At 37.2% G+C, this 288358-nt stretch overlaps 8 protein-coding genes and 2 long non-coding RNA genes across 20 annotated transcripts; 6 read left to right on the top strand and 4 right to left on the bottom strand.

Moving 5' to 3' along the window:
• The first annotated feature begins 30194 nt into the window (after window positions 1-30194).
• On the top strand, window positions 30195-47709 carry LOC127502398 (uncharacterized). The gene is made up of 2 exons (XR_007926853.1): window positions 30195-30343; window positions 47492-47709. It is a non-coding gene; the product is annotated as an uncharacterized LOC127502398 (long non-coding RNA).
• Window positions 47710-53917: 6208 nt separating this feature from the next.
• LOC127502586 (uncharacterized) lies at window positions 53918-56009 on the top strand. Its single transcript, XR_007926886.1, has 5 exons — window positions 53918-54136; window positions 54510-54546; window positions 54680-54753; window positions 55427-55466; window positions 55813-56009. It is a non-coding gene; the product is annotated as an uncharacterized LOC127502586 (long non-coding RNA).
• Window positions 56010-59808: 3799 nt separating this feature from the next.
• On the top strand, window positions 59809-76865 carry aqp4 (aquaporin 4). 3 transcript variants are annotated; one of them, XM_051876308.1, is made up of 6 exons: window positions 59832-59994; window positions 61270-61393; window positions 64794-65214; window positions 66794-66958; window positions 69864-69944; window positions 73877-76865. In XM_051876308.1, exons 2-6 carry the CDS (start codon window positions 61338-61340, stop codon window positions 74147-74149), a joined length of 996 nt encoding a protein of 331 aa, XP_051732268.1. In that variant the 5' UTR covers window positions 59832-59994; window positions 61270-61337; the 3' UTR covers window positions 74150-76865. The 3 variants fall into 3 exon arrangements, with proteins under 3 accessions (XP_051732269.1, XP_051732268.1, XP_051732266.1); XM_051876309.1 differs by lacking the exon at window positions 61270-61393 and having other exon boundaries at window positions 59809-59994; XM_051876306.1 differs by lacking the exon at window positions 59832-59994 and having other exon boundaries at window positions 61123-61393.
• Window positions 76866-82202: 5337 nt separating this feature from the next.
• On the top strand, window positions 82203-109488 carry kctd1 (potassium channel tetramerization domain containing 1). Of its 2 annotated transcripts, none has more exons than XM_051876204.1 (5): window positions 82203-82681; window positions 100607-100797; window positions 104844-104988; window positions 105222-105527; window positions 108470-109488. In XM_051876204.1, the coding sequence occupies exons 1-5, from the start codon at window positions 82673-82675 to the stop codon at window positions 108632-108634; spliced, it is 816 nt and encodes a 271-aa protein (XP_051732164.1). In that variant the 5' UTR covers window positions 82203-82672; the 3' UTR covers window positions 108635-109488. The 2 variants fall into 2 exon arrangements, with proteins under 2 accessions (XP_051732164.1, XP_051732163.1); XM_051876203.1 differs by lacking the exon at window positions 82203-82681 and adding an exon at window positions 93265-94743.
• A 582-nt stretch (window positions 109489-110070) lies between these two features.
• taf4b (TAF4B RNA polymerase II, TATA box binding protein (TBP)-associated factor) lies at window positions 110071-136205 on the top strand. Its single transcript, XM_051875310.1, has 15 exons — window positions 110071-110854; window positions 110985-111124; window positions 113449-113778; window positions 113977-114090; window positions 117124-117246; window positions 117340-117429; window positions 117652-117822; window positions 118698-118821; window positions 123723-123831; window positions 124032-124201; window positions 128962-129092; window positions 130227-130352; window positions 130448-130504; window positions 131068-131184; window positions 134969-136205. Exons 1-15 carry the CDS (start codon window positions 110260-110262, stop codon window positions 135098-135100), a joined length of 2529 nt encoding a protein of 842 aa, XP_051731270.1. The 5' UTR covers window positions 110071-110259; the 3' UTR covers window positions 135101-136205.
• A 4019-nt stretch (window positions 136206-140224) lies between these two features.
• On the bottom strand, window positions 140225-145437 carry psma8 (proteasome 20S subunit alpha 8). Its single transcript, XM_051875311.1, has 7 exons — window positions 145180-145437; window positions 144383-144509; window positions 143967-144091; window positions 141196-141318; window positions 140990-141109; window positions 140814-140876; window positions 140225-140660 (listed from the first exon to the last, which is right to left on the bottom strand). Exons 1-7 carry the CDS (start codon window positions 145279-145281, stop codon window positions 140565-140567), a joined length of 756 nt encoding a protein of 251 aa, XP_051731271.1. The 5' UTR covers window positions 145282-145437; the 3' UTR covers window positions 140225-140564.
• A 7607-nt stretch (window positions 145438-153044) lies between these two features.
• znf521 (zinc finger protein 521) lies at window positions 153045-167924 on the top strand. The gene is made up of 3 exons (XM_051874837.1): window positions 153045-154924; window positions 156401-156592; window positions 157546-167924. Exons 1-3 carry the CDS (start codon window positions 154885-154887, stop codon window positions 160098-160100), a joined length of 2787 nt encoding a protein of 928 aa, XP_051730797.1. The 5' UTR covers window positions 153045-154884; the 3' UTR covers window positions 160101-167924.
• Window positions 167925-168069: 145 nt separating this feature from the next.
• Window positions 168070-178468, bottom strand: gpr132b (G protein-coupled receptor 132b). The gene is made up of 2 exons (XM_051874839.1): window positions 175927-178468; window positions 168070-171709 (listed from the first exon to the last, which is right to left on the bottom strand). The coding sequence occupies exon 2, from the start codon at window positions 171705-171707 to the stop codon at window positions 170625-170627; it is 1083 nt and encodes a 360-aa protein (XP_051730799.1). The 5' UTR covers window positions 171708-171709; window positions 175927-178468; the 3' UTR covers window positions 168070-170624.
• A 235-nt stretch (window positions 178469-178703) lies between these two features.
• Window positions 178704-190883, bottom strand: vipas39 (VPS33B interacting protein, apical-basolateral polarity regulator, spe-39 homolog). The gene is made up of 19 exons (XM_051874838.1): window positions 190744-190883; window positions 190370-190462; window positions 189301-189406; window positions 189086-189217; window positions 188968-189006; window positions 188814-188878; window positions 186612-186668; window positions 186192-186284; window positions 186031-186064; window positions 185831-185933; window positions 185650-185677; window positions 184940-185013; window positions 184775-184850; window positions 181834-181956; window positions 180891-180932; window positions 179633-179809; window positions 179460-179549; window positions 179274-179378; window positions 178704-179092 (listed from the first exon to the last, which is right to left on the bottom strand). The coding sequence occupies exons 2-19, from the start codon at window positions 190460-190462 to the stop codon at window positions 179072-179074; spliced, it is 1458 nt and encodes a 485-aa protein (XP_051730798.1). The 5' UTR covers window positions 190744-190883; the 3' UTR covers window positions 178704-179071.
• Window positions 190884-194717: 3834 nt separating this feature from the next.
• On the bottom strand, window positions 194718-284175 carry cdc42bpb (CDC42 binding protein kinase beta (DMPK-like)). Of its 8 annotated transcripts, none has more exons than XM_051874186.1 (38): window positions 283379-284175; window positions 259007-259098; window positions 248075-248158; window positions 246639-246734; window positions 245192-245340; window positions 239906-239999; window positions 237757-237957; window positions 235906-236154; window positions 235543-235777; window positions 234167-234286; window positions 233770-233903; window positions 231186-231428; window positions 230303-230413; window positions 227926-228173; window positions 225953-226058; window positions 225736-225860; window positions 224427-224532; window positions 220346-220494; window positions 219798-219895; window positions 219511-219590; window positions 217830-217880; window positions 215110-215193; window positions 214814-214888; window positions 213306-213414; window positions 213004-213140; window positions 212739-212878; window positions 211654-211735; window positions 211333-211549; window positions 209505-209567; window positions 208830-209426; window positions 206545-206642; window positions 206347-206431; window positions 204820-204940; window positions 204625-204742; window positions 202244-202438; window positions 198774-198882; window positions 198603-198673; window positions 194718-196362 (listed from the first exon to the last, which is right to left on the bottom strand). In XM_051874186.1, exons 1-38 carry the CDS (start codon window positions 283551-283553, stop codon window positions 196234-196236), a joined length of 5376 nt encoding a protein of 1791 aa, XP_051730146.1. In that variant the 5' UTR covers window positions 283554-284175; the 3' UTR covers window positions 194718-196233. The 8 variants fall into 8 exon arrangements, with proteins under 8 accessions (XP_051730146.1, XP_051730148.1, XP_051730147.1 ...); XM_051874188.1 differs by having other exon boundaries at window positions 202244-202435; XM_051874187.1 differs by having other exon boundaries at window positions 213306-213411; window positions 283379-284174.
• Between the last annotated feature and the right edge of the window lie 4183 nt (window positions 284176-288358).

The raw sequence follows: 288358 nt of genomic DNA, 5'->3' as shown, positions 1-288358 counted from the left end.
AGTATGTTCTATATAGTATGAATGTGTGTAGTATGAATGTTTTTCATATGTACTACATTTGCCATGTTGTTACTGTCAAGTGACCTACCAGCATCAGTTGTGTCGCTTCATTGCCATTTACAAACCCACTCCCGTGGCCTCATGGATAGTAAAGTGTCCATTGTATGCACACTTTAGAATCTCGCCGGAAGAAGTATCTGGATACTTTTTGCCTTTCATGAGTACTGTGATTTCGGATGCAGCCAAAGTGTCATCTTTCAAATTCTGTCATTTTATGACAAAATTCAAACAATAAATGACGCTTTGATGCTCTTATGTTGCATGCCTCAGTTCGGCACAAAGAACATGCATGAACATCAAAAGGTATTTTGAAAAATACAGCACAGTTTAGCAAAATGTATCATGTCTCAAGTAATCGATCAATCAGTGTTTCAACCGCGGAAAGACTCGCAATTCTGACTTTATAACTTGCAATTCTGACTTTATAACTCACAGTTCTGACTTTATAACTCACAATTCTGACTTTATAACTCGCAATTCTGACTTTATATCACCCAATTCTGACTCTATAATACAATTCTGACTTTATAACTCAATTCTGACTTTATATCTCACAATTTTGACTTTATATCACTCAATTCTGACTTTATAACTTACAATTTTGACTTTATATCACTCAATTCTGACTTTATAACTCGCAATTCTGACTTTATACTCACAATTCTGACTTTATATCACTCAATTCTGACTTTATATCTCACAATTTTGACTTTATATCACTCAATTGTGACTTTATATCTCACAATTCTGACTTTATATCACTCAATTCTGACTTTATAACTTACAATTTTGACTTTATATCACTCAATTCTGACTTTATAACTCGCAATTCTGACTTTATACTCACAATTCTGACTTTATATCACTCAATTCTGACTTTATATCTCACAATTCTGACTTTATATCACTCAATTCTGACTTTATATCTCACAATTTTGACTTTATATCACTCAATTCTGACTTTATAACTCGCAATTCTGACTTTATACTCACAATTCTGACTTTATACTCAATTCTGACTTTATACTCAATTCTGACTTTATAACTCACAGTTCTGACTTTATAACTCACAGTTCTGACTTTATAACTCACAATTCTGACTTTATAACTCACAATTCTGACTTTATAACTCGCAATTCTGACTTTATATCACCCAATTCTGACTCTATAATACAATTCTGACTTTATAACTCAATTCTGACTTTATATCTCACAATTTTGACTTTATATCACTCAATTCTGACTTTATAACTTACAATTTTGACTTTATATCACTCAATTCTGACTTTATAACTCGCAATTCTGACTTCATACTCACAATTCTGACTTTATATCACTCAATTCTGACTTTATATCTCACAATTTTGACTTTATATCACTCAATTGTGACTTTATATCTCACAATTCTGACTTTATATCACTCAATTCTGACTTTATAACTTACAATTTTGACTTTATATCACTCAATTCTGACTTTATAACTCGCAATTCTGACTTTATACTCACAATTCTGACTTTATATCACTCAATTCTGACTTTATATCTCACAATTCTGACTTTATATCACTCAATTCTGACTTTATATCTCACAATTTTGACTTTATATCACTCAATTCTGACTTTATAACTCGCAATTCTGACTTTATACTCACAATTCTGACTTTATACTCAATTCTGACTTTATAACTCACAGTTCTGACTTTATAACTCACAATTCTGACTTTATAACTCACAGTTCTGACTTTATAACTCACAGTTCTGACTTTATACTCAATTCTGACTTTATAACTCACAGTTCTGACTTTATAACTCACAATTCTGACTTTATAACTCGCAATTCTGACTTTATACTCACAATTCTGACTTTATACTCAATTCTGACTTTATAACTCACAGTTCTGACTTTATAACTCACAATTCTGACTTTATAACTCAATTCTGACTTTATATCACGCAATTCTGACTATAACTCAAAATTCTGACTTTATAACAATTGTGAGTTTATATCTCGTAATTCTGAGAAAAAAAATCATCATTATGAGAAATAAACTCACAATAGCAAGGGAAAAAAGGTCACAATTACCTTTTTTTATTTTTTATTTCATGGTGGAAACAAGCTTCCATAAATGTACCAAATGAGAAGGTTCCCTGTATGGTTTAAAGCATTAGTTACTATTAGGCTACTATCAGTATCACAGGTAGTCAAATGAGTCACTAAAATAATTCACTTAACTGAACAGAACTTCTCAATGCAAGAGAGATATTTTAGTTTCTTACCATTTGCTCAGCTGTAAAGCTGTGTGTGTGCAATACAATGTTACAGAAATACCTGTGGAAAAGGTACAAGAAAAGTTTTAAAAACAGCTGAGCTACTGTCACAGTACTGAAAAAAATGTAGTTAAATTAGAAGCATTGCTACTTTTAGCAGTTCTCTCCAACACTGTTATGCTCACACACACACAGACAGAGACATACACAAGCAGCAAGCAGGAACTCAGAGTGACTTCAGATGACCTGGTACACTGAACACAGACTGTTTAAGGACATGTCAGTGTCCATCACTCACATACGGTAGCCAGAAGCCATATAACAGCAGCTGAGACACACACATACAGAGACAGACAGGAAGATACAGAGCCAAACTGAGGATTGGAGGGGTGAAACCAACTAAGATAAGTTGCCTTACTACAATGACAGGTTACAATTTTGTCCAATGAAATCCAAAGGTGGGGTTACAAGGTCGGCGTAGGCAATGCATGACTCCTTAATTAAAAGTTGCCACTGTGTGTGTGTGTGTGTGTGTGTGTGTGTGTGTGTGTGTATGTGTATGTGTGTGTGTGTAGTTTGAAAGGGCTTGCAAGGCTTTCTAATTAGCCTAGGCCAGATAAAAGCCAAAATACCTGCTCCCAGTGACATTCACTCTCTCTCTCTGTTTCGGTCTCTCTCTTGCTATCTCGCTCTCTCTATTCCTCTTTGAATGTGTCAGTGTAATTACGGTTCCTGTGATCTGCCTGACAGCTGTTTAATGTCAGGGAATCAAGAGGGGAAAGGTCATCCTCTTTGTAAGTGTGTGTTTGTGTGTGCACATGCAAGTGTATTTCTCTCTCATTAAGCACTGAATCTCCTTCTATTGCCTGATACCTTTTTGTGCTTGTCATTGTGCATAAATTTGGATCAAATTTGAGGAAGGTATTGTCGAGGAAACAAGATAACAAGGAAAGATTGATTCTTTTGCCCCCTAATTATCCTTGAGACACTTGACACAGAGAAGTGGTGAGCGTCACTTACCAGCTGATCACCATCATGTTTCCAACCCCAGTTACAGGTATTCTGCTATTAGGACAGGGTTTCTCAATTTATTTTTAATCAGGGACCCCTTCCATAACCCCAGACACTTTGCGAACACCCACTCATATAAAACATTGAAAATAACAATCAAATGGGTCTTTCAACATGTTCTATTTTCTATCACACACACACACACACACACACACACACACACACATATATATATATATATATATATATATATATATAGGTTATTATTGTTAACAAACTATTTCTTTTAATTTAAATACAGTTGAAATTAAATATAAATATTATTTGAAAAATTTTAACTACAAGTAAATTAGAAATGTTGCATTGGAACACACACTGAAATAAGTTTAAATTGAAGCACTAAAAATGTTAACTAATACATAAAAAATAAAACTAAATAAACCTGAAATAAAAATATATCAAACATAAATGATAATATTAAAAAAACTTTGAATAAATTAATGATAGCTTAATTTTTTATAGAATTATTTATTTATTTGTATATTAATTTCCGCACACACATATAAAGTCACATATATATATATATATATATATATATATATATATATATATATATATATATATATTATTAAAGTAAAAGTAAAAATTTTAACTGTAGTAAATAAAAACTAAAACTAAATAAAACTGAAAAAATATATTAAACAAATGGTAATGTTTAAAAAGATAATAAATGAATGAATGATATCTTAATTTTATAGAATTACTTATTTTGTATATTAATTTTCACACACACACACACACACACACATATATATTATAAACCTAAATAGTAATATTAAAAAAAAAACTAATAAAATGACAAAAGCTAAAAATTAAACTAAAATTAACATGAAAACTACAATATTTAAAATAAAAGCTAAAATAAAAAGTAAAATAACACCGTTAAACCCGTCAACATACGGCTCCAAACAACATTCCCAGTTGTCCCATAGAGATACAATTTGTGAGATTCATTACAACCACCAGCTTTTATTGATACCCAAATGGTGCTTAACTGACATTTTGGTCTCATTTTGGCCCAATTAATTTCCATTGCCAAATTTTTGAAACCCTACAACATAAATCTCTCTGTTCAGTTATGTATTTATGGCATTTGTTCTTCACCCAAAAAGATATTTGGCACTATTTGGAGAAAATGGCTTCCTTTTTAGGGTTGTTTTTGATTAACTGGCTAGTTCCTAAACCACCTCCTTGGAGCAGAGACTCAAGAATCAAGATCAATATCATCTTGAAGATATATAGTCCAAATATAGCATGAAGAGCATAAATATATGGATAACAACCATCTAAATGTGGGCTTAAATCTATTGATGCTATCTTTTAATTGTTGATTCTTTAGTGTCAGGTGGCAGGCGGTGTGTGTGTGTGTGTGCGTGCGTGCGTGTGTGTGAGAATGTTGGATGCAGCACATGCATTTCCTCTTTCACTCCCCAGAGGGCAGTGTGACACTTGTGAGGACATGAGATTTTTCTGGGCACTTTGTCAGTGTGTTTGTGATTGTGTTTCGGAGAGAGAGAGATAAAGAAAGAGGCTTTTTCACTGCCTCATTTTACCATCTGTCTAATTAAATGACTGATTTCTCTGGAGTATAGTTTACGCTGGGAAACCATCATACACCCATAACACTGAGTTACACCCTTTTCATATTTATGACCCTGTTTATGCTGTTTACAGACTCAAACCGATGTATGCATACATACGTGTGTGTGTGTGGTTATGTGTGTGTGTGTGTGTGTGTGTGTGTGTGTGTGTGGTTATGTGCCAGACAGATCCCGCTGTACCAGGAGGCTAATTAAAGCTGTTGTCCTGCCCTGCTCAAGAAAGGAGAAGGTGAAGGAAAGGTCATTCACAGCGGTGAATTTTTACTGAATCGATAGAAAGACCTTTCAGCACTGGGACCCTCAAACTGGATTCAAGCTTATCTACGGCCTAATATAATACAAGACATCTGCAGTCCCATAAAATCTACTTAAAGGGTTAGCTCACCCCAAAATTTAACTTCTGTCATCATTTACTTACCCTAATGTCATTACAAACCTGTATGACCTTCTGTGGAACACAAAAGGAGATATTTTAAACAATGTTCATGCTGCCCTTTTCCATTAAATATACACAGTATACAGCAGAATTTGCTGTTCTTGGTCTACAGTATCTCACAATGCAACGCGCACAACTTGACCTACTATTTCTTAGTTAGACAACTAGTCAGTTTTCTTTGTGATTTATGAAGCTGCAAATAAGAAACGGCTAAAAGCAGCAACTCAACAGGATTTTACTTCTTTGCATTTTATGGTTATATTGAGATTCCCAAAGCAACTTGAGATCAGGGATATTCTCTGAGAGTGCACTTGATACACTTGTTCAGCTGTGCCTCTGCTCGCTTCATGTACTCACTCGGTTGTTGTCTGCGCTTAACAACACCCCTACACGCTGAACTGATGCCATGTTGTAAAATGTGCATGCCATAAAAACAGAGATGTAGTGTTTTATTATGCCACCACCGCTTGTTGGAAAAAACACTGCTACACCCTCGTATAACTAACCACAACCACATTTTGAATTCCGTCTAAACCAGAAGTGCCAAAACTTTAACTACTAAGGGCTAAAAATCCAACTTGATTGAGGGATGTGGGCTGAAAGTAAATGGTGCATTATATCCAACAATATTATATTAAAATGTAACATTTTTTAGGGGTTCAAGCACATGAAACCCTATTGTAATTGTTAGAATTTCCAAGGATCTGCATTCCCCCCTAAAAGTGATCCACAAGTCGTAGAGACTTGAAACTTTGAAGGGTTGTTGTACCCACCCCGTCTACAACGTTACCAAGTCTCTCCTCAATTGGCCTGGTGGTGGCGGTATAGTAATCAAAAGTACGTAATTGCTCATAACTCCTAAACCGTTCGTTGCAGGCTCAAGTGTCTTGGCTCAGATTCGATCGTCATCCTGGTGAAATTTTCGGGCATTTTGGATTTTTTGAAAAAACTACTCTTGCAAACTAGTCCTAGGTTTTTCGCCTGATCGGAACCAAACCAGTACAGCAAGATTCTCCGGAGTCTTACGCTGCATTCACACGGAGCGTCGGCATTAACGCTTTTCATTTAGTTTGAATGGGTGACGTCATGCATTGACGAACTGAATTGTGGGTTCCGTCGCGTCACTTCACTTGCATTGTTGGCGGCAGAAGTTGAAGATTTCTCAACTTATCAGACACCAACGCAGGCGTCAGCCAATCAGATCGCCTTATGCAAATTCCCTAGTGCAGATGCTAGCCAATTGTGTTCATGCAACACCGGAAAGTAATGTGATTGGCTGTTATCACTATAACGGTCGCGTCAACACAAGCTTCAGACACGCCCTCCGTCAAGCGTTGACACCGACACCCCCTGTGAATGCAGCGTAATTGTCTATGATTATAATAAAAACATCAATTTCGATTCACATCAGCGCCGGGACGCCAAAACTTTCGAAGTGGGCGTGGCCTCTTTTAATAAAACAGCTATCCCTCTTGAATGGAATGAGATTGGTGAAATTAACTCGGTAGACCTATGTACGGGCTTGGTCTGTGGTTGCGCGAAAAAGCACGCAGCAACTGGCCACTTGGTAGCGCCATAAAATGAAAAAACGCGAAAACAGCTATAGCTACGCAACAGTCAGTCCGACTGACTTGAAAACTGGCATGCGGTGTCTTTGTCCAAGGACATTCGCTTATCTCAAAAATTGGCCATCAGCCAATGAATTTTGAGCAGCTATCAGACAAGGTTAAAGGAGGCCGATGAGAACGAAACTCGCTGGGCCTGTGAGAAATTCATAAGAAATCGACCACCAGGGGGGCGCCTTCACATTTTTCACGTGCGTAAAGGATTGTATATCACATGATTTTTCGCACATACCCACGATATTCATACCACATGGTAGAACTCCTCATTCTGAGTATCTTTGCCTCTAGGATCACCGCTGTCAATCGAATCGTTCGTTAAGCATCGTAGATTATTTCAAAAGCCTACTTTCGCGAACTAGTCCTAAGTTTTTGGGTCAAACTCGATAACTGTTAAAAAAGCTTTAAAACATATATTTCTTTAGTAAATTGCCTATTTTGGCTGTAAATGATCTTTTCCATCTATGATCTAGATCAGTGGTTCCCAAACCTGTCCTGGAGGACCCCCACATTTTGGATGTCTCTCTCATCAAACACACCTGATTCAGCTTATCAGCTCATTAGTAGAGACTGCAAGACCTGAAGTAGGTGTGTCAGATAAGGGCGACATACAAAATGTGCAGTGCTGGGGCTCCTTCAGGACAGGTTTGGGAACCACTGATCTAGATGGTTTCAGGCTTGCTAAATATAACATAATATCTTAGCTTAAAGGCCTTACAGTGCTTGAACCCCATTAACTGCTGCTCGCAGCTATTTTTTAAATAAAATTCACTTATATAATCTAAATGCAATGTAAAAATTAAACAAAAAATGTAAATAAAAGATGATGCCCAAGCTAGATGCTCTTAACTTGGGCATCTCTGGTCTTAATTTAAAATGACAAAATCAGAATATTTTCACAAATGAACCATATAATAAAACCACACTTATATTGTATATAGTGATGATAGATTTTAAGGTTAGGGCAGGTTATCACGTATAAAGTTAAAATAGCTTAAGAAATAGCTTTTTGTAGCTAAAATATGTGTCTATACAGAAACAGGCTTAAACCTTCTTTAAGAAATAAGAAAAAATGCACCTACAACACTCAACAAATTCTAAACACCTCAGTTTATTTTTTGCCAGCTTATCTACATGAAGAACATGAATATAAAATTCAAGATTATCTTTACTGGGAGCCAAAATTTATGTGTTTTTCATTGTATCGATAGTTAAATATGCATAAATCAGAAAGACGTCTAACCGTATTGCTCTCTTTTACACGTCAATCTGGCGGCTCAGCAGCGGAAATCGCAGCGGGGTTGTGCCTATCCCAAAGGCTTATCGATAAACCTGCATTCTCATTAAAGCGGGAGTGAGAGTCGTCTTCACCAGCAGCGCTGCACAAGCCGCTGTCGCCTAGCAAGTGGGGCCACCGAGGGAATTAGGTTGCTAAATTAAAGAAGAGCACGTCTGCCTTTGCCATCTTCCCAGTCCCTGTGATAGTAGGCTGATAACTTCATATCTCAAAGGATACTACACCAACAGAACAGCCACCTAAAACCCCTCAGACAAACTCAGATGTGAATGCATATATACTCTGTTTGGTTAACATCCACACATGATGTTTGATCCAGAGTATTTTGATCTGTATTATATAGTATGTCTTCCTACAAGTTGTAATAGTGCAGAATCTAAATGTCTATCCCGCATCCCTTTCCACACAGCGTTCTTGTAAAATTCAGACAAATGAGAAGCAACAATGTGCATTCTTTAAATAAAACTTTCTCTAATCTACAATACATTGTTCCTGAGCAACATGCGCAAGATGGCAGAAAGGAAGGTTAAACTGGTTTTATTTTTACTCCTTATAACTCAGGGTGAATTTGGAATAGCATACTAGTCTTAATATTTCATGTAATGGATGATAAGCACACTGGTTTAAAAACCTCATGAAGTAGCTTGTCAAGTGCAGTTTTCTTACCAGTGCTGACATACAGTATTTCCTATTGAAATAGGAAGTTTGGGAAAGACATATAAACCTCATATCCCTTTTTAACAGCCAATAGCCTTCAAGTTACATCACAACCGCAAATCATAATTTGGTAGTTGGTAGTTGTTCAAAAAATATATATATTTTTGTTCCATTTTCCCAGAAGTGAATGCAGTATTTAAGCATAAAGTATATATGCTTAAATTTAATTTAGTCAACATAAGATGAGTTCAAAGCTAGCAGAATAAATAAATAAAGGGTATTTTAAAAAGTTTAGATATAATTTAGCAAGTTATTTAAAAAAAAAAAAAAAAAAGTTGTAGTCTTTTCTATTGCACTCTTTCACAGTTGTCCCACTGTGTCACACCTTCCTATTTCTGTTCTAGCTCACTTTTGGAGCTTTGTATTGCAGCACTTCTCACGCAACTGTCTGCTAAGGAATTGCTTATGTAGTGTTCCTCCTTTGTAATTTGCATCTGCTAAGTGAATAAATGTAAATGCACATGATAAAGAGCCCTTATGCTGCATAGTGTGAAGGCCTGTTAAATTTTACTGTGGTGTCTAACTCTCAACCTGTGAATTTTGCCTCGATAGGTAGTGTTAAAATTAGATCTTATGTTCCCTATTTGTTTTTATAATTAAATCCAGTCATGTTTTTAAGGTGCAAAACATTGCAAATTGCACCACAGATGCTTCTTTTGCTCTGTGACACCTGGTAATTAAAATCAGTACAGAACCATAGATGCAAATCTTAATAGATTAATAGCACATATATTTGTGGGGGGAAAAGGTGTGGCATTAAAATATCATCCAGTGATCAATCACTGTAGAGAAAGCACATGGTTACATTATATCAGTTTCAGTATAGGAAATCTAAAAAGTGCATATTTTTAGGTGTTGTGCACTTTTAAAGTTGTTGATGAACAGTCCAACAGAACTGGGTCTTTTCACTGTTTGTATCCCTCCGCTTGCTGGTGTTTGCACATTTCAGACAGTGGTGAGGAATTTAGTAACTTTCTACAGATTACAAGTGACTATCTTTGGCCTAGTCCACACGTAAACAGGTATTATTATAAATGGGTAATTTTTCTATGTCCTCATGAAAACGCAAAAACATGCTATGAAGCACTGTTAAGAGCATGCCAAACCAACAGGTGGTGATATAACCCTAAATGTGAAGCCATGTTGACCAATCAGAAGCCTGGAAAAAAGGTTATTACCGGTTCCAGTTACAACATCACAAGCCAAAATCTCTGGATTCACTGTCTGCACAACAACATTATAACTGGAGTTTCTAAAAATCTTCACCCTGGCAGGAGTTTTCAAAAATGTTTGATTTTTAGTGACCAGATACTGCGATTGCGTGTGGACAAATGCGGTTTTGAAAATAATTCAGTCAACTGATTTGTTTATTCAGGAACGACACAAGTGAGTCATTGAATAATTCACTCAACTCGTTAAAAAACACTAACTCATTCAGGGATGAAACTGTGAAACATTTCAGGAACTTGTGTTGATTCTAATGTTGCTTGTTTGGATCTTCCATTGGTGTAGCACAAATATTGTGTTTAAACTACTTGTTTGTGCATTCCAGACAGGGGCAGGGATTTTAGTGACTCTTTCTATAGGTTAACCGACTGTCTTTATATGAGTCATTAAATCATTCACTCAACTGATTCATTAAAACACAATAATTCATTCATTCATATTTTATATATGTATATAGTATGTATATGTACATGTATTCATCCCGAACTGTCAGACGACGAATACAGTCACAGGCAATCCACACTCCAATCCAGAAGGGGGCGCACAAGGTAAAACACTGTAGCCCAACCACTTTTAACCAGCAATAAAGGGTTAGTTCACCCAAAAATGAAAATAATGTCATTTATTACTCATCCTCATGTTGTTCCACACCCATAAGACCTTCGTTCATCTTTGGAACACAAATTAAGATATTGTTGATTAAATCCGATGGCTCAGTGAGGCCTGCATTGACAGCAATATTACTGCACCCCTCTAGATCCATAAAGGTACTAAAAACATATTTGAAACAGTTCATGTGAGTTCAGTCGTTCTATCTTAATATTATAAAGCAACAAAAATACTTTTTGTGCGCCAAAAAAACAAAATAAAGACTTTTCAACAGTATCTATATGGACCGATTTCAAAACACTGCTTCAGAGCTTTACGAATCGAATCAGTGAATTGGAGCACCAAAGTCACGTGATTTCAGCAGTTTAGCCGTTTGATAGGAGATCCGAGTCACTGATTCGAAACAAAAGATTCATAAAGCTCAGTAGCTTCATGAAGCAGTGTTTTGAAATCGGCCCATATAGATATTGTTGAAAATTCGTTATTTAGTTTTTTTTTGGTGCATAAAAAGTATTCTTATCACTTTATAATATTAAGATAGAACCACTGAACTCACATGAATTGTTTCAAATATGTTTTTAGTACCTTTATGGATCTTGAGAGGTGCAGTAATATTGCTGGCAATGGAGGCCTCACTGAGCCATCGGATTTCATAAACAATATCTTAATTTGTGTTCTGAAGATGAACGAAGGTCTTACAGGTGTGGAACGACATGAGGGTGAGTAATAAATACGTTATTTTCATTTTTGGATGAACTAACCCTTTAACCACCAATAATCGCAATAAGCAGACTGTGTTTTGTTAATTCTGTTTATTTTATCACGAAATGAAAACAATAAATGCCGTTTTGACACTCTTTAATGTGATGTAACAGACTCTGTATAGGCACCTCAGTTGAAATGGCAGTGAGTGAACGCGATCATCTCTTCCTCTTCACTACTAGTTATAGAATGAACATCTGAAGGTATGTTGAAAGATACAGTACAACTCACTGAAACGTAATATATCTCATGTAATCGCTCAATCAGTGTTTTAACGACAGAAAGGCATTAATAAAACAGCTGGTAAACAATGCCACATAGCATTTACCTCAGAAAAGTCATTCAGTGTCCAAAAAGCTTATTATTTCATTAGAGAAATGAAATCTTTCGCTAAATATATGCACTATATTAGCCTATATATTAATTATATTTTACTTAACCTGTTAGTGATGTCTTAATTATTTAATGTATGTTTAAATAAATCCATCATGAAAACAAGTTATGACCAGTAACTGTGTAAAATATTTTATAATCAGTAATAATTAGATATAGAAGTTAATGCAAAAACTGCCTTGTGCACAATTTACATGTTTACGTTGTTTTTTTTTTTATTATTATTATTATCATTTGAGTGTGGATGATTGTATCTTATAAATAAATAGCAATTGAATTTAATAGTTTGGGCTCTGTTGTTAACCTTTAATATTATAGTAATGTCCAAGTAAGGGCTCCCTATATAGTTTACAGCATTAACAGAAATTAAAGCATTAAAGACAGAGACACTGTTTGTTCAGTAAACCACTGTTTAATAAAAAAAATAAATAAATAAAAAAAATTGTTTAGTTTTCTCCCCCTGCAGTACCAAATCTGTACCGAACCATGACATCAAAGCCGAGGTACGTACCGAACCATCATTTTTGTGTACCGTACACCCCTAATACATACACACACATATATATATATATATATATCATAACCTCTTTTTCTTTGGCGCTCACACACACCCAAACCCAAACACAAACTTCCTGGCTGCTCTATTGCTTCCCTGGAGCAGTGGAAGTCTGTTGCTATGGTAACTTATCAGGAGTAGAACTAAATTGCTAAATGAGTATTGAGTGGATCAAGTGTATGTCCTGGCTATCTGATTTATATTTTCTCCTACGCCGTAATCTCTCTTGCTCTTTCTCTGTCTGTCTGTCCATCTGACGGTCAGCGTCTCTCTGTTGACACTAACCCATCTGGGGCTTGTTTGGTGAAGATGTAAAGTCGCTCATGCAGTACGGTCCTCTCTGCCTCTGCTCTCTAGTGTTCGGGTAAAAGGATATCTGCATTCCTGCCAGGACTAGAGGAGTGCTATTGATCCGCATTTTTTCCGTCCTCACTTTCTCTCTCGCTCTCTGAGATGAGTGTTCGGGGATTGCCCCTCCAACACCAAATGTCAGGTGTTAACTAGCCAAGCATGAAGAGGAGAGTGAGCCAAGCTTTCTGGGATTTAACTCTGTTTCCCCTGTTATAGTCGCCTCATACTGACAGGAGCGAAACACACACATACTCACACATGCACACTCACATAATCACAAAGAACAAAAGCTTTTGCTCACATTCAAAATGTCACCAAAGCATTTCTCTTCCAGGAGACAGAGCAGTAGTTTCGTGAGGACTGATTGGGACTTTAAAGGTTAGTTCTTTGTTCACATTGCTTTCACCAGACAGGAGGACCGGGATATTGATTTGTGCTTTGTGAATGTGTTTTGCTGAGACATCTTTCTTATTTGTCTCTGTCTCTGCATTTTTCAAAAGGATTGTGCCTCGGCCTGTGAAACACAGCTTGCATTTTGAATCCTGTTTAAACACGCTTTTATTCTTTTATACAGGAGAGTCACACTCCAGTGAATGCTTCTCATTGTAAGTTTATCTTTGTGTAGATACATGTTAAGTCGTGGCTACCTAAAATGCTACTGAACATGAATAGGCAAAAGTGTTCATTAAACAATTCATTAAACATATATTGGCCTTTTGTGAGAACATGTTCAAGGTTGTCACAGTGAGAATAGGCTATTCAGTTTTTAAATAGTAAAAAAAAAAAAAAGAAAGAAAAAGCTACGAAAACAACATACAAAAATATCAAACTAGATATGACACGCTGCCTCTGACATTTATGAAAATACCCTTGTACTGAGAACAGTTAAACCTTTTAGTTCAAATTTGTCATCATGTTAACTTTTGTCTGAATGAATGTCAGTGAGCTTTGACAAACATCTAAAATATGATGCCATTTTAATTTGGAGGACAGAATTTTATTTATTAATAAAACTGTATAGCAGTATTATTTCTTTTAAATGTGGTTTCATCTACAGCATGAAATAGGTTCTTAACAATCAGATTCGTATGCATGGTGTGTGTGTGTGTGTGTGTGTGTGTGTGTGTGTGTGTGTGTGTGTGTGCTTGTGTGTGTGTGAATGTGTGTGTGCATGCCTGTGAGTGTGTGTATGAGTCTGTGTGTGCGTGTATGTGTGTGTTGCCTGTGCGTGAGAGTGTGTGTGTGTGTGTGTGTGTGTGTGTGTGTGTGTGTGTGTGTGTGAGACCTGGTATTCCCTACGTTATGGGGACCAAATGTCCCCACAAGGATAATAATACCAGTAAATTTTGACCGTATGGGTCAAATTTTTTGGTCCCCATGAGAAAAACAGCTTATAAATCATACTAAATTAAGTGTAGGAGAAAGAATATACAGTTTATACAGTATAAAAATCATTACGTCTATGGAAAGTCCCCATACAATATGGAAACGTGTGTGTGTGCGTGCATGTGTGTGTGTGTGTGTGTGTGTGTGTGTGCATTACATGTGAGGAAGACGTGCTACTCTCCTACTGAGCGCTGAAGAAGCCGTAATTAGCGTAATTCTATTCTCTGAACCCTTGGGCTTAATTAGTCACACTGACTCACTGATGACTAGAGCTTTTAATCAATTCTACTACCAAAATAAAATGACATCTCATCCCGATATCTGTCTCCACCTCTAACATCCCTGTTGATTGCACAGATGATGTCATACTATCTCCATTCGTGACTCTGACAGCTCAATCCTTATTGGAGGTTTAAGTCAGGCTTTAAATCAGGCAGCGCAAGAAGATACATATTTAAAGGATCAGAAGATACGAGATGGCTACCTGCTCCTATTCCAGCACACTACATTACCCATGACTCACCAGTAATTGCCTCTATCATGGATACAACAGCAGACATCAAAAGAAGACTGATGACAGCATTCATCAGATAGCAAAATAGAGCAGGGGTGTCCAAAATGGACCGCAGACCACCTGCGGCCCAGCAGCGTTATTAAATTCCTCCCGCAGGTTAATTTAGAAATCTAATTAGATTTGGCCCACTAGGAGAAAGGAAGAGTTCCAGTTTTGACCACTAGGTTCCAGCACTGCAGTAAATCTCATCTAAAAACTGATTAGCTAGCTATTGTCCCACATCAAAAATGCAGTTCTTAACATGGCAAGGGTTTGATAATGTTATGTTGGCAAAATGGATACCTTTTCACAGGGAAGTCTTCAGAGATCAGTGTGTGAGTGTGAATTCACTTCCATGAATTTGTTGCTGTAATGTACGAATATGATAAGATATATATATATATATATATCCAGAGTCTTTCAGGAATTCCTGTTGGAAATTGATGCTATTGTGGCTTAAGTAGTGGCTCAGCTGTTTTATTACGTGAATTCTCAAGTGGTTTCTAAGAAAAAGCTGTCTTAAAGCTCCCTGGCTACATCAACATGAAGAATTTGTGTTCAAAATAACTGCACAAATGTGCATTACAAGGCTCCAATGTTTTTGACTTTCTGGGAGGAGATTGAGAGTTTTTCAAATGCTTAAATGCTAATGAAGAAACATGTAGCAGTGCTTTTATCTAATCATATAATTCAAGCAGCTCTTTGCAGTCCTTCAAGGGGACATTAATTTGTACTCAAGCTCTCTGTCCATTGTTCATTTCAATGGATTCATTGAAAGATGGAATTTGTTGGAGTGATAGCTGGAACTCAATGAAATGGAGTTTGAAGACACTCTTGACAGCCCCAATACCAGAGCATGGAAATACTCCAGTATTGACTTGTGAGGGATCGTTCTCAAGAATGTTGAGAATGTTTGGTTCACATATATATGTGTGAACAAACATTGTCTTCTAATGACGCTCAACACTAACGTCATTAGGACCGTCGCTTGTTGGCACATTCCATCTCCATGAGTTTCAGCAGTCCTCCGCTTCATTGACATCAGAAAGGCCTTTTGTGTGTTGAATAAATCAGCTTTTACTTTAAATACACCTTTTTCTGTATTGAGCCCTTGAAATTTTGTCTCTTTGCTTTTAGTTTTTGAGAAATACACATCCATTAGACAGAAATGACAGAAACAAATTTTACAAATTTTTCAAATGTTCAAACCATAGATAGATAGATAGATAGATAGATAGATAGACAGACAGACAGATAGACAGACTGATAGATAGATAGATAGATAGATAGATAGATAGATAGATAGATAGACGGACTGATGGAAGGACAGACTGATGGAAGGACAGACAGACAGACAGACAGATAGATAATAAGATAGATGCATGGATGAATGGACGGACGGACGGACGGATAGACAGACAGACAGACCAATAGATAGATAGATAGATAGATAGATAGATAGATGGACAGAGACAGACAGACTGATTGATTGATTGATTGATTGATTGATGCTGATATATTTATCACTACTGTATATAAAGTGGGTGCCACTGATGTAAATGATGCACCACAGCTGATGCACTTCGACAAATATGTCCAATTTATCATCTGCTCTCTTTGTATCTCTTGATGATTTGTTGTTGAATAAAGTCACTTGGCAGACTGCTACATCTTCACTAGCAACAACTTGGATATACCCAAAAATGACTACACTGCCTGGCACACAAATCTGATTAGATTTGAAAACCAAATTGTCTGTAGTGTGAACATAGACTATGAACTGCATGAGCTTGTGCTTTCATCTGCAGTAGATGTAATACTAAAGCACCCGAGAAACAGAGTTCAGACCTCTGTGATCTTTCTCTCTTTCACTTTCCACGCTTCTCTTGTCCCTCACTCCCTGACTTTAATTACTGTGAGACTGACTTCATACACCTTCACAGACGGGCCAATTAGGCTCAAGTGTGTTTTTATCTGCCTTGTAGAAAGAAGTGTTTGCGAGAATGAGCAATTCTCACTGACTTTACCAGTGTACCAATTTCTCTGTTACTCTGCCTCGCATTCTTCTTCATTTTCCATATATGCACACAGTAAGATTTTATTCGGGTTTTTGAGGAGAATTACGATTATTCTGGGGAAACCAGCCACCTTCCGTAGCGATAGTATTCATCATTTTAATAGGGACAATACTTTACTACGCTACAGCCAATGTTTACTTTTCTTATTTTTTTATTTGAGGTTTATATATTGTGTTTAAACTGTATGCTTGTTTGCAAATCACACTTTTTTCCAATTCATACCACACACCTGACATCTCTTGCTAGGAATGTGGCACTTGGATGTGTTTTATCACAGTCTAAATGTGTCTCACTTTGCCATCTGTTCTCTAAGTAGCTTGAGTACTTAGAAGTCACAAACCAAAAGTTAAGATATGCACAAACCATGTCTGGGGTTTTCAAAAATGTGAAAGCAAATCCCAGCCGGGCGTGTGGACAACAAGCAATTTAAAATTTGCATTTGTTTTGCTGCATGAGGCTGCCTGAAGTATTTCACAAGCAAGATAATTCAGCGTACAATGCAAAAGAAATATGTAATCTGAAAAGAATAAATAGCTTGCACCTATAATATCAAATAGCATTTTAACTTCCATCGATCTATACATTCGTTTAGTACATTTTACCATTTCGGGACATTTTAGCATCAAGTATTTTATATCTCATATTATTATTATCATTAGAAAATGAATATTTCATTTATGAACGTGTATGTGTGCATGAAGCAGTGAGCTGTTAAATTGTTTGTTAAAAAAACTGCATTATGTACAAACCACTGCCCAACATCTATCAAGTAAAACTATCTGTTAATGGGGGACCTCTATAGGAATACTTTTCTGTTTCACTCCGGTTTGTTTTGTTTACTGTGAATCTCTATGTTTCATCATATTTCTCTGTGTCCATTAGGGAGCTGCTGTGCCAACAACCCAGAAAAGTTTTGGGTGAATAGCTGCGACATAAATAGTTGATGATCTGTGATCTGTTTATTTTTCCCATGACCTTATTATTACGACAGCTGAATCTTAAGAACCTTCTAAGCGTGAGGTCACATGGCCATGAGAGCCCCAGTGACTGTGAGGGCCTGATTACTGTGAATACCTGAGGACCTGATCACTGCTGAGATGATTGAGTCTGCTCAATGGAGCAATTATAAATCCACGTATGGGATCAGAATCTAAAAAACAATATAACCAACCTGGTACCAGTGTCAGAGATTTATGTTTTATTTTTGCCCCTTTCACTCTAAAAAAATGGTGGGTTAAAAACAACCCAAGTTGGGTTGAAAATGGACAAATCCAGTGATTGGGTTGTTTTGACCCAGCGGTAATTTTATTTAACCCAACTATTGTTTAGAAATTACTATATGGCTGGCTTAAAATGAATCCAAAATAGGTTGGAAATTAAAAATCAGACACATAATTACTAGAAGCAACAATAATAATCAAAAGATGAACATTTATTAATAAGCAATTTAAAGGGTCAGTTCACCCAAAAATGAAAATTCTGTCATTAATTACTCACCCTCATGTCATTCTACATCCGTAAGATCTTCATTCATCTTCGGAGCACAAATTAAGATATTTTTGATAAAATCCGATGGCTCAGTGAGGTCTGCATTGACAGCAAGATAATTCACACTTTCAGATGCCCAGAAAGCTACTAAAGATGTATTTAAAACAGTTCATGTGACTACAGTGGTTCAACCTTAATGTTATGAAGCGACGAGAATACTTTTTGTGCACCAAAAAAACTAAATAACTTTTCAACAATATCTAGCGATGGGTGATTTCAAAACACTGCTTCATGAAGCTTCGAAGCTTTACGAATCTTTTGTTTCGAATCAGTGGTTTGGAGCGCCAAAGTCACGTGATTTCAGTAAACAAGGCTTCGTTACGTCATAAGTGTTTCGAAATTTCAGTGGTTCACCACTGGGGGGCGTGACTTTGGCAGTTTTTTTTTTTTTTTTTTTTTTTTTTTATTATGCAAACAGACAATTACAATATTTACAGAAAATAAATTAAATGCAAAATACAAATACAAAGACCAACAAAACATACATAACAGCCAGTATGATTTGGGTATGTGTGTGTGTGTGTGTGTGTGTGTGTGTGTGTGTGTGTGTGTGTGTGTATAACTAAGTGTAACTGAGTGTGGAAGTGGAAATATATGAATAAAGGAGCATGTAGGAAAGTACAACAGACATAACCAGAGTTAAGAAAAAATATATATCAAAGAGGAGGGAAAAAAAAAAAAAAACTGACAATAATAATGATGAAGATAATAATAGTATCACACGCAAAAAATGAGGAAGGTGACAATAGCAACAGTATTAATAATAAATAATAATAATAATAACAATAATAATAACAATAATAGTAATAATAATAATAATGATAAATCCAATTAATAAGAAATGACAAATAGTAATAATAGTATTAGCAGTAGTAGTAATGATAAATATTAAGAAAAATACTCATTTCATCCGGAATGAGGGGGAGGTTAAACGATCAGGAAGAGGAAAAATAAAGATAACAGTAATAGCAATAATGATAATAATATTAATAATGGTAATATTGATACAGCCATTAATAGTAATGATAATAGTAGTAGTTGCAATGGCAGTGATAATAATAATAATAATAGTATTAATAATGGTAATATTGATACAGCTATTAATAATAAGATATTATAAAGCTGCCTCTATTCCCCTCATGGCCATGGCATAGGATAGACCCCCGTCAGTGTCATGTTGCAACGAGCTATCAAGGTGCGGTGCTGCGGGGCCGAGGGTCCCAAAATCCATCCCCATCCCCAGCCGTCCCACACATGCCACGCTTACCCTGTCTGTGTTTTTTTTTTTTTTTCTTTTTAATAAATATGGCTGCTTTCATTGTTATACTCATAATATGTTTGTCAACTAGTGTATAATGCATTAAAAAAGCATGGCGTGCAGCATGGAACCAGCCCAGTGCAAAGCCCAGGCCGCCACGCCCACGCCACACTTACCCTATGTGTGTGCATTTTTTTTTTTTTTTCCCTTTTTTTCCCCTTCTCTCTTTTTTTTTTTCCTTTTCCCTTTCCTGCTTTAAACTTATTTTATGCTCCAAATGAATGTGTGTGTGCACCTCATCTAATATGTGAAGCATTAAAACAGCGAGACAAGTGCTGAGCCAGCCAGAGACAAGAAATCCCAGGTGAAAGTACAAGCTGGAGGGCGAAAGCCCAAGGCCCCCGGCCCCACATCACACCCACCCACACCTAATCAAAACCGCACATGTCAGGGACTTTGGCAGTTTGATACACGCTCCAATCTTACGAGTGTGGAACGACATGAGGGTGAGTAATTAATGACTGATTTTTCATTTTTGGGTGAACTAACCCTTTAACTAGATGCTTATCATCATGCATATTACTAGGAAATTGGCTGTTTATTAGTACTTATAAAGCAAATATTAATGTCTTATTCTGCATGACCATATTCTACATTCCTTAATAATACCCAATACCTAAACTTAACAACTACCTAACTAACTATTAATAAGCAGTATTAGGAGTTTATTGAGGCAAAAGTCCTAGTTAATAGTGAGAATTGGACCCTAATCTAAAGTGTGACCCAGAATTTTGTTTGAGGCACTTAATAGCAAGTTAACTAGATGTCCACGGGCAGAATTGTATATTCCTCTCATAAAAACCTACTGCTAAATGTAGAGCCAAAATAAACTGTGAAGAACCACTGTGATTGGCTCTTCCTGTCTAAGTAGGCGGTTCTTGGCCAGAACAAACAGTTATGTGGACTTGACCATATGCGAATCAGTTGAAATTCTGGCTACATGAGACTAAGTAGGTTATAACTTCTCCTGTGTCCTGAAATATATTTACACTGAGACCAGATGTTCATAAGAATATTGTGCCAGTAGCTCAGTTAATATCAAAACTCTAGTTTTCCCTCTCAGAGAGAAAAACACATAAATTTATAACAAAAAAGAGAGAGAGATTCTAGCCAGAGTTTCGATCCCCATGTTATTATATATAAATTTTCCATTGAATTTTGATCGTTTTGTCTGTCAATATTTCAGTGTCTATTGATAGCAGACAAGCGTAGGAGAGCGAAGCCTGGGTTGCTAATAATTTCATAACAGTTACAGAGCCATTTTTGTCTTATTATTGTGGCATGAATACTGTATATGCTGAGCAGATGTGCTGAAAATTATGAATATTTCCACTTGGGAGAATTTTAGAAACAGAGCATTTAGAAGCATGTTTAGAAATAGTGATGTTAATGGAATCTCGCATAACCGATGGTGATTCAATATTTCAGTGCATTTCTTTTCTTTTCTTTTTTTTTCAGGAGTCTGAGAATCCCTGGTTTGTTAATTATCTATTTTTTCAATGTCTGTGTGCCTGGAAACTGGTGTTTGCATTTACAGTGAGCAGAATATATATGGATATGCAAATAAGGCCATCATCATCAGGACTTCAGCACGCTGTTATCATGTTTCTGTTTTTATTATGAATCCGCTAGAGTATGGGAATGATGATCAAATGATAGAGGCATGAGAGTGTCTGGATAACCTCTGTATTTAATCTGTCCACAGCTGATCCACTGTGAGTCTGATAACTGAGTAGATTACCACTGACCAGGGGCTAAATGTGTAGAGACGCTGAGCATATTGTCTTTGTAAATGGTATGTAATCCCTCTTTTTCACTATCGCTCTCTCTCTCTTCATGAGCAAACATGCACAAACACAGAAGATATATTTAACGCTGATGTACTGTTTGGTGTCTGAGAGGCCCTGAGGCTGCTTTAATAGCTCAAAAAACATAATTTAACACTGAACTTTAGTGTTTAATTTTTCATCATCTTCCTGAAGACGACTTATTAGAAACAACTTTTCTTAATTACATGGATGAAATGTCCTACATCAGAAATAATTATTCATTTATTTTAAAATAAATTACTTTTTAATACATTTATTTTCACATGCTATATTTTCTGATAAGTACACACTTAAAGGGTTAGTTCACCCAAAAATGAAAATTCTGTCATTAATTACTAACCCTGATGTCGTTCCACACCCGTAAGACCTTCGTTCATCTTCAGAACACAAATTAAGATATTTTTGATGAAATCCGAGAGGTATACGACTCGTCCATAGACAGCATTATAATCAACACTTTCAAGGTCCAGAAAGGTACTAAAGACATCGTTAAAACAGTCGTCGTGACTGCAGTGGTTCAACCTTAATGTTATGAAGCGACGAGAATACTTTTTGTGTGCAAAAACAATTAAGTATTAAAGATGCAATATGTAAAATGTTCTGTCCGCTAGAGGTCACTAGAGGCCTATTCAAAGGCGTAGCTTGATGACGCCAAGTTTGAGCGCGGAATCTTGGGACATGTAGTCTTCACCTCACAGCCAGTGGAAAATAATCAGGATAGGACTAAAGAAATCATGTTCATGGATGAGATTATTAACGTTACTGTAGTATGAAGCAGAGCAGGACCGAGGTGAACGAGGCTGCTGGAGCGATTGCGCAACACATGCCGCGAGCAGCGGAACTTTTATTATGCCACAGTCGCCGGCGCTGCTTCTGCTTTTCCGGTCATGAGTATGAGGAAACGCAGCTCTGTTTATCAGATACATTTGAGTGTGTTGAAAATGATGTTATAACGTTACTCTGTGCTGTTCGCTCGGCGGCTGCTGTGAGACACTGCAGTAAGCTAGATCGATTTTAGAATATCATAATAATAAATGCTTGGTGGCTTGTGTCGATAAATGGCATGGAATTAATTTTAAAACGAATTGTATGATGGAGAAAATTCTGTATTACTGTTACTAAAAATAAAGCTGCATCTCATTATGCTATGTTAGTTACTTCACAAAATAGTGTTTTTCTCTGAGGCATGGTAAAGCATGGTACTCACAAAAAATCAAGAAAATTAGATTTAAACAATAAGACCAAACATGTTGAGATATAACAACAATTAGTTTTCTGTCTATAAATGTAACCAAACAGTTGTTCCCTTGTCTATTAAAACATGCAAATATTAAAGCGTCTTTAGTGTTTCCATGGTTTCTACAAAATAAAACCGGAAACCGAGGGTAACGCGGGTATGACGCAACTGACAGGCGACTCCTCACACGTCCCGGAGCCTTGGTTAAAATTGCAATTTTCTCACAATTTACAAATAGTTGGAAACATTTGGGATATTGTAAGTACTCAAGTGTACAAAATATATAACACTGGCCTAGTGGTTTTTGGATATTGTACTGCAAAATTCTTACATATTGCACCTTTAAGTATTCTAGTCACTTCATAACATTAAGGTTGAACCACTGCAGTCACGTCGACTGTTTTAAAAACGTTTTTACTACTTTTCTCGACTTTGAATGACGGTAATTATGTTCCTTTCTATGGGGGATAAAAAACCTCCCAGATTTAATCAAAAATATCTTAATTTGTGTTCTGAAGATGAACAAGTCTCATGGGTGTGGAACGACATCAGGGTTAGTAATTAATGACAGAAATTTCATTTTTGGGTGAACTAACCCTTTAAAAATAAAGGTTCTTCATTGGCATCTGTGGTTCCATGAAGAACTATGGAATTTTTCCATCGCACTAAAGATTCTTTAGATTATTAAAATGTTCTTCACACTAAGAAAAAAAATGGTTCTTTTATGAACTGCTAACTAAAAGTTTCTTTGGGAAATCAGAAATGGTTCTTCTATAACATCACTACGAAAACTTCCTTTTGGAACCTTTATTTTTAAGAGTGGATTTTGAAGGTTCTTTATGGAACCATCAATGCCAATAAAGAACTTTTGTTTTTAAGAGTGTATTGTAGACTGACAGTCTCTTTTTGGATCTGTTTTATTGTATTTTTCACATACTGTACATAAACAACTATATTAAATTGCTATTTTCGATGCCAGTCAAATATCTGAAAAGTACATGTCTGCTTATCTACACCACAGAGGGATAAAACTTATGAACTATATAATATCTGCCTACTGTTAAGGTTGGGGAATTTAAAGCAACTAACAGAGGTTTGTTTCAAAACTATTTTTGACATTATTGGGATCTCTGGATCCTCAAACGTACAGACAGTAAAATCATTTTCAACAACATGATAGTTAATCATTTCTGTTCAAATGACAACGACGAGAGCTTATAGCAAACATATGGTTCTCTCTTTACCGTAGCTAATAGCTTTATTGTCCAGTATAGCATGTGTTTCCTGGATGCCTGTGACCTCTTGTTCTCTATATCACGAGAGAGCACAGTCGTTTCTCATCCCAAGTGACCAACTGCAAAAACATTCCCAGTGGAGTAACCTGAGGTTAAGAGACTCACAGCGGATGGACATGATGGAAAACAGGAGCAGATAGTGACAGGACTGTGATATAATTAGCTCTCCTAGGGTCACCAGTACTTGTTATTGAACCTTTAACCTTAGCAGCACAGATCATTAATCATCAGGCTACACTGTATTCAACAGAATTTAATAAAAGCAGATAGATTATTAGCATATACGATTAATTTATGGATTGTGTTACAGCTTCTCTGATGATAAATATCCACCATTCAAAAGGTTTAACTTGTTTATTTGTTTCAGAAGTGCTGAAAGCAAAAAAAATGATTGCTTATCCCTTTACAATCATTGGTAATTTCATTGGCGGAAGAGGAAAGAGGCAAAAGAATGAGAGAAATGTTGACTGTCTTTATTGTTTTCTTTTCTAACATTGATATACTGTATATACCGTACATAACTGATAACAAAATACTAAGAAGAAACATAATTATTAAAATTAAAAACCATCAGATATGAAGTGTCACACAGGGTATTCTAGGTATGTCAGTTTTACGACTTTTCACTCTAAAGTATAAGATATGTTTGTTTTTTCTTCTAAAAATGGTACATTTAACAGTATTTTACTGTAGAAATTACATAAAATGTAAGGATAGATATATAACAGTTAAACTTACACTCTAAAAAATGCTACAGTAAAAACTGTTATATATCTAACCTTACATTTCATGTAATTTCTACAGTAAAATACTGTTAAATGTACCATTTGTGGAAGAAAAACAAACCATCTTACACTGGGTTGAAAACAACCCAAGTTGGGTTGAAAATGGACAAACTCAGCAATTGGGTTGTTTTAACCCAGCGGTTGGGTTAAATGTTTGCCCAACCTGCTGGGTAGTTTTATTTAACTCAAGTATTGTTTAAAAATCACTGTATTGCTTGCTTAAAACGAACCCAAAGTATGAAAAATTGTCATTATTATGTGTCTGATTTTTAATTTCCAACCTATTTTGGGTTCATTTTAAGCCAGCCATATAGTAATTTTTAAACAATAGTTGAGTTAAATAAAACATTTAACCCAACTGCTGGGTTAAAACAACCCAATTGCTGGGTTTGTCCATTTTCAACCCAACTTGTGTTGTTTTTAACTCAGCGTAAGATGGTTTGTTTGTTTTGTCTTCCACAAATGGTACATTTAACAGTATTTTACTGTAGAAATTACATGAAATGTAAGGTTAGATATATTACAGTTTTTAACTTAGTGTTAACCAATTTTTGGCATTTTTTACCGTTTTTACAGTTAAAATTACAATAATTTTTTACAGTGTGTGTTGTCTTTATGTTTGTGTGTGTATGTATATATACAGTCTTTCATGAAAGAAAAGTAAAATCAACATTTTTAACATTGCTTCATAATGCATGCAGTTAAGCTGTGGTAAGAGAACAGGGTCAAAACAGTGGTAAGAGAACATGATTTAATAATATAAATGATTGAATTTGATTTGAGAGAAGCAGGTTCAGAACCATATGTAATATTAATAAACGGGTGGATTGTATAGAGCCAACTCTTGCCCTACAGATAGGAAGAGAATAGGAGAACAAACATGAGAAAAGGCCAGCTTTAAGACAGTGTGATTTCTACACCTCAGAATAGCCTTTTCATGCTCCGTTTGTGCCGGGTAATAGCACTACTGTGATAGACTGGAGCTGTGATTGACACTTGATACTTTCATAAAAGTAGTTAAAAAACCATAAGCAAATAAGTTAAGTGAGCTGTGTAGGTGTGATGTACTTGTTTCATCAAAGCACACACACATGCGTTCTTCACACAAAACCCCTCAGGTGACGAGAAGTCACGGTAATTAAGTTGTTCAAGCAGTGAGCTGTGAAAGAAGGAAAAGTTCTTGTTTCTTCTTTCATCTCAATTTTAACGCCAGGTCCTTTTGACACAATTCCACAATCCTGCTGCCCTCTAGTGCCAAATCTCTGGGATTATTTTCCTCTGCTGCTCTATTCCACTGACGGATGTGTCACAAAATGTTTGTTTGCTGCTTTTTTTTTTTTTTTTTTTTTTTTTTTTTTTTGGATGATGATGTCAGATTCTCAGTATGGGCTCCACTATTAGTCTTGCTGAATAAAGTAAAGTGCGTACTGTGATCATAATCATGCACTCTGAATGCTCTGTTACTGTAAGTTCATGTTCTGTTTAAATGAGACCCCATTTCAAGTACATTTGGTTCATGAAAGTCATAGATTTTCCCCAGTTACAGAATCCCAAATAAATGTTAAAATAATTCTTACACTGCTTTCTGGATTTTTATTTGTCAATCACAGAATTCTGCAGCAGCCTAAACGGTAAAATATTTGGTAACACTTTATTTTAAGGTGACATAGTTACACGTTACTACATGTATTTACTATAGTAATAACAATAAATTATGCATTACTACAAGTAACTAACCCTAAACCAAACCCTAACTCTATAGTAAGTGCATGTAGTTAATTAATATTACTCAGTACTTATTTGAGTAAGTACAATGTAATTACGTCCCCTTAAAAGTGTAACCAAATATTTGCACACAAACTAGTGTGTTTATGATTATGATAGCCTAATCAATTTCAATAATATGATAACAAATACTAGTTTGCAATATCAAGCAGCATAACTAACTGTTTTTATAGACCTTATGTAGCCCCGCCCCTTTTCAGCGCTGCGCTCGTTGTCTTTTGACTTCCGGTTTGTATTTCCACAGCGATCTTACGTATTTATGAATGAACTGCTCGTTTTAAAATCTTCCCGGTCTGACATTTGTTAAGACATCTGCTTTAAACATTTAATGCTCATGATAACTTTCATTAACTCTACAACAAGTAAATCCACTTCACCAGCTAGTTATTCTTTGACAGCGATGCCATAGAAATATACAGAGCTACCGCAAAAACGGAAGTTCAAAGACAATATTATAAAGATGGCGGCACACTTGTTTCTCTGGCACATAAGGTCTATAGGCTACAGCTAAAATAACTAGAAGTGGATGGCACCGGAAGCATCGCACCTTCAGCGTGAAATGAAAGCTGCCTTTTCTTCCTTCTGATGTATGTGAGTGAAACAGATTCTCAAACAAGAACAAATGTAGGGCGGGACTTGATTTTGTCCATCGCTAATTGATTGGAGGTTTGTGGTTTGCTCCTGTGATGTCATGTGAGTGACAGGTTGCCCCGCCCATGTGATCAGAGAGAAGAGGAGACATGTCGTTTTAAGAGGGAGGGTAAGTGTTTTTGTTTGAAGATTATGGTGGCACATTTTTAAAATGATGGATAAATCATTTATAATTATCATTTAAACAGAGTTTTTGTCCTAACGAACTGTGACGGTGACACGTGATGATGCTATTTTAGAAACGGTTTCTATTTCTCCGCGACGTCGCGGCTTCAACAACAACACAAAGTATGGCAATGATTATCTCAGGTACTGTGTATGTGCTTAATTTATTGTTAAAAGCGTCTAATGTCCGTTTGAATATAATTTTGTGTTCCCAACTTTGTAACTGTTAGCCGTACTGAAAGGATAATTTACCTCAGATTGTGAAAATAAATAAATGGGCACAAGAACGTTCAAACTGTCAATTCATTGTGAACAAACAAGTGTATCCTATGACAAAGATTGATTCAGTCACTCAGGATGTACTTTAAATTATGTTTAAATTGTGTAATACGTATGAATTTAAATTATGTACTCGTCTATTTCATTGTGACTGCTCCCAATAGAGCCCGCCCTAACGCTCTTCTGATTGGCTGTGATTTTTGATTGATTTTGTCGCGTCTCGCAGTCGCATCGCGTCCGGTGTGGACAGACAAAATACTTGTTGCTGGAATCTTATCGCATGTTCGTTTCTAGGCTGATTGTTTTGTACATTGTCATGGACATTTCTTTTCTTAGTGTAAGCTTTAAAGGGATAATTCACCCAAAAATGAAAATTCTGTCATTAATTACTCACCCTCATGTCATTCCAAACCCCCAAGAACTTTGTTAATCTTCAGAACACAAATTAAGATATTTTTGATGAAATCTGAGAGGTAGATATGACTCGTCCATAGACAGAAATATAATCAACACTTTCAAGGTCCAGAAAGGTACTAAAGACATTGTTAAAACAGTCGACGTGACTGCAGTGGTTCAAACTTAATGTTATAAAGCAATGAGAATACTTTTTGTGCGCAAAAACAAAACAAAAATAACGACTTTATTCAACAATATCTTCTCTTCCCTGTCATTATCCTTGCGCAGGTGACGCAGTAAGCACAGTGAAGGCTTCCGTGTTTACGTCCGAATGCCGGCTCAGTGTTGGCCAAAGCTGATCACATGATCAGCACGATGCATGTGTGTGGTGCCGACGCAGGAGCCAACCAATAATGAGTCAGAGTTCTGACGTAGAACCTGGAAGCGCTGGATGTAAACAACGTATGAGAATGACACAGAAGAGAAGAGATTGTTGAAAAAAAGTCGTTATTTTTGTTTTGTTTTTGCGCACAAAAAAGTATGAAGCGACAAAAACTCGTCGCTTCATAACATTAAGGTTGAACCACTGCAGTCACGTCGACGATGTCTTTAGTACATTTCTGGACCTTGTTGATTATATTGCTGTCTATGGATGAGTCATACACCTCTCAGATTTCATCAAAAATATCTTAATTTGTGTTCTGAAGATGAACGAAGGTCTTATGGGTGTGGAAAAACATCTAAAAGAATGACAGAGTTTTCATTTTTAGGTGAAATAACCCTTTAAGATATACAGGTAAGATAACTTCTAATCAATCTTTCATGTCCATCTATTTATTTATCTCTTTAGCGAGTAGCCCTGTTGTGAAAAGCAGAAATATATAGGCTACAGTACAGTCAGATGTTCATTATCGTGAAACAAACTCCTTTATGATATTGTACAATAATGACTGACTGTATCTAAAGCTGTTCCAGGAGCAATCCATATGTTTTGATTTATTTTTACTCCAGAATAAAGGTTTTAATTAGCCGCGCTGGATTTTCAGAGGTTGTGTCAAGGGTGTTTCCAGTGTGGCATTAAAAAAAATTTTTTCCGTATTTTTTTCTCCAACACAAAAGCGCTCCCTGAAGGGACTGACATTTCAAATGCCCATGTGTTTGTGTGGCTCTTGTGTGTGCGTCTTAGATGCATAATAGAGATTACAGGAGCGGTGTTTACGGGGTACTGTATACACATATGTGTTGCGCTCGCAGGTGTTTGCATGCCGCCCTGTGGGTGGAATATTTACCTCCTTCCCTGCGGGTGAGAAGTTCAGTACAAATCACTCTGCTTTCTGATTGGTTTGAGTGACTTCTGCAAAATACAATCTGACCTCAATAATGGTGCAGACCGTTGCTTATAAACAAAACTAATGGAGTATTGAACTTTGATACAGCACCGGCCAGGTCTAATCAAACATACAGTCACACAGTATTAATCGAGCAGCCCGGTTTGGCCCAGTCAGCCCTACCGAAGAGAATGTATTCATGCCTCCTCCTCTGTCTCATCAAAAGCTATCAGCATAAAATCAGTTCCCTTTCCACAGCTCTGCAAACACACTGTAAATCTAAGATGAATAAAACATCAGACACGCCAACAAACACCCTGATCAATGAGGGTGGGGGGCGGCTGAGCCCAGGATAGCTGGACAGGGTCCTGTATGTGTGTGTGTGACAGATAATGAGTCCTAGATAAAAGTGTGTGAGGACGGGTCATTTGGTCCAGTGTGTTTACGGGACTAATTTTGTCACAAACACACACACACACACTGAGAGATATCACAGGACGCCAGAGATAAGCAGCTCCCTGTGCTGAAACACACACAAGCACACACACACACACGACTGCCTGGAGAGGGGGATAAAAGGAAAGGAGTGCAATATCACATAAGAGAATGTGGCTTTGATAAACGAATGAATCTCTTTTTTTTCTCTCAACAGTGTTCAGACAGAGGGACAGTTCGGGGAAAATCATGCAGAGAGTCTGAGGATATGGGTGTGTGAGCGGAAGATGGTTAAAAGAAAGTTTGTGAGTGGTACTTTGTTCTTTAAAGCAAACTGCCAAGTAAATAGCTGACTGATTGATCAAACACTAAAAAAAATGGCTTGTAAATCAATTGCATATACAGTAGGTGATGAAAATTTAATTATTCAGTTAATTTGCCATTCATAAAGAATAGAGGGTATGCATGTGACGTCACGGTTGGTCGTTGTGACCGCGGTTACGCCCACTGAGTGGCAAAAAGACCGCCAGCATTGGTTTTCAGCATGAATACCACAAAAAACACAGAAAACACATTTCAAAATGGCAAAGAGCTTTGTGATTAACTGTACAAATAGATTTGAAAAAAATCTGAGGTATATTTTTGCCAAAAGCTAAAGAAAAGAGGAGCAAAATTCACTGGATCACTGCAATTCACAGAAACAACTGGACTCCAGGCAAAGAAATGTGGATCTGGAGTTGTCAATATGTTGAATTTTGGGGTAAAATCATACCCTATATATTGTATTGACAACTCATCAGTTCAATATTTACCATCTTATATTCAGTGTTTTTAAATAAACACTGACAAAAACTATACAAGTTTTAGGACTCGATGATAGATATATATATATATATATATATATATATATATATATAACATTGATATAAGTATATGATTTCAATCTACATATATTGTATTTATATAAAGTGTTCACAGGCAAATTTGCTTTATGTATTTCCCCGGCGTCGAAATCAGGCACATATAAATGTCTGGAAACACGTTCCTGGCTGCATGTCAATATCCATGGATTACTGGATCTTTGGTAAGTTGTACTAGGAACACTATCGAGTCCATCATTTAGTTTAATCTTTGTTTACTCACGTTTTCGCAGTTTTCCCTATTAAATCCAGTCACGCAGCAGACTCTTTTGCCACCCAGTCTGGCTGAGGGGGCGTGTTCCGGCGGGAAAGTGACGTCAAAATTAATTACAAAGATTTCCAAAACACTAAATTAAATTAAATTAAATTAAATTAAATTAAGTTAAATTAAAAATTAATTAATTTACATTAAATATTTTAATTAAATTAAAACTAACCCTTTGGTGTTCTTCACGTAGTGGTCAAAAATGATCTCTTTTTTTTTCCCAATGAAATTAATGTACTATATTTTAGTTCAGTAATGTGTTTTATTTAATATTTTGCTTTTTAACAGGATTTTATGGTACATTTTCAGCTGGTTAAACTTAGAAATGAAAGTTCACCTGCTGCCTTAAAAATGTGAGTTAACTGAACTTGAAGATAACCTTTGTTTCAATTGACAAATAGTCAAGACACTGGAATATTTTAAGTTAAAGTTAATTAAAAAGTTATGCATTGTCTTGACTATTTGTGAGTTGAAACAAAGGTTATCTTCAAGTTGAGTTAACTTATGTTTAGTTGAGTTAACTCACATTTTTAAGGCAGCAGGTGAACTTTCATTTCTATGTTTAACCAGCTGAAAATGTTTTACAGTTAGAATCCATTTATTCACTTTTTGAGCAAATTTCCAACTTAAACTGTCATCAATCTTGAGTGCTTTGGAGCACAGACATGTTTGGTCTCTTTTTGAAGATGACACTTAAACGTATAACTTAAAAAATTATAGAATCTTAAGATTATTGTTACGAAAAATGTACTATTTTCAATTTTTATATGAAAAATGTATTTTTTAAAAACACATTTTACTCTAGAACTATAAGAAAATCAAAGCCATAAATCTAAACAAGTTGTGTTCCAAATTTGAGGATGATATATCAAAAAATGAGCTTTTAGTAATACTTTGTTTTGGCACAATACCAAAAGTTTCCACTGGATGAAATTTGTTTCCCGTTCATTTCCGATGCAGCCATTTTTAACTGTGAACAGTACAAGTGTGACTATTTTTTCAGGATCATTTAAATTTTTTTAATCATGTCCAGGATTTTTTGTCTGTGTGTTCACATAGCAAGTGTCAAAACCTTTACCAAGTTTCATACCATTCAGATGAAGTAAAAAATTCAAAAAGGCAGTCTAGGCAGTTAATGCATAGACAGACAGACGGACGGATGGAAAATCCTGTAGAAAGTACAGTGATGTAAGTGTGTTGGGTTAGAATAGGTAAAAGAACGTTTCAGTGCAGACTTTCTGCCAAATATATGTCTGACTGATTACTCAAACACTTTTGTAGTGTCTGTACATACAAAATGTCTAATCACACAAAATTGCATAGGTGATGAAAATTTAATTATTCCCATTAATCTGCCATTCATCAAGAATAATCACTTAATCCTGATGATTTGAATTCTAATTTTCTAATTGGATTATCTAATTGTGCCCAAACATTCTAAATTATTTAATTCATGAATAGTGAGCCAATGAGGAGTCATCCAGGCTGAATTAATGAGCTGTAAATATCACACATTCCAGCAGACAGACCGTATAGCCAAGAGCTCCCCATGCTGTTCTAGATTCATACGCCATGTTCTTTTACTTTTTATCTGTCATCTCATTCCAAAGTTTTTATCCAAAGAGTAATGGAAAAAGCAAATGTTGCATAAAATAGGCTAATATTGACAAAACATTTATAGCCCACATTCGATAAGGCTGGATTCTCTATATGCCGATTAATAACTGATGCAGTAAATTGTGATAAAAACTATTCACTGTGTGAATCCTTAAGGAGTGAAGTTCTAATCACAAGCCTACACACTTTGGGTGAATGCACAGGGAAGTTATTTGTATTCATTATGAGTTAATTGTTCCTTTTGTCATTATTTTTATCTGGTTTATATGTGCATCAGCACGTTCCGTCACTCTGGGGCAGACGGCTTGCGTAACAATTGTGAGTTGAATAAGATTTAAGCAAAAGCCCGACAGGCAGATGTGTGCTCTCTCCGAAATTCTCATCAGTAAAACCAACAAAACATCTCTCAGTAGACCAAGCCCAAAATCCTCGGTCGTAGAGCAGATTAGTGCTTATAATCATGTCAGTTTTGAAATGTGTCCAAGTCTGAGTAAATGAAGTTGTGAAATTCACTGAAGACTTAGTAGCGAGAAGCTTGTTTGACAGTTTTGATTCGGTCTTGGGTTGATTGATCAAAGCTGTGGCAGTTGTTGTTCTGCCTCTTAGTGATGTAACGGCTTAGGCTCTGTATTTTTCTGAAAGAGTATCTTCAATAAAGTTCCAGCAGGCATTGGTTCAATACTTTAACTAAGACTCAAGAAAGCACAATAGTGAACTTCTAATCAATAATAATTATGTGCTGAGTACTAAAGTACCTCAAATAATGCTGCACAGTACAGTACAGATGATGGACACACATAGCAAAATGTTTTGAATCTTGCGTTTACACAACAACAATAACGGAAAACTTTTTCCTTTGCCTTTTTCACGTACAGACATCATTTGCCAGGTTTCCATCCAAGGATTTTTTTGCGAAAAAAGGTTTAGCGCTTTAAAATGTTTAGCGATATAGCTGATGGAAATGCCATTTGTCGATAAAATTTCTCAAATGTCGATCTTTTTCCGTTTATTTTTAGTGCATAAAATCTATATTGATAGTTCAAATGTCGGAAGAATGAGTTTGGAAACACTTTTTGTCAAGAAAAGGGGCTTTAACGCAAATAAATGTGGTGTCACATGACAGAATTGGCCTATACCTGCAGTGTCTGTGTTCGTGGTGTTGCTCCCGTAAGCACCGTTTCTCCATAGTAGTGCATCAAAGATGAGGAAAATACAGTCCTGAAAATCGCTGCAGCATGACAAAAAAGGGTGTCTGTTAAATTAAGGAAGACTGTTGTTTTCAACGCTGACAAAAGAAAGGTAAAATAAAATACAGAACTTCTGTATCTGAATAAATAAAAGTAATATCATAAAATGGGGATTTAATGTATTTGGATTTAATGATTTTTGATTTAATGTTTAGAAACGGTTCTAGGCTACATGACAAATGAAAACCTCAAACATGACACTTGTAAAAGCTCTAATATAATTTTAGAAATGTTATTTGAGAATAAGCCTCAGTTAAGCTAATGCAGACCACTTAAAAAAAAAGTTAAATACACAAATAAAATGTTTTGGTACACAGCTGCGCATATTTGCTTTGTCAATAACAAAACAGCGCAAAAACTGGATGGAAACTTGGCTATTGTCAAAATGATCCCCGTTCACACAGAAAACGACAAAAAATGCTATATTCTGCTGCCAGGCCAGTAGATGGCGATGTCACTTTGTAAAGAAACACTATGCGCCTATAGACTGAACGCGTAATACGTATGCGCGTGACGTCACCGTTTTCACACGTTTTCATGTTTTTGTAGTTTACACCAAGACAAAAGCGGGACCGTTTTCAAATGTTTGCATTTTCAGGCCACCAAAACGCATTTCTCATGTAAATTAACGGCCAAAACACATAAAAAGTTTTCTGTTTTTAGTTGAAAAAGGTGTCAAGTAAATAGCCCCTTAAATGTCAGGTTCTTGTCACAATGTTGTATTGCAGCCAGGGCCGGTTCTAGACATTTGGCAGATAACTCTTCTAATAAAAAGCACTTGAAACAAATATGATTCCTAACCTTTTGTACTTACTACCTACTTATATGTCCATATTAATCAATTGCCAGTGATTTGTTTCATAATTTATTTACAGTTCCTGGACCCCACTTCAGTAATGAGCTAGTGCTTTATGAGGGTCAATTCAACGCTGGATTTGCACAAAAGATTAACATGACGGCACATGCTAGTAGATGAGTTGAATCAACTCCAAAGCAACTACATAAATTTATCCACTAACCATTCAGAAATGTCCAGTTTCATTCTAAAAGTTGTAACTTCTTCCTGAGTCTCTCCATCAGTGTCCGACTCCGGTTTGAACAATGTAAGGCTGAACACCGTTACTGACAATCCTCATTTTGGCTGCGTGAGATTCTCCAGCTTTGTTGTTGTTGAGCAACCGAAGCGTGAGCTGTTAAAGCTCCGCCCTCTTCTGGAAAGGGGGCCGGGAGCAGCAGCTCATTTGCATTTAAAGGGACACACACGAAAACGGCGTGTTTTTGCTCACACCCAAATAGGGGCAAATTTGACAAGCTATAATAAATGATCTGTGGGGTATTTTGAGCTGAAACTTCACAGACACATTCTGGGGACACCAGAGACTTATATTACATTTTGTGAAAAGGGGCATTAAAGGTCCCCTTTAATTACAAATAAAAAATATTAATCACAAAAAACGACACTTACGACATCACAATGGGGCAACAACAACAACAAAAAACGTACCAATTGTACATTCGAAGTATTATCATCATATCATATGAGGCGATCAAACTGTTATATTAAATCTCAATAGATATTTATAAACCCACATGTCACTCACCTATCTGAAACATCTCTCCTGATTGATATATCATGATTCATCTATCTTAGCCATATGTCGTATGTGGGTGTAAATTGACAGCTGTTGTCCGAGCATGTTTTTGTGTGTCAGTCAGAAAAGATTTTTCACAGAATGCTGGCAGATTGGCTAGTGTTTACAACAACACAGGACCTGTCTACCTATCATTTTATAGTTGGAAAGATTGAGGGGAAAGGGGTGAAAAGGAGGAGAAATGAGGGTGGAGGACAGAGACGCAGAGCCAGAATAGAGGCAAGCGAGAGAATTTGAGGTGAGGGTGCAATGAAGTTAGTGACGGGTGTGCCTGTTACCTGTCAACAGCTTGTCTTGGCTGCCAGAGCCGGAAAGGCGTGCATGCGAAGTGTGTGTATGTATACATGTGTGTGGGGGTGTGTGAGTGATGGGTCCAGTCTGTGTGTGTGGCAGTATGGCCATCTCCATCTGAAAGTCTCTTTCTTATACCATACTGGACCGGAAGGACGGAGAGTTGTGCTCAATTTCGACTTGTCCCTCATTAAACAAAAAAGCAAAAATGGAGGTTATGGTGAAAGCATGTGGGAAACAGGCTATTTAGATCCTATACAATTTTGATAGCATAACACCAAAAACACTGTTTGAAGATGGTTTTAAGATTAGTCGTTTAAGATATGTATGTATAGTTTGGGGTCTGTAAGATTTTTTTGAAATAAGTCTTCTATATGTCCACCAAGGCTGCATTTATTTGATCAAATGTTTTCTATTTGAATTTATTAATGTGATTTATTCCTGTGATGCAAAGCTGAATTTTCAGCATCATTACTCCAATCTTCAGTGTCACATGATCCTGATTTGGTGCTCAAGAAACATTTCCTTCCTCCACTTAAGACCAGAAACAGCAGGGAAGGAGAGTTGTGCTCAATTATGACTCAAAAAATAGAGGTTATGGTGAGGCATTTACAATGAAAGTAAACAGAGGCGATTTTGGAGCATTTAAAAGCAGAAATGTGAAGCTTATAATTTGATAAAATCATTAATTATGATAAAATTCTGTGTATTATTTGAGCTGTAAAGTCGTAATTTTATGGTCGTTTTAGCTGTTGTGTTGCCATGGCAACAAAGTTGTGAAATTAAATGTATCTGCACAAAAAGGGAGATGTTTTTCACACTAAAATCATGTTAACAAGCATATTGTTTGTCTTGTGGCTTTACTGATGAAACAGTATTTTAAAATGCCTATGTGCCTCACTGTAACCCAGATTTTTTTTTGTTTTAAAGAATTACATTTTTGTTGTAATCAACATTATACCACAAATGCTGTCGATTGAGCTTAGCTTGTACTGAACCAAGAATATTTTTTCAAATGGAAGTTCTTGTTGCATTTACACAGCATAACCAGCAGATGTCCTCAGCATGTTATATTTCGAGTGAATAGCTAGCGTAATCGATCTAACAGTGAATTTAGCTGACGAAGTCACTATAGTGGAATAAAAACAACGCCGTTTTTTTCTCTGCAACTTCAAAGGAAGCAAGACAATGTTGTCCAAACTAGCGCTGGAAACCTGAGGTAATTTTATGTTAAACTGTTTGCTAGCCTAGCATAATGCATAATACTTCTCACAATGTATTATTGTCAAACAGTGGTGGATATTTCTGGACCTCGGCGATTAACTTCTCCGCAATGTCGTCCACCATTTTAATTGCGCGAGCCCTTGAATTAGAATGGATTCTGATTGGCTGTCAGTATTTTATCGTTCAGCAGCTGGATAAAATCGTTCTGAAAGCGATTTATATTGTTATCGCTATGGCTGTGGTGTGAAGTCTGCTATTCTTTTATATTTAGAACAATTTTTAGAACTAGATATCGTTATCTTTATAGTTATCGTTCTTGGTGTGAACGGGCTTTAAAGTTGGCATTAAGAAGTTGCAATAGACTTTTCTTTTCTGTTATGACATAACAGAAAAGAATGGATCAGTGAAACGGCTTCTCGAGCAAGAAAAAATGTAGGGCGGGACTTGATTTTGACAATCAGGAATTGGTTTGATTAGATGGTTGTGGTTTGCTATTGCTGTGATGTCATGTGGGTGACAGGTTGCCCCGCCCTCGCGCCAGGAAACACGTAATCAGAGAAGAGATGATGCTGCAAGATGAAGGGGAAGATATTTTGATTAAAAATCACTAATTGAATTAAATTGAATTAAAAAGTAATGATGTGAACGGATAAATCATTTATAATAAGTACTGCAATATTCCATAAAAAATAAGAATTGTCAATTTTGATTTCATGGTGGCTTTAAGTGTAGATGAATGTTGCTGGAGAGTGTGCAGATGTTTGCAGGTCTGTTAAGGGATAGAGAGTGGCATAAATCAGAAGAGATGTGTATTGTTATGCTCGGAGTTGTCTCTGCTTTAGGACTGAGCTCGCTCTCAGAGCTGCTGGCAGATTTATACACGCACACACACAATTTATTTTACATTGACAGATTGAGCTGAAATATGAAATCATTCTAGACATGGGCTGCACTGTTGGCAGGAGCCGTGTGTGTGTGTGTGTGTGTGTTGATTTTGGCGGGAAAGTGAGTGGATTGAAGAGGAAAGGATCAAAACAGGGAGACGGAGAGGTTTATAGGATGCGGACGAAAGAAGGAACAAAACAATACAACAGAAAAGAGACCAAAACAGCAGACAATGAAGATATCGAGAATAAACAAAAAGAGGTTGTTCATTTCTGATTCATAGCTGTTAGCACCAGGGTTATTATTGTATACTAAAACCCATATCTGATGGAAAGACATGGTCTAAAAGCATGACTGTAAACATAAATCAATTTAAAAATATCATTTTAGCAGTCATCAAGCACTCATCAAATGGCAGAATAATATAACCTGAGTGGGAGAAGACGTCTCATCTGCGGGTGGTGGTATGATGATGGATAAACAAGAAAACAAAGCAAGTAAAAGTTTGAATGCGTGAGCAAATGCATTTAATGTTTTAGATTACAACTTTTTTCTTCTTGTTAAATGAAGGTCATATTAAAAGTAAAAACTTTTTTTTTACCATGCCTTCATTATTTATTTTTGCTACTTTCCAAGTGCCTTTTAACTTTATTGTTTTAGACTTGCATCAAATCGAGACTTTCTTAGTATTAAACCATCAAAATCCATTATATAAAATATTAATTACATTTTTAAAAATTTGATGATCTAAATAAGAGAGATAAACATAAACAACTTAAGTATTTATTATATGAAAATTGCAGTTGTCCTTGTGACATCATTTCAACAACTTTGCCAAAGTAAAGTTCTATAAATAAAGTTTTATTAATAAAATTAAAGTACTGTTATCAAGGAGTCACTGAAGATCTTGAAATATGTTGAAGTGTGATGCGTGAAGAAAACAAAGAAATATAACGTTTAATTCATTTTTTTATAGACCATTTGTCAAATTAAATTAACTGTGTGTAGTCCTATTTATACTACATTAAATGTTATTTATGAAATTAGACAAATTAGTTTTATTTTAAAAAAATAAATAAATAAAATGTTTAAAATGTCATTTCCATCACAGAATGTTACTAAACACAATACTTGATATTTTATATGGTGGAAGTGTTCATGACTTTCAGAAAAATGACAGAATTATAATGTGACGCATGTTTGTCCATTGCTGGACATTGTTTGTTGATAAATTCAATTAAATGTTGAAGAAACTATGGATAAAAAATAAAAAAAGGTAATTGGAACTTTTTATCTCACAGTTTCGACATTTTTTCTCGCAATTGCGAATTTAAATTTCACAATTCTGACTTTTTTTTCTCAGAATTGCGTGATTTATGAGTTATAGTCAAAATTGCATGATATAAAGTCACAATTGTGAGTTATAGTCAAAATTATGTGATATAAAGTCAGAATTGTGAGTTATAAAGTCAAAATTGTGTGATGTAAAGTCAGAATTGTGAGTTATAAAGTCAATATTGCGTGATATAAAGTCGCAATTATGTTATAGTCAAAATTGCGTAATATAAAGTCTATTGTGTTATAAAGTCAAAATTGTGTGATATAAAGTCACAATTATGTTATATTCAAAATTGCGTAATATAAAGTCGCAATTGTGTTATAAAGTCAAAATTGCGTAATATAAAGTCGCAATTATGTTATAGTCAAAATTGCGTAATATAAAGTCGCAATTGTGTTATAAAGTCAAAATTGTGTGATATAAAGTCACAATTATGTTATAGTCAAAATTGCGTAATATAAACTCGCAATTGTGTTATAAAGTCAAAATTGTGTGATATAAAGTCGCAATTGCGAGCTTTAGTCAAAATTGCAAAATATAAACTTGCAATTCTGAGAAAAAAGTGTCTTTTTTTCCCTCAGAATTGAACTTTACAAGTCGCAAAATTTTGACTTAATAACTCACAATTGCAAGTTTATATCTCACAATTGCAAGAGAAAAAGTCAGATTTTTTTTATTCCCCATAAAACCCCATAAATGTCAATGTAATGAAAACAAGTGAAAGCCGTAACAATGTTAAAGCACAATCCAATCTAAACCGTTCATCACTTGTGGTCATGTTGTACTTTTGTAAATGATCATGTGTAATTATGCCACCCATGAGGCATGCTGGGTAATAGTGACTCTCATTAAGCTCGCTCACCAATCACATGCACCGGTGAGAGCTGTGGTCTCTCATTAGATCTCTTAATGTCTCCCCATATTTCATTTAGCTGCCGTTTACATTAGACGTCTTTCATTTACATGTCGAACACAAGCAGGGAAGGGAGCCTTCAATTCAGCTCCAGCTTCCTGTTCATCCTCTCCTTCCCTGTGTTTTATCTCCATCCTCCCACTCTCCCGATCCTTTCTCTTTAGACGCCTGTCTCTTTTACTTAAAGTCATTATAGTTCAGTCAAAATCTCTCTTTCTCCCTCTGTCTCTCTCTCTCGCTCTCGTTATCTCTGGCCCTCCTACAGACTTCCTCTTCCTTTCCTATTAGTGTCGCTCTGTAACCTAGCAACGGACAGACTGTTTAATCAACAGACAGATTCAATGATGATGAAACTCTAAAATAGGACAGGCTCCGTCAAAATGTCTCTCTGTCTCTATACAGATATGAGCGCACTTTTTTTGCCCTGGTTAAACATTTATATGTGTTGTGAGAGCAGAAAGAGGACCGCGTAATAAGCAAACAAACGAAAACAACATAAACGTTGCACTTTTTGTGTGATTTTTGTCATATCCAGTAGCAAAAATCAGCGGCATGAGCCCTTTGTGATTGTGCAACAATCACACATAGACTAGCCTGTGTTTTTCTGAGAGGATGTGCCGTTCTTTCTGGGCAGCAATTTATGTTGTTCCCGAAAATAAACCTCTGCACATATTTTCCTTGAATAAGATTTAACCTTAACTGCCTGTTCTCCGTCTCACCTCCATGAACAATCTCGCTCACTCCCGCTCGCTCTGTGAAGGAAAGCTCAAGAGTAAATGGTTATCATTTAATTGAGGCTGTTTCTCTTTATTTTCCCTCCTCTCTCCACCTCTCTATCGCTCTTTCTGTCCTCTGTGAGCTTGACTGCAACAAATCAGGCTAGACGAGAGGAACATCAGTCCTGCCTGACACTCACATAAACACACACAGGCACGGCTGGGTAAAATACAGAGTTTAAAGACCTCTTTTTTAGCTACACATTTAATTATTGCTGTTATGTCTAAACATTGACTCATCCTGCACTGCACTCTCATTTAAAGCCAGTTGGCCCTTTAATATGTCCATTTATTTATAAAACAGATACTTTTATTTTAAATAATATTTAGTTATGAAACAGAGTAGTCTTAATACTGTCAAATCAATTAACACAAGACGTCAACAGATTTTAATTTCACAATATACCATAAAGTCGTCAAAAACACCGGGTTAAAAAATACCCAATCTGGGTTGTTTTTAACCCAAGGGCTGGGTAAATATAGAACAGAACACATGTTGGGTTAATTTTACCCAGAAAATTGTGTTATTTAACCCAGCATAATGGATTGATTAATTTTTACTATAATACTAGCACTAGCTTATTTTTTTTACTTCATACATGAATTAATGTTTACAGATTAACTTGTTTTTAAATACTCCACACAACCACTGTTTGATAATATAATTACTTTATTTTCAATCATATTTTACAGTATAGAATATTTTATATCATTTTTAATACATATTCCCTGCATTTAAGCTTGTTTAACACATATTAGAAGTAAAAATTAAACATTTAGAAGTAATTCAAGTGTAATCAGCCAGTCTCTGTAACGGCGCTGGATCTCGTGCCGGAGATGACTCTCGTTCGGTGGGGGAACTGCTAACTTCACACCGCCGCCCTGCGTTTCACTCGTAGCCGAAAAATGCTGTGACTGACTCCATAACCTGTCCATAAAAAATCAGCGTATAATTCTGAGAACATGTTTTAGCATCCTAAATATTTATATTCTGTATCTTATTGAATAAAATCCTAACATTTTATGCAAACCATCAGGCTTTTCCATCACGCGAAAAGACAGACGCGACACTCCTTTGAGTGATTCACATCGCCCCTGTATGTTGCTTTGCATAAAATTAAACAATATACAGAACAATAACACATTTTTAGATAAAATAAAACACACACAAACTTGACGGAGCCGCACTGCTCTCTCCTGAAGAGGGCTCAAAAAAATAACTCAACCCCTGGGTTGTTATGTCTGACCCAGGATCTGGGGAAAACAAAATCTACCCAAACACTGGGTTGTTCCGTCTGACCCAGGATCTGGGTAGCACAAAACCTACCCAAACACTGGGTTGTTCCATCTGACCCAGGATCTGGGTAGCACAAAACCTACCCAAACACTGGGCTGTTGCGTCTGACCCAGGATCTGGGGGAAACAAAACCTACCCAAACACTGGGTTGTTGCGTCTGACCCAGGATCTGGGGAACACAAAAACTACCCAAACACTGGGTTGTTACGTCTGACCCAGGATCTGGGTAACACAAAAACTACACAAACACTGGGTTATTATGTCTGACCCAGGAGCTGCAAACACTGGAAAAAAATAACCCCCCAAAAAAATGACCCAAAAGGCTCAACTCAGGATTTGGCCACTTCAAAATTGACACTATTTACTTTGCCCGCACACATTACAAGTCTTGTGATGAACAATTAATCCGTGCAAATTGTTTGTTGTGGTAATCTTTAATCAAAATCTGAAAATTTGCTTTTGCTCTGGAATGGCGTTTCTTCTCTGATGACGTCAGTTTGACGGCTTGGGTTGAATATATTTAACTCCCCTCCAACCATCAGTCTGCTAGTGAGGGATAGAGTGGAGGTTTTTATTTTATTTTTTTTTATTTTTTTTTGTGCGTTTTGCTATGTTTAATAATTGTGAATGGATCTGTATATATTAGGGGTGTAATGGTACATGTATTCGTCCCGAACTGAACGGTACGGACATCACGGTTCGGTGCATATAGTCACACGACGAATACAGTCAGTCACAGGCGATCCACACTCCAATCCAGAAGGGGGCGCACACGGTAATACAATGCTGTTTTCTACCAGAAAAAAGCGCAGAAGATCGATATGTTTACGTGTAATCTCTCAACCAGTGTTTTAACCACAGAAAGACATCAATGAAACAGCTTGAGAATAATATCTCACATAGCATTACATTTACCTCAGGCAAGTCATTCAGTGCCCACAGCATGTTAGTTCACTAGAGAAATGAACTCTAGAGGGAGCATCTCACTAAATATATGCACTATATTAGCTTATATATTCATTATACTTACTTCACCTGTTAGTAATGTCTTAATATGTTTAAATAAATTTGCCATGAAAACCAGTTATGACAGTAACTGTGTAAATGATTATATTTCAACAACGAATTGGAGTAGAAAATTAACTTTATAATTAGATTAGAAGTTAATGCAAAACCTGTTTTATGTGCAATTTACATGTTTTTTTTTGTTTTGCCTTTTTTTTTTTTATTATAGCAACTGAATTTAATAGGTTGGGCTCTGTTGTTAATTGTAACCTTTAATATTATAGTAATGTGCAAGTAAGGGCTCCCTATATAGTTTACAGCATTAGCTGAGAGAGATTTTTTTTATCCTTAAGAAATTTTTAATTATAACTGAATTTATTTAAACAGAGGCATTTGTTCAAAAAACACACAAAAAAAGCAATTTTATGTTTAGTTTTCTCCCCCTGCTGTACCGAACCCGTACCGAACTGTGACTTCAATACTGAGGTACGTACCAAACTGTCATGTTTGTGTACTGTTACACCTCTAGTATATATCTATATGGTAAATATAAAGTGGTCTGTTGGCATCTCCATGTGTGTTGGTCCTGTTTGGACTTGTAGTAGCCTATATATAAAGCTCTAAACAAATGTAACATTTATGCATAAATTGTTAATTATGAAAATGAAAAAGTGTTTTTAATTTACTTTGAAAAAGCTTGCAGAAAATACAGTTTTGTGAGAATCATCCTCAAACCTAATCCTGAACTTGGTAAAACAATTATCTTTATTTAAAATATGTTTCGAGTCTTCAAAATATGTTTTAAGCCTTAATATGTTTTTCTTCTGTTAACTTTTTCTTAAACACAGCCCTACCTAGGAAATTTTCAACCAACCGCCACTGGTTCAGACTGAGCTGTTTATTTACTCAATTTTAACATGATAGATTTTTATTTTTATTTTTATTAAGGTTATTAAAAGTGTATGCATCACAGTGGAGCTGCTTTGTGTCTACATTTAACACACACAAAACATTTCTCTGCAACCCAGAGGACGTAGATTTTATTTATGTAGCTTTCACCCACTGACTCTAGAATACACACACAGAAATGCAGACGCACACACAGGCCTCTTCTATAATGTATTGTGCCATTTGTTTATTATTCAGAGATTGGTCTTGACTCCGAAATGTTTTAGCCCTTATCTCGAAAGGTCCCTGGATCGTTTGAGGAATGTGTACACTGTGAGCTCCATGTGTATCTGTGCCTGTCAGTGTGTTTGTGTAGGATTGTGCGCTGTATGTGTGTGTGTGTCAGCTCTCTGTGTCAGTGTTAAAGTGTGCTGCTGCTCTCTGGAGGTTGCTGTGAGCAGTTCTGACTGAAGTCTTTATACAAAGAGTGCTTTATACTCTGTTGTCACTAGGGGCCGCTGTGGAGCATCATTAAGGCATTTCTTGCTTTGTTTGTGGGCTTTTTTGCAGGAAAGAAAGTGTGTCACTTTATGTCATTGTGAAAAATCATTAGTACTGCCTTTTCAAAGCACAGAAAGAATCTCACATTTATTAGTGTTCTTTCTCTTCCTTTGAAACAGACTCTTTCAGTCCTCTGTCCTACTTCACATTTAAACCCCGAGGAGAGACGCTACTGCTTATTGTCCCAATAGAGACGCTACTGCTTATTGTCTCTGCGTCCCCTGCTGTGGCTCATTGTGTGGCATTCTCAACAAATCAGAGCGTTGTCATCCTTCACTTCCTGTGCATGCATGAACGCACAAATGCATGGCAAACACATTTCATGTCAGGAGCCCTGCTGAGAAACACATCTTAAAAAAAAGCTGGTTTGTTGGTCTGTTGGCTGGTTTTAGGGGCGTGTTTATTTAATGTGCACTTGTAGTGTACTGCAAACCTTAAAAGCTATTAATAAAAAAACTGTACTGTACTGCAGACATGATAATTATGAAATAAAAAGCCACTTCAGTGTACAGAGTACACTTTCATGACTACTTTGTAGCTCACTTAAGTAGGCTACACTGTAAAAGAAAAGCTCACTTTGTAATAATGTCAAATTAAATGTTTTACTTTAAATCATTATGTTTTAATAATCTTTTGTCATGTTTTAAAGAAGTACACTTATTTTGATGTATTGACTAACATACTTAAATCTATGGAAGCTTGTTTCCGCCATGAAATAAAAAAGGTAATTGCGATTTTTATTTTTTTTTATCTCACAATTCTAACTTTTTTTTTCTCACAATTGCGTGATGTAAAGTCAGAATTGCGAGTTTATATCTTCAATTCCGACTTTATATCACGCAACTGTGAATTTAAATCTGGCAATTCTGACTTTTTTTTCTCAGAATTATGAGATATACACCGATCAGGCATAACATTATGACCACCTTCCTAATATTGTGATGGTTCCCCTTTTGCTGCCAAAACAGCCCTGACCCGTCGAGTCATGGACTCCACTAGACCCCTGAAGTTGCTGTGGTATCTGCACCAAGATGTTAGCAGCAGATCCTTTAAGTCCTTTAAGTTGCGAGGTGGAGCCTCCATGGATCGGACTTGTTTGTTCAGCACATCCCACAGATGCTCCATTGGATTGAGATCTGGGGAATTTGGAGGCCAAGTCAACACCTCAAACTCGTTGTTGTGCTCCTCAAACCATTCCTGAACCATTTTTCGGTTTGTGGCAGGAGCATTATCCTGCTGAAAGAGGCACCAGCCACCAGAGAATACCGTTTCCATGAAAGGGTGTACATGGTCTGCAACAATGCTTAGGTAGGTGGTACGTGTCAAAGTAACATCCACATGGATGGCAGGACCCAAGGTTTTCCAGCAGAACATTGCCCAAAGCATCACACTGCCTCCGCCGGCTTGCCTTCTTCCCATAGTGCATCCTGGTGCCATGTGTTCCCCAGGTAAGCGACGCACACGCACTCCACGTTATGTAAAAGAAAACGTGATTCATCAGACCAGGCCACCTTGTTCCATTGCTCCGTGGTCCAGTTCTGATGCTCACGTGTCCACTGTTGGCTCTTTCAGCGGTGGACAGGGGTCAGCATGGGCACCCTGTCTGGTCTGTGTCTGTGCAGCCCCATACGCAACAAACTGTGATGCACTGTGTATTCTGACACCTTTCTATCAGAACCAGCATTAACTTCTTGAGTAATTTGATCTACAGTAGCTCGTCTGTTGGATCGGACCACACGGGCCAGCCTTTGCTCCCCACGTGCATCAATGAGCCATGGCCGCCCATGACCCTGTCGCCAGTTCACCACTGTTCCTTCCTTGGACCACTTTTAAAATTTTGCTAAAGTGCACTTCTTTGTCACAAGAGTAAGCTGTTTTAAGATGCCTTTTTTGGCCGTGTTCCTGACTCAAAATGTGTTCGCTTTGTGTGTTTCATCGCTTTGTTATATCCGTGACACAGTGGTGCTGAAATATAAAAGTGATTTAATTAGTGAGTTTGGTTTCAGTGCATCAACTGAATTGATATGGAATGGATCCCAACTCCGCAATCTGCTCAGACATCTTGTTTTGAAATCTGTGAGATGAACACAAAGAGTGAGACAGAGAGAGTGTTGATTGAGTGGATCAGATGAGCTGTGTTGTGGCAGTTATAGCTGGCTACTTCCAGCCAGGTGGTCTTCTGGTGGATACGACACCCCCTACAGAGTGCCAACCTACCTCTGTGTCTAAAAATAATGTTGCTGCAGATGAAATTCAGATCTGGACATCATGTTAAAAATAATCTGCGGCAGAGGTGAAGAGTTCAGAGTGCTCTTCAGACACTTTTAAAGGCTTAGTTCCTTCAAATATCTTTGGTTATTAGCAGAGGATGCATTAACGTGTTCTTAACCAAATTTTTTACTCATTAGAATTAAATATGTTAAATTACAAAAATATACTTTATGTATTTAATCTCACTTTATTAACCAGTGTCTTTGCTGCTGACATTTGATGATCCAATTCAACTGTACCAACAAGCAAAAATTACTTTAGATAAACATTACATTTGTTTTTTTGTTTTTTGTTTTTTGAAGTAAGGTGCTGCATCCCAATTCAGAGGCCACATCCATCAAAGGACATGGACTTCAAAGGCCACGAAGGTCGGAACGAGGCATGCAATGAATTCTGGAGTTGGCAAGGCAGCAAAAGATCATCTGTTTTATCTTTCATTGCACAGGAAACAAAGGATGCATTTGGAAGAGCTAATGTTGGGCGATATAGGAAAAAAATAAAATCTCGATTTTTTTCAGAATGATTAATCAATTCACGATTTGGATTTTGATTTAACTTAAAAACATAACAAAAAATATGATTCAAGTAACATTCTCTTTATTAACAATCTGGTTAAAAAAAAAGGTCTATTCCAACTGCACCACACCTGATCAACATGGTATAAATGTACAACAAATGACTTATTTGTTAAATGTCTTTGCAGAAAATATGCATGAAATATGAAGGCAAATATAGTACAAAAATATCTTAAACATATCCTATTTTCTCAGAAATAATATAAAATAAAAAAAAATGCTAAATATTTCTTAGCCAAAAAGAAATAGCAATAAATAACACCAGTAATAGGCTATTATTAACAGCAAATGCTTTGTAAAAACAGAAAATAACAGCAAATTTCATGCAAACATGAAATATCAAACATACATTAGTAGTTCTTTACAGGTTTTTGCATTCCATTGTGCGATTTTTGCTATTGTTTTTATGTTTGGCGGACGTGTTTGACTGATGCACTCGTGTCTTTTGCAGCGTCTCGCCCATGAAACGGCATTCTAAAAACTCGGAGCTCAAGTTAAAAACAAAGTTCAACTCACGTCTAATAACTTTGCTTTATTACCATTACACTTTTCAGCGCAATAACGCATTTCTGAGTGAACAGCCGCTTAAGACTAGCGATGTGTTCTGCGTTCATAGAGCGGTCAATCGGCCGTGCCATCATGTGGTTGGATCATTTTCTTGTCTTAACTGTTATCATTGCTGAAGTGTCAACATGTCTATTTGTTACGTTAGCTAACATTTTTATTCAAAAACATAATTTCTCGATTTAAAAATAATAAAATCTAGCAAAACATTAAATTCGAATTAAACGGGAAAATCGCCCAGCTTTAGGAGGAGCCTTCGAATTGGGACAGCCTTTGTCGCACCACTGTGACACAATTGGCCTTCGAATGTAACCTTCGAAGAATGGAGCCTCTGAATTGGGACACAGCTAGAGTGTTGAACTTTTCTCCTGTGTCCTATTCTTCTGTATTCCAGAATTCCAGAATATTCCAGCACAGCTGAAAGGTTTGTTTGAGCTGCGCCCTCTACTGTACAGGTGTGAATCTGCATTTCCTTCAGCCTGTTATTAAAAACAAACAAGGAAACGTAATGCAAGAAAAAGAGTAACACAAACATATCACATTACTTTAAAAAGTAACGAAAGGCCCGTTCACATCAAGAACAGTAACTATAAAAATAACGATAAAGATATACTTCTAAAAATCGTTCTAAATATTAAAGAATAGCAGAGTTCACACCACAGCTATAACGATAACGATATAGAGGAACGATATCGTTGGAATCGCTTTCAGAATGATTTTTTATTTCCAGCTGATGAACTATAAAACACTGACAGCCAATCAGAATCCATTCTAATTTAAGGGTTCGCGCATTTAAAATGGTGGATGACATTGCGGAGAAGTTAATCGAAGAGGTCCAGAAATATCCACCACTGTTTGACAAGTCAAACCCCCTTTTCAAGGATACTTTAAAGAAAATGGATATATGGAAAACATTCGGTCATACCCTCAGAATAATTGGTGAGAAGTATTAACGATGAGGTCATTATGCCAGGCTAGCAAACAACTAGGCGTTGTTTTTATTGCACTATATTGACTACGTCAGGTAAATTCACTGTTAGATTAGATCGATTACACTAGCTATTCACTCAAAATATAGCATGCTGAGGACATCTGCTGGTTATGCTGTGTAAATGCAACAAGAACAGTAAAGAACAGTGTTCAATGCATGTTGTACACACTTTGAAACTGCAGCACACAAGCTTAGAATAAACAGACCATTAACTTTCCTCGACACTGGTTACTATATTGATTGTTTGTTTATTACTAATTATTTATTTTCTCTCTTTCAGGAGGGCGGTATCTTCTTGCCAGGCTGTTGTTGTTATATATAGAAAGGAGGAAGAGGGGGGAAAAAACTAATTGTAGTGTGGGAGAATGCAATTTGGTGAAATAACACCATCTCAGGCATTTAAATACCTAAACAGGCATTTAATTCTCTCAGACAGAACATTTTTATGTTTTGGAGGCCCATGTTATTTCCTTCTAATTAGTTTGCAATTCATCATCAGCCCACTGCCACTGGATCAAAGGCATTTTCTTCCATTTCCCTTAAGGCGAGAGTATTTCCTGCCAGCCTGAGCTGGTGTCTCTGGGATTCAAGTCTAATATCTCAACAATGGTTCATAATGCATTGCACCATAATGCTCCAGCCAATGGCCATTACTATGTGGGTAAAGTTGTGTGGCAGATTAGATGTTTGATGTTTCAGGCGTGTTCGCAGTGTTCGCGCCCCCCGCGTGGCTGATTGTTCTATCGCTGCTCTGGGACACTGGGAGTGAGTGAGTAAACATACACGCTTGCACACATGCTGTTCTCACAATGCTACATGTCCGTGAATAGAGCGTGATGTTCCACAAACACACAGTCTGATCCACTGTGAAGTGATACTAATGCAGACCAGAGTGGAAATGCAACCAAATATACAGGATGTAACAAAATGCTTTCTACTGCCGCATATGCAATGCGCAATTCTATTAAAATTCAAAACCCTGTCAATCTGTAGATGTTATTAGCAGACGGGCGGCGACCCCAGAACATTTGTTGAATATTTGAATATTTTTGAAAGATACGATATGATGAACAGATTTTTCCTCAGCAAGCCAATAATGCTGTGTATACTGTACTAAATAAAACTAAATAATTTCATGTGTTTTTAAGTTAATGCTATTAAAAATGTATTAATGTACATTTTTGTGTACTGAATTTCTCTCTAAATATAGGGTTTTACCTTAATGCTTTCATTTTTAATACATACAGTTCCTCTGTTAAGAAAATACACATTTGGGATGTGCTGAATTACAGAGTGCTTGACTCTTGCATTGTCAATAAAAGATCTTGACCAAAAATGATGCACCTCTTGATGGAAATAAATGTTGTGATGTTATTTCCATCAAGAGGTGCATCAATTTTTGGTCAAGATCTTGTATTGACAATGCAAAAGGTGAGCACTCTGTAAAGTCTCCTCCAGCACATCCCAAAAACTTTTAATTAATTTAAAGGGGACATATCATGAAAATCTGACTTTTTTCCGTGTTTAAGTGCTATAATCGGGTCCCCGGTGCATCTGCCAACCCAGAAAACGTGGAAAAAGGACAACCCAGTAACTTTGTTTTGGTAAGCCTTTCTCTGCAAACATGAAAAAACGAGACGTTCAGATTTTGCTCCTAGTGACGTAGGAAGGGGATCTTATTATAATATTACTGCCCCTTAATCTGCATGTTTCCACCCACGGCGCAACCATTTTGTTTTTGCAAGTGAAAATGGTGTGCCAGTTCTAACGCCATGGCAAAAATTCGAGCAAAGAATGCTAACTGTTCTGTCATTGGCTGCACAGACAAGCACAGAATACTATTTAGAGTCTCGTTAGCTTGGATAGCCTGCAAGTTGAGCCTGGCAAGCTCGATTGCTAAAAAAGGAGTGTTTCTGTTCGAGCGATATTTTGGAAAAAAATATTAGACCATTCACAGCATTTGATAGCAATCATTAATGTTAGCCTGGTGTGTATGGCTCTGTTTGGCAAACAGGTACGCTATAGTGGGCGTCCATACAGGTTTTGCACAAAAGATTAACATGACGGCACATGCTAGTCGATGAGTTGAATCAACTCCACAGCAACTACATAAATTTATCCACTAACCATTCAGAAACGTCCAGTTTCATTCTAAAAGTTGTAACTTCTTCCTGAGTCTCTCCATCAGTGTCAAACAATGTAAAGCTGAACATCGTTACTGACAATCCTCATTTTGGCTCATCTTTTCTCCAGCTTTGTTGTTGTTGAGCAACCGAAGCGCGAGCTGTTAAAGCTCCATCCTCTTCTGGAAAGGGGGCCGGGAGCAGCAGCTCATTTGCATTTAAAGGGACACACACAAAAACAGCGTGTTTTTGCTCACACTCAAATAGGGGCAATTTTAGGCAAGCTATAATAAATGATTTGTGGGGTCTTTTGAGCTGAAACTTCACAGACACATTCTGGGGACACCAGAGACTTATATTACATCTTGTAAAAAGGGGCATTATAGGTCCTCTTTAAGGTCTGGACTCAGAGGTGCCAATTCATGTGTGAAAATGATTCTTCATGCTCCCTCCCTACCATTCCTTCACAATTTGAGCCTGACGAGTCTTGACATTGTCATCCTGGAATATGGCCATGATGTGTCTTCCTACATGGTTGTTTATTCCATAAAGCAGGGTTAAAAGAACTGTTGCCAAACATATAACATGCTAGAAACATAAAAATCACTGCAATAATAATCCAATTATAGACTCTTAAGTATTTGCTTATTTAAATCCAAACAGTGACTTTTTTTTTTTTTTTGGCCGGCAGTGTATAATATGTATATATAATATACAATATTCTAAATTTATAAAGGGGAGTATGGCACCAATTTTGTTTTTCCGACATACTTTTCCAAAGCAAAAATGTTTCCACCAGGCCATTAATTCCTGATTAATTGTTCCTTTCTGATTTATTTATCTGCTATGCATAAATCCCTGAATCTACAGTGGCAGATGAAGGCAAATCTGACCATCAGAAAATAAATATTTCCACACCAAGGCTCTGTTGTGTCTTTTCCTCCACTTTCTGGAGCTCTGAATTACATCATTATTTAAGAATTGAAAGCCGTTCATTTATGTGTATGATAATAGGAGGATTTTCACATGCATAGAAAAAACAAACATACACATGTCTTCTTTACCCCTCCAGAGTCATTGTAAATTCCATCAAAACAAAGAGAGAAATCTTTATGCATTAAATACTTTATACAGTGCTTTAGCTTTTGGCTTTAGTTTAGATCAGTGGCGCTGCAATTAGATTACCAGTGTGTATTAATGTGCATTTGTTTTCTCATGACTTGGATTGAGTCTGAATATTATCAGGGATGACTTTTAATGATGTTATAATCCGTCTGCCATAATGTAAGAGAACATATGCTTGAACAGTTCAGACAGGGAATGAGAGAATGAAATGTGGAACACTGACAGCACAGTTAGTTAATTGTTCATCATTACTGCAGGACAAACATGGATCCTGGCAGAACCTGTATGGAAATTCTGTTTACACTTGTGTGACACACACAAATATACAACAAGGAATTGTTTCCGAGTCTCCTACTAATGAGCACATCAAGTTCTGAGATTATATAACACGTTCACACACTGTCCTAATATTCCATCATTTATTTAACAGATGTCCCACTGAATGTTCACGCATGTTTGTATCAAAAAACGATGGGTTATTTTTGTAACCCAAATACTGGGTTCAGAGCCTGTTGGGTCATTTTATTGGGTTATTTTAATATTTTTAGTAGTTTTTCTGTAACTCAGCTGCTTGGTCATTTTTACTGTCAATACAAATGATGAACCCCCTAAAATATCTACCCAGCGCTAGGTCAATGTAGCTCAATGTTGAGTAGTTTGTGCCAAACCGGTTAAAACTGGATTTGTCAACGGTCATTGTGTGTTCTGAGAGAAAACTTCCTGAATTAAGGTTTGTATTACATTGTATTCGTGTAAAATTATTACTGTACAAATAGGTAAACGTCTGTAGTCTCACATTACCTTTTTGTTTACATGTATGTCACAGCTAACTAACGCTAGCCTTCTACAATACACCGGATCTACAACTCAAAGCGAACGACGCCATACGGTAAAAATATATATATTTATCTGGCCAAAATATATTTTAAATATATGTTGTAAACAGTGAAGTTCAATGAAATATATTTTTGAAACTGAAAATATGTTTTGTTTTAACCTTCGTATACTTAAAATATATTTAAAAATGTATTTCAGGGGCAAGAAAATACATTTATATTTAAAAAATATATATATATTTCAGGGCGCAAGAAAATACATTTCCAATCTTACAGACGACAATGCAAATGTGGGTGGAAGAAAGCCTTGCGATCAAAACTACATTCCATTAAATGTTAGAAGAGTTTTAAACACTTGCAGAAAAAAACATGAATTTTCCACATTGACCAATTTTGTTCACATGATCTTCCCAAAAAATACAGAGTGATCATGGCACTTGATCTCGAGCCTTTATTGGAAACACCCTAACAAATGTGTATTTTAATCTATTATTTTATTTATTTATTCATTTGTTTATTTATTTGTAATTTAATGTCAGTGTAATATAGCGTTTAAATGCACATCAAATAAAAATAAATAGATGAATAAAATCGCTAGATGTACGATGTCAATAACTGATGTAATTTGAATTGGAAACCACTAGCAGCGCTGACGGACTTTTGGAGTACTGCGCATGCGCGTCACTTTGATCTGTAACGGTCGTCGGTCAACCCGGAGTTCTCGGAGGAAAAGGTGAGTTTTAACTTTATTTTTAGTCATCATTTTTCACATATGTAATGTTAATTGCTACTTTGGATGTATAATGTTTTGTATTGTCAAGGTTTTTTTTAACTTTATTTGTCAATTTAGTACCCTGTTTCATTTGTTCACATGAGGAGACGCATCTGAGATTTTTAGATTTCCGTTTTAACGTTAACGTAGTTGTTTTTAATTTGGACACTAGCGACAAACTAACGTTACACACCAAAAAAAAATGTTTAATATATTTTTTTAAATTTCAGCTGTAGAGTGTTTGGAGACTGTGCTCACGTGATCCTGTCACTGATAGTGGAGCCTGTAAGTTTTTTGCTAAAATTAAATTACTGTATGTACTTTTTATTTTCAGAAGTTGAAGCGGAGATAGTTTGTGCAACAGCAACAAGGTGAGAATGATCATGAGACACTTTAAGAAGTAAAATAATTTTTTTAATTATTTAATTATTTTATTTGTGTAATTTATGAATTTATTTGTTCTCTGCACTTGTGTCTTTGTTAATATCTATCTGTCTGGAACAGGTGCGGGTCCAAACCCATCTGTCAAGACGCTTCTTTGTCCACAGTGCTGGAGAGCCTCTGACCACAAGTCATAGGTACAGGAAAATGTTCATAGTCAAGTCATCTTCATTTCTGTAACACTTTATACAAAACAGCTGCACGGTAATAAACATGGAAGTAACAGAATTCAAAATTCAAAAGTTGAATTTAAATATAAAGGCCAAATTACAGATTTTTTATTTATTTATTTATTTTTTGGCTAAGAAAAATAAAGTTTTTGTTTCTGATAAGACTAGAAAAAGGGATACTTCACCCAAAAATGAAAATACTCTCAGAATATGACTTTCTTTCAAATTATGATTTTTAGAAAATAATCCATCTCTGTGAGTGCAAATGTAAGGTCGACGCTTTAAAAACCACACAGAGTAAAAAAAAGAACAGTAGTCAGTATGACCCTTGTTGAAGTGAAACAATAGGTGTGTTAGAAAAATACTAATATTTTAAAGTCTGTGCTTCCAAATGAATCCTCAAGCTTTAAAACACATCACAAATTACAACATGCTGACTTTGAGCCCATATTTGACAGTTGGCAAATTTGTAGTGTAACAAATCTACCATAATAGTATTTTCCTCAAACACACCTATTGTTTCACTTCAGAAGACACTGATTCGTCAACTGAGGTCATATGGATTATCATCATGTTTTTGACCTTCTTGCGTGAACTCACAGAGATGGATCATTTTTCTTAAAATCTCTGTGTTCCACAGAAAAGGGGAATGTCATAATCATCTGGAACATCATATGAGGGTAAGTAAATGATGAGATCATTTCTGTACACACACGGTGGATTATCCCTTTAAGTTAAGTTAGCTTAAATGAATGTGCCTTTGTGATATTCCACTATCCCTTCTTTTGTAAAAGTGAAAATTCAATGCAGAAGTGTAAAGAAAGGCTAATTCGACCTCTCCTCAATCATCAGTTACTTTACTGTACTGTCCAAAAATATGCCCATTAAATATCTTTAAAATCCAGTATACCTGTAATTGTTCCAGTGTAAAAAAAAATATCAGGAAATCCAAAACTAGTCAGAAGACAAAGTGCATGCCCTCTGTACCTGTACAGATGTTCAGTTATTGTGTTTTGTCTTTTGTAGCAGCAAAGATCAAAACTGACAGTGGTGGAGAAAGAAGAAGTGCCCTTGACAAGGAAACCGTGGCGGACATATATGTATGGATTGGTGAAAGGAAAATTTACTAGAAACATTTAGTTAACTAAAAAAATAACTGATTTTTGTCTCGCAGTCAAGAAGAGATTTCCAAATGTGTCCAAAGAGGCTTTGAGGATTTGAACTGGGAAAATGAGACTTCTTGAAAGCAAAAAAAGTTATATTTGTTTGAATATTTTGTAATATTGTATATTTTTTGAACATTGTATGTTCCTTGCTGATTTTTTTTCTCAAATGTTCAAGTGTTATAAACAACAAATAAAAGTTTTTCAAATGTCACATGTGAATGTATTTTCTTGGGTTGAAATATATGTAGGGCAAAATATATTTATAAATACTTTTGAAAAATATATTCTGAAAATATATTTTTTTAAAATATACAAAAAATGGCCAAAAAATATATTTTTAGAAAATATATTTATGTAAATCTATTTTGGCAAATATATTTTTTGGCCATCTTTTATATATTTGAAAATATATATTTTTTACTGTATGGACACCGGCGCCACCATTAACACATCACCTCCGTCAAACGAATGCACAACCAGGGCTGAAACACGACGCAACATCGCTGTCATATTAAACAAAGCTGCCTTTCTGTAGCCTAGTGACTACAATATGAGTGCTATTGATCTAGTGCGCTAGCGTCGCAACTGCGTTCTCGCTATGCGTTTGATGGGTTGAAACTTAAATATCTGACAGACGAGATGGGACAAGGTAAAGCTGTTTTTGATTTAACTTTTCAAACATGAATACGCATACATTGTCATTTAATGAACTGGAACTTCCCACAGATGCCCATTGGCTGCTGCTCCTGTCATGTCCTAAATGTTTACTAGATGTTTTTGAGTATTTTTAATGATTGTAAAAGACTGTCTTGCAAGGGCTAGAAATCACTTGGGGTTATCCTAGGCTGAAACTTCCCCGTCGTCGTGGAGAGTGCAGTTCATGGTTGAAACGTGGTGTAAACACAAGCATTGACTAGAGTGGCCGCGTCAGAGCCGCGCCTCATACACTTGCAGTGTATATATGGGGTAAACAAGGGGTTTTGTGGAGAGTTCAGTTCATGGTTGACGCATTTTTCCACATTTTTAGATGCAACGTGAACATGAATGAATTTGCGTTAATGTGTTATTACAGCCCTAATTTTTATATTATTTAATGCTAGAGTTGTACAAGTGAGGGTACTTTCTAACTTCTTTGCACAATCTGTCATCTGTATAGGCCTCCATTGTCACTGTAGCTTGCATGCTTTCCGGGGTTGTGCCGAATTCTGACCCCCGCCAAATTATTACCCCCCTAGTATTGATAGGTTTAGGATTAGGGGTGGGGTTAGGATTAGGCAATCAGGTAGCGACTTCAATGAGGAGGGTAATAATTTGGCAGGGAGTCAAAATTCGGCACAACAAATGTCCTGTTCTGTTTATGCAGGTTTTTTATGACTACCTTGTGACTACCGCGTACAGTACTCTTCTGATGACGAAATTCGCATCATGGGCACTGTGCGCTGACCCTTGCATATGCATAAAAAGTGAAGTATACTTTGGGCTTTACTCCGCTGAGTTGCCAAACAACCCAGAAATGGTTGTTTTTAACCCAGCATTTTTTAGAGTGTATAATCCTGCCAATCACAAAAAAAATTAAAAAAAAGGATTCAACAGCTGCTTTCCACACTACAATGACAATTGTTCTGGCAGCCCTCCAACACCCCGAATCCTTCAGCATTTTCTCCTTTGGCTTTGATTCTCTTCAAAGGATTTTCACAAACTATTTAAACAAATTCAGTCGACCTCAACCAGGAAATCTGTTGCATCCTGTCAGACAGGCAGACATCAATTTTTTTTCTGCAAATGAACAAACAACTATTCACACAAACAGTCACGTTCAGTCAGTTCAAACCCTGATGAATATGCGATGAAACTATGCTCATTTGATAAGATTTTAGCAGAAACACTCAGGTGGGAGGTATTCGTCACTTTACGCCCTGTCCAGACTGTGAGGTTACAGCACTGAGGCGTTGCGGTTTGAAATGGACTGTTGCTTTGTGTCTGAAGTGGTTACAACTGACTCTAGGCACAAGAAACAAATCTAAGAGCTTTTTTCATCCTCAGAGGACACATCTAGTATACAGTCTGCATGCGTACCGCACAATGCATTATAGGAAATCCTTGCATCATTAACGAGACTGGGTGTTATGGATGACTCAGAGGCAAAATTGCACTGGACTGAGATGTTGCAGAATCAGTTGTTTTGGGTGGGCCTCCAAAAACTCAGAAAACAGAAGTATATTGTAATAATTGACTCCTTCATTCTTTTTAGATGTGGCATGTTGTAATGTGACCTGCAGCTAACCTCATCTGTGATTGTTGAAAAGGTGCTGAATAAGTTAGAATTGTCACATACACTTCCTAACCAGGGTCAGTAAAGTTTTTTTTTTAAAGGGTTAGTTCACCCAAAAATGAAAATTATCCCATAATTTACTCACCCTCAAGCCATCCTAGGTGTATATGACTTTCTTCTTTCAGACAAACACAATCGAAGTTATATTAAAAAATATCCTGACTTTTCCAAGCTTTATAAAGGGAGTGAATGGGGGGCCCGATTTTGAAGCCAAAAAAAGTGCATCCATCCATCGTAAAAGTAATCCATACAACTCAAGGGGGTTAATAAAGGCCTTCTGAAGCAAAGCGATGGGTTTTTTAAGAAAAATAACCGTATTTAAAACTTTATTAACTATAATAACTAGCTTCCGCCAGATGACCATACACATACTCCGCAAGTCGACTTGGGCCAATTGAGTAACCTGTGACGTGATATATGATGTATGTTGGAGTATTGTAAGCTTAGATGCCTCTCGTGGTTCAAACAAATATGGCTGGGCAACAAACTCAAGCTCTTCTTCTCTTATATTAAAATCCTCTGACATATCTCTTTAAAAAATCTCCTTTTAGACTTCTAATTCTTGACCGCTGTTTTGTTTTGCACTATCATCTGCACTTCTGTGTTCATCATTACGTCATGCATCGGGTTAGAGGCCACTCTTCCACCACAAATCGATGCGTACGGCTGTCTGTCAGAAACTAGAAACTTATAATTAATAAAGTTTTAAATATGGATATTTTTCTTACAAAAACCCATTGCTTCCCTTCAGAAGGCCTTTATTAACCCCCTGGAGCCGTCTGATTGTGTTCGTCTGAAAGAAGATAGTCATATACACCCAGGATGGCTTGAGGGTGAGTAAATCATGGGATCATTTTCGTTTTTGGGTGAACTATCCCTTTAAGAATTAATACTTTATACAGCAACGATGCATTCAATTGATCAAACGTGTCAGTAAAGACATTTAGGATTTCTAATTTATATAAATGCTGTTTTTTATTAATCAAAGAATCCTGAAAAAAGAATCATGGTTTCCATGAAAATATGAAGCAGCATGACTGTTTTCAACATTGATAAAAATGTTTCTTGAGCATCAAATCATCATATCTGATTTCTGAAGGATCATGTGACACTGAAGACTGGAGTAATGATGCTGAAAATTGATTTTAAAATATATTAAAATAAAAAAAACGGTTATTTAAAATTGTAATAATATTCATAATATTACTATTTTTTCACTGTATTTAGATCAAATGTATGGTGAGCATAAGACACTTCTTTCAAAAACATTTTAAATGGTCACTTTACAGTAATTCAACCAGCTCATTAGGCTTTAGATATATAGTGCATGTGACATTTTACATGCAAAGTGTAAATTAACATATTAAATTAATTATCTCATCTCTTTAGCTGTTTGACCTTTGACAATATTTCAGATTGTAACTTTAAATATGATTAATAGGTCTACCAGTATACTTAACTATGTGATAATAACTCCCACGCTAGATAGATAGATATAAAATGCTGTGTGTGATATGAGGAGGCGTGTGTTGTGGGAGTCGTGTCACTGGTCTAGTTGATGCTGTCAGATCAGTTGTTCGACAGCCTCATATCTCTGTGCTGTGCTGTGACCATGAAGAGCCGGTAACACGACACTGAGAGAAGAGCACCCTGAGCTGACAGTCAGTCTGAGGAAGGCATGACAAGCTGTGGAGCCCTGGACAGATTCAGGTGAGTTCAGAGCAAAAGTGTTGATACTCCCATGATCTACAGATGCTACAGTTGTACATATTTTTGTTTGTCTTGTCGGTTGATTTGTATTTGTATTATGAACAGATAAAACTTTAGATGACTAAATGCTTTAAAATATATATATATATATGTTCAAATGTACAGTAAATGAATAAAATGTGCAGAATAGGCTGTACTTGGACTTGAGGAAAAAAATGTTTTATTTTTAGTTTATTAACAATAAAAAATGTTTTTATTATGAGCTCACTGATGTATGAGGTTCAAACACACTCCATAAATCAAAGATAAATAAGGATATATTAGATATAAATATACCTAGGGAGTGTGAATGTCATCTTATGAAATGTCATGTATGAATTGGGCAGACAAACACTTATAATCTGGCATTCTTGAGGCCCATCAATTCATTTTCAGCCACTATTTAAAATTATTTATTTAGAATACTTACACTCTAAAAACTGCTGGGTTAAAAACAACCCAAGTTGGGTTGAAAATGGACAAACACAACAGTTTGGGTTGTTTTAACCCATCAGTTGGGTTAAATGTTTAACCAACCTGCTGGGTAGTTTTATTTAACTCAACTATTGTTTAGAAATTACTGTATTGCTTTCATAAAATAAACCCGAAATATGTTGGAAATTAATTTATTAATATGTTTAATAAATGACCATTTATCAATGTTTCATGAATAATAATTAAACAATAAACATTTATTTAATTGCTTATTTATAACAAATGTTCACCTTTTGATTATTATTGTTGCCTTTATAGTAATTAGGCCTATGTGTCTGATATTTAATTTCCAACCTATTTTGGGTTCATTTTAAGCCAGCCATATAGTAATTTTTAAACAACAGTTGGGTCAAACATTTAACCCAATCGCTGAGTTTGTCCATTTTCAACCCAACTTGGGTTGTTTTTAACCCGGCATTTTTAGAGTGTACTTACTTTATATTGCTGTATTGTTGTAGTATTTATACTATAGTTTATATTTATAAATTATTACAAATATTTAAGATTTATTGCGTTAGTTTCCCCTCAGGTGGATGGAGGTAAAGCGTATTGTCGTTATATAAACACGACTAGCATACCAGCTGGGCTAGTAGTTAATATGCGCTCGTGTTTAATTGAACTTAATAGTTTTAATCGGTGCACCGCGCGCGTGTGTGTATCAGAGGGAGGAGATGCTGAACAACACACACACACACACACTCACACACATATTGATCACTAAAACAGACAGCGCTGTTACAGCGCGATCCTGTGCTTCAGATGTCTTGTTTGAGGTAGACTTCTCCCACTGAGAGGATGCTTGTTCAGGGATGAGAAGAGCGTTTTCGCAGGTCTCGGTTCCGAACAGAAGTTCTGGCTTTCTTCGGTGAGTTTGTCGATTTTCCATAGTAAGAAGTTTTGGCTCGTAAAGTGATGTTTCTGTTCTTTGAGCACACGCCTTAAATGTTCACATGACGTTCAGTTGGGTTCACCTGCCAGACAACATCCCTGATTCACGAAATGATCGATTAAAATCATCCAATCATCGTCGTCTTATTTCAAAGAGAGTAGTTTAAAGTAGGCCTAAACTTAAAAACTTAGAACCATAGAATTGTTTATCATAATTTCCGCCAGAATGCCATAGTTATTAGCCTATTTGCAGTCCTACTGTATTTATTGCATATAGCCCACTATATTTTAAACCAGTCTAAGCTGGTTTGTTGGTCTTAGCTGGTCTTTCCCAGAGGGTTTTGGGTACTTTTTAGTTGATCAGGCTGGTTTAAGCAGGTTTTTTCCCCCCACAGGGATGAAAAAGCATAATTAATATGCGATAGTCTAAATTTTCTGCAGTATGCCTATGGTTAAATTAATGTTGATGACAGTAAACATAATACAAAGATATCAAAGTTTACAGTAAGAAGTGTAGATCTTGTTAGATACTCTGATTACCATGGTAATTTTTTGTACCACATAATTTAAATGTATCTCCCACAGCACTTTTCACCGCACTTTAGGCCTAGTTTTTCTGTCCTCATGATGTTTTCAGTGTAATTATTAGTGTTGCTAATGATGTGTACATATGCATTTTGCTGATGTATACTGAATAGTTGCTGTTTGGTTAATAATAGATCCATTTTGTTATTGGGATTTTTCCGTTCCTGTGCTCTATGGAATTTTTGAAAGGAAGCTGAGGCCACTCTAATTGGATGAATTTCCACTTGGACAGAGCGCACAGATTAACTGCATGAGGAGACACTTTAAAACCATACAGAAAGAGATAAAGACACTATAACAGTCTTTTATACTATAGGACACTTGAAAATAGTTTATATATAGTATATATATACTTCTCTCTCACTATATTCTCACTCATTGTTTTGTTGTCAGTAAATGCAATATTCTTCTGTCCTCCACAGTGTAACAATTTCAGTATAGGGTCCAAATGTTCACAAATCTGGAAAAAAAAAAAAAAAAAGTTTTAGGATTTTTAATTAACATTATGACATTAAAAGTAGAAAAATTATGTAAGATACTGCACTGTTCTTAGGTCAAATAAGCAAATCTGTGACCTTGACCAAGCGACTGTACAGATGGTCAAAAATCTCAAATCATGCTGGATCACATGATCATCAGGTTTATACAAACTTGTGGAGTTTATGTGGCTCAAATGCTTTCGTTAAAGCGGTCATGACATGAGAAATTAAATATGCCTTGATCTTTTGACATATAAGAGGTCTTTGTACCATTAAAAAGATTCATGACTTAAAACGTCCTCCTTATTATTAACAAAGCATTTATTTAATCACGCTCCAAAAAAACGCTAATTTTGATATTGAGGGATCTGTAACGTCACATGGGCAAATACATTTGCATATGACTGCCTTCATAGCAAGACATCGACGAACAGTTATACATCATCGCACCATAGGCTCCGCCCACTGGCGTTCAGCCGCTTGACGACCAACATTTGCCTACACTGGATGTGAGCGTTGTGTCAAAAGCAAATAGAAGCCAGTATAATCACTGACGCTGTCTACACTGGATACACTATATCCAGTATACACTATATGAGTCTGTCAACAAAAGAACAAATGGAAGAGTGAAAGAACTTCAGAAGGGATCCTAGCGTGGATAGTTTAATGGCATCCCAGATCACGTGATAGGATAATATATTTGTTCGGAGCATTTTGTTTTGTCAGCAAGGCACAGTGTAATGGAGAGTTTGCAAAGAAACATTTGTTGACAGATGAAACAGCCAACTGTATTGGATCTGACAGCAGCTGCATCACAAACTGTGAGTAAATGATTTCATAATGCTTTGTCTGTAAATGACAGTTTCATATAGATAATGTTTTCAAAACACTTTCTTGCGTGCAATAGCGAGTGGGTATTGATACTGTTTCGTATGCAGTGACGTTAGCCAATCATATCAGTGGTCGTTCACTGACAAGTTAAAGGAGCCGGCCCTTAAAAATGGATCATTCCAGACAGAACGAAAGATGAGATAAAGTTTATCTGCATATATACTGTATATACTTTTTTTTGCAAAAAGACTTTATTAACATTATAATAAAAAAATATAGCTGCGAGCAGCAATTATCGGGGTTCAAGCTCTTTAAGGCCTTTAAGCACAAATATTAAAAGGTATAATGTAAAGTTGCTCAGAATGAGGAGTTCTACCATGTGGTACGAATGTTGTGGGCGTGTGTGAAAAATCACGTGATATACAATCCGTTACGCACATGAAAAACGCGAAGGCAGAACCCAGTGGCCGATTTCTTTTGAATATCTCACAGACCGTGAGTCAAACAAGCCCAGCGAGTTTCGTTCCAATCGGCCTCCGTTAACCCTGTCTGATAGCTGCTCGAAATTCATTGGCCACCTTTGGCCGCGTTTTTCAAGATACGCTAATGTCCTCAAAGGCAGTCTTGGCACCTTGGACAAAGACGCCACATGCCAATTTTCAAGTCAATCAGACTTGGGGTTGTGCAGTTATAGCCATTTTCAAGTTATTTCCTTGTTATAGCGCCACCAAGTGGCCAGTCGCTGCATCCTTTTTCACGCAACCACAGAATGGTTGGTGTATAGTTTGGTGAAAATATCTCATTCCATTCATGAGTAGTTCCATTTTAGTAGCTCCGCCCACTTCAAACGTTTTGGCGACCGTCAGGGACCGTAAATCGAAATTACAACATTTTTTGATAATTATTGACAATTAGACTGCATTTGTTCAGGCCAAAAACCTAGGACTAGTTCGCAAAAAAGTAGGTTTTTCAAAAAAAATCCATAATACCTGAAAAAGGCATTTTGTCCGTCTTGAGCCAAGGATTTCAAAGATATAAGACAGTGCTTTAGTCTGTGCCTAACGGTTTAGGAGTTATGAGACATTTCATACTTTTGTAGCGCCCCCGTCAGGCCGATCAGGGTGAGCCTTGGTGACGTTGTACTACCAGCCCTCAAAGTTTGAAGTCTCTACGACTTCCGGTTTGGTCTGCCTGATCACTTTTAGGGGAGAATGCTGATCCTTGGAAATTTAAACAATTACAATAGGGTTTCACTTGAACCCCTAAAAATCCATGTCATGACCCCTTTAAAGCAAAAGAGGGACAAACCAAATCCTAATTCTGAAATTCAGTGTTTAATTGAAATTGTTATGCAGATAATATAATTTGTTATAAAAATTTGCATTAAAAATACAAAACAGAAGCATTTTCACTCGTGATCTTATGGTATGAATGGGTATGAATCACAAATAAATTTTTTATCTCTCATTTTATTTCTTTAAGGAGGTGTGTGTCGTCTTGTTCATGCAATAACCGTGTCATGGCAGCCTTCAAAGGTGTGTGGACTCAGGAGTTCTGGCGAGCGGTTTCGGGGGAGTTCTTAGCCATGATAATATTCGTGCTGCTTAGTCTGGGATCCACCATCAACTGGACAGCAAAACAGGAGAACCCTCCACCTGCCGACCTCGTCCTCATCTCTCTCTGCTTCGGCTTATCCATAGCAACCCTCGCCCAATGTTTCGGGCACATCAGCGGTGCCCACATCAACCCGGCCGTGACTGCGGCGATGGTTGCCACACGGAAGCTGAGCCTGGCAAAGGGTGTTTTTTATTTGGTGGCACAGTGTCTGGGGGCAGTGGTGGGGGCGGCCATCTTGTACGGAGTGACACCAGCATCAGTGAGAGGAGGACTGGGAGTGACTTCTGTGAGTATTTTTAATTAAAGGGATGGTTCACCCATAAACCTTGAACACAAAATAAGATATTTTGATTTTTTTTTTTTTTTTTTGCGATGTAAGTCGATGGAGTCGTGTTTTGTTTTGGACCCCATTGACTTTCATTGTATGAGCAAAAAGCACGAGTCATTCTTCAAAATATCTTCAGCTAGAATTTTTGGTTTTTGGGTGATAATTTTAAGGTTAACGATTAATTCATTTTAACGATTCCAATTCTGCTTATCGATTCTGATTCTCATCGACTCTAATTTCGATTCCAATACGGTAAAGAGGTAAGACTTTACAATAAGGTTCATTAGTTAACTACATTAGTTAACATGAACTAATAATGAACTGCACTTCTACAGCATTTATTAATCTTTGTTAATGTTAATTTCAACATTTACTAATACATTATTAAAATCTTGTTAACATTAGTTAATGCACTGTGAGCTGACATGAACAAACAATGAACAACTGTATTTTCATTAACTAATGTTAACGAAGATTAGTAAATACAGTAACAAATGTATTGCTCATGGTTAGTTCATGTTAGTTAATACATTAACTAATGTTTAATTAATGAACCTTATTGTAAAGTGTTACCGGTAAAGAAAACGTAGATATCATTTACATTTATTCTAAGTCTTACTGCAAAACATTGTAGCTTAATACCATGAACAAAAATCAACAGGCTACTTTTGCCTATATGGTTTAAAAATACCATAGCAAAAACAACTAGCCTAACTGATATAAATTTCAACACTCAGTAATTAAAAAAGAACAAACAAACAAATTAGAAATTGCACAAATAAATACAACTGGACAAAGATACAATTGAAATAAACAGTGTTTTATGTATGATGAACGTTATTATAGAGACGGCAGCAGGTTTATTAGGCTGCTGTCACTTTAAGAGCTGCACTGGTCCATTATACTGTTACACGTGCGTTTTCTTTCTCAACTGTTTACATTCACTTAAAACATAACCAACTGTGTTTACAAGGGTATTTTGACGTATTTTGTGTGTATTTGTCCGTTTGAGTGCAAAAAGACGTGGTAGTGAACTTTGTTCAGTATCACACGCTATTTAGTATGAGAGGCGGCTTTCTGTGCGCTCGTTTTGGGTGCGTGGGCTGCACAGAAAACAGTGCGCGAGTCTTCTTCATGCTTGAATGGTTTAAAATCACTTTTTCTGTGCGCACGCTTTGAATGTGTGCAGAGCACAGAAAACACCACGCGAGTATTCTCGCATTATGGTTTAAAATGGTTTCAAATCACATTAAAATGCGCACACAAGAACCGATAAGCAGAATCAAAAGGCGTGTTTCTTATCGAATCACCTGTTTTTAGAAATTTGAAACCGGTTCTAAAATGGAACCATTTCTCGGTACTTATCAGTCATTAGTAAAGCACTCAATAACTAATTAAGCTTGTCTCATTAGTGTGAGCCCTAAAATGTGTAAGTGGTAAGGGCCTCCAGGAGAATGATTGAAAAAAAAAAAACGATGTGGAGCAAGTAGTCGATGAAGTTCACATTATACAAATAACTCACTATCGCCCCCTGCAGGTCAATACTGAAATCTCCACTGGTCATGCCATTGTGATAGAGCTCATAATCACTTTTGAGCTCGTCTTCACCGTCTTTGCCACCTGTGACCCCAAGCGCAGTGATCTTAAAGGTTCGGCAGCGCTGGCCATTGGTCTGTCGGTGTGCATCGGCCATCTGTTTGCTGTAAGTATTTCCTGATTTGCACCACTAGAAAACAATAAATTAGTTGTGTTAAATTGCATTACGCTTTCCAAAGCATGTTTCTTGTGAGCGCTTTAACTATAACTATCATTTCCAATCCTGCACTGTCAGGCACATTTTTAAGCAGTGCTTGAAGATCTTTATCCTATAAAGATTAGTCTCTTGAGGTGTATCTGCTTAGTTCTCCTTTGGAGAATTTGTAGCCTAGCTACAATCCCAAGAGATAGTGGTATTTCCATGCCAATAATCCCAGCAGAATCTGCAGATGAGGTGTTTATATGAAAGCTCATTTGTGTTGCTAAGAAAGTTGGCATGAGAGCGGGATGCCCTCTACATGCCCTCATGTATTTAGGTCTGGCACTGAGACAAACACTCCTTAAGACCCTTTAGAGCAGATTTATGATTTAAAGTGCCAAACCACTGTCACTTAGCTTGCTCATTCCTCCCATCTTTTCCTTTGTTTAATTTTCTCTCACATTGTTTCTTTGCATTATGCAAACTTGTTTCTTCTTGTCTCAAAATTTCAGGCCTGTGGCGGCATTTCTGCAAAATGATATATTGTAGCTTCTTGCATGTTTCACGACACTCTCAAAGTGAAGTGTCCAGTGAGTGGTGCTAAAAGTGTGTTGACTTTTATCCAAAACATACACTCTAAAAAATGCTGGGTTAAAAACAACCCAAGTTGGGTTAAATATGGAGTGTTTGGGTTGTTTTGACTCAGCAATTGGGTTAAATGTTTGACCAACATGTTGGATAGTTTTATTAAACTCAACTATTGTTTAAAAATTACTGTATGTCTGGCTTAAAATGAACCCAAAATAGGTTGGAAATAAAAAATCAGACACATAATTAATAGAGGCAACAGTAATAATCAAAAGGTGAACATTTATTAATAAGCAATTTAATACATGTTTATTATTTAATTATTATTTATTAAGCATATTAATAAATGTTAATTTCCAACCTATGTTGGGTTCATTTTAAGCAAGCAATATAGTCATTTTTAAGCAATAGTTAAACTACCCAGCATGTTGGTCAAACATTTAACCCAACCGCTGGGTCAAAACAACCCAATCGTTGGGTTTGTCCATTTTCAACCCAATTTGGGTTATTTTTAACCCAGCATTTTTTAGAGTGTATGAACATGATTCTGGCAAAGTTTTGTTATTTTAGTTTATTACATTGGCAGTTCGGAAATGACATGTCCGGTGAGTGGAGCTAAAAGGTTAATCATGTTTGAAAATAACGTACCACCTACACTAAACCTAAACGATAGTGTTAACAAAAGCAAGCATGAGAGAAAAATTTCTGAAGTAAAGATGCATTTTAGCCTACTTTTTATTGAGTTTTACTGAGTGTCGTTCTGTATTACGTGAGCTGCAGAGCAAGTTTACTACATCAGAAAATCCATACATATGGAGCTGGTTATGTGATGCAAATGTCAAAATGTAGTAGTCTACAAACCATGCACTATGGTAAAAGAGTTTTGAGGTCATAACAGTCAAGAAATTGCACACAAATAAGGGCCCTATCATACACCCGGCGCAATGCGGCACCAGGCTAGTTTCAGCCCGACGCAGTTATCATTTCCACGTTGTTTAAATAGCAAATGCACTCGCAGCCATTTGTGCGCCTATGGGCGTGCTGGTCTAAAAACGGCTTGTCCTGTAGATGGTCTGCTCGCGTGCTTTAACCTCCGTTTCCTAGCTAGAGAAGCGTTCAGTTTTTCCGCTTGCAAATTCCACCATGTAGATAGTGAATCCACCATGGCGCGAACGCAACTGGCTTTTAAAGGGAATGGGAGATGAGACTCTGGTTTATTGCACGTTACGCCCAAAACACACCCATTACTCATTAAGAGAATAGGGACAACCCTTTTAGACCATGCGGCGACCATTTTTCCCGTCTTTAAACTAGCAAAAGTGGATTCGGACACGCCCTAAGTGCACTTTCACCGTGCGCTTTAAACCAAGTGCTTAGATCGTTAAAATAGGCCCCATAAGTGTTTATTAATCGATAATCTTATAATCATAATTCGTTGGTGTTTTACTGCCACAAGTGTTCATTTCAGCTGGAAACAGCAGTGAATTGTATGTAAAATTTAAGGCGAGATACCCCAGGTGAATAGAGTAAAAAAAAAAAAAAAAACTAATAGATATCACTATACTTCCCCAGTTGATTGATTACATTAAGAATTGCAAAAAAAATTGTATTACAAGTTTTCTGAAAAGTTATGTTTAAATATGCATTTGAGGCACTATTTAATTAAATTGCACTCATTTCTAGAACAAAAATCTGAACACTGGATGAAGTCCAGTGAACCAAAGATTGTTTTATTTCTCTTTTTATCACTCCATAAATAAGAAAATACTGTCAACAGCTAGAAAAAAAAACTAATTTTCACAATTTTTAGTAATACAATGTTGTATAAAATCAGGCAAATTATATATGAACAAACCCCTCTGTAAAAACCTTCAGAATGTAGATATGAATAAAACTGTAAAGTTTGGTGTATGTAAGTGCTGCTGAAGTGGAGATTTCAGGCTCAGTGTAGAGAAAAAACTCATTTTGAGAAAACATCTTTTATAAATATATACTGTAATTGAAATCTGCAGACACAAATAGATAAAGTGCTATAAAAGATACACTTAAAAGTATATTTTGGATGTTTTCTTTCCACTAGTCTGAAAAAAAAAAAAAAAAACACTTATAAAAAGCCAAAAAGCCCAAAATCTCAAAATTGCATGAAAAAGCAGTGTATTTGCCTGTAGTGTTTCACCTTAAATACATGTTAAATGTAGGTAGAGGCACATTTTCCCAATAAGCCTATTTTGCAAAATACATGCAATTCATAACAAGTGTAACACGTTTTGTCTGTGTGTTTCAGATCCCGTACACTGGAGCCAGCATGAATCCAGCTCGCTCTTTTGGTCCTGCGGTCATCATGGGAAAATGGCAGGACCATTGGGTAAGATTTACACAATATCTTTCCGTGGGTGTGTGGACAAACAATACGAAGACTCATAAAGTTATTTCTAAACCCTACATTGATATTTATGTGCATGAAGATTGAAGGTCAGCAAGGCCTTTGGAACTGTGACTGATAAAAGTGAATCTGTCGAATTTGATTCAACGCCAAAACTTTTTTAAGAAGAGAATTTTGGCTTTGTTTCTTTCACTCCTACAAAAGAGACTGAACTATATTTAGCGCAAGAAGACATTTACTCTGACCTACCACAGATCTTTGGCATAAGCTTGATATATGAGCAATATCACACACGAGTAGACGTGCGATATGGCTGCATATCAGCACGGCTGTGATTTGAATGGCGTAGGTAATTACACATGTTAATATACAGCCATATCGCACGGCTACGAGTGTAATATTGCGTTTATACAACAGTTCGACGGCACAAGTGTGTAAATAAATAAGAAACAACAACAGAGTGTCTTTAAAACCCTCTTTTGTGCAGAACTACTTCCTTGCGCCACGGATTCAAATCTCAAGTTGACAGTTTAACAGTTGAGCCCAAGCCATCGTTACTAATTATAAAACGTCACTTTAGAACTAGTAACGTTGAGTCGCTTCATTGAAGCTTATTGTATTATGTAGAGTATTATGGTATTATGAGAAAGAGATCGATTAAACGAGTGTAGGCGATATCTTTGTCTTTGTCCTTTTAAAAGTTAAGGGGATTTCCCACAGCACTAAAACAACTTCCTTGTTTTGACTCACTCATAAAGAGAGTCTTTGCCGCCATCTAATGGCGTAATATTGTAACTTTCACTGACATACCCTTTCCAAATATGCCATATTTATATAAAATAATATTTATTGAACAAAAATATTTAAATTAACAACAATAGCCATTATAAAACAAGCAAACAACAAACACAAGCAAATAAATAAAAAACACAAGCAAACTATTCAGTCAAATGTACAAAAGTAGCGCTCTAGTACAGGATTTAAGTTAAATATAGCTTAAATATAAAGTTATGAAAATTTTCCCCTTAACCCAAATCGTTTTGCTCTGGAACAAGTAATAGATTAATAAGACCAAAGATTGCTGTTTGATATACCCCAAATGAAATATATTTTTAACCAGTATCTACATAAGAGCCAGCAGCAAATTCCCAAAGGATCGGCTGAGATGAAGCTGTTCTCTGCGGGTACACGAGCACTGAACGACCGCTGACGGCCTAAGCGTCTAAACAAATAGTAAAATAAGCGCTATGTTTATATATGAGCCACATATTTGAGGTCTAAATAACTACATTCTTGCCTAAAAAACTCTTAAAACTCGATTCCATGACACAATAACAGTAGTATTTATAAAAAATATGGTGAATTTGCTCGACCGCCATGACAGTCGCCAGAAGCGGAGTGATACAAACGGTGAAACGGTTCCAGTGCTGATACTGGGGGAATATCGCACTGCTCTCAGCCAATCAGATTCGAGAACCAGAAAGAGCTGTTGTATAAACTGGATTAATTCATTTTAAATTTCTCAGTGTATCATAATATTTATTGAGCTGTTGTATAAAAGCTCCATACTCTCAATCCTGCTGTTGTACTGAATATCAGAAGGGCTGTGATCACCAACGGCCAGTGCATAGACTGCAGCTCTCTTGGTTATGTGATTTTTAAATGTCATTCCACTTGAAACATTGCACAGCAGTCAAAAGCCAGACAGATGTGGCATTCAAAATAACACGGGTACATGACACTGGTTGGTGTGCTCCCTACATGCACATACGAGTGTTATGTATCTTCATGAGTGGTGCGTCTGAGTGACTGCTGCTGTCATCACGCTTGATTCAGGGTCTCCCCACTGGTGCCGTAACATTAGAAAGGTCAAAACATTTCTTTCATGGAGTGTTTACTGCACTTGCAGCGTGGCACACACAGTGCCCTTTTCAAGACGTTGGTGTGAGTTTCATCAATGAAAGATTTTAGGGATTATGAATAAAAGAAAAACATCAGGCGTGAAGCCACATGAAGGCCAAACTGGTAGTGTTACACTAATGAGAGCTGCTGGTGATTATTATACTGTGTGTATAATCGTTTAGAAATAATGAGATAAACAAAATGAACTGCATTTTTGTGCGGTGCTGTCCAGGGTCGTGCGGGGTGAACGTATCTGGCCTGCGCTATGCAGTCGGTCGTGCCCGCTTCTATTTCTATCGTCACAGCAGTTAGGAATCCACACTTTTGGAGTCAATATCCTTGTCGCACTGAAAAAAAATGCATATATCAGACACAGATATGAGAGCAGGACAGATTATTTACTGAGCTGAAAATATAACAAAGGAAAGGAATCATTTTCACAATGTATACATATTCACACAAAAATACGGAGCCCCGCACATGACATGCAAGAAAAAAAATTAAATCATGCGAACGATTTACTAATTCGTTCCCTCGATTTACTAAATCATGCACATGATTTATAAATCGAGGGAACGAAATAATAAATTGTGCGCACGTTTTAGTAAATCGAGGGAACAAATTAATAAATCATGCGCACGATGTAGCCTACTATTTATTTCCTGCATGTCATGTCCGGGGCTCCGTACAAAAAGATGCAGACCATGATTAATACAGTGGGGTCCAAACATTAAATACCAGCGAATATGCATCTATTTCACATATTAAATGTAATACATTTTTCTTTTCTTTGCCAATTATAATATTAGCATAACAATTTGAGTGAAAATTTTAATATTCATTAAATTAATTGAGCTTATTTATTTTAAATTAATTAAAAGAAATATTAAATATTATAATATTATATATTAATGCAGATATATAATATTACATATTAAATGATTTTTAAATAATAACATTTCTTAATTATTTAATTAAAATTAATCTAACATTCTATATATTGGTGTAGAATCTTAAATATTTCTTATTAATTTTATGTCATAACATTTCTTCATATTTTTCAAAATCGTAAAATTCACAATTAATTTAATTTAATTAAAAACAAATGTATTAGAAGAAATCTTAAATATTATTTATTGGTACATAATCTTAAATATTTTTAATTTTATAATATTTATAAAATCTTATTAATTTTACAGCATTAAATTTTCTTTATTTTTTTCTAAATCATTAAACTCACAATTTGAGTGAAAATTTTAGTATTCGTTAAATTAAGCTTATTTATTTTAAATTAATTAAAAGAAATATTATAATATATATTAATGCAGATATATAATAATACATATTATTAAAAATATATTTTATTAAATATTTCTTTATATATATATATATATATAAAGACAAACTAACATTTCCATAATACATTTAATTTAAATTAATCTAAAATTTTATATATTGGTGCAGAATCTTAAATATTTCTTATTAGTTTTACATCATAACAATGATGTAATTTTTTTCAAAATCTTAAAACTCACAATTAAATTAATTAATTTAGAAGAAGTCTTAAATATTATACATTGGTGCAGAATCTTAAATATTTTTAATATTTATAAAATCTTTAAATCTTATTAATTTTACAGCATTAAATTTTCTTTATTTTTTCTAAATCATAAAACTCACAATTTGAGTTAAAAGTTTAATTATTTAAAATTAAAATAATTAAAAGATGATTAAAAGAAATCTTAAATATTTAAGAATCTGCATTAATATATAATATTTTTATTTTATAATATTAATATCTTATAAATTAAAATTAATTAATTAAAAGAAATCTTAAATATTATATATTGCTGCAGAATCCTAAATATTTTGTGTAAATTTTACATCATAACAAGTCCATTTATTTCCAGGTTTAAATCTGATAAATCGGTGATTTTCAATGTGGTCTCAGACTGTTGGATCCCCTGGTTCAATCTTTTGAACATGATTTATTATTTCTCTCTCTCTCTCAGGTGTACTGGGTGGGCCCTTTAATAGGGGGCATCATGGCTGCCGCTGTGTACGAATATCTATTCTGTCCCGACCCTGACCTGAAGCGGCGCTATGCCGAAGTCCTCTCCAAGAGCCCCTTCCAAATCGACCCGTATCGGGTAGTGGACACAGAAACGTACCCCAGCAATCAAGGCCAGCACATGCCCAAGCAGGAAGTGATCCGCGTGCTGGAGCTGGAGCGGGCCGAGAAGAAGGAGAGGGAGTCGGCTGGAGAAGTGCTGTCGTCTGTATGACTAGTGAGAGGCACTGAGGAGGAGCTCAAAGAGACGGATCTGATCTAGAGTCGCAGTGTGAATCTTCTACAGAATGACTCCCAACACTTGACTTTAATCATTAAGAATGGTCTGACGCTCTTCCCTGTACGCCAGTCACAGCCCATAGACCTCATATCCAATAGACTCCACTTTGAAGATTTCAGCCAGTCACTGAACATCCTTTAGCAGATGCACCTCATCAACCGCTGAATCAATAACTAAATGGGATTCTCACATCTAAGCAAATGTAACGGTTTTGTTTGGTCTACGGGTTATTACCTGGCAATCAGGGTTGAGATGAGATCATCACCATAGTAATGCAGATCATTTTCCTCCTCAGTGCACTCTGTGTGAGTTAACCCCTTCTGTCCTCACCCGCTGTCCTGTATAGAGTATTTATATACTTTATTTTTTCCTTAAGGTTATGAATGTCTTTTGTCTGGAATCTGTATAATTGCAACCCTGCATGATTTTTATTTCATTTTAACTCTAAAATGCATGATTTTTCCGACACATGCACACAAAACCCAAACATAGTGTGTCCTTCCAACTTATTCTCATGCTCTTGAGAGCACATGTAATCAATGAGAATTTGTTTACTAGTGTAGGCCTAATGTTTTATATGGATTTTTCTTTAAAGGGGTGGTTGATTATGATTTGACTTTTTTAACTTTAGTTAGTGTGTAATGTTGCTGTTTGAGCATAAACAACATCTGCAAAGTTACGACACTCAAAGTTCAATGCAAAAGGGAGATATTTTCTTTTACAGAAATCACTTTTTAAATGGCTGTCAGGGACTACAACGAGCTTCTTCCCGGGCTAGTGACATCACTAACCCTAAAATTTACATAAACCCCGCCCCCGAGAACATGCAACAAAGGGGGCGAGGCCATGTTGGGCTGCTTTAGAGAAGAGGAAGAGTTTTTGTAGTAGAGTGTTGTTGACATGTTGTCATTTTACGCTGGACTGCTTCACAAACGAGGATCAATTCAACGCTGGATTTGCACAAAAGATTAACATGACGGCACATGCTAGTCGATGAGTTGAATCAACTCCACAGCAACTACATAAATTTATCCACTAACCATTCAGAAACATCTAAAAGTTGTAACTTCTTCCTGAGTCTCTCCATCAGTGTCGACTCCGGTTTGAACAATGTAAGGCTGAACACCGTTACTGACAATCCTCATTTTGGCTGCGTGAGAATCTCCAGCTTTGTTGTTGTTGAGCAACCGAAGCGTGAGCTGTTAAAGCTCCGCCCTCTTCTGGAAAGGGGGCGGGGAGCAGCAGCTCATTTGCATTTAAAGGGACACACACAAAAACGGCGTGTTTTTGCTCACACCCAAATAGGGGCAAATTTGACAATCTATAATAAATGATCTGTGGGGTATTTTGAGCTGAAACTTCACAGACACATTCTGGGGACACCAGAGACTTATATTACATCTTGTAAAAGGGGCATTATAGGTCTCCTTTAAAGTATTAGTTCACTTTCAAATGAAAATTACCCCAAGCTTTACTCACCCTCAAGCCATCCTAGCCCTCCTTCTGCCAGATTGCCTTCATTATTCAACTTAGGAAAAAAATGGAACTGGCGTCGTGTCAGTTACACTTTTTTCGTAAGTTGAATAGGGAAGGCGTAGGACGGAGCGTAAGATTTTTGAACTGCAAGAGTTTTACACTTTCTTCCTAAGTTGAATACAGAAGGCGGTCTGGCGGAAGCTAGATATTTTACTTCATAACTTGTTAAATATGGATATTTTTCTTACACAAACACATCGCTTCGCTTCAGAAGGCATTTATTAACCCCCCGGAGCCGTGTGGAGTACGTTTATGATGGATTGAGGCACTTTCTTCAGCTCATTCTCGTTGGTCCCGTTTACTGCCATTATAAAGCTCAGATGCGTCAGTATATTTATTAATATATCTCTGATTGTGTTCATATATAAAGAATAAAGTCATATACACCTAGGATGGCTTGAGGGTGAGTAAAGCCTGGGCTAATTTTCATTTGAAAGTGAACTAATCCTTTAAGTATCCAAACATATTTTGTTTGATACATGTCACAATCATGCATAATCACAGTCTCGGTTCTTTCATGTTCATATCCAACTTGTAATTACGTTATTTAGGCTGATTAATTATTTAACCACGTGTTGGATCCATTAAATTATTTATGTAATCAAGTGATGTATATTAACTGTTCCATAATCATTTCAAAACTGGAATATTATTATATTATATTATATTTTTAATGAAAAATAACTGGAATATCTTAAAGAAGCCCGTTCCACCCTCAGAGTTACAAAATAGTAGGCTTCCATATTTCCTGTTACAGCAGGCATTAACATCTCTGTACCAGCAGAGGGCGCCACATACTTAAACTGCGTCTTTAACCTGAAACTCCAGTAATGCTGATCAGATTTGTTTATCTGTTGGCGATAAGTACCAGATTTTTTCCGATATTGCTCCTCTCTCCTCTTTCATAAGTCATTCTCCTTCTGCGGCCTGTTTAACTTTTATAACACTCCCTTTCTTTCACTTCGTGCTGTCAGAATGAGTTTGTGTGTTTATTGTGATGGAAAACCTGGAAAGGTTGTTTTAATCATTTTAATATTGTTTGATTTCATGGTCTAAAAAAATCATAACATTTAAAAAAAGAAATAAAAGTTGTGTGAATTTCTGTTGAATATAATTATGTTCTAATTGCTGTAAAAAATGTTTGAAATAATTTGTTCTTTATATTTGCAATCAGTTTTGTGATTTTTTTTTATTATTATTTTTTTATCCTCATCCCATACAACTGGGAAAATAATGGAAAAGTCCTGTAAATTCATTGAAGCTGTGGGAATGCTGTTCTATATGTGTATGAATCAGAATGGGAGGGAGTGAGGAAGAGGGTGCAGTGTTTATATTTTTATTTATAATTAAGAAGGTGGTTAATCCCAAGGCTTTTGACTGTAACAGAGGCGGCCCTCCACTCTTCAATCCCTCCCTCAGCTATTTATGGAAATTTAAATCTTAATTGCTCCATTTAAATTAATTGGAGAAAGAAAAAACTCAGCAGTTAGTCTGTTAAAATATTTATTTTCCCATGTGACTACAAAGGAGATCCTCCATCACAACACACATAGAAAGCTGCTCAAACTACTGACTATACCAGCATCAAAGCCGTGTGTGTGTGTGTGTGTGTGTGTGTGTGCGCGCATTAATCCAACTTCACAGACTCAAGTCATTACAGACATTAAACCCCAAAACAAATGATGAAAATTGTAAAAGTGCAGTCAGTCATTTAGACTGATGTACACATGAGAAACACAAAAACATACATGTGTATGCACACACACGAAGGCACAAAAGTTTTATGTAGTGACAGTTGAAGCCAGGGCCGGAGGCTAAACACAATAAACAATCTGACTATGAATATTCATGCAAGCTCACTCACACTGTGGTTTTGTGTAATATTAAGCAGCCCAATGAATATTCCTGGAGACAAATGAAAGTGAAGGTTGTCTACATCTTCTAGAACGCACTTCCTGTAACACACAGTTTAAGTGTTAAATAGTCTGTATGAGTGACTGAAAGCACAAATTAATGAAATTGCCTACTTCAAATCCTGATTGTTTTATTTTATTATTTATATTTCTGTCTCTGTAGGTCGCCTCAACTAAACTTTATTCTGTCATTTAGGCCTAACAAAATAATTTTTTATTTGAACTTGTGGGCTGAAAATAAAGCACTACGCAGCAAGACGCAGGGAAGGGGTGTTATAGGCACGGTGAAAAGTTTTTTCCCCTATAAAATGGCTGCAAATAGCATTGTTTCTTCATAAAAACAAAGTTATATAGTCAATTAACCTAACTTGTAGATATAGCAAAGCATTAAAAGTGCTGTTTAGCCGTTTTGCTAATGTCCGCCAGACTAGTCACCAAAGACAACAGATTATTATGAATGGGAGAAATTGCAACCGAAAAAAATGGCAGAATACGTCCCGCCTTCTAAGTAAAAGAGCCAATCGTTGATTGATAAATTCATTGCGTCACTGCAGCTGCCGTTAGAAGCTCCGGTTCCCATAGAAACCTGAGACTTGCGCTTGGGACTACACATGCTCATCTAGCTTGAAAAATAATATTTTTTTAAATCTATTTTAGCATAAGAAACAACATTTATGGGACGGTTCATGTCAGATTTGGTTGCTGATTTGAAATACAAATTTAATTGGGAGTTCGCCAAGCAGTTTTTGAGATTTTAGGATTCCGCCATTCAAATAGATAGGACTTGGTCTTGGATGCCTGAAATAGCTGCCTGGAGGCGTTGCAATTATGGCCGCCGCGTGAGCAGACCAAGCGGCAACCTCCCGCAGTTTCTCTTGAAGCCAATACGGAAGTGACTTAAACTGCAATTTATCGACTGGCTGCTAGGGACAGGCTCCAAAAGAGAGCAGAATCTCACTGAGTCCCATGTTAAAATGACCAACTTTACAGCAGAAAAAAACATGTTTACAGCTGGTACAAATTGTGGTTTAGGTCTATACTGCTAATTTTGCCCTTCATGACAACTCTGAGGGGGGTGAATTTTTTTTATAACTCACCCTTTTAAATTATATTAAGCCTTAAAGTTCAGCATAATTAAGGGCGTGGCCACGTGAGTGACAGGTGGATTGCCGCTGCTGTCTGTGAGCCGTCACTTTACCTCAACTAATTCCAGCTGCTGAACTTGGCATCTCTGCCATATTATTTCATATAATTATCAAAAAATATGGCTTGGTGTGCGGTTATATGGTCGAGACAGATGTACGTCTGTGTACATGTGGAAGATAAACAGAACACACGTTGTTGGATCGACTTGGCATTGGCTAAAAGTTTTGTTCGTGAGATTTACTACAATGACAATGGCTGGAGAATATGGCTCAAGACACCACAAAATCCGACAAAACTACTCGGATATTATAATTAAAACTGCTGCACTATTTTGGACGCGGGCTAATACAATCATATACAGTTTTACAACATAAACGCTGCTCAGATTGCATAATTTCTTGAAGAACGATGATGGAGAGCAGATCGTTCAGAAGAAATATGATGCAAACAATGGATAATTTATCAATATTTCATGGATTTAACGCTTTTGTGCACAAAAAGTGTTGTTTCTTTTTCAATGGACGCTCATGGACATTTTCCCCAAGTGTCGACGGATTGGATTCATCTCGCGATCGCCATTTCATTATAAAGGCATGAAGTCCCATCTTGATTTTGTGTGTTGTCATGTGCGCACCCGACACAAATTACAATATTACTGTTGCTGGAGCATCTGTATCGTAAAAAAGACACTATAGATTGACAGTAAACCTTTAGAACTTTCTAATGATATAACTTGTTAGTATCTAAGATAGATAGCTACTTAGCCTAATAACATGATCACGTCGCGCGGGCGTGGTTTCAGCACCTCAGTTTCAACCACGTCCCGCCTCTTTGCCCATTTTCAGTTATCCGGGAGTGACTCGCTGCTAAGATGGCAGCGGCCGCTTTTTCGCTTCAAAAATGCTCTTCAGAAATCTACGGGTGACGTCACGGACACTACGTCCATATTTTTTTACAGTCTATGGAACAGACTCAATCAGACCATCAAGCCCTCACGCCAAAACACATCGCGTTTCTGATTGGTTAAAAAAGCACAGGCCACTCCCCTCATTCTTTTTTCTTTGTTTTTTAGCCTTGAACTGTCAGAAACAGATGTAATAATATAGCCTGTTTAAGCCTATCTGTCAGACAGTGACATTTTGTTTGTTATTTCTAATTAAAATAGCCATTAAAATCCCAGATGTGCTTTTATAAGCATTTAAAATGGCTTGGAATACGGCTCATCCAAATAAAATTAAAATGCGGAAGTAGCTATCTGTTTTATAATTAAGATTTTAAAACGATTTTACTGACATTTTCATTCTCGCCTTACCAGGTCAACCCCAGGGATTTATATACCTTACACACACATGCACGCGAACACTCGCAGGATACGCGCGTGCATACATGCATCACACAAGCACACCATGCGGAAACTCCGAGAAACAGCCGTAACTTAGGGAATTTTGAATTTTAAATGGCAAATCAAGCATTTAACACTTTCACCCTCCTAATAATTTATACAATAAACAGGAGCCTAAGTCACTTCCTTAATAATTTAGACATAAGCTAATGTTGATTTATTCAGCAGGGCTAGTGCCAGCAGGAGACCCGGAGGAGCTGAAATGTGTATTAAAGTAGGACAGAGGCAGCCGGCGCCATAATAACATTTGGATAATTTTATTATGGCTCACGGCTCAGTTCATTTCCCCTTCTGCTCGCTGCATGAAATTGTTTGATTCTCACAATGCCTGGAGTGAACTGAGAAGGTGCCACACACGCACATAAACATATGCAAACACACTTTTTCGCGCAGTTCGCAGCACACCTACTCTCCCTCATACCTTCTCTCTCTACCATGCGTTCCCGACACACGCTAAAATCTCTCTCAAACACACAAAAACTGTGCCTGACAACACAGACACACACAGGAACAGGCAGATAAATGATGTGTCTCATTACCGGAGATGCGGAAGAGTGGCAGCACTTTCGATGAGAATGGACTGAGATTAATACCCTCTATCATCCCTTCTTCTGTCACAGAGACAGGCAACAAACACTGGAGAGCAAGGGATGGATAAGAAAGAAAGAAAGAAAGAAAGAAATAAAGAAAGAAAGAAAGAAATAGGTAAAGAAAGAAAGAAAGAAGGTTGTATTTGTTTAACTAAAGATAGGATGCTGATGGTAAAGTCTGTCTCCATAGAGAAAGACAGGAACAGTGGAGTCAGCCATAATGCTTTGGCCTCAGGGCTCTGTGTGTGTGTGTGTGTGTGTGTGTGTGTGTGTGTGTGTGTGTGTGTGTGTGTGTGTGTGTGTGTGTGTGTAACGATTTGAAATGTCCTGTTGCCATTCACTATCCTACCATCTTTTCCAGTCTCTTTTCCCTTTTTAAGTAGCATGCATAGGTAATATCGACATCAGTTTATATACTTGTTTTGAATGGCACAGCCTGTTTAATGTGTGAGTAAACAGGCCTATATATGAAATTAATAAGCCATTTTATTTATAGTGATATTTCCAATGACAGCAAACACATTCAGCAAGTCACTGGTGAGAAAAACACTTTGGTTCACAGTTCATATTTCGCACAAAATGACAGCAAAGTTCCCACACCTTTTAAACAACGAATCTCCATGACATTTCCACACTGTAAGAAATTATTTTCATGATTTGTTATCACAACATTTTTCTTTTGTCAAATCAACTTCAATAATTAATGTGGTTCAGACAGTGTTGCCAACTGCTTTCAATTGAACGTAGCTAAATCTGATCGCTAAATGTCACTAGATGACGTCACAACGACTGATTTAGCCTATATAAATATAATCAGAATCAGAATCAGCTTTATTCGCCAGGTGTGCACAAACACACAAGGAATTTGTTGTGGTTTTCTACAGGAGCTCTTGGTGCACATACATATGACATGAGAACAGATAAATATAGATCAGTGAGTGAGATAAGAATCTGGATAAGGTTTGTCCAAGAAGTTGCTAGGCTTTTGAAAAAAAGTCTCAAAAAGGTCGAGGGAGTCATTAAATCTAGATAAATTGGCAACACTGGGTTCAGATAACTTAATTTTTTGATTTTCTGTTGATTAAACCAATCACCTTCATTGTATTAACTCAAATTTCTAATTTCAATGAACTCAAAATTTTAAGGCAACTTAATTTAAGTTAGACCAACATTTTTTTACTGGATAAGGACTTTTAGAAATCATTTTATAGAAACTGCACTCAAAATGGGCCATTTAGCTAATGCTAATGTTTTAGATCTAAGCAAAAATTAGAGAAATACTATATTAAGAATTTTTTCTGTTAATTTCCATTACGTTTCACAATCACAATTTTAAAATCCCCTAATATTTACAGGTTTTCCATAGCCGTGACATAGGTTTCAATCTGTGTAATGGCCCTCTCCCCCTCTGTGAGCGCGCCCGTGCGCGCACTCACCATCCATTTGCAGGAAGCGCCTGCGGCAGCGTTCCATCAAAACTAATCATAACCATTCAAATCTGCCTCCCCGCTGCAAGATGTAAGAAGCAGGGCGACTGTTTTACGCAGAAAAATCACCAGACCTGCTTTTTACATCCTAGAATAAGAGAAACTTCACATTTTTTTTGTGTATTACAAATAGCTCATTCTTGTGATCGGTTAATTCACTAGTTGTTCTGAAGTGAGCAGAGATCTGCAGGGGCGTTTGTTTGAGAGCGCGCTCTCTCTCTCTCTCTCTTTCTCTCTATCCGGGTCTGGCCCAGAGGGGTTGTGAAACCCCTGGAGCGACTCTCTGTGAATTCAGCTTCAGCTGGGCTCCATTCCTCAGCGCTTGAGCGAGGGGCGCGGACAGGAGCCCAAACACGGAGAGGTGACACGTCGCTGGATGTCCCATGTTCCAGGTGAGGAGCGCCAGATTGGGCTTTGTGGGTTTTTTTCTACAGAGAGAGGCAGTGGGTCTTCAGAGCGCAGCTGCATGTACGCATGTGCCAGAGGACGAGCGCGTTTGGGACAAAAATATTTATCTTCTCCCAGTTTACATCCTGTCGCTTCCCGATATGTGTAATGGCAGCGCAAAACGACACCTGAAGCAGTTTACGTTGTCACATGTAAAACTGTTCCGTAGCGTAGCCTCGAATAATTGACTGATATTGTAATGGCGTCCTCGATTAGGTTTCGCGATGTTATAAGTCGCAAGCTCTTTAAATGAGAGGCGAGCGATTGTGGAAAATCTTTCTTTAACACAGCGGCTGCTTTTATATTCGTTCTATAAGGGTTTCTGGTTGTCAAACGGCAGGTTTGATCGCAACTGCCACACTTTTGAATGTTGCTGAGGGCGTTTTTCTTGTTTATTTGTGTTTAGCAGCGGTTGTTATTTTTAACCGCGATGTTTAAAGTCGAGCATTCCTTCATTCTCATCTTGTAATACGCTACAGCTGCTGCACGCTCAGAGCGCGAGCGAGAGGAACAAGACGCACGTGCGCATGTTACAATGGAATCGCATTTTAACTGCGTTGATTGTCGCATGATTCACTTTAAATGTGTTCTCTGACCGGTGTACCCTATATCCTATAAGTTGTGTTTGCTCACAGCTGTGGCGCCACATGCTACCAGCTCGTGGAATTGCCATTTGTTGTCCAAGTGGATGTGTGTGGTACTGTCACCTGACATTGAGTCTGTAGATGTACGGTCTAATTAGGTTACCTGGCCAAGGGGGGTATACTTTCATCAAAAAGGGCGTACTAGTGTGCACTAGATGGGGCATCCTTCCATCCTTCCATCCATCCATCCATCTATCTACCTAAATCTCAGGGCCCTTCAGCTTATGTTGCTTTATGGGATAGCAGAACATTTCAGAATCTCAGAGAATCTAGTATATCATCCTGGTGTTGTTTACCTATGTCATGAAAACTTTTTTGGCATCATACCTGCATCATACCATTTCATGCTAGTGAATACTGTTGTGTGCTCTTAAAGGGACATTTCACCCAAAAATGAAAAATTTTGTCATCATTTACTCACCCTTGTGTCGTTCCAAACCTGTATGAGTTTCTTTCTTCTGTTGAACACAGAGAAGATATTTTAAATAATGTTGGTAACCAGACAGTTGACGGCACCCATTGACTTCCATAGTAGGAAAAAAAAATACTATGGAAGTCAATGGGTGCCGTCAACTGTCTGGTTGCTCATACATGTTGTTGTTATAATAATAATAATAATAATAATAATATAATAATAATAATAATAATAATAACGTTTAGACACCAACGTGTATAGAAGGCTGTGGGACTGTGAGAAAACGTACTGGGGGTGCAGAGTTGACCTCTTAAAGGCACAATATGTAAGATTTTTGGATTAAATTATCCAAAACCACTAGAACAGTGTTATATATTTTGTTGACTTGTGTATTTACATTAATGTTTCCAAGAATGTTTAAATCCAGAGAAATAAGCAATTTTAATCAGGACACGGATCGTGTCCATGCGGTTTTAGTTTCCGGTTTTATTTTGTATAAACCATGGAAACACTAAAGACGCTTTAATATATTATGTGTTTTATTAGACAAGTAAGCAACTGTTTGGATACATTTATAGACAGAAAACTAACCATTGTTATATAGCTCAACACAGAGAATCTCTTTTTCTTGATTTACCATGAGTACCATGTTTTACCATGCCTAGTATCGATCTAGCAAAGTTTCAACAAGTGCGTTGCCCCACATACGCATGACCGGAAGAAGCGGAAGCGATCGTCTGCGGCATAATAAAAGCTGGTACGTGTGTAAAAGCAGACAAAATAAAAGCCGTACGTGTTGCGCTCGTCTCTCATTAGCAATCGCTCCAGTGGCCTCGTTCAACTCCCACACCCTGCTTCATACTACAGTAATGTAAATAAATCTTACTACATTAGCTCATCCATGAATATGATTTCTGCCCGAGTCCCATCGGATTCTTTTCCATCGGCTGTAGATGTGAAGACAACACCTCCCGTAATTCCGCGAAATCAAGGCGTCATCAAGCTACGTCTTTGTTTTGAATAAGTGTCCTCTAGTGGTGAAAACTACATATTGTGCCTTTAAGACAAGTAAGGACCATTTTTATATTTTGCTCAAAGTAATAAATTACTAAAAACAAAAAAAAAGTACATAATCTAATAATCAAAACTCTCATTATGAGCACACAACAAAAAGTCAATAACATTGTTTATTATGAAATGCTCCTAATATGCTAATTAATAATGCTAAATATATGGAAAAAAACAAAACGTCTAAAAGCGTTACACATTAACTTGTCACAATCCTGGTTTAGAGAAACGGTCGTAGTCATCTGTATGACAGATAAAAATAACTGTTTTCTCATTTTCTGCAGCGTTTTAGCAAAAGTATCTATTTTGCTGCTCACCGTGTTTCTGCTACTGTCGTTAAAATAACCGCGTCATCTGCAGCTCTTAAAATGGCGCTTTACGTCTTTAGCAGGAAAGAGAAGGAACGTGCACGGAGCGGAAAGGGTGTAGCACCAAAAGACCATTACTGTAAACGACCCTGAACGCTTGAGGTGTGAACCGCTCTGTTGTTTTGACGCGCTGCTCACTTTAAACTGTAGAAACGGTAAAATGGCACAATGTCCTGTGGTCCGGATGGAACCAGAACCGGAACCCCATTTGAATACCACTGCTCTTAAAAAATGCATTTAAGAACCTCGTGTGTTGAAATTGTGCATAGCCAAATTTGACCCCTGTAGTTGGCCTGTAGAAGTAAAGGTTGCTGCTTTCCTGAGAAAACTTTGCACAGACAGAAGGACGACAGAGTCGGCACAGCCTCATCTGTTAAATCTGGTAAGGAGTCTTGTATAACTGTAGGGGATCATAAAGTACAAATGTAATTGGTCTCGTAGAGAACACAAGCATTCCTGTACAGAACACCATCACCCACTGAAACACACACAATGGATCGCATGCAGCGAGCTGAATTGCTGCCCACGGACAGGGCAGAGTTTTCTGACTCATTCTTGTAGAATATTCAACATGTTAATGTGAGCTTGGAATCACCTCAAACACAGGTTGCTAATCCTCCGTCTGTCTTCAGCGCTTCTCCGACACATCCACACTTTGCATATGCACCCATGAATATGGATAAGATTAAGAGCAGGATGTCATGCAAGTCTTTCCATCTTTCTGTCTCTCTCTGAGTTCCCTGTGAAACAAACATGTGAAATGAACTGTAGCCTAATGGTCAAATTTAAATGAGAACTGTCCAGAGCCACGGTTATTATCGTTAACTACAACTACTGAAAGCATGAAAAAATATGATTTGAAATAAACGTTAACTGAAAAATAAAATAAATATATAAAATATAAAATGATGAAAAGTGTAAACTTATTTTAGTTTAGCTAGTTGCCAACGCAACATTTCTCATATACATTTAACTTGAAGTAAAATAACTAAAACTGGAATAAAAATAAAAAATAAAAAAAACCTATATAGACACATTTAAAAGGAAAAAAAAAATACTAAAATTAATAAAAACTATAGTGGTATATAAATGATAATAAAATAACATTGTCCAGCACGCAGACTGTTGGGAAAAAAAAAAAAAAATAAATATATATATATATATATATATATATATATATACATTTTAATATATTTTAAAATATAATTTATTTGTGATCTGTGATCAAAGCTGATTTTTCAGCATCATTACTCCAGTCTTCAGTGTCACATGATCCTTCAGAAATCGTTCTAATATGATGATTTATTATCAATGTTGGAAACAGTTGTGCTGTTTAATATTTTTTATTACCTGTGATACCTTTTCAGGATTCTTTTATGCATAAAAAGTTAAAAAGAAAAAAAAAAAGAACATCATTTATTTAAAATAAAAATATTTTGTAACAATATACACTACTGTTCAAAAGTTTGGGGTCAGTAATTTTTTTCTTTCTTTCATTTTTTTGAAAGAAATGAATACTTTTATTCAGCAATTGATAAAAAGTGATAGTAAAGACTATATTGTTAGAAAAGATTTCTATTTTTAATAAATGCTGTTATTTTTAGCTTTTTATTTATCAATGAATCTTGATAAAAGCATCACAGGTTATAAAAACATTAAGTTATTTCCAACATTGATAATAAATCATCATCATAGAATGATTTCTGAAGGATCATGCGACACTGAAGACTGGAGTAATGATGCTGAAAATTCAGCTTTGCATCACAGAAATAAATTATATTTTAAAGTATATTAAAATAGAAAGCCATTATTTTAAATTGTAATAATATTTCACAATATTACTGTTTTTTTCTGTATTTTTGATCAAATAAATGCAGGCTTAATGAGCATAAGAGACTTCTTTCAAAAACATAAACAATATTAAAGCGTCCAAACGTTTGACCGCTCAGAGAGGACCGTCATGTACTACAGGTGCTCGATTTACATCTCTCCCACACCGGATGGCGTGCTCAAAGATGGTTCTCATCTCTCTCCGAGCCGTACATACCCAGACACGCACTCGCACATTCAGTAGTTACTCTTTTTTTGGCCGCCTCGGGCTCTGGCAGTAAGTTCAGCTATATCGCACCTTGGTGTTCCTCTCTCTCGCTCGCTTTCATTCTCTCCCAAGCCTCGGAGGTAGAGGCGATTTGTGATGCTGCGCTCACACTGTTTTTTAAAAAAGTGCTTCCTCTGAACTTCTCTATCTCTTCAGATTAGTCAGGGAACAAATTACCTGCCTGCACATAAAAAGCCCCTCTCCAATCCTCCGCACAGCCATGTAACGAGCCTGATCTCCCTTTTGAAGAGTGGGCATGTTATTTTCCCTCTCGCCTGCAGGCTAGCCTGCCATGCAAATGATTATGAAATTAAATTTAAAACTATACATGTATTCAGCCTCTCTCTTATCGCTATCTGCACAAAGCGCATACAAATCAGGCCGGGATCAGGGCCCCGGCTCAGGACTGCACTTTAAAGCTTTGCTAATTGCTAATTGGGTATCTAGGTGTGAAATGGGCTCTGCTAACGAGAATTTAAAATGTGGAAAGGAGGGTTTCTTTTTTTCCTTTTCTGTTCTCTCTCTCGCTCTGTCTTTCTCTCTCCTTCTCTTTCCTTTGAGAGATGTCAGAGCTGTTTCTGGTGACATGCCTGTGGGCAGGAATGACAGAATGAGACAAAAGAAGAGAGGTCTCTCATTTCAAAATGGAGGCTCATCCTCACACAGGGATATATGTGTGCTGTGCGGAGGAGAGAAATGAGATACAGGTCCAACGTTACCTCTGCCTTGTGAAAAGGGTGCCGGTAGTTTAATGATTAAGGATTCGGGCTTCTAACAAAGGCTGTTGGTTGAGTTCTAGTGAAGGGTAAACCTGAGGACTCGAGTTACAGAGATCACCATCCTGTTATATTGGCATTGTGGCCTCGAGCGAGGGACTTCCTGACAGGTTTATCCCAAGGAACTGTGAACCTCGGGAACCTCAGTGCTGCACGTTTGAGGTCTTTCTCGTTCGACACACCTCTTTCAGGTCATGGAGCTCTCTACTAATGAGCAAAGATTTGAATCGGGTGTGTTAGATGAGGTAGACGTCCAAAATGTTTCATGCTGGAGGGTCCCAGGAGCAGAACACTATGGAAGCTTGTTTCGCCACGTAATAAAAACAGAAAAGGGTTTTGCGACTTTTTATCTCACAAAAACACGATTCTAACCTTTTCTGAATTGCGTGATATAAAGTCAGAATTACAAGATATAAAGTCAGAACTGCGTGATATAAATTCCGAATTGTGAGTTATAAAGTCCGAATTGCGAGTTATAAAGTCCGAATTGCGAGTTATAAAGTCCGAATTGAGTGATATAAAGTCCGAATTGTGAGTTATAAAGTCCGAATTGATTGATATAAAGTCCGAATTGTGAGTTATAAAGTCAGAATTGAGTGATATAAAGTCAGAATTGCGTGATATAAAGTCAGAATTGTGAGTTATAAAGTCCGAATTGAGTGATATAAAGTCCGAATTGAGTGATATAAAGTCAGAATTGCGAGTTATAAAGTCCGAATTGCGAGTCATAAAGTCCGAATTGCGAGTCATAAAGTCAGAATTGAGTGATATAAAGTCCGAATTGCGAGTTATAAAGTCAGAATTGAGTGATATAAAGTCCGAATTGCGAGTTATAAAGTCAGAATTGAGTGATATAAAGTCCGAATTGCGAGTTATAAAGTCAGAATTGAGTGATATAAAGTCCGAATTGCGAGTTATAAAGTCAGAATTGAGTGATATAAAGTCCGAATTGCGTGATATAAAGTCAGAATTGCGAGTTATAAAGTCAGAATTGCGAGTCATAAAGTCCGAATTGCGAGTCATAAAGTCAGAATCGCATGATATAAAGTCCGAATTGCGTGATATAAAGTCAGAATCACATGATATAAAGTCAGAATTGCGTGATATAAAGTCAGAGTTGCGAGATAAAAAGTCTGAATTGCATGACAAAAACTCGCAATTGAAAGAAAAAAAGGCAGAATTGTGACTTTATATATATTCTGACTTTATAACTCGCAATTCTGAGAAAAAACATTACCTTTTTCATTTTTTTTTTTATTTAGTGGCAGAAACAAGCTTGTATAGAACACTGCTAAAAGTGAATGGCCCAAAAATTACAGCAAGTAATTAAAACTAACTGCAAAACTGAATTCTGATTCTGCATGACTGTTCATTGTCATTGTTTTTTCTCAAAGTTCTGTTTGTTTTTATAGGGCAATGACATGATTTTTCCCTCTGAAATCTATTAATTAATTAATTTTTATAAAAAAAGAAAATGCAATTCGTATATACAATGACTTGACTTGAATACGTACCGTATTTTCCATGTATTTAAATTATGAAATTAATAATAAGTAATTGTTTTTTGGGGAGAGGGAAGGTATAAAGTCAAAAAACAACAACAAAAAAAACTCATAAAACTAATTTTTGAGTAAAATCATATGATGCAAACTAGCAGAAAAAAAAACAGGAAATGATATCATCGAAAGGACCCTCATTGTCTGTCAATGTCAGTAAAACTAAGAATATCAGATTCTGAATTTGAACTTTTTATGACAAGGCAAGGTCATGTTGTAAATGTCATGGTGTGACTTCACCAAACTAAATGATATTTATGGATTAATTAATTTTTTTTATATATATATATATATATACTTTTTACTTTATAAAATATTTTAAGATTTATTTTATAATTTTATATATTTAAATATATATTATATTTTATTATATAATTATATTGTATTTTTACTATTACTATTGTTTTTTGTTACGCCACATGACACATTAGAGTCATTATTTAAGCGTAAACATTTTTAAAATCATCATAGACACTTTTTTTTGCTATTGACCCATATCTTTTCCTTAAGAAAGGTTCACAAGACTATGGGAAGACTCTGACCATATAAAGTTAATGAGTCAGATGATCGCTGTTGATTTGCTGATGGATGAATAGAGCTTTTTTTCATCCCTCCTCTAGCTTTGAGCCCTACTGAGCTCTAAAATCCGCTTCCTCATGCGTTGCCTGTCTCTGAGGCACAGCGCCGGAGACAAACATCTGCCTTATTCTCCAGAGCCAAACCTCAGCTCTGTGCTGTTCATACTGAGACAGCATTGCCTCGGGGTTCTCACGACACACACAAACAGGGGAGAGAGGAGAGAGGCGTGAATGTAGAAGCACTTAGGAATGTGTTCTTCATCAAGGTCACTCATATAGGATAATCTTAGTGTAAAGACTCCAATGAAAACTAGCATAATTTGCCATAGAAATTATTGTATTTAGAGATTCACAGGGCTAAAAGCAATTTCATCCCGAGTACTCTAGAATCATTCATACACAAAAATATCAATGCATAATCGAGTAAGCCCTGAAATAAGCTATGATGCATTTCAGAGGGGCTCTGTTTACATTAAAATAGCATCTACTGTTATAAAGAATATAAGAGAAAATGAAAATCTGCTCTAACCTGAGAAAGTCTGCAGTGAGTTCCAGCTGAGCTGCATCTGCAAGTCACACATTCATGTATATCAGAAGAGCAGAAGTTAAATACAGTCCAGTCACACTGTCACATCAATATCAAGTAATATGAAAACTGAAGAAAAAAAAAAAAAAATTCTGTCATCATTCACTCACCTTAATGCCTTTCTTGATTCTGTGGTACACAAAAGGCAATATTTTGAATAATATTCACTCTTCATGCAGTGACAATGAATGGTGACTGGAGATTTGAAGCTTCAAAAAGGATGCAAAAGCACCATAAAAGTATCATAAAATGGTTCTTATGACTCAAGTGCTATATTGCAAGGTGAGCTCAGCTCAGTGGCGTCAATTCATCAAAAGCCAAGGCATGACTTCATCCAATCTTACTCCCTAGACGTGACAGTCCCACTTTTAAGTACTTCACACAACTTTTCCAGCACTTCAAAGCTCAAAAGTCTGAAAGTTATCCAATTTAAATGTTATTTTTAATGTGATGACCAAAAATATTTTTTGTTCATTCTTCAAAAATTGTCCTCATTTGTAAAACTAAGTTTCATGATGTAGAAAACTATCATCTGATGAAAAACAAAAACTTTTTTTAAAAAAAGTAAAATTTAAAAGGTTAAATTACTACTATAGCCAGCATTTAAAAAAAATTGTACTGATGTAGGAAAAGTCACAAAGGATCATGAAAAGCACTGAAGCTGTCAGTTCAGCGCAAACTCGCTGAGTGCGAAAACTACCATTTTAATCAATTAATCTGTCAAAACTGCACAATGAATCTTTTATTTACATTGTGTTTCTGCTTTGTTTGTTAATGAGAGGATTTGTGCATGTGCAGAACTTGGTAAACTCATTTAACGTGGGTAACTTAAACACCTCTGATTGGTCATTATCTTCAACAGAAATCCCTGTGATTGGCTACAAAACTCTGCAAAATCTTGTTGAGTTGCCACATCCTGCCATACCCAATTGACGCCGCTGGCTCAGCTGGTAGCCACATTGACCGGATCATTGATTCACTGAGTTGATCTGAATCAGAATTGAATCTGTTCGTTTTGTAATCAGCATCAAGTGATTCATTGAAATGAGTCACTTCAAAAGATTGATTTGTTCATAAACCAGACATGATTCATTCTCTCAGGATGGATCTCAATATTTTCAGTAAACTAAGATTGTCTTTTTCTGGTACTTTATTATTTCTAAAGACTTTAAACATGTGTATGGCCACTTTTATGATACATTTATGGTGCTTTATGTGTATCTTGACAGCCTCAGCCCTCATTCACTTTCATTAAATTGCAAAAAAGTGTGCAGGATATTCTTTGAGGTAATATGAGTAAGAAAGTAATGACACAATTTTAATTTTTAGTTGAACTGTGAGTTTTCACCTGTTTGGAGTGTTTTCTGCCTACTGGTCATCATTGCATACACTCCAAAAGAAAATGCTGGGTTAAAAATGGACAAACCCAGCAATTCGGTTGTTTTAACCCAGTGATTGGACCCAACCTGCTCGGTACTTTTATTTAATCCAACTATTGTTTAAAAATTACTGTATTACTCACTTAAAATGAACCCGAAATAGGTTGGAAATGAACGTTTATTAATATGTTTAATAAATGAACATTTATTAATAGGTTTAATAAATAATAATTAAATAATAAACATTTATTAAATTGCTTATTAATAAATGTTCACCTTTTGATTATTGCTGTTACCTCTAGTAATTAGTCTAATTTTAATTTCCAACCTATTTTGGGTCCATTTTAAGCCAGCCATAAAGTATTTTTAAACAATAGTTGAGTTAAATAAAACTGCCCAGCAGGTTGGTCAAACATTTAACCCAACCGCTGGGTTTGTCCATATTTAACCCAACTTGGGTTGTTTTTAACGCAGGATTTTTTTTTTAGAGTGAACACAAACCCGTGGCTTGCACTTTATATGCTGTGTCGAAATCATTCTTACCATGCACAGAAATATCAATTAGCTCTCCACACCTTCATCTCTCTCTCCCTCCCATCTGTCACATTCTCTCTTCCTCTCACACATACACAAAAGGCAGTATACAGACACACACTCTCAAAGTATATGGATAGCCTCGGGGTTAGACATGATCACAGCTGCTGCTGGAAACTCCCAAATCAAGTCAGCCTGCCTGAGCTACATAGCCCTTTAATAATTAGCAGGTGTGTGTCTGTGTGGGTGTATTAAAGGCATAATGTACTGCTTAATTCAGCTGCAGTCCAATACAGGGTATAGCTGACCGTTTGCCTCTTTCTCTCACTTTATCCCTCCATCCAAGTTGGAATGAGAGTGTGTGTGTTTTAATTTTGGCCAATCTAGCTCCCCTTTTCCTGCACCTTTAAGAGCGCGTGCCTGTTCTCGTAGCTGAAGGTCACTAAAACGCACAAAAAAGCTCTCAGCTCTGCGGTCCAATATAGCGCATGCGCAGTGCCTCGGGACTCATACACTGTCAGACTGCAATATGGCGAGAATGCCTGGCAGCGGGGACCACTGCTGTAGAGATGATGAACCGGACCCGATGGCGGGGGATCGGGAGAGAGACGGAGGCTCGGGCGAGGAAGACGAGGAAGAGATTCAGGAGATCCAGATCACAGGAGAAGAGGGAGAAGTGTCAGAAGAAGAAGCCGAGTTAGAGTGGGAGGAGTGCGGGGAGCCCGACAGCTGCGCTGCTGCCGTGGAAACGGGGGAAGCGGTCCTTATGCGGAATACGGACCAGCTCGAGTCGGCGGCTGGGGACCCGCTTTTCGCCGAGGGAGACATGCACCGCTCCAGGCTCAGCGAGAACACGCGCCTGGCCACTCGGTACGCGGTGCGAATCTTCCGGGAATACCTGACGGAGAAGGCGCAAAGTACGGACTTTGAGAGCATGGACAAGCACGCGCTCTGCAAAGTGCTGCGCTCGTTCTACTCGGAGGCGCGCTCCAAGAGCGGACAGCTGTACAGCAAGTCTTCCCTCATCAGCATCCGGAGCTCGCTCAACCGGTACCTGAACGAGCCCCCGTTCTGCCGCACGCTGGACCTCACCAAGGACCCCGAGCTGCGCAGCGCCAACCTCGCGCTCGCCGCGGTCATACGCAAGCTGGAGGAGCAGGGCGCCGGTCCCGTGGTGCAGAAGCAGGCTATCACGCGCTCCGACCTGAGGAAACTCTACACGTCGGCCGTGTTCAGCGCCAGCTCGCCGTTCGGGCTGCTCAACAAAGTGTGGTTCGAGACTTGCATGTACTTCTGCACGAGGGGGCGGGAGAACCAGCGCGAGCTCGAGGAGGACTCTTTCGGGCTGGCCGTGGACGAGGACGGACGGAAGTTTGTGTACTTCAAAGCGCTCGGGCCGTACCACAAGTCTCGTTCCGCCTCCTGGACGAAAAAAAGATCCGACACGGACGACGACAACCTTCCCCGCATGTACGAGACCGCCACGGAGTTTTGCCCCTACGCGAGCTTCGTCAAGTACCTCTCGAAGCGCAATCCTCTCTGCAAAGCTTTTTTCCAGCGCCCGCGGGATCACTGCAGCGACACCGACACGACCTGGTACGAGAATAAAGCCATCGGCAAGAACCTTCTGGGCACGAGAATGCAGATGCTGTCGCGGGCCGCCAAACTGTCAAAGACCTACACCAACCACTGCATCGGCGCCGTCTCCATAGCAACGCTCAACGGCATTGCGGGCATCGGGTCAAAGTTAGCGCCTCTCCACGTCGTCTCCCCGGAAACGGTCAACGGAGCGCACGTGCTGCCCTGCGAGGACGAACTCGAGCTCAAACCGCAGAAGGTGATCAAACGCCCGCGAACGCTCGTCTATCCGGTAAGCGTTTCGGGACCGGGGGCATCGCCGAAAAGACACTGCGCGCGCGCCGCCGTGGAGCGCGCGGACACTCCAACGGTCACCGCGCTCGTCTCCTCTCATTGCGAACTCAACGGAGATATGCTCCCCTCACAGGTAATAGCGATTTCATGTCTTTAGCACATCGGTGTGACCGCGTGACACGGTCCTAGAATAGCGCCAAACAATTTCAAATCAGTTTTACTAACGGCTCTGTTGCCTGTCAATCACGCCAGTCAGAGGACAATTGTGTTTTCACACCACGTGTATTTATGCAAATGAACGAATTCAAGCAACAACCGTGGGATGTCAAATTTGACTCATCTGTGTGTCATTTTGTATGGAACATTTGTCAGCAAATCCCTTATTTTCTTTTTCATTATAATGTCAATTTTCTTACGATGGTGTACTGTATAACCAGGGCGTTTTCAGTCAGAAACTTAACTTTGAATTCTGCCACTGGCATTTTAAAAAAAAAAAAATCTGTGTTTTGAGGTCTAGTGTTTTAATACATCTTTTAGATATGCATTTGCTGTTTTTTCCCATCGTTATAAACCAGTCCATCTCCATTTTGTTGCTGAGGGACAGCAGCACAACTGCCTGTGGCGGTTCATTTGGTCACGTGACTAAGATTGATTCCTTCATATGTTGGTGAATATTATTATGCTTTGTAAGTAGGCTGCGCTAAAACAGGCACTGATTTCTTCACCCTTCAGCATGAAGGTGAGTGTGAAAAATAAAAGTGTTCGTTGCCTAAAGAGGAATGAGCTAATAACACACCTGTACTCCAGCAAAAATCAATGACTCCTAAATATAATACCTGTTTGGTGTGTTCTTCAGCTGCATTAAATTATATTAATGATCAGAATTAAACAAGATTCATCCTCAGGAGTTTCACAACCTCAGCTATATTGTCATTATGAATGTTCAAGTATGTGCTGCTGTTCTTTTCTGTTTGAAGTTGCACTAAAATCACAGCATGTATTGCAAAAGTTTGGGGTAAATATCTATTAGCGACCCCTAGAGGAAGAAGAGTGCTGGAAAAACATCCTGGGGAAAAAAAACTGAAAGGCCTTGTCAATTATGACACTGCGTAATTTCACATTCACATCCAATTATATCCTGTTCCCTCCTTGCTAATTAACTGATGTAAAGTGAGTCTATGCTGTTTTCTTTCAGTACATGCTGAGATGAGGGTGAGAAAGTGTTTGGGTCAGAGACTTTTTTCTTCATGCATCCATAGAGTCATATGCATTATTGCGTCTTGCATTTACAGCCATTCAAAAATATCTTATGCTCAACAAAGCTGCATTTATTTGTTCAAAAAGACTGTTAAAAAAGAATTGTGAAATATTATCATTTAAAATAACTGTTGTCTATTTGAATATATTATAAAATGTAATTTATTCCTGTGATCAAAGCTGAATTTTTAGCATCATTGCTCCAGTCTTCAGTGTCACATGATCCTTCAGAAATCATTCTAATATGATGATTTGCTGCTCAAGAAACATTTCTTATAGTTTTGCAGCTTAATATTTTTGCGGAAACTCTGATACAGTATTTTTTTTAAAGGATTCTTTAAACAAATTTATTTGAAATAGAAATCTTTTGTAACATTATAGATGTCTTTACTGTCACTTTTGATCAATTTAATGCTAAAAAAAAAAAAAAAAACTTTTTGAACCCAAACTTTTGAATGGTTGTGCATATTTTATTTAACTGTCATGAGAAATTTACAAAGCTAGTATGTTGACTAATTATACCAATATTGTAGTACATGAGGCTTTTAGGGTACTGCATTATTATAACACTGACTACTGTTCAAGAAATCACTGATTACATTATGGATTGATACACTGATCAGGCATAACATTATGACCACTTTCCTAATATTGTGTTGGTTCCCCTTTTGCTGCCAAAACAGCCCTGACCCGTCGAGGCATGGACTCCACTAGACCCCTGAAGGTGTGCTGTGGTATCTGCACCAAGATGTTAGCAGCAGATCCTTTAAGTCCTGTAAGTTGCGAGGTGGAGCCTCCATGGATCGGACTTGTTTGTTCAGCACATCCCACAGATGCTCGATTGGATTGAGATCTGGGGAATTTGGAGGCCAAGTCAACACCTCAAACTCGTTGTTGTGCTCCTCAAACCATTCCTGAACCATTTTTGCTTTGTGGCAGGAGCATTATCCTGCTGAAAGAGGCCACAGCCACCAGGGAATACCGTTTCCATGAAAGGGTCTGCAACAATGCTTAGGTAGGTGGTACGTGTCAAAGTAACATCCACATGGATGGCAGGACCCACGGTTTCCCAGCAGAACATTGCCCAAAGGATCACACTGCCTCCGCCGGCTTGCCTTCTTCCCATAGTGCATCCTGGTGCCATGTGTTCCCCAGGTAAGAGACGCACACTCACCCGGCCATCCATGGGATTCATCAGACCAGGCCACCTTCTTCCATTGCTCCGTGGTCCAGTTCTGATGCTCACGTGTCCACTGTTGGCTCTTTCAACGGTGGACAGGGGTCAGCACGGGCACCCTGACTGGTCAGCAGCTATGCAGCTCCATACGCAACAAACTGTGATGCACTGTGTATTCTGACACTTTCTATCAGAACCAGCATTAACTTCTTGAGCAATTTGAGCTACAGTAGCTCGTCTGTTGGATCGGACCACACGGGCCAGCCTTCGCTCCCCAAGTGTATCAATGAGCCTTGGTCGCCCATGACCCTGTCGCCGGTTCACCACTGTTCCTTCCTTGGACCACTTTTGATAGATACTGACCACTGCAGACCGGGAACACCCCACAAGAGCTGCAGTTTTGGAGATATTCTGACCCAGTCATCTAGCCATCACAATTTGGCCCTTGTCAAACTCACTCAAATCCTTACGCTTGCCCATTTTTCCTGCTTCTAACACATCAACTTTGAGGACAAAATGTTCACTTGCTGCCTAATATATCCACCCACCTGTCACCTGTCAGTGGTCATAATGATATGCCTGATCGGTGTACATTTATATTCATAATCAAAATCAAGCAATGAAGTATGTCCTATCTTTAATTTTTCCTAAATTAAACAACTTTTTATTTTAAAATAAATTGTATTATATTTTTAACTGCTATTTTACACTAGTAAGCTTTGCGTAAACAATTGGCAGTGATATGTAGACATGCATCGCAACATTGTTTTCATTCTCCTTTATCCTGATGTTTCTGGCTAGGTCTTTAGACCTCTGTATATCTTAACAACTCTCTTTCACACTCTCAAATCACAAATAACACAGAAATATTTCAATATGGGCATTTACTGCTCACCATAAACACTGCAGAGAGCTCAGCTCTTTTTAAACTCACATCAGTGCAATAATTCATCTTCCCTGATTGTTTGTTTTACATCCACAATTTCACAGTAAGTTGGCGTCAATGTATTTCCAATTAGCCAATATCTCACCCTTCTTTGGCTTCCAGCACCATCCATGACAGTGGAATAAGTTGTTTTTATTCATGTAACACTTATTTTTACTTTATTGGTTTGCACTTATTATTTGCACTTTGTTCTTTAAGGCACATATTACTTTTTGTATGTGTGTATATAAGTTTAATGTATTTATTTTTGTCAGAAGTCTCTTCCAAATGAATAAAGGCAAACATTTTCCACCCCATGCTCTCATTTCCTCATTGTCTACATTGTGAATGTAAAATTAGCCAGAAAATAAAATGCATCTTTGACCCAAGTTATTCTCCCCGTAGGCACAACGCCCCATCAGAAACTGCACCCGCCAAAAGCCCAGTTGTGCCAGAGATGTTTATCATTAGCCTGGATACATGTTTACTTGCACATGTTCTGTGTATTAGCAAGGGTTAATGCTTGATTTCCAGGTCGCTGTATAAGCCAGTCTGTTGAACTCGTTCTCTCAGTGTGTTTCATTCTGTAAGACAGTCGACTCAGATAGCATTACTCCACTCTGGGCGAAAAATGCAATGATATTGCACTAAGTACACTTATGTTACAGTTTTTCATCTTTAAAGGAAATTTTGCCTATGGCTGTTTCATTGTGCCTCGGCAGAGAGTGACCATTGAGATTTAACAAACACTTATTTCCAAGCACAAGCAGATATTATGTGAGACGAAGTCCCTACTGAGGCTAATGAGAGTGTGGCTACTGTACTGCTGTTTATTGCTGACAGCGAAATCACCATTAATGCCATAACGGGTCAATTTAATTTGTTGTAATGCAGTTGATAAGGTAGAAGTGATTATCTGTTTTTATGTTGTGAACCATTTAGCACTGCGCTCCCATTCCACGCTCATGATGACACACATTAACCAAAATGAAGAGGCTGCTTCAGTTTTTTTCTGTTAAAATACTTTCCTATTCCAGTTTAGTGTGCAGAGACTGCTATAAGCAAGCCTTTGAAAGGTCGATTCCCAGAAGTGTGTAAACACTGTTGCCCTGTGGCATTTTTAAAATGGCACTGTGAGTGGCCAAACTACCTGCTTTCCAAACAATCGACAACGAGAGTTTGCGGCAGAAGGGGCTGTAGGTGTGTGTGACACTGAAATCAAAATTGACACCTGTTTACTTCTACACACTGCTTTTGTGTACAATACATTGATGCATAGTATTCAAATATATATATTACATTACTATTTTTTATGTTTTTGAAAGAAGTCTCTTATGCTCATCAAGCCTTCATTTACTTGATCAAAATACAGAAAAAACAGTAATATTGTGAAATATTATTGCAATTTGAAATAATGGTTTTCTATTTCAATATACTTTAAAATATAATTTATTCCTGTGATCAAAGCTGAGTTTTCAGCATCATTACTCCAGGCTTCAGTGTCACATGATCCTTCAGAAATCATTCATTTTAAAATATTTTTTAAATTTTAAATTTTTTTTTCTTTTTTTTTTGGAAACTGATAATTTTTTTCAGGATTCACTGATGAATAAAAAGTTAAAAGAAACAACATTTATTAAAAATAGAATTAAATAAAAGTATTAATTTCTTAAAAAAAAAAAAAAAAAAGACTGACCCCAAACTTTTGAACAGTAGTGTATATTGTTAAAAAAGATTTCTATTCTAACTTTTTATTCATCAATTAATCCTGAAAAAAGCATCACGGGTTATAAAAAATATTGAGCAGCACAACTGTTTCCAACATTGATGATAAATCAGCCTATTAGAATGATTTCTGAAGGATCATGTGACACTGAAGACTGGAGTAATGATGCTGAAAAATTCAGCTTTGATCACAGAAATAAATTATATTTTAAAGTATATTGAAATAGAAAACCATTATTTTAAGTTGTAATAATATTTCACAAATGTTTTTTTTCTGTATTTTTGATCAAATAATGCAACTATATTATATTAATGTAATATTTTTTATTTAATTATATATTCTTGCATTGAAATTCTCTACATTTCAATGCAAGAATAAAAATGTTAAAAAGATTATTTAAATTAAAAGTGAAAATAAGCTTAAGTGGCATGTTTTATTTTCCTGTTTTTTTTCTTCCCTCTTGTGATATGACACAGCGGGTCAAATCAAAGGTCTTTGGCCCGTGAGCCCTAAACAGGCAGTAACAACTTGCCTTGCCTCTAAAACGCTTTTCCTTTTCAACTGACATCACAAATCCCTGTTACTTTTTTTCAACCCCTCCCTCACAACCACCTCCAACCTGGTCCATTCAATGACCACTTTTCATGATTCAATCAAATCTTGGTGGATAAATTCAGTCTCTATAAAAGTATCATAGAAAGTTCATACAACTTGTGCACAGTTTCCTAAGAAAATTTAGCTCCAATTTAGCTCCAAAGCTATATTCTCCTCCTTCTGGTATGTTAATGTCTGCTTTTCATGATCCCGAATGCATAAACCCAAATCCCAAGGTTTTTTTTTTTTTAAGGAAAACTATGAATATTAATCTTGAAATTGCTGCAATCTTACCCATCATCTTTTTTCTCTCTCAGGAGAATCGCAGCAACAGTGTGGGCATGTCGACCCGGCCTATCTTGGCACATTCGCCGGTCTCCCCGCTGGGCACAGCTGGCATCCCCACACCTGCACAGCTCACGAAGGCCAACGCACCGGTGCACATTGACGTTGGGGGTCACATGTATACCAGCAGCCTGGCCACATTAACCAAATACCCAGAGTCCAGGTAAATTACACACACACAGAGATGCAAAACAAACAGAAATGGACAGCTTAGGGGTTCAAAGGAAAAGGTGTTCTTTTTACCCATTTAAAGGGGACCTGTTATGCAAAATTCACTTTTAATAGGTGTTTGAACACAGATGTGTGTGTAAACAGCCAGCCTATAATGGTAAAAATCCACAGACTCCTTTTTTATAATCCCCATAAATCATAAACAGTCTCTCCAAACAAGCAGTGTCAGAAGCTCCGCCCACAACTGCTGACAATCTGCCCTATTAGCATAGCTCCTCCCCTCAGTGAGCTGTACACAGTCCGCCATGTTTATCTCCTCACCAGAGCATTTAACAGCAGCATTCAAGTAAGAAATGTATTCTTATTAAAGCTACTAAAGTTATTCAGTCAAGAGCAGTGAGTGATTTTCTGTTCTTCTTTTGTTGTTTGGTTCATATTAACAGCAGTAGGTACTGTATATTACGCTGCTGTCACTTTAATACACAGATCTAATATACACATGCGATTTCTTTCCCTGCTGTTTACGTTCACAGACATAACCGACTGTGTTTGTGAACTTTGTGTTTTTTCGAAATAACCTTTTGTGTATTTGACAGTTTAAGCACAATAAGACATAAAAGAGAACTTAGTTTAATACTCATGTGACGCGCCGTCTGACAGCCAGCTTTCTGTGCGCTCAGAAAACCATATATCAGAAGTTTAAACTCTTTAAACGCATGCAAATAATTAACTGCAGTGTCACATGAGCGTGACTGCGATAGAGATGATAATCAAAACAAAACAGATGTTTTAGTTTTTGGCAGAGTATCCGAGGCATGAGCTGTATAGGCTCCGCCCTCTTCTGGAAAGGGAGGCGGGGAGCAGCAGCTCATTTTTCAAAGAGACATGCACGAAAACAGCATGTTTTTCCTTCCACTCAAAAATGGGTATTTACAACATGGTATAATAAATGATCTGTGGGGTATTTTGAGCGGAAACTTCACAGACACATTCTGGGGACGCCAGAGACTATATTACATCTTGTAAAAAGGGGCAAAATAGGTTCCCTTTAAATAACATTTATTCCACTGTCACCTAATTCATTTGGCAGTCAGCCTAAAATTTCCAAAACACACGTCATCCTCTGAACGCGTCTGTTCACACACAAGTCCTTCATGATGTGTGTTTGCTCCATATGTGTGTGTTTTGTGTGTATGTGTGTGTGTCTTGTCTGAGCTCATTAGCTCACTGACCGGTATATTTCTGCAATGCCAAAGAGCATTATTGTCTTGTAGCTGCTGACTGAGTCAAACATCAGAGCACAGGCCAAAAGGAGCCTGAAGCGTTTTGAGCCAGACTAGCATCCAGTCTCACAACTGCTCACATGTCTCACACAGATCCCGCCTCCCACTGTCCTTTACAGTGCCATAGAAATACTCACACATATTGTCTCAAAGGGTCTAGTATCTAGTATAGGCCTCGAAAAGCCTTTATAATCGTCAAATAGATGTTTCAGAGAAGGCATTGGCACAAGTGACAGTTGTGATCCATTCGCCTCTTGGCTACTTTATCACAAACAACATCAATATGACATCGCACTCATCAGAGAGAAAGGAAGCAGGGTGCTGGATGATGACATTTGCGTCGTCAGGAGCAATGATGGCCGCCGCCTCCAGCCATGCCCTCCGTGATGCTGATGCAGATGTAGGCTAGGGTTTAGCCAGACTGTGCTGACCGAAAGAACTGTCAGCCGGACAGTTGTGTGCTTATATGAGCACACGCTGATGATGTTAAATGTTTTTAATGAACATTTTGGCACAGTTGTTCTCAAACTTCTCAATCGTCCAAGTATCAGCTAGTCGCAACAATGTTCTCTCAGATTGTTACAGTCATTATTATATCTCTTTAGACGCATGCAATGTGCACTTCATTGGTGTTTATTCTACAGAATTGGTTCAAAGTCAGAGTTGGAAACATCTTGAAAAAAATGTCTTGTTTGTATGTATGCAAATTGTATAATATTCAAGGAACACATTTTTAGTAATTGTGCAGTTAATTCTCATATTGTATTTTCAGAAAGTTTTGTAATTTTTCCTCTCCTCAAATTTGTCACTACCGAAACACGAAATGATAAATAATTTAATAAGAAAGGTTACACTGACCTATTAAGATTTTGTTTACATCTACCTTGTAAATATATTTTTTTGCTATTTTATTAAAGTTTTCACAGGTAAATCAATAACAATTACCATTTTAACAATATTTCAAGTGTAATTTATGAGATTTGTTGTATTTTTAATCCAATCTTCTTTGTAAAAGGCATAAAGTTTATCATACTGATTTCAAAGTTAAGGATTCATTAGTTTGAATATACAGTGAACCAAACACTATCATAACATCTTCACTATACTTTATTTTTGACAAAACATCCCATGTTTCAGTCGTGACTGCACATTTTCGGTAGTGACAGTAACGTGTTGGTAGTGACCACAAAACATTACATAATTTTAACTCGCATACTAAAACATACTAAAATACTAATGATTTGCATAACTGTACTAAAATTATGTTTATTTCCCCCAAATAAAGGATTGTGTTCCCTTTTGTCACTACCAGAATAATCGTGTCACAACCAAAACTTCACCACATGTTTCGATTGTGACTGTTTCGGTAGTGACAATTTTAGATACTTATGAGTCTAGCTCAAAGATGCTAATGAGCAAATGGTTACCTAGCACCATTCTGAACAGTTATACACACATAAAAACTAAATTTTATCGAATAACACTCAAAAAACAATGATGTCATAACCGAAACTTTATCACGTTTCGGTCGTGAGTGTTTCAGTAGTGACAGTTTTAGATACTTTTGAGCCTAGCTCAAATAGGCTAATCGGCACATGGTTAGCTAGCACAGTTCTGAACAGTTGTACACACATAAAAACTAAATTTTATGAAATAACACCCCAAAAAAAGTTTGCTTAATTGCAGAAAAAAAGGTGTTTGGTAGTGACGTTCCACAGATTTTCAGACTTTTGAACACATTTAACTCAAAACGATGGGCCCTATCTACTATGAAAGAGAGGCTATGAGAGGGAGGGACACAGGAATATTTCCTGATCAAAAATGTAGGTTGGTTAAAATCAGTCTCAAGCCAATGGACTAAAACATACACTGTCTCGGTAATGACATGAAAATGCGGGACACTTTTTTTTTTTTTTTTTTTTTTTTTTTTAAACATAAAACTTAATGATTTACAAAGAAAATATAAAATAGATTAAAAACAAGATTTTTAAAAAATTTCAATATCATTTTCACAAGTTGAAATGTAGGGGTTAGGGTTCGGGACAGCCAACCTCCCAACTGAAAGTACCCAATAAATGATGATTTTATATATATTAAGCTTACTGATATTTTAAATATTATTGTGGGATTCAATAGATAATAGAAGGATCTTAGATCTTAGTAAACATCTAAAATTTGGTTACTTAAATGCTTTTTAAATGTGTTTTTTTTTTTATGTGGGACATGGGGTCAGTAAGACTTTTTGAATGCTTTTATTCAGTTTTATTTAGTTCATTAAGTTGATCAAAAGTGACAGTCAAGACATTTATAATGTTACAAAACATTTCTATTTTAAAAAAATGCTTTTGAACTTTCTATTAATCAAAGAATCCTGAAAAAAAAAAAAAAAAAAAAACTGTATCACAGTTCCCACAAAAATATGAAGCAGCACAACTGTTTTCAACATTGATAATAATAATAATGATGCTGAAAAGTCAGCTTTGCCATCACATTTTAAAAGATATTAAAGTAGAAAGAAGTTATTTCAAGTTGTAATAATATTTCACAATACAACAGTTTCTAATGTATTTTTGATAAGCCTTGGTGAGCATAAGAGACTTTTGGTGGTGTAAATGTATATTTGTATTTATTTGTGTATATATATGTTTGCATGTGTTTGTGTTTTAACAAGAGAAAAACCTTGTATAGGAAAGCAAGTTGTTGTTGTTGTTTGGTTACATCTAAATCTTTTAATATCTGACTGCTCCTCTCTCAGGATTGGCCGTTTGTTTGATGGCACAGAGCCGATCGTATTGGACAGCCTGAAGCAGCATTATTTTATAGATCGAGATGGACACATGTTCCGCTACATATTAAACTTCCTCAGGACATCAAAATTGCTCATCCCAGATGACTTTAAGGTAGGATTTTAAATCTCACGCTGCATCAGTATTATATTATTAACAGGATTATTTAAAGAATAAAGGAATAGTGTCAGTTTTGAATCACCATCATGTTGTTCTGTTGTTTTGTTCATGAAACAGTAGTAAAAAGATACTTTAAAAGAGTTTGTAACAGCCCTAAACACCGACTGAATTAGGTGAACCGTTCCTTAAACATCAGTTGTGTCATTTGTCTCTGCGTCTGTGTGTAGGACTACTCTCTGCTGTACGAGGAGGCCCGCTATTTCCAGCTGCAGCCTCTGCAGGCTGAGCTGGAGCGCTGGCGTTCTGAGCAGGACTCTAGGTACACATCACGCATGTGTGAGTGTGTGGTAGTGCGTGTGGCCCCCGAGCTGGGAGAGAGGATAACGCTCAGCGGTGATAAAGCCCTCATCGAGGACATCTTCCCAGAGATAGGAGACGTCATGTGCAACTCTGTCAACGCAGGCTGGAACCACGATTCCACTCATGTCATACGCTTCCCTCTAAACGGATACTGCCACCTCAACTCTGTACAGGTGCGTAACACCTTTCACTCGTTTCATTTGCTCCGGATGAATATTGTTGGTGTTAAAGGGCTTGAATTGCGTGTATTGCGCATAATTTTACTCATTCCCGCAGATTTTATTCTCACACCCAAAGTGTGCCACATAAAGCTGGCTCTCAGTACTAAATTGAGTTCTCTTTCGCTGCTTATTGCGCTTAAACAGTCAAACACACACAAAATAATGTCAAATGCCGTTCTTGGTGAGTATTCATGTAAACACAGTCAGTTATGTTTTAAGTGAACGTAAAAAGTTGAGAAAGAAAACGCATGTGTAACAGTATAATGGATCCGTGCGTCAGGTCTTAAAGTGACAGCAGCCTAATAATATTAAAAATATCTATATGGCAGTTTTTCCCCATGGTATCAATGTCAAACTTGTGGCCAGTGAAAATACTGTAGCTAGTAACTTTGGAAAAACCACTAGCCTGGTGAACAAAAAAGTTAATGTCAAACCCTGGAGATAGATATACATACTATATATGATATATCTAAATGTAATATATATATATATATAATATATTATGTAAACACAAACTTTTATGTTAGATGTGATTAATCGATTTGACAGCACTAAACCACTTCAAATGAAATCTGCAATCTGGCTCCATCCAGGAGCTTCAGCTGATTTAGCATTAGAAACTACAAACACTGGCCAATAATTCATGTCAGGAATGAATGTACAATATGAGCACATTTTTTCCTATACTGTTCTCTTTAACCATTTCATAATATATATATATATATATATATATATATATATATATATATATATATATATATATATATATATTGTGTGTGTCTGTGTCTGTGTGTGTGTGTGTGTGTGTGTGTCTAGAGGCTGTCTAATCCTGTTTGCTTATTAAATCTTTTGGCCCCTGGCATTTGCCGTCACACTAATGGAAGCAGGAGATTGAGAAAAGTAGAGGCAGAAGACAGGAAACAAGAAAAATGAGAGAAAAAGAGAGTTGAAGGACAAAAGCATGATGGAAAGTCACAGAGAGCACACAGACAGAAAGTTTGACCTGTAAATGAGAGGTTGTGGGGGGAAAAAGACTAAGAAAGAGAAAGATGGAGGGAAATTTAGTGACGCAGCGCTGGAGAGCAAAAGAGGAAGGGACGTCCTGAAGGCACACTAATGGAATGTGATCTCACAGTTCTGTGGAGCGAAGATCTGCGGGACTGGAAGAAACAGCACGAGAGAGAGAGTGAGGGAGAAACCTACAGAAAGAAAGACGAAATAAGCAAGTGGTTTAAGTATCTCATTTTATTCAGCTGAGAGAGCTGCTGGACAGATGGTTTATAACACTTTTGCTGTGCCGTTTTCCCAACAGAAGACGGCAGTGATTCTGTGCCAGGGGTGTTCAATTAAAGGGATAGTTCACACACACATGAAAACGCTGTCACTGTTTACTCATGTTGTTCCAAACCCATATGCTGTTTTTTCTCTCTCTCCGTGGAACACAAAAGCAGAATACAGGGGTTTGTTTATTTTCATATTATTTACTGATTAATTCAGAATATATTCTCTGAAAACAAGGCTTAAAGGGATAGTTCACCCAAAAATGCTCATCATTTACTCCCCCTCATGTTGTTCCAAACCTGTATGTGTTTCTTTCTTCTGTTGAACACAAATGAAGATATTTGAAACAATGTTGGTAACTAGACAGTTGATAGACCCCATTGACTTCCATAGTATTTTTTTTTCCTACTATGGAAGTCAATGGGTGCCGTCAGCTCTCTGGTTACCAACATTCTTCAAAATATCTTCTTTACAAATTAATTGCTGTTACAAAATATTTCTATTTCAAACAAATGCTGTTCTTTTGAACTTCATATTCATCAGTTAATCATGAAAAACAGTTTTCACTAAAATATTTAAGGGTTAGTTCACCCAAAAATAAATATAATGTCATTTATTATTCACCCTCATGTCGTTCCACACCCGTAAGACCTTCGTTCATCTTCGGAACACAAATTAAGATATTTTTGTTGAAATCCAATGGCTCAGTGAGGCCTCCATAGCCAGCAATGACATTTCCTCTCTCAAGATCCATTAATGTACTAAAAACATATTTAAATCAGTTCATGTGAGTACAGTGGTTCAATATTAATATTATAAAGAGACGAGAATATTTTTGGTGCGCCAAAAAAAAAAAAAAGACTTATATAGTGATGGCCGATTTCAAAACACTGCTTCATGAAGCTTCGGAGTGTTATGAATCTTTTGTGTCGAATCAGCGGTCCGGAGCGCCAAAGTCATGTGATTTCAGCAGTTTGGCGGTTTGACACACGATCCGAATCATGATTCGATACGCTGATTCATAACGCTCCGCATGCAGTCGAGCGCACAGCGTTGCTAAGTATACTTAATTTGACTCGTACACGTAAACAGGTGTTCGACGCATGCACAGTTTTGAGCAATCTCTCGCCACGAGTTACAACCCATGTAAACATTTTTGTATTCTTTCATGCTAGAGTTGTACAAATGAGGGTACTTTCTAACCTCTTCACACAATCTCTCGTCTATGTAGGCCTCCATTGTCGCTGTAGCTTGCATGTTTGCATGTTCTGTTTATGTAGTTTTTCTTCGACTATACCTTGTGAATCGACGGCTCATGGTTGCCACCTTGTGGATAAACTAATCCTGCGCATGCAAAGTACGCGCGGTTACAAAAATCCGGCGGTGCGAGTACAATACGCGCTTACTCTACCGATGACGTAATTCCCGTCACGCGCACTGTACGCTGACCCTCACGCACACGTAAAAGTGAAGTATAAATTGTACCGAAACCAGACGGTAGTGTATATTCATTCTTTGGACTGTTGGTACTGTAGAATATGATTGACTTATTATATATTGAATATGAAAGGATAATGATTTGGTGTGTGTTTGGGAATTTTTGTGTTCATCAGGTTCTGGAGCGACTGCAGCAGCGAGGCTTTGAGATCGCTGCTTCTTGTGGAGGTGGTGTGGACTCAACCCAGTTCAGTGAGTACGTTCTGAGGAGAGAGGTCAAACGAAGTCACCGCGGGGTCACGACCTCCGTCATTCGAATCAAACAGGAACCGCTGGATTAGCTGCCTGCTCTGACAAACAATAAACTGTATATGGTATTTTTAACTGAATATAAGGGATGTTTTGATTTGTTTATGTTGTAAGCCTACGAGACATATTTTCATTGGTACTGTCCCTAAATAAACACGTTCAAATAAGAAAAAAATATTGTTTAAAATTCAAATGGGAATTTTTCCGAACTTCTCTGGCCACGCTGAGTGATTTCCATTTGATTCTCTATATGAGGGTTTGTTTTAAAACTTCACAACTGCCAGACTGCACTTTTGCTGGATTTGTCTTCACCATGACAGCTATAGGAGTGGAAGAAGCTAAATTAATGTTAGACTCCATATATGACATCCTGTAAAGAATTTCATCTGCTATACTTATTTAATAAGCTGTTTGATGAATGATTTATGTTGCTAATCTTCAAGTGTTTCTCTCATAAATAGCATATCGCACCAGAGAGGAATAGCAGCTCTAATTAGACAAATACACGCACACACATAAAGATTAAACCACAGCTGTGGGTTTCTGGAGGATCAAATGACTAGATGAACCCTCATTTTGTCAAACACAGTCATGAAATTGAAGGATTTCATTAAAAAGTGTATTTCTTTCTCCCACTGTTCTTCATTCTTATTTTAGCAGACAAGTTCAAATAGGAAAAACTGTAAGCCAATCAGAAGAATTTCTCTTGTGCTGTTACCGGCAGTATTTTTTTTTTTTTTAATCTAACTCAAAAAAACATTTTCTTTTTTTAGTTTGACCATAAATTTACAGTGTCTGGCTACACTTAAAACTGGTTTATAATCCATGAGATTAAAGTTTGAGAAGAATGTAATGTGATATTGTTAATAAAAGTTTTAAAAAATCACCAAGACTTGTTTATTGACATCTGCGAAATATAAAAAACACAAAGCACAAGATTCAAAGGTATGCCTTTTCACTTAAAGACTTTATTTAAAATGTTTATTTATAAAATTAAGGCCTACGTGATTTCATTCCAAGAGTGAGCATTTCATTGGTTGGATCCAACTGAATGAATACGGCTTTGACTGACCGAGTCAATAAATGCTTTTGAATCTAAAAGTGATTCGGAACGGCCACTGAACAAATCATCTCATTCATACGTGAATCTGATGATGTTCGTTTAGTTCGCGAGTCGTTCACAAAAAGAAAATGGCGGCGGAAGAATCGTAAATGTAAATGTACACAATTAAACAAATAAACCTTTTTTTTTTTTTGCAGTTGACAAAATTCGGAAAAATCGGTATTAATTTCTGATGGAATAAGAGCGCAGTTGATTCGAACGACTCGCTGTGTTTAATGAATCATTTGAGTGAATCAACTCAACTCACACGCAAAACCACATTCACTTGTTGCCACCTACTGGCGTAACGTGCAGAAAGAATCACTGAACCATGAATAGTTTTGATGAATTCAAAAGATTCGAATCCTTGTGATGAATCACAATTCCGTCACAAACCTTTGAGATGGTCAAAGCTGAAAATCCGTCGAGTCTTCGACGCGTTTGTACATGTAAATTTGATTATCCGAGCACATAGATGGAAAAATCGTTTCAGGGTGATCTTTTGTACCAAATTATTCAAATTGAGTTTAATTTATCGTATACGTAGGCTAAATAATGTCGGAAACATCGGCCTCAGGTAAATTAGACGATGATCAGTCTCGCGCGCCAACAGAGAAAAGAGAAAGCAGCAACGACGCGCAAACAAGCAACAATGAAGAGTCGTTGGAAACCACATTAGACAAGAAAAGACTCAAAGACTCAAACGCTGATGAAAACAACAACCCAGATTCAGCTTCCTTTAACGGAGAAGGAGAGCAGCTAAAACCAAAGACAGAGACTAATGCATCTCACCGTCCTGTAACAGTTGCTGTGAATTCCAGTACCTCAACTTCATCTGAACCGGCTCCAAAGATCATAGCAGGCCCTGCACAGATCCGATCCACCGCGCCAGTGGTCGTAGGGGCCAGGGTAGTGACATCCAGCGTTCAGGGACCAGGGGGGGCCACCAGTTTGGCTCTGGTTCCTCAGCCTGGAAGGGTGTCTGTGAGCTCCGTGGCCATAAGCCAGCCCAGGGTCACCACACTGACCGCGGCCAAAGGGGCGGTCGTGACATTGCCAAGGATTTCCACCCCATCACATAGTGTACCAATGACACGCACCCCTCAGACTGTGCCACTGCAGCTACCTGCCAACTTCCAGGTCCCACAAGGTGTGTTGTTTCAGGATCTAATGTTGTTTCATTGTCTTGGTGCACTCTAGCTGTAACACTATACTTAACCATCAGACCTACTTATCAGTCTTCTTGGCAATGTCTTGCTGTCTCTCCCCTGCCTCTGAAGGAATGGTGTTAATCCGCAGTGACAGCGGGCAGTTGATGTTGGTGTCTCAGCAGGCTCTGGCCCAGGCTCAGGCTCAGGGAATGCTGCCAAAACCAGCCAGTGCCAATGCTGCTGCTATAGTTAGACCTCCATCCTCACAGGTGTGTTATTTTGGACACTTTTTTTGACTGCAGGGTATAGAACAAAAGTGATATGATGTGGTTTTCCAACTGGGGTCTACAGATCATCAGGGAAGTGGGTCCATGGACAATATGTACAAAAAAAAAAAAATGAATAAATGCTGTAACACTTTACAATAAGGTCTCATTTGTTAACATTAGATAATATATTAACTAACATGAACTAACAATGAGCAATGCATTTGTTACAGTACTTATTAACCTTTGTTAATGTTAGTTAATAAAAATACAGTTGTTCATTGTTAGTTCACATTGCATTAACTAATGTTAACAAAATACAATGTACAAGTAAATGTTGAAAAATTAACATTAATTAAGATTATAAGTATTATAACTAAATTAGTTATGTAACATTAACTAATGAAACCTTATTGTAAGGTGTTACCAAAATTGCAAAATATGTTTTAACAGTAATTAAAAAAAAAGTTCTTGTATATATATGCAGTTATGTAAAAATAATAATAATAATAATAATAATAATAAAAAATTAAAAAAAAAAACTAGAGATGCACCAATACTAAATTTCTCCACTGATACTGATAGCCGATTATTCAGAGTGATATCTGCCGATACCGATAATGATACCAATAGTTTGGGGGTTCCGCCTTTTATACCTTCTTTTAAATTAATGATAATTTCATTATAATTAATAATTATATTTTTAATTATTATATTTTGAAAGAAATGCAAATAAAAACTTTATTCTCTCCATTTCATCAACTTGTTTCAGAGTAACTGGTATTGGTTAGCCGATAGTGTGAAAATTTGCTATTATTGGCCGATATATTGTATAATAAAATTATATTATATATATTATATAAATTTAAAAAAAAACTGCGTATTTTTTCTGATTTTATGTATGCTTATTTTAAGTATGAAAAGTGTTATACAAATACATTTGAATTCATTCAAAGTAGAGATGCACCGATATATCGCCCAATAATCGGTATCGGCCGATACAGATTTTCACACTATCGGTTATAGGCCGATAGTTTATAAACAGCCGATAGTCAGGGCCGATATATCCTGTCAATCAAAAGAGGGCAGAAAAACATTTGGGCTTTGTGTAAAGAAAATGCTAGAAACCAGTTTGATGTTCAATATTAATAGTAATTATATGAATTAAAAACATTAAGAAATATTAATTTAATCTTCAGAATTTAGTTAATGTGTGTTAATATTAATTTGAGTAATGTGTTTGATTATAACTGATACCAGTTACTCTGAAACAAGTTGATGAAATGGAGAGAATAAAGTTTTTATTTGCATTTCTTTTAAAATATAATAATTAAAAATATAATTATTAATTATAATGAAATTATCATTAATTTAAAAGAAAGTATAAAAGGCAGAACCCCCAAACTAATGGTATCACTCTGAATAATCAGCTATCAGTATCGGTAGAGAAATTTAGTATCGGTGCATCTCTAATTAAAAGGTTGTATATTACATTATAATGTATTAATATTTATTCATTTTATAATTTCTCTTAAAATATTAATATTTTAATATTAACACGATTCTATTATAATTGTGTATAAAATATAAACATTTGATACAAAACAAATATTTTACAGATATCATTTAAATCATTTATTTTAGCTCTAATTAAATGATAAATAAAAGCTAATCAAGTAATGTTGGGAAAAAAACATGTAATTCATCAAACATGTCATGTCAATATCATGCTCGAAAACATTTAAGCCTTTGCACACCTTTTTTTAAGATTTACACAATCTAATTCATAGTAAAATTCCATCTAATTACATATTTTATTTGAATAATTGATTAAGGATTGTTCAGTTATTCAGTTAAAATATGTAAGGATTATTCAATTCAATTTGATGTAATTTTACTATTAATTAAATTGCATAAATCTTAAAAAAACGGCTTAATTTTTTTTGTTTTGAGTGCATGCTCACTATTTTTCACAGTATAAACGGATCTGTAACCTGAAGAGGCCTCTAAATCCACCTTATTTTTCAGGTAAATTTAATGTGTCATTCACTTCTCACTTCCCAATAACTTCCAGTTATTTTTAACTCTACAAAACAGCTAATAAATTGGTAGTCTCACACATTTACAGAAAACACCTTACTTCTGCATTAAAAAATAAGGTGGATATTAGGAAGAGGGTCCCTAGCAAGGAGGATAATCATATTTGGCCGTCCCTGGCATTAAAATAGTTTGAAAAGCCATCATATTGCATATGTTACAAGCATTTAATTTCAACTCTTCTTTTTTTTTTAAGTGAACTTACAGAAATGCACCATCTCTTTTCACAGGCGACTGTAACTGCCACACCAATCATCAGAGTTTCTCTCCCAGCTTCAAGTGCATCAGCTACTACCAACATTAAACTTAACCCCACTCCAGGGACTGGCATTCAGAAACCACCCACTGCTACAGGGACTACTATTTTCACGCCATCATGTACAACAGGAACTACCATCATTAAACCAGTCGGTGTTATAGGGACGGCCATCAGAAAGCCCAGCTCCACCACTGTTATCAAAGCCAGTCAAATGACTCCCAACAGCAGCACATCAGGAACCTTTAACCAGAGGACTAATTCTGTCACCGCAACTACCGTAATTAATACCTCAGCTGTAAAGGTATTACTCACGTCGGCTGCATCAATTATTGATCCAAACAACAACAACAAAACAAAAAAATGATTCATACTCTAACTCCAGGGCAAGATGTTGACTGAAATGCATTGTTAGCTTTCTCTCAGTGATTTAAATAGAAATGTAGGTCATTCAGTGTCGCATTCATCTACCTAATCATGTCTCTGCTTCATTTGTCTGCAGACTGTGGGTAAAGGTGCTCTCTCCACCCAGGGTAATGCCCCACAAATGGTGTCTCCTAATGTAGCAGCCAGATCCAGCACTAACACTTCATCAGCCCCAGTCACTGTTACAGCTGTGAGTTCATGTCGTGTGTAGGAATGCATTGATATTAAAGTTTGATGGCTGATATTAAAATTTTGGTAACACTTTACAATAAGGTTTTATTTGTGAACATTAGGGTTAGTTCAAACAAAAATGAAAAATTTTGTCATTTATTATTCACCCTCATGTCGTTCCACACCTGTAAGACCTTCGTTCATCTTCAGAACACAAATTAAGATATTTTTGATGAAATCTGAGAGCTTTCTGTCCCTCCATAGAGATCCAACACAACTACAACGTTCAAGATCCAGAAAGGTAGGAGAGACATCATTAAAATAATCCATGTGACTCCAGTGGTTTAATGAAGCGACACGAGTGCTTTGTTTGCACACGAAAACATAATTTACCACTTTGTTTACAAAATAATATTATCCAAAGTGTGTTCACGCAATGTCAGCTCTCGCGTGAACACAACACGCATGCGTCATGATGCTCTTGTGAATGCACATTGCAGATCAATATTTTCGTAAATAAAGTGGTAAATTATGTTTTTTTGTGCAAACAAAGCACTCGCGTCGCTTCATTAAGCCACTGGAGTCACATGGATTATTTTAATGATGTCTTTACTACCTTTCTGGGGCTTGAAAGTTGTAGTTGCGTTGGATCTCTATGGAGGGACAGAAACCTCTCAGATTTCATCAAAAATATCTTAATTCTGAAGATGAACGAAGGTCTTACGGGTGTGGAACAACACGAGGGTGAGCAATTAATGACTGAATTTTCATTTTGGGTGAACTAACCCTTTAACTAGATAATTCTAAAACACTTATTAATCTTAGTGAATGTTGAAATTAATATTAACTAATACATTATTGAAAAAAAAGATGTATAGATGTAAATATTAACTAAGGATTAATAAATATTGATTTATAAATACTGTAACAAATATAATGTTCATTGTTAGTTAATTTTATGCATTTACTAATGGGACCTTATTATAATACTTTTTTGTATAAATAATTCAAAAATAAAACAGTAAAAACTTAAATAATTTTTTAAAATGCTACAAGTAAATTTAGGCATCACAACATTATATACAGAATGAAAAATGGAAATTAATGTGCTAAATATTACATTTAACTGTGTTATTAAATTACTTTTAATTATTATTATTTTTAATTATTAAAAAGTTCTTAAATCAATGTTAGGTAATGTAAAAAATAAAATGAGAGGAAATGAGCACACATATATATATATATATATATATATATATATATATATATATATATTACAAGATATATGTGTATATATATATATATATATATATATATATATATATAGTTGCACTATATATGTATATAGTTGGAAGAAAAAGTATGTAAACCACTTGCAGAAAATGTGAATAATTTTAACAAAATAAGAGAGATCATACTGCATGTTATTTTTTATTTAGTACATAAAAGATGTTTATATATAGTCGACAAGACAAAAAAGTAGCTGAATTTATTAAATTGGCCCCAATCAAAAGTTACCTGGATGATCTACGACTGTTTTTTTGTTTTGTGATGGTTGTTCATGAGCCTCTTGTTTGTTCTGAGCAGTTAAGCTGAGCTCTGTTCTTCAGAAAAATCCTCCAGGTCCTGCAGATTATTCAATTTTCCACCATCTTTTGCATATTTGAACCCTTTCCAGCAGTGACTGAATGATTTTGAGATCCATCTTTTCACACTGAGGACAACTGAGGGACTCAAACACAACTATTAAAAAAGGTTCAAACATTCACTGATGCTCCAGAAGGAAACATGATGCATTAAGAGTCGGGGGGTGAAAACTTTTGAACAGGATAAAGATGTCCAAAGTTTTCTTATTTTGTTTAAATATCTTTTTTTTTCATTTAGTACTGCCCTTCAGAAGCAACAGAAGATACTTGCATGTTTCCCAGAAGAAAAATTAAGTACAATTTACCTTGATCTTCAAATTCAAAAGTTTTCACCCCTGACTCTTAACGCATCATGTTTCCTTCTGGAGCATCAGTGAATGTTTGAACCTTTTGTAATAGTTGTGTTTGAGTTCCTCAATTGTCCTCAGTGTGAAAAGATGGATCTCAAAATCATTCAGTCACTGCTGGAAAGGGTTCAAATATGCAAAAAAATCCTTGAAAACTGAAGAATTTGCAGGACCTGGAGGATTTTTCTGAGGAATACTGGGCAGTTTAACTGCTCAGAACAAACAAGGGACTCATGAACAACCATCACAAAACATAAAAACAGTCGTAGATCATCCAGGTGACCACACACAGTATTAAGAACCAGTGGTTTCCAAACTTTTGAAAGGGGTCATATTTATAAATATTTTTTATGTAAAATATCTTACTCAGGACAGTACTAAATAAAAAATAACATGCATTTTGTATGATCTCTCTTATTTAGTTAAAATTATTCATATTTTCACAAATTCTGCAAGTGGTTCACAAACTTTTTTTATATATACAGTGCTTAACAAATTCATTAGACCACCTGTCATAATAAAGAGAAAACACATATTTTAGGAATCTGACAAAAACTTGTTTAAAAATAAAAATGTTATTGTCATTTATTAGGCAAATAACAAACTGAAACAACTAAATCACACATAATAACCAAAATTATATATTTTATTTTTATTTGTATGGCCTCCATTGGCCTTGATAACAGCTTGAATTCTCCCTGGCATTGCTTTTTTGTACTTTTCCACAGTCTCTGTTGTTATTGACTTCCAAATAGTTTCTAGTTGTTCCCAATGACTTGCTTATAATGAAACTTTTGTGCAATCTATCTTTGAATCCATTAAATCCCAACAATAATTATATTTTAGCATTAGAAACACTACTGTGACTAAAGAGCTTAAACATACTGGTGTGGATTAACCATTACAGAAACATAAAAAATGATTTTATTAGTCACCGATACTGTAAGTTTAGGGGCAGCTGTGCACAAACCTTACATTGGGTGGTGCTCTAATAAATTTAAGCACTATATTATGTGCATCATAAAACTAAAAATATTTAATTTTAATCTTTATCATCAGGAGACCTTGGAGAATGTGAAGAAGTGTAAGAACTTCTTGGTCACTCTTATGAAGCTAGCATCAAGTGGCACTCGCTCTGCCAACATGGCCCAAAACGTCCGAGCTCTTGTCAAAGGCCTGCTGGTATGTCCCTCGCTGCTTTCAAAACCAATGTGTCACATACATCACAACACATTATATGTTTAAATGTGCTTTTGCTCTCTTCTCTGCATGTAGGATGGAAAACTAGAGGCAGAAGAGTTCACTGAAAAACTCTACATAGAGCTTAAATCGTCCCCACAGCCATATCTAGTGCCTTTCCTGAAGGTGATTGCAGCTTTTTCACTTTTATACCCCATTTAGATGTCATCGGCAACTTCGACAAAGTCAGATGGGTACATATGAGGGTACTGACCTCATTTTTGACCTGATTTTAAGATGAAATCTATTATCAGACCTTCACAGCTCATGTATGAATGAGCCACAACCTCTTTGGTATGAGCTAAATAAAAAAACTAGAGATGCTGATGTGTTCATTGATTCTTCCAGAGGAGTCTGCCGGCTGTCCGTCAGCTCACCCCAAACTCGCAGCTCTTCATTCAGCAGTGCGCCCAACTCAAGCCCTCCGATTCAGCATCAACCACGGCCGCAAACCAGAAGCCCACTGCGTCCGTCAGCTCCGCCCTCAAACCCAACCAGCCAACCAGAACAGCTCAGCTGGTAAACCCCGCCCATTTTTATTCCCGGCAGTGTCATTTATCATGAAGATGATTTCAGGGGTTTGCCTATATGAAACAACGGAAGAGTAATTCGATAATAAAGAAAACAAATGATCATTCAGTGTTGGTGTTTTCACCATGGAAGCAAACCTGCATAATTTTAATGTTAATATGCAGATATGATTTCTCTATCAATAGTTAGAGTACCATATGGTGTCTGGAATTCAGGTATGTGTGTTTGGGGATCCTGAATACAGCGTTTTGATGTTTTATGTAATAGTAGACCCAGTAGACACTGTGTGTGTGTGTGTGTTTGTGTAATTTCACACTGCCTCCTTCCCAGCGCACTGGTTCATTTTTATGACAGCCTCTCTTCACTTTGTCTTCATTTCCTGGTTAACTCACCACCGCCCACGGTGTACAGGCTAATTCACTTAAAACCACCAGTATCCCACAAGCCCAAGCAGAGCCAAATTAGTTTTACACCAGAGACAAAGATGCATGAGTCTTACCCCATTTCGTACCAGGAATGTCATGTTATCATATTCAAATAATGTCATGATTTGTTTTTCTGTAATCTAATATCACCATTTTATTGGACGTCTTGATGGATTTCCACTGAAATACAGAAGCTCATTTCCCATATACCTGAATAGACTTTAGAGGTTTTGATTACTTCACAATCAGAAAGTGCTCTGAGGGTTTGCAGGAAGTGCTCCTGTCGAAAATGGCTTGTGCGACATCCTCGAGGTGGACCGAACCCTGCATACTGTCTTTGAATATTTTCATATGCATAATTTTTGTATATTTGCTGTATTTATTTAGGAATGTTATTTGCATGCTGAGTTCTTATTGCTTTGGTTTTTACTTTGTCAGGTGATCCAGCAACCTAAAGGAGTGATCGTCAAACAGTCTTTGGCGTCAGCTCAGGTGGGCTTACCTGCACAGAAGCAGACTCAACACAAACAGATGGTCCTTCAAACCAACACTTTCCCAACAGGTATAAGCTATGCTTTACTGAAATCTTATTTTATTTATTTAATTTTGAAAGCAATCTTTTATGCTCACCAAGGCTGCATTTATTTGATCAATAATACAGTAATATTGTGTAATATTATTACAATTTAAAATAACTGTTTTCTGTTTTAATATATAGTAAAGTGTAATTTATTCCTGTGATCAAAGCTGAATTTTCAGCATCATTACTCCAGTCTTCAGTGTCACATGATCCTTCAGAAATCATTCTAATATGCTGATTTACTGCTCAAGACACATTTCTTTTTATTATCGATATTAAAAATGGTTGTGCTGCTTAATAAGGTTTCTGAAAACTGTGATACTTTTATTTTTTAGGATTCTTTGATGAATAGAAAGTTGAAAAAATTATTTGAAATTGAAGTTGCTGAATAGAATTGAATAGAAATAAGTCTTTTACAGTCACGTTTGATGAATTTAATGCATCCTTGCTGAATAAAAGTATTCATTTATATATTTCATTTATATCTTTAAATACACTCACTTGCCACTTTAGGTACACATTGCTAGTACCGGGTTGAACTTGGACCCCTATTGCCTTCAGAACTGCCTTAATTCTTCATGACACAGATTCAACAAGGTTCTGGAAACATTCCTCAAGAGATTTTGGTCCATATTGTCATGATATCATCACACAGTTGGAGGTCTTTGAGTTTAGTGAACTCACTGTCATGTTCAAGAAACCAGTTTGAGATGATTTGATGATTTGCTGGAAGTACAGGTGCTGGTCATATAATTAGAATATCATAAAAAAGTTCATTTTTTTTTATTGTAAATTATTTTAAAAAATGAAACTTTCATATATTCTAGATTCCCTACATGTAAAGTAAAACATTTCAAAAGGTTTTTTTTTTTAATTTGTTGATTAGAGTGTACAGCTAATGAAAGTCCAAAATCCAGTATCTAAAAATATTAGAATATTTACATTTGAGTTTCATTAAATGACCATCCCTACAGTATAAATTCCGGGTATCTTTTGTTTTTTGAAACCACACTAATGGGGAAGACTGCTGACTTGGCAATGGTCCAGGAGACAATCATTGACACCCTCCACAAAGAGAGTAAGTCACAGAAGGTCATTACTGAATGGGGTGGCTGTTTACAGAGTGATGTATCAAAGCATATTAAATGCAAAGTTGACTGGAAGGAAGAAATTGGGTAGGCAAAGGTGCACAAGCAACAGGGATGACCGCAAGCTTGAGAATACTGTCAAGTAAAGCCGATTCAAACACTTGGGAGAGCTTCACAATGAGTAGAATGAAGCCGGAGTCAGCGCATCAAGAGTCACCACACTCAGACATCTTCAGGAAAAGGACTACCAAGCCACTTCTGAACCAGAGACAACGTCAGAAGCATCTTACCTGGGCTAAGGAGAAAAAGAACTGGACAGTGAACAGTGGTCGAAAGTCCTCTTTTCAGATAAAAGAAAATTTTGCATTTCATGTTGAAATCATGGTCCCAGAGTCTGAAGGAAGACTGGAGAGGCACAGAATCCAAGCTGCTTGAAGTCTAGTGTGAAGTTTCTGAAGTCAGTAATGATTTGGGGGGGCCGTGACGTCTGCTGGTGTTGGTCCATTGTGTTTTATCAAGTGCAAAGTCAATGCAGCCATCTTCCAGGAGATTTTGGAGCACTTTATGCTTCCATCTGCTGACAAGCTTTATGGAGATGCTGATTTCCTTTTCCAGCAGGACTTTAGCACCTGCCCACAGTGCAAAAACCACTTCCAAGTGGTTTGCTGACCATGATATTACTGTGCTTTATTGGCCAGCCAATATGACTGACCTAAATCTATGGGATATTTTCAAGAGAAAGATGAGAAACAGTCGATCCAACAATATACAGATGATCTGAAGGCTCAATAGTGCCTCAGCAGTGCCACAGGCTGATCACTTCCATGCCACACTTCACTGATGCAGTAATTTGTGCTAGGAGCAAGTCATTTGCTGTAATATGTCCTGCCGATCAAGTATTGAGTGCACAAAAGAACATACTTTAAAGAACTTGAACTTTTCTGTTTTGCAAATCCATTTTTTGATTGATCTTAGGAAATACTCTAATATTTTGAAATACTGGATTTTGGACTTTCATTAGCTGTACGCTCTAATCATCAAAATTAAAAAAAAAAACTTTTGAAATGTTTTACTTTACATGTAGGGAATCTAGAACATATGAAAGTTTCATTTTTAAAAATAATTTATAATAAAAAAATGAACTTTTTGATGATATTCTAATTATATGACCAGCACCTGTAGATCAGAAGATGGTAAACTGTGCTCATAAAGGGATGGAGAACAATACTCAGGTAGGCTGTGGTGGTTAAACGATGCTCAATTTGTACTAAGGGGCTCAAATTGTGTCAAGAAAATATCCTTCACACCATTACACCAGCAGCAGCCTGAACTGTTGATACAAGACAAGATGGATCCATGCTTTCATGTTGATTATGCCAAATTCTGCTCTCTCTGGCATCAACAAGGCATTTTCAGCCACAGAACCGCCGCTCACTGGATATTTTCTCTTTTTTGACCGTTCTCTGTAAACCCTAGAGATGGTTGTGCTTGAAAATCCCAGTAAATCAGCAGTTTCTGAAATACTCAGACCAGCCCGTCTGGCACCAACAACCACATTCAAAGTCACTTAAATCTTCCCCATCCTGATGCTCAGTTTGAACTTCAGCAGATCGTCTTGATCATGTGAACATGCCTAAACACATTGAGTTGCTGCCATGTGATTGGCTAATTAGATATTTGCATTAACAAGCGGTTGAGCAGGTGTCCTAATAAAGTGGCTGGTGAGTGCGTACTGCTATATATATATATATATATATATATATATATATATATATATATATATATATATATAATATAAATATATTAACCAATTTATTTAAACATTAAATAATTAAGACATTACTAACAGGTAAATATAATGAATATATAAGCTAATATAGGTAATATATTTAGTGAAATTTTCCCCCTAGAGTTCATTTCTCTAGTGAACTAACATGCTGTGGACGCTAAATGACTTGCCTGAGGTAAATGTAATGCTACATGAGATATTATTCTCAAGCTGTTTCATTGATATCTTTCTGTGGTTGAAACACTAGTTGAGAGATTACATGTAGACATATCTGTGCATAGATCTTTTTCCTGCTGTGGCGGTTAGCAAACAGTGTTGCATTACCGCGCGTGCACCCCCTTCTGGATTGGAGTATGGATCGCCTGTGACTGACTGTATTTGTCGTCTGACTGTATGCACAGAACCATGATGGTTCAGAACGAATACTTGTATCGTTACACCCCTAATATATATATAGACAAACAAACACACACACACACATATATATATATATATATATATATATATATATATATATATATATATATATATGTGGCGAGGGGGGCGTGGTTCAGCGGAGTCGGCAGCGGGAGAGAGAGTCAGGAGACGAACGGTGAGTGAGTGGGTTAAATGCAAATGACGAACACCTGTCTCTTGTTTCAGTAATTGGTGTGGAGAGAGTATATAACACCAGGAGAAACAGGAGTGGGAGAGAGAGAGACGGACTACTGACTGCTGCCCCGCTGGTGATCTACGAGTGAGAGACTTCTGAATGATTTGTGACCGCTTTGTGCCTGTCTGCACCCCTTTTTGTTTTGAATTGTGAGAATTATTGCAAATAAAAAGCAGTCAGTAGTCAAGCCGACCCTGTCCTCTTCCTTCCTGAGTACTGAACTTTGCTACACTGGTGCCGAAACCCGGGAAGGAAGACGGAAGCCGCCGCCATGCAATCGTCCTCCGGATCGCCATTTGCGGAGATTATCACCTCCCTCGCGGTCATGCAACAAGAACAACACCAGGCCCTGCTGGACTTGAGACAGGATCAAGAGAGGTGCTTCCAAGTCGTTGTTCAAGCCCAGCAGGAGGACCGCGAGAGGTTCCGGAGCTGGATTGACCGGGAGGTTCGACCGGAAGCCCTGGAACCTCGAGCTGTGCCCGCCCACCTACCACTACACAAAATGGGATCTGAGGACGACCCGGAGGTTTTCCTCGATCTTTTTCAGAAGACGGCCGAGCTGTCGGGCTGGCCGCGGGACCAGTGGCCGATGCGCCTGGTCCCGCTGCTCTCCGGGGAGTCCCAGATAGCGGCACAGCAGCTTCCGGTGCAGAATCTCCTGGTCTTCGACGACCTAAAAAGGGCCATCCTCCAGCGGGTCGGCCGGAGCCCTGAAGAACATCGCCAGCGGTTCCGTTCCCTGGAACTGGGCGAGTCCGGCCGACCGTTCGTGTTGGCCCAACAGCTCCGGGACTCCTGCCGCAAATGGCTGTTGGCTGAGGGAGGCGACGTGGAGAAGATTGTCGATCGAGTGGTACTGGAGCAGTTCATTACTCGGCTCCCACGGAGGACAGCAGAGTGGGTCCAGTGCCACCGCCCCACGTCGCTGGACTCAGCCATCCACCTCGCGGAGGACCACATGGTGGCGTGCCCAGGGGTCGGCGAACCCCTCCCATCTGTCTCTCTCTCCCCGTCTTCCCCTTCTGTCTCTCTCTCTCCCACTCCTGTTTCTCCTGGTGTTATATACTCTCTCCACACCAATTACTGAAACAAGAGACAGGTGTTCGTCATTTGCATTTAACCCACTCACTCACCGTTCGTCTCCTGACTCTCTCTCCCGCTGCCGACTCCGCTGAACCACGCCCCCCTCGCCACAATATATATAGGGCTTATGTGAAAGTTTTATTGATTAAAGCTCAATACACTGAAAGACTAGGTGAGCTTTTATTACTTTTATGCTTCTTTCACCTCCAAGTGTCCCGATTCATTTTGAGCTGATAAAAATATCTGTATTTTTATTCTGTCCCCACAGGTGCTGTTGTGCGGCAGTCCATCCTTCAGGCGTCTAAAACACACTTTTCCCAGCCGCCCCTTCCAGCACAGGCACACGGCTTCAAGGACAGCACCTCGGGCTCTTTCCGGTAATAGCTCTGACTCGCGGCCATTCCCTGCTGCACAGTGGCTGAATGAGCGTATTGGTTCTTTACAGGATGAATGTGAGAGAAGGCAGTCACGTCGCTGTAGATTAAGATTTCCAGATGAGCTACACTATTAGCATATTCATTTTAAGACAAAACAGTGAAGTCCTATTCTTTCATTTTCTTGTCTGACTTTCATTTAGAGATGACGATGACATTAATGATGTGGCCTCCATGGCCGGAGTGAACCTGAGTGAGGAGAACGCTCGTATTTTGGCCTCTGGCTCTGAGCTCGTGGGATCAGTGATCCGCTCCTGTCAAGAGGAGCCCTTTTTATTCCCATCAGCCCTCCAGACACGAGTGCTGCACATTGGTAACTTCACCAAACCCATTCAATTACACACACACATTTTTATATAAAATACTTAAAGACCCCCTGTGGTGAAAATCAAGTTTTTAATGTTGTTTATGTGTATGTGTGTTTTTTTGTTTTTTTTTAATATGCTTTAAGACAAACCATGTGCAAAATCACCATTGCAGAGTATTTTCTGTTTAAAACTGCAGTGATCTAAAGACAGTCTCTAAAACGCGGTTTGAAATCGCGGGTGTTTCTGACATCACAAACTACCTTATGACCAATCACGTCAACGTGTGGGTGGGCATTAGCATATCATTAACTAGCTGGGAATCTCAAGAGAAGCCAGTATGATATATAGTATATAATTCACTCTTCCTCTTCTTCTTCTGAATCAGTTTCTGGTTCAAACATATATGGCTGATTTAAACCAGTATTTCCACTTGCCACTGTACAGTGTTTACTACAGTAAAGTTGACCGAGTGGATCAGGTATTCTGAGCTTGTGCGAGTGAGTGGAGGCGGGGCTAATTTGCATATTCATGGCTCCGCGTATACTAAATGAAGCAAGGGCGTAAAGTTACATTCAAGCTATTTTAAGGCACAAAGAATTTTTTTTCACAGGAAAAAACATTTAAATATGTAATTTTGGTGATCAAAGATGAGTTTTAAGGGATAATGGATGCACAGTTTATTTACAATATTTATAGAAGACAGAATAACCAAAATCGTTTGCTGTTAGCTGTTTTCATGACAACCAGTCTTGTTGTCTGTTAAGGCCGATTCAAACGCCAACAGTCACGTGATTACAACACGTCACTCATCAAACATTCTAATTCTGATTCAGCATGTTCAATCGGCGAAAACAAGCTCTGACAGATGCCAACAGACTCCGACAGGGGTAACACACTGATCTGACAAAATCCGACAAAGTGTCTGTGGCTGTCTGTCATCATCTGTCGTGTGAAATGGCCTTTAGTTGAGCATGAGAATACTAATAATAAAAAAACATAAGCCTTTGTTTGGGTTCTGGCGCATAATGCACTGTCTCCCTCAGTTGTGAATTCTGCATTAAAAGGCCCCATTTAAAAGTCCCAGTTACCAACTTTATGTAGCAAGTATGTCATTGCCACCCTCCCTAAAACAGTTTGCTTTTTTTCTGGTTTTGGGGCACTTTTCAGCTGTTCAGGCTGAGGGGAAAAACTTGCAGACCAGCTAAACCAACTTCCAAACTGGAGGAGTAGCTGATGACCATCTTAAATCCACTATGACCATCTTAAACCTGCTAAGACTAGAAACCAGCTGGTTTAAGGTGTTTTTAGGACTCTGAATGTAAAACAAACCCTGCGAGCTAGGCGGAGCACTTCCAGCACTTCCAGATGAAAGAGAGTCTAAAGTATGGAAGCTTGTTTCCGCCAGTGAATAAAAATTAAAAAGGTAATTGCAACCTTTTTATCTCAGAATTCTGACTTTTTTTCTCACAATTTCAAGTTTACATCTTGCATATCTTTTTTTTTTTTCTCAGAATTGCACTATAAAGTCGCAATTGTGAGTTCTAAAGTCAGAATTGTGATATACTGTATAAACTCGCAATTCTGAGAAAAAAAATCTTTTTTTTCCCCTCAGATTTGGACTTTATAACTCGCAATTGTGAGTTTATATCACAATTCTGAGAAAAAAGTCTTTATAACATGCAATTCATATCACAGTTCTGACTGTTTTGACTATTTCTCGCAATTGTGACTTTATATCACCCAATTCTGACTTTGTTTCTAGTGATTGCGACAATATCACACAAGTTTGTATCTCACAATTCTGACTTTATAACGTAATTGTGACTTTAAATTACACAATTCTGACTATTTCTCACAATTGTGACTTTATATCACACAATTCTGAGAAAAAAAGTCGCAATTACCTTTTTTATCTTTTATTCAGTGGCGGAAACAAGCTTCTATACTAAAGACCCCAGTATACTCACAATGAAGTTCTTTTTTGAAGTTCTCCACCCACAATGCTGAAAGCGATGTTTAGATGAATATGTAAATATGTGCTGCACGCTTTTACACAACAAAATTGAGAGAACAGCAAGTTTTTTTTTTTTGTTTTTTTGTTTTTAATAAAGCATAAGAAAAGCATCTGATCATAGCGACAAAGATATGTTTGCACAAGCTCTGCAATTCGGCACTCTAGTAAAGTCACGTCACATTTATTTATGTAGCACTTTATACAACAGATTGCTTAAAATCAAGCAGCTTTACCGTATTAAACATGAAAACCAGTGCCAGTGTCTCATTTAATCAGAAGTACAACTTCATTTTCTACCATAAAGAAGCTCTCCAATGTGTTCATGTTTTCATGGACGTCTGACCTCGACGGACTGAACAGAAGAAATGAACGAGAGAAGATTATGCAATCACCACTGACCAATGGTAGTACAAATACACCAGCCGTAGCAAACTTTTCCTGAAAAGTTCAAGCTGTTTCGAACTCCCAAAACAAACTCCAAACAAACTTTGGTTTGGCCTGGTTTGTTTGAAATCACATCAGTTCTTCGATTTCACTTTATCGGGGCCTTAACAAGAAAAGAAACACAAAAGAATCTAAACACATTACTTTTCATTTAGCGTACTTAGTTACTTTTTTAATGAGTAATTTGGCAAATATTGCAATGTGTTTTAAAAGTAACGCTGTTGAACGTTGTTGTCCATGTTTCGCTGACCTCACTCAGCTATAGTGTTCACTGCTTTTATTGTACGTGAGTGTATCTTTACTCAAAGTGATATTGCATTTCCCCCCATCTCCGTTTGTCAAAGTCTGTTCACCTCCCTCAGCTCTGCCTCTACGGCATGCATCCTGTCTGTGTTTTTTTGGGCATATGTTGCGCTGTGTTGTGACACACGAGTGCAGTCTCTGTCTTTGATCAGTGGTATCTCTGACGAGCCTGTTCTGCTTAATCAGTATGCTAATGACTGCCGAGCCGCGCAAAGTTGCCAGAGTGGCAGGAATCCACTCTGCTGCACTGATCAAAAAAGCGTCGGAACAAGGGAGAGAAAGGACGACAGAGGCGGAGGGAGGGAGAGAGGGAGATAGCCAGGAGGTAGGGGGAGTCGTGCGGAGGAGGAGGAGACGAAAAGAGAGAATGTGGAAATGAAAGAGACAGGCTTGGCCTCGCAGGAACTCAGTCCGCATCAGCAGAAAGGGCAAAAATGAGATGGAATTGGAGTGTTTGCAGATGTCTGTCTACTCGGCAAGAGTAACAGACCAACAGGAACAAAGCATGTCTGACATTATGGAAATGTGAATACAATATAAACAGCAGAGGAAAACAACAAAATCACTGGATTCCAGCTCGATGAAGACATTCGCCTCTAATTCTACACAATTCCCATTTCTGTCAGGCAGTAAATAGGTCTGTTCAAATGCTGAATTAGAGTAAGATTCATGTGATTCTAGAGGAACTCTGTGATTATCAGGCCCACATCTTGTTTTAATTCATTCCACAGCACATTTTTTTGCAGATTCAGATTGGGTGATTATTAGGTATATTTAAATTTCTTGTGTCTAATGAGTTTTTGGAATGTTTAGATACAGTCCTGAAATGTATAACTGTCTCACATTGGGTGAGTGAAAATATTGATCCACTGGTTCATCTTGATTCTTTCTCTAACAATTCTGGGTTGATCCACAAAAGTTTCGAATTATAATTTTAAAATATAGCTGCGAGCAGCAATTATCGGGGTTCAAGTGCTTCAAGGCCTTTAAGCATGTGTAAAAAGGTATTATGTTTTAATTAGCAAGCCTGTAACCATCTGGATCATAGATGGGAAAGATCATTTATAGCAAATACAGGCAATTTACCATAGGAAATAAATAGTTTTTAAAGCTTTTTAACAGTTATCAAGGTTGAGCCAAAAACCTAGGACTAGTTCGCCAAAGTTGGTTTTTGAAATAATCTCCAATATTTAATATTTAGCGGCGGTCCTAGAGGCGAAGTTGCTCAGAATAAGGAGTTCTTCCATGTGGTACGAATGTCGTGGGCGTGTGCAAAAAATCGTGTGATACACAATCCTTTACACATGTGAAAAACACAAAGGTGCCAATTTCTTTTGAATTTCTCACAGGCCTCTAGGGCCGCGAGTCAAACAGGCCCAGCGAGTTTTGTTCCTATCAGCCTTTGTTAACCTTGTCTGATAGCTGCTCAAACTTCATTGGCCGATGGCGGACATGTTTTTTTGAGATCTGTCAATGTCCTCGTAGACAATCATGACAATCATGACAATCATGCATGCCAATTTTCAAGTTGAAGTAGTTAGAGCAATTTTCATGTTTTTTTCCTTGTTATAGTGCCACCAAGTGGCCAGTCGCTCCGTCTTTTTTCACGCCACCACAGAATGAGTTCTTACATAGGTGTGCCAAGTTTGGTGAAAATATCTCACTCCGTTCACGAATTATAGCCATTTTAGTAAAAGTGCCTCCACCCACTTTGAAAGTTTTGGTGGCCCTTAGTCCGCCTTTTATTCCCTGAATCGAAATTTAATCTTTTTTTTTTTTTATTGTCAATCCGACTCCAGAGAATCTTTGGTTCCGATAGGGTGAAAAACCTAGGACTAGTTCGCAAAAGTAGGTTTTTCAAAAAATCCAAAATACCCGAAAATTTCGCCACTACGCGCATGAACCCCCAGCGAAATGTTAATGAATCTGGTCATTGAAAACAAAGTCAGTCAACAGAGTGAGTGCTTCTCCCATGCTAAAATGTGTGTGATTGTGTGTGCATAGGTGGTTCATCGAGTATCACAGAGGTCTGTCCTGATGTACTTGAATTGCTCTCTCTGGCAACACAAGAGAGACTTCGAGACCTGCTGGAGAAGATAACTGTTGTGGCGCAACATCGACAGATCTATTATAAGGTATAAACTTATATATAACACCTATAACACACAGTAAACAAAATAAAATAAAAAAAAATCAGAATTTCTAAGTAGAGCTTGTTTCATAATAAACATTTTGGTTCAGAGAAGTCAACATGAAATCGAAACTGATCCTTATTGTGCAACGTTGATCAGAGCAGTTTCCACATGACTTACTGCTTCCGGCGAGATTCTGAAGTGCACATTAAATGGACACTTTACTATCCCATGAGGACACGGGAGAGATTTGTGAAGGGCAGTGACGCTGTAGGTCACATGACAATGACAGCATGACAGATGTAGTACGTCCAGATTACATTCATAGAACATACTTTTTAACAATGTCAGATAAGTACTTCTTGTGCAGCCTGTTTTTTTCCCTGAATTACATCGCAATATGGAAGTAAAATGGGATTATTGATTGATTATCATCTCAGTTGCGGTCACGCTCACGTGACATTGCAGTTAATTATTTGCATGCGTTTAAACAGTTTACACGTCTGATATATAGTTTTCTGAGCGCACACATCTGAAGCACGCGCACAGAAAGCTGCCTGTCAGACGGCGCGTCATGTGAGTATTAAACTAAGTTCTCTTTCACGACTTATTGCACTTAAACTCTCAAACACACATGAGGTTATGTCAAAAACACACAAAGTTTACATAAACACAGTCGGTTATGTCTGTGAACATAAACAACAGGGAAAGAAATCGCATGTGTATATTAGATCTGTGTATTAAAGTGACAGCAGCGTAATATACAGTACCTACTGCTGTTAATATGAACCAAACAACAAAAGAAAAACAGAAGATCACTCACTGCTCTTGACTGAATAACTTTAGTAGCTTTAATAAGAATACATTTCTGACTTGAATGCAGCTGTTAAATGCTCTGGTGAGGAGAATCTGAAATCTGGAACCGCTTGTTTGGAGAGACTGTTTGATTTATGGGGATTATAAAAAAGGAGTGGGTGGATTTTTACCATTATCAGCTGGTTGTTTACACACACATCTGTGTTCAAACACCTTATAAAAGTGAATTTTGCATAACAGGACCCCTTTAAGGCACAGTCTCGAATATTGTGTCTTGTTGGACGCTAATGTGTTGCTGTGGTGTGTGTTGTCTGTCTTGAGGATGATTGGCGCTACAATCAGACCAATGACACGCGCTCTCAGCTGAAGTTCCTGGAGCAACTGGAAAGACTGGAGAAACAGAGGAGGGAGGAAGAGGAGCGAGAAGCACTGCTCCGCATTGCCCGAGTAACTAGCAAACACAGCAAAACAGAGGAAAAACACCAGTAATCTGTCTCCATTTCTAATGTACTGTTTTTTTTTTCTCGTCTATTTGTGTGTAGAGTCGCTCAAACAGCGAAGACCCAGAGCAACAGCGTCTGAAACAGCGAGCCAAAGAGGTAGAAGGATTTCTGTGTGTTTGTTTTTAATAAAAATACATACATCCCTCCTCCACAACCTGTTTTTCATTCCTTCTGCTCCCTTGTATAGCAATGAGGACGATCAATACTCTTCATAAAGTCCCATTTGTGCCCCACATAGACACACACACACACATACATACACATACCCTGGAGACAAGGCTCTCTAATTGGGGGCTCATTTTAATTGAGTCTAATATTGGGTCTGGAATTGAAGCCTGGGGCTAAACAGGGAACAGAATGTAATGAAAGCCCTCTGGATGAGTTGTGTGTCTGTTTACAAGGTAACGCTCATCCACTCGTGTGTTAGAGAGCACGTAACATATTTGTGTGTTTTCGCACAGGCCTTTCGCTTGGGTTCTTTGTCATAGGCTATCGGTGAAATCAATAGAGCTAAAATGAAAGATTCATCACCAATAACAGCTTTCCGTTTTTTTCCCAAACATTCCACGTGGATTTGGGTGAGCCAATGGAAATATTGATTGTATTTTTGAGTGCCTGTCAAACGCACATTCTCTCTTTTTCCTCGTTTTTCTTTTTAGATGCAGCAGTTGGAGTTGGCACAGATGGAGCACAGAGATGCAAATTTGGCAGCGCTGGCAGCCCTCGGGCCCCGTAAGAGGAAACCTCTGGAGGCTCCCGGCTCAGGGGCCAACCAGGTACCTGCACATGTCCATACAACCACCCCTCTGTGTTTGTGACTTGTCCTGTGTACCGTCTCCATACTTCACTCTGTGCAGATGTGGAGGAAATGTTTGCATACGTGTTCAAAATCACTCGCATGCATAAACAGTTCGGTCGTTTTTGAATTTCGGGGTGTATTGAGCCAAGCTGTGGGATTTATTAAGTACACATGTAAGTCTTCCTGTGTGGCCATATGAAATTGCACATGTGCTTTTGTATCTTAAATATTAGTGAACTCCTTTAGGAAGGGAATTGGTATATTGTGTTACTTCTTAAGTGCTCCACGTTTGAGTTTGAACTTTGAACTGCCACATGACCTCTGTCTGGGGAAAAAAATCTCCACATGCATTTAATTTATCAAAAGTGAAGTAAAGGCTTTTAAAGTTACAATTTAATGTCATTTGAACTTTCTATTCATCAAAAAATCATGGAAAAATATCACAATTGCCAGAAAAATATTAAGCAGCACAACTGTTTTCAACATAATAATAATAATTAGAAATGTTTCATCAAATCAGCATATTAGAACGATTTCTGAAGGATCATGTGACACTGAAGACTGGAGTAATGATGCTGAAAATTCAGCTTTGATCACATGAATAAATTACATTTTTATATTTATTCAAATAGAAAATATTTCATTACTTTAACAAAATATTTTATATGAATAATATTTCATAATATTATTGTTTTCACTGTATTTTTGATCAAATAAATGCAGCTTTGGTGAGCAGAAAAGACTTCTTTCAAAAAAAAAAAAAAAAATCTTACTCCAAACTTTTGAATGGTATTGTATATGACTAAAGGGGAAGGACTTAACTCTATCTGTAATATACCATGTGTCATTTTTTGTGATTTTATTAGAATTATGAGAAAAAAGGACAAGGAAAAACTGAACAAAAGACTAGAGGATTGTATGTTAGTTTAGTTTAATTAGTTTTTACATTTGTGAATTCCTTTAGGCAGAGAGGAATGCTAATAAGTGAAAAGATGGTTTTGAGTTTTTGTAAGCTTAAATTACACAGGCCTTTTAGAAAAAAACTCCCTTTGCCTAGGGAACTTTAGTATTTGCCTCTTTTTAAGGTTTGATCTCTGTAGTTGAATAAGCATCTCTATAAAGAGCCAGTGCAGTTGGCAGGAAAACAGTGGAGGTTAAAAGACTCCAACCTTGTGTTTCAGAAGTTAAATTATCTGCAGCAGCATTTATTTGATAACTGTCTTTATTTATATGCCTAAATATTTCTCTTTATTATTCTGTATTTCTTATTCCAGGATTGAGGTGAGTTTGTTCTGATGATTGAATGATTTCTCAAAGGGTAATGGATTAATTTTAGCTCCCCTTGTGAAAAAGAAGTGTGCTTTATTGTATCGATTGCTCACTTGTGATGCGCGAGCATGAGAGTGAGTAAATGCAGAATTTACTTTCTTTCTTTTTTTTTGATGAACTAACCCTTTACCGTTTGAGAATAGTGATTCTGACACGTTTTCTGGTGATTTAGAACTGATTGATTGCATTGATCATCTGAAGCACATATACACGCTGGAACTCAAAGTGAAAGTCATTTAAATCACCATATCACATTTAGTTTTAGTATTATGTTTATTCAAAGTGTTTAGATGGTTTATTCTAATGTACAGTGCATTATTAGCGGGAGAGGCGCTCGCGGCTTGTCATGTATTGAACTGCATTAAAAGTGTGAGTACTGCGCGGAAAAATAGTATTTTTCAGTTTCAGTGACATTACTACACTAAACTACTACATAAAATGTTGAATATAATGTATAATAATGCAATGGGGGAATATATGTAGGTCCTGATAATAAAATAATAATAATATTTTATTAATAATAAAGTAAAAGTAATAAAAAAAACTCTTGGCTTAAAAAAAACTTTTGGCTTAAAGTATCGCGATCGTATCATGATTTGTATCGAGTGTATCGTTACGCCCCTACATAACTGTAGCCCATATTTAAAAAAATGTTCTTGCAGATAATATAATGTTAATTAAATGAAAGGCCACTTAAGTGTACTTAAAGAAGTACACTTTCACACATGTATTCTCTTTTAAACTAAAAAAAAAAACATTTACACTTAAAAGGTGCACTTTGTAATAATGTCAAATTAAAAGTTTTACTTTAAAGTACATTGTAAAGACATTAAAGTACTCCATGTGACTCCAATGGTTTAAAATTTGCCATGTACTGTACCTGATAGGCCCCAGATTAATCAAATTGAAGTCAAATCACAAGCTTCTGAATCAAAATCAAATCCAGTTGTGAAATTTGTGTCAATGCCCAGCCCTAGTGTCAATTAATGTTTTTTTGTTTTGTTTTTGTACTTGAAGCAAATGTTGTTTTTTTCCTCTTATTTTCTTGTCAGTGTGCACCAGAATGCTTAGTTTACAAGTTAAAATCATAAAAATTTTCTCCTGGGGGAGGATGCACCCACACCCCCCTACTACTATTTACTTTGTAAACATGTCACCTTTTTCACCACTTTGGAGTTTGCAGGTATGTTTATGAAGCGACGCAAGTGCTTTGTTTGTGCAAAAAAATGTCATTAACCACTTTATTCACAAAATAATATTATCCAAAGCGCATTCATGCAACATCAGCTCTCGCATGAACACGACACGCGTGCGTTGTGATGCTCTCGTGAACACACGTTGCAGATTAGTATTTTCGTAAATAAAGTGGTAAATTATGTTTGGTTTTTTTTGCACAAACAAAGCACTCGCATTGCTTCATAACATAGAGTACTTTAATGATGTCTCTCCTACCTTTTTGGACCTTGAAAGTTGTAGTTGTGTTGAATCTCTATGGAGGGTCAGAAAGCTCTCAGATTTCATCAAAAATATCTTCATTTGTGTTCTGAAGATGAACGAAGGTCTTACGGATGTAGAACGACATGAGAGCGGTAAATTAATTACAGAATTTTCATTTTTACTTAAGTCCTACAGCTAACTGCATTAAATATAAATGTAAACTATCATACATTTTCATGTATTTCCAACTAACATGCAGTTAAAGGGTTAGTTCACCCAAAAATGAAAATAATGTCATTAATTACTCACCCTCATGTCACTCCACACCTGTAAGACCTTCATTCATCTTCTGAACACAAATTAAGATATTTTTGATTAAATCCGGTGGCTCAGTGAGGCCTCCATAGCCAGCAATGACATTTCCTCTCTCAAGATCCATAAAGGTACTAAAAACATATTTAAATCAGTTCATGTGAGTACAGTGGTTCAATATTAATATTATAAAGCGACGAGAATATTTTTGGTGCGCCAAAAAAACAAAATAACGACTTATATAGTGATGGCCGATTTCAAAACACTGCTTCATGAAGCTTTGGAGCGTTACGAATCAGCGTGTCGAATCAGCGGTTCGGAGCGCCAAAGTCACGTGATTTCAGCAGTTTGACACGCGATCCGAATCATGATTCATAATGCTGATTCATAATGCTCCGAAGCTTCCTGAAGCAGTGTTTTGAAATCGGCCATTTTCATTTTTGGGTGAATTAACCCTTTAAGTGTCTGAAAACATTAAACGAGTATACATAAATGCAAACTGAATGTACAGTATAGTTTATACATAAGTATGCTAAAGTGTGCTTTTTTTTCACAAGGGCCGTGTGATGATAGTAAGCGAGTGCTGCTAATCTTTTGTCATTACTTATTTCTAGACTTGATTTCATGAGAAAAACCACATAGGCCAATGTGGCTCAGGAGACTCATTCCTTGTGTCTGCTCAGTTGTCAGGTTCATATGGCCAGTTTGCTACTCGAGCACCAATTCGAGTCACTTTGAGAGATCTGACCTTCTGCATGGAGCAGGACCCCACGTTCAGACACACTCTCATGCTGTATAGAGCGTTTCTAGGCTAGATAACCACACAAACACAACTTCTGTGTTTGAGCAAGTTCTTGAGATTATATAATATTTTTTCATTGTATAAATTGAGTTTTTTCTGGTTATAATTCTGTATTCCTGTTCTTGTTTTGATTATTGAATAAACTGTACAGACATATTGACTGGTAAGGAAGCACAAAATAATTAAACATTATTAGCAGCAACGGTTTGTGTGGATCTTTTTATGTTTGAATCGCACAGTTGTGTAACTTCCCAATATTTTAATTACTCCTCAGAAATGACATTTTTATGCTGATACGATCATGCTGAACTATTATTGCATTTTCTAAGTCGACTGGGGATTGTACAGAGGGCTGTTTATAAGCTCCAGGGCAGTGGATGCCCTGAACAAAGCATGACTAACCAATCACACAAATATCGCCTTAGGCAACAAAATCTACCAATCACAGTGGCCGAGACAACAGTACTGACCAATCGAAGCAGGATATTGCATCAAAGCCCAAATCAGCTGAAATTGGCTTGAGACTGGCCGACCAATCAGAACTTGATGAAAGAACTAGAGCAGACCAATAGGAAGTACAAACAGCCAGAGGGTTTGAAGCTGAAAGAAACAGGGCAATACATACCCTCAAGATCAAGACAACAAGAGCCAAAATCAACAGATCAGCGGCAGAATGTCTCTCATGATCCACTGCTGACCGATCATCTCTTAAATGATTAAACCGAGGTTAACTAAAGGTTAACTAACAATGCCATAATTAACCAGGGTTTACCTCTGATCATTAGTTGAGGAAGAAGGGCAATGCTGTCATGCATGTCTTTGCATTTGTGAGTTGAATGGAAGTTCTCGAAGGGAGTCGATTTGATGTGTGCCTTGCCTCAGAAACTTAAATACTCTGTGTGCTTGCCTGAGGTACAGGATTCTGAAATATTCCATTACCTCTGAATAATCATGAATGAGAAGCTGGGAGCTAAATATTGATATGCCTGCAGCATTCACAGTCCCCTCAGAGAGTGTGAGCGCATGCTATACAGAGGTACAGCTGCACATGCCAATACAGGCTTAGGAAAGTCAGTGAATGTATCAAAGAGTGAGTTTTAAGCACAGAATGTACCTTTTTGTGAATAAAAAGGCAGGGTTTTTTTACATTACATGAAACCTTTTAATGAAAGATTCATCTCAGTGACTTTTGAATCTGAAACTAAAAAGCTTTGTTCAGATTCATTCACTCACTCATTCGGTTTTCATCGTTACACTTGTAGGTGAAAACCAGGGCTTGACATTAACTTTCTTGCATTTTCAGTTGTCGATACCATGGGGAAAAACTGCCATATAGATATTTTTAATATTATCTCATAATTTGGCAGCAGGTATATTAGGCTGCTGTCACTTTAAGACCTGACGCACGGATCCATTATACTGTTACACATGCGTTTTCTTTCTCAACTGTTTATGTTCAATTAAAACATAACTGACTGTGTTTACGTGAATACTCGCCAAGACCAGCATTTTGACATTATTTTGTGTGTATTTGACTGTTTAAGCAAAATAAGCAGCAAAAAAGAACTCAATTTAGTACTGAAAGGCGGCTTTATGTGGCGCACTTTGGGTGTGAGCACAAAATCTGCAGGAATGAGTAAAATTATGCTCAATATGCGCAATCCCACTCCGACATTCAAGCCCTGTAACACCAACGTTCATCCGGAGCAAACGAAACGAGTGAGTGAGGGGAGGATGGTTCGAGCAGCTGGTATCGTGTATCTATTCTGCAGAAAAAGAGTAGCATTCAAGTTGGAAATGTAAACTCAAAAACATGAAATGTAACTCAAAAAAGCCGAAAAATATTCATTTATATCGTTTCGTATCAAGGTATGTTTTTACATAAAGCAAACCGTTGATGCTAAGTGATTAGCTTTACACCATTTGCTACAAGACTTGCTTTCTGCCCACTGATCTCTAGTTATAGATTATAGATATTATCTACATTAGAGATCAGTGTTTCTGCCATGTTTCAAATCAAGTGTTTTTCTATTATCCTGGTTGAGCATGTGGTTCAAATTTTTAGACACCAATGAAATTTCACAATTTTCAGGTACAGAAACTGAATAAAGTAATCAAATGTAACTGCATTGTCTTCACTGTATAAAATAAATCTAGATTAATCATTGTTGAAGTTACAAAAGTCATTCACCCAAGAGCAGCGAGTGACTTTCTCTTGTCTTTTGTTGTTCGATGAACATTGAGGACAAAGACAGCAGTAGGTTTATTAGGCTGCTGTCACTTTAAGAGCTGAAACACTTTTAAAGCGCATGTAAACATACTTAGCAGCGACTCCGAATGAGGTTCTTCAGTCAAGGATGGTTGACATCAGCATTTCATGGTCCTGCTCGCTGACTAACTGCATAAACACTGTGTGCTCGACGGACTCATTGAAGAGCCAGTGAAATTGTTCCAGACTGCAGCTCTTCAATTCAATTAATTATTGATCGTCTCATCATCTGCACGCGCTGCTAACTGCCTCGGATCAAAGGCACAGAGTATGTGTGCGTTCTAGGTTTCCGTCCCTCTGACAGCACGTCAAATGGAGGAAGACAGAGGTAATTTACCCGTCATAATTATGCATGAGTGCGCTCATGAAAACAAAGATGTTTTTAATGTTGTCTGAGGCATAGTCTCCATTCATACACTTGGGCACACAATAATTTTCCATCCCAAACTGCTCCAAAACTCCTCTCAGGCAGAACAGCTGAACGTTGTAAACAGCGTTTGAACTCACTGAGTGCTAAAGGCTCATTCGGACGAGACTGGTTCAGCCTGAGGAGGTTATTGAGGTAAAAGTGTTTCATAGACGAAATACGTGTTTCAACACCCTTAGCAGCCACTCTTAGCAACATAAACTGATATTGTTCACTGAAGCTTACTGTATTATGTAGAACTAGAGAGTATTGTGAGTTTATTACCTGCATTCAGATTTAACATTTTCCTTCAGGTCAGTCCTATGTTCATAATAAAAAATCTGTTCAAATGTCCGATGTATTTATCTTGTCTTTTTAACAATTAAGGGGTTTTCCATGACTGACAGCGCTAGTCAAAGCATTTGTCAGTTGCGTCTTGTTCCGTGTTCACAACAATTCAGTCTTTTCAATGTAAAAGTCTTCGCTACTGACTGACACACTCATAAAGACAGTCTTTGCTGCCATCTAATGGTGTAATAATGTAACTTCTGTTGCTGTTCAAGGTCAGGGACTATTTTTCCGGCGGAAGGAAGGCTTTTAATAAAAGTTTACATCATGAAAGTTGAATTGATACATATTTTTAGCTTTAATATTTGTATTGTGTGGTAACCGTTTTAAAGTTAAAAAAGACAGTATTTATTCAAAATAGAAATATTTTCAGTCTTCAACTAGTCTTTACAATCACTTTTTTAATCAAACACATCCTTACTGAATAAAAGTATTAATTTCTTTAAAAAAAAAAAAAAATTACTGACCCCAAACTTTTGAATGGTAGTGTATATTTTTACAAAAGATTTTTATTTAAATAAATGCTGTTCTTTTTTTTTTCTTTTTATTAATACTTTTTATTATTTATTAAAAAGTATCACAGGTTCCAAAAAAATATTAAGCAGCACAACTGTTTCCAACGTTGATGATAATAAATCATCATATTAGAATGATTTCTGAAGGATCATGTGACACTGAAGACTGGAGTAATGATGCTGAAAACTCAGCTTTGATCACAGGAATACATTACATTTTAAAGTATGTTAAAGAAGACAGACATTTAAAAAAAAAAAAAAAATGTAATAATGCTTCACAATATTACTGTTTTTTCTGTTTTTTGATCAAATAAATGCAGGCTTGATGAGCAGAAGATACTTCTCACAAACATTAAAAATAGTAGTGTCCAAACTTTTGACAGGTACTGTATTTAGAAATGTAATGTCCTGTAATGGCAAAGCTGAATTTTTCAGTCTTCGGTGTCACATGAGCCTTAAAAAAATATGCTGATTTGCTGCTCAAGACACATTTAACATTGTTGAAAATAGTTGTTCTGCTTAATATTTTTGTAGAAACGTTTTTCATGATTCTTTGACTAAAAGGAACTTTATTTAAAAATTTAAAAAATACTTTTTCGTAATAAAGTCTTTACTGACACTATTGAATTTTATGTGTCCTTGCTGAAAATTAATAATTTCTGTAAAACAAAAACAACAAAAATCTTACTGACCTCAACATTTTGAACACACATATCTTCACTATAGATTTAGACCTTGAAGCAACTAGCTAGGTTCTTCATTCAAGGTTGGTAGGCTCAAGTACTGCTGTGAAGTAAAAAAATTACCTCAACTCATTCGTAGTGTCTAATCACAGACCGACTGTTTTCTCGCTCTCTTCTCTCCGACGGCGAAGTGACACACACCCGCCTCCTCTCATTTTCGCTCCGGTTGAATGGTGTTTGTATTGCGAATAATTTTAGCCATTCCCGCAGGTTTCGCGCTCACACCAAAAGCGCGCGCAACACTTCTCTATAATTGGCGCGCACAAAATGCTTAAGTCTCGAACAGCTTCACAAGTATCAAAACGAGTGACTTACTGCGCTTTAAAAGGCCAAATACACACAAAATTATGTCAAAATGCCCGTCTTGGTGAGTATTCAGGTAAACATTTTGGAACGTTAGTTGAAAGCTAATGCATGTTGTGTAACAGTATATTGGGTCCGTGCATAAACTCTTAAAATGACAGTAGCCTAATATTCCTGCTGCTGTCCGTCATGTTAATCAAAGAACAAAAGACAAATAACTCTCTGCTCTTGACTGCAAGGTTTATAACTTTATTTGTAAACATTAATCTGTAATTAAATTTTACAATGAAGACTATCCTGTGTTATTTTATACGTGATTCATTTCTGTATTTCTTACCTGAATAACCTGTTAGAATAAAGAGTGTTTCAGTTGGGTCTATCAATCACATTTATTTGTACCCTTGTTTGCAACTTATTTGTTCTTATTTTATTACTTTATCACCTTTATTTTTTTGTGAAAATAAAACTGTTGAAGATTTGATTTTTGTTTGCATATGCTGTCAATTGTAATCGGTGCATCTCTAATGACAATACAAAGACATCAGTCCATTGGTACAAACCAAAACAGTTTATTAGGAAACATCAGTCAGAGCACATTCCCCCAGAATTCTCAGTGGTGGTAGAGAGCAGCTTTACAGAAGAGTGAAAACTGACCAGGACAAGCTGGCCACAGTACGTGCTCGACAAATGACTCGCTCGGCAACTCCCAACCCTGAAAATGCTTTCGAAAAATATTTTCCTGGAACAAAAACATATTCATGCATGCTGTGGGTTGAGAAGACTGAGAGGCTGTGCTGTTAACGGATGAGAGGCAGGAAGGGAGAGGGTACAGTGAGGGCCTGAGCCAAGTGCTTCTGCCCGTATAAACAAAACTACACATTCACATGAGTGATTTACGAAGACTTCTTCTGCTTTTTCTTCTCTGCCTCCTCCTCTTTCTCCTTCTCTATTTCGGCGACCAGCGTCTCGATCTCTTTGGACTCCAGAATCTATGAAAGGAGAGGGGGGGGGAGGTGCAACAAATGTGTCATGTGACTGATTACTGAGACAGTTCCAACATTAAATGGATGACAAGAATGCTGCATCAAGACAACTCTAAACAGATGAATATACAAAAGAAAATCATAAATCAAATGTACTACCTTTAGGGGCTGGTTTCTCTGGATCACAGCCAGCTCGATGTTCTTGCCCCCGGATTGCACAACCTGTGCAAGAACACATCATATACAATTGCCTCAGCAAACATGTTACATCCTGTCAACTTCATGATATGAGAGTCTGTTTGGCACGCATGCAACTATGGTAATGTGGTGTTTACCTCTAGTAAGGCTTTGATGGCCAGTTTGATGGCATCGTTATCACTCGCGATGGCTTCGTCTGTGTAGTTTTTTTCCAAAAACTCCCTCACCGTCTTCGCGCTGCGCCCAATAGCGTTTGCCTGACAGCACAGGTGAGAAGAAGGTCAATACAGCCGTAAAATGGGTCACATCTGAACAATGTGGAAACAAACTGCTCCCACTTTACCTTCCATGCATGGTATGTTCCAGAGGGGTCCGTCTGATATAGACGTGGAGTCCCGTCATAGTCGAAGCCAACAATGAGAGCCGAGATACCAAAGGGACGGCGTCCGTTGCTTTGAGTGTAGCGCTGTTGCACAAGAAAAACACAATGAATACTGTTAGCAAAATATCCAAAAGAGTGAGTTACTGTAACAGTGCAATTAAACTCTGTACATTCATTCTTTTCTTACCCTAGGGCTGCATGATTAATCAAAATAAAACTGAAATCATGTGATATGGCTTAGTGTGATTATCAAGTGTTGGGGTAACACATTACAAGTAACTTGAGTTACGTAATCCGATTACTTTTTCAAGTAACGAGTAAAATAATGCATTACTTTTTCAACGTACAACAAAATATCTAAGTTACTTTTACACATTATTGACTGACAGCTCTCCTGTCTCTATGTTGAGAGAAATGAAGTGCAGAGGTGTTGTGTGCGCTGTGTGAACATGATGGGGATTGTAGTTCTAGACTAAATCTGAGCACGAAAACATTCAGTATTCCTCAAAATGAATAAAAACAGTGAAATGCAATCTCAGAATTTTAGACAAACCTGTAAAAATTAACTATATTAAATTACATAAATATCTTTATGTATTTAATTTCATGCATTCTGATTTATTTACCCTGTTAAAGAGTTGTATTATCATGCCAAACATGGCCAAAGTTTCAAAACACGAGTTGGACGTATGACGAGTATTTCTGTGCCAAATACACTCCTTCTGAATTTCGGAAAGTTTTTTTTAGAGTATGGCCCTTTATCACGTCATAATTCCTTGTATAGGCACTTCTCCCTGACAAGCGTGCACACACACATCACCCAGAGCAAGAGCACGCCCATCAACGCGCTTCGTTCGGGTTAAAGAAGTCAAGAGATTTTTCAACAATGTCACTGAAGGAGTGTGTTATTGGTTGTGAGGGAAAGATTACCTTTTTCAGCTTCCCAAAGAACCCAGCGTTAAGGGAACAGTGGATAAAGTTTGTTTTTCCGGGGCAGCAACAGTTGTGCACGTATGTTTGTTTGTTCCCGGGATTTCGGTGATGAATACTTTGTAAACAAGTCCCAGTTCGACACTGGATTTGCAGATCGCAGGTGGTGAGTAAAGCTGCATCAGATGTCTGTGTTTTGTTGGCAGTCGGCGCGCAAGTGCATAACATGTAAACAACACAAACGTTTTTGTTCCTTTTATTTATAATGATGTCACAGCTAACGGACGCTCTCTACGCAGAAGCTGCGCGCACTCGTGACTCTCCGCCCACAGCACTGACGACAGGCACGCCTCCAGATCGCTGCTTTTTTCGGAAAGACTTGGTTTAACGTATCTATCCTTTATAAATATGACAAAACTAAAGACTTGTCGGAGATATGAAGAATGCAATACTTGTTGATTTGTTGTTAAAAAAAAACAAGCAAGCCCGCCAGGTAAGAAAAAGTAACGCAATTAGTTACCTTTTTAGGAAGTAACACAATGTTGGAGTGCATTACTTTTAAAAGTAACTTTCCCCAACACTGATTATCAAATTGCAAAGGCTGTGATTTAAATAAATATATGAAGCGTGGCACTGCGTTATTTTACACGCAAACACCTCAAAACAGCTGTTTCAACAAAAGAAAAGCTTTAAGGACTTCATTGTGGTTTCTGCCAGAACAAAAGCTTGATGGTTTAACGTTTGAAAATGAATAAATTAAGACATCCATATTCGTATTTTAGCATTAGAATGTTAGTATTGTGATTTTACAGTTAAAATTGTTTTTCTAAAATACTTATTTTACAGTGAAATATTACAATAGTAATATTCACTATTTTATTCAATATTTTTACATAAATAAAATTATTATTATTATTATTATGTGCAGCCCTACAAACAAAAACAGCAAACCTGGAAAAAAAAAAAAAAATCTCAATCACAATTTTTATCATGAAAAAAAAAAAAAAAAAAAAAATTGCATTTATATTTTTCCTAAATCATGCAGCCGTAGTCTCAGCCTCAGGCATCACGCTCACAGATCGTCAGCTGAACATCTGATGCATAAGGCACACAAAATGGGAAACACTTCGGGAGTTTCAAAGTCGTCATCTGATTGGTTGAATTCTACAGGATTTCCGGGAGACGTTCGTGTCGCGTTCTTTAACGCTCCGCCTGGAAACAAAGCCATCGTGACGCCAAACCCCCTCATGAAGAACAACACCATTGTGTTTACAACTGTGACGGTGAGCACTTACCAGGATCAACATAACGCTGGATTTTCAAAAGTATGTGAAGTTCGCGGCTCCATTGTTGCAGTAAACTTACACAATGTTCTTGAATGAATAATTATTGGATGCATGCCGGTCTGTTATCATAGGAACATCGACTTTACATTTTCACGCCCCTAAACATGACGTGGAGCAAAACAAACTGTGATTGGTTGCTTTGCACGGTCCTTGACCAATGAAAGCTGCGATAGAGTAATGCAGCCATAACCGCCTCTCACATCGTTCCAAAACCTGTATGACTTTCTTCTGCAGAACACAAAAGAAGGTATTCTGAAGAAAGCTGGTGTCCAAACAACACTGGACCCCACTGACTTTCACCGAGGCATTTTTCAATCTTCTATTGTGTTTCATAAGAAGAAAGTCAGTCATACAGGTCTGGAACAACATAAGGTTGAGTAAATGACATTAGTGTGCATTTCTGAGTGAACTACCCCATTAAATGGCGTGTATGTCAGCTGGAGTGAGTGACGTCACCTGTTTGAGTGTGGCGATATAGCGGGTGATGTACTCCACAGTAACCGGGTCCTCCACTGTGAGTCTGTGGCTCTGGCACTCTACTCTCGCTCTGTTGATGACAATCCTGGCATCTGCCGTCAGACCTGGACCGCACAGAAACAAACATTTAATCATGCTAAGATCACCTGTATGAACTGTAGAGTCCATATTATAAACTTTTAAACACCACCTATTCTGTCAAGTCAATGGTTTTTCAATTATCTAGTGGCACCAATTAAAAGGGTCAAAACACAACAAGTTAGTCACCATTCACTCCCAGTGCATCTTTTTCCATACAATGAAAGTGAATGGTGACTGACAAGCATCATGACAGAACTATCGCTTCATGGCATTGAATATACACACAGTGCAGGGTGTAGAAGAATGAATTTTACCTGCGAAGGCCATGCACACATGCTCATCTAGAGCGCATATCTTCCTGACTGTCCTCTCCTCCTGAAGTTTTGCCACGGACTTCTTCTCAACACCCAGGACAACAATATCCTTCCCCCTGATTCCAACCTTAGATGTACAAAAATATTTCACAGTTAGTTCAAAACACAGATTTTAATCCTAAACTATGGGCACAGCGCCCTCTACCGGAATATGTGGCAATCACACAGTCTTGAGAATGAAACTACATGAATCATGCAGTTACAGCAGACGAAAAATAAAACGTAATACCAAACATAAACGATTAAAATGGCATTCAGTTGTTTAGGGATCTTTTAACAGTCGTGACGCTTGAAACGCATCTAGTAAAGTCATTTGCTGGAGCTGCAACTTCATTGATTAGTCGGCAAAATTTTTAAAACCCATATTATTTTACGATTTTTTAGTAGTAGTGTAATAGTGCAGTATTTGAAATGCATTTACACAGACATGTGATCAAAATAAAGCGAATCAAATAATATATCTAGTCTATCTAATATATGTTTAATGTCAGGATAGCTCATGCTAATATTAGCCGCAACATGCAAGTCACGCTTACCTGTAACACATCAATAAAAAGCTACTAAATAAGCGAACACCCCAGCTACTTTAAAGCAGTCTTAATCAATCACAGTGTTTACTCCTTTATCCAGTACTTGTTTGCAATAATCATCTATCACTACATTTTGAGTGTATATTCGTGTAGCCGCTAGCCACCGTGCTAACGCTGCGGCTCAAATATAAGCATATAAACACTCACAGCTGTGGAGCCCTTCTTTACTGCTTCCTGAGCATATTCCACCTGAAACAAGTGACCATCGGGAGAGAAAACTGTTATAGCTCTGTCATATCTAGCTGCCATTTCTGCACACTAGACGCAAAAGCACGAATTAGGGTGAAATAGTTGCCTCTGACTTTCGACTAGCAGCACAGGAGGTTTCGAAATTGATTTGCGCATGCGCAACAACAGCGCGCGTTGAATGACGGGACTTGTAATCCTCACTGCAAGGAACTCGTGTGATTTCTTTAATAGCATCCCGTTTTTCTCCCCGTTTTGTATAAATTATTAGATTTCTATTAACGTTTATTTATTTATTTAATCATGATGTGTTTTGTAAAACTACACATATGTACTCATATTTAGTGTACTGTAGCAATGAATTGTAATTTCTGTATTTTCTCTATCAAATGTGTACAAATTTGTAAAATTTTTTTTTTTTTAAAGTCTGAAATAAGACATTTCTTTATCAGGACACTGGCGTTCTCCTGCAAATTAACAGATTATATGTATATTTCAAATAAAAAGTCAATATGTTTGAATTTCTGTTTCTTTGTTTTGCATTATGTAAAAATTACAAATATTATATTTGAGCAGTGCCATTTCAGAAGTCTAGATATTTTAGTTTTTATTTTTTCAACATATGTTTATTATTTATTAAAATATATACAGTAATAATAATTTATTGTGTGTGTATATATATATATATACACACACACAAATAATTATTACTGTATATATTTTAATAAATACAATAAATTATTATTACTGTATATATATATATATATATATATATATACACACAAACCCGATTCCAAAAAAGTTGGGACACTGTACAAATTGTGAATAAAAAAGGAATGCAATGATGTGGAAGTTTCAAATTTCAATATTTTATTCAGAATACAACATAGATGACATGTCAAATGTTTAAACTGAGAAAATGTATAATTTTAAGGGGAAAATAAGTTGATTTTAAATTTCATGGCATCAACACATCTCAAAAAAGTTGGGACAAGGCCATGTTTACCACTGTGTGGCATCCCCTCTTCTTTTTATAACAGTCTGCAAACGTCTGGGGACTGAGGAGACAAGTTGCTCAAGTTTAGGAATAGGAATGTTGTCCCATTCTTGTCTAATACAGGCTTCTAGTTCCTCAACTGTCTTAGGTCTTCTTTGTCGCATCTTCCTCTTTATGATGTGCCAAATGTTTTCTATGGGTGAAAGATCTGGACTGCAGGCTGGCCATTTCAGTACCCGGATCCTTCTTCTACGCAGCCATGATGCTGATATTGATGCAGAATGTGGTCTGGCATTGTCATGTTGGAAAATGCAAGGACTACCCTGAAAGAGATGACGTCTGGATGGGAGCATATGTTGTTCTAGAACTTGGATATACCTTTCAGCATTGATGGTGCCTTTCCAGATGTGTAAGCTGCCCATGCCACACGCACTCATGCAACCCCATACCATCAGAGATGAAGGCTTCTGAACTGAGCGCTGATAACAACTTGGGTTGTCCTTGTCTCTTTAGTCCGGATGACATGGCGTCCCAGTTTTCCAAAAAGAACTTCAAATTTTGATTCGTCTGACCACAGAACAGTTTTCCACTTTGCCACAGTCCATTTTAAATGAACCTTGGCCCAGAGAAAATGCCTGCGCTTCTGGATCATGTTTAGATATGGCTTCTTTTTTGACCTATAGAGTTTTAGCCGGCAACGAACTCCTTTCTGATATTGCTCCACTATTTTTTGCTGCAGCATTGGGGGAATTGGTGATCCTCTGCCCATCTTGACTTCTGAGAGACACTGCCACTCTGAGAGGCTCTTTTTATACCCAATCATGTTGCCAATTGACCTAATAAGTTGCAAATTGGTCCTCCAGCTGTTCCTTATATGTACATTTAACTTTTCCGGCGTCTTATTGCTACCTGTCCCAACTTTTTTGGAATGTGTAGCTCTCATGAAATCCAAAATGAGCCAATATTTGGCATGACATTTCAAAATGTCTCACTTTCAACATTTGATATGTTATCTATATTCTATTGTGAATAAAATATAAGTTTATGAGATTTGTAAATTATTGCATTCCTTTTTTATTCACAATTTGTACAGTGTCCCAACTTTTTTGGAATCAGGTTTGTATATATATATATATATACACACACACAGTAATAATTATTTATTGCATTACTGTTTTTGACTGTATTTTTATCAATAAATGCTACCTTTTACTTAATAAAAAATACTATTCTGCAGGGACTGAAGTGTTTATTTAATTTTTCAAATAAAAAGTCAATATGTTTGAATTTCTGTTTCTTTGTTCTGCATTATGTAAAAAATATGATTATTATATTGTCTTTTAAATACATATTTGAGCAGAGCCAGCTTAAACTAATTCTAAAGACATTTTAGAAGTCTAGAATGTTTTTAAAGTTATTTTTTCAACATATGTTTGCCAGAAGAAGCTGAAAAATCTGATTGAGACAGTATGCTGCCATGTCCACTCCAGAGCTATTCAGTCAGTCGATTTAACTGTGATATCATACAAGTCCTCAGCAGTTTTGAACAAATGAAGACAGCAAGACGTCTTTGAGAAGTACCTCTACAAGCATCTACCAACACTTTCATGCTTCTACTTCAAAGGCCATTTTGGTGCCACCAAACCTCTCATCAATGCTTCATCAAGAGCACGGTAAACCTGCAGAGAACAGGCCACAAGTCTCCCGTACCTTATTAAAAATGTCCTTTTAATTAAATTCAACAAATAAGAATACATTAAACTAAATATGATGCATCCGGGAATAGAGGGGTTTGTGTTCCGAGACCATGGAGCAGTGTTCAAAGAGACAGAAATGCCCACCCACCAGTATTCCTTAGCTGTGTATTCCCTCAAACCAAGCTAATGAGGACCTTCTGTAGTGCTCACAACCTCAGCATTTCTTACGGGAGTCACCTGTGTGGGACACAAGAGCTCTCTGAGCAAGTGTGACCCAGCTAATAACATATTAGCACTGTTCTGAAGTAAACCAGGTTGCGGGAGCTATAAACATATGGAAAAGTGCACTGGTGTGTGTCTGTTCAGAATGATTTTTCTTATGTTTTCTGGGTGTTCTGTTACTAATAAGGTACTATGATTTCCGCGATGCAGAAAACGCGGACAGAATCGCGGAATCCAGTCATGAAAATGGAATTTACTGTATAACGCGGAATGTTGAATTTGTCAAATTTTTGATGAATATATAAAAAGCAGGTCGGTGCACTTAAATCAAATCATGATATACTAGTGTCTGTGAATATTAAACCGCAAAAAGACTATTTAAATATGAATCTTGCATGTTCAGTGTCTGTGTGAATGAATGGCACAGACGCGCGTTTTCATTTACCACACACACACTGAAGCACGCGTGACGCTCGCGGTGTTTTCAGCCTCTGCCGCCTCTCTATATGAGCACATGAATGCATGAACTTCATCTCCAGAGCCGCTCTGAGAGTCACTTCATGAGGATTTTACCATTTCATTTGAGAAAAACTATTGTCGTATCATAAACCCACAGCAAACCGTCAAAATAAAAGTTTGGTTTAACTTAAAGAAATTGTGACAGAAATATATTACTTTTGTACAGTAGAATTTAGCTACGTCTCAATGTAATAATAATACTAACACATAATAATAATAATTATAAATTATAATTGAGGAATAATCACAATTTTTCTTCCATGTTTTAATTTTAAACTTTTAATAAATTGTTGTTAAATTGTATAAGTTTCATTATTTCACTTAATTTGACATGCTTTTTGATTACAAAAAATTAAATTTAACCATTAAAATGGAGTCCAAAAAAGTTAAAATGGGAAAAGAAAATAGAATCAAGAAAAATTAAAATGGAAAAAAAAGGAATTTGGAAAAAGTTAAACCAGAATCTGGGAAAAAAATCGAACAGATTTCATAGGGCCCTAAAAATCTGCTACTGTGTTTACACGTGTTGCTCAGTCTGTAACTTAAATTAGTCATTATTTTTAATTTCATTTTTTTTATGTAATGCAAATTGTTTCCTTTATTTTTTTTTAAGTTTAGAAAAAAAACATTTTCTCTGCACAACAACATTTTTTGCGGTGCTGAACAATTTCAGGAGGTCAGTCGCAAAGGAAAAGTTCTTAAGTTTTGCAGGTAGAAAGTACCCAATTACAACTGCTTGACCTTGACCTCAGTTAGAAACACTGAAGTGAAGTCTTTTTTCATTTCTGATCCACTCTAGATCAGTCAGTTTTGTTCACAGACTGAGCTGGGATCATCATCATTAGCAATCAGCTTCATCTCTGGCTCTGTAATTAGCTGATTAATAAAAATTAACCTTCAAAGTTCATTAATATCACACCATAATTAATCTTGATGTCCTGGTTTAAAAATGCGCCAAACTCTTTTTTCATTTCCATGAATTGGCAGTGGTAAAATGTTCATAAAGATAATTGGCTCATGAGATTTCATACACTGCAGATAATCATGAGCAGCCTCCGTTGGAATGCATTACAGAATCTCTTGAGAAAACTATTCTTAAAGGGACAGTTCATCCTTAAAACACCACAAATGGTCATTTACTCACTCTTATGAATTTCTTTGTCACAGAAGGAAATAATTATTGCAGAATGTCCAAGCTGCTTTTCCTAATCTGACTTTATTCTATGGAAGAGAGGCATTATGAACATTCCTCAAAACATCTTCTTATTTGTGTTCAACAGAAGAAATAAAGTCATGCATGTTTGGACTGAACTAACTATACCTTTGATGGCCTAACTATATCTTTAAGAGCTATAGTTATACCCTCTATGTTTTATATTAGCAATATTACACGAGTAGCAGTGCGACATGGCTGTATATCATCACGGCTGTGATTTGAGTGCCGTAGGTAATAACAGCGTGCTGATATACAGCCATATCGCACGGCTACGAGTGTGATATTGTGTTTATACAACAGTTCAACGGCACGAGTGTGTAAACAAATAAGAAACAACAACGGAGTGTCTTTAAAACCCTCTTTTGTGCAAGCCTCCTTTACTAATTATAAAACGTCACTTTAGAACTAGTAATGAAGAAACATTGAGTCGCTTCATTGAAACTTGTTGTATTTTGTAGAGTATTATGGTATTATGAGAGATAGATCGACTAAACGAGTGTATTACCTGCATCTGATATAGCGTTCATTTTTCAGGTCAATGTCCATAATATTATATCCATTATAAAAAATCTGTTTGAATGTCCGCTGAGGAAAGCGATATCTTTGTCTTTGTCCTTTTAAATGTTAAGGGGATTTCCTATGACAGTGAATCCGTGTATCATTCATTCAGTCATTTTTTTACTTAATATTGAAAATAGAAAATAGCCATAGAGTTAGCCATAGGTGAATTTATGTCTACACAGAAGAGGCTCTGCCTCAGTATGGTTTATGTCAAGCCATTCGTTAGTCTGGTTGTTTGGTGAGAAAAAGATTAAATGTAGTTGCAATAAACTTGTTAAGAATCCGCACAACTGCAGCTGAGGAGGACGATTATTCTGCTGTGTGGAACTGAAGAAGAACTGATGACTGCACGACTTGATCTTTGGCTGACCAATCAGACGAAAGGGGCGTTTCATTCCCACCCACATGTAAATATCGAATATTCCAGCTGTTTATTAATTTTTCCACCCCTGAACGAAAAACGAAAAACTGAGCTGAATTCTTGTTTTTTCCCCCATTTTTTTAAATGAAAAAAAGAAAAAGAAGCCATTTGCTCAATTTTTAATAAAAAACAACTGAACGAATGATACACGAATGACAGCACTAAAACAACTTCCTTGTTCTGACTCACTCATAAAGAGAGTCTTTGCCGCCATCTAATGGCGTAATCATGTAACTTTCACTGATACTATTGACGGACCCTTTCCAAATACGGGATATTATTATTTATATAAAACAATATTTCTTGAACAATATTTCTTTAACAACAATAGCCATTATAAAAGACATAAACACAAGCAAATAAAAAACACAAGCAAACAATTCAGTCAAACGTACAAAAGTAGCGCTTTAATACAGGATTTAAGTTAAATTTGGCCTAACTATAAAGTTATGAAACTTAATTTTCCCCTTAAACCAAATTGTTTTGCTCTGGAACAAGTAATAGATTAATAAAACCAAAGATTGCCCGTTTGATATACCCCCAAATTAATCTCATGTTTAACCAGTATCTACATAAGAGCTAGCGGCAAATTCCCAAAGGACTGGCCGAGATGAAGCTGTTCTCTGCGGGTAGACGACCGCTGACGGCCTGGAGCTCACATCTGAGAAAGCGTCTAAACAAAACAAAATAACAATTGTAAAATAGGTGCAATGTGTATATATATGAGTCACATATTTGGGGTGTAAAAAACTACATTCTTGCCTTAAAAAACTCTTAAAGCTACATTTCATGGCATAACAACAGCAGTATTTATAAAAAAAAAATATGATGGATTTGCTCACCCGCCATGACAGTGTGATAAAAACGGTGAAACGGTTCCAGTGCTGATACTGGGGGAATATTGCACGGCTTTCAGCCAATCAGATTCAAGAACCAGAAAGAACTGTTGTATAAATAGTTAAATATATGTATATATGTATATATATATATATATATATATATATATATATATATATACAGGGTTGGGGAGTAACGGAATACATGTAACGGCGTTACGTAATCAGGATACAAAAATCCAGTAACTTTAATTTGTTACAGTTACGTAAAAAAACGTAGTAATCAGATTACAGTTACATTTTGAAAAAAGGGGGAATACTATCAGGATTACAGTGTTTTCATTTAAAACTAAATAAATCATTATTTTGCCATAACAACACTATATTAAGCCCTGCTTGATTATACAGTATTTCCTGGTTCTGTTGCCAGTGATGACTCACGTGAGCCACCCGCTGGTGCATGCGCAAATAACACCCGTCTACAATCTCCTCAGATGCAGATAATTGCTGCTGCTAGTTGAAACGATGCTGCCCGCGGGCATAAACGCTTTCGATTCATGGAAATTTCGCTACTATTTTGTTTTCAAAGAAGAAAATGCAAACAACATGGTTGTACAGTGCAAACTCTGCCTTCCAGCTACGAAAACACTTCCTTTATCAATGGACTAAAAAATAATCTGTAATACCATACTGTAGCCACTAGATGTCTGTATAGCCCTTTATATATATATTTTCAGGGCTGTGTATTCCCAAGTTGTGGAAATAAGACATGATTGCTTAGTTTTAATAGGTTTTAAAAGTAACCAAAATGCTAAACATTAAAATTAAAGCAGCACAAATATGAACAGAAATGTTTGATCCGAGCTTGTTCAGTTTGTTTATGATCTGATGTCACTTTTATATTTTTAAGCTCTAAACAACAACAACGATAATAATATTGCAATAGATAATTTATTAGATTTTTAAAAGATTTTTATTGTTGAGACCCATTCAAAAGTATGGAACGTGTGACATTTAAAAACTTGCAGAAATTGAGAAGAAATAATTCAAATTAAATTTAAAAACGCAATTTATCTAGTTCTTTCTTTCTTTATATAGGCCTATGTGACCTTGAAGTAATACAAAAGTAATCAGATTACATTACTTTTATATTGTGGTACGTTACTGAATACTTTTTTTTATGAAGTAATTTGTAACTGTAACGGAATACATTTTTAAAGTAACCCTCCCAAGCCTGTATATATATATATATATATATATATATATTTGATTATGAGATTTTATGAGATACTAGCAACTGACAGTGAATTTGTTTCTGTAGTGCTGTGGAAGAAGTTTTAGAATAAAAAAGTCATTTTTGATTTTTGGTCATCAGAAGTATTTTTAAAAAGTTAATCAATCAAAAGAACAATCTAGGGGAAACAGACTTTTTTATTATAGCAGATTCGCTGCAAACTATTTGTTTTAGAACAGTATAATAAAACCAACTGGATGCTTGAGGAAATGAATCAGAACTATAACAGCTCTCATCCCTTGAGATGCTCTGATTGGCTGACACATTATTTCCTTCAGGATCTCCTTTGCGCAAAGGTTGCCTTTGCATGTCAATACTGTCTATTTACAGCAACAATATAGGCCTATACACATATTCACAAATAGCCTAGCTCTTTATACAGTTTATTTAGAGAGTACTGCAGATTCATACCCAAGACAGTCTAAATCACTACTTTAATCATAAAGTCAACTCGAACCACACATAAACGACCTAAAGTGTTCACGCTGGCACCTCAGAACCTCACAGGCGTGTTATGCTGTTGTGTCTTCATTGCAACATCCTGTCCTTTATTCACAAAACAGTCACAGACAAGTGTCTCAGCAGCTAATTCAAAACTCATTAGAAACAAGCAATTGCAGGGCGGACTCCCAAAGGGATGCAGCTTTCTAATCAACGTTCCCTATCCTGCAAAGCCCATCCAACGGGGCGGCTCATAACTAACGTTTCCACAGAGAAATTAAACCGAGGCGTCATTATGAAAGGAGATGCTCCTCTGATGATTTCATTACAACAGTACCATATGTTTCATGGTATATTATAGATATTGATAATGCTATAGCATTTCGTCTTGGTTAAGTTGTGCCATTTCTTCTCATTTTAAAGAAACAAAAGCAATAATTAACTGAACGCTCAGGCAAAATGGGTCAAACTTCATGTGGACCTACTATCTTTTTTTTTTTTTTTTTTTTTTTTTATAAAGAAGGCAGTTTTATGCAAAGAGATTTTATGTCAGTGAGTTTAAATGTAGATCAAGTCTCACTTAAAGGAATAGTTCACCTAAAAATGAATATTTTGTCATCATTTACTCACCCTTATGTTGTTCCAAACCTGTATGAGTTTCTTTTGAACACAAAAGTAGATATTTTGAAGAATGTTGGTAACCAGACATTTGATCCCATTGGACCCCATTGACTCCCATAATATTTTTTTCCTATGGAAGTCAATGGTTTGACTACCAACATTCTTTAAAATATCTTATTTTGTGTTTAACAGAAGAAAGAAACTCATACAGGTTTGGAACAACTTGACGGTAAGCGATGACAAAATTTTCATTTTCAGGTGAACTATCCCTTTAAATCTTTGGCTCCTCAGGAAATCACCTCAGATGTCTTTCAGAAGAGATTTCAAACTGTGCTCAGATTTGTCAAGATAATCTGCAATCAAAATACAAACTCAAACATCTCAGATCAAATTCTTCCAAAATCAAACTATTCGAGATATTCTAACCACATATACACTCACTGTATGTGCAAACAATGTTCTCATTAGTGCTTACTTGCAATTATTTTACGTTAATTCAAGAAGAAACAAAACAAGACAAAGTTAATATTGTCGTGAAACATAACGGAGAACTCTTGAGCAATAATAATGTCTTTTGGGATGCCGGTGTGTGTGTGTGTGTGTCCGTGTGTGTTCAGCGATTACGCATCTCGCGCGCGTCCCCGGTGGCGCAGAGCGTGTACGGAGTCATCCCGCTGCTGTAGGCGGGGGCGAGCCCCTTTGCCCGTCATATTAATGTGCTTTCCCGCTATTCTAGTCCATGAAACAGCACGCAAGTATTGGCTCTTGTGTTGTCCTTCGTTTGCAAACAGTGGACAGGAACTTAACCCGTCTGTATTGACAGCTGCTGAAGTCCTATACAATGACTCGTCGAAAGCAGGCGAAGCCCAGATCTTTGAAAGGTACGAAAGGTTTTTTTTATTATTATTTAATCACTTGCTTCCTTGTCTTGAGTGAAACCCGACCGCGGGACAAATCGAATGATTGACCCCAATTAGTTGCAGATCATTAAGCTTCAGATTAATGTTGAGCAAAGAGACTGAAATTGTTTTGGAGCAGAACTTTCATTTCACTTTCATTGCATTTTCGAGTAATCTAATTTGGGTTTGTCATCACTCTTGCACGTGATGCACATGATTCAGATATGATAATCCATGCAATATTATACACTCTAAAACAAATGCTGGGTTAAAAACAACCCAAGCTGGATTGAAAATGGACAAACCCAGCGATAGGGTTGTTTTAACCCAGCGGTTGGGTTTTATTTAACTCAACTATTGTTTAAAATTTAAATGTCTGGCTTAAAATGAACCCAAAATATGTTGGAATTTAAAAATCAGACACATAATTACTAGAGGCAACAATAATAATCAAAAGGTGATCATTTATTAATAAGCCATTCAATAAATGTTTGTTTAATTATTATTCATTAAACTTATTAATAAATGCTCATTTATTAAACATATTAATAAATGTTCATATCCAAAATATTTTTGGTTCATTTTAAGCGAGCAATACAGTAATTTTTAAACAATAGTTGAGTTAAATAAAACTACCCAGCAGGTTGGGCTAACATTTAACCCAACCGCTGGGTTAAAACAACCCAATCGCTGGGTTTGTCCATTTTCAACCCAACTTGGGTTATTTTTAACTCTTTTTTTCTTTTTTAGAGTTAACTCTTTTTTTAGAGTGTAGTATTGGGGTTCTAGGACAACAAAGTTGTCTCTTCAGCTCAGCTAGTCAAAACTGAATGTGTGTGTGTGTGTGTGTGTGTGTGTGTGTGTGTGAGAGAGAGAGAGAGAGAGAGAGAGAGAGAGAGAGAGATGGGTTTTGCCCACATCTCAGGGACTAATGTCCCAACAAGTACGGTAAAATCTGAATGAGGAAAATGGCTTAATAAACATACTAAATAATGTCTTAATGAAACTGTATAGGATTCATAAATGTTTATGTGAGAATTTAGTAGGGAACAGAAAATATTAACTTTTTTAAAAAGGATAAAAACAAAGGGATAGTCCCAAAACATGACAGAAAACGAATGTGTGTGTACATATGAGTGTTTGAGCTTCCTGAGGTTTTAAATCTATTAATTTCCTGCAGTCATCATGTGATGTGGCTCTGTTATGTCACCTTGAAATCACAGAATACAGATGCAAACATGCACACACAATGGTACTCCCCTGCTGGATAAAAAACAGATCAAAATGGTGATATTTGTTTACTCTTTGCTTTTTTCAGGCCACAGGGGCGCTATACAACCAGATGGTCCACAAGAGATTGAAAAAAAAATGCCATTTAAGTGCTTGATTTCTTTGCATTATGTTATATTTTGTTACTATGACCATGACCTTTTCTTGCAATCAATCTTTTCTCCACAGGTCAAGATGACAGGTTAAATACAAAGGAAGATGGCGTGATTTTGGGGAAGAAACGTTGCTTCTTGGAAAGGAGAAAAGAAAGGGATGAGGAGAGTGAACAACATGGGCAGGAGAGGGATGAAGGTGCTGAAGAACATGAGAGTGCAAACATACAGCAATCAGAATGCAAACCGACGTACTGCCATGGTTCAGGTACACACAAATACATTCCCACACCATCCTATACTATCCTTTAAATTATTAAACCGTGAATATTTTCTCCATCTCTCTCTGTATCACACAGGCAGATTTAAACGAAGAGAGACCTCTAGGGTTTTATATTCAGGGTTTAGTGTTTCTGCACGACCTTTGAATTATGTGTATTTGCAATTCCCTATATGCACAATAACAGAATGAATCATGCCTTTACAAATGATTTTGGATTTATGATATTGGAATTGCTAATCATGTGAACATGTTTTTTAATATGTTTTATCCTTTAAAGCAGATACATTAATCTTTTAATTCAGTGTATAATTTGGTACAATGATTCAGGTTTTGTACATGTTCTGTACTTTAAAGTAGAGGCACTGCATTTGTTCTAACTGTGAATCCGGTCCTCTCACACTGACAGCAATTTTAGTCACAGTGGGACTGCTCATTATGTGGCCACATACCGAGCAAATTACATCTAAAAAAAAGTGTGAAAAAGAGCATCCAATTCATATTTTTGGTGTTTAGTCTGCTCTTATGAGTTATATTTTAACCTGCCAGACTTCAGCAGGACAGACCTCTTGAACTAGAAGAGAGGAATTCTTATAGTTGTGGTTAAAGTGAGTCGTGTTGAGGAAGCTCATAATTTAAAGTATTTCAACTGCAGCTATCATTTATAAAAACCAAAAACAGTATTTGTCTTGCACAAATAACAGTTAGGGTATGAATTAGGGTTACAGCAAAACAAAAAACAGCAGTGTCAGTTTTCCTTGTTGGAGAAAATATCTTGTTACTGGAAAAGCTATGCTACTTTGACAAAATTTTGAGTGTCACACTAATGTAAATGTACTTAATTTAGTTAGCTACTCCCCAACATGTATGTTCTTCTGTTTTTGGCAAAAACTTTTTTTATGAAAGTTGTAAATACATTTTCCTCTCTTCTCTGTCCATAGCAAATCATAATGTTGGGGAAGATGAAATATGTTGTTTAGCATCTCTTTCCTCTGCTGACCATGAAGATAGATGCGAACTTGGATTCAAGGAAGCCACACATAGAGATCATCAGAGACTGTGCAGGAGGGCAAACACCCCTTTGCTTGGAAATAGTTCAGTACCTCTCAAAATATCCCAAACGGATATCAGCAGTGAGAGCCCCACAAAAAGCAAACAGGGCTTGAGTAATCAGTATGAACAGGGTAGTGCTATGTCCTCCCGACATCTCTCTCTTGTGGGGGAATCTGGGAAAAAACAACCTCGAAATTTTCCTTCACAAGATCAATCAAGCTTCTCAATGGCAGAATGCACTTGTGCAACCTCACACATCTCCAGTCCAGCCACTCCAAATGCTGCAGAACTGGCTCCTTGTGTAGAAAAGAGAAAGTCTCAGTTTGTCTCAAACAGTTGTTTAGGAATCTCCAAAAAGCTCAAGGTTTTCAATAATTGTGTTCATTGTCACATGGACCCTAGAGCACGTCCACAGACCCAACTCAAGGACAATGAAATCCACTCAAGCTCTGAGACTTTTCCATCCGAACTAAAGGAGCACCAGAAAGAGGCTAATGTGATGCTAGGACACTCCGTGTTGCTTGAAGCCGCAATCACAGCGGCTGTTCAGACGGTTCTTCAGTGTAGCTTCTGTCCCACATCTTTAAAGGACCTGAAAGCTCTTCAAGAGCACGTTCGCCAATCACACAACTCGGCTTTAATCGAGAGCAACGTCTTTTTCTGCTCGCAGTGCTTCCGAGGATTCCTGACAAAGGACACGCTAGATAATCATGTGCAGCAGACACACTGTAAAAACCAGAGCCTGAAACTTGATCCAGATGCGGAAGAACCAGGAGAAAGGAAGTCTTTGCAATTCTGTCCATACTGCGCCCATTTTCCTACGTTTAGCAGTAAGATAAAACTGACGCAGCATATCAAAAAGACACACAAGAACTTGATGAACCTTAAAGAGGGAAGGAGGACAATGAGTTCACCCCAGTCAATCAAGAGTCTGGCTAAAAAAACTAGCCATGGTGTATTACCCTCAACCGACTTCGTCTGTGACCACTGTGGGGCTAAATACACCAATTTGGATCTGTTTCAAACTCACTTGAGTTCCCACCTTAAGAGTATGCTTCCAAAACTCACGTGTCCAGAGTGTTTCAAGGATTTCCCAAACCAGGAATCTTTTAAGGAACACACAGTGTCTCATTTTAGCAATTCGTCTACGCTCTACATCTGTGAGAGCTGCAGTAAGTCCTTCACCAGCGTCAAAGACTTACACGGGCACCTACTTGAGATGCACACCGTTGTGTTTTACAGATGCTCCCTCTGCCAGCAGGTGTTCGACTCTAAGGTGTCTATTCAGGTTCACCTGGCCTCTGAGCACAGTAACAAGAGAACCACGTTCCACTGTACATCGTGCGAATGGGACTTCAAGCAAGAGCAAGACTTGCACCTGCATGTCAAACAGAAACATCTTGACAAACAATGCAAGATGTACTGTTGCATCTTCTGCGCAGAGTCCTTTACCACAGACATCGAGTTGCAGTGTCATATCACAACACATAGCGACAAATGCAGTCCCTGCGTCTGTACCAACACCAGATCTCCCCTCGAGGTCGAGAAACTCTGTGCCAAGAGTGCTGAAGGTAACAACGTGACCCCTCCACCTGTCTCCGAACCAGTTGCCAAGGACAGCGCTGGAATGCTGCCAGTGAATAGTGAAATAAGAGTCGGTAAGGTGGAATCGCTGTTCAGCCCCCCTACCGAAAGCAAAGGAAAGGCAAATCTGAACGATCCTATGTTTGCCTGTGAAATCTGTGGTGCTTCTTACACCATGCAGTCCTTGCTCGCCAACCACCAGCTGCGAGATCACCACATCCAGCCCGGGGAGAGTGGCACTCTCAAGCGCAAAGTGGAGGCAATCCAAGGGAGCCACAAATGCAAAGACTGTTCCAAGACCTTCTTCACTGAGATGGCACTGTGGGAGCACGTCCAGACTCATCTAGGCCCCACCAAGCACTGCCAATGCCCCATCTGTGGAGAGCGCTTCCCTTCCCTGCTAACTCTGACTGAACACAAGGTCACCCACAGCAGGAGCTTGGACACGGGCAACTGCCGCATCTGCAAGCTTCCTCTTCACAGTGAGGAGGACTTCCTGGAACACTGTCAGAGGCACCCAGACCTGCACAACTCGCTGACAGGCTTCCGCTGTGTCGTGTGCATGCAGACTGTCACCTCCACTCTTGAGCTGAAAATTCATGGAACTTTCCACATGCAGAAGGTCCAGGGTGATGATCTGATCAGCAGCTGCATGGATCCCTCCAGCCTTAATCCTGACCTTAAAATCTCCTCAAGTGTTGCTCAGCAGGAAACAGTCACTATGAATGTCAGTACTTTTGAGCATAGACTCCGAGACAGTAAGACTGGCATTTCTGTAGTCAACTGTTGTTCGGCTACGGCACTCATTCCAGAGGAGAGAAACAATAAGAACACTCTCACCCAGACCACAACAGTTTGAGCTAATCCTAAATAAAGGACATCATTTAAAAAAGGACAAGATATGTACACTCTAACAAAATGCTGGGTTAAAAAAGGTTGAAAATGCACAAACCCAGCGACTGGGTTGTTTTAACCCAGCAGTTGAATTAAACATGCTGTGTAGTTTTATTTAACTCAACTATTGTTTAAAAATTAATATGTGGCTGGCATAAAATGCACCCAAAATAGATTGGAAATTAAAAATCAGACACATAATTACTAGAGGCCACAATAATAATCAAAAGGTGAACATTTATTAATAAGCAATTTAATAAATGTTTGTTTAATTATTATTCATTTATTAAACATTAATAAATGTTAATTTCCAACCTACTTTTGGTTCATTTTAAGCAAGCAATACAGTAATTTTTAAACAATAGTTGATTTAAATAAAACTACCCAGCAGGTTGGGTCAAACATTTAACCCAACCGCTGGATCTGTCCATTTTCAACCCAACTTGTGTTCATCTCAAATTTGGGTCAAATATGGACAAACTAGGCCGTTGGGTTACCTTTTTTTTTTTTTTTTATAAAAAGTTTAACCCAACGGTTGGGTTTGTCCATATTTGACCCAAATTTGGGGTAAAACAACCCAGCATTTCTTTGAGTATACACTCTAAAAAATGGTGGGTTAAAAACAACCCAAGTTGGGTTAAATATGGACAAACCCAGCGATTGGGTTAAATGTTTGCCCAACGTGCTGGGCAGTTTTATTTAACTTAACTATTGTTTAAAAATGACTAAATTACTAAAACAACATAATTTCTGGGTTTGTCCATTTTCTACCCAACTTGGGTTGTTTTTACCCAACAAAATGCTGGGTTGTTTCAACCCAAATTTGGGTCAAATATAGACAAACCCAGCCGTTGGGTTAAGTTTTTAAATTAAATTTTTAACCCAGTGGTTGGGTTTGTCCATATTTGACCCAAATTTGGGGTGAAACAACCCAGCATTTTTTAGAGTGTACTTTTCTGATTGTTTGTGTACTGGAGTACTTGTACATTATATTATGTATTTAGGCCCTGAATGCGTGAAGACATGTTTCGGAGAGGCTGTTTTCTCACTTAAAAGCAGTTTTCTTGTTTGAGATGCTTTGCAAATGACTAATTCTCCCAAGTGCAAGGCTAATCTTCACTGGACACTTTTGAGGTTCTGAACTCAGATTTACTGCCATATTTGGATCATTTCCTCTCTCTTTGTTAAGATAAATCCTTGTGTTAAGAAATGGAACTGGATCTTTGTGGATCTAGACAGTAATGAGTTACTGATGAGTGAAACTGCAGATGCGCAGAGGGGCACAAAAGAGGATGAGATGTGGGCAGTGGGACTCGATGTTCTGAGGGAGAGAGTCATTAGCAGTGTTTAATCTAATTGAAATCTGAGCAGGCCTCTTGGTAAACTTTATGGATTAGATGTAGGGCTTTTGGACAATGACATCTGATAATCACAAAAGAGTTGTAATGTTATGTATTTTTATTTTGTATTATGTCTTTTTAGTAAAATACCTTCATCTCTGCCTTTTTTTTTTTTTTAATATAATTTTGACTCCCAATTTAAACTGTCTTGTTAGTTATATCTGTACATGATGTTCTATTGCAAAAAAAAAGTAAATTGTGTTTATGAGTCAATGTGCATGTGTGTAAGTGGTGTGTGTGTGCATTTTCAGGTCTCCACACTCTAAAAAATGCTGGGTTAAAAACAACCCAAGTTGGGTTAAAAATGGACAAACCCAGCGGTTGGGTTAAATGTTTGACCAACCTGCTGGGTAGTTTTATTTAACTCAACTATTTAAACTATTATTTAACTTGTTTAAAAATGACTGTATTGCTTGCTTAAAATGAACCCAAAGTAAGTCGGAAATTAACATTTATTTATGTTTAATAAATTAACATTATGAATATGAAGTTTAATGAATAATAAACATTTATTAAATTGCTTATTAATAAATGTCCACATTTTGATTATTACTGTTGCCTCTAGTAATTATGTCTGATTTTTAATTTCCAACCTATTTTGGGTTCATTTTAATCCAACCATATAGTCATTTTTAAACAATAGTTGGGTTACATAAAACTGCCCAGCATGTTAGGCAAACATTTAACCCAACCGCTGGGTCAAAACAACCCAACTGTCCATTTTCAACCCTACTTTAGGGTTGTTTTTAACCCAGCATTTTTGTTAGAGTGTATTGTTGATTAAAAAAAAAAGATAAGAAAAACACTATCATATTTTTGGACTAATGCAGTTTAACAATGATTTTCTTAGTCTTCAGTAGAACATTTATAAAATCATAAATTAAAACTACTGATTATGACAATAATAAAATGAAATAAGTTGTTCTGTTAGAAAAAAAATGTTTTAACATTTCTTAGCTCCTTAAATTATTATTATTATTAAAGTATTATTATTATTTTTCACTTGATACTAAACCTTGTTACCATACTTGACAATAATACATCTGGGCCATAAATTTTTACCTTTAGGGGACCAATGACTTACTTTTGGGCTTTATTAGGGGTGAAACTGAATGGCAGGATTTTACGTCCTCATTACTAAAGTGTTTGTGCATTTGTGTAACTATTTATTAGCAGTACAACCTCCCATTTCATGAACAAATGATTTCATCTTTAAAAATGTATCTAAATATATGCAATGCAGCACAAAGTGATGTTTGTGCATGTTTCTGAGATTGGAAATAAGGTAATAGAGCCATGTGAAGCTGGAAGCCACCAGGACAAACTGAGCACTACCTCATTTGGAAATACCCCTCAATCACCATGACAGCAGCTGGGATTTGACCACAGACACAGGAAGGAAAAGAGACATAATTTTGGGCACAGCTGTGCTGTAAAAAAAATGCATTTGTCAGAAACATTATATTATAATATTATTAATACACCCAGCCATATGAGTGCAGGGAGTTAAAGAATCTGTAAAAACTATAAAAAGTCTGTATCAGAAACATGACGGGGTTAATGAAGGGTCTGCTCCAGTCTCATTATTTATTATCGTAATACAAATGCTGATGATTTTTTATTTTCATGCTATGGAGACGAGTGATCATCCCAGAAAATACAAGTTTGAATGAAAACATGAACTTGGTTTTCCTTTTGTGTGTCCAGGCTTTAGGCCAAGATAAAGTCGGCTGTGAAAACATGATGCCGGGTAATGCCCAGACCATCTGTCAATGAGTGTCTCTCGAGTGGGTCGAGTGAGAGGAGAAATGGCAAAAAAAACGGTGCAGTAGAGTTTTTAAGGTTGCGGGGTTATAGAGTGTTACTGGCACAGAGACGGCTAATATTGAGTTCGAACAACTTAACATTTTTAATTCTACAAAACCTGGATTCTCCATTTAAAGATGCATTAAGTACAACACGGTGAAGTGCCAGAAGTGCAAATTTGTCTTATTCTTACAGAGATAAGAGTGAAAGTAAATCTAGAGCTGAACTGCTATCTAGAAAAAATAGAGCTGACTAAGATCCTTCATGTTCGGTCAGGCCTGCTGTCCAGGTGCACTCCCAAGAAATTTTAGGTCTGTGCCATGTCAACATCCTCCCGGGATGGAAACTGGGGTGAAAGGTTTCTCTTCCTACCGATGTCCAACATCATCACCTTGTTTTTTTTTTTTCCACATTGCGTCACCAATCATTCCTCTGTGCTCTCCCTTCTCTTCACGTCTCACATATCCAACAATCCCATATCCCCTGAGTACTTCTGCAAACAACACCAATGACGGTTTTATCCAATGATGATTTAACAGAAAGAGTAAACAAGAAGGGATGCTCCCTTGGGGATGGGATCCAGTATAAACTGCCCACTCACAAACAGGTGAAAAAAAAGTCAGTTTTTATTTACACAAAAGAAGGTATTTTGAAGACTGTAACCAAACAGCTGATGGACCCCAAAAAAATACTATGGAAGTCAACGGGGTCCATCAACTGTTCTTCTTCAAAATATCTTCTTTTGTGTTCAACAGAAGAAAGAAATTCATACAGGTTTGGGACAACTTGAGGATGAGTAAATGATGGCAGAATTTTTGGGTGCACTATCCCTTTAAATACATGACTGCAAGGTAAAAGTGGGACAGCACTCCCCCCTATTGGCTGAATATGTGACAGTACAGCATCAGTCTCACAATTAGTTTGTTTTTAAATGGATTTTAACTATGTTTAAATAGTTAAAAATGTTGTTGTTAAAAATGTACTGGCACTGTTGTACAGCCTATTTTTGATTCTATGGTGTAATTTAGCTTACACTATTATGTCACAATACATTTTAATTGGCATATTTGAATTTGATTTGCAATAAGCTCATATGAAATGTTGCAGCATTTTCAAAGAACATCTACAGGTTTAGCGGAAAGAGCGGGAACGCATTAAAATCAATGAAAAAGCCTTTTATAGGCTATAGTTTCGCATGTTCACATCATGACCAGCAGGTGGAGGTGCGAGATTATGTGTAAATACGAATGTGTGTGAACGTAGATGTCTTTAATATACATGTTTTACATACTACGTCTCGACGTTGTGAAGCTTCTGGTTAAATACGTCAGCAGTTCGACGGTTTTCCTCCCCCCGTCTCCCACTCGAGCCTCGATGGGTGAGGTCTTGTTGTCAGCACCGCCTGATATGGCTCCTGCAGTCAGCTGTTTCCCGTTATGTCCCATTATTCCCACAGACTTACCTGTTTCAGGATGTTCGTGCCAAAATACAGTTAAAGGAATAGCAGGCGTGCCATTACACTGACAGTAATTTGGCGCGTCCCTGAGTGTGCACGCATGCGCACAGTGAATAAGAAAAAGAAAAAAAGCTATTTTTTTTTTTTTAAATTAAAGGGTTAGTTCACCCAAAAATGAAAAATATCCCATAATTTACTCACCCTCAGGCCATCCTAGGCTTATATGACTGTCTTCTTTCAGTCAAACACAATCGGAGTTATATTAAAAAAAAATTCTGGCTCTTCCAAGCTTATAATAGGAGTGAATAGTAATCGAGATTTTGAAGTCCAAAAAAGCACATCCGTCAATCATAAAAGTAATCAACACGACTTCAGGAGGTTAATAAAGGACTTATGAAGCAAAGTAAGAAAAATATCCATATATATAACTTTATAAACAAGAATCACTGGTTAATAAAGGGTGTCAACTCAACCAGAGGTCCCTGGCTCAAATTTCTGATTTTGTTCATATTTTTTTTTTCTGTAGAAAGACAAACATAAATAGTGATGAAAGCCAAAATATTAAATGTCACAGATGTATGTTTACTGAGTAATCCACCATTTTGTAGAGGGGGGTCAAAATTACCATTTTTACCTGAGATTTGGAGACAAATTACAGGGGTGTAAAATGACTTTAGAAAGATGGCAGCAACATTATTTTATTTTTACACAGAGAGTGGTAGAGCTATTAGTAAAATCTGTTGACTTTAGCAATCTTTGTTTCATCATATGCCAACTATGACAGTTCAAAAATGGCAAAAGCACTTCTTGTGTGTTTTTTTGCCTCAAGCTTGCATGCCTGTAACTCAGGAAGTATTAAAGATGTCTTAATATTCTTTCAGATTCTGGTTCTTAACAAACTTTCCTTTTGGTATGTTCATTTTAAAGGCCCTCGATGGTTCAATCCCAGAGATATGGAGATCTTAATGCGGCTCTATGAGTAAATTGGTAAAATATACACATTTTCAGAGGTCAAAAACCAAATGTGGGTCACTTTGCAAACAGCTGATATTTTTTTTTATTTTAAAGAGGAATATCTAAAGAACAAATAATGTTAAAACTCATTTTTTTTTCTATAATCTCAATGGCATAGAACATACCTGTCCGAGTGCCATAAATATAATTTTTCTAAAGTCGTCATGCCTGTAACTCAAATTATTCAAGATATCTTAATATCCTCCTAAATTCTCATTCTTAATAAACTTTCCTTTTAAAATCTTAATTTTCAAAGCCCTATATAGTAAATTATGGGATAATGTTCATTTTTGGGTGAACTGCAAGGTAAAATGGTCAATTCAGACGTTGAACCCTGTATTTTAAAGAAATAAAAAAAACATTACTTATAAAAAATATATAGATATTACACTAATGACGGGCATGAAATAGTCTTATGGTAGGTGATGTATTTTGAATGAAAAGTTCACGACACTAAAATATATGGTTTTGAAAGGTGATCCCATGGGAGAGAGTGATGAATTCCCACAGACAGTTAGGTAGATCTAAGGACTGAGTGCCTGAATACAGGATGTTTCTGTAGAGCCTTCCTTTGTTAATGCATTAGTAATTCACACACTTCATGAAACATATCAAGAGGGATACTCTGAAAGAAAGAAAGAGACAAAAGGAAATGGCTTTAAAGGAAAAACTCAAACTCTGGAAATCTGTTATAGATTTGTAAAGAACTACAGTAGGCCTAGATCAATGTAATATAGGCCAAACAATGGCACTGCCATATTTACTATATGTAGTCTGCAGAATAAAGAAGTCTTTTCTGAATTTCCGTTGTTAACCATCTTCCACAGAAACAGTTTATTTCACACATTTGATGTGAATAGTTTTGTATAGTGATGAGAGATGTGTTAAGTGGTCATGCTTTCATGACGTCTAGACTAGATTACTGTAATGCATTACTAGCTGGTTGTCCTGCTTCCTCAATAAACAAGCTACAATTAGTACAAAATGCAGCTGCTAGAGTTCTTACCAGGTCAAGAAAATATGATCATATAACACCAATTTTATCATCTCTTCACTGGTTACCTATTAAGTTCCGTATCGATTATAAAGTACTGCTAATGACCTATAAGGCTCTAAGTGGTTTAGCTCCTGTGTACTTAACCGACCTTTTATCGCCCTACAATCCTTCACGCTCTTTAAGATCACAAAACTCTGGACTTCTGGTTGTACCTAGGATAGCTAAGTCCTCTAAAGGAGGGAGAGCGTTTTCACATTTGGCTCCTAAACTCTGGAATAGCCTTCCTGATAATGTTCGGGGCTCAGACTCGCTCACCCAGTTTAAATCTAGATTAAAGACGCATCTCTTTAGCCAAGCATTCACATAATCCATCTCATATCAGATCAATTGCACATGACTATCTTTGCTTAATGTTATGAACAGCAGCTATGCTAATTATTCTCCATTTGCTTTTCTGTTTTACCTCGGGACGCCCGTCCCGAGGTGACTAGAGAGTACATCAGTTTCAGTTTGGATCCAGCCTCTTAAGAAGACCTCAGATGACTAAAACTTTGGAAGAGACGGCGCCAACTCCTGCGATGACTTCAGAAGATGCAACATCTGGATCAACACGCACATTCACATTCTATAAATCCTAATTATTGTTAATATGTAATTCATTTTTCCAGGAGCTCTTTGCTTCTACCTCCAATTACATTGTTAACAGTGATTGTATGTTAATCGCCTAAATTATTACATTATTAGCTAACTGCAGTCTCCAAATTGTAATGTTGACATGCATTCTCTGTAAAGCTGCTTTGAAACGATATGTATCGTGAAAAGCGCTATACAAATAAATGTGAATTGAATTGAATTGAAACTGAGGCAGTGCGACTGCTATTTACCAGCCAGATGACCAGTGCTTCACAACAGGGGCGGGTCCTACTGGGCTTATTGTTTGCTATTGGCTGAGGACAGCTGCTGGCTACTTAATTATTCATTGAGGGAAGGGCCAATTAGGAACTTATCTTGGACACTGAGTTAATTATTCAGGAAAGACATACCAGATGACCATGTGTTTGTCTGGCTTGTAGCTTTTGCATTAAAGAATTTTGTTACACTCAAAAGTGTGAAGGATGCTGCACTTGATCAACATTTAATCGACGATGGATTTACAGCAGTAAGCATTTTCCTTTTTTTGCTGATTTATGCACGTCTGTCAGGTTTAAAAAGCACACAAATAGGTCAACACATCAGAGATAGTTCAGACCACAGAAACCAACCGTTTTCAATATTTAATGCTGAATTATCATATTACTCAATTAAATTATTTTTTATTGTGTCCTGAGAATGTCACACATATGAAACATTTGTTTTTAAGAACAGTTTTTCCAGTATAGCTAGTTTATGCTGAGTTGATATAATTATGTTACGCTCTTGTAATCTTGCTCAAGCTTACAGTTTCTTAAAAGAATAGCATTATGTGCAAAAATGGGCATCATAATTTACTGGTGACTGTATGAGAAAGGCTTGACTGCAAATGATTAAAGTCTAATTTACAAATGAGACTTGGGAAAATAGGACAAATGGGAAAATCAAGCAAAATAAGTGTTACACCTAAAAAAGCTTGAAAAATAATACAATAGATTATGTACCGAGTCCTTGAAATTGACATTCGTTAAAAAAACATGAAAACAAACAAACAAAATTCAACATAATGCAAAACACATCCATTATAAAATCCTATAAAAAACAATAATTTAAGTAATTATATACATGTACTTGACGAACAACACTGCTATCACTAAAAGGCATGCACTTTTAACGCCTACACATTTACATGTACTGTGTTACAGTAAATTATTTCAGAATGAAAACAGTGATAATGTATGTCGTTTGAAACAGTCTGTTTTGGACATTATCCTACAGACCATCCACCGACCATTTGATGCTTTACTGCACACACAAAAAAATGGCAAACACTTGCCAAAATAGCAAGCTCTAATCTGATTGGCTGGCTTGATACAACTTCTGGGATTCCATTTGCACATTTTCACCAACTCACTTGGAATCAGAAGTCATGTTTACAAGGTACTGAGCTGCTACAACGAACCAGTCACTGGATTTGTCTGTTTGTGGCATCAAATCTTTGAAAGATATTCAGAGTTTTGAGGTACATTAATTTTGAGGTAAATTAAATGTTATTCCAGATTATGTCTGCAGATGCATTGCCATTCATACCATTTGGATGTGCAGAAATTCTCAAAATTTTCTACACATTTTTTGCTAATATTTTGTTTTGTGAACATATAGTATCAGTTATTATTGTGATATCACTGATTCCAGATAAAGGCCATGTAAAAACAAAACCAAGTGTGGCGAGTCGCTGTAAATTTGAGTTAGGCCCCTTCCTGTGTATCTGCAAAACTATATTGAGCTTCTCAACAATTTGGAGAAATATGCTCAAGATGAGTCCACTGCAAGACTTTCAGAAGCTGCAGATCACATATTCTACGACGGAAGAGATTAGAAGGTGTGAAAACCCAGAGATGATCTTATCGTGAGATTCTCACCGTTTATAGCCCAACAACAGGAAACTCACTTCTGATTTTTGTGATACACCTTGTTCTCATTGGATTTACAAAACAAACAAATCTGCACCTTGACTTTTTCCCATCCCGGGTTTGTACTTCAAGGGGTGGTTGATTACGATTTCACTTTTTTAACTTTAGTTAGTGTGCAATGTTGCTGTTTGATCATAAACAACATCTGCAAAGATACGACTCTTAAAGTTCAATGCAAAGGGAGATATTTTCTTTTACAGAAATCGCTTTTCTACAACAAACGGCTGGTAGGGACTACAATGAGCTTCTTCCAGGGTTAGTGACATCACAAACCCCAGAATTTACATAAACCCCGTCCCCGAAAACTCACAACAAAGGGGGTGAGGCCATGTTGGGCTGCTTTAGCGAAGAGGAAGAGTTGTTGTAGTCAGTGTTGCCAAGTCCTCGGTTTTCCCGCGGAATTGGGCTACTTTATCACTGTTGCCACAGGTTGATTTTCATGTCCACGGGTTGATTTTCATGTCCACAGGTTGAAGCGACCCCAAATAACATATTTAGCCCCTGCAATTTTTACTGGGGGATCCCCCTTAAAACGCGATTGGGCTAGTTTTGGGCTAGTCTTGAGTAGCAATTGGGCGGATTTTTTGTGAAAACCTGGCAACCCTGGTTGTAGTAGAGTGTTGTTACCCTGCCGTCATTTTACACCGGACTGCTTCAAAAACGAGGGTCAATTCAACGCTGGATTTGCACAAAAGATTAACATGACGACACATGCTAGTCGATGAGTTGAATCAACTCCACAGCAACTACATAAATTTATCCACTAACCATTCAGAAACGTCCAGTTTCATTCTAAAAGTTGTAACTTCTTCCTGAGTCTCTCCATCAGTGTCGACTCCGGTTTGAACAATGTAAGGCTGAACACCGTTACTGACAATCCTCATTTTGGCTGCGTGAGATTCTCCAGCTTTGTTGTTGTTGAGCAACCAAAGCGTGAGCTGTTAAAGCTCCGCCCTCTTCTGGAAAGGGGGCCGGGAGCAGCAGCTCATTTGCATTTAAAAGGACACACACAAAAACGGCATGTTTTTGCTCACACCCAATTAGGGGCAAATTTGACAAGCTATAATAAATGATCTGTGGGGTATTTTGAGCTGAAACTTCACAGACACATTCTGGACACACCAGAGACTTATATTACATCTTGTAAAAGGGGCATTATAGGTCACCTTTAAGGTCCAACGTCAAGCAAAAAATATCCAATGCTTCTACAATTTCAGCATGGCATGGAACAAGTTCTCATTTCATTGCCCTTTGCTGGGACAGGGTCTGAATTGCTTTTGGAGCTGTGCATGTTGTGCTGGCTACTGTGTGTCGAGTGCTGACTTGAGTTGACTCTGTTACACAGCGACGCCATGCCTCTCCTGATCTCCTGACGGATATTGTTGCTGGAGAGCACGTAAAGAATGGGGTTGATGGCGCTGTTGAAAGTTGACAGTCCCAAAGAGATTTTGTAGGGCGTGTAGATGTGCTTTTCAAAGTGACACTGCTCCCGCAGCTGGGGGAAGTGGAAGGTGATGGCGCGCACGAGCAATATAATGTGGTACGGCGCAAAACAGATCAAAAACAGCGCCACCACCGCCACAGCCAGGTAGCGCACCTTTTCTTTCTGATGGGGCTGGAGGCCCGTGCTTGCCTGCACGTTTGCAAGTATTGCCCTGTTGGTGAAGATCAGGATTGCGAGGGGGATAAAAAAGCCTATGCAAACCCGAGCGTAGTTGAATGCCATAACCAACTCTGAGCTGTGGCTGGGCTCGAAACAGCGGCGACTCTTTTCGGCAACTTCCCCTTCACGCATGATGAAGACGGGCATGTGACTCAAGCCCACTACCATGTAGATAGAAAACGCTACAAGAGCTGCAATTCGCTTCTGGCGGAGACCGCGAGATTCTATCGCATAGACCACAGCCACATAGCGGTCGATAGACACGCAGCAGAGCAGGAAGATGCTGATGTACATGTTGTTGAAGAACACAAAGCCGGTCACTTTGCAGGCCATGGAGCTCCAGGGCCACTCGTGGTCTCTACTGACATACACCGTCCACATGGGCAGCGTGAAGAGGTACGTGAGATCGCACAGGGACAGGCTGAGCAGGTAGATGCCGAGGACGTTCTTACGACACACCTGGTGGAGGGTGAGGTAGACGGTGACCAAGTTGGCTGGCAGGCCGATGATAAAAACCACAATGTAGAGCACCATCAGAGGAATACGGTCCTCCTGATACGATATCTGACAAATCTTCACACTTTGGTTCATTGTTGGCATGACGCCCTGTGTCATGGTGGTTTCATGCATCATATCTGAGTGGAAAAAATAAAGAGAGAAGTGAGAATAAACAGAGAAAGAGAACTGTAGGAGTACTGCACATGATGTGGAAGAAAAAAAAGGCACTGCATTTATACTGTATAAAACTACAAGTATTTAACTAGTAAACTATCAGTATACCTATAAGCTCACTTGTATTATAGTTGCAGTGCAAACGAAAAACATAGTTGTAAACTACACTCTAAAAAATGCTGGGTTGTTTAAAATAAATGGGTTGTGTCTGGATTTTTTAAATTAAATTTTAACCCTAAATTTGGGTTGAAACAACCCAGCTTTTTTTAGAGTGTAGTTGTGTACTCAAAGTTACTACTGTTACACTTAAAGTATACACTAAAAAGTGGGCCAATTTAGTCCCAAGTAGTATTGAAGCAGTACACTTACAAGTATACTACACTCTAAAAAATCCACGTTGGTTTAAATATGGACAAACCCAGCAGTTGGGTTAAATGTTTGACCAACCTGCTGGGTAGTTTTATTTAACGCAACTATTGTTTAAAAAATTACTATGTGGCTGGCTTAAAATGAACCTAAAATAGGTTGGAAAATAAAAATGAGACACATAATTACTAGAGGCAACAATAATAATCAAAAAGTGAACATTTATTAATAGGTGTTTATTATTTAATTATTATTTATTAAACTCATTAATAAATGTTCATTTATTAAACATATTAATAAATGTTAATTTCCAACCTATTTGGGGTTCATTTTAAGCAAGTAATATAGTAATTTTTAAATAATAGTTGAGTTAATTCAAACTACCCAGAATGTTGGGTCAAACATTTAACCCAACCGCTGGGTTTGTCCAATTTTAACCCATCTTAGGTTATTTTTAACCCAGCATTTTTACACCCAATACATTAATATTAGTATACTTACTACATAAAGTATACTTAAAAATAGGGCTGCACAATTAATCGAATTTCTAATCGGGATTACAATTACAGGTGCCACAATTATGTTATCATTCAAAGACACAATTACAAAAAAAAAAAAAAAAAAAAAAATTAGTATAACATTAAAATACCATGCTTATTTTTTTTTTTAAGAAGACACCAGTCCAATGTACAGTTGACACTTAAGGCTTAATGCCATATAGCTTTCAGCCTGTTTATTTCATATAAAAATATGGCATGCAGTTGCTTCAAACAAAGGTATAAAACTATTCAAAACATCATTCAATGTAAATTGTGATAATCGTAATTAATAAATCGCAATTACAATTTCAAGGGAATAATCGACAATTATGATTTTTGTCATAATCGTGCAGCCTTACTTAAAAATATACTTGAACTTTACTTAATAAATTGAACTTGAAGTATACTTATTTTTTTTGTAAGGGTTAAGAATCCATTCACACACTTAAATTGTTTCCACATTGTAATCAAGTTAAATTGTTAAGTCATGGGAACAAATTATTAATATGTGTACACAATATCTTTTTATTTTTCACGCATGTCATGTGTGCGGGGCGCTGCAGTATTGAAATGAAAAAAAAAAGTTTAATAATATAATATAATAATTTAATTAAAAAGTTAAATAAAATTAAAAATAAATTGGAAAAACTGAAAAAATAATGAAAAGTTTGCAAAATAAAAATAGCAAGTTTTAAAAAAATAAATAAAGACAAAATAGGTAAATGTGTAAATATGTTAAACAAATCTAAATATGTTGAACAAAAAGTTCAAAGGCAATAAAGCCCAAAGTACACTGTATCAGTATGATTACTTTTCAAAAATCTTCAACGCTAGTTCACATCCTGTATGTTTAAACTCTAGTTCACAGAGCTTTTTATTAGATTTTTTTTTCTTTTTTTATATCAATGGAAGCCACGACTGAAACAACATAAATATGGACAAACCCAGCAGTTGGGTTAAATGTTTGACCCAACCTGTGGGTAGTTTTATTTAACGCAACTATTGTTTAAAAATGACTGTATTGCTCGCTTAAAATGAACCCAAAATAGGTTGGAAATTAACATTTATTAATATGTTTAATAAATGAACATTTATTAATAATAATTAAACAATAAACATTTATTAAATTGCTTATTAATAAATGTTCACCTTTTGATTACGTAATTACTGTTGCCACTAGTAATTACGTGTCTGATTTTGGGTTCATTTTAAGCCAGCCACAGTCATTTTTAAACAATAGTTGAGCTAAATAAAATGACATTTATGTGACATTTAACCCAATCGCTGGGTTTGTTCATTTTCAACCCAACTTGGGTTGTTTTTAACCCAGCATTTTTAGAGTGTACATTAGTGAATTGCAAATATCAAATGGGTAAAACTGTTTTTGCTCAGTGAAAAACAATCAGGTCTGAAATGAAGACAGTTTATTCTGCAATAATTCGAACCTACAATCAATATTTCTCTCTTACTTTGAATCAAAAGAACGTTTTGAGGAACCCAACATACATTGAATTGCACAACTAAGCGGTTTCGGTCTGATGTGACCATTAATGAGCAGCAGAAGGTGAAACCTTACAGTGTTTCTGCCTCATGTCTCATCCAGAGTAAAACACCCCCATTCCCCTTCATCTCCACCAAACACAATGTACCACTCCCTGCTTTTGCCCCAGCTAGACAAGACAGCCACTGAAATATTCATCACGACCCCATCATACACGGGGAGTAGAGGTGCATCAGAACGGAAACACATAGTAGAAGCAAACCACATGTATTGGTACATGATTTACTCTACATGAATCATGGCTTTAATGTTCTTGCCCTAGACATTATGTAAAGTGAGTGGTAAATGTGACCAAAATGCAACAGGCAGTTATTGAGCAAGACGTTTTAAAGTTCAAACAGTTAAACCACCCACGTAGCTTATAGGTTTATGCGAAATACACACTGACTAAGAGTCCCTCCTTTACTCGTTTCTCGCTTTTCACAATGGGGAAAAAACCTTGACCTTGCACAAGAACTCTACTGAGGAATGGGAAATTAATATTTCACTTGACCTAATGACACTGACCGGGACAGTTGAACTGGCAGTAATAATGCCATTGATGGTCAGTGTAAAGAAAAACATGGTGGAGAGAGAAGGCGGCGTACATTAAGCTCTGCATTAGCCTTCACTGTGTTCTGTGACCTCCTTATAGTCATTAAATCACTGTACGGGTGTTAAGACAGACACTGCTGTGACTTTTGGATCACATGAAACCTTTTATTCCCTCGTCTCATATCGTTAGTGTCGAGACACTGGCGATGCTCAGTCAAGCGTACGCGAAGGTTTTTAGACGCTCCAGGCAGATTTTTAGAAACGAGCTCAACCTTATTAGAGATGATGCTCTCTATGAAGATACCAGGCAATATGTGTTATCTGAAAATGTATTTTAGTTACCATTAACACACGATTCTAAATTAAGCTGACATCTCCATTAAATATTCATGATTCCTTTGTTTAATGCTGACAACAAAATCAAACCATAACAAACCTCTCAAGTTCATCTGATAGATCCAGTTTTTAAACCTAAGGGTGCCTGAAGGTTTTACAGAGAAGAAACCGACTGAAATTTAACTTTCTACACTCTAAAAAACTGGAAACTGAAACACTAATATAACGTAAAAACAATGCATTCTGGGTAATTTTATAGACTACCTATAGGCTACTTTCTCGAAAACGACAAATATTACCCAGAATGCATTGTTTTTACAGTATATTACTGTTTAAATGGAAATCGTGTTGTTTTTTTACTATGTAAATTTGTTTTGTTTTTTACAGCTATTTTTTAGAGTGTAAATAATGATCTGCTAATGATTATCTCTTGTAGTAATGCTAATGTAAATAAAACAAAGAGTAATGGAGTAAGTTTTATACGAAAATACTATTTCAGTCGTTTCACATTTAATTCAATGTTATAATCTGTTTCTTTTTGATTCTTTGTTAAATATACAAGCGATTTCTCCCTGAAATCTTAAGTAAATATTACACATTTGTTTTTCAGAGTAGTTAATGTACAAAAGTGTTTCAGGGAAAATCTAGCTTTTTTTTATACTGACGGTCTATCCATGGTTTTAACTGAAAGTTTGGGTTGAAAATCGCTGCCCTAGATAATTTAAAACACACAACCAACACATGAACACATCCTGTTTTTTTCTCAGGTATTTCTCAGTAACCTTTGTAAAAGCAAATATGACATTTTCTACAAATGTAACGTATAAAATTCCGTCTCTCTTACCTGTTATGAATGTATTCACTCTTCATCTGACAGCAGAGCTCATGACAGACCCTCAGAGCAGCGTGTGTACTGATGAAGGACGGGGCAGCGCGCGCTACACATCAACACGACAATCGACCACGTGATCATCGCACTTCTGCTTTCTTCGACAGCGGGTTCAAATAAGGCACTTTGAATAAATGAGAGAAGATTAAAAAAAAAGAAAAAAGAAAACTATGCCTCTAAACACGGTGAGAGCTGCATATCTAGGACACCTATTTTGGCATCATCGGCGCGTTTTTGTGCTTTTAAGCACGATGCTCAAAAGCAGGGGATTTTCTTTTAACACATTACCACAACAAAGCGTACTTAAATCAGTCACTTCAAAATAAAAAAGCCTGCTAGCGTCATCCTCCAGGAAATAAGTTTGATATGATCTCAAAAGATGGTTAAAAAATTCAAAATTAACTTTTACTTGACACCTCTTATTGTTTAAAAAATAATAAAATGATTTATTTTAAATGAAGCATAAGCTCCAGAGCTCGACCACAGTATATATATATGTAACGGGAATGCCCATCTGACGAACCAACTGACAAAAACTGAAAGAAGAAGCTTACAGTAAGAGTCAATGTTGTGATGTTACTCACTGGTACAACTAATGTAATCTAAAATACAGAAGATAGTTCTACCAAAAAAAAAAAAAAAAGATGTGGTCTAGATTAGATTGATATCAAAACAACATACTGTAAACATTGCGTTGGCATGAGCCTCAAAATAATATCTCGTGTAACAGTTTCCGGTGAACGAGGATGATTACTGTAACCATTTATCAGCATGATATTAGTATGAACCCACATACAGTGACCTCACCATGAGAAACTTGTAGGAGTAGTGTTTCCATTACCTGTTACAAAGCTTAACATGCTTTTTTTTTTTTTTATTATCATCAATTATAGTTTTAAGTTTGATAATTAGTTATTATTACAATTATAGAGAATATAAGTTGTGGGTTTTATCAGGCTTGGAATATGGTAGAAATATACAATGCAATTTATTCCTGTGATCAAAGCTGAATTTTCAGCATCATTACTCCAGTCTTCAGTGTCACATGATCCTTCAGAAATCATTCGAATATGATGATTTGCTGCTCAAGAAACATTTTATGATTATTAGCAATGTTGAAAACATTTCTTAATCTGCTTATTTATTTTTTATTTTTTTAAACTGTGCTACATTTTTTCAGGATTCTTTGAAATATATATAAAGTTCCACTGCAAAAACCCCTAAGTCCGTCTGACATGTTTTCTTTTAAATTAGCATTTTTTTTTTTTTTTTTTTAAATCAGACTCCTACATTTAGGTTCAGTCAGTTCACATTAATGGCCATGAAAAGATTATTAGTCAGTTATTAAAATGCCTAATTTTCAAAAATATCACTTTAGTCACTTAACAATTTTTTTTTCGCAAAAACCTCTAAGTCCACCTCTTTGGACAACAAGACCAGAAACTTCAGTTTCTGTCAGTTTTACAGGAACATTGTTGTGTTCACTTGCTACTCGTGAAATCCTGTCATTGCCGCTGTAACGATGGACAAAACATGATAAACACTTGCAGCTCGGCGATTGAAAGCGGCTCATACACACACGGTCATTCATCTTGAAATCATATGATTTGATTTGTGTCTTCTGATTGTTTCTTCTGTGGACTGAAGCCAAGTATAGTTCACTTTTTACGCGTGACGCAAATTTCGTCTTTAGAAGAGTACGTGCACAACCGCACGTACTTGTACACGCAGGTCACACATGTGCATTTAAATTTTTTTTTGCAGTAATTAGTTCATCCACAAGGTGGCAACCATGCCCTGGGGGCGTCGATTCACAAGATAGTCAAAGAAAACCTGCATAAACAGAACAGAACGGAACACATGCAAGCTACAGCGACAATGGAGGCCTACATAGATGAGAGATTGTGTGAAGAGGTTAGAAAGTCCCCTTATTTGTACAACTCTAGCATGAAAAAATACAAATATGTTTACATGGGTTGTAACTCGTGGCGAGAGATTACTCAAAACTGCATGTGTATGTGTACGAGTCAAACGAAGTATACGTTCCAAGGCTGTGCGTTCGACTGTGGCGTACACTAGCATTCGTGTAAAAAAAAACGAAGTATAACCAGGGCTTTAGAGGCTTTTCCTGACAAAGGGAAGTGGTGTTTAGCGGCATTTCTAAATGGACTGACGCTGGGATTTAGCGGATTTTAAGTGAAAGTATTTGATGAACGTATCTATGTGCGGAGAGCATTCGCTCAATATCATTATTTCATCTTTGACGGAAATGGCGTTTAGCGGCTTTTGCATCTTAATTCTTCATATATATTACTGAACCCAAACTTTTGAATGGTAGTGTAGATTTTGAATATTTAAAGTAATAAATATTTATTAAGCAAAACTACTTCATTGATTGCTATAAATGTAAGCTGTATAAAGTATATCTGCACCTAACATGTTGGTCATTCAGAACTTATGGAAATCTTCTGAAAAAGGTCAGATGACAATCTGCTGTACGATTAAAAGTCCCCAAAACAAAACAGCAGAGGAACTTTCTCATTCATACTGATATTATGCACAATTTGTGGTCATAAATTTACCTCTGTTCGCAGAAACTGTGTGGTTACCCTGTAACCTTCAAAAATCTTTTCTGCCAAAACAGTAAAAATTTCCTTTACAGTTTTTATCTTACCAGTATTCAAATCTTCAGTCACATATTTACCAGAAAGCCTGTATAAACCTCAAAAAAATTGTGTTAGTTTCATATTATCTTTAATATAAAAAAAGCAGTGAATAATGAGCAATGTTCATAAATCCATACACAGGCAAACAAAAAGAGGGCTTTTAGAAGATGTTGTTCACGTCAGCAACCTTCCTTATTTCTTCATAAATGTTCACCTGTAGAGTTGGCAGAAGGACACTTGGCAGTTTAATCGTACTGAACTGAAGTAAAGGAATCACTCCAGAATGACTCACTCCACTGATTCTTTGAACTGTTCCACATCTGTGAGGATCTCAGTTCTGTTTGTCCAGGTTTAACCTCAAAAAGGCTCCATATTAAGCAGCTTCATAGCGTTTTTGTGTCATATTGTCTCTGCCTTGTGTCAGGATCCATGTGTCAGTTTTTCCATCTGATTTGCTTAAATAACAGAAAGGAACAAAAATAAGACATTTTAGATCACAGGAATACAACACTGCATTGACCTGCAGTGGACACTGATAAATTACTGTAAGATGATATTGTATTTCTTAAGATTTCTCCTCACACCACATCTGTTTTGAAACTGTGAATCAGAAAATGATTCAGCACTTCCTCTTACCCCGTTATTGAGGAGCTCCTGGATCTTCCTGTACTCGACCGAGTCTTGTTCCAGCTTGTCTCTGTAAACGATAAGCTGCTGTCTGTCCTTCAGGTCTCTATATGTCTGAACGGACACATGGAAAACACTGTGAGTTACACTGAGAAAGACACAAACACAGCTGTACCGACTGGAGGATGAACTCACATTGATGATGACGTCATGGCATTTATATTTCAGAGCCACACTGAGCTTGAGCTCTGGGTCGTCGATGAGGTTCACATACTCCTGCAGCACCTGCAGATCAAGGGAAACTGCAGTGAACTGCATGCTGGGACGGGCCGAGAGGCAGTTTTATTATAACATGTAAACTGATGTACCTGAACAGGGGCGCTGTTCTTCTGCAGGATGTCCACCACTCTGTGAAAGCCAACGGGAGACCTCTTCTTGGTGTAGCCCAGCCAGTTCTTGGTGTTGAACAGACTGTCCACATCAAACCAGGATTTCAATTTGGCTCTCGCGCCGAGAGCCGTGAGAATGTACTGCTTTTCTGAAATCTGGCCAAAGGGAAAGGAAACTCAAAACTGTCATTAAAGACTTCCACATATGCTTATTTATACACTATGAGTCAAAAGTTTAGACACACTTGACTGAATTTGTATTTCTAATGAGCGTAGAAGCATGTGGTGAAAATCAAGTTTTTAATGTTGTTTATATGTCTATGTGGTGTTTTTAATATGCTTTAAGACAAACTCATGTGCAAATTCATGTCAACACCATTGCTGAGTATTTTCTCTTTAAAACTGCAGTGAACCAAAGACACGGTTTGAAATCGCTGGTGTTTCTGACATCACAAACTACCTTGTAACCTTAAACTGCCTTGTGTCATTAACTATGACCGCTCAGAAGCAGGGGAGTCTCAAGCAAAGCTAGGTTATCCCCGTATATTTTTCTGTTGATATGAAAAATCGTGTACATTTAGCAATATAGCGGGTGAATTGTGTATATGATGTATATTACGATGAATTACATGTCTTTCTCCACTGAGTTGTTCAAAGTGTTTGTATGGATGCTGAATTTAGAAGACAGACTGAGATGGTGAACGGGAACATGGTTTGTGTAACATTAGCAACACATTATTAGCTGTTTGATAACGTAGTCAAGCAAAAAGCTAATCATATTAATTACCGTCATGTGTCCGACGTTGTAGAGAACGATACATAAAACACCTTACCATTCTGATACATCGAGCCTGTATAATTCACTCTTCTAATTCTTCTGAATCAGTTTCTGGTTCAGACATCTGGTTCAGGCTGAATTAAACCAGTATTCCCATCGTTTACTACAGTAAAGTTGACCGAGTGGATCTCTGAGCTGGTGTGAGTGAGTGGAGGCGGGGCTAATTTGCATATTCATGATTCCGCATATACTAAATGAAGCAAGAGTGTAGTTACATTCAGACTATTTTTTACAGGAAAAAAACATTTAAAAATGTTTTAATGGATAAAATTATTGACTACAGGGGGACTTAAAGGTGTAGGTGTTTGTAGACGAATATAAAAACTACACTAAAAATATATAATCAGCGCATGAATTTGAAGAGCCTAAAATATATGAACATATGACTGTTTATCTTACCCGGAAGGTTTTTCTAATGTTTGAAGGGCTGCTAAAAGTTCCCTGTAGAAGAAGAAAAAATATATATATATTGAAATACAGTGGCCTCAAACGTATCTGGAATTAAACAACACTAAAATGTTTAAATATTAAACCAGGTATCATGCATTTCAAAAATAAAGCACTTTTCAAGGAAAATCGCATCACAAAATGAGGCTTGTTAGGTTTTAGATTATAAAACAATATATTGTTATTTTTTAATTGTTGACTTAAGTTTCTAAAAACTCTCTGAAGTCGTGGAAAATTAATATTTAAAAGTTAACCTGCTAACTTGAATTAGTCAATGAATAAAACAAACTGAAAGGAATCCAATTTGAAGAATGGATTCAAATTCTGAATGGAATCTGACTTTGGATGCAATTTCATGTTGTTGTTTTTTTGAAGAAAATCAATACTTTCATTCTCCAAGGACACATTACATTGAACAAAAGGTACAGTAAAACATTTATAATGTTACAAAAGATTTCTTTTTCAAATAAATGCTGTTCTTTTGAACTTTGAATCCTGAAAAACAATATCAAGGATTCCAGAAATATTAATCGGCACAACTGTTTTACAGTATAATAATAATAAAAATTTCTTGAGCATCAAATCATCATATTAGAATGATTTCTGAAGGATCATGTGACACTGAAGACTGGAGTAATGATGCTGAAAATTCAGCTTTGACATCACAGGAATAAATTACATTTTAACATATATTAAAGCAGTTATTTTAAATTGCAATAATGTTTTACAATATTACTTTATGTATTACTGTAATTTTTACCCTCTTCCTAGTGAACATAAGAGACTTCTTTCAAAATTAACCATCAGTAGTGTATACTGTAAGACTATATTATATTACAGTACTATTTTATATACATTTTTATATTTATAAATATAAATAAATATGAGCTTGTACCTCTGACTCTCCGTAATGGTAAAAGCAGGAGTAGTAGAGTGTGGTGATGATTGGCATATTAAGGATAGACGCTTTTCTAGGGAACTTTCTAAAGATGTCTGTATCTGCCTTCTTGTCACTAGCCTGAAAAAACAAACACATTGAACACAACAATTAAATGAGTTTCTATGAAACATGCTGTGATACATGTTTGGTAGAAGGCCACGTAAATGGTCATATTAACAGATGGCAAAACTCATAGGTGTCTTAGCTCAGCTTTTTATCTTTGCCAAATGATATAGTATGAACGTAGCATAAAAACAGTGAAAATGCAATGTTTATCAACAAAATCTTCTGCAATTTATGCTATATATAAAGAAACAAATAATGATAACTTATCCCCCATTGTTAGAAAAACATGTCTAGGGCTTGATGCAAGTTACAAATGCAATTTCTATTCAGTAAATCTGACTGAATCAATTTGGTTGTAACAATTTGGTTGTAAATGTGGCGTCCCTCGTGCAGAGTGAGTAGCAGAAACAGGATGTGTGAAACGGAAAACACTTGCACACTTACCTGATCAAAACACTTTTACTCACACCTAACCAGACTATGTTCATATTACATAATGTTCAGATTGATGCACTTGTTCTTAGGTGCTATTATGCCAAAAGAAAAACGTGAGTGTGCTTTTCACATTTTATAATCTAAGGAAACATCTGCGGTGTAACCCAATTTGAGAGAAGCCCATCCTGTGCACTTCCCTCTGTACAGGGCGACCTGTCACCTATCACACCACCCTCAGGAAAGAGGAAGAGTGGGGAGGAAACATTAACAGCTCTGTAAGGTGAGGCAGAAATAGAAACCCGAAAACCTTTGTGTCATTTTTTTGACGTTTAAACACTTTCTTGTATCATTGTTTAATATCCAGAGATGAATATAAGTCAGTGCTTTCCTTATAGTGCCCCTATTATGCTTTTTCAGATATTACCTTTCATGTAGTAGGTGATATAGTTGTGAATGTAAAAGGTTTGCAAAGATCAAAGTGCACGTTATTTTTGTTTTCCAAATTCTGAATTGCCTGAAATGAGTCGTCAGTAATTCCAGTCTTACTTTCTGCTGAAACGTATGTAGTTTTGTAACAAATTTACATAATGCCAGTCTGATCTTCATTGGCTGCCCATGAACAATGTCTGCTTTGACCCTCAAACACTGTAGTTGTAGCTGAGGCTGGAAAAGTTTGGTTTGTTTTGCTGACATGTCGAGAAGACGCTGTTTTCAGTGCTGCGAAAGCCAATACAATATGGATGCACTTTCTAAGGATGAGGACTCAAACTGATACAGTAAAACAGATGGCAATGTTAAAGAATTAGTTCATCAGAAAATGATTTACTCACCCTCAAGCCATCCTAGGTGTATATGACTAACTTCTTTCGGACGAACACAATCGGAGATATATTTAAATATATTCTGGCTCTTCCAAGCATTATAACGGGAATGAATGGGACTCTTGATTTTAAAGCCCAAAAAAGTTCATCCATCCATCACAAAAGTAATCCAGGGGGTTAATAAAGGCCTTCTGAAGCGAAGCAATGGGTTTTTGTAAGAAAAATATCCATATTTAAAACTTTATAAACTATAATAACTAGCTTCAGGCAGACGGCCTACACAAATCGACTTACGGCGAAAGACTGCCCTCTGACCCGACGAATGATGTATTGACGAACGCTGAAGCGCAGAGGACAGAGCAAAACAAAACACCGGTCAAGAATTAGAAGTCTAAAATGAGAATTGTTAAAGAGAAATGTCGGAGGATTTCGATATAAGAGAAGAGGAGCTTGAGTTTGTTACACAGCCATATTTGTTTGAACCGAGAGAGGCGTCTGAGCTAATGCTACTCCTACATCATTCGTCAGGTCAGAGGTCACTTTTTCACTGTAAATCGATTTGCGTAGGCCGTCTGCCTGAAGCTAGTTATAATAGTTAATAAAGTTTTAAATATGGATATTTTTCTTACAAAAATGCATAGCTTCGCTTCAGAAGGCCTTTATTCATGATGGATGGATGGATGCACTTTTTTAGGGCTTCAAAATCTGGACCCCCATTCACTGCCATTATAAAGCTTGGAAGAGGCAGGATATTTTTTAATATAACTCTGATTGTGTTCGTCTGAAAGAAGATAGTCATATACATCTAGGATGGCTTGAGGGTGAGTAAATCATGGGATAATTTTTTAATTTTTGGGTGTACTATCCCTTTAATGTTCATATCATTGTGTATTTAAGTACTAATGAAGCCTCCAGAGCTGAAATTCAGATATGGTGATGGATGTTTTGCTTCTCAAACGCACTGACTGTACAATGACTGGACCATCTAACCAATCAGAGCAGAGTAGGCTCTTGGAAAGGAGGGTTTAGAGACACTGAATCCTTTATCGAACTATTTCAAAAACTGAGAAAAAAAGGTGATGCTGCAGAAAATTAAAGTGTTTTAGCAACTAGCAACTTTTAAAAGAGCATAATAGAGGAACTTTAAGGTGGCATCAGGGACAGTCATTGATTTTGCAACACCATTTGCTAGAGGTATATTATATTATATTATATATTTGAAATATATTATGAAATTAAAATAACCAGTACATTGGTTCAGTTATTTATATACTTAAGGTTTGGACACATTTGACTGATTCTCATGAACTTAAAAACCTTTTGATATATATGAAATTCTTTAAAAAAACAAACTAAATTTTCTATTTTTTTTTTTTTTAAATGGATGAGTTAAAATTATTTATTGGTCGCTACATAATTTCCACAGTTCCATTGGTGTTAGTTTATATTTTTAATGACTATTTTTCTATTATTATTCTATTAATGTGCATAAACAAGGTAATAATAAAGAATAGGCAGGTGTGTCCAAACTTTTGTCTAGTTGTGTACTTGAGTGTTTGGACTGGTTCCCTCACCTCTATGATTATTTGCCTCTCGAGGAGTGTATAGTGGTCTTGAACGTGAGTGGCATCGTCTTGAGAAAAAGGAAGGCTGAGAAAAAACAACAAGACCACATGGATCAGTATGTCATTAAATATAAGCGGAAGATGATTCTGAACTCTCGACTCAAAGATCACTACCTGAGGCAACTTTTGAGAAACTCTCTTCTTCGGCCTTCATCCTTAATATTCAAGTGTTCCTTATACTGCATCAGCTGTTTCAAATACAAAGGGGAATTTTTACAAACTGAAACGTCACTGCAAAAAATTTGATAAGAATGTCCGACTTCCTCTCCTTTCACTTCATACTAAAACAAATGATAGTGATAGACAAAAGCCGAATTCTTCCTCTTTTCACTTCTATAAAGCCATAACCTAATTTCAGATGTCATTAACCCTCTATGACAACATAGGGTAAAAAGTACCATTTTTTCCACTAGAAACACTTAAATATAATCAACATTAAATTTACCAATATATTAATGCACACACACACACACACACACATATACATATAGACAGATATATACATATATATGACATTTTGTCAAACTACTTTTTAATCTAGATCTCAGGAACATTGGTTTGCTTTTCACAAAACACTGCAGCACATGTGTAAACATTAAAGAGGAAGTATTTGCATTTCCATTAGTTAATACTGGGCTCTCCCCTCCTGACGAAGAAAGGTCTCGGGAATTGGGAGGTGCATTTTATGGAACAAGCCAAATTTGGTCATACTGTCTGAAGGCGACACTGTACCATAGAGGGTTAAATAAGCAATGGTCATGTGTATACTGACGTGTGTACAAGCTATGACAGGTGTTCAATGAGAATTTCAGTGCAGTACCTACCGCCATATCTTCTGTCCTACCAAGAGCCCTAAAACACAGTCAGTTAGAGTCAGTTATTCAAATAAAAAACAATACAACCCTTCAAATCAAATAACCAATGCAAATATATGGAGAGATGCCCACCATCCCTGCACTAAAAGATTACATGATACTCATCAAGAGGGGAAACTTGTGAACTTACTTCAGTAACTCCACCAAAAGCTTCTGTTCTCCCATCTCTTTTAAATAGTGAACGTAATGACGCAAAGCCACGTCTCTCGCCATTAACTCTCGATAGAGGATTTCTGCAACGATGATAAAAAAAAAAAAACATGACGTTCTAGAAAATATTTTGAAATTCAGAGGAACTGGTGAGCAATGACAAATCACGAAACATCTCACCTTTACTTAAAGACTTTTTTAAATATATCAGGACCTGCAGTTGGAGAATGTAACGGATCAGTGAATAAACATAGCATAAATAAACTGTTCCTACTAAAATGAGTCAGTGTAAAGTCATGGCAGAGCTTCTATATAGGGTTAATGTGTGAAGTGCGGCTCACAGCAGTGATGACGTTCCCATCATAAACGGCGACCGCTTCATCCAGCAGCAGAAGTTTGTCCTGAAGAGAGCGGAACTTTTCCAGGGAAAATGCCTGCAACATAATCATTTCAATAAGATGCAAAAATCATCTTTTTCCATTGACAGTCGTTCAAAAGTAGCCATGTATTCTGACGAAATACATGTTTTTTTGCAATTTATGACTAATATTTATTTATACTACGGTATATTTTACCGGTCTGTGATTCTTTTTTGGAGGGCTCATGTGAAATGTAGGGTCCTCCACCTACTTATCAACGGCTATTGAGAATGGAAATAAACGAATGGCTTTATCTAGGTATAACAGACCTCCTGACTTCACCTTTAAATGGACTCTCTAGGGCAATATATATGTAATTTACAGCTCTTTGCTGCCCCCTACCCGTCCTTTCTGCATTCTCCTCACGGTTTCCTCAGGACTCAGGTCGCTGACAAAATCCTACAGGCATTTAGAAAACAAGTCAATGTTAGAAACTGGTAAAGAAAAGAAAAAAAAATTACACAGTGGACAATTTTTGCCCCTTCAAGCATACATAAGTTTGACTCTTTTTTTTGAAGAAATTCATATTTTTATCCAGCAAGGATACATTGAGCTGATCAAAAATGACAGTAATGTTACAAAAGATTTCTAGATTACACTTTATTTTAACGTGTCCTTGTTATAGTGTAACTATACATGTAAAGGTGCAATATGTAAGATTTTTGCAGTAAAATATCCAAAAACCACTAGGCCAGTGTTATATATTTTGTTCACTTGAGTACTTACAATATCCCAAATGTTTCCAACTATTTGTAAATCATGAGAAAATTGCAATTTTAACCAAGGCTCCGGGACGTGTGAGGAGTCGCCTGTCAATTGCGTCATACCTGCGTTACCCTCGGTTTCTGGTTTTATTTTGTAGAAACCATGGAAACACCAAAAACGCTTTAATATTTACATGTTTTAATAGACAAGGGAACAACTGTTTGATTACATTTATAGACAGAAATCAAATTATTGTTATATAGCTCAACACGTTTAGTCTTATTGTTTAAATCTAATTTTCTTTATTTTTTGCCAGCAGTCATATCACCCTGTAGCCCAAGACTGGTTGCCCACTGAAGCTAAGCAGGGCTGAGCCTGGTTAGTACCTGGATGGGAGACCTTCTGGGAAAACTAGGTTGCTGCTGGAAGAGGTGTTAGTGAGGCCAGCAGGGGGTGCTAACACTGTGTGGGTCCTAACACCCCAGTGTAGTGATGGGGACACTATACTGTCAAAAAGCACCGTCCTTCGGATGAGACGTTAAACCGAGGTCCTGACTCTCTGTGGTCATTAAAAATCCCAGGATGTCCTTTGAAAAGAGTAGGGGTGTAACCCCGACATCCTGGCCAAATTTGCCCATTGGCCTCTGTCCATCATGGCCTCCTAATCCTCCCCAATATATTCTTGTACTCGATTTTGCACTCGGAGGTGGTGCATTCCAAGGACTAGAATCCATGAGCCGCAATATTACACCATTTTCTAAGGCTGGACAATGTATTAAAACCATTTAAAAACATACTACAGCATTGATAATGCTATTGAGCGCTTTAATTATTTACATGCATGTAGATTACGTGTGTCTCAGAGAGGCTCTGTTCACAGTAAACGCTGCTTCACATGAACTGTTATCATTTTCATGTGTGGAGCGTCTTCAAACTCCGCATATGCTGTGAATGTTTATCTGGGAATGCAATGTGTGCCATTTCATCAGATTTGTAAGGTAAATCATTTATAAACATACGCCAACGCATGAGATTTCATCAGTATGTTTCTAAATATGCTAACTGTTCATCGCGATTTCAAAATAAAAGTCTAAACCTCCGCTCTGAGTTTGCATGTTTTGGTGTCCAGCACATATTCTTTTTTCAAGAAATTACTGGATGTAGCATTTCTGTCGTACAGTAAAGAAGTGGCCAAATAATAAAGATTAAGTGAACATTTGAATTAAATGTCGTTTGGCCAATATTAAACACGGATTTGATCTGCTTTAAAGCGTAACAACAACAATCACCAGCCCATTGGCGAGACCTTAGAATTAGGATTTGGTTTATGGTTAGTTGCATGTAATTATGCATCATTTACTGTTATTTCTAAAGTAAGTACATGTAATGTGTGTAACAACGACACTAAAATAAGGTGTAAACAATTTCTATTTAATATAAAGGCTGTTTGAACTTTGTATTCATCAAAGAATGCTAAAAAATGTATCATGGTTTCCATAAAAATATGTTTTCAACATTGATAATAATAATAAATGTTTCTTGAGCATCAAATCATCATATTAGAATGATTTCTGAAGGATCATGTGACACTGAAGACTGGAGTAATGATGCTGAAAATTCAGCTTTGATCACAGGAATAAATTATATTTTAAAATATATTCAAATAGACAATAGTTATTTTAAATTATAATAATATTTCACAATATTACAGTATTACTATATTTTTGATCAGATGAAAACAGCCTTGGTGAGCAGAAAAGACTTCTTTCAAAAACATTAAAAATAATCTTACCAACAAAAACTTTTGAACGGTAGTGTAAAAATATCCATATGGATTACCTTCCCATCTGACTTGGGCTTCCTGAGCGCCGGTGCATATGTTCTAGTAGATATGTCGCTAAAAGCTAGAAAACAGTAAACAGCACACACTTAATTATAACACAAGAGAATTTAGACCTAAATCATCCTAAATGCTTCAATGACTTGAACTTACACTCGGAGAAGGACTGGAAAGCACCAGATTTGCTCTTTGCTGAGGGAATATAAACAGAATCAGATTGGTGGCTCTATACGGATTGAATTTAAACATTCAAGCACTATATATATATTACCTTTAAACAGGGAGCTGAGGGAATATCCAGACCCTTGTTTGGACAGTGAAGGAGTGGTGTCTATTTTGGGAAAGCTCTGCTCACTCCCTGAACGGATACTGGACGCAGTTTCCTTGACCGACCAAGAGATGCCTTCACACAAACAAAAAGTGATGAGCTTCCAGATGAGCTACAAACTGATGACAGTCAGAGAGATCAGAGAGAAGACTGCGTACTTCCCACAGGTTCCCCGCTCCAGCTGACCCTCTCAACATCATCATCGTCATCATCATCATCATCACCCACCAGGATGCTGTTCACGGCCCGTTTGGACTCTTTCAGCTGGGAAATAACAACACAACAATATCTGAATCAACTGAGGGACACAAAGAGCTGCTATTTGTGGAAAACGTGAGAGGAAATGTTAAAGGCACAATATGTAATTTTTCACCACTAGAGGTCGCTTATTCAAAACAAAGGCGTAGCTTGATGACGCCTTGACTTCGCGGAATCATGGGAGATGTTGTCTTCATGTCTACAGCCGGTGGAAAAGAATCGGGACGGGACTCAGGCAGAAAACATATTCATGGGTGAGATTAACAATGTTAATGTAGTATGAAGCAGGGTGTGGCTGAAAGCTGTTGGAGCGGAACGAGGCCGCTGGAGCGATTGCTAATGAGAGACGAGCGCGAGACGAACAACAAAGCGTCTTTAGTGTTACCATAGTTTCTACAAAATAAAAACGGAAACTGAGGGTAACACGGGTACGATGTCATTGATAGGCGACGGTTAAAATTGCTTATTTCTCTGGATTGTTGGAAACATTTGGGATATCCTACATATTGTGCCTTTAATATAAATACTGTACAAAATGATTAATATATTATACAAAATAAATATTAAATGTAAAAAATAGGTCAAATATTGTTTAAATAACTTATAATCTTCTTTTCTTGTAACATAAAGTATGTTCAAGAACAGGCCTGTGCTGTGTCTTCTAGGGAGTTTTTCCTCACCAATGTCGCCATTTAATTTACTCATTTTAATTTAATTAATTAATTCACCTTAATTTACTGTAAAGCTGCTTAGATTGTATTTCTTTGGTAATTAAATATAACATTTCAGTCTTTTGCTTTGGCTAAAATAGCTAACTATTTCATTTGTGAAAGAATATGTTGTCTTTATAATATCTAACTATATAATATGGTTTTAGGGCTGAATGGGCCATAAAGTCCAGTCATTGTCCACTGTCATACCGCTGTGGTAAACGGGCTTCGGAGCTCAACAGAAACACAACGAACTTACTCGTGAAAACTCATCGTCATCATCGTCAAATGTGAAGGCTCTAAATTTGGAGCTGTTCCAGTACTCATCATCCTCTGGTTTGGCCCGTGTCATCTGAAAAACATACAGAATTTAGCAGACTGCAGGTCTCTATGTTTATTCACAGAGATCTGTCCAAACGCAGAAGCTCTCAGCTCCATGCTAGTAAACATGTCACTTCATTTAGGTCGTTCCTTATTCATCAATACAGGCTCTCATCTTAATCTGCTAAAATGGCATTTCGAGATTCGCTAAGATTGTAATCTGTAAGAAGTATTCTTTTCATACGCATATAAATAATATAATATTATTTTGCAAAAAACAGTAGTATGGTTTCACAATCACCATACACTTACCTTCGAATTATTACAGTGAAAAGCGACACATGAAACGTCAGATTTCTTTCCTTCTACTTCCTGGTTCCAACATGTCGCCAAAATAAAAGTCTGCTGTCATTCCTGTTTAAATTTAATATATATAAAATATTAAATAATATATAAATATAATATATAATAATATAAAAAGAATTCAGTTATATAATTTAAAACATTGCAATATAAAATACTGCAACTTATTGGAAAATGTAGCTTTTTGAATAAATTTACAGTGATCATAAATGAATGGCACATTACATTATTATTTTAATATAGGCTATTATTGTTGTCTATTTTTAGGGGTCCAAGCACAAACATTTAAAATGAAGACAATTTTATTGGTCTTTTTCAAGAAAATTTATAGTTATTAATACTTATTTCTATTAACACTTATTTTCTGTTGTGGTATGAATAATAAAACAAACACTTATGTCTTAAAGTCAACATGAAATCAAAATTCTTGTAATTTATGAATTTTATTGATTGGAGTATTTATTATATGTGATTTAACTATACACAGTTTTTCATGTGCGTTCGTAATCTTTACTCAAAACAATGTCGTCTTCTTCTTGCAGTGACTTCTCTGATGATGTGTTCACTGGCGTGAGGGCGGGACAACCTGTCACTCACATGACATCACAGAAATAGCAAACCACAACCGTACATTTTTTTTTTTTTTCTCATACAAGAATCTGTTTCACTCTGATATACGTCACAATAAACTCTTAAAAATAAAGGTTCTTTACTGACATTGATGGTTCCATGAAGAACCTTTCCATTGCACAAGTGTTTCTTTATAGTGGAAAAAAGATTCTTTAGATTATTAAAATGTTTTTTACACCAAGAAAATAATGGTTCTTCTATGGCACTGCAGTACTATACTAGCCTACATTATAATTAAAAAAAAAAAATACGATTTATTTACTTTTAAATAAATTTTAGTTTCAGTTATACAGAACATTTTATACAATGTATAATGTCTGACAAGTTACACATTACAGTTTCAGCAGGATAATGCTCCTGCCACAAAGCAAAAATGGTTCAGGAATGGTTTGAGGAGCACAACAACGAGTTTGAGGTGTTGACTTGGCCTCCAAATTCCCCAGATCTCAATCCAATGGAGCATCTGTGGGATGTGCTGAACAAACAAGTCCGATCCATGGAGGCTCCAAATCGCAACTTACAGGACTTAAAGGATCTGCTGCTAACATCTTGGTGCAGATACCACAGCACACCTTCAGGGGTCTATAGGAGTCCATGCCTCGACGGGTCAGGGCTGTTTTGGCAGCAAAAGCGGGACCAACACAAAATATTATATACACTGATCAAGTATAACATTACTCACTCGTCGTTGTGCTCCTTTCCTGAACCATTTTTGCTTTGTGGCAGGAGCATTATCCTGCTGAAAGAGACCACAGACAACAAGGAATACCATTTCCATGAAAGGGTGTACATGGTCTGCAATAATACTTATGTAGGTGGTACGTGTCAAAGTAACATCCACATGGATGGCAGGACCCAAGGTTTCCCAGCAGAACATTGCCCAAAGCATCACACTGCCTCCGCCGGCTTGCCTTCTTCCCATAGTGCATCCTGGTGCCATGTGTTCCCCAGGTAAGAGATGCACACGCACCCGGCCATCCATGGGATTCATCAGACCAGGCCACCTTCTTCCATTGCTCCGTGGTCCAGTTCTGATGCTCACGTGTCCACTGTTGGCTCTTTCAGCGGTGGACAGGGGTCAGCATGGGCACCCTGACTGGTCAGCAGCTATGCAGCTCCATACGCAACAAACTGTGATGCACTGTGTATTCTGACACTTTCTATCAGAACCAGCATTAACTTCTTGAGCAATTTGAGCTACAGTAGCTCGTCTGTTGGATCAGACCACACGGGCCAGCCTTCGCTCCCCACGTGAATCAATGAGCCTTGGCCGCCCATGACCCTGTCACCGGTTCACCACTGTTCCTTCCTTGGAGCACTTTTGATAGATACTGACCACTGCAGACCAGGAACACCCCACAAGAGCTGCAGTTTTGGAGATGCTCTGATCCAGTCGTCTAGCCATCACAATTTGGTCCTTTTCAAACTCGCTCAAATCCTTATGCTTGCCAATTTTTCCTGCTTCTAACACATCAACTTTGAGAACAAAATGTTCACTTGCTGCGTAATATATCCACCCACTAACAGGTGCCGTGATGATGAGATAATCAGTGTTATATATATATATATATATATATATATATATATATAAGTGAGTACACCCCTAAGTGAAAATGTCCAAATTGGGCCCAATTAGCCATTTTCTCTCCCCGGTGTCATGTGACTCGTTAGTGTTACAAGGTCTCAGGTGTGAATGGGGAGCAGGTGTGTTAAATTTGGTGTTATCGCTCTCACTCTCTCATACTGGTCACTGGAAGTTCAACATGGCACCTCATGGCAAAGAACTCTGAGGATCTGAGAAAAAGAATTGTTGCTCTACATAAAGATGGCGTAGGCTATAAGAAGATTGCCAAAACCCTGAAACTGAGCTGCAGCACGGTGGCCAAGACCATACAGCGGTTTAACAGGACAGGTTCCACTCAGAACAGGCCTCACCATGGTCGACCAAAGAAGTTGAGTGCACGTGCTCAGCGTCATATCCAGAGGCTGTGTTTGGGAAATAGAGGTATGAGTGCTGCCAGCATTGCTGCAGAGGTTGAAGGGGTGGGGGGTCAGCCTGTCAGTGCTCAGACCATACGCCGCACACTGCATCAAATTGGTCTGCATGGCTGTCGTCCCAGAAGGAAGCCTCTTCTAAAGATGATGCACAAGAAAGCCCGCAAACAGTTTGCTGAAGACAAGCAGACTAAGGAACCATGTCCTGTGGTCTGATGAGACCAAGATAAACTTATTTAGTTCAGATGGTGTCAAGCGTGTGTGGCGGCAACCAGGTGAGGAGTGCAAAGACAAGTGTGTCTTGCCTACAGTCAAGCATGGTGGTGGGAGTGTCATGGTCTGGGGCTGCATGAGTGCTGCCGGCACTGGGGAGCTACAGTTCATTGAGGGAACCATGAATGAGCAGAGCATGATCCCCTCCCTTTGGAGACTGGGCCGCAGGGCAGTATTCCAACATGATAACAACCCCAAACACACCTCCAAGATGACCACTGCCTTGCTAAAGAAGCTGAGGGTACCTAAACCCTATTGAGCATCTGTGGGGAATCCTCGAACGGAAGGTGGAGGAGCGCAAGGTCTCTAACATCCACCAGCTCCGTGATGTCGTCATGGAGGAGTGGAAGAGGACTCCAGTGGCAACCTGTGAAGCTCTGGTGAACTCCATGCCCAAGAGGGTTAAGGCAGTGCTGGAAAATAATAGTGAAAACACTTTATTATGCTTGGCACCGGTTCCTACTGTCTGCATCTGTTTCTATTTTATTTTGTATATTCAAAAGTCAATTGGAGATTAACAGAATAATAAAGTATCATACTGTATGTCATTAATTTACTAGTGAAATCCAGTGCCATCCAGATTTTGTAATCGCAATTAATGTACATAATGTATAAAAGTCAATACTAACATACTACAGCTCTTGACCAATAAAAATGTGATATCGGTTACAGAATAAACAGCCAGCAGCAAATAGTTTTGCACCAATCAAGAAGTGACAATGAGTTTAGACAAAAAAAATAAGAGAAAGCTTACTGTCCCAATGTGCATTCATCAGTTAATCTTAATCATTCTCTTAATTTTTCAACACAAAATTCAAAAATGTTCAGAAATTCTTGGTTATGCAAAAAACTAAAAATGTGTTGTAGTCAACACTGTCCAAACTGCACACAACACAAAACACTGATATTTACCCTTAAGCGTCATATTTTCAGTAATTAGTCAAATGAGATGCATACACACTTAGCTTTGACTTAAAATTACCAAAGAATAATAATTTTTAAAGCATAAATATGAATGATTCAAATTCAACAAAAAGCACAACAGGTACTCTTTTATTGTTTGTTCAAATTCTTGTGGCTATCAAGTCAATAATTACAAAGATTTCAACCTGTGATTCTTTTTTTTCCTCTCTTTTAAAGTAAAAGCAGTAGTGTTCTGAGGATAAACGCCCATCTGATGAAGCGGACGAGTGAAGTATGGGTGGGGAAGGAGGTACAGGTAAAACCATTCACACAAAATTATTTCCTTGGATTAAAAACATGTGCAAGTGTCTTACAGTATTTCAGAAGGGAGGGGGACAACATAATACATTACTGTCAGCCTCGTCAAAACCACCGAAATGCTTTAGCGGACAGTTTCTTACTGAAATGGAAGTTGGCACTGAAGGCACACTTGAGTGATAATGGATATGCCGGCCATGCATGCGGATCTTAAGCATGTCAACAAACAAACTCATATCAGCGTTGTGATAGGAGTCTTTAACAGTGACGGTCCCACACGGCTGCTCGCACGTGTCCATCATCACGAATCAGAATCAGAGCATGGCTATGGTGAGATAACCTTATCACATATATATTTTTTAACTTTCATTTTTAAATAGAGCACACAAAGCAGCAGCTTAAGAGGAACTACTGAAATCCTATGAATAGTTGTAGCAGTGTGCCGTTCTCTTTTGTATCATTATTAAAACACTTATCTATATGTAAAGTCTTCATTTTTGTTGCTTGCTTTTTTTTCTCCGGGTGATAAGCTGAACTAGATATCTTTGTGGGAAACATCTAAGTTAAAACATGAATATTATAAAGGCTGATTTACTGGAGAGAGAGAGAAAGAGGAGTTATATGACAATAAAAGTGCCCTCTGGTTTGGCTTTAACCCCCAAAGTCTCTGTCACCGATCTATTGCTCATGTGAGATGAGGCGAGACGTTTCACGGGTCTGTGACGCATCATGTTACGGGTCCGATTGGTTTATACAAGAAAGTCTCAGTCCTATATCGTCCTCGGTTCCTTTCCTCCCGATCCGCTCCTCTCTGGTCGAGTGTTCCTGATAATATACACTTAAAAACAGCATAAGAAGTCTCTTTCCCCTCGTTACTTTGAAGGGAAGCTAAGAATCCAGAAGCAATTCTGACACAGCAGATGTAATGCATGTTCACTTACTAAAGCAAATAAAAATAATAATAATAATAAAAAAAAAAATTGCAGGAGCATGGCATGAAATTAAGATTTAAAATAAAATAAAAGTCCATTATACTGCTAATCTGACCCAGTTAGTGTAATACCACAACATTTCCACCAGGGGGCAGGCTTTTATCTTTTTTTATTTATTTTTTTGGTGGCTCTGACGCTCTCCCAACACGTTCCGCTTGTGGCGATTGATGCGTCTACCCAGCAGCAGGATTTGGGGGTAAACCTTTGGCCCTTGTGTCAGGGGAGCAGGTGACTTGGAAGAGTCTTGGCACTTCTTAGTGAGTCCTAGCAGAGCGGATTGATATTGGGGGGTGCGCAGGGTGGAAAAAAAAGAGGGAGCTGTCCGTTTTCAGCCGTCCAGTGATTGATCCAGGCTGTCCAGAGTGAGCTGACTGCGGTGGGGAGAGTTGGGGCTCGGGGGGCTGCTGGGATTGGAGCTGTTGGAGGGGGTGGAATGTTTGGTCGAGTCAGAGTCGGGCTGTAACAGGGATAAAGAACAAAACAAGATTAGCAGATCAGATTCTTGTTGTCTGGTTGCTTTTCAAATTCTTGCAAAGTACAAAATGCCCGGGTGCATTTTTACAGCAGTGCTGATGTGGTTAACTAAAACCATTAAAAAAACATTTACAGAAGATGAATACAGCTCAAATAAAATAAAATATAGAGTACCGGTCAAAAGTTTGGACACATTAGTATTTTTAATGTTTTTGAAAAAAGTCTCTTATAATCAAGCCTGCATTTATTTGATCAAAAATACAGAAATATTACACTAAAAAAAAAAAAAAAAAAAGAAAAACTGTTTTCTATTTTAATATATGTTAAAATGTAATTTATTCCTGTGGTCAAAGCTGAATTTTCAGCATCATTACTCCAGTCTTCAGTGTCACATGATCCTTCAGAAATCATTCTAATATGATGATTTATTATCAATGTTGGAAACAGTTTTGCTGTTTAATATTATATACTTACAATATTATACTTTTTTCAGGATTCTTTAATGAATAAAAAGTTAAAGAATCAGTAGTCATTTTCTTTCTTTTTTTTTTTAAAAGAAATTAATATTTTTATTCAGCAAGGATGTGTTAAATTGATAAAAATATTTCTATTTTGAATAAATGTTTTTCTTTTAACTTTTTATTCATCAATGAATCCTGAAAAAGTATCACGGGTTCCAAAAAAATATTAAGTATTTTAATATTTAATATTAAAATACTTAATATTTATAAGTAAATATATAAGTAATTTTAATATTTAATATTTTAATATTAAAATATTAAAAATATCATATTAGAATGATTTCTGAAGGATCATGTGACACTGATGACTGGAGTAATGACGCTGAAAATTCAGCTTTGATCACAGGAATAAATTATAATTTAAATGATATTAAAATAGAAAACCATTATTTTAAATTGTAATAATTTTTCACAATGTTTTTACTGTATTTTCAATCAAATAAATGCAGCCTTGATGAGCAGAAGAGACTTCTTTCAAAACATTCAAGTGTCCAAACTTTTGACGGGTACTGTATATATTAAATGAAAAACTTCAACTTTAACTTAAGTTAAAACGTTATTAAGATTACTAAAACTAAAATAAATAGTTAAATAGAAATACTGAAAAATAAAATAAAAATGACTAAAGCACATTACAAAATGACAATCTTGAACTAGAATTAAGGGCGTTTTCACACGTTTGGAGTGTTTGTTTCAGAATCTGGTGCGTTTTCTCGCATAATTTGGTTTGTTTAGGTATATGTGAACTCGGCAATCACACTCAAAACAATCGCCTGAACGAGCCGGTCTTGGCCCGACTGCAAACAAACTCTGGAGTGGTTCGGTTGAGATGAGAAAGCAAAAACCAAGCGGTATCATAACTCATAATAGCAAATGTGTTATATAAAAAGCAGCAGAGTTTGATTCTGTGAGCGAGCACATTAGTTACTGCAGTTGAAATTTAAAGAGCGCCTCTTCAAATTAAAATATTGCTTTTCTCTGTGCATTGCAAGAATGCAGTCCTGACGACGCCTTGCTTCCCGCTCTAACTGCATTATAGAGACTACATAATAATGTGAGAATGACGGCTACATTCGTGTAGTGTGCCGACAATTACAAAAAAGCCACGATAAGCTTGTGGAGCGAACTTGTCAATCATCCTGATGGACGACACAGAGGAAACTGACCAGTAAGAGGACAGATTTACTCGCATGTGATTTGAAAACACACATTTTGGTACACTTTGAAATGTTGCCATGTGAAAGCGAACCGAACCAAGAAGAAAATGCAACATTGTAACAAATTAAGTCCCTGCTTTGAAACAAAACACTCGATCTACAGGTGTGAAAACACCCTCAGCTGAACTATTATGATTACTAAAAATAAATATGAAATAAAATAAAGCAAAAAAAAAGCACAAAACAAAATGACTAAATATTATATTAAAATGAAGACTGAAAAATATAAAAATTAAAGCCAATTCAAAATATTAATACTATAATAGTACACCACTAAAATAACACTGGTTCACAGCTGTGGTACGCATCACTGTGAGAACTGGGGCAGTTATTACAGACCACAAAATCAGGACACAAGAAAACTCGCTCAGGAGCCAAAAGCACCTCAAAGCTCCTCTAACATCCATCATGTGACCTCAAGCAGCGAGTGAAATAAACCCATATTTGAGGGGGAGATCATTAAGATAGATGACTGAAGCTCTCACCTCTCTGTCATAGTCTTGATCTTGATCAGAAATACTGCGAGATGACCCTGCTCCTCCAAAATCTCCTCCTCCTTTAAAGAAAGTACACAGTTCAGGCATTCAGAAGGGTGAGTCGGTGTGTGTGTGTGTGTGTGTGTGTCGTCTTGTGTGTGTTTAAGGAGTGACACCCACCTGAGGCAGTGCGGGTGATGTGGGTCTTACTCCTCTGTTGCCGTGAGATGCTGGACAGAGGCCGTGGCTTGTCTTTAGACAGGTCGTCCTGAGATGAGGGCATCACACTCTGCAGCAGAGGCACAGGAAGTCAGACACAGAGTAGGCGGTACTGTCAGTAATCACTCTTTTTGACTTTCTTTTAAACTAGAAGTCTGGTTAATACACTGCAACAAACACAACTTTTTGTCTTTCTTCAAAGGAATATTTTGTGTTGAAGTTAACCTCAATCAAAGGCATTTTTGAGCATTATCTGGAATGGGCTGTCGCAATATATTGGCAGTTTTGCCAATAACTGCAATCGTGAATTCTTTTGGCCACAACAATCGTGTAGTGAAAATCTGATATTGTAACAGCCCTAATTTGGAAACAATTTAACTTGGGCCCTGTTTACACCTGGTATTAAAGGGTTTGTTCACCCAAAAATGAAAATTGTGTAATTTATTACTCACTCTGATGTCGTTCCACATCCGTAAGACCTTCGTTCATCTTCAGAACACAAATTAAGATATTTGTGATGAAATCTGAGAGCTTTCTGTCCCTCCAGAGAGATCCAACGCAACTACCACTGTCAAGGTCCAGAAAGGTAGTAAAGACATCATTAAAGTACTCCATGTGACTCCAGTGGTTCAACCTCAATTTTATGAAGCGACGCGAGTGCTTTGTTTGTGCAAAAAAACTATTTACAACGAAAATATTGATCTGCAAGGCACGTTCACGAGAGCACCAAAAAACATGCGTTTTGTTTATGCGAGAGCTGGGTTTCCATCCAAATGTGAAGCGAATCTTTTCAAAGTTCGCAAAAAAAGAAAAATGTGAATTAGGTGCGTTTCCATTAAGTTGTTCGAGCAGATGACGCTGGTATTGGTAACCTAGTAACCAACAGTAAACAAAACACTGTGACCAAGCGTTCATGAAGGGTTCGCCTAAACACTTATGAATAAAATAAATGAGAGCCGTCTGAACTCTTCTCGACTTTAATAAGCGTCACACACGTGAGAGGACAAGCCCGAAAAATCTTTGACACTCTAGTACAAAAGTGTGCTCCGAGGGGAAAATGCATTGCACACACACACACACACACACACATATACATGTACATATATACACAAAATGAGCGCCAGTACATCCAGAATTAATGCATCATAACAGAATCAAACAAAGTTTTCTGTTAAAACACCATAAGCGGCAACAGCCGATTAGTCACATGGGTTTAACGTTCAGTACGTCAGATTTCCATCTCCCATTATTCACATTAACTCTTTTTCACACAAGTCAAAAACCACCTCAAGCGAGCGTAAAAACTTTTTTGCGAATTAAGGGATTTTTATTTAAAATTTGGCATTTTCATCACTCGTTTCTGATGCGATACTTAAAAATGTGCATAAAAACAGGGTGATGGAAACAGCTACTGTTGCGTAAACGCGCTTTGGATATTATTATTTGGTAAATTATGCGGTTTTTTTTGCGCAAACAAAGCACTCGCGTCGCTTCATAAAACTGAGGTTAAACCACTGGAGTCACATGGAGTACTTTAATGATGTCTTTACTACCTTTCTGAACCTTGAAAGTGTTAGTTGCATAACTGTCTATGGAGGGACAGAAAGTTCTCAGATTTCATTAAAAATATCTTAATTTGTGTTCTGAAGATGTCTTACGAAAGTCTTACGGATGTGGAACGACATGAGGGTGAGTAATTAATGACAGAAATTTAATTTTTGGGTGAACTAACCCTTTAAGATGCGTTTTGGTTGATTGGATCACGAATGGATGATGCTAAATACAGGTGTAAACGGGGTCTAAAACGTTTTGAGCTTGTCCACTTTCTACCACTTCCAGAGGTAGTTGAAAACAAATTAGTCAAATGTGTTCGAACAGCCACAAAAGACCGTCTACTCTCCACTTACTGACCTAATGCGTAAACATTATGGGAAACGCAGTAGCCAGACGGGATTTAAACTTTGTTGGCTGATGACCCAAGTTTGGTTTGAAAATGAAAAACATACCAAGCACAAATGTTCTCTCACCATTCCTGATTTCTAACACCAGTATTGGGCTCATTACTCAAAAAAAATGGTATTTATTACTCATTACTAGTTACTCCTTTCAAAAGTAATATTACTTAACTTGTTACTTCCTGGCAACAGTAATTAGTTATATTACTTTTCCTTCACGCACCACAGAAGTTGTAACTGTGTCTTCCTCATAAAATTCTTCTAAAATGTTACTAACAACTTATTTCTGCCTCATTATTTGACCAAAATCCACATTGGATCGCAGTCAGAAGTTATTACAAACACTCAATGGTGATTGATAGTGACATTTAAGTAAAAGTGTTGTATTAATCTCATTAATTGTCATGTGTAGCTTGAAGCTAATTGTAGCTATAATTTCTTTGTTACCCATATACGATTATATTCCATGATGTAGTTTATCAAAAGAAATCACATAAGCTCATAAGAAAATGTTTTGTTTTCCAAAAAGATTTTTAATTATAGTAATATAATTTATATCGGGATCAGAGGGTTGTGGGTGGACAAGCCATGTCAAAAGTATCAAAATTAAGTAACAAGCTGTTTTATGGATGACATTATAATTTAATATTATTACTGAAATCTTATTAGTAATTGGTTACACTACTAGTTACTGCCCAACACTTTTTCTAACACACACTCACAGCGTGCGGCTGGTTTTGAGGCTGTCAGAGCAGAAACGAAAGCTGATGCTCTCTGTATGTTTTCCGTCGTGTCCGAGCGTGTTTATATGTAAATTGTGTGAGCTTATTATGTCCATTAGATTGAAAGATCTGAAAAAAGCTCATACTTTTAGCTGCCATAGACTATTCCCTCGAAGAAATCAGGTTGAAAGTGGACAAAAGAGAGATTAAAACAGCAGGTGTAAACAGGAATGTGTCTCCCTCATCTACATGTGATCCGATCGACCAAAACGCATCTTAATACCAGGTGGAAACGGCCTTAGACATAGTTATGGAGCGATTGTAGTCTCCTGCTAACAAATATAATGTTTAAGTTTAGTGCCAATGTTTTCAAAACAGTGTGTATTTTAATGTTTGTTATGCCCCGTTTAAGAGCCTTACTGTAACCGCTAGTTGACTAGCATGTTGCTAAGCTAACAGCACACACAAACACTAGTAGAATGATCGATTTTACATGATAATGTGAAAATATGTAGTCAAATTATAAGTGTGAAGTATTAAGCTTCATTAATCTCCTGAAATGGCTCATTTGAAACATTTTCACTGGCCAAAAACAATCAGCGTTCAAGCATGAACAAAGAGTTCGGCAGGACAGGGATGGTGTAACAGGAGCAGAGGGAGGAAAGGAAGTCGAGGGCCTGGGGGGTGTGGTGGGGGAGGGATGGGGACTGGGGAGGAAGAGGAAGTGGGGTGGGGAGGGGTGTTGCTAGCCTACCCTTCCCAGGGAGGATGTGGAAGGAGAGGAGGAGGAAGAGGAGAACTGAAGTAGGCTCTGCTGGGAAGAAGGCTCTTTCTGCAGATAGAGCCCGGCAGAGACGGGACTCATGTGATAGACGTGCTCAAAGTTGGTCGGAGGGGAGATCAGGGCATGGTGGCGAGAGGATGAGGGGGAGGGAGTCTCGCTCTGCTGCTGCCACGGCAACCAGAGGACAGAGCGAATCCACGACCAGAGCGAAAACAGAAGGAGAGACATGAACAGGAAAGAGAGACAGAGAGAAAAGGGTGTGAGGGTGGAAGAGTGGGGCTGGCCGGCTTTGAAGAAGAAACATGCAGAGAGAAGGGAAAGACTTTGGTGCTGTGCAGTAAAATGAAAGAAAAGGATGTTAGGATGAGTAATAAAACCCGAGAAGTCAATCAGTTAATGCTGTGACCAAATAGCATTTCTGTAAATTATCACAAACTTCCACCACTGAAGAGCACAGAAGACTCAATCTGACCGACAGAGACTCATTTAGCATCTTGTGCTCAAAGCTGAAGGGCTAAACTGACACAGTTTACCTGGTTCTCTCATTTAGGACGCCATTTTAAAAAAAATCAACTTGTAGTGAATCAACTGCGTAGTCAGTTTCTATTCAAGATCATTTTGAATATGCATTTTTCAAAGGCTGCAGTCTACTAATTGGCCTTAATTAATAATACAATAATATAAGAATAATACAACTACTAAATAATGTTACATCTATTTTTATTACACAAGTTTGGAAACATTAAGGTTTATTAATGTTTTTGAAAGTAGTCTTTTAATCTCAGCAAGGCTGCATTTATTTGATCAAAAATACAATAAAAACCGTAATATTGTGAAATATTACAAATTAAATCAACTGGTTTCTTTTGTAATATATATTTTAAAATGTAATATATTTAAAAAGTGATCGAAGCTGAATTTCCAGCATCATTACTCCAGTCTTCAGTGTCACATGATCCTTCAGAAATCATTCTAATGTGATGATTTGCTGCTCAAGATACATCTATTATTATTAATATTAAACAGTTCTTTTTCAGCAAACTTTGATCAATAGAAAGTTCAAAAGAACAGCATTTGTTTTAAATAGAACTTTTTCATAATATATATTTATTTCATAAATGTCTTTACTGTCATTTTTTGATCAATTTAATGTGCCTTTGCAAAAATAAAAGTACAAATTTTTTCCTTTTTTTTTTTTTTTTTTTTTTTAAATCTTACTTACCCCAAACCTTTGAATGGTAGTATATCACAATTTCCACAAAAAAAGCAGCTAAAATGGTTTTCAACATTGATAATAACAAGAAATTATCTTAGAATGATTTCTGAAGGATCATGTGACACTGCAGACTGGAGTAATGATGCTGAAAATTCAGCTTTGATCACAGGAATAAATTACATTTTAAAGTATATTACAGAAGTTACATTTTACATATATTACAAAACCAGTTAATTTAAATTGTAATATTTCACATTAATATGGTTTTTACTGTATTTTTGATCAAATAAATGCAGCCTTGATAAGATTAAAAGACTACTTTCAAAAACATTAAAAACCTTAATACCTTACTGTACATATAGTCCACATAATAAATAATATCCTTTTTTTTTTTTCTTTTTTTTAAATACTACTACAAAACATATCTTTACCTACACACTGTCACTCAACAACTAGTTAGTAAGTAGTAGACTAATCCATGTCTCAACATAAGTTTGATTCACTAAAAAGTACTGGCTGTTAAGAGTCATTTACTCAGGAATCATTTGGAATAAACTGGACATGCTGTATGTTTCTGATTCTCTAACAAGAATGACTCATTAGAATCATTTGTTTGAATCAGTAATCAGACTGCGCTGTAAGTTTTGTGCTGTAGTTATTGTGGCGATGCTGAGAAGTAAGAAAATTGAAATGATGTACTTTTCCATGGTATGAATAAAAATGAAAATGGTCCAAATAAAAAGTGGTTCTCAGATTCCTGCCCTAATTAGAACAGTGTTTCTTAATTTTTCTCCTGGGTACCCCATAGCACTGCACATTTGAATCCTCTAGCTAACACACCTGCTTCAAGTAACGGGCTCATTAGTGCCGGCTCCATGACCTGAACTGGATGTGTCAGATTAGTGAAACACCTAAAAGAGTGAGGAGGAAACTTAGAAAGACACTGCCTTATAGAAACCAGGGCTGAAGGGCACACTGTTGACACTGGAATGGTGTTTTCAAAAACTCCTAATCTGATGGGCTGCAAAGGCATCTGTGTGTTTCCGATCGAGGCCCTAAACTTTTAGCACCAGGTGTGTTTATACATCTAAACACTCAAATATGGACATCAGCTCCAGCTATTTTAAGGTATTACCAGAGGCAGATCCATGAGGACCTGCATGCCGTCGCCTGGGCCCATGTGAGCAACGTGGTTGAAGTTGGTGGGGTTGGAGATCAGTTTGGATCTCATTTCAGGATCCCTCAGCATCTCCCTATTGAACAAAAAGGAAACAATGTAGAAACGCACGAGTGCGGCAGTGTAAGAAATGTACACCTGAAGCCACCGTACCTCCTCTGTTGCAGCCGCTCCTCCTCGGGTACTTTAAAAAGGAACTTCCTCTTGCTGCGTGTCCTCACCATCAGCTTCTTGCTGTTGTCGGAGGTCTCAGGGATGGCTAGGTCACAGCCATCTGTGGAAACACAGTGTGAATGAGGTTGAAAACAACGGTTATGGCTGCTACACTACAGCAGTCCTGGGTTTCTGAGCTCAGAGCCTTTGTGTCTGAACGCACTGTGGAAATGTTGGCAGCAGGCCTAGAGGAGGTGTGACAAATGAGGTCATTTTAGTTTAGCAAACAAAAGCGTCTTTATCAAGACGGCAATCTGCCAGAGTGGGTAGGAAGTGAGTTGTAAATGGACCACAAAGGGTGGAGCCGTACATTTCATTACCTGGGCTGATCTTATGATATTATAAATCACTGTTTTTGCACACATTTTGTAAATTGACAAATTGTTCACATTCACATCTATGTAGTGACTCGTAATCAGTGTTTTTAAACAAATCTGGTATAAAAAAAAAAAAAAAAAAAAAAAAAAAAAGCAGGGTTGCCAGGTTCACAACAAAGCCCAACCAAATTGCTACTCAAAACTAGCCCAGGGGGTTAAATCGCATTCCAGGGGCTAAATGATGCGCATTGAGGAATTTATTTGGTAAATGTGTTCACATTGTAGTTTATGCGCATGTTTTCTTATTGGATAAAAAATGTATCAGACTCAAACGAGCGCATGTGTTTTTTTATGCACATTTTTAGAATTTATGCACATTTTGGCGCTTCCATCTAGCAGTTTTTGATGCGATATCCCAAAATGCGTGGGATAATGTACATCCAGCCGGTTGTTATCGCAGAATAAACCCCTTCAGAGTGATGCGAGATCCCTCCACTTCACGTCGGTTCCTGATCACTCTGTCTGGGTTTTATTCTGCGATAAAAACCGGCTGGATGTACACGAACCCTTACTGAACAAATATGCCCCCTTACTAAGCTTCAAGTGTGAATGAGACTTGGAACGACACTGAACAAGACACTGAATTCAAGACATCTACTTCAAGACATCTTATGATGCTTAAAAAACCTTTTAAAAAGTCTCTTAATAGATTAGACATTAGTTATGAATGGATTAATGTTTTTAACAAATAAGTTGAGTGAATAATTCAGTGTCTCCTAACAATTATTTAATGATTCATAACATTTAAAGTTAATTGCCACCATCTACTGGCGTAATGATGTAATCGGCAGAAAGGGCCACTGAACAAATCAGTGAACAAACCATTCTAGTGAACAGATGTGACGTCTGAGGCCGAGACTGCTGAGCTCTAAGCATGTGTGGGCTTGTTAGTGTATATTATATATATATATATATGCGTGTGTCAGTGTCTGTGTAAGCGGGAGTGATTGACATCACTTTGTGGAGGACACATTTTTTCACAGGTGTACTATTGTGATCAGAGACTCTTGCCACATTAAGTGGGGAAAGAAAGATCCAGTGTGTGGGAGATGTGTGTTGACGGTTAAGTGTTTGTGGGGTGGGATCAGACCTGAGGAGTTGTTGCTGAAGTAGATGAGGCGGGGCTGCTCAGAGCCCAACAGGTTCAGACTCCCCTCCACATTCAGGGGCCGAATCTACAGACACGTTTTAAAGTCAGATCAGATTTTTTCATAAACACAATGTGTTACAGTTGAAATTATATTAAATGCTACTTTCACAAACTGTACATTTAGGATCCTTCACTCACCCTTCTTAATGAGATGGTCTGGACCCATTCTGTGGTGTGGACATCAAACACATCTACTCCATAATCGCTGTACACTGTCAGGTAGTTTGAGCCTGAGCCTGAAAATAATGAATAGGGGTTTGAGATGTCATGGCAAGGCAAATCATTCATGATGCCATTCTCAAAGGATTGCCGTGAAACTGGGTCAGAGGCTGGAGAGTTCTGTGGCTCACTATTCTGACTGAAACATCTGGGGCCTGATTCTCCAAATACGCCAAAAAATAAAATTATTCTTAAGTACTATTTTCTTCTTATTGTCTAACTTAAGGAAAAAAGTGTAAGAGTAAGTCATGATGAAAAGATTTATGAATTATGTTCTCTTTTAACATTGTTCCTAAGAAAATAAAGTCTATGTAAATAACTTAGTTAGGATAACCTCATACTTTAATGGATTGATTGGATTTTTATATATTAAGCATTGGAACATTGTATAATACTAGGTACTAGGGGTGTAACGATACTAGTATTTGTCCCGAACGGTCACAGGCGATCTACACGCCAGAAGGGGGCGCACATTGTAACGCAACGGTGTTTGCTAACCGCCACAACAGGAAAAAGTGCAGAAGAAGAACAGACAATCTATGCATATGATATGTTTACGTGTAATCTCTCAACCAGTGTTTCAACCACAGAAAGACATCAATAAAACAGCTGGAGAATAATATCGCACGCAGCATTACATTTACTTCAAGCAAGTCATTTAGTGTCCACAGCATGTTAGCTCACTAGAGAAATGAACTCTAGAGGGATCATTTCACTAAATATATGCACTATATTAGCTTATATATTCATTATAGTTACTTTACATGTTAGTAATGTCTTAATTAGTGTTGTCAAAAGTACCAACTTCAGTACCAAGTTGGTACTGAAATTTTAAAACTGTGACAATACCAGCATTTCCCCTCAGTATTTTGAGCGCTGTTGAACGGATTCGTAAACACCTCTGATTTGCCATTGTGTTGACGCGCTCAACAGATATGTCTGTGATTGGCTACAATGATCAACGCTTCAAAAACATGTTGTAAATACACATCTTTGACGCTCTTCACAGAGTGCTTACACAGATACACACGGGAGCGTACATGTTTTTTTGAGTGTTGATTATTATATCTAAAAATAAATAGCAACTGAATTTAATAGTTTGGGCTCTGTTGTTAATTGTAACCTTTAATATTATAGTAATGTGCAAGAAAGGGCTTCCTGTATATAGTTTACAGCATTAGCTGAGAGAGATTTTTAATCCTTAATAAAATGTTTGTTATAATATAATTGAATTTATTTAAAGAGAGAGACACAATGTGTTCAATAAACCACTGTTTAATAAAAAAGAAGAAAAAGAAGCAATTTTATGTTTAGTTTTCTCCCCCCTGCTGTACCGAACTGCGACTTCAATACAGAGGTACATACCGAACCATCATGTTTGTGTACCGTTACACCCCTACCACGTACATACAACAATATTGCCCTTATCTGCTCTCTTGACCTTTTTGTTTACTGCTGCTTTTTTCCCCCACTCACATCATAATTGAGTTGGCCACAGCTTTCCCATGGTCGCCTCTCACTTTCCGGCATGATATCAAGGTTCTCGAGAAGAAATTTCTTCACAATAATTCCTTCAAAGAGAACCACCAGCATTTGCCTAATTTTGGTTTCTTTTCCTCAATGTCAAATTACAAGCTAGTAAAATGGTTACCAGCAAGTAAATTCTCATGACAGCTAAACTCAGAGTTAATATTTAAGAACACTAATAATTGAATAACGCTGTTGAATGACATATTTACTTAAAATATATATTGAATTTTCCTACTGTACATAATGTTGTGATGCCTGAATTCACTTGTTCATTTTTTAATTCGACAAGATATATACAATTATTAGTCCATAAATTGAAAAAAAAATCACAAAAATCATTGAATTGCTACCTGTTATTTAACTCATAAGCTCAAATTTTATTTGAGAACCTTTTTTTAAATTATTTTTTTATTTTTATAAACTACTGATGAATCCGGCCCATGGTAGTTCATTTATTTCTCTTTTCAACCTCCTGTTCTCTTCTTTGTCTTTTCTACCTCCTCCCTGCTTTTCTGTCTCTCCTCTGTTCTTTCCTACTCCTCCCTTCCTCCAAGTCTACACATGAAAAACACTGGAATTTCAGGAGGGCTGAAAACATGAAAACAAACACCGTTGCTTAGATACTTTCACCAATTATTTCTTACTTCCCACACAAGCTCTTTAAAAGCACTTACTGCAGGCAAGTGGTGTGGCGGGCCACATCAGCTCCTGTGTTCGAGAGCGTCGTCCTGTCGCGTCCACATACACTCCCAGCTGACTGAAGCACAGCAGCAGTTCATTTGCTCCCACCTCCATAGCGTGCAGCGCGTCCAGGGGCTGCTGGGCCAAAAAGGCTAGTGAGGGGTCTGCCGGGCTGACCAGACTCACCGGTGACGACTCTCCCTGCATGGCCAGCAGAGCGAAGCCTGACGGGTAACCCACGCACAGCCGATCACGAATAATCCCCAGCCACTGGGCGATACCAGGCGCCTGCACCTCCCACAGCTTGCGGTGATGGGGCTTTGCCCGTGTGATTTCATAGCAGATGACCTGACGCTTCACGCCTGCTAGGAGACACGCTGGGCCCCCAGGCCGTAGGGTACCTATGGTCATCGTCTGGCAGCCTTTAGTTTCGGTCAGCTTGATATCAACACCACCCTCTGCGCCCTCTAGTGCCGCCCAGGGGTATAAATGGACGTGCTTATTACGGCCAGAAAGCAGGGCCACCATCTTCTCTTTGGGGATGAGCTCAATCTGGCCGACTCTTTTACAGTCAGCAGCACGAACAATGACTGTGAAAGGATCATGGGAAATTAGTCAAAGTAAAAATAATGGAAAAGAATTAAAGAACTAAATCGGTGTGCTCATACCATCTCTTGTGATCTCGACTACAAACAGGCCATCTTCTGTTCCCAAAACAATTCGTTCTCGATCTGTAGAGACAATAGCAGGACAGATTGTTTTGTGAAAGGTTTGTTCACCCAAAAACAAATTCTGTCGTCATTTACTCATTCTCAAACCTGTGAGATTTCTGTCCCTCTATTGAAAGTCCATTGCACTTTGTTCATGAAGTTTATTAAAGGTAAAACGGTCTCTGGTATGAATTGTCATTTTTAATTACTGAAAATACTAATGCTAGATATTACTATTAAAATATTAATGCTATTACAAAACAACATTTCCAAATGCACAAATGCAGGGCTTGACATTAACTTTTTTGCTCACCAGTCACTGCAGATAATGGTTTTCAAAAGTTACTAGCCACTCAGCTTTTCACTGGCTACAATTTTGACATCGATACCATGGGGAAAAACTGACATATAGATATTTGTAATATCATCTCATAATTTGGCAGCAGGTTTATTAGGCTGCTGTCACTTTAAGACCTGATGCATGGATCCATTATACTGTTACACATGCGTTTTCTTTCTCAACTGTTCATGTTCACTTAAAACAAACTGACTGTGTTTATGTGAATACTCACCAAGACCGGCATTTTGTCATTATTTAGTGTGTATTTGACTGTTTAAGCGAAATAAGCAGCGAAAAAGAACTCAATTTAGTACTGAGAGGCGGCTTTATGTGTGCGCACTTTGTGAGAATAAAATCTGCGAGAATGAGTAAAAATATGCGCAATACACGCAATCCCACGCCGAAATTCAATTCGAGTGAGGGGAGGAGGGTTTGGTCCTTTGGTAGGGCAATTTAAAGTACAAATATTCCATGTAGTCTCTCAGTTAATAATATGCCATAATTACAAAAGAATTAGAAATTAGGGCAGTTCCCGACTAAAGATTTTTCTAGTCGACTATTACTCGTTCATTTAAGCCATTTTTTCGACTAATCGCACGTTTATATTAATTTAATTACTTAAATATATACTGAGAAGAATACTAAACCATAATGAGAGTTTAATATATATAGGCATAATGTAGCCTATTTCTTTTTTATTTGAATTGGTTCATTTAAAAGACATTTAAAGCTTTCTATAGATATATTTCTCATGTCTGTGAGGCAAGTATACGCTAAGTTTCGGTTATTTTTTTTGTGACGTGCTCCAGTTCAGGGAGACCGAGAGGGCAGAAAGCGCATTCTGTTTGTTTTCTTTATTTTACAAAAGCACAATGTTTTCTTGTTATTGTGAGTTTACACAAATAAAAGTAGACCCATTACAGTTTCGAATGATGTGTTACTCTAATCTGTATGACCAAAAATGACGGAGTAGTTTCCACTGTTATCACGAAAAAAAGTGGTTGCACCACAAGGTTTTTTCTTTCTACAAGGTTTATTTTTCTAATAAAATTTTTGGCCGACTAAGCCGCTTCTAGTTGATGATTAGTCAACTATCAGGGGGCAGCCCTTTTAGAAATGCTGTTTAAAATAGCTTTAGTAAGATTATAGCATGTCACAGGATCAACTTCTGAAAAGTATTTCAGGATAATGTCCCAAAAATGTCCCGACTAAAATCATTTTGAGCCAAATAGGGGAAATAATAAACAAACAAAAAAAAAAAAAGTACATTGACTGTGTCACTGAATGTAAACAGTCTCACAAATTCAAATATGTGAAAATTATCATGTGTTCAAAAATGCTCATTCCTCTCTTGAAAATGGGGGAAAGTGGTACATTATATTGATTCATTTGAATTAGTAGCGATCCCAGAGGTTAACATCCTCGCCTCCCTAACACTGTACTGACCTACGATGGCGGCAGAGAGTGTAGTTTTGATGGCAGGCAGGCTGCTGTCATAGGCCTCGTGCAGGACATGCACCACACGGTTCTTCAGGCGGTTCTTGGCCAGGATGTTCTGCAGGCCCTCTAGGATGCCCACCCACTTCCTCTTCTCTGCTTCACTCTCAGCTAACACCAACAGAGGCACCGGCCGGATCGGGGAGTTCAGAGTGGATGATGATACCTGCAAATATGATGCATGATTGCATATGATGCAAATATGGCAATGATGCATGATTAAACATAGCAATGCAGCATTTAAAGAAAAGGACACATTTTAGAGCGTACCCGGAATATGCAGGGAATGTCTTTACGACTGGCATGGATCACATCAGATGCCAAAACAGAGCTTACAGAGAACTCCTCGTCTCTGTGAGGAAAAGAAACAATGTCACACAAATGAAAAATAATACTTGATATTTCCAAGTTTTCTGATAATGACAGATAATATTCTTCACTTGCACTACTGTTAAAAAGTCTGGGGTCAGTACGTTGTTTTTTTTTAAAGAAATAAATACTTTTATTTATGCCTTTAAATTGTTTAAGTGACATTAAAGGAATTTATAATGTTAAGAAAGATTTCTATTTCAAACAAATGCTGTTTTGAACTTTCTTCAAAGAATCCTGGAGAAAAAAAAAAATAAAAATAAAAATCTGACACTGAAGATTGGAACAATAAAAAAAATAAAAACTTTAACTTCCCCAAAAAGCTACATTAACACATTGACGTTACACAAACATTATCACAATGTGACTGAGATGACATTTGTGAAATGTATTATGTCATAACTAATAATCATTCAGCAGTCATGTGCTTGCTCATAAAAATCATGAGCAAAAGGTTTATACCTATTAATAGAATATTATATTAATAGACTGTTTGCTAGGAATAGACACTTTATATATACAAGTTCATGTTTTTTTGAGAAAAAAAAACAAAACAAAAGTATTTTACACTACTCAAGGTTGCATTTTATTTGACCAAAAATCTAATTAAATGTCATGTCTTTAAATTGATCAAAAGTGACATTTAAGGCATTTATAATGTTATAAAATATTTCTATTTCAAGATTTAATCAAAGAATCCTGAGATAAAGTATAATCTGGCACTGAAGACTGGAACAATAGCTTCTAAAAATTCAGCTTCGCCATCACAGGAATAAATTTTAAAAATATATTAAAATAGAAAAAAGTTAATTTAAATGGCAATAAAATTACACAATATTATTGATTTTACTGTATTTTGGATCAAACAAATGCAGCCTTGGTGAGCATTAGAGACAATTTTTTTGAACAGTACTGTGGCAGATCACTACAGTATTCACTGATTGTGGGTTAAGTACATTCAATCTGAGAACGTGACTAATCCTGACCTCAAGTCGAGGACCTGACTGGCCATCACAACAGGCTGAGTGGACTTCCCTTCAGGCACCTCATAGAGGAAGAGTTTACAGTCACACACGACAGCATAAGCCCTCTGCCAGCCCTTCTTCACTCCTGTGGGCTTCGGGATCTGAAAGAGCAGCAAGGCAATTTAAGGTACTGGATGGTGTTTAGTATGAAATATAAGTTCAATGCAATTGTTCAGGTGAGGTAAAAATAAGTGACCAGAAATTTTTACTACATCGTCATTCTCACCCTGACAAAACCTTTGTAGGCTGTGCCAATGCCCCTTTGCACATCAATACCCAGAGGCCTCTTGGCCTGCTCTGGAGGAATGGGGCAAACCTGGGGCGCGTTGTCTTTACAAGACACGTGGCAGATGAAAGAGCATACTAAAAGAGATACAGTGAGAGAGAGAGAGAGAATTACCAAACATTCACACACCTGACTTACTTTCTTACACTGACAAGTGAAACTTGCATATAAATATTTCATCATAGATCAAAAGCTCATTATCACACTGTCTCTGATATTTTTATCATTAACACTCAGCTCACCCTCGCAGGCGTAGCCTTGTCGGATCTGGCCCACCATCAGTGAGGTACAGTGAGTGCACTGGGTCGGGCTGGAGAAGGTCTTGATGCTCAGCTGATGAGCTTTAGGCTGCTGACACAAACAAAGTATTAACAGTCAGAGCAATGAACACATGCTGATGCTGAGAAGCCAAATACTGACAAACTAAAGCAGGGGTCTCCAAACGTTTTTATCAAAGGGGGCAAGTTTCATTCCACTTTTGGTGCATTTAACGTTTCTCATAAGCAACAGAAATAGCAGCGCTTAACAGTTATCACATTTAGTTTCACTCACAGTTTAGCCCAAAGTATGGTTCACTTTTTATGCGCACGCGAGGGTATACAGTGCGCGTGACACGAATTTCACCATAAGAATAGTACACGCACTGCCAAATTTTTGTAAAAATGTGCACGTAGTCGCATTTTTTTGCAGTAATTAGTTTATCCACAAGGTGGCGATCGTGCTCTGGGGCGTCGATTCACAAGGTAGTCAAAGAAAGACTGCATAAACAGAACAGACCGGTGTCATGAGAAATCGAGTCCCCCCCCAGGAATCGGGTCTCCTTTAGGACCCAGGAGGTAATGCCTGACCAAAAGTTGATATCGTGATGTCTTGACTAATTATAACTTATTTCACTATTGTATGATGTTTATTACATTAAGTGCAAAAAACCTATCTAATATAATATAAGCTAAGCTAGCAGGCTAACTGGTATGCTATGCTAGTACATAATCTAACAAAAAAAACAAACAAAAAAAAACAGTAAGAACGAGAGATGCTTGATTTCAGAACCTATAGCTTCAGTTATATACTAGTATATGAACTATGTCATTTAAAAGACATTAATGGTCATTATAACGCATTCTAAATGATATAAATCATAACGTGATTTTGCAGGAATTATAATCAGGCACTAAAAATACTACCCATTAAAAGTCAGCTGAACCAATGGGATCACTCGGGTCCTAAAGGAGACCCGATTCCTGGGGGGGGAACTCGATTTCTCACCACAACGGAACGCATGCAAGCTAAAGCGACAACGAAGGCCTACGTAGGTGAGAGATTGTGTGAAGAGGTTAGAAAGTACCCTTATTTGTTCAAATCTAGCATGAAAGAATACAAAGACGTTTACATGGGTCGTAACTCGTGGCGAGAGATTGCGCAAAACTGTGAATGTTTTGAAAGCCTGTGTACGTGTGCGAGTCAAATTAAATATACTTTGCAAGGCTAGCGTACGCTAGCGTACTCGTAAAAAACAAAGTATACTTTCTCCTTTAACTGCTACACCTGGCCTAAAATCTAGTGCTGTCACCTTGTGCTGACACTGTGAAACTGCATGATTTGTACATTATGCATGGCAGGCCACATATGATGTATTTTAATAGACAAGCTGTGGGCCGTTTGAAATTCATAATTCGGGCCAGACTTTGGACACCCTTGGACTAAAGGAAGAGGCTAATGATGAGTCAGACATATGATATGATTGTTTTACCTTTGGTGCACTGAGAGTGGGCTGATACATTGGAGAAGGTGCAGCAGGGGTGGTCGCTTGAGACTTGACTGGTTCCTAAAGCATTAAAATATATATAAATAAAATGCGTAATAACAAAACATGTATACTTATGTGCGTATTATTTTGTTTCAAGGAGACCATACAGCATTTTTTATTTTTTTCAAGCTTTGTACTATCCTTTACTATTCAGGAAATTACTCAATCAATGACCAATGTATCAGACAGGAAGTCTGACAGCGGCAGAATGTAATAGGAAGTGTTAGGTGGACACTCACATCCTGTTCTGAAACCACTGATGGGGAGGAAGAGGGAATGTCCGTCTTCTGGGGTGTGGCGTCCATATCACCGACGGAGCTTGTCTGAGGGAAGAGACCACATTTGTGTGAAAAGCTCAAAATGCGTATGCATCATTCGCTGAGGGATATTTTAATTCCATCTACATGGCATCTTTATGGTCAGCAGATGAGATCAAAAGCTTTACAAACATCACTTAATTTCCCCAAAAAGCTACATTAAAACAGTCAAGTCATGCAAACATTATCACAATGTGACTGAGATGACATTTGTGAAATGTATTATGTCATAACTAACAATTATGTCATAACTATTATGTCATTGCTAACAGACATTTTGGCAAGTTCGTGTTTTTGAAAGAAGTCTTTTATGCTCACCAAGGCTGCATTTATTTGACCAAAAATCTAATTAAAACTGAAAAAACAAAACAATGTAAATATTACAATTAACAGTTTGAAAACAGTTGTGCTGTTTAATATTTTTGTGGAAACAGATAAATTTTTTTCAGGATTAATTGAATAAAAAAGTTCAAAAGAAAGGCATTGTTTATTAAAATCTTTTGTAACAATGTAAAAGTCTGACTTTAAAAAAAAATCTATTTCATGCATCCTGGCTGAACAAAAGTATTACTTTCTTTAAAAAAATAAATAAATAAATAATCTTACTGAGCCCAAACTTTCAAATGTATAAATTATATATAAATATATTTAATGCTTACGCATTTAAGTCTTTCAATTTTTATGTTTAAGCAATCAGCAATAAGGCTTAGCCAACACCACGAATAAATCATATGCCACCTATAATTCAACTTGAGATGCATTTGCAAACACTAAAGCACCATCTTTGACTAACATTGTAAATATGCCCCAAAATGACACAAAAACAATACTTACCAAGCACTTCTAAACAAAAGATACTGATATGGTCTAATGGTGTGTGCACACCAAAAGCGAAGCGAATATTCGCATTGCGTTACTCGCGGGACCACTTGTTTTTCGCGTCACTCGTGCGAATAAAATTTTTACTCCGGTAAAAATCACGTTCTGGGGGGTAAAATCCGCATTTTTGGCGGGGTTCCCTTGGTAAAATTCACATTGCAGGGGATGACGTTATAAGGGTCGCTTCAACCCGCGGCAACAATGTTAAAGTAGCCCAATTCCACGGTAAAACCGCAGACTTGGCAACACTGGTCTTCTCCAGGAACTGCGCCTGGATGACAGCCACTTCCATCGCTACTTGAGGATGACGGGACGTGTCAACAAGCTCTTCGCTGATTGGCTTGTGTGACAATGAGTCATGCGAATTTCCCACTCAAGTTAACATTTTTCAACTTGTGCGGAAGAAGCGATTGAGGCATATAGTGTGCGTTCAAGGCAATCGCATCGCCTAATTCGCGTCATTTGCATTCACTTTGTATATAATCTACTTACGCAAATAATTCGCTTTTGGTGTGCACACACCATAACTGTATCTATGCAACATTTGAATACACAACAGTGTCAATTAAGGGTGATACAGGATTTTAGGATGCACAAAGACTGGCAGGTAATTAAAATCATTAAATTAATTGACATCACACTTTTTCCTCAGAGAATTATGGTCATATTCAATTAGCTTACAAGCACATACTCACCATCACCTCCTATATTGGTAAGTTATAAATAATTGTGAAACATCCCCCGCAATTTAATCATCTTTCATCATTTTATTTCATCCGATTCATTTTACGGCTGGTTGGCTTAGTCATTCAATCTAAATTATGGATGTTTATTGTCTTAGCAGGCTCTAAGGGTTAACTAACGGCTTAGTGCATTTGCAGACTTGACGAATGGAGAGTGACGTTATTCACATTAGCCGTTTAAGAGGTTAGAGGGCAATAGGGAGGTGGTTAATACTAATTGCTGGATGCTAATTGTGAGTCTCTAACCTTTAGCACCTACAATTAGACTGAATTGGATCTAGGGTCTGATTGCAATACGGCAGAGGAACGCGGTCAGCAGACAAAACAGATGAAGGGCATGCTGGTTAGGCTGAATGTAAGTTGTATAGTCACTAATGTCTGGCCTTAAAGGGTTAGGAAGATTCGGAGCGTTATGAATCTTTTGTGTCGAATCAGTGGTTCGGAGCGCCAAAGTCACGTGATTTCAACAGTTTGGCGGTTTGACACGCGATCCGAATCATGATTCGACACGCTGATTCATAACACTCCGTTGAAAACGGCCATCACTATATAAGTCGTTATTTTGTTTTTTTGGTGCAACAAAAATATTCTCGTCGCTTTATAATATTAATATTGAACCACTGTACTCACATGAACTGATTTAAATATGTTTTTAGTACATTAATGGATCTTGAGAGAGGAATGTCATTGCTGGCTATGCAGGCCTCACTGAGCCATTGGATTTCAACAAAAATATCTTAATTTGTGTTCCAAAGATGAACGGAGGTCTTACGGGTGTGGAACGGCATGAGGGTGAGTAATTAATGACAGAATTTTCATTTTTGGGTGAACTAACCCTTTAAGTAAGCATTGTTAATGCAAATAAAGTAAGTGCTGTTTTATTTTGACAAAGCACAAGAGGAACTACAGTAATGAACTTCTTTACCATCATGCAAACTTTTGACATACTTTGTCTGCTGACAGATCACTCCTGCCAAGGTTAAAGGTCACAGAGGGAGGAGCTTTGTTTAGCAAACTTACTTCATCCCAAAATGCAAGCAGAGAAGATGCGGATGAGGAGGAGACAGAGTCCTTTTTTGGGAGGGGGACAAAAATAAGATGACAAGTGACACAGCTTTTGTCTTTATGAACTTACTTTTACTTCAGGCCTTTTCCCTACAATCGCATGAGTCTCAAAAACATCGGCAGACCTGGTCCCTACTTTAAAGTGACACAATAGGGCTCCTCTCACAGCCTCAGTATGGAAGCAGTTTTGCAAAACTGAAAGATAGGCATCAGTCTTGCAAAACTTTCAGCTCTACTTAGGCAATCAAAGCATGATGAGTCATCTGGCCAAAGGTAGAAATACAGCGGTTACCCTTGTTACCCCTGTACACCAAGCAGTCCTATGCTAATAAACACCTTTTTTTTTTTTTTGGCATTATACGGAGGTAGGATAAAAGAAAATGCCATCAATACTTTTCTGAAGACAACCAGGAGAGAAGGGAACGGAATCGGCAAAAGACCTTGAGCCAAGAATTGGCGTAGTTGTGCTCTATGTCGAAGTGCTGCCCATTAGGCTATCAGCTCTGACTACAATCATATGTTTTACAAACAAACAAACAAAAATCATGAAGTTTTGGGGGTATCGCACTACAAGTAACAAGTTATGCAATCAGATTACTTTTTCAAGTAACTAGTAAAGTAACATTACTTTTACATTTACAACAAAATTGAGTAAGTTATTTAAATAAAGTTATTTTCAAATAAGTAACGCAAGTTACTTTTTCTTATTTATTGACTGACAGATCTCCTGTTCCCATGTTGAGAGAAATTGGAAGTAAGTGCAGAGGCGTTGTGTAAACATGATGGTTATTGTAGTTCTAGACTAAATGTGAGCATTTACTCATCTCACTTTCACAAAAACATTTTCAGTGAAATGCAAACTTAGAATATTATGCAAACTTGCAATAATAAAAATATACTTTATGTATTTAATCTCACTTTAACCAGTCTTTGCTGCTGACCTTCGATGACCCAAATTAATCATACCGATAAGCAAAAATGACTTTAGATAAATATCACGTGTGTTTCATTTTTTTAAATTTTTTTATTGCTGAAGTAAGAGTGTTAAACTTTATTCTCCTGCATCCAATTCTTCTTTAATCCAGAATGGCAGCACAGCTGAAAGGTTTGTTTGAGCTGCGCCCTCTACTGTACAGATGTGAATTTGCATTTCCTTCAGTCTGAGGCTTATTCATTTCACTTTTGGTGTGAAAGGCCTTTAGATTTGCCAAAAATAGAACATTTATTTTTTATTTTTTTTATATTAAATACATATAAACAAACAAGCCCAGCCAGGTGAGAAAAAGTAGTGCAAATGTAATATAATGCACTGGTAATGCAGTTACTTTTTTTGCGAGTAACACGATATTGTAATGCATTACTGTGAATGGCCTATGTGAAACGTGTAAGACTGCAGATTCCCAAGGTGAATCAGGGATGTCAGAATCACTATCCATGTGCTAGACATTCACAAACATGTATACTCCAGTATTTCTGTCTGGCTACTACAGACGTCATCTCATCGTTTGATCAACAATCTATTAGGTCTATGTTGTTCTGAGGCCGGAGGTCATTAGGATGATGAAATGAACAGAGGGTGGCTTGTTATGGCATGTAACGCAGTAGCAGATGGATGGATACTATCAGAAACACTTACTCTGAATGTCAGGTCATGGGCGAGGGGAGAGGTATTGAAGTACTCAAAGATGGAGTCCTGGAAGTCTGGAAGTTTCAGGCCTATAGTTATATAAAAAATAAAATAAAATCAGACCAAAAAAAAAAATGGTTAAGACCAACTGCTAGTTTTAAATGATAGAAGAGTCTATTAATTTAACAATCAGTCGCATTTATAAAAGATTCCCTTCAGATGTTCCTTCAAAGGGACATATGCTCATGGTTAGTCTATTAAGGGTGAAGTCATAACACGTGTATCAGCATTTTCACCTTTGTCTGTTCGTGAGCGGCTCTCCTCCATCTCTTTCTTCATGTTCTCGAGCTGCTCCTCCAACTCTCTGTTCTTGGCCTCTGTGTCCTTCACTTTGCTGTAGGTGAGGGAGTCAAAAAAGTAAGGCTACCAGAAAAAGCTAGATCAGGGGATGGCAACCTATGGCACGTGTGTTAAGTTTAGGTATTGGGTAGGATTAAGGGATGTAAAATATGACCATGCAGAATAAGGCATAAATATGTGCTTTATAAGTACTAATAAACAGCCAAGCAACTAGTTAATAGTGAGAATTGGACCTAAATACACATCAAAATACGTTGATGTGTATTTATACATGGGGGGTGGCACAGTGATCAACTCGGAAACTTAAAAATGGCACTTCAGGACAAAAAGTTTGTCGATCCCTAAACTAGAACATTTTAACTAATAACATGTGTCCTTTTGTATTGTGCACATAAGACTGAACCAGTAAAACAGAAGCAGAGTCTTTGAACACCAATCTAAATCAATAAAAAGGCTGCTTATTATAGCAGAATCGAAGACTGACCTCTCGAAAGAGATGTTGGCAGCTTTAACCTTGCGCAGCTCATCCTGAACCAGTTGCTTGGCCCGGATTTCAGCCTCCAATGCCGACTGCAGCTCCAGACGGGCAGACATGTCCAACTTCTGACTGCGGCGCACCTTCCACAATGGATCCTGCCAAGAAATGGAGATGCAAGTTTTGAAAAGAAGCCAGAGAAAGTACACCGAATCATGACATGGTCGCCCTTAAAACAACATTCACGATCAATTGGTTGCTGGGTTTTTAATTTGAAGCAGTTATTACTTTAACCCTTTAAGCCCTGAAGGCATTTTTAGAGTTTTTTAATTTTTTTGAGTGACATACACAAAAGTAAAGACTCATAACTCCAAAACTATAGCAAGGAGAGTCAAAAGGTAGGTATCGTTTGATAGAAAACTTTAGAGAAAAAAATGATTACATTTGGACATTCTCATGCTGAGAAACTGCTGATAAAATACAAAAATATATGTTTTTATTATAATTTTACATATCTTTCTTATTTGACATGCAATAATTATTTTTTGGTGAAGTTCCCCTACATGCTACATCTTGATCAAATTTTGTGGTGATAACAAAGTAATCAAAAGTTACAGCATTTGGAATCAAGGTCGCCATTTTGTTTAGCCTTTGACAACTCCCTAATGGGCATTTTTCGACTGTGCGCGAACATGAGCGAACGCGTAAAAAAAAAAAAAAAAACGAAGTATACCTGGGGCTTAACCTTTTAAATAACACCTATTTTGTGTTGATCAAGACAGTAATTTTGAGAAAATATGATTATTAATTTTTTTTGTAGCTCGGTGGCGCCCTCAGGTGGTACACTCCAGTTTAGAGGGACTACTTAGCACTCGTTAAGAGTTAATCAAAATGATTGGATGCATTAAAGCTGAGTTTCTAAGCTTTGAAATACATGTTTTGTGTTATTATTGTCAGTGGTTGCTTAGTAATTTGAATATTTTTCTTCGGGCTTAAAGGGATAAAGACAGATCATATTGTGTTTGTTTGGGAACTTCCGTGGTTGTCTAACAGCTAGGGACTATAAAATCTTGTTTCTACAGTGTCAAGAAGCAGTGCAATGAAGTGGTTATTCAGTATCACAAAACAAGATGCTTTTCCGTTTGCATTACAAAAGCAGCATGCATGGAAAAAATGCATGTCCGACAGACTACACCACATAACATAGACACCGTAAATCCTCTCTAGCACACAAACAAAATCCCTTAAGATGCATTTTCCATAAATCCGATTGGCTCATGAGGGCTTATCTTAGATCTCCAACGGTTTAATAGCTATTGATCTCAGCTGTCACCAAGGCTCCGCTATACACAAGTGTGGCTACAAGACAACATTTGTCTCCATGACCTATGAGGTGACTAGACAGTAATTTACAAAAAAGAGACAGTGAACGGCTGGAGGACAGCTGAATATTGTGGAATGAAAGAAGAGGATTACATCCATTTCATTGATTAAACAGATGAAGTGACTGCGGGTCATGAGCGAGCTCCCACGGCTGATGGGGTGTGAGAGGCAGTGAAGGGCATTCATGGGAGTGTTCCTGGCAGAACTCATCAACTTTACATTAGAGCTGCGGATATTTTCTCTCAAAAAATGCTCACAATTAGGCGTAATGCTGCGGCACTCGCTCTTTTGTTCAAGCTTATCGAGTTAATGACTTCTCAGCGCCACTGATTTGATGTCATCCAATAGCGTGCAAGTGGAAGGTTAAGGGTATACACACTTGACCTCATAAGAACAATGGAGCTTATCCGAAATGTTTTCCATGTTTTGTGAATTATGATCGGTAATGAGGAGAGCTGATGCAGCATTTCCATTCATCTGCCCTCTGAAATTGTAGCTGTAAAAAAATATGCTATTCATAACCCTGATAGTTTTGAGAATTATTAAGTAAAGTAGACAGATGAATGACAGATTGATTGGCCAATAGCCAAGAGAACAATCTTGTGCTCCGCCTTCCTTCTGGAGCTGCTCCACACTGATTGGAGGTTTGATGGATAAACTCACCCGCTTGGTGACCCGAGGTGCCACCATTGACCTCTGGGTTGGGATGCTTACTCCAGGGCCTTGCTGATATAGCAATTAAAGTTTACACAAAAAATACATTCTTAACAAATCTATATATAAAAGTTCTATAATAAATATGTATTTTTAATATAATAATTACAAATATTTAACTGTATACATTTTTGAGTGCTGTCAAATCGATTAATCGCGATTAAGTGTATGTATTATGTATGTATGTATGTGTGTATATATATATATATATATATATTATATATATATATATATATATATGTATGTGTGTGTGTGTGTGTGTGTATATAATCCAAAAAAAGTTTGTTTACATAATGTGTACTGTGTATATTTATTATGTGTATATATAAATACACACAAATGCGTGTATATATTTAACAAAATATATTATATTTATATATCATATAAATTATATATGAATATACATGTATACATGTAAATATATGTAAATAAATACATGTATGTGTGTATTTATATATACATAATAAATACACATAGTACACATATATAAACAAACTTTTATTTTGGATGCAATTAATCGCGATTAATCGTTTGACAGCACTAATATATACATGCACATACATTTATGTATACATATGTGTGTGTATATACACGCAAACATATATTATACTGTATATATAAATGTAAGTATGTATGTGTATGTATATACACATACATACACACACATATCATGTAAACACAAACTTATTTTAGACGCGATTAATAGTGATTAATCGATTTGACAGCACTATCATATATACATTCAGAAGTTTAAGGTCCGTAAGATTTTTTATTGTTTTTGAAAGAAGTCTTCTGCTCACCAAAGCTGCATTTTTTTAATTAAAAAAAAAAATACAGAAATATTTTGAAATATTATTACAATTTAAAATGTTCTTTTCTACTTTAATAAGTCTTCAGTGTCACATGATCCTTCAGAAATCATTATAATATACCGATTTATTATCAATGTTGGAAACAGTTGTGCTGCTTAATATTTTTTTCATGGAAAACGTGACTTTTTTTTTTTCAGGATTCTCTGATGAATAGAACAGCATTTGAAATGGAAATCTTTTGCAACATTATAAATGTTTTTACTGTCACTTTTGACCAATTTAATGCATCCATGCTGAATAAAAGATTTAATTTCTTTCAAAAACATTTTACTGACCACAAATTTTGAATGATACTGTATTTTAAATATATATAATATATATAAAACTGAACAGCCTATTAATTACATTCCTTACGTATGAAGTAATGTCAAGTCATATTTCAACAAGAAATGTCTGAATTTTGTTTACAGAAATTCTATTTAAAATGAGCAAAACCACAACAGGGCATTTTAATGAATTCAATCTGTGATTTTTTTTTAGCTCTATGACCCAAACACAGAAAGTTTATGGCATACTTCACCAATTGCCAAACTCTATTGCCTTACATTTGTACCATATCCTGTAGCAACCCTGCAATTAAGCCAATTAGTTCAATTTGAGAATAAGCAACGCTGACCGCATCTTTGGACGATGGCTTTAACCCAAACCTTTGGGGCTGCAAATCAATAGTTGTCATCAGCAGATATCAATATGGCAATAAACAGCATGTTCAAGAGGGCCAATATCCTAGAGTCTGTCCTTAACCTCCCTAGAAAAGGTTATTAAATCAAATGTGACCTCCATCACCTACAACATTAACATGTCACTTCCCTTCAATCAATTTCCATTAGATTTGCTATTTAAAGCAAATCTAATGTTACTGTGCTACAGCTCAAAGGAGTTAGAGAGAGCTTTCCACTCTCTGACAAAATTAGAAGTCTCACTCTCATCACAGATGCCCTATATATCCCTATGAACTGAAAACTGGAGCATAACAGCAGATCAGCTGTTTAACGAAGTTCAGAGGTGAAAGTCTGATATAGTATTGGCACTGATTCCTCAAATCAATCTTCGGATTTTATTCTTAGATCGCAATCTAGCTTCCCTTCTATTCCTTTCGAATGAAAGTTAGAGATGTTTACCAGCGTTCTGGATCCCAGACTGGAGCTCCGCAGAGTCTCCAACTCTTCCGTCATCTTGGAGGCCAGAGCCTGAAGGTAGCCACGTGCATCTTTCTCGTCGCTCACCCTACAAAACACACACACAAATTCAGCCATTTAACTGCAATGTCACCAAACCAAAACTTCCATTTTATTGCATAGTTCACCCATATTTTTTCTAATATATTTTTAATTTATTTTTCAATATTCCATGATAAAACAGACAGGGCATTTAAAATCCAATTTTTTGAAGGCAGATTAGTGCCATCTGGTGGGAGTAAAAAAAAGCAAAACTTATGTAATGCCGTGGTGTAACCACTCTATTCCTATATAGTTCGATATAAAGTGGCTTATAAATTATCTAGTGTTTTTAGACATATTTTTATTAAGTTGTGGATTTGGATTTATACTTAGACATTCTCAAAGACTACTTTTTGTCAAGGTTTAGATTTTTTTTTGTTTGAAATGTTGATTTGAAGTGTCAGTTTTTGCATTAATTTGACCACAGTCAAACCTGAATACAGGAGGACATTTTGTTACACATAAAATCAAAATTCAATAAAAAAAATGTAACAAAAATGAATGGGTCTGTTTTATCACAGCTTAAAAAATTTCAACCTCTTATTTGAGTCTTTTGGTTCAATTTTACCATATTGTTACAGCCACACCAGTTCATGTGTGTGTATAATAGTGTGTTGTGTGTGTGTTTGAGTGTGTCTGTTTTGTACTCTCGATGTTTTTGAGTGTTACCTCTTCCTGGCTGTTTTTTTTTTTTTTTTTTTTTTACTGCTTTGTGGCTGAATTATTAATTATATTTCACACATTTGCAAAAACTTGCTCTGTGTTATAGTTGCGCTATTTTATATATGTGTGTGGGGTGTGGATGTGTCTATTTTGCAGTCTTGACATTTTAGAGTGTCCCCCCTTCATTGCTGTGCACTTTTTTCTGCACAGTGGCTGATTTGTAGTTTGTACCACCAAAGGATTCTCTGTGTTTTCATATTTTTTTCTATTTCCCATTCATCTCCTATGTCTGTCATTTTTGACCACGAAGGAGCCAAGTGTGACTTTTTTTTTCCGACTCTTTAACATATCCAAATCATGTCCATGATTTTTTGTGTGTTCACATGGCTAATGCGACAAAAGTCACCAAGTGTCATCCTATTCCGATGAAGCAAAAAAATAATTTCAAAACGTAAAATTTTTCGGCCGAAGAAGACCAGAGGGTTAAGATATTTTTTGCTGACTACAAATGGTTCGTAAACACCGTGTAGATTATAGATCATCTCACCATTGGATAATCTCAGCGATCTGTGCTTCCCAGTGTGCTACACTCTCTTTCTTCGATGCTAGATCCTGGAGCTCATCCTCCAGCTGCCTGTTCTGAGCTGTCAGCTTGTCCACAAAAGTGCAGAGCTGCAGAGGAGATTTCAGGATCAGTATGAAGCCCTGAATATTGCACCTGATACTCAGTGTGGTCACTTTTCATGTGAAATACGGTGTCCTACCCTGTCTGTTTCTGCAGTGAGTTTACGGTTTTCATCACTCAGGAGGTTGCGTTCACGTTCATACTTCTCCTTCAGAGCACCCATGGCCTCATCCATCTCGGTTTGCCTGTGGATACAGAACAGGACTAGAATTAGTGGTCGAGTTTTTTTAAAATGACTTTTTATTGAATTAAATATATTAATTAAATGTAAAGTGAATGGGGTGGTGCATAGTTCTGTCTGTAAAATACACACAATGAGTCATAAATGTGAGTGCAGTGTTTTTGAACATTGTTCATTTCAGTGCTCCAACATAAACACCATCTCAGGATTGGTTTGGGTCAAGTTTAAAAAAAAAAGAAAAAAAAAAAAAGATATTTTTATTAAGCAAGGATGACTTAAATTGATCAAGTGACACTAAATTCTTTCCAATCATCAAAGAACCCTGATGAAAAGTTTCACGGTTTCCACAAAAATATTAACCTGTACAACTGTTTTTAGTAATGTTTCTTGAGCATCAAATCAGCTCTGAATGATTTCTGAAGGATCATGTGACACTAAAGACTGGAGTAATGATGCTGAAAATTCAGCTTTGTTATTTTAAATAATTATTTCAAATACCGACCACAAACTTTTGAACAGTAGTGTATTAAAAATTATTATTTCTTTTATTTTTCTCATCGTTTACAATTCTTTTCTTGGTTTGCCTTACTAAGATGCCCCAATTTCATTTGCCCAGTCCTGCGGTACATCCTAATTTGCATATTATCCATCCTAAAAAGTCCCAATTCGTAGTATGTTGAAATGAGTATCCTAAGATATCTGGATGGTGTACTTTTTCCCCATTAAAATCCGAAGTGCAGATCCGTGAACACTCTAACAGCTAATATTGCCCACAACCCATTGTGCATTAGAACTACAAACATGAATAAAAAGTGTTAAAAAACTACAAACATGGTGGATGTGTGAGACCGACAGTTAAGCAGAGTGGTTAAGATAAAGTGGTTTGAGTGATTAATAATTAGTATCTAACCTGATGAAAATATATTTATTCAATGTTATCCACATTATATTTCATCTGCAACAGCATTGTGAACTTTTATAATGATGCATTTGGTCATTAACTGTTAAAAGCATCATTATGCAAACATGAGGAGAGTCTCCGCATGAAAGAACCAACGTGTGACTACCTTTCTCTCTGAAACTGTAGGAAATTAAATTAAACTGAATGTGGAGGATTTTAACTGTGACAAGATGACTGACAGGGCAGTTTAAACGGTGACAGGTTGCACATAACTAAGCATCCGTTAAAGATGCAATTATGATGAAGTAGTTTGTCCCAAAGCTTTCATACTCTTCTGCTACACACTCAAAAGTATGTACTTTTTCTTCACAAAAACAGTACATACTTTTAGGGCATAGTATAAGCAGGTGAATTGGGACGCAGCAATAGTTTCTCTTCAATTAGCTGTTTATTGATTTGTACAAGCCCTCTGTTAATTACCAATCACTGCAGCCGTGTGCTAATGGGTCCTGATTTTGTAAATGCCTGCATTGATGCACAATAGACTTTGGAGCTGCCTGATGTTTGTAATGTAAGTTTATTCTCCTTTGTTTATATTGTGTATCTTTTCCTTGTGTAATCTGAGTAAGATTTATCTTTATTGTATTGTTTGTATTTCTGTTCTTGTCTAGAAACCACACATTATGCTGATCTGCTTTGTTCTACCTGCTTCAATGGACTAATAGAGTTCAATCAAATGGAATTGTCCTACTGGACTCTGTGTTCTGACAGACACCCCTGCTGATGGAGTCCACTTCAGAGTTCAAGTTCAATGTGCATGGGTTTCTCTCGGATTTAGGCCAATGCTGATAACCTCATAAAGGTTAAATATCAGCCAGGTAATCAGCCTGGCCAATAGTTTTCTATCACTAGCTGGAATCGACCCTGTTGGTGCCAACCTGCAACCGGGACAGTTGATGGAACAGCTTACCGTTCTCTCTTGGCCTTTTCCAGTTTGTCTTTGAGCACCATTAGCTCTTTGTGCAGGGACAGCTGCTGACCCTCAGAGTCATGAAGCTCCTTCCTCAGGTTCTTCAGCTCTGAAGAGTGGCTGGCATCACGTCTCACCAGCTCCTCCTCATAGAACAACACCTTCTTATCCAGCTCTGACTTCACCTTGGTGAGCTCCTGCTGAGTCTCGGAACCGAGGCTTGAGGAGCGACCCGTTCCCTGCTTCACCTGAACAAGAATCAAACAACTCTAAATGAGATACATCCTGAGACTTTAATCCAGTACAATTACTGCAGTAAAAATATGGATTGATTTGAATCGATTTAAAGCCCTAACACCATATACAAACAGACACATATCAATGGAGAGCAGAGGAAGAGGAAGAGTGAGCAAGGAGGCAAAGGAGAGAGCGAGTCTTGATGGAAAAAACATAAAACAAAGCAGGAACATCCTGCTAAAAATAACCCCACAGGATATCCTACACAAGGCAGGAGGGAAAAGAAAGACAGGAGGGAAAGTAAAGCGATGTTTGAGGTTAACAGGGTGGAAGGCCTTAGAGAGGTAGAAGAAACACCTGAGGAAGCTAATGAACAGATGAATGGAAGAGGAAAATAGTGAATCTCTGAAAATAGCTGTCACAAGAACATGCCAAAAATCAGAAGAACTGAATAAGAAGCAGGAGATTCTCAAAAGAAGCCAGGTTATCCCGGAATATTTTTGTTTATATGAAAAATCTGGTAGATTTAGCAATGTGGCGGGTGTATGATGTATATTATGATGTTATGATGAACTATGTCTTTCTCCACTGACGTTCTGAGTTGTTCAAAACCAGTGATGGGAATAACAGCGTTATAAATAAATGCCGTTACTAACGGCGTTACTTTTTTCAGTAACGAGTAATCAAACGAATTACTTTTTCCCCCGTTACAACACAGTTACCGGGGGGGAAGGGCTCAAGCCCCTTCGTTTAAAAGTAGACATTTCAAGCTTTCTGTAGATATATTTGTCATGTCTTCGAGGCAAGCAGACTATACGCTGAGTTTCAGTTCATTTAGCCTATAAGACGTGATCCAGTTTACGTGCAAGTGATCGCGCCGGCGCCTCCATGTCATGATTATTGTCTGCTATATTTGCTTCTTATTTATTAAATCCAGGCAATTGGTTGATTAAACAATTATTAAAATTAAGATACAATTTTTACAAAACAAAGTTCACTTAAAAGAAAGGCTTTCTACAAATCAAAACTTCTTTAATGGCTACCACGTATAGTGCAGTACAGAGAAATTTCATGTCGTGAGCAAGAGCGGATCATGTCACGAGTCGGATCAAGCATCATTTATTTTTAGAATTATTTGTTAGCCAGTTATGGTCTGTGCAATAAATATTAAAAGTTCTAAACCATCTATTGTGCTTAATTGTTCCATGTATAGTAATGATAATATTTACAATAATATATTGAATTTGATAGGTGTCTCTCACATTGTCCCACATTGTTTTATAATAATATTTTTTTTTTTCTATTTAGGGTCCATTTCACTCATTTAACATATTTAATATTGGGGGCATCCAAGTTATTTGACATATTTGAAAAAAAAAAAAAAAAAAAAAAAAAAAAGTAACGCAATAGTTACTTTCCCTAGTAATTAGTTACTTTTATAATGATGTAACTCAGTTACTAACTCAGTTACTATTTGTGAGAAGTAACTAGTAACTATAACTAATTACTTTTTTTTTTAAGTAACGTGCCCAACACTGTTCAAAACATTTCTAGGGATGCTGATTGTTAGAAGGCAGACTGAGATGAAGAACAGGAACATGGTTTGTGTAACATTAGCAACACATTATTAGCTGTTTGATAACGTAGTCAAGCAAAAGACTAATATTAATTACTGTTATGTGTCCAACGTTGTAAAAAGCGATACGATTGTGCAGCGTTTACTACAGTAAAGTTGACCGAGTGGATCTCTGAGCTCGTGCGAGTGAGTGAAGGCGGGGCTAATTAGCATATTTATTGATCCACGTATGCTAAATGAAGCAAGGGTGTAGACTTACATTCAAGCTATTTTAAGGCATTAAGAATTTTTTTTTTTTTTTCACAGGAAAAAAAAAAAGGTTTAAATATGTCATTTTGGTGATTAAAGATGAGTTTTAAGGGATAAAAGTATTGACTACAGGGGGACTTTAATAAATAAAGTTATTACAATAAATAATCTTTTTTTATAATCACAATTTATTTTTATGTATACTATTTTTACTCTTCATTAACAGTATTTTGTTACCATGACATTCACCAATGAAAGATTCACAAGCTGGCTGAAGTCAGTAGAGAGGCAGTGTATGAATGAGTGACCTCTGACCTTGAGTGTCTCCAGCTCACTCTCCAGTTGTTTGGAGTAGACTTCACTGTGCTCTCTGAGCTTACGCTCCTTAGAGGCTTCGGCACGCGCATCCTCCAGCTGAGACTCCAGCTATCACACACACACAAGAAAAACAATCAATATGTGAGAAAAAAAAACAAAAAAAACAAGGACTTGTATAGACACACTCAAACCCTTCAATCTTGACCTAATTTTAACCACACACGCCCCGTGTGAATTTTTTTCTTCGAGCCATGTCTTTTAAGTCTTCCTGACATGAAGACTTCACAAAAAAAATTAATTCGCCCCAAGAGACGCTTCTGCCAAGAGTCTTGTGCATGGGAGACAAAGAAAAGAAACATAAAAGAAAAAAAAAAAAGTAAAAAAAAGGGGGAGGGTCTGAATCCAGCTGCAGTCAGCAGTGGGCCTGCGCTGCGGTCAGTGTCGCCCATCTGGCTCGAGTTAGACACTGCGGTCCAGAGGAGGTCATGGGGTCCGTGAGGCTGGCCTGCAGGGACAGGAGGGGGCGGGAAGGGGTGTGAAGACATTCCTGCTGTCGTCTAGGGAGATCTGGAGCTGTTGAGCCTGCCTCTCTCTGGAGCGTGACTGATGATCTTCAAAAATGTGGCGCATTCCAAGGCCTTGTTTTCATCTGTGCCCTCAGTCAGCCCCGGGGGTGTTAACATGATGACGATGAGTAATAAACACCCGGCGGGAGCCGGACGGCACCGGTTCGGAATACCACGATGACACATGCAACGTGGATACGTCTTCCTGATTGAAAGCCCCTGGTAATTCATCTCCATTTACTTTGAAAACACATCCAAAACAGTCATAACATTACAAGAGGGGGTGCGTGACCTCCTTCAATCATGCTCCTCACCTCCTTGCGGGCCTTCTCGGTTTTGCGGATGTCCTGGCGCATGGCGTCGATCTTCTGCATCACCACCTCCATCTCCTCCTCCTTGTCCCGCAGCTGTCGCGACAGACGCTGCTTCTGCGAGCGCAGCTCGGCCATGCGCTCATTCAGCTCAGAGAACTCCTGCATGGCCAGCTTCCTCTGCTGGTGGGCGTCCTTCAGCTCCTTGGTCTGAGACTTCAGGCGATCCAGAGACTCCACCAGTTGCTGGAAAGGGAGAGGAACGAATAAATCAGGTTGAAGATATTAAAACGATAGCAGGGAAACAGATGCGCGGGTCCAACTGTGTGAGAGGAGCAGCGGAAAGGAGAGAAAAAGAAAGAGCAGCCGCGCCTGGAGAGAAAGGACTGAAAAAGAGGCTGAGTGAGAAATAGAAATCGTCAAGAGAATTGGGAGTTATGTGCTAAAAGAACGGGACACACGCTCGTAAGGAAGTGAAATGAACACAGACAAACCTTACAGGAAGTATTTTGACTGAAAACAGACTTGAATAGATCTCATACATCAGCCATGCTGAGCTTCGGCGGGTACGAGCCAATTGGGACTCAGGGTCAAGTGGGACGGCCCGACAAATGCGATTAGCTAAAAATGTGATGCGCAGTGAGAATTTTGACATGCTCCTATGTGAGGGGGTGATGACATTAATCTTGATGAACGAGCCCAGTGTTTTTGAAATTCCTGATTCAATAAGGCTGAAGAGGACGTGTTATCTTCAGTGTGAGGACAGGGGAGAGGAGGAAGAACCGTTCTCTGGCCATTATGTCATTTATTTAACAATGTACGACAACACTCATTCTGAAGGTGTTCATGGGATTTTTACATCTCAGTATCTCTGTACTGAGAACCTGTTCTTATTCTGAACAGCTGTTGTTTTTAAAACAATAAACAATTCATTTTTGTGAACCAAAACTTTACAGAATGACCAGTGTAGTCAAAACGATTCTGGAGCATGAATCAAACACGTAAAGCTAGCAATTTACTGTTGTGTTACTTAGTCACGATGGAATTGAAGTAGTGGCAGATCTTTTGTTCTGTGTTGTGATTAGAGTTGCAAAGGAGTGGAAAATTTCCAGGTACATTTCCGGAAACTTTCCATGGGAAATTAAGCTGTGGAATTTTGGGAATATTCCAAGTTGGACACTTAACAAGAATTTACAGGAATTAAAGGGGATTAATTGGAAATTTTGGATCATTTATACAAACTTTATCATATACAAGCTTAAAGCCATAAGCAGACATGCATGCAAGCTAATACAAATTTTAAAAATAACATTTTTAACTGTACCCTGCATAATCATGTAGTTTTGAGGATTTTTTTCTTTCAAAGTTCTTTAAAAAAAATTCTATAGCCCACAAACTTTTGAACAGTAGTGTATATAGATTTTATTTTAGAGGCGCTACATATAGAATTCAGAGACCCTTGTTTTTAGTGACACCGGTGGCCGTTAAATGATCTGCAGCCAGCAACTTATTGCTCATGCTCACACACACACACTCCATAGTGACATGAGTGAGCCTCGGCTAAAACAGCGACTGAATGTGATTCACCGACATCATGTCAGCTTTCATAGACAACCTAGGAAGTCGGAGAAGGTCTCGTTTTTTTAAGTTTCATTGCAAGCTGTTCACACATTGGCAATAAAAAAAAGCGATGAATACATGAAAATGTTTACATATAGCCTTTTTAAAATAAAATAAATCATTTTAAATGAAGACATTGAAATGTTTGATTTTAAAACATTTTGTTTGCTTTTTTTTGGTACTATGTTGGGTCGCCACTCAACGTCTGTGATTGAGGAATGTTAACATTCCCCACATGTGATTGAGGAATGTGCAGGGTAGAAATTCAACTGAATTAAATCTGGCTGTTTTAACCAAGATTTTGCTGCAAGATTTCAACTACATTTAAGTTTCCTGTTATAGGCTAACCTACAATTTTGCCAATTTCCAGATTGTTCCTTTTAATTTCCATAAATTCCTGTTAATTCCCATAAGTTGCTGTTAATTTCCAGAATTCTGCAATTGTGATGTACATCCACGTGTAAGGGATTAACGAAAAAGAAGAAAAATGTAAGGTGGGACTTGGTTCTACGCATCGGTTGTTGATTGGATACTGAGACGTGAGCTTGCAGGAGCGGGCTTTAAGCACACTATAAAAGGTAAAATAAAATAAAAAATAAAAATAAGATCAATAATATGGATTTTAATGCAGACTTTAAGGCATGTGAGACTTAAATTAGTGTAGCTACTGTCTGGTTGTTCATTTGACAAAATGTAGTAAACAATAATAGAAATCACTAAAAATCACCTTTTGCAATATTCAGTGCATCTCATCACTTGCCAATGAAATCGAAATTTGTTTCTAAATATTTCTTCCTCAAAGTACAAAAATAATTGTTAATGGAACCTTCAAGGAACTGGAATCGTAAAGAGGAAGCAGAAATGTTTCATCCAGGAAGGAACCTGATCAAATGTTTAGGGGGCTGAATTTATGAGCATAATTTCTCTTCCATTTTGGCTGGTAATTCAACTCTTTAGTCAATCGTACCTTATGTATATCCTCTTTCTCCTGCTTGAGGGCTCTGACTTGCTTGTCCAGGGCCTTTAGTTTGGTGGAGGAACTTTCAAAGTCCTGTCGAAGAGTCACTGCCTCCTCAAGCTGGTGCTCCAGCCTATCAGAGTCTGAGGAGGGACAAGTCACTCAGAGTTAGCTGAATGTGATTAATTAGCCGACACAAATGAACAGTCAAATAATCAAATTAAGAAATTCTGATAAGTGGAAACAGTGATGACTCATAATCGTAATAATATTCTTATCAAAGCACTTTTCTATAAATTCAGTTAATCTATAATGTAGGCGCGTGTGGAGTACATTGACATGACTCATAAGTTAACAGACTTTATCATATCATATATCCACTGACAATGACTGAGAGACCCATTACCTGCTAGTTTCTTTTTGAGACGATCGATTTCCTCATTGAGCTTTTTAATCTCTTTATCACGACCAAGTGTGCCGGCCCCACGCCCAGAGCCATGGAGCGACTGAACAGCCTGAGTGGATTCTAGGAAATCACGTGTGAAGCAAACAATCATTATATTCTCAGAAAACAATTCACTGATGCATTTACAAAAATGAAACCAAACTACTAACACTAATAGATGTTATTACAAGGGCTTAAAGTGAGTTCACCCAAAAATGAAAATTATTTCAGCATCTATTCGCCCTCATGATGTTCCAAACACACAAGACGTCCGTTCATCTTCAAAACACAAATGAAGACATTTTAATGAAATCTGAGAGATTTCTGTCGCTCCACTGAAAGTCCATTCAACTAAAACACTGATACTTCGAAAAGTTTGTAAAGACATTGTAAAAGAAATCCATATGAATCGAGGGGTAGAATCAGGGCTTGACATTAACACCTGCCAAATGTGGGTGTATTTCAGCAGTGGCGTGTAACGCAGTCACTCCTACTAGCCACTTTGGCGGGTTAAATTTTTATATATAATATATACATTTTTCAATTGTAGTCTTTTTAATAGTCATCTGAAATAATAAACTGTAGTGCAGTGTTGTCAAAAATACCGATTTTAAAAGCCGCCTCTCAGTACTAAATTGAGTTCTTTTTTGCTGCTTATTTCGCTTAAACAGTCAAATACACACAAAATAATGTCAAAATGCCGGTCTTGGTGAGTATTCATGTAAACACAGTCAGTTGTTTTAAGAAAGAAAACGCATGTGTAACAGTATAATGGATCTGTGCGTCAGGTCTTAAAGTGACAGCAGCCTAATATACCTGCTGCCAAATTATGAGAAAATATTAAAAATATCTATATGGCAGTTTTCCCCATGGTATCGATGTCAAAATTGTGGCCAGTGAAAATGCTGAGTGGCTAGTAACTTCAGAAAACCACTAGACACAGTGGCTGGTGAGCAAAAACGTTCCTGTCAAGCCCTGGGTATTCTGAAGAGAACGTAAATTTAGGCTTTTATTCACATATGAACACTGATCAATGTACATACATACAGTACATCAAAAATAGTAAACAGAAGCTCAAATGTACTTGCGTGATGCGTGATAAACCTCATTGGTTCTCGCACGTCAAGCAAGAACGTTTGAAAAACAGCTCAATTCAAATTGCTTTTACAATGTCTTTAAGAACTTTTTGAACAGTCAATGTTTTGATGGCATAAATTTTCCAATGGAGGGACAGAAATTTCTCAGGTTTAGTTAGTAATTGATAACAGAATTTTCATTTTTGGGTGAACAAACCTTTTAAGTGTAATGTTTTCTTAAGATATCTGGTTGTTCATTACCCTGCAGTTTACGGTTGAGCTCCTGTTTTTCCTGCTCCAGGCAGCGAATCCTCTTCTCGAAGGCCTCCACCTGCAGACCCCCATCTGGGAGATCCTCCCCGGCGCCTCCATCCATCAGCGCCACCCTCCTCACACTACCACGGTCTGAGAAACAGCTGTCTGTGGTGTAGGTGAAGCCCACGAAGGGTAAGTGCTGCCCGGTGAAACCTGTGTGAGATACTGGGGGAGCAATGTCCTGCGGGGTGGAAATGGAAGAAGTCAAAGGTCAAATACAAAGTATAATCAAGGCTTCAGGTTCTTGATGTATTATGTAACAAAATAACTTTTCCTTCAACAATAAAAGCATTTCAGAGTTAAACCAACCGGGTTTTTCAGGACATCATCGTCTACATCAAAGTTGGAGGTGTCTGAGGGAGAGCTGACGTCAGGAATGTACGGCGCCTCTGTGTTGCGGATGTTGTCCCAGTCGATGCCGGAAAAGAAGGGGTGCTTCTTGAACTCCTCGATGCCTTGCTGACCCAACCGGCGCTCTCTACTGCAGATCAACCGCTGGATTAGGTCTTTAGCCTCCTCGGACACATCCGTGATGTGGGAGGGGAACTGGAAACGCTCCTAAATAGTGCAAATTAGACCAGTTTACATTCAACATCAATTTCTCCAGATATTCCACTTTGGTTAAGGAACAAAACCATAGACCAAATATAGCTGCAAGCAGCAATTAAGGGGCCAATGGGGCCAATTTCGAAGTCAATCAGACCAACAGTACTGTAGTTAGAGCCAATTTCATGTTTTGTTTAATTATTGTGACACCAAGCTTTTTTGTGTGTCCTCAGAGTGCCCCCATACATAAGCGTGCCAAATTTGGTGAAAATATTTCATTTCATTTGAGTTATAGACATTTATATTTATGAGAACATAAAAAAATGACCCACACTTGAAGTTGATTGCATTTTTTTTGCCACTTACTACCAAAATTTTGACATTTGGCCATTAACGTGTCGTCAACGACCCATGTTTCTGATTTTCCTCAATGGTTTTGTCTTGATCGGACTAACAGTTTTGAAGATATTCATGAAAGTTGTTTAAATGCTAAATAACAACGTTGCACAAACCATAAGGCCAAACCTAGCATGTCATAAGTAGGTGAATATTTCATTTTAACACTAGGTGGCGCTGGCTCGAAACTTCTCAGACTCCTTCAGGGCATTGTGCCAGTGACCCATACAGAGTTTCATTTCGATACGTTAATGTGTTTGTGAAAAAAAGCATTTTACTAAACAATCCAAAATTGCGGACGTCCAAAATGGCCGATATGGGAAAACTGTATATCATTCAACTCATCATGCCGCCCCGAACCTAATACAGCATGTAGCCTCAGGTCATGCTTGTGATGACATGTACCAATTTTGGTCTGAATACAATAAAGCGTTGCAGAGTTACAGCCTAACGTCTATTTTCGTAAACGCTACGTAAAATTCGTTTGTGTATTATTCGAAAACAGTTTAAAAAAAATATTCTGTAATTCCATAACTTTTTATTGACCCCGTCTGAAGATGATCTGGGTCAATTTTCCTGAAAATTGGAGCAATGGACTAGAAGGAGTTTGAAAAAGTATGTTTTATAAAACATTCAAAATGGCAGGGAAATTAGGCATCCTTACGGTTCAAAAGTTATTAACCTAAAAGTGAGTACAACTTTGGACAGTTGTTGGTGCTAAACGGATTTAGTTAGAGACTACAAATTTGCTATGGTAACAGTCCAGACTGTTCTCTATCTGTGTGCCAAATTTCATAACTGTCCTGCAAGTGGTTCTATGGGCTGCTATAAACTTCCAGAGCGGAAACGGAAGAAGAAAAATAATAATAGGAACATCAATGATTACAATAGGTGCCTACACACCTTCGGTGCTTGGCCCCTAATGAAAAGAAAAATAGCAGTGGTTTTGGAGTGACCAGATGACCCGATAAAATTAGTGCAGTCCTGATTTTATGAACCATGTTATGTTTCCCAACGGAGTTACAGGCGGGATGTTATTTGTCACGATAATTACCCTGAGCTTTAGTTTGTATTGGCTATAAATACAGATTTTTAAACTGATTCACTGTGGTTCATGCCTTTTCTATCATGAGAAATCCCCAAGATGCAAATGTGTCAGTGGTGGGAAACATGTAAACTGGACAAATACCAGAAATACACAATGATGAAGCGTCTCACCTCGTGGTTCATGATCTTCCCATATGTCTCCACCAAGGATTCGGCGTAGAAAGGCGTCTCGCCATAGAGCATCTCATACATGCAGACGCCTAGAGACCACCAGTCACACTCCGGCCCGTATTTCCCCATGCCGTCCTCCATGGCCTGCAGGATCTCTGGAGAGATGTAGTCTGGTGTGCCCACAGCCACTGACGACTGGACCTGCATAGGGGATGACAGGAAGTAAAATCATAAACGAGGCTGGATAGGTCTTCGTTTGCAATTAAATGCGACGAAAGTATGGAAAAAAAACATGAGTGTATGTACACTACCAAACAAAAGTGTAAGATTTTGTTTTTTGTTTTTTTTTAAAAGAAAGGTGCATTAAATTGATCAAAAGTGACAGTAAAGATATACTGTCATGAGTAATTTTTTCAGGATTCTTTGATGAAATCAAAAGAACAATTGTGGTTTCCACAAAAATATTAAGCAGCATAACTATTTTCAACATTGACAATAATAAATGTTTCTTGAACACCAAAACAGCATATTAGAATGATTTCTGAAGCATCATGTGACAGTAATGATGCTGAAAATTCTTCATCACAGGTATAAATTTCATTTTAAAATATATTAAAATAGAAAAGTTATTTTAATTTATTTTATTTTAATGTAATAACATTTCACAATATTGCTATTTTTACAGTATTTCTGAATAAATAAATGCAGCCTTGGTGAGCAGACGAAACTTTTATGAGACTTTTGAATGGTAGTGTACTCTAGACACATTAACTTTGAAAATTGCACAATAACAATACTTTAAAGAACCATTTAGACACATAATATTCACCATGCCAAGTCTTGCTCAATCTTGCTCATAAAACATGTGACATACAAAAGCACTCAAAAACATCTTGACGTCCAGTTATTTTTGTAAGATGTTTGATTGCTGAGAAGGCAAAGACTGTCTACTGAAGATAACACTGAAAAATACTGAGAGAACTATATTCCCTTAATGCAATATATAACCTACGCCTATATAACTATCACAATCACAGATTGCTTATTTGTAGAGCTGCACAATTGGGGCAAAAATACTGATTATAATATACCAATATGACTAATAATAATAATTAAGTTGAATACAGAAGGCGGTCTGCCGGAAGCTAGATATTTTACTTCATAACTTGTTAAATATGGATTTTTTTTAACCCCCCGGAGCCGTGCGGAGTACGTTTATGATGGATGGATGTGGATGGAGGCACTTTCTTTGGCTCATACTCGTTTGGTAACGCTTACTGACATTATAAAGCTCCGATGCGTCAGGATATTTGTGTTCATCAGAAAGAAGAGTGTCATATACACCTAGGATGCCTTGAAGGTGAGTAAAGCTTGGGCTAATTTTCATTTGAAAGTGAACTAATCCTTTAAATTCAATATATTGCAAATATCCAAAAATCTTCTGCCATTGTCTTGTCAGTCAGCTCCTCACTCCTGATAAATGAAATCTGACTCCTGCTGCGACTCTTGTTCGGCTCACACTGCATTGAGCAGATGCTTTCAGTTTTTAATTGTAGTGTCTGTTTTCTAACTGAACTAAATGATTTTTATTACTATAAAAGATTAAAACGATCGTGGGGGTGGTGCTGTGCTGGGCAAGTGATGTAACCGGTGTTGCGGATGAACACCAGTAACACCGAATATCGCAGCAAGCCTAGTGCAGCCTTATAATCTCTACTCAATATCTAAATAAAAAAGTAACATCCACAAATATACAGGGATCTGCTCAGTTGGTGGAACACAGCACATGTGCAGCTGAAAAACTAAAGCCCTGTTCTGCCCTTCCACATGCTGCTGGCGCAAACGGCGCGCACACACACAGAGCAGTAGATAAAAGCCGTTTTGGCCTTGGTCTTGTTATCAGTGCACTATGGTGACTCATCAGTCTGTGAGCCAGAGGGGTGGGCAGCGACGGGCCTTTCTAATTAGCCCTCCCCTTCAAGGGCAGCAGGGCCAAAAGCAGCTCTATTAATGTCAGAAGCAGAGAGAGGAGAGGGTAGGGGCAGAGCTCTCATCCAACAGATGGAGACCACCCTGAAAGGATGACAAACAGGCTCTGGTTTTAGATCGACACTGCAGTTCAAAGTTGGGACCTTCCTCACATACTCACCGTGCCATCTTGCATCATTTTCAGACAGGAGCCGAAGTCAGCGAGACGGATGTGACCGTTCATGTCCAGTAGCACGTTATCTGGTTTTATATCCCTGTGGGAACAGAAAACACAATATTTAAGAATGAAATAATAACTTTCAAAAGCAGCGTTTCTTAACCCGTTTAGCTTCCCGACTCAGATTTCTCTGCACCAAAATGTTTAGCACACAAAAATGTCATTAAAGATTATTATTATTTTAATTAAATGAACTGCATGGGCCCACTAATATGTAAAAGTACTAACATGACATGGACCGAATAGAAAAATCTACAATTTTGGTTTCTAAAACGTCTCTTGAATTTCAGTGGTTTCATGCTCTCTGTAGTTACACAAACACAATGTGGTCAGCACAAACCATGTTCACTTGTATTTAATGAAGTCTGGGTTGTATCATTTTTCTTTTAAACCATTAAGCAGAGTTTTGGTTTTTTGAGGATAAGAGGATATCATGCAACCTGTACAGGTCGGTATGTGCCTTTTTTGGCCTCGTTTCTACAAACTGGCTGAAGAATCTGCTCTAAAATAACGGATATTACTTTACACCAAGATCTCATGCTAACACTTTATTTTAGGGTCTTTTAACTAGTTGCTTATTAGCATGCATATTACTAGAATATTGTCTATTTATTAGTACTTATAAAGCACATATTAATGCCTTATTCTGCATGAGCTTATTCTACATTCTTAATCCTACCCAATACCTGAACTTAATTACCTTACTAACTATTAATAAGCAGTAAATTAGGAGTTTATTGAGGGAAAATTCATAGTTAATATTTTATATGTGTTCCCTATACTAAAGTGTTACCGATCTCATTTGTTTACATGGGTTAACTACATAAACTATTGGTTAACATGAACTAACAATGAACAACACTTCTATGGCTACAGCTTTTTTTTTAATTATGTTCATTTTAACATTTTCTAATACACTTAAATTAAAATTGCGAACTAATATTAATGAACAATTGTATTATTATTAACTAACATTAATAAAAACTAATAAATGCTGTTTATGTGGGTATGTGTGTGTATATGGTAGTTATATATATAAAATGGTAGTTATATATCACTACCATTTAAATGTTTCGGCTGCATTTATTGGATCAAATATACAGTATTACAATATTGTAAAATATTACTTTTTTTTTTTTTTTTTAAAAAGTAATATTTCTATATTTAAAATTTTCTATTTTTAAAATAAAAGTTTATTTTAAAAATGTATTTTAAAATAATTTATTCTTGTAATCAAAGCTGAATTTTCAGCATCATTACTCCAGTCTTCAGTGTCACATGATCCTTCAGAAATCATTCTAATATGATGATTTGCTGCTCAAGAAACATTTATTATTATTATCTATGTTGAAAACAGTTCTGCTGCTTAATATTTTGGTGAAAACCATGATGTAAATTTTTGTAACATTATAAATGTTTTTACTGACTCTTAATCAGTTTAATGCATCCTGCTGAATAAAAGTATAAATTCTTTTACATTCTTACTAACCCCAAACTTACAATCGGTAGTGTAGCTCATTGTTAGTTCATGTTAGCTAACGCTTTAATTAGAATTAACAAATGAGACCTTAAAGAAAGGCGCTCACAAATAACATGGAGCTTGATTGGATGCACTTTAATGTCTAAAACAAAAGATATTATATCATCACTTTCAGGCGGAAACCTATCTCCAAAAACGCTTTTCAGGAAATATAAAAAAAACAATTTTTTTTTAAAAATAATTAAACATTGTCAAAGTTGATATTGTGGCTTTATATGTGGGCAGACACTTGCATGTGTCATTACATTAATAACAATTTATCAAAATCAAGCTCAAATGGACTTGCAAGGTTTCTGACCAGTGAATTTCGGAGAATTCCGGAGACATGCGTTTTGTCTGAGGTAGTAAGTGCAGTGAGTTACGCTGCACATCAACTTACGGGTTATAAAGTTTATTGTGGCTTTGTGGGCACTTTGTGTCATTTGGACAAAATCTCATGTTATTAAAGACGAAGCTATTTAAGACAGCATTGGTAATTTTACCATTGCATTGCAAACAAGCAGAGACGTCCAAACTGCGTGTGGCACTTCATTTACAATAGTGGAAAAGTTATGAGGTTTACCAACAGTTTGAGGATCCAATGGAGATACAAGGTTTAATCACAAGCTATTTTAAATAATTATCACTGGTTAGATATTTGCAAAACCCACAGAGAGATGTAAAGGGTAGCCAATTGTAATGATTTATGAAAAGAAAGAAAAAAAAAAAAACTAAAAATGATGAAATATGGAGATACAACGTTTCCGCCTGACAGCGACAATATGGTAGGTTGCATCATATTATTCGCAGTGACAATTCAGAACAGATCTGTGGCCCATTTTTAGGTCATAACCCACCAGTTGAGGACCACCACTATAAAGACGCCTCTGACAGAGGAGAAAAAACCCACAGCTGACGCGGCCCTGCACTGAGGTGTTATTACTCCAATGGGCAACCCACCCTGACAGCAGCTCTCCAGGGTGGCTGTTCCTCCATGCCCAGCCATGCCCTGCTCTCCATGTAAACAGCCTGCCTTTGTTCACCATCCCCCTTTCACACACACTCAGTCCCTGTCTCTCCACGACTGGGCCACACACACTGTGCCCTCTGATTCACAGCCCTGGCACCATGGCGAGCACAGCGGGTACAGAGTAAACATGGTGTCAAAACTCTTCTCACACACACACAAACCACACCATTCACAACCTCACTGGGTGTCAGTATAAGCAAGAAGGGCTGTACCGTGGACACACGTGTGTTTATGAGCGCTATCGTGACTTTAGTCAGCTGCTTTGGCCTGACAGGCTGGCTACTATTGGTGAGAATGATGGGACGAGTTTAAAAGGCTGCTGTGGGAATTGAGTTAAAGGGATAGATTATTTATTAATAAAATTAAATAAGTCATCATTAACTCGGCCTCATGTCATTACAAACATGTATGACTTTCTTTCATCTGTGAAACACAAAAGGAGATGTTGTGAAGAATGTTCATGCTGTTCTTTTCCATTCAATTAAAATGGAAGGGGATTGGAGCTGTTAAATGACAAAATAAACCCACCATAGAATCATCACAGAAGTTGTTCAAATGACTTGCGAACTATAATCCAAGTCTTGTGAAAAAATCTGATAGTTTTGTGTGAGAAAGAGACTGAAATTTAGATTGTTATTGTGGTAGAAACTCCCCTGCGCACCTGACTTAAAGGATTAGTTCACTTCAGAATTAAAATTTCCTGATAATTTACTCACCCCCATGTCATCCAAGATGTTTATGTCTTTCTTTCTTCAGTCGAAAAGAAATTACGGTTTTTGAGGGAAACATTCCAGGACTTTTCTCCATATAGTGGACTTCACTGGGGTTCAACGGGTTGAAGGTCCAAATGTCAGTTTCAGTGCAGCTTCAAAGCGATCCCAGATGAGGAATAAGGGTCTTATCTAGTCATTTTCAAAATCGTCCGTCATCGTTGTTTTACCTTTTTTGTGTAAACGTCATTTGACGTAGTCTTTGCACATTCGCTTTGTAGACACTGGAACGGTACTTCCGCCTACGTCACACGTGACCTTTTCAACGTGATTACGTAATGCGTGGAGCATCACAGAGCAGTGCAAGACGAGCATTTGTGGTTAAAAAGTATATAATTTTTTATTTTATTTAGTAAATGAGTGATGGTTTCTCTAGATAAGACTCTTATTCCTCGTCTGGGATCGTGTAGAGCTCTTTGAAGCTGCACTGAAACTGACATTTTGACCTTCAACCCGTTGAACCCCAGTGAAGTCCACTATATGGAGAAAAATCCTGGAATGTTTTCCTCAAAACCTTCATTTCTTTTCGACTGAAGAAAGAAAGACATGAACATCTTGGATGACATGGAGGTGAGTAAAATTATCAGGAAATTTTAATTCTGAAGTGAACTAATCCTTTAACGCTTCTTTTTTGTTGACAACTTATTGCAAGTTTGAGATGATGGTTGCTGCATGTTAAAAACTTGTTAAATACATTCTTGTCATATGGATTATAAATCACATGAGAGTGAGCAAACGCTCATTTTTTGGTGAACTACCCCTTTAATGTCGCTACTGTATCAGAGGAGAAGCCCTCGTAATCTTTCACAGAAGGAAGGAAGAGGGGGCTCAGCTGGACCGGATGGCAGCCCAGGACAAGCAGCCAGGAAGAGGCCCCTGAACCTGAACAGATCTGCAGCCCAGAACACCACGGCCATCTGCGGTCAGTTCATTAAATGTTTCATCTGGGAGTGGACATGTGGGTGGGGTGCTGTAATCTCCAGTGTGCCCATCACTCAAACAAGGCCAATAACCACTCCGTCTTGCTTGTGAGTACGTGTTCGAACACATGGTCAAAATACTACATTGGGCAGATCTTGTTTGAAATGTTTTGTCTGGATCTAGTCTTGCATTTAAAAAAAAAAAAAACCTACAGGCATGAAGTCTGGCCCACACTGCAGCCTATTTTGGCTAAAAACAGCCCACTTAGACAGGAAGAGGCAATCAGATATTTAAAGTGACCAACCACAGTTTGCTTTTTACACAACTTTTAGGTGCTGGTAAATATAATTCTCAGAACAAATCAAAACCCTGCTGAAAAGACCAGCACTAATGCCCAGGATTGTATTCACACAATTCAACACTGCCTAAAAAAAAAAAAAAAAAACCAATGCCTAGGTCATGGGTTCGATTCCCAGGTAATGCATGAACTGATTAAAAAAAAAAAAAAAAAAAAAAGTATACTTTCAATGCAATGTAAGTCGCTTTGGATAAAGGCATCTGCAAAATGCATACATGTAAATGTCCAGACTGGACATTATGCTTCTCCACAAATCGATGTGTACGGCCATCTGTCAGAAGCTAGTTATTATAGTTAATAAAGTTTTAAATATGGATATTTTTCTAACAAAAACCCATTCCGTCGCTTCAGAAGGCCTTTATTAACCCCCCAGGAGTCGTATGGATTACTTTTATGATGGATGGATGCATTTTTTTTTTTTGGCCTCAAAATGTGGCCCCCCATTCACAACCATTATAAAGCTGGGTAGAGCCAGGATATTTTTAAAAACTATTTTTAAATAGATCTCCGATTGGATGTTATATAGACATAGGATGGCTTGAGGGTGAGTAAATCATGGGGTAATTTTCATTTTTGGGGGAACTAACCCTTTAATTGCCTCTTTACACACACAAACACACAGTCATGTCACCTGTGTACATAGCGCTGCTGATGGATGGAGTGGATAGCGAGCACCATCTCTGCCACGTAGAACTTGGACATTTCCTCCGGGAGCCGGTCCTCAAATTTACTAAGCAAAGTCAGCAGGTCGCCGCCCACATAATAATCCATCACCAAGTACTGCAAGAGGAGACATTATCATCTCTTATCACACAACACCATTTAATTACACAAACACTGACTCAGCACTTCATGATATCAACTGAAAGACATCAAAGAGTAGCATGATTAACATATATTTATCACACAAACACAGAACGCATTGTGCTGTAACATGCAGTACTCTGGATTAGTGTGTTTGAGGATTGTGCTATCAGAGGTTGCGTTACAAATAATCAGTCACTCTGATAAACAAGGCATTTTAATCATGGTCAATTTTTTCCCCATCATTTCATTGATAATTATTTAAACATCACGTAATTATTAGGGATGCACAATATATCAGCCACCATATCGGTATCGGCCGACATATGTTCATTTTAATGTTATCGTTATCGGCCAGATAAGAAAATTTGGCCGATATGTTAAAGCCAATAAATAATGGATTATTTCCTTCAGCTGAGACACTTCAGATGTGCACTGTTCACATATGATTGAAATCACTTCAAAAAGGAAAATACAGTTAAGCACAACATGTACAGTGCAAGTCTGTCATACAAGATACATAAAATTATAATGAGAACATTATAATTGTGTGCTTGGGACATGGCTTTTAATGGTGAAACTCAAAATTAATTTACATTTATTGGTTAATATATTGGTTATCGGCTTGCAAATATAAAGAATTATCGGTATCGACTAAAATTTCATATCGGTGCATCCCTAGTAATTATATATTAACTACATTATATATGCCATTTCATATATGAATATAGTTAAATAAAGTAATTAAATAATTCTATAAATAAAAAGAATGAATTTCATAGCCTACATGCCTACAAGTTTTATCATGATAGCTTATCTTTTAATTACACCCAGAATGGATGTTATTCATGCATTAGCATGTGTTGTTATTTTTACCTAAAACTTTTAAAAATTGTTTTTGTTAATTGAAATAGCTGAAATAAATTATAAATAAATATATATAATGAACTTAAGCTTATTTTATTTCAGTTAGTCGCCAAGGCAAAAAAACAATTTATTTAAATTGAGTATTAAAATGACAATGAAAATCAAAGCTAAACAGAAATATAAAAACGTCACAACTTAAACAAAAATTAAATTTTTTATTTATTTATTTATTTTTTTTAAATGCCAATTTAAAATATTAAGAAATATTGTAATAGTATACAATTAATACTAAAATTACTGTTTAGATTTTAAAATTTGACAGCTGACGTTTTAAAATTTGGTAAATGACGGCTAAAGTTCAGTTATGTGCTATGAGAATAAGTGGATGTAGGGACGGAGATGCGCACCAGGTAGTTGTCATCCTGGAAAGCGTAATGAAGGGTGGTGATCCACTGGCAGTCTCCATTCACCAGGACGTTCCTCTCTTCTCGGAAACACGCCGTCTACATAAGTTGCAAAGAGATTTGTTAAATCAAAACATTAAAAAACACTTTTTTGTTATATCCAACACTGTGCTTTGACAACCTTATGAAATCAAATAGACACAGCAGCCCAGTTCCTTTTATAATGCACCTGAACTTGAAAGTGGATTTTGGTCGATTTTACACTACCTCTACTACTACATTAAAGAAAACTTTATTAAATTCTTTTATTGCTATTATATCATCATCATCATCATCAGAATTGTTTTTTTATTATTAACATTATTAATAACATCTAATAAAATATTTTTAATTATTATCATCGTCATCATTATTGTCATCATCATTATTTGAATTTTATTGTAGAAAAATAATACACTTGTGTTACCATTTGCCATTTTTAGGCATTCCAGTTAAACCATCGAGCCTATTCTAGTTTAATACTGAAGATCTTTGAGTTTCTGTGTATCTAATTCACAGCAGTTTTTTTTTTAATATGTCCCTCATTTTCAATGAATTGTGCAGCTCTAATTTTTAGGTGGTACAGAACGATTGGGTAACTCATTCAATGAATTAAACTACATCCACACTGCAGTGATTAACATTTCAGATGTTAGTCTTAGATTCTGTTTGAATTGGGGCTCTGGACATGTGAGGAGGACTAAAGAGAGCCCAGTAAAGCTCAAAGAGGATTACTGACAAGCCAAAGCGACAAAAGTTCTCCTGACATGCCTCTGGGAGGCCCGTGGGCACTGTCAGGACTGATCGTGCTGCAACTGGGGCAAGAAAGAGCTGGAGTAGAAAGGAACATGACCTTCCACTTTTATAGACTTCACTACAAAGGTGTGAGTAGTCATCAAGCCATTAGGAAGAAGCTTGATACTTGATTCACGTACGGAAGTCAGTGATTATCACTCCCATTATAAAGCTTGGAAGAGCCAGAATATAACTCTGATTGTGTTTGGCTGAAAGAAGATAGTCCTATACACTTAGGATGGCTTGAGAGTGAGTAAATTATGGGATAATTTTCATTTTTCGGTGAACTAAGTCTGATGAACCCTTTTTTGTGGTTTGTGGTTCAGTGAAGAACAAAATAATAGATCTGAATGATTCACTGAATGAGTGAGTCTGATTGAGTGCTAACTCCCTTGTAGGTTTGAGTTTTGTGAATCATTTCAACTGACTCTTTAAAAAGAACCTGTTCATAAGAGTCATTTGTTTGTGATTTAGATTCATATAAAACTCACATCTGTGCTGGTAACTACATTTTAAATTGTTGCTAGTTTTTATTTTTGACATATTTGCAACCATTTTAGTTGAATCTGTGAAAGATCTAACAAATGAAGCAGAAATATCTTTACCTCGGCCCTCTTCAGCATCTCCCACTTGTTGAGGATCTTCATGGCATAAACACGCTCGGTGTGTTTCATCTTCACCACCGCAACCTAGACAGACGAGATGAGGAGTTAGCCAACGCATACAAACAAATTAAAACTCAGCGTGATTTAGAGGCTGTAGGGAATTTGACCCTTTTTATTTCCCTCATTTATTCATCGTATGTACTCGTGGCCCACTTAGACTGAAAGCCCACAGGGAAAGAAACTCTCTGAATGAGATGCTTTTGATCTCTGATGCCTATGAAAATCAGAAAAAAGGAAAAGCTGAGACTCGAGACTGCTGACTTTTTGCCTAAAAAGAGAGACGGCACACAAGAACTGGCTAATTTAGGCCACAAGTCTGCAGCACACCAAAAATGACAAAAGAGTAAGAGTTCTTCCCTTCAGGGGGAGTGACTCAATATTAGGAAAGGGACAGTTTGGACAAGTGTTCTGTTGGAGGTTATTCATGTGGGGTGGGGAGAGCAAACGCCCTGCCTGCAGGAAGACACCAGGCTGGGAGGAGATGTATGAACGCAGTGATAACGCGGTGAGGGACTGTAATATAGGTGACTGACATAAGAAAACAACTAACTTGTTACCAAGGATCCCAAGTTTTAAAACAGAGCTCCATTATACAGTAAGAACTAGGGTTGTACAATTAATCATAATTGATTTTTCGATTTCAACTTTGGCTTCCAAGGATCATGAAAACAAGATAATCGATGTGAAATGATTATTGTGCTGCTGCCGCATTCTGTCCAGCGCACCTTTCTTTCCTTCACAGCGGTGCGCTTTTGTTCCTCCCCAAGCCAAACATAATATCTAAATCAGAACAAGTGAGTGCTGTAAATGCAGTCTACTGTTGCTAAACTGCGGGACGTCCTTGATATTAAACAGTGTTATTAATATCGTATTAAGCCGTGAAAGAGATATTGTTCACTCCGAGATGGAGCCGAACACGCATAAGCAAAGTAAACTCTGGGGTTCAGATGCACGCCTAAATGGTCAAATAGCCTACACACAAAAATGCCCAAATGCCATTTCATAAAGTATCCTCGTAAGCACAATCGGTTATGTCTCAAGTGAATGTAAACGGTTGAGAAAAAAAAAAAAATGCATGTGTAACAGTATATTAGATCTGTGTAGCTCTTAAAGTGACAGCAGCCTAATAAATCTTCTGCAGTCATTAATGTTAATCAAACAACAAAAGTCAAAGATGATATCACTCACTGCTCTTAACTGAATAACTGACAGTGAAGAGGAAAAATTGTTGAATAAAGCTGTTATTTGCGTTTTGTTTTTCCGCACAAAATGTATTCTCGTTGCTTTATAACATTAAGGTTGAACCACTGTAGTCACGTTGACTATTTTAACCATGTCTTTACTACTTTTCTGGACCTTGAAGGTAGTAATTTCGTTGCTTTCTATGGGAATTGATAAAAAACAACCTCAGGTTTCATCAAAAATATCTTAATTTGTGTTCTGAAGATGAACGAAGGTCTTGCAGGTGTGGAACGACATGAGGGTGAGTAATTAATGAGAGAAATTTCATTTTTGGGTGAACTAACCCTTTAAGTCTTATTTCTTTGTCAAATTAGAATGATATCTTAGTTCTATATATCATTTGTGAGCGCATTTTCTAAAGACATGGCCAGACGTGCAGTCTACCAATAACAGAGCGACAGCACTGGGAACGCCCACAGGCGTCTTCACAGTACAGTGACTAGCGACATACAGTGACAAAGTTGGGGCTTTAGGGTCATGACTTAAAAGAACACTTTTATGTTTTGCATTTTTCCTTCACCTGTATTACTTTATTTCTTACTTGGGAGACAAGAAAAGAAAGTATCAAAAATGACTCTCATCCTATATCCATCAATATGACTCTTAAACTAGTCATCTGAAGTTGTACAATAGCTTTGTGGGAAGAAATTATGACATTTTTCACTGATATTTCCCCCCCAACAGCTGACAAACCTCATTCTCCATCATGCATATTCAAACTCGCCACATTACAATCGCTCACCTGACACTCAAGAACCAATGGCATTCAGCATTACTGATGCCAAACCTAGAGATTATCAAAAATACAATAAAAAGTAATATTTTGTGAAATATTATTACACTCCACTTCAGTATTCAAATTCTCCACTTCAGTTCATATCTTACTGACCCCAAACTTTCAAACGGTAGTGTATAGAGTGCACAAGTCACATGGATCGCATTTCTTTTCTTCTTTTTTTGTTTCTTTTAGAAAGCCTGAGAGTCACTAAATACAAAATAACTGCATGAACGTTCTACTTGAGGAAATAAAGTCATGAGTTTAGAACAACATGAGGATAAGTAAATTTTCCTTTTTGTGTGAAATAAGCCTTTAAACCGGACGGGAGCCGCTCATAAAACTACAACAAATATCTCTGTGAGATCCAAGTGTTTGCCCCATGACTTACGTCTGCGTGACCTTTGTTATTCTGATATCTTCTGTCCACTGGCTATTTGTGACCGTCCAGTCGGCTAATGTTAAGTGGAGTCATGAATTTCCCTGTACTTTGCCTCGCTGCTCAGGACACATCACATGATGTGTGTTTACCCTGAGCGGAGGAACAGCGTTCCCCTCACGTGGACTCACACTCGCATACCTGCCCACAGCACAATGTGCTGCTTCAGCAAAGAACACAGTACAAACTGTAACTTTGCACGGTAAGGGCAAATTAGGAGCCCTGCTGCGATTTTCCGCTTTTCGACCCCCTTTGATGTTCTCTAGAGTGTTTGTGCATGTATCAAAGTATTTGAAAAGTACACTTTGACGACAAACTCAGAGTCTTAAATCACACACATGCTTCTTATCTCTAAGGCTCCTAACCGCAGAAGATAACTGACCTCATTACAAAAACAAACTGAACCCTGAGTGCTCAGAAACCCCCAATTCCTCCTCCCACGGTGTCTCCTGTCCTCTTTCCCTCTCTCCTTTTTTAGACACACACTTCCACAAAGGCAGTCAGCTTGACCTGATTGAAAACGCAGGGGAGGTGCATGGAGAAGGAGAAAGAGCGGGTGACCAAAGTGGACGCTGCCATTGCGATTGTCACCAACACACTCATGTCCAAATAAGAGACCATGTACATAAGCCATAAGGTCAAAGGTCAGAGTAGACGGAGTAATTCTGATCTATACAGTGAGATGGGTGCCCGAGGACATGGAAGGGGTTGCGTCATTCTGAATATGCTATGTAAAATTCAAAACTGCTTTGGGTCTTATTACACAACTTAGAGTGTGATGCAGGGCTCAACATTACAAATCTGTGATAGTGGTCCAGTTGAACCAGTAGTTCAGACTTTTACTCTTTACATTCACTTTTTTTATTATTGAAAAAAAAAGAAAAAAAAAAGAAAAAAGAAAACAATTTTTTAAATTTAATTTATTTGATCTGTAGTTTTGCTTCTTTACCTGTAATTTTATTTTATTTGACTACATCATAGGCAAAATAATAAAAAACAAACAAACAAATGAAAAAAAAAAAAAAAAAAAGATTTCTGAAAAATTATCATGATTTTAACGGCAAAAATGCTACGGTAAAAACCTGTTTAATGTTTAACAGTAAGTTTCCTTACTATATATGGTGAATAAATGTAATAGATCTAAACGCTTGAACCCATTTAATGTAATTTTACAGTAAAATACTGCTAAATTTACAGTTTTTGGAAGTGAAAACAACAAGTCATTGTAAAATTTACATTCACATTCACATTTGATGTGTTTTCGAAATAACTAGGGATGCACCGATGTGAAAATTTTGGCTGATACCGATAACCGATAATTCTTTATATTTGAAAGCCGATAACCGATATATTGGCCAAACAAAAAAAATAAACGAAATAAAATTTTTTTTTTTATATATATAATTTGAGAGCCTGATTACAAAAACAAAAGTTTCACCATTAAAAGCCATGTACACAACTATAATGTTTTCATTATAATTTTATGTAGTCTATTTGACAGACTTGCGCTGCACAAGCTGCACTTAACTGTATTTTCTGTGATTTCAATCATATTTCAAGCAATTCAAAACCATCATGGTGAACTGTGCGCATCTGAAGTGTCTCAGCTGAAGGAAATAATCCATTATTGGCCAATAACGATAACATTAAAAATGAACATATCGGCCGACACCGATATGGGCCGATATATCGTGCATCCCTAGAAATAACTATGTTTCTTCTTAGACAATTTTCTTATCAGTTCATGTACATTCAGGTTTTATATTACATCTAATGTTGTTAAATTAATGTTTATTGCATTACTTTAGAGTCATATGTGTCGCATGGTGTTTTGTGTTTGTGTGAATGACACTGTGCACGTTTTATGTATTAGTATTTACTTTCTCAGCTTGTGGAAAAGCTGCTTGTGATGAGCTTTGATTCATCATGTGACTTTCTCATCACCACCTGACTTTGGTGATTGTCAGTGCATTACAAAGGTAGGCATTAGTACGTCAATAGGTAGGTGTATTAATATTATATGAGTTAACTCAATCAAGTTAAATGTTAAAAACACTTGACCAATGCATCATCACTGAAATAAGAACGTAAACGCTGACCCAAAAGAGCAAAAGAGTCCTGTGAATTGTCCCAAAATCCTGTCACACCAGTCCCGGCTAACTGGACCATCCTTGTGACAGTGGGAAAACACTGATCTACAGAGTTTCATATCTTTAAATCCAATAAAAGTTCTTACAAAAAAAATGGTATCACTAGGCTCTTTGAGATAAATTACAGCCCCCTTTTTGTTCTACACCAGATTTGATATTGGACAAGCCAACACCAAATAATAACACTATTCAAGATGCTTTGGGGACATCAGAAGCCCTGCAATAATAAAACACTGGACTTCTGCCAGGGAAATGCCTAAACTCTCCACTAGGACCAGCATGTGGGTCTGTGAATCCCTCTTCAACTTGTAGTTGGCAAACCATCTTAATCATGTTAGTGAACCTTCAGAGAGCAGAAGCCGCCGTCTTCATTAAATCAATATGAAGGACAGGGTCTGCATGTACTTTGACCTAATCATTCATTACACGAGTGATTCACTCAATACAGAAGATAAAGAGATCAGCGCACATCCTCGACACGTAGAGCCCTGACTCTGTAGTAGTCGTTACAGGCTGTTTTGTTTGCGGTGTAGGTGACTCACAGTGACATTATGTAAAAAACAGTCTGCTTCAATAGAGTTCTCCTTGATTCCCCTCCCTGTTCCACGTTTTCTTTATTGTTCTAGTCAACAGAATAATTATTCAGAGTAAGTCTCAGGTGAGGCAAAAAGGAGTGCCATTAAAGTATGTCAACCACTAGACTCTTCCACAAAAAGCTAGTCTTTCAGTTACAAACCCAGATGACTTTCTTTTTCCGAGATGGACGCTGTCAAGCTCCGAGAAAAAAATAAATAAATAAATAAAAAGTACAATAAAATTCAAAGTTATTCAAAGTTTCCTCAAGTCATACATTCTCAAATATCAGTCCACAAATTTGTTGATTATTTATTGGTATTGATCAATATTTTTATATTTAGATAAATTTAGATTCAATAAATTCATTTTTACAAGATTCACTTGTAGCACTAAAATGATTTTTAGTCTTTCATGGTTTATTAAAGGGGTGGTTGATTATGATTTCACTTTTTTTTAACTTTAGTTAGTGTGTAATGTTGCTGTTTGAGCATAAACAACATCCGCAAAGTTACAGCGCTCAAAGTTCAATGCAAAGCATTTTGGCTGCGTGAGATTCTCCAGCTTTGTTGTTGTTGAGCAACTGAAGCGCGAGCTGTTAAAGCTCACGGTGTGATTTTTGCTGTCATATGAGCTTGCAGGCGATTTTTTTTTCTCTCGGGAGAAATTGTGTGGAAATCGATGATGCTCGTATGGTCACGGCTCACACCGAGTAAGAGGAATTACGAGCAGAGCACGTTACAAGCACCTCCCAACAATTTTCAAACATGTTTAAAAAATTCACTGGCCCCTATTGCCAAATCATAAACAACCTAGTGTTGTCAAAAGTACTGACTTCAATAGCAAGTCAGTATTGAAATTTTAAAAATGTGACGCTTTGAGCGCTGTTGAGCGGATTCGTAAACACCTCTGATTGGCCATTGTGTTCACATGCTCAACAGATATGTCTGTGATCGGCTACAATGATAAACGCTTAAAAAACATGTTGTAAATAGACATCCTTGCTGCTCTTCACTGAGTGCTTACACACACATGGGAGTGTTTGAAAGCAGGCGTCTATCAGCGGACCGGTCCTGCTTTTAAACTCCCCCGCTCCCACTTTCAAATTCAAACACTTCCATGCGCTTTCAAACGCTCCCATGCGTTGATCATTGACACATCTGATGAGCGTGTGAACGCAACGGCCAATGGCCAAAGAGGTGTTTACGAATCCGCTCAACAGCGCTCAAAGAGTCACATTTTTAAAATTGACAACACTAACACAACCACGTCACATAGGCTAGATCTATGAATATTATTATAGCTCAGAGGCTGCAACCTTACAGCGTGTGCATACACTGACACACACCCAAATACACTCTCAGTATTGTTGTCAAAAATACTGATATTTCAATATGTATTGATCCTGAAATATCTGAAACGGTTCCAACACTCCTTTTCTGCAGTATCGATACACAGATACAAGCTGTGCATTCTCACTCTATCTTCTCTCCGACGGCGAAGACGACTCACTCACTCGTCTCATTCGCTCCGGTTGAATAGTGCTTGTATTGTGCATAACTTTAGTCATTCCTGCAGGTTTCGCGCTCGCACAAAAAGCGTGCACCACTGATCCATATAAGTGCCTCTCTCATAAAGCTGCCTCTCAAACAGCTCGCGAATAACAAATGGACTTCTTTTTCGTGAATTATTGCGCTTAAACAGTCAAATACATACAAAATTATGTCAAAATGCCCATCTTGGTGAGTATTCAGATGAAAACAGTCAGTTTGGAATGTAAATAGTTGAGAGAAAATGCATGTTGTGTAACAAGATCAGTGCATAAGCTATTAAAGTGACAGCAGCCTAATAAACCTGCTGCTTGTCTGTCATGCTAATCAAAGACCAAAAGAAAAAGAGGGGGAAAAAAAAATAAAAAATAAATTTATATATATATAAATATATATCACTTGCTGCTTTTAACTGGATAACTTTTGTAACTTTAATTGTAAGAATTAATCTGTATTTAATTTTTCATTGAAGACTATTCAGTATTACTTGATTACTAGTAGTATTTCTTACCTAAATACTACTGTTAGACCCACCAGAAAAACTTGTTTATTTCATTTGTCTCTATTCTATTGTATTTATTTGTGCTATCACTTGCAACTTTTTGTTTGTTCTTATTTTAGCAACATTAAACAGCTCATGATTGCCGCCGGCTCACCATGTAGTACAGTGGTGCCGTGTACTCGTAACATGTGCAATGGCTCACGACCACCTGAGTCAATTGTAAGAAAGGGCTGGGTTTGATTAGAGAAGTCCTGTGTATGTCATCAGAGTGAAGTCTGTCATTTTACCAGAAGTTGAAGTTATGGCATTTGGATTAAGAATTGCAAGATTTTAAAAATTAAGAAAAATATGCATGGATAAATTGTTTACAATAAGAACAATAATTATTTTATGACTTCAGGAAACTTGGAATATAGTTCAAGAGTCATATGGACTCCTTTGATAGCTTTATGGTGCTTTTGCAAAAGAGTGAAAGCTTTAGCAAGAAAGGGGGTGGGAATCGAGCTTGCAATGACATTAGGTTGAAAAAATGTGTCAATTTGCATTTTTGACTAAACTATTCCTCTAAGCAGTCCCAAATTCCAGGCCTTCAGCTGGGACCACGGCATCAATCATAAACAGGAAATGCAAGAGATTTATCTGGAAGTACATCCTGTAACGTTAGAGCCACAGGAAACGGCTGAGAGAGGGAACAAAACAGCAGCATGTTCACACATGAGCCTGAACGCTCTGAAACCGACACAAGCTAACAATAGTCTGGCTTGATGATAACAGAAAGACTGCAAAACCCCCCAAAGATCTGAGTCATCATTAGATCCACGTGACACACACACACAAAAAAAGCCCAGGGACTCAGAAGGAAGGGTTATTGAGGTCTCGCGGCTGAAGAGGGGACAATGAACCGCACAAAATACATGCGAAGTAAAACACTATTTTTACGAAAGTCACTCCTTAGAGACGGTTCTGGTTTCCTGAGCCTTTCCTGGAAGCTGCACCGTCCTGCCCTGCTTCCTGTGCCACCACTGGCATTCCTGACAGGAATCTACGGTAAGGAGGAGAACTCGGTTGTAAAAAGCGCTAGATGGACAGATCTTTCCCCAAAATAAAGTCTTATTCAGCTTCAGAATCAGGCAATGAAACGTCCTATTTTCTTTTATTTAAGCGAAGTTAGCTTCCGTTCATCTGAAAAAAAAGAAAAGAAGAAGAAGTACTGAATTGGACGCTTTTTCTCAAGGAAATGAGTCAAAGTCACAACATTCATTAACGAGGGAGGTGTAATGACACAGCGGAAAGGTGTGACACAGCAAAATGTTTCTCTCCTAATTCAGAAACATCTGATAATCTGTCACCACATGATTGTTCATATTAACTGTGAATTTTCATTTTGCTGAAATCGTACCAGTCCGTTTTATAACAGACCTATATAATGCAATTGTAGCTTGGCTTCATTCAGTAAGTATACTAGGGATGCACCGATATGAAAATTTTGCCCGATACCGATAATTCTTTATATTTGAAAGCCGATAACCGATATATTGGCCGATAAATCTAAATCAAAATTTATATAATTTTTTGAGAGCCTGATTACAAAAACAAAAGTTTCATCATTATAATTGTGTGATTGGGACATGGCTTTTAATGTTCTCATTATAATTTTATGTAGCTTATATGACAGATTTGCGCTGCACATGTTGTACTTAACTGTATTTTCCTTTTTGAAGTGATTTCAATCATATTTCAAGCAAATCAAAACCATCATGGTGAACAGTGCGCATCTGAAATGTCTCAACTGAAGGAAATAATTATTTATCGGCCGATAACGATAACATTAAAAATGAACATATATCGGCCGATACCGATATGGTGGCCGATATATTGTGCATCCCTAAAGTACACACATTATTCAGACTACAACTGGCCTAAGCGTTGTGTTATTGATACGATATGCATACTCAAATATTTGATTACAAATGGTGTCATGTATACTTGGACGGACAGATGGAGACTGTAGCTTGACTGTAGGGAGAAATAGCGCCCACCCACCTTTACAGCAGCCTTGGTTCCAGAAGTATTTTTCCCATTCATTTTTCCCATAGGGATTTTTTTTGCTTTAAAGCAAAAAAGTATTTGAAAATCAGATAAAAATATACTTAGGTCTGTATGCTTAAAAGCTTTAATTAGGGAAAGAACTACAATCTCATGAATCATTGCGAATGACAATCCAATTAAAAACAAAAACTAATGATTTAAAGACTTAAAGGGTTAGTTCACCCAAAAATGAAAATTCTGTCATTAATTACTCGCCCTCATGTCATTCCACATCGTAAGACCTTCGTTCATCTTCAGAACACAAGATATTTTTGATAAAATCCGATGGCTCAGTGAGGCGTCCTTTGATGCCCAGAAAGCTACTAAAGACATATTTAAAACAGTTCATGTGACTACAGTGGTTCAACCTTAATGTTATGAAGCGACGAGAATACTTTTTGTGCGCCAAAAAAGCAAAATAATGACTTTATTCAACAATATCTAGTGATGGGCGATTTCAAAACACTGCTTCATGAAGCTTTACGAATCTTTTGTTTCAAATCAGTGGTTCGGAGCGTGTTTCAAATGACCAAAGTCACATGAACCACTGAAATTTCAAAAAGTTTCGAAACACTTATACGTGACAAAGCCTTGTTTACTTAAATCATGTGACTTTGGCAGTTTAAATATCTTAATTTGTGTTCTGAAGATGAACGAAGGTCTTACGGTGTGGAACGACATGAGGGTGAGTAATTAATGACAGTAATTTTTACTTCAAGAACCCAACTGTTGCACTCTACCATGATTGTAATTATGTATGTAAACATACTTATTGATGTTGCAAATGTTCTGTGATTCAGTGGGATGGGGTTGAAAACAAAGGGTGTGTTCACACTTGTAGTTTGGTTCTATTGGTTCTTTTGGTCTGAATCAAAAAAAAAATATATATATATATATATGATACACTCACTTAGCGTTCACACTGTCATTTTTTAATACTGAACCTAAAGATAAAAGGCTTTTATGAGGTATGTTTTGCGTTAGAACTTACCGAACATCCAAAACAATGCTGTGTGTTGGGCTAAATGTGCTCATTGTATGTTTCCCAACTGAGAACTTCAATATAATTCAATTGTGTTGAACAGGAGGAAAACGTAGGCGAAAAACAGTGATGGAAGACAGATTGGTAAAGAAAAAGAAAAGTGCACTGTACGTGTTGAACAGTCCAAGTGTTTTAGTGCAGGAACGAGTAGCACATTCCCCTGTAAAACAAACGATCCGTATAAAATGCCTAGATTTGTTCCGGCCCAAGAATAGCAGTCCAACGCCAGGCCGAGATCCCTGGGGAATTGGCAGGGGGAGAGAAGGGAAACTCAGATGAGAGGAAGGGGTTAGGTTTGTGGCTGCTGATAAGATGCTTGAGGGGGACATGAATACTTTACTGATAGTTTGGGGTTTTCGTTGGACACACAAAATGGGTCATGAAAACAAAGCTTAGAAATACCGAAAACACACCACACAATAATATGGCAAAGGCTGCAGTGATTCAGGGGTGATTTCCCTGCACTTTTAAACATGCCAAAAAGGCAGCAAGGGTTCACTGAATTCCTTACCTCTCCAAAGGCTCCCCTGCCGATCACTTTGAGCATCTCGAAGTCATCTCTGTGAAGGCGCATCTCCTTCACTGTGGTGGTGAACGGCTTCACTGCAAAGAGAGACAGAGATCGTTAGTTATGATCTCTACTTTTAAATGGTCATCAATGGAGAAAGATGCTGACATAGCCATGCTAAGTAGCTGAAATTTGAGCCTTTGATATGGATGCACCAATATTAAAATGCTGGCAAATACAAAGAAGCTATTCTGTTATGGCCGCTACTAAAAACAACAAGAACAAACACACACACACACACACACACTTTTAAAATAATCATAAAATGCTACAAATGAATTTAGGTAGTAAAGCACTATGATAAATGGGTAATTGAGGAATAAGGTTTTTAAGTAAAAAATAAAAACAATGGAGATATAATTAATTTCAGTTTTATTAAGTGTTAACAATGAGTTTATGTGGTTTTTATAATCAATTAACACTGCTTGTGTCATTTTTTACAAGATCTGTCATTTTTTACAAGATGGACAAAATCTGTCACCAAAAAAGTCATTCGGTTTAACCAAAATTTTGGTTTTACCAAATCACACTTTTGGTTATACCAAATGACGATATTTTTAAAAAATGCTAACAGGCTGATATCTAGCTAGCTAACAAAAGGACAAATTAAACATTTTATATTTAGTACACGTTTTTAAAAAACAACAACAACATTTTCCATGTTTTATAGCGGTTGTACCGAATGACCTGATGTTTCGGGACATGCGTATGATCAAGTGAAAACATGAATTTTTCAAATAGTTAAAAGAGAGTTAGTTACTTTGCTTCACAACAATGTGGTCCTTTGCAGGTGTCTGAATTGTCACATCATGTCAAATGATATTGACCACATGACTTGATCCAAAATGGTCCCTTTATATTGGTTACTCCGAATGACATCAATGAAATTCATTTTTTCGGACATTCTTTCTCATAACAATGCAACGACTTCTACAGATAATTTTAATACCATTTTGCACTATGTTGATATATGAGGTTACAAAATCATGCCAGAATAAAAAATATATACATTTATTACATTTTAAGATATTTTAATCACAAATGAAATGGCTGTATTGGCCTTTGGATGGTTAAACCGAATGACCTTCTGACACTTCAAAATCTTTAAAATACCTTTATATGTAGCAAAATATAATTAAAACCTTTTGGATTCAATAAAAGAGATCAAGTTGTACTACCTTACATACTTTGGATGTCATATCTTTGTTTTTTATTATTATTATTAAGACCTTTGGACAAAACAAAAAAAGACCCGTCATGTCATTGACCCGTATATATATCTATATTACTGCTGTCAAATCGATTAAAAAAAAAAAAAGAACTAAATTAAATCACACATTTTTTCTGTGATTAATCATGATTAAAAACACTTACATTTTTATTTCTCTTTTGGCACGCTTGAATGGTTTAAAAGCATTTGCATAAATAAGAGTGTGAATATATATTGTAACGCTAGCCAAAGGATGAAAAAAAAAAAAAAACGGATGCTGCAGTAAATGTGTTAAATATTTTTAACGCGTTAAACTGGAAAAAATTAAATCACATGCGTTAACGATGCTACTAGATGGAGTTTGATCTCAATGTGGCCACACAATCTGAACACAAGCAAAGCTCCGGTGACTCCCATCAAACGCAGCAGTAAAGCGATTAAAGAAACAATGTAACTTAAACAGTGTGTGATTCATTTCACGTTGTCCAACTGTCGTCTCTCCTGCTTTACGAGGCACTGCTGGGGGCCTGGCGAGCACCCAAGACACCGCTAAACCAGCCTGAACGCCTCGCCATATGAGGACATACGCAGAGTCTCGTGTAGTTACAAAAGGCATTTATCACTCATAAGGGCTCTAAACTCTAAACACACGCCAGGCCTGCGCCTCAGCCGCTCAGACGGAACCGCACGCTCGGAGCTGCATGGAAAGAATATCATCTGCTTTTAATGAGAAGATCCCTCAAAGTCGTCCAGCATCTATTGACAGCTTTATAGCTCAGCATGCACGAGGCCAGCTCACTGGTATGTCCCTCCCAAGACAGCAACAACAGGAAAAAAGTCAGACATTATCACTTATTTAGGAAGCTACTAGTATTAACAGCAGCATTGACAACATAAGTTTATAATGTTGACTCATGAACTGGTGTTGATCCACTGTATGCGTCAACCCATTGACCAGGCAAAGTGGTTCTTCCCGTAAACCTATTCTCTGCCTCAGACGGGATGCTGTGGGCCACACATGGAATATGTGATGCAACGTGTCGTCTTCTGAGAATTAGGATGCATTACTACTACTCAGCATAAGGAAGTGGACTGTGTATGCATGAGGCATGCGATTCACAAGTTATACTTCACTGCTGATCATTAATCTCAGAGCAGCTTGAATCGTCAACCACTGTCAACCATTAGATCCTCAAAATGCATCCACAAATCTGAATGAACTTCTAAGTATGCTCGTAAATGTTTTTTAATATTTTGTATTTTTATGAAATTTTATGGTACTAAATTATATTTATGCAGTACTTATAATCCATTATGGCACTAATCCATTATTCACTTTTTGAGCATGGACCTGAAAATGAAATTTCCAAATTAAACTGTCATAAATCTTGAATTCTTTAGAGCACAGACTTCAGTTTGGTCTCTCTAATGAGACGACACTTTGTAGATTGCTAAAGTGAAAAAAGTGAACTTAAAATGTGCACAAAAGTGCACAAAAATACCATTTTCAATTTTCATATGAAATATATATTTTCCAAAACACATTTTATTCTAAAACTAAGAAAATCAGCCATAAACCTAAACAAGCTCTGTTCCAAATTTGGAGGTTGATATCTCAAAAAATTAGCGTTCAGTAAGAATGTGCACGCAGTACCAAACATTTCCATTCATTTCCAATGCGGTCATTTTTGAAAGAGTACAAGTGTGACTATTTTTTTTCAGGACCACTTAACCTTTTCAAATCATGTCCAGGATTTTTTGTGTGTTCACACAGCAAGAGCCAAAACCTTTACCAAGTTTCGTACCATCCTGATGAAGTAAAAAATTCAAAAAAAAAATTCAAAAAAAAAAAAAAAAAAAAATACAAACATTTTTTTGGTCAAAAATGGCCTGAACAGCACTAGAGGGTTAAAACAAATGAATAAAAACTACATAAACATTATGACCAAACAGGGAACTTAATAATCTTGTAAGTTTTTTTTCAAATAAAGACAAGGTAACGTTAAATTTTACATACAGCATACAGTGAAAATGACATGAATATTACATGGTGGCTTTAACTGGATAAAGCGCAGCATAGTTTGAAATCAAGGGTTTAAAGTTTGTCGATCACACGTCTCCAGTGAAGATGAACTCTTCAGCAGTGTGAATTCAATGGGTCGACCGTCACGCACAGAGTAACACGTTTATGCAGGCTATAAATGATACTTCTGGTGATCTCACAGCTGGATTTGACAAAGTCTGCAAGGTTTGTGAAATTAAATGTTTATTAGGCATTCAAAGATTTGTTTAAATGATATAAATGCGTATTTGCTGAATGCTGACGGTAAATGAGAAAGCATTAAAGTGTTTGCCTTTCCATTACTAATTATATAAAAGCAAACGCTATAGTACTTTTTTCGCATACCATTTACTTTTTGTTTAACAGTTCTATATAATAACATATTAGACCGAACTGTTAAACAGAGACTGTAAACTAATGAAGACGGAGAATGGGAGTGCTGTGAGGCGTTCTCCGCACTGTCAAAATAAAAGTTGCTTCCAACACAACGGCCAGAAAAATTTACTGGCTGATGCAGAGAAAGAAAAAAAAAAAAAAGGAAAATATCAGGCGATATATCACCCAACCACTACTTCTGATCTGAACAATCATTTATATTGAGTGACAGGTAAAATCAAATAAATAAAAAATAAAATAAATAAAAATAGGATGGATATTTCCTACTGAGAAGTTCAAATCAATGCAATTAATGTTTATCGGTACAAAAACCTGTACAATAGCACACACAACACTTCTAGTATAAAAAAAAAAAAAGCCTTTCATATTCAAAATTGCATGCTTTGTTTTTCATACATGTAATCTGATAATCCTCCCAGACCCCCAAATATAATGAGGCATTTCTCTAAGTCTCCAGGTCCATGTATTTTCAATTACAATAAACTCTCATCACTCATATAATAAATGATTATGGCAACATCAGAACACCAGCTGCAGGACTGAAAATATGAAAACAAGCTGCTAGAAAAGATCCTGCGGCCAACAGAAACATGGAAGCAAAAGTGAAAATAACAACTCACTTTGAGGAAAATGCATTGTGTGTTAAGCTGGAAGCAGAGGCTTTATTTATTTTTATTAATTAAAAAAAATTTTAATCATTATTTTACAATATAATTCAGCCTCTGTGAGCATAAGAAACTTCTTTCAAAAACATTTAAAAATCTTACGGATTCCAAACTTCTGAGCAGTAGTATATCTATATATAAATGATTATTTTTGGCCCATCTCTAAGAGTTCTTGTCTAAATGGTTCTGCCTGTCACGCTGCATCATTTCCTACATCCAGAAGAGCTGTGCGGTTAGCATGCACGCTCCATTAGACGTGACACTGGAGCCCTGTGTGTGAAGACTAAACTGTGCCTGATGAAGCACTGAACCATCATCCTCTAGTAAACCCGTCTCAACGCTACAGACACTGTAACATCACTCACTGTAACTGCTATTCTTATTAATATCTTCATACACATCATCTCACGAGGTCTTCGTGGAGGACACGCTTGACCTGACATATAAAAGCTCCAGCTTTGAGTTTAAAATAGACTGCTTTATCCCATGTGTGTCAGAGCCGAGCATCTCCAATCAATATGACACAATTAAATATTTAACAATGATGATGGGTCACAGCAAAACTAAAGCCAAACTGAAATACGTATCCCTAATTTTTGTCAAGTTGCCTTACCTTTGTTGGTAATACTTTACAATAGGGGTGTAACGGTACATGTATTCATCCTGAACCGACACGGTATGAACTTCACGGTTCGGTGCATACAGTCAGACAATGAATACAGTCAGTTAGAGGCGATCCACACTCCAATCCAGAAAGGGTCGTGTGCGGTAATGCATTGTAGCCTTACCACTTTTAACCACCACCAATAATCACAATAAGCTCTGTGTTTTGTTACTTTCGATAAAAAACAAAGTGTCATTTTTCAAATTCTGTTCATTTTAACACGAAATTCAAACAATAAAAAAAAAAAAAAAACATTTTGACACTTTTTGATGTGTCGTAACAGATCGCCTCAGTTCAAGCGGCAACATGAAGCGCGAGTGAACTCGATCAACCCTTCCTCTTCACTATAGTTACAGAATGAACATCAGAAGGTATGTTGAAAGATACAGTACAACTTACTAAAAAACGTATATCGTGTGTAATCGCTCAACCAGTGTTTCAACAACAGAAAGAAAAAAATAAAACAGCTTGTCACGTAACATTATATTTACCTCAGGCAAGTCATTCAGTGTCCACAGCTTGTTAGTTCACTAGAGAAATTAACTTTTTCACTAAATATATACACTATATTAGACTATATTAACTTGTTTTCATGATGGATTTATTTAAATATAGATTAAATAATTAAGACATCACTAACAAGTTATGACAGCCAATACAAAAACTGCCTTGTGCAATTTACATGTTTACATAAAAAAAAAAAAAAAAAAATTGAGTTATATCTAATAAATAAATAGCAAATGAATAAAGGGTTAGTTCACCCAAAAATGAAAATTCAGTCATTAATTACTCACCCTCATCTCGTTCCACACCCGTAAGACCTTCGTTCATCTTCAGAACACAAATTAGGATATTTTTGATAAAATCCGATGGCTCAGTGAGGCCTCCATTGACAGCAAGATAATTCACACTTTCACATGCCCAGAAAGGAACTAAAAACATATTTAAAACAGTTCATGTGACTACAGTGGTTCAACCTTAATGTTATGAAGCGACGAGAATACTTTTTGTGTGCCAAAAAACAAAATAACTACTTTATGCAACAATATCTAGTGATGGGCGATTTTAAAACACTGCTTCATGAAGCTTCAAAGTTTTATGAATCTTTTGTTTCGAATCAGTGGTTCAGAGCGCCAAAGTCACGTGATTTCAGTAAACGAGGTTTCGTTACGTCATAAGTGTTTAGAAATTTCAATGGTTTACGTGACTTTGGTAGTTTGATAGTGCTCTGAACCACTGATTTGAAACAAAAGATTCTTAAAGCTTCGAAGCTTCATGAAGCAGTGTTTTGAAATCTACGTCAGAACGCCGACTCATTATTGGCCGGCTCCTGCGTCAGCATCACACGCATGCATCGTGCTGCTCACATGATCAGCTTTGGCCAATACTGAGCCGGCGTTCTGATGTAAAACCTGGAAGCGCTAAACGTAAACCACAATGACAAAGAACAGAAAATATTGTTGAATAAAGTCGTTATTTTTGTTTTGTTTTTTAGCACACAAAAAGTATTCGTCGCTTCATAACATTAAGGTTGAACCACTGCAGTCACATCAACTGTTTTAACAATGTCTTTAGTAGCTTTCTGGACCTTGAAAGTGGTTGTTAAATTGCTGTCCATTGAATCAGACAGCTATCGAATTTCATCAAAAATATCTTAATTTGTGTTACGAAGATTAACGAAGGTCTTACAAGTGTAGAACAACATGAGGGTGAGTAATAAATGACAGAATTTTCATTTTTGGGTGAACTAACCCTTTATTATTATTGAATGGACTCAAGTTACCATAAACAATGAACAGTTACATTTTTATTAACTCACATTAACAAAGATTTGTAAATACTACAACAAATGTATTGCTCATTGTTAGTTAATGGATTAACTAAAGTTACCTCAAGGAAATTTACTGTAAAGTGTTACCCATTTTGTTTAATGCCACTCCAATTTGTAAAGGTGGTTTTCGTGTCATTATATCATCACACTTTTTCCTTCACACAAATAATAGGAATATTTTCCATTAAAAAAAAAAACATGTTTGCAGCACCAACGACATTGATCTTAGTTTAGAGTTGAGTTGATTTATTGCGTCAATCAGAGAAAGCAGACCACTCTATGTTGGCGTACCGCAGAAACAGAACGCCATTTGCTTCCAAACAAACAGTGATTTGAATGACTGTGGCTCTCTGGATGGAAATTTTCCCAACAGCACGCCTCTGTAAGCATACGAGTGTATGATTCCAAAACAGTCGGAACAGATGACCAACAGGACAATATTAGTTTTACATTCACAACTAACCGAGTCATTCATCAAAGTGATTTTTTGCAACTGAAGAGATGAGAAGACTATTGTTCAGAGTGTGCAAGACGCTTCCCTCCGGGTCTGGATAACACAACGAACACTGTTCTGCCATACCCACCAGGTCACAACACAGAGCTAGAGGGGCCACACTACGATCAGGGGACGAAAAAACAATTTATTATCCAGCCAATGGTTAGTGCAGTCATGAAAAATGTTATTATGTAACTCCAAATATGTGTAGTAGCATAAGAGAGAGAGAACGGAAGAATTAAGAGCTTGTTGCCTGAAATAAAGTGTGTTCTTAGATGTAATGAAAGAGATACTTGTGCATCTGTATGAAAACAAATTGCCATCTGTAGATGTTCTGAAGAGGTCTTTTATTTCCTCTTCCCTTGAACAGATATGCAGCTTATCCTCTTAGAATTAAACATTTCTAATAAACCATAATTCAATAATGATTGCCGTATTTCACAAAGTAGACTTAAAGGGATAGTTCACCCAAAAATGAAAATTATCCCATAATTTACTCACCCTCAAGCCATACTAGATGTATATGACTATCTTCTTTCAGACGAACACAATCGGAGTTATAATTAAAAATATTCTGGCTTTTCCAAGCTTTATAATGAGAATCAATTGGGGGCGAGATTTTGAAGCCCAAAAAAGCGCATTAGCGCAAAAGTCATGCGTAAGAAAACCCTTAGTTAATTATAAATGTGTCATAGCCAAGTTTTAATATACATAAAATAGTAACTGCTTTGTGAAGTTCCAGTCTATTTTAACTACACAAGTGTGTGTCATTTACCTGGTTTTCAACATCCACACACTCCTCATTGAGCCAGAAACTTGAAAATGACAGACTTTGAGACCCTGATCGGCTCTGGAGCTCATAGCGCTGCTCTACACACTGATTCTCCCTAGTAACACATCTTTTATTTATTAATTGGCTCTGTGCGCATCCTAACAAGTGTGCCATAGATTAGCATATATATTATAAAAAAAAGGTTAAACCTAAGATTCTCACATTGAATGCAAAGTATGACTAGCATATGTTGGTGTAAATTATAATAAAATACTCCTGCATCTTATCTAAATGTCAGGTCAGGTATTTCTGGATAACAGTGACTAGCGATTTAAAGCAGTGCACCAGTCAGTGAACATACATAATACATTCTTTGGAAATCCAAAGCCTCTGCGCCACTGCACTGCTCGGCATACAGTTTCCCTCTGAAGATGAGTCTTTATCCAGTGAGCATATTCACTCAGAGACCACAGACACAAGCCAGGGAGCAGAAAATGGAGACTGCTGTTATCACAAGGCACCAGTCCACACAGTGAGATTCAGAACACAGCCCCTCCAGCTACATTCACAACTCCAGATGATCGTTGCTAACTCATATTTCATTCAAAGAAAAACTAGGTCGAATACTTAAAATGCAAGAGCAAGTCTGTGCCGTAGCTTTGAACATGCATCTTAGGAATGATCACCAAATCATCAGGGGACACATTAAAAATCCAAACTAGACTTTAATGAGACACAATTGCAGCCTGGAAGCGAGAACAACCACTGGCACAACAGTGATTTTTCAAGTGGGTTCACGACTTTATTAACCCTGATCAATTGGACTGAATGAGATACGTTTACAGTAATCCTCTGCTCAAGCCACTTGGCCATGGGCAAGCCTGAACTTCAAAGACCTTTCCTGGATCCTGCTCTGGCAACAGCATGATAGCAATCGTAGTACTAGTGTAAACTTTCACTGGACAAGTCTGAAAGTTTCCATTGCTGTATTATGACCCCTTTGAAATCTCTATCTATCTCTCTCTCTCTCTCTATAATATAATATAATGTAATATATATATATATATATATATATATATATATATATATATATATCCCCGTATATACAGACATTGTAAACAGACTGTGTGGTAACAATTATGAATATGAGAATAGTGTTGTCAAAAGTACCGACTTCGGTACCAAGTCGGTACTGAAATTTTAAAAATGTGACAATACCAGCATGTCCGCCTAGCTTTTTGAGCGCTGTTGAGCAGATTCTTAAACACCTCTGATTGGCCATTGTGTTCACGCACTCAACAGATATGTCTGTGATTGGCTACAATGATCAATGCTTCAAAAACATGTTGTAAATAGACATCTTTGACGCTCTTCACTGAGCGCTTACAGATACACATGGGAGCATTTGAAAGTAGGCGTCTATCAGCCGATCCGTCTATCAGCAGATATATTAGGAATCCGCTAATAGACGCCTGCTTTCAAACACTCTTTTGTATCTGTGCAAGCACTCGGTTCATTGTAGCCAATCACAGACATATCTGTTGAGTGCGTGAACACAATGGCCAATCAGAGGTGTTTAAGAATCCACTCAAGAGATCAAAAATGCTAGGGGGAAATGCTGGTATCGTCACATTTTTTAAATTTCAGTACCGTCTTGGTACCGAAATCTGTACTTTTGACAACCCTATATGGGACTCACACACTTTTCCTTTTAATGGCAGTCGCCATCAGTTGGCAAACCCACTTGGAAGTGCATATCGCCACCTACTGCATGACACTGGCTTGACAGCTGATGTAAAATAAAGGATCGTGCTCAGTTTAAAAAAAATGTTTAATTGGACATTCCTAATAAAAATATGAAATCAAGAATACATCGGACAAAAGGGCACTGAAAATTAATGTCTGATATTAAAAGTGCTATATTATTTTATGTAAATAAATAAAAAATAAAACAGCTAAAACTGAAGAATTCATTTAAAATACCAGAAGTGAACTTAGCGACAAGTGAATTGCTATTAGACGTAGCCTACACTACCATGCAAAGTTTGGGCAGGATTTTTGTTTTTTAGTGTTTCTGTAAATCTCTTTTGCTTAAATATGCACAAAGGCTGCATTTATTTAATCAAAAATGCATTTTAAAATTTAAAATAACCTTTCTAATGTAATTAATTTTAAAATGTAATTTATTCCTGTGATCAAAGCTGAATTTTCAGCATCATTACTCCAGTCTTCAGTGTCACATGATCCTTCAGAAATCATTCTAATATGTAGATTTACTTCTCAAGAAACATTATTAGAATTTTTCAATGTTGAAAACAGTCTGCTTAATATTTCTGGCAACTGTAATTTTTTTTAGGCTTCTTTGATGAATAGAAAGTGCAAAAGAACAGTTGTCAATATCATGAAGAGAGCCATATTGATGTGCTCAATCAGTGAGCAGACCTGACCGCCACTAAATGGCTTATTAAACATTGATGAGGAAGTCATCCTGAGAGAGCCGCGGAGGGACTGATGGCTGCAGGACGGTTTGGCTGGTCGCGGGAGGTAAAAGCATCAGGGCTCTGCCCCGGGTTAATCCATTATCCTGCACCAGCTGCCACACACTCCCAGCCCCCACCAAAACAGCCATTTACTGGCAGCTTCCTGCTGAGAGACTCAATGACGCACAGACCTGTGCTGGACGCGTGGCTGGATCATCACTCCAGCTCACCTACTTCTGAGGTGATGGTTCTTATCTGGATAAGGAGACAAGTTGGATGGCAGAGAGGCTAACATGGATTTACAACCAATGTTAACCTTCAAGACTTCCTTTGGGGAAATTGAAACCTCATTTAACATTTGAGAGAAAAAAAAAAAAAAAAAAAAAGACTTAAGTGTAGGCTTGTCTTTAATGTGACAAAAGGTTACAGGCGTACCCTGTAGAAGCCTTTCACAAAGAGTGCATGTCTATAAACACTAGGGGTGTGACGAGATCTTGCGATATTAATGTGACAAGATTTCTCCTCAAGGTGAAAAAGTGGTCTCACAATATCGCTATGACAGAGCGTGAGGATGAAATTAGCATAGAATATGCCACTTCCAGTGTTGTTTTGCTTTTATTTATAGAAATAAAAACCATTTGATTCAGTTGTATCACGGTCGCTTCAATTGTAAACCATTGTAAACGTCTGCTCATCCAGCACGAGCTGCAGAGTCACGCACAGTGCAGTAGGAATCACAGTTCACTGATCATGACGAGTCAGGCGAGATGACGGACAAGACTATGGTGGAGGATTCATTGCGCAACAGAGCCTAAGCGTCTGATAAATGTCTTATCTTGTAGAATTCATGCTCAGCACCACCGCTCCCTATTCACAGAGTATGTGCAGTTGTGAATTTGAAAGCGAAAGTAAAACGCGAGCTCCCTGATGCATGCAAATTAGGCTACATACAACCAGTCTCCCAATATATCAAACCTATCTTAGGCTGGGCTAGATGGGAGTTTTAACCACCTCTTAGCTTTGGTCTCTGTTTGCACTTTGAATAACAAGAGAGTACTTTGATTATGATTGCACTTAATTAGACTAAGAAAAAACTGTGCTATTTACTTTTGTTATTTATACTGTTTTTATTTCTATGTTCAATTTGTGGAAAGGAGTTCAATTAGGATGTCACACACAGCCTCAACCAGAAGTTCTGGAAGCTCCTAATTCATGTACAGTAAGGTCTGAAGAGATGTGAAATCATACATGAGAGAAGCCAGTCAGTTGAGTTTGCGGCAAAACCTTTTCCAGTGCTTGTATATTGTTCTCTTTCAATGCATATGATACTTCATACTCAAAGTAGAACTGAAATGACATTCATTACACAATGATTAGTTAAAACATTTCAAATGCACCTGCAGACTATTTTTCTAGTCATGCATTTCGTCATTGAGGATTTCTTAAAAATACTGTGTAAAAATCTTGTTTCATCTCGTTCTCGTGAACCAAATCTCGTGTCTCGTCTCGTCCCATGAGCTAAGTGTCTCGTCACACCCCTAATTAACGCACATCTTCCTGTCATAACCCTTACGTTATTTGCTTCCAGTAAAGCCATGTGAAATCTTGCAATTGCGGTAACAGGTTGATGTTTTTTTTATGCTTATTATAATCTATTCAAAATTCACACTTGATTTTACATTTAGCATCTTCTGCCTCCGGTACCCGCTCCGCTCATTAACACTGCTCAAGCACAGATTTTTTGCAGAACAAACCAAATAAACTTCCTCTCATGACCCAGTCCTCAACTTCTCCTTCTGTGGGTTAAAATAAGCTAATATGACACTGAGAAAGCTCAAAATAACCACAGGATTACCATCATCCTTCCTCAGAGTAACTGCCAGATGCATGTACATAGAGTCATAAACGTAAAATAGTAACTTGAATCCGATGTATCGGTGTCACGTTAGGGTGTATTGAATATACATTAAGGACAAAGATTTATGCAGTGCTGTGTGAATCGCAGCAATAAAATTAAGCTTTTTGGTCATAAAGTCAATGTCGCACAAGTAAAAAAAAATGCATTTTATTATTGATTAATTGGGTCTTACCAGCTCATTGTATTATTTATATTCCTCAATATGCACATTAAAAGGAGAAGGCTAGATGAGGAAGAGTCGATTTATTGATGAATACTCAAGTGAATCATCTATTATCTAGATATTTGTGAGTTGCAGCTAGAGCCAGAGATCATCATGCACAACTGGACTGGAGGAAACCAAATATATATTTTAAAATTCACCTTTCGGGTTGCAAAATGTAATTAAAATTCCAAATGCACAATAAATTCTCTCGAATAATTGCAGTTCTCTTAAATCCTCACAATCAAGCGATTATGTAATCACACCATGCCTAGTCACAGCCCTACTTTTTAAAGGCTTTCAGTGGAATTGTGACACTGTGCTGTGAAAATGTCCAGTAATCTCAAATTTTAATACAAACGTACAAACTTATCAAACTGATAAACATCACAAACATACCAGGATAACAATACATCTCCTGATTCAATCAGTGTGCACTGAGGGCAAATAACTAGTCTCAACCTTTATTACCCAACAACAGAAAACCACAAAAGCATCTGCAACTAAGATCATCTGATGCAAACTCATTTATTTTATCACTAAAAGTTAAAACAACACTGACATTAAGATTACAACATTTATTGTCATAACTGATCCAGCAATAGCCGCCAAAATCCTTATATGGACTTTAAACCAGAATTCAGCTGGTGTTACACAATAACGAAGATGTAGAAGACAGAAATAAAGCCAAGGGGAAAAAATGTGGCCTCCCACCACAATTGGACTGATGGTAACAGTCACCACCATTGGCATGAATGGGTCAGTGGCTTTCCAAACAGACAATGCAGTGTGTCTGAGGGACGGAGCCCTTGTGTCATTCATTACTCGTGTTTTCAGCTGTTGAGGCAGACATTTACGCAAATCACATCCATCAACCAAGACTAGGTGAGTCGCCTGAGAGTCTTGCCTAGACAAAATGGTGCGCGCATGCAGCTTTCGAATTGACAAAATCAATCAAATAGAATCTTTAGCGCTTAAACGCAAAAATTGATCCCAGAGTTCATACAGAAAACTGATCACACAGTTGATTCGACGAGGTGAAACCTGAGCACAAGGACACGATGACCGTATTGAATCATTTTGAGGTCAAGTTTGAATGGAGTGGCTTTTATTCTCCTGAAACGTAAAGCATGTTTAGAAAAGGGCTGACAGGAACAGTGTATCTGCAACATGTCAGAAATATCAGGAGTAAAAGACGAGCATTCATCTCGAGCTAAAAAATATCCCTCAGGGGGGTTGGTACTTCGACTAATGAGGATCCTGTCCATGTCGTATTATTGCGAAATTCGGAGAGGGAGTGCGAGAACGCTCTGTGGGGTTATGAAAAACACAAAACAAAAAAAAAAAAAAACAGCAGATTGTCTCTCTGGGTGACTGAAAAAGCTTGGAGGAGAAGAAAAAACATTTATTGGAGTTGTTTGGGCATGACAGATCGAAATCTGGAAAATAGTGAGCCGTGCCCTTCGTTCACCTTCACCCTCGATCAGATCGTGAAAAGAAAAAGCACTGGTTGACGTTCCAGAAGAGTTTGCGGGAGTTTCTTGAACAAAACAGTGTACATTTGCAATAAGCTAACACGGAGTTGCACGATATTGGAAAGAAACTGACATTGTGATGTTTTGTTTTTTCCTGGAATACATATTGCAACATGAAAAAAATATAGGAAGTTTCACTAGATGACTTGAATAGTTCAATTTGGAAAATTAGTCATTCTTGAATGACTGCGGTGATTTCGAGGAGTGCATCTGCAAAGGAAAAAACTAATTAAATAAATTACTTTTTATTCTGAAGATTTTGTGGGAAAGTGGGAAATCCTAAACGGTTTAAAGAAAAATTTGGGTGATCACACTTGGGTTTACACTCTACAAGAACCAACTCAAACCATAAAGTGCAGACGATACCAACTACCAATTTCTTATCTGATCAGCCAATACTGATACCGATCATGATTCCTATCATTCCAGCTTTATATAAGTGATATGTAAGCTCTACGCTGACTGTCAATGTTGACTCTTTAAAAACTGAAGGCATTTCAACTGAAGGCAACTCTACAAAAAAAAAAAAAAAAAAAAAAAAATACAAAACAAGGGATTATCAAGTTCATGGTCTCATCTGATAGAAAACCTGTTTTCTTCAAAAACTTACGTCTTACGTTATAAAAACTGCTGAGAAAACCCTAGAAAAAAAAAAAAGTGATGCACGTTATTGATTTATTTTGTCATTATCCATGCATGACATGATGATTATTAGAAAGTATATATGACAGGTCATAAAATTTGGGATTGTTCACAATGTCAACTATAACTGGGCCAAATTTTGTGTTGATCTCAAAGCAATGAAAAGTTATGGCATTTGGAACCACAGTATCCTTTTTTTCAGAAAACCATTAACCTCTTCAAAGTGATCTTAGTGTTTTAATGAACATGCTTAAATGCCACAAAGAATATAAATATTGGTAGCACTTTATTTTACAGTCGTGTTCCTCATGTACATACTTATTATAGTATTGGGTAATAACAAGGTACTAACCCTGAACCTACCCATAATCCTAACCTTACCCCATGTAGTTACCTCATATTACCCAGTACTTTCTTAGGTAAGTACACTAAATACATGTACTGTAAAATAAAGTGCAACCAAAATATTTATAATTACATAGAATAAGTAACAAGAAATAAGATCCTAGTTGATGAGTGATGATCTTCCAGTACCATTTCAGCTGTGCGCACATATATTTACGATTTGACAATTGCACTAAGCCATATTGCGAAATTGATATCATTTTAATATACAGTGCAGTCCTAGCACACGTCTAACATTAACGTATGTCACAACGTGGCGCACAGGCCTCGTGCCTATAGGCTAGGCTTTACAGGAGAGCTGAAAGGCTAATCTGTGTCATGCTCGCGGCCGACGGCCTGAAAGCGGAGGAGGGGAAGGAAGGGGGAGGGGAGATCGCCCACACATGCCTTGTGTTGGGGGAGGATATTAACAGGAATGACTGGAATTCTCTTTAGTCCGGCCACCGCTTTGGGTCAGGTGACTTCAAGTCCTGAGGGACACTAACTTCTCAATAACGTACAATCCTCTAAAATATTCATCTCACAAACTGTACGGTGGTTCATTGCGGTCCATACATCTGTAAAGGTCGGGAGTGAACAGCATTTGTTTTGAAAGGCATTCCTGACACAAGCCCTGTCCTGACTCTGCACCTAAAGTACATGTCAGAGTGGTATGCAACGATTCAGGGTGGCCTGTGCTGTGAAAAGAGAGATGCCTCACACAGTATAGACCATTTGGCCTGTTCAAAGGCAGCAAAAGGACTCGTTCTGGACATACCAGACATTTCCAATGTAATGGGAGTTGCAGCTTGCTCGTTTCCTGCTGTTTAGAGCGACGCATAACCCAGGGCTGGACTGGTCTGTTCGGCCCAATTAAAGAGGTTGTGTCTCTTCAGAATTTAAGGGGGTGAAATTGATTTAGATGTTTTTTTTTTTTGTGTGTCACAGAAAGAGTATGAATCTGTTGTACCTTAAGCTTTGGCATTTGGTTTTCATTTAAAAGGACAAAAACACTCAGACAGGTGATTCAGCTTTGCTTTGCCAAATTTAATCCATAGGAGACTTCTTTTAAAAACATACTATTGAACAGTACTGCATCAAAGAAGATGCTGGTTGATAAAATATGGAATAAGATGAAATGATTTAAGGGTGACCAATAATGCCCCTTTTACAAGATGTAATATAAGTCTCTGGTGTGTCCAGAATGTGTGTGAAGTTTCAGCTCAAAATACCCCACAGATCATTTATTATAGCTTGTCAAATTTGCCCCTATGTGGGTGTGAGCAAAAACACGCTGTTTTTGTGCGTGTCCCTTTAAATGCAAATGAGCTGCTGCTCCCGGCCCCCTTTCCAGAAGAGGGCGGAGCTTTAACAGCTTGCGCTTTGGTTGCTTAACAACAACAAAGCTGGAGAATCTCACGCAGCCAAAATGAGGATTGTCAGTAACGGTGTTCAGCCTTACATTGTTCAAACCGACACTGATGGAGAGACTGGAGAGACTCAGGAAGAAGTTACAACTTTAGACGTTTCTGAACGGTTAGTGGATAAATTTATGTAGTTGCTGTGGAGTTGATTCAACTCATCGACTAGCATGTGTCGTCATGTTAATCTTTTGTGCAAATCCAGCGTTGAATTGACCCTCGTTTGTGAAGCAGTCCAGCGTAAAATGACGGCATGTCAACAACACTCTACTACAACAGCTCTTCCTCTTCTCTAAAGCAGCCCAACATGGCCTCGCCCCCTTTGTTGTGTGTTCTCAGGGGCGGGGTTTATGTAAATTGGGGTTTGTGATGTCACTAACCCAGGAAGAAGCTTGTTGTAGTCCCTACCAGCCATTTGTTGTAATCCTTAAAAAGCAATTTCTGTAAAAGAAAATATCTCTTTGCATTGAACTTTGAGCGTCGTAACTTTGCAGATGTTGTTTATGATCAAACAGCAACATTACACACTAACTAAAGTTAAAAAAAGAGAAATCATAATCAAGAACCACTTTAAACAGTGTGCAGTTCACCGTCAGGGAACATCTGTGAGAGTAAACAATAAAATTAACCATCTAAAACCGTGAATAGCATAATTAGCGTATAACTGCTGATCTTGCTGTGTTGAGTAGCGGTTTAATGTACAACGTTACGAGGGTCTAAATTAGGAAACACTATAGAACATACCAAAATGGTTGATAATGATATTCAACATATAAAAGCAAAAAAAAAAAAAAATGCTTGTCAAGGCCTTTAAAACTGTGTGCGTGTCAGGACGGCAACCAGGAATGTCATGAAAATGAGGCGGAGAGAAAATCTCAGCAGGTGCAAGACTTAAAGAGTTGCAAAGCTGCAAAGAGTGCCTGTAAACAGAGAGCACGGCCAAAACCCAAGCTTACACAGCACGAACTGAGCTTACATGGCAGGGCCCACAGCTTTTCACCTTCTCTCTGGCTAGCAGTTTCAAACAGTCTCTCCAGCCACTGCAGGTTCTTATTAGGTTATTTGCTGCTTGTTCTGAAAGTAGGCTAGTCAAAGCCATCTCCCACCAGTGGGAATAAGAGGCAGCAGCTGCTGTGAACCTGGACAAGTGCACCGTCTGCTATATGCTGCAACAAACAAGACGATTCCTCTATCAGGAGGGCACGATTTACCCAGGTGACATGTCAAAGATCCCTCTTTTTGAAATGCACAAGGGGAGAATCTTCTGTTTAAAGCCCCTGCAGGCACACATACGCTGCGTTGATGTCTGAGCCAAGAGCCAGCTGGTAAGTCAGGTACAGTGTACCAGCTCCACTCCATACTTTTAAAGGGGTGAAATACAATAGAGAGGCATAACCTGCTTTACAGCTTCATTAGGACAGTAGGGTAAACTCTACGGCAATGGGCTGTTTGTGTACAAACACAGGGAGTAGGCCGAGGTTCTGAGTGCTGCTGTAGCTCAACAGCTAGAGGATGGCTGGTATCGGCAAGGTCAGTTTCGATTCCCAGGAAGCACACACACTGAAAAATTTTATCAGTAATTTTGATAGGTATGTCAATAACAAGGCCTGAATTTCGAAATATTATGCACATAATTTTACACATTCCCACAGGTTTCACTAGAGATGGACGATATGGCCAAAAATATTATCATACGATATCAATATTTAATCATGATATTCATTTACCAATAATGGGGAAGGAAATGCTTTCCACATATTTGTTAGACGTTAAGAATGAATGTAAACATGTTCACAATGAGTAGCTACCCTTTAACTTAAGGGCCATTATGAAATACATTTTATTTTTCCATAAATTGTGTTTATTTTATTTTTTGGGGGGGGTTCTGTGTTTTATGATTTAATACAAATGTATATAAACTTAATTTAATCAAACTTTTAAAATGTAATTAAATGACAATATAACAATTTACTACAAAACACTGCATTTTTATTTTTTGTCAAATAAGATGCTGCACAACATAACTGTATACATTTAAAACATGGATGAAAAAAATATGTTTTGTATGATATTCCTTAGGAATAATAACCATATTCATTACTTTGAGAAGTACATTTTAGTATACAGTAGTGATATATTTGTCATAATTTCTTGAAGTTTAACCGAACTTTTATTTTGACAGGTTGTCGTGAAGATCTTTGAGTTTTAGTTTCAGTTTCAGTGTGTATTTGACAGTTTCAAGATTTTCGCTTGCGTTTCAGGACATTTTCACTTGCCCAATCGGGCCAGCGTTGCATGCTCACTAAAGTGTATCATTTTTGTTTTGAGTTTTGCCAATTTAAAGTTGCGATTGTCTTTTCTTCTCTACTGTGACGTCTATCCGAGTGAAACGGCATCTGAAATGAGAGGGCGGGACTTGATTTCGTCCTTCGGGAATTGACTGGATCGTTGGAAGTTGGGCGTTGCTAACAAAATGGAGGCAGATCTGAATGCCCCTTTGCAGTCAGTGGGGGATTTCTCTCCACCGGACGTGAGCACCTTCATGTTACTTTAAGAACTTTATTTACTGAGGATGACGAGGACGGTCAACGGCACTAAACAGCGAGAGAGACTGACTGACGGTGCGTGTCCGTTGGTGTGGAGCTTGCTCTGCTCCCGTGAACACGCAGCCTGAGCGTGTCCTCCATCAGGTTCCTTTCAATGTTTGAGGGTACTGTACACCCCAATGACTGGCACAGCCCCAGCGACAGCATTTTCCCCATACGACACTGGATCTGCTGGCAGTTCCAGATAGCTCCGCCCTCGCGCCATAGCATGTGACAGGAAGAGACGATGAGTCGTTTTGAGGAGGGAGTGCAGGTTAATGTTTTTGATTAAATATTACGAGGCAAAAAATAATGGATAAATTATTGATAATAAATACTACAATATTCCATAAATAAAAATGTCAATTTTGATTTCATGCCGATATTTTAAACCATTCAGCTCTCGCGCACTCTCTGAGACGGTTTTCTGTGCGCTCTCAGCTAAAAAGCGCACAGAAAAGCCAACTCTCAAACAGCTTCAGAGTGACACAATGAGTTCTTTCACGGCTTACTGCACTTAAACGGTCAAATACACACAAATTATGTCAAAATGCCCATCTAATTCATTTCCTGTGGTATTTCTTACCTGAATCCTACTACTTTTGCACCTACCTGAAAAACAAAGCACTGTTTACTTCATTTGCATCTTTATTCTAATTGTATTTATTTGTTCCACTGCTTGTAATGTTTATTAGTCCTTGTTTTATTACTGACTCTTCACTTCAGTTCAGAGTTTGAAATCAAGCTTCCTTATGCTGTCTGTAAGCTATTTGGTAACACTTTACAATAAGGTTTGTTAGTTAAACATTAGTTAATGTATTAACTAACATGAACTAACCATGAGCAATACATTTGTTACTGTATTTACTAATCTTCGTTAACATTAGTTAATGAAAATACAGTTGTTCATTGTTTGTTCATGTCAGCTCACAGTGCATTAACTAATGTTAACAAGATTTTAATAATCTATTAGTAAATGTTGAAATTAACATTAACAAAGATTAATAAATGCTGTAGAAGTGCAGTTCATTATTAGTTCATGTTAACTAATGTAGTTAACTAATGTTAACTAATGAACCTTATTGTAAAGTGTTACCAGCAATTTCAACAAAATTACTCTATTGTAAAAACACAAATACATTGAGTGAGCAAACTTTTAGGTCATATAATTGTCATTTCTTTTTATGTATAAAAATGTATAAAAAAAAAATGCTAATTTTGTTATTTGCTAAACAGTGTTATTTATTTGCATTTTTAAAGTTTAAATTGAAGTGAGCATTAGATGAAGGAAATCCTAATGTAAAAGAAAAAAGTATCCACAACAAAATACACATTTTTGTTAAATTTAGACATATTAAAAAAAGATGATCAGGGTACAAATATATTTTTAAGAACTCAAAATATCCATTTTCCAGAGTGCCATGGTGCCTAAATTAATTTGTAGCATTTAAACAGATTATTTTAGTTTGTAATGTTTAATTTTTTATTTATTTAGATAAAATAGTACTGAATTTTACTATCTGCCAGTTACCAGACAGAATTTTAATGCTAATGCATCTCTAACTTTGGATAAACGTATATGCCAAAATGTATAAATGTAAAACATTCTTTGTTCTTTGTATTTGTTGAGAAAATTAAATTAAAATTGTGCCATTCCAGATTTGTCCCAAATAAACAATGATTTATGTGCCTGAAGCATACATGCCTTCATTTGTAACAATCCTGGCAAATACAATAATTCAAATTTCATGCTATCAATATTGTGGGAGATGGAGCAGAGCAAGTCTGCAACAACACTGACAGTTCACACCAAAACCTGCCAAGGAGGTTAAATACTATAGCCGATGTGTTCATTCTGTTTAATCTTCTCCTTTAATTAGTCTTCAGTCTGCTGTCGAAGAGGAAGTCAGGCATAAACACCTGCATACCGCTCTCCCTGTCACCACTGACCTTGGCGAGCTGCGTTTGAGAAATCAAGCAAAGGAGAAAGACACTGCAATGATTAATAAGTGCTCTGCTTGTTGCTTTGGCAAGAGAGCGCTATTATAAACTCAGTTATTAGAAGCATGCGATAAATTCATGAACTAGCCAAGCTTGACTTCCTGTCAGGCTCTTACACACAACAAAATGAATTCATGAGCACTAATTCAGGTTCATTAGAATTTCTTGTGCAACACTGAAGAGGAATTTCTCCAGTCAGAGCTCGTCCTCTCCTGGAAAATTGCCCCAGTGAGACAAGATGGACTGTGAACTAACAGATCCGGTCAATAGCAGAATGTGAGGCGCGGTCAATATGTCTGTCAGTGATAATGAGGAGCGGATCCCGTAGGGATCTCAGACACAAATGTTTGTGAATGGCGAAATTTCTAATCATGTGACTTATTCTGAAAACCTAAGAAACAAATGTTTTAAATGTTTCATGAAGAGTAAAGTGGCTTCACAGACAAGAAAAAAAATACGGCGGGACTTTATTTTATCAATCGGGAATTAATTGGATCATTGTGGTTTGCTAATTGCAGCGATCACGTTGATCCGTGAGGCATATGGACTAGGGGTGGGAATCACAGGGTACCTCACGATACAATGGACTTCAGATGCAGATTTAAAACAGACAATGAAACGGTGTGTATACAGCACATGTTTTCATATTATAAAGTAATACATTTGTTGACCAGATGCTGCATTAGTCATGATCGGTACCATCTATTTGTATTAGTTTATATTCAGCTCATTTTTATGCATTCGTTAGCCAAAGAAGTTGCATAAAGCAACAAAACTTGATATGTTCATAAAGCCAATGGACACAAATAAATCAGAAACATATTTTATCATAACTGTAATACATATTTTGTAGGTTTGATAAGATAATCATCAAATGTTCTAACATAGCTTTTGTAAAAAGTAAAAATAGCTTTTATTCAGAAGCTCAAGCATGTTAGTTTGACGTGTGTGAGAACCAATGAGGTTCATTTTCACGTTACGCAGCACGTTTGAGCTTCCGCAAGAACCAATGAGGTTCATTCTCATGTGTTACGCAGCACTTTTGAGCTTCCGTAACAACCAATGAGGTTCATTCTCATGTGTTACGCAGCACTTTTGAGCTTCCGTAACAACCAATCAGGTTCATTCTCATGTGTTACGCAGCACTTTTGAGCTTCCGTAATAACCAATGAGGTTCATTCTCGTGTTACGCAGCACTTTTGAGAGTTTTTTTCTCGCGTGTGAAGCAGGTTCAGTTGAGCATATGTTTATGTTCACTGATCAATGTTTAAATGTGAATAAAAGCCTAAATTAAATCTGTTCATAAAGTCTCTTCAGAAATTTTGGAATAAATCGCTCAACTCATATGGATTAGTTTATGAACTTTTTGAAGCGTCAAAGTGGTAGTTGTGTAGCTGTCAATGGAGACACAGAAATCTCTTAGATTTCATTAAAAATGTTCTCATTTGTGTTCCAAAGACGAATTAAAGTCTTACATCATGAGGGTGAGAAATAAATGACAGAATTTTCATTTTTGGGTGAACTAACTCTTTAAGTATGCCACTTAGATGTTAAATCATTAAAAATGCCTTCAGTTTGTAAAGAGTTAACAGTGGCAATCAACATAGAGCTTACATATCACTTTATAAAGCTTGAATGATAGGGATCATGATGACAAGAAATCAGTAGTCAGTATCGGCTGCAAAAATCCTGATTGGAGCATCCCTAGTTTCAGCCAATAAGAAAGATTTAAAGGAGCTGACGCAGCCATCTGGCTGTACTAATGTGAGGCAGGAGTCAAAAACAGTGAATATCTTACTATATTTCCACCGAAGCTGTTTATCGGTCACTTCCAGAAAGCCATGTGTGAACAGAAGATATGGTACATTTCATTTACCAGAAAAGGTAAAACAATTTCAAGTGGCCAGTCTAAGAGCTTCTCTTGAGGAACACTTCATAAAATGGAAAGCGAGTATTGAGAGCAAGCCAACACTGCACTTTAGAGTAGCATTAGTGCACTGCTTGTGTTTAACCGGCGGCAGCATAACATCTTCCACGTAAATCATTAACCTCCACAATCAAGGGCGCCATAAGAAAGCGTGTGGTCGACCAGTGCTGTAGTAAGAGCAGAACAGAGGAGTTTATGACTCCTGGAAATTGGGTCATACTATGGCTCGCTCACAGTGATGGGATGTGAGGTGGCACCTGCTAGTGACGGGTAACACGAGGACAGTGGCGGTCTTTACAGGAGCAGACACACTGGGGTGTAATCTCATTACTGACGTCAACCCAACACCCAGGACAGAGAATCCACTCACTGTGAAGGCCAACCGCAAGCAACAGGACCAGGAAGAGCCCGAAAAGGGGCATCCCACCTACTGTTTACACTTTAAACTAGCGAGCACCACCCTCATGCAAATAGTGATGGCAATAGCAACAATAAATGCAAGATCAACAGGAATCAATGAATGTCCCCAGACTTTATAAAGGGAAACATTTGCATTGCCTTTGAAAACAAAGTCCAAATTGTTTGTCAGACATTTATGAGCAATATCTGGTTAACCCTATAAAGCCTACTGTGTTATATTTGGTACATGGATCTGAACATGGCCAAAACTTGGCTGTTTTGACAATTTTCTACAAGCCGCACCTAAAAGGTCTTTTAGTATAACTGTAAAGATGTTCAATGTAATGTTATTAATATTACAGGATGAACTACTGGGCTGAAGCTTAGGTATCCATACTTTAAAAAAAAAAAATCATGTTTGAATGAGAATCAAATATGGCCCATCAGGCTTTTGATGAAGGATTAGCCTATTTGTACATCTCTCAACCATAATTTTATTGCATATTGTATTAAATGTTTGGCCCCCCACAGTTAAAACTACAGAGATTCGATTAAACATGTAGTTTTATCCAAACAACAGGGCCAGGAATCTCAAGAGCAAATGTCACGGCAGCAATTTTGACAATAGCCTGAAGTCAGCTGGGTGATTAAGGCAAATGTAATAACAGATAAACAGGTCTTAAAGGGACACGCACTGATTTCTACACCCAAATTCATCAACTTACCCCATTCCAAAAAGTCCGTCACGTGTTTTTCCCGTTTTAAGGGCGAGTTGCTGCACTCGTTGTATAAACATATGAGAATATCCAGCAGTGTCTCCACACTCAGTGACTTCTCGTTTTTCTGATGGCCATCCAGCAGCAACTGCTCCAACTTCTTCAGGCGCACCTTCGCAGACATTTTCTACCAATTTAGCGACCACTCCCACAGCCAGAAAATATAAAATAACACTTGTCGAAATTAATAAAACGGGTTTTAGCGTTATAAATATATACAAATAGGATTAATCTGGCTGATATGTGTGGAGATCTGAAGTCCCAGACTCCAACTGCTAGCCAGCCATCCAGCTAGCCAGCTAGCAAAATGTGCCCAACATTGTGCTCAGATAAGCGAAGCCCTAATGCGCCTAACCCCGTTGTTGTCCGCTGGTTTCCAGCGTTTCCACCCCCCTCCTCACTCCCGAGGCCCTGTCGGCTCCATTCGCCTTAATCCGGACAAATCTGTACTTTCCACTTTGCGGGATGTGTCGGGGCTTTTTCTCCCGTCGAATCTCAGGATGACTGGACGCTCATTCCGCTCAGCTGGAAATCTTCAATAATAAACTCCCTAATGAAGACCTACACACATCTTTAACCTACATAAATACGCCCTCCAAATACTGGGAGTGGGTGCTTTTTCTAAGTAGGCGAATGTTTGCGTGTAAGCTGGCGCTAGCCGGTCTGCTTCTCCCTGAAGCCGAATATGGCTGCAATCGTGTTCAGCCTTGTCTAGCGCTCCCGAATGAAGAATCCAGACCGGGATAACGGAGCCCCGCCCACTGCACCGGAAACGCTGGGGATATATGACGTCATTGTTTGATTGACACCGGGAGGCAGCTAGCACTGACCTCACCAGGAGCTCTGACTGAATTTAGAGATTACAAATTTAGAGATATAGAGATTACAATATGTTTTTCTTTTGTATTGTAATTGCAGTGTTTTTAAATGTAATGTATTAATATTAATGTTTAATATAATATGATAATAATATCATATAGGCTAATATTTAAATATTTAGATACATATTGAAATATTTATTATTTTATAATATTACCACAACTATTTTTAGCACAATATATTTGCACATATGCAGAGAATGCAAATGACTTTACTTTGGTTAAATGTCCCATCTGGATTTATAAATATTCATAAATAGGTCTTTCTGAGAGATGGTTTCTAGATAGTTGCCTCCGTTTAAACTTGTGATTAACAAGCTCAAGTATGTTTTTCACACACAGTCCAGGTTTCCTTTGTACAGGTTACAGGCCATTTTGATAATATTAATAATATTGTGCTATATGTTTTACATTTTGGGTTTCAAAGTTCAAAAGCAAAGGTTTGCACATCTGTCAACAATACAATCAGTAAACCCTGCAAACACATAACGTTCCCCTAACGTTAGTTTTTGGTTCCCGTTTGTTTTTGGGGGGGGTTTTGTTTTTTGAGAACCAAAATATAATGTTCTATAATGTGTATAATGTACTTTTTAGGTTTTATTTTTTTGCAACCATAAAATAACGTTCCCAGAATGTTGCAGGGTGGTTATTTTTTATTAACCTAAAAATAACTTATACAGAATGTTCCCTAATGGTTATTTTAAAGGTATTAATTTGCAAACATAAAATAACGTTCCCAGAGCATTGCAGGGTAATTATTTTTTTTAATAACCTAAAAATAACGTATATACAGAACGTTCCCTGATGGTTATGTTAAGGTTATTATTTTGCAACCATAAAATAACGTTCTGGGAACCAAAAACTAACGTTCTGGGAACATTAAGAAAACTTTCCTGGCTAACCAAAAACAGACCATAAAAAATAGTGTTCTGGGAACCAAAAACTAATGTCCTGGGAACGTTCTGGGAACCAAAAAATGTTAGCTGGGAAGTTAATTTCCAGAAGTTTTTATTCTCCTCATTTCCTGGAGGAATGTTTGACAGTAAAAATAATCTGTACTGTGAAAACTGAAATACTTTTTCTGAATATTTTTTAAATACCTGCCTAATTTTATTGACTGATTTATTTGTAAAGAATGTATTCAACTATTCTAGCTCCACACAAATAGAATCACTCAAACATCAGTTTTTAGGGTGTCATCTGTGGTCAGAAGATACAAAAATGTGCTGACAATGTTCCAGGCCATCTGCGGTGTAAGACACTAGGCTTTGACCTCTCAATGGCCTCTCATAGCAATTACATTTACTCAGCGCAGATTATAATTGCCTGGTCATTCACTAATCCATTAGTCAGTGACCTTTTCGCTATCCCACTGCAGTCTGCTCTTCCAAGAACATTATTGATGATCAATATTATACTATTATAGTTATTTATTCATTTGTTGATTGGTGTGTGCACAAATAATAGCTAGCCATTCACCAAATGAGCATCATACTGTCAATTCTTTGAAAACACTGCCCTCTGGTGGTGAGAATGAGTGGCCATTTTATCTCTCTCCGCAGTCCTAGCACCTCCTATTGAGCTTTTTTTTCTCCGAGATGAATTGCAGACAGCTCTGGGAGACAGAATTGTGTTAGTGGCTGTTCAATATTTTATAAGCAGAGGGCTTCAAATCTCTGTGGGAGCTTGTAAGTGTCAGGACGGATTATTTTTACTGCCTCAACCGTAATTTCTGCTTTTTGCCTACATTTTGGTGCCCTGGGGTGTTTTCGGGGACACATAAGCTTGGAAAAAAAGGATACCCTGTAGAGCTTATTTGAACACTAGCGTTTCCTCTCTTTCTAGTCCGTCCTTCTCCCAATCCGTTCTGACTGATGGAAGGTTTGGGGAAACGGACCACATGCTACACTCATTCACTGATTCTTAAAATGTCACGCTTTCGTTCCTCTCCTCCAATCACCCTGAAGCCTCACAGCTTCTGTTGCCAAGCGATAAGGATTCACAGAGGGGAGCACCTCTGATATATTAAACAGCTGAAGTAAGTTTTGATATGTCACACTAGAACGCTGAAACTGTATGTTAAAATAAGTCTGTTCATGTTTAGAATATTGCAGTAAACTCTGTCATATTGCATTGGACATGTAAGACATGCTAATTTTCTTTTATCTTTGTCCAGCAGAGGGAGCACCAGGCCTTCGCATCTGCTGTCAGCACAAGCAGTGTGACGGATTCATTCATTCATGTTCTGGGATTGCCCACCGCACCTGAGTGTATCTGGCACAACACAATCAATAATGTACATCTAAGCTAGAAACTGAAGATGATGACCATATCGACTGTCCTTAACATTTACTTTTTATTGTTTACCATTAGTAAACAATGTTATGCAAATACTGCATTTAACATGAGTGTGGATATATACGCTTTAAAAGCATGCATGATTATTTTACGCCGGACTGCTTCACAAAACTCAACACTGGATTTGCACAAAAGATTAACATGACGGCACATGCTAACCGATGAGTTGAATCAACTCCACAGCAACTACATAATTTTATCCACTAACCATTCAGAAACGTCTAAAGTTGTAACTTCTTCCTGAGTCTCTCCATCAGTGTCCGACTCCGGTTTGAACAATGTAAGGCTGAACACCGTTACTGACAATCCTCATTTTGGCTGCGTGAGATTCTCCAGCTTTGTTGTTGTTGAGCGACCTGAAGCGCGAGCTGTTAAAGCTCTGCCCTCTTCTGGAAAGGGGGCCGGGAGCAGCAGCTCATTTGCATTTAAAGGGTTAGTTCACTTCTGAATTAAAATTTCCTGATAATTTACTCACTGATCAGTCTTTCTTCATTCGAAAAGAAATTAAGGTCAGGAAATGTCACATGTGACGTAGATGAAAGTACCGATCCAGTGTCTACAAAGGGAACGTGAAAAAACGCCCTTTACAAAAAAAGGTAAAACAACAATGTCGGATGATTTTGAAGTTGGAGGAGAAAATTAGATGGAATTTTTTCGCGGAACTTCCGCCTACATCACGCGTGACCTTTCTAACGTGATTACGTAATGCTTGGCCCTAGTGCAAGACGAGCATTTGTGGTTAAAAAGTATATCATTTTTATTTTATTTTTTTAGAAAACAATTGATTATTTCTCTAGATAAGACCCTTATTCCTCGTCTGGGATCATGTAGAGCTCTTTGAAGCTGCACTGAAACTGACATTTGGACCTTCAACCCGTTGAACCCCAGTGAAGTCCACTATATGGAGAAAAATCCTGGAATGTTTTCCTCAAAAACCTTCATTTCTTTTCGACTGAAGAAAGAAAGACATGAACATCTTGGATTACGTAAAATGATCAGGAAATTTTAATTCTGAAGTGAACTAATCCTTTTAAAGGACACACAAATTTTTTTAAAAATTGGCAAATTTGACAAGCTATAATAAATGATCTGTGGGGTATTTTGAGCTGAAGCTTCACAGACACATTCTGGAGACACCAGAGACTTATATTACATCTTGTAAAAGGGGCCCTTTAAACTTCTGGATAATGGATTTATAAAAATATTCACAATTAAGTTTTTCTGATAGTCACTTGTCCAAACCTTTTCACCCACAGATGTTTTTTAAACAGTACATTGTTGGCTTCATTATCCAGTTCAACTCATTCTTTTCCACAAAAAGGTTTAATTTTTGTTTTAAATTCTTATGTCACAATTTATCACTTGAAATTTAGATCGAAAGGATTTTAACACCACATGAAGCTCAGTAAAGTGCTTTCAAGCGTCTGATATAGTGTATAATAGTATGCAGTGATATATGAGGGTTATATGGTGAATACGATTATATAGAGAGTGAATAATTATTCCAATTTTAAAACGAGTAGAGATGCCACTCAGCACCAATAAGATTTATATTAATTCTTCAATCAAACTTAACATTACGGTCTGATGTTAGAGATTCCTCTTCAGCCGGAGGACATCAGGATATTGAAAGAAATTGCAGTTAATTACTTATTTTCCTCGGAGGTGCTTTCAATCTGAGACTTCCACAAAA

Source organism: Ctenopharyngodon idella, chromosome 20, assembly GCF_019924925.1.
Source record: "Ctenopharyngodon idella isolate HZGC_01 chromosome 20, HZGC01, whole genome shotgun sequence".
Lineage (NCBI taxonomy): Eukaryota > Metazoa > Chordata > Actinopteri > Cypriniformes > Xenocyprididae > Ctenopharyngodon > Ctenopharyngodon idella.
Note: the sequence above shows the minus strand (reverse complement) of the source record. Positions and strands in the feature narration are given on the sequence as shown.

Excerpts from the sequence above, each read along its gene's own strand:
- aqp4 (XM_051876308.1), top strand. The coding sequence starts at position 61,338 with ATGAGAAGAGCGTTTTCGCAGGTCTCGGTTCCGAACAGAAGTTCTGGC. Across the intron at positions 61,394-64,793 it reads AGAAGTTCTGGCTTTCTTCG|GAGGTGTGTGTCGTCTTGTT; the intron begins GTGAGTTTGTCG and ends TATTTCTTTAAG. Across the intron at positions 65,215-66,793 it reads GAGGACTGGGAGTGACTTCT|GTCAATACTGAAATCTCCAC; the intron begins GTGAGTATTTTT and ends CGCCCCCTGCAG.
- kctd1 (XM_051876203.1), top strand. The coding sequence starts at position 93,268 with ATGGCGAGAATGCCTGGCAGCGGGGACCACTGCTGTAGAGATGATGAA. Across the intron at positions 94,744-100,606 it reads GAGATATGCTCCCCTCACAG|GAGAATCGCAGCAACAGTGT; the intron begins GTAATAGCGATT and ends TTTCTCTCTCAG. Across the intron at positions 100,798-104,843 it reads ACCAAATACCCAGAGTCCAG|GATTGGCCGTTTGTTTGATG; the intron begins GTAAATTACACA and ends CTCCTCTCTCAG.
- taf4b (XM_051875310.1), top strand. The coding sequence starts at position 110,260 with ATGTCGGAAACATCGGCCTCAGGTAAATTAGACGATGATCAGTCTCGC. Across the intron at positions 113,779-113,976 it reads TTAATACCTCAGCTGTAAAG|ACTGTGGGTAAAGGTGCTCT; the intron begins GTATTACTCACG and ends ATTTGTCTGCAG. Across the intron at positions 130,353-130,447 it reads CACTGCTCCGCATTGCCCGA|AGTCGCTCAAACAGCGAAGA; the intron begins GTAACTAGCAAA and ends ATTTGTGTGTAG.
- psma8 (XM_051875311.1), bottom strand. The coding sequence starts at position 145,281 with ATGGCAGCTAGATATGACAGAGCTATAACAGTTTTCTCTCCCGATGGT. Across the intron at positions 141,319-143,966 it reads ATATCGCCACACTCAAACAG|CGCTACACTCAAAGCAACGG; the intron begins GTGACGTCACTC and ends CTTGTGCAACAG. Across the intron at positions 140,661-140,813 it reads AGAGAAACCAGCCCCTAAAG|ATTCTGGAGTCCAAAGAGAT; the intron begins GTAGTACATTTG and ends CTCCTTTCATAG.
- znf521 (XM_051874837.1), top strand. The coding sequence starts at position 154,885 with ATGACTCGTCGAAAGCAGGCGAAGCCCAGATCTTTGAAAG. Across the intron at positions 154,925-156,400 it reads GAAGCCCAGATCTTTGAAAG|GTCAAGATGACAGGTTAAAT; the intron begins GTACGAAAGGTT and ends TTTTCTCCACAG. Across the intron at positions 156,593-157,545 it reads GACGTACTGCCATGGTTCAG|CAAATCATAATGTTGGGGAA; the intron begins GTACACACAAAT and ends CTCTGTCCATAG.
- gpr132b (XM_051874839.1), bottom strand. The coding sequence starts at position 171,707 with ATGATGCATGAAACCACCATGACACAGGGCGTCATGCCAACAATGAAC.
- vipas39 (XM_051874838.1), bottom strand. The coding sequence starts at position 190,462 with ATGACACGGGCCAAACCAGAGGATGATGAGTACTGGAACAGCTCCAAA. Across the intron at positions 180,933-181,833 it reads ACCATTACGGAGAGTCAGAG|GGAACTTTTAGCAGCCCTTC; the intron begins GTACAAGCTCAT and ends CTTCTTCTACAG. Across the intron at positions 179,093-179,273 it reads AGGAGCTCCTCAATAACGGG|CAAATCAGATGGAAAAACTG; the intron begins GTAAGAGGAAGT and ends CTGTTATTTAAG.
- cdc42bpb (XM_051874186.1), bottom strand. The coding sequence starts at position 283,553 with ATGTCTGCGAAGGTGCGCCTGAAGAAGTTGGAGCAGTTGCTGCTGGAT. Across the intron at positions 237,958-239,905 it reads AAATGATGCAAGATGGCACG|GTCCAGTCGTCAGTGGCTGT; the intron begins GTGAGTATGTGA and ends TCCCCTATGCAG. Across the intron at positions 209,427-209,504 it reads AGTCGAGATCACAAGAGATG|TCATTGTTCGTGCTGCTGAC; the intron begins GTATGAGCACAC and ends ATCCTTTCACAG.